Source organism: Diceros bicornis, chromosome 27 (genome assembly GCF_020826845.1).
Source record: "Diceros bicornis minor isolate mBicDic1 chromosome 27, mDicBic1.mat.cur, whole genome shotgun sequence".
NCBI lineage: Eukaryota > Metazoa > Chordata > Mammalia > Perissodactyla > Rhinocerotidae > Diceros > Diceros bicornis.
Genome location: NC_080766.1, coordinates 30,270,669 through 30,559,026, shown reverse-complemented (window position 1 = coordinate 30,559,026; position 288,358 = coordinate 30,270,669). Strand labels below are relative to the sequence as shown.

The window sequence follows — 288,358 nt, the reverse complement described above, 5'->3', positions numbered from 1 at the left end:
GACTCAAGTACATACAGAAATTTAGAAGGAAGAAAGGTGACATGTCAGAACAATGAGGAAAAAATGTACCTTTTTGTAAATAGTGTGGGGAAAACTTGATAGCTATCTGGAAAACTGTAAATTTAGATTCACTTCATACATAAAAATAAACTCCAATTGTGTTAGATATCTATATGCAAAAAATAAAGCCATACAAGTACTAAAAGAAAACACGAGTGAATTTATTTATAAATTAAGTGTAAAAAAATCCAGGTACAATTTCAAACACTGATAAATTTGCCTGTATCAAAAATTTTAAAACATCACATGACAAAAAGTGAAATTTTGTTTCAGTAATTCATCCACAAACCCACTTGTGTTCCATATGTTTATTGAACCAAGCAGTGGGGTTTATTATTCAGTGGAGAATAAATTTCCATGTGTTCAGGCAGAGCTAGGCTTTCTTCTCTGAGACTGTCATTAAACACGTGTTGGGACACTCACTGATATGTAACATTGTCCTGGTCTCAGGGAACGGATGTCGTCTTTGGAGAATCTGCTCACTGTATCTCCAATCCAAGTACTTAACATCCTTCTAAGTATGTCTGTCAGGTTCTCGCTCTTCCTCTCTCTTCATATTTAATTCTGTATTTAATGCATTTCTAAAGAAAAACATGGGACTCTGTACTAAAGATATTCAGTGTGAATTTGGAAGCATAAGATGGAAACCCCTTTTTTTTTTTTAAATTCCTTTTTAACAACAGAAATAAATTAAACTCAATCAAGTTTGCATGAATGATTCTATTTTCATTTAAGGGAATCTTGCATCCAAAGATTTTGAGAATTAGGTAAACTCCTTGTCAGAGTTTTCCTAACTCATTTATTTTTATTTGAGGGCATATTGTAAGATTCTTTCTTTGATAGAATACCATGAAATTAATTTTGACATATTGCTGTAAATGAGGCCATTGTACCACCTCCATGATTAAATATTCACAAACATCACCCAGAGCTTTCAAAAGGACTCTGTTTCCTTCCCACAGCAAAGGCCTGGAAAGTGATAACAGTCCATTTCCTGGTGATGGGCAAATGCAAGAAAATATATGAGGATCCAAGAATATGTCAAATGAAACAACAGTAATCAATTTTCCACCATTCTACCCGTGGAAACATGTAAAATCCCTAATGAGATTTTGCACTAAAAAAGTAACTGTTGGATAAGTTAAAATATGACAGTTTAATAAAATGGTCATGTTCCAACAGATCATTCAACCAGCAAGCTCTGAAAACTTCTGGTATAAAATTAACATATCAAAATGGCTTCTGTATCCTTCAAGAAATATTTGTCATTTAGGAAGACTGTAGCTTGTTTAAATTTGAATGACATTTTTGTTTATCCATATGACTTTAAAATGGTTCTAGAATTCCATGGATAGAAATAGAAAAGGCTTTTTTCCTTATAGTAATTTTTTGAAAATATATTTCGTGGGTGAAATCATACTTATCAGCAGTGGCATCCACGGTCTTCCAGTACTGGCCCCCATCATCACCCATTTTTACTCACAATCTGTACCGTTTTAAAATGTTACTTTGCATTCAACAAGAACAAAAAATGGATCAATACTCCAATAAAACATATATTAACCTGTCAAGCCCTGAGCATCGTAAAGAGAGCTGATCAACATAATAAAAATTTGGTCTCTAATTTCAAACCGTAGCCAGAAACAGCCATTTAATAACTTGGGGACCGTTTCCTAAATCATGAAAAGCAACTTTGGAAAAGGACAAGAAGTTTCTTAAGGACAAGAAAAGCAACAAAAAGAATAGTTTACAGGGACGTTGAATGTGCCCTGCAAGAGGGCCCTGCCAAAGTGGCAATGGGAGGGTCAGGACTAACCAGGGATCTGAGGATTGGAGAATACCAGGCCCTGATGGTGCAGAAAGGCTTTCCAAGGGAAACAAGACTAGTGACATTTTTAAGGAGTTGGTTTCTAGATCTTCAGTTTCCATAGCAATCTTTCCAAAACTGGTCTTACTGAGAATGTAGTACAGTCAAGGTGTCTCCTTCGTGAATTGACCTTTGCTGCCTTAACAAAAGAAAGGTCAACCTCTCTCACCCATCCACCGTCTCCTCTCTCTGCAGTGCTGTAAGGGTGTAATGATTCCCCAACACTGGTAACTATGGTCCTGAGACTGGGTAACAAATTCCTTCCCAGGTCAGGTGCTTTCAAACATTCTGCTACCAGAATATTAAAGGAGAACCTAATTGAATTAGCTAATAGAGAGCACCCTTTGATGATAGCTCACTATATGATTTGAGTGTGTAACTCTGAAGGCGTTCAAAGGATTGAATGATGTTGCTGTAACAAAAGTCTCTCTATTCCCACTACTTGTTTATCTGAACAAGATTTCTGAGCTACCTCATAGGGTGGTTGTGTAGATTAAATTAATTAAGGTAAAAGATGAAAAGCACCAGGAACAGTGAGTGGTACATAGTCAGTACTATATGAGGGATTGCTGCTATTATTACTGTTATATTAAGTAAATACATTAGTTATGTATAATTGTAAATAAATTGTAAATAAATATATAGATTATAAATAAACATATTAGTTATTATACTTAGTTTTAACTAAAATTAATACATTATAAATATTTGATATATGTGTACATGTGTGTTTGTTGCACAAAATATGAAAAGGCTATCCGAAAAACATTTCCAAATCATAAAAATATATTTTTTTAGAGCAAAATTCTGTGGAGGAAGTTGAAGGAGAAAAGATGCTAATGTAAAACTGTTAAAAGCAACTAATTATGATTTTACATGGATGATCGTGGGAATCAAATCACCTTGGTGTTTATATTCTATTGAATACTTTAAATAGAGTGAAATAATTATTTTTAAATCCCAATATTTTGAGTATGCTGGAAATTATACTTTTGCAAGTATTTAAAATACATATCATGAACATTTTAAAATATTTTTCAAAATTACTTTTTTTGGGGGAAGGGATGTTAGATTAGCTAAGGTTCTCCAGCAAAACAGAACCAATTGGCTACATATATATATATATATATATATGGAGAGATTTATTATAAGGAATTGGTTCACATAATTATGAAGATTGAGAAATCCAACCATCTATCATCTATAAGCTGGAGACCTCAGAATGCCTGTGGTGTAATTCAGTCAAAGTCTGATGGCCCGAGAACCACATGGGCCCATGGTGTGGGTTCCAGTTCAGGAGCATCGAGGGTAGGAGAAGGCCAATGTCTCAGCTTAAGCAATCAGGCAAGAAGAAAAAGGGATGAATTTCTCCATCCTCCCCTTTTTGTTCTATTCAGACCTTCAGTGGATTGGATGACGTCCACTCACGTTGGGGAGGGCAATCAACTTTACTGAATCCACTGATCCAAACGCTAATCTCATCTGGAAACACCCTCACAGACACATCCAGAAATGTTTAATCTGGGCACCCCATGGCCCAGGCAAGGTAACACACAAAATTAACCATCAAATATACTTGATCAACATATACAAACAAATATACTTGAAGACCTCTGATTTACACTATATAAAAGGAATGCATGATCTTCCTCCACGTTTCCTAATCTCCACACCACTAGCAGAGCATTGGTGAAAATACAGCTCCAGCTTCTTCTTATCTCTTTTTCAAACCACCTTAAGAAAAATTCAAATTCTTCAGCACAGTTTACAATCCCTTTAAATACTGCCCCCACATCCCTTTCATTTGCCTCCTCTTCTGCAATTTCTCCATGCTCTGACCACACAGAACCACTGACCATGGGAACTACCCTCAACATACCCTCTTCACTTACTATGGGATATCTTTGGCATTAGGATCCCTCTCCCTAGAATGCCTTCCTTCTTATTCTCATCCCATTCAAGTCCCTGTTTAAAAGTCACCTTGCCAAAGGGTCTTCCTGGACCATCCCATATAAAATTGTGCCCTTGTCTCTGTCACCCTTTATCTCTCGTCCTGCTTTATTTTTAATCACAGCACTTTACACTGCGTGTCGTTATATTAGTATCTTTTTTTAATGTCTTTGCCCTCCACTAGGCTATAATTTCCATGAAGGCAGCAACTTGGTATTACTTTTTCCTCTTGTTCATCCATTGCCTCAAAGTGGTCCTCGCACATTGCAGACACCCAATAAATGTTTCAAATGAATGCATACACGAATGAGAAAGTGTCATATTTGATTCTGCATCCCCAGCACAATTTAAACTTGCAATAAACATGTATTGACTTGAATATATTTCAAAAGGCTGTGTTACTGTTTACAAGAACAATATCTAGTCTCCTTATCTGAAGATATTTTAGCAATATCTAAATGGTTTTGTTTCTAAAAATCAAAGTTATAAGCAAGAACTTTATACATGACCAAATTCCCTTTAAATTCTTTAACTTCATGATAATTTAAGATAGACACATGCATTAAAAATAATCACCTTGTACAATCCACAATCTTATTCCCTCAAACATAGCTTCTCCACAGAACTTGGAGATGTCAAATCTAAAAGAAAAAGAAAAAGTCAAATTTTTTGACTTTTTTTTTTCAAATTTCTCATTAATTGTTTCAACACAGCTTATTTTTAGAAATCTCTTAGATGAAGTATCACTTTTTGTTTTTTGATGAAGGAGATTGGCCATGAGTTAACATCCGTTACCAATCTTCCTCTTTTTGCTGAGGAAGATTGGCCCTGAGCTAACATCTGTGCCCATCTTCCTCCGTTTTGTATATGGGGTACCACCACAGCATGGCCTGATGAGTGTAGGTCCGCGCCCGGGATCCAAACCTGCGAACCCTGGGCCAGCAGAAGTGGAGCACATGAACTTTACCACTTTGCCACCAGGCCGACCTCACGGAGCGTTGCTTTTTGCTTTTTACCAACTCCACTTTCATTTCTGTGGGTCATTTAACAATGCGAGAGACTTACAAAAGAAGTTAACTGTTTCCAGGTGGTTGTAGGAAGATCTGACTGCTGTCCTCTCAGGTATGATGGAGTTAACAGCTAGAAACATGTTTGTTTATTCTGAATGTAAATTTGGAATCTTCTCAAAGGTCAAAAAGTGGTGCATGTTATAATTAGTCAAGATGATTTTATAAACGAAATGCACACACACACACTCAGTGAGGGATTTGGAACACAAGTGAGACATTGTTGACAAAATTAGCAACGCAGGAACCTCACTGAAATCAGTTCATCCAGGTCTCCGTTTCTGCCCAGCACAACCAACTTCTGCTCAGTTCTTCCTGTTTTCTGATTTGTCCTTGTAGACTGGCTTCCTGGGCTGTCTCTAGGATTGCCCTCAGCCATTCCTAAATAAACCACTAAGGCAATTTGGGTGAGATTGGCTCCTCAGGATCAAATAAACTGAGTTTTTCAAGGAGCACAAGAGTTTACAATAAAATCAATTTAGTATAAATAAAGTTATCTATCTTAGGAGGAGATAAACAGATAGATGTGCTCACCCTCAGTCACGTTATGGGCCTTAAACTGCTTCTTAGGCCTGTGTTTCATACGATGATTGCTTCTGACAGAAATATCTGTTCAGAACACCTACCATGTTCATTACATGATTCCTCAAGTCATTTTATTTCCAGAGTTGGAGTAGAAAACTTTCCTGCAGCCTCCGTACTTGTCACCTGCCATTAAATGATAAACGCCAATTTGTATTAAAAGCTTGAATTGTCCAGAAGGGAGAGTAAAGTCTTCTTTAATGTAAGGGCATAGGATTTTTTTTTTATTGATGTTTTAATGGTTTTTAAAATTGTGAAATTTTGGGTTGTGCATTTTTGTTTGTCCATCACCATATATATGACTCCCTTCACCCCTTTTGCCCACCCCCCACCCCCACTGCCCCTGGTAACCACGGTACAGTTTTCTCTGTCCATGTGTTGGTTTATATTCCTCATATGAGTGAGATCATACAGTGTTTGTCTTTCTCTTTCTGGCTTATTTCACTTAACGTAATACACTCCAGGCCCATCCATGTTGTTGCAAATGGGACGATTTTGTCTTTTTTTATGGCTGAGTAGTATTCCATTGTGTATACATATATATATATATATATATATGTATACACACCACATTTTCTTAATCCAATCGTCAGATGAGGGACACTTAGGTTGCTTCCACTTCTTGGCTATGGTGAATAATGCTGCAATGAACATAGGGGTGCATAAGCCTCTTTGGATTGTTGATTTCAGGTGAGTTGGATAGATTCCCAGTAGTGGGATGGCTGGGTCATAGGGCATCTCTATTTTTAATTCTTTGAGGAATCTCCATACCGTTTTCCATAGAGGCTGCACCAGTTTGCATTCCCCCTAGCTGTGTACGAGGGTTCCTGTTTCTCCACATCCTCTCCAACACTTGTTGTTTTTTGTCTTGGTGATTATAGCCATTCTAACGGGCATGAGGTGGTATCTTAGTGTTGTTTTGATTTGCATTTCCCTGATGATTAGTGATGTTGAACATCTTTTCATGTGCCTATTGGCCATCTGTGTATCTTCCTTGGAGAAGTGTCTGTTCATTTCCTCTGCCCATTTTTTGATCGGGTTGTTTGTTTTTTTGTTGTTCAGTTGTGTGAGTTCTTTATATATTATGGAGATCAACCCCTTGTCAGATGTATGTTTTGCAAATATTCTCTCCCAGCTGGTTGGTTGTTTGTTCATCTTGATTCTGGTTTCATTTGTCTTATAAAAGCTCTTTAATCTGATAAAGTCCCACTTGTTTATTTTTTCTTTAGTTTCCCTAGTCCGGGTAGGCATGTCATCCGAAAAGATTCCTTTAAAACCAATGTCAAACAGTGTGTTGCCTATATTTTCTTCTATGAGTTTTACAGTTTCAGGTCTCACCTTCAGGTCTTTGATCCATTTTGAGTTAATTTTTGTGAATGGCGATAGCACATGGTCCACTTTCATTCTTTTGCATGTGGCTGTCCAGTTTTCCCAACACCATTTATTGAAGAGACTTTCCCTTCTCCATTGTATGTTCTTAGCACCTTTGTCGAAAATTAGCTGTCCGTATGTGTGTGGTTTTATTTCTGGGCTTTCAATTCTGTTTCATTGATCTGTGTATCTGTTTTTGTACCAGTACCATGCTGTTTTGATTACTATTGCTTTGTAGTATGTTTTGAAGTCAGGGATTGTGATGCTTCCTGCTTTGTTCTTTTTTCTTAGGATTTCTTTAGCTACTTGGAGTCTTTTGTTGCCCCATATAAATTTTAGTATTCTTTTTTCTATTTCTGTGAAGAATGTCATTGGGATTCTGATTGAGATTGCATTGACTCTGTAGATTGCTTTAGGTAATATAGGCATTTTAACTATGTTTATTCTTCCAATTCACGTGCATGGGATATCTTTCCATTTCTTTATGTCATCATGGATTTCTTTCAATAATGTCTTGTAGTTCTCATTGTATAGGTCCTTCACCTCCTTGGTAAGATTTATTCCTAGGTATTTTATTCTTTTTGATGCAATTGTAAATGGTATTATCTTTTTGAGCTCTCTTTCTGTTAGTTCATTATTAGCATACAGAAATGCAACTGATTTTTGTAGATTGATTTTGTACCCTGCAACTTTGCTGTAGTTGTTGATTGTTTCTAATAGTTTTCCAACAGATTCTTTAGGGTTTTCTATATATACAATCATGTCATCTGCAAATAGTGAGAGTTTCACTTCTTCGTTACCTATTTGGATTCCTTTTATTCCTTTTTCTTGCCTAATTGCTCTGGCCAAAACCTCCAGTACTATGTTGAACAGGAGTGGTGAGAGTGGGCAGCCCTGCCTCATTCCTGTTCTCAGAGGAATGGCTTTCAGTCTTTCCCCGTTGAGTATGATGTTGGCTGTGGGTTTGTCATAAATAGCCTTTATTATGTTGAGGTACTTTCCTTCTATTCCCATTTTGTTGAGAGTTTTTGTCATAAATGGATGTTGTAGGGCATAGGATTTTAAGTGAGTATATGAGAGGAAAAGCTAAAAACCGACTACAGAATTAGGTATTTCCAAGATTTTGATATGGCTCTAACTGATGTGCTAAAAACAGTTTTCTCTTTCACTTTTCCTTCTGGAATGTGCCCCTTTTATTTTGTCATTCTTGGCTCGGCTCCCCACTTCTAAAGTCTCTTCTGTCATTTCATTCTGCCTGAGTATTTCCTTTCCAATATTTTGGCTGAATGTTCAGCTTTGTTAGCAGAAATGCAAAGTGAGCACTTTGAAGCATTACCCAATAAAATCCAATTTTAAACAGTTAGAGCTACAACTTCCCCCATCCTTTGGGAAATGAGCGTTTAGTTTCTTTGTGCTGCAGGCAGAAATGTTGGAGCCAGAATCATCACCCAGGCCAGAGTTTTGCCAAGACTATCAGATAAGCCACCTGGGTGAGGTCCAGCAGGCCACATTTAAAAGGGGACTTCTTGGAGAGATGAACTGCCTTTTGAAATTGTTGAGCATTGGTGACTTCTATAGATTTTTGAAGAAATCGTAAACCGAGAGTACATCTGAAGGTCTGAACATGCATATTCTTTGAAAGAACTCCCATTTCCTTAAGTGGACAATAATAAATATTTTGTGTGCAATGCAAGCATCAGTCAAGTCTTAAGAAAACTCTCCCTTTCATAAAAATGCCCACTTAATAAATATTTAAACAAATTGTGAAACATATGCTTAAGTCTAACAATATCAGTTTTCACATATTATCTGATTTTTATAACTTTTTCTGAGGAGATAAATACTACTATGCCCACTTCACAAAGAAACTAACACCTTAAAGGAAATATCTACCATCAGTAATATAGAGTTTAAACTTTGAATAAAACTATCCCTTAACATTGTGACAGACTTGGTATTATATAAATGAATCAGTAGGGGCGTAGCTTTTTTATTACTCTCTTTTTTATACTTCTATTTGATTTCATGGCTATAAATAAAGTAAAGCCATGTTAAAAAAAATGAGATATGAACTGTAAATTTCTGAATAGGTTGTTTACAAACATTCTGTGAGTGCAATCATCACAATGAGTTCTAATTGCTTTCTAGGTGCTTAGACTTAATTTCTTTTCGGGCCATGGTAAGGAAAAAATGTGACGATTTCTGTTCATATTTAACTTAACCTTCTTGAAATATTGTAAACAATTATGACTGCTCTTTCTCTCCTTTCCCTCATCACCTTTTCTGTGGAACTGGCGATGTATCAACCTCTTCAAAGTTGTTTCCATTTTTAATTATCCATAGACCCACACTAAAAAACAATGTGATATTCTGGTTGCTTAGTCATATCCATGTATCTTCTTCTTTCCCAGAGAGGTGATAGCAAGTCTAAGTTGTCCTAAGTCTTTAGAACATTTTGGGTGCAATGAGGAAAGAAAACATTTTTGGTTAGGAAATAACTTTTTAAATGTATTGAAGACATAAAAGTACAATTTATCAATGGGATGAAATCAAGGCCACCACCAGCCAATAAGGCATCCCTGTGAGAATTAGAAACAGTCTCTTCTCTTCCACATAACTAGTGGAACTTGGTCCCTTCCTGACCCCTTGACCCACTGAATAACTTACCCTGGGAGAAATGGTAGTGACTTCACCCAAAATGAACTAATTTCAAACTAAACAACAATTAGGATTCATGTATGCTTCCAACAAATATTTGTCAGTGCTTATTATGTGACAGATAGTTTTCTAGGCTCTGGGCATGCAACAGTGAATAAAGCAAAGTTCCTTCTTTCAGGACATGCCTGTCTTGTTGGAGAGATGAAAAATAAGCCAATGAATATGTAATATGGTAGGTTCTGATCCATGTTATGAAGAACAATGAGATGAAGGGTAGGGGAAGAGAAACCAGTCTAGGGATTTGGGGCATGCTATTTATTATCAGATGGTCAGGCTAGAGACAAGGCAATTTAGAGAGTGCGCAGGTCAGGTTGTCTCTGCGTGCCAGCGCAAGGAAGCAAAGTGTAAGGGCACTCAGCTAGGAGTTCTGCATATGTGGGAAGAACAGCAAGGAGGCTGATGAGGCAGGAGCAAAATGACAGAGTTGGTAAGAAACAAGACAGAGAGGTCATTGGAGCTAAATCAAAGAGGTGGTGGCGGCTAGAACATTGGGTTAAACTCTGAGTGAGAGGGGAAGCCACTGGAGAACTTTACAGAGAGGAACTCTATGATCTAACATGGCCAATAAAAAGGATCACTCTGGCATTTAAATCTGGTTGCAATGTGGCAAATGGACTAACGGTGCATGAGGGCAGCAGGAAGGACAAAATGGAGACCATGCACTGATCCTGGGAGGAATGTCGGTAGCTTAGAGAGAGTGGCAGTGGTGGAGGTGCTTGGAAGTGGAGCACATTTTGTTCTCTTATCAATGAAGCCTCCTCAAATTAGGCCAATGATATGCTGGAGCTGGTTTGTATTGGCTCACAAGAGCCAACTGTTAAATTTTCAGGAATGTTACAGGCCTATTGTTAAACACAGCTGTTATGAAAAAAATTAAATTATATAAATTTATAATTTAATAGATTATATCACAAAAGGTAATAAATATTAAAATACATCACATCCTAATTATTTTACTGTATTTACCATTACCCATGTCTTTAGGTTTTTTACATCCATTGTATCCATAAGGTAAAAATACCATATAATGGTGTACTACTGCCATCCCTTCCGAGCTCTATGTTGACATCATGTCGGTAGATTAAAATTAGCCACGGTGATAAAGAAAATGTAGTATATACATATGATGGAATATTATCCAGTCTTGAAAAAGAATGAAGTCCCGCTATTTGCGACAACGTAGATGAACCTGGAGGACATTATGCTAAGAGAAAGAAGTCAGTCACAGACGGACAAATACTACATGATACCATTTAGATGAAGAATCTAAAATAGTCAAACTCATAGAAGCAGAGAGTAAAGTGGTGATTGCCAGGGGCTGGGGGGATGGAGAAACAGAGAGGTATTAGTCGAAGGGTACAAGTTATACAAGATAAATAAGTCCTGGAGAGCTACTTTACAGCATAGAACTGTAGTTGACAATGCTGTATTGTATACTTAAAAATTTGCTTAGAAAGTAGATCTTATGTGTTTTTATTACACAAAATAATAATAATAATAACAATAATAATAATAAAAATAAAGAGGATAGGAGAAAAATTTTGAAAGTGGTAGCTACATTTATGGTATAGATTGTTGTAATGATTTCATAGGTGTATACGTGTCTCCAAACTCATCAAGTAGTATATATTAAATATGTACAGCTATTTGTATGTCAATCCTACCTCAATAAAGTGCTTTACAAAATTGGTCATAATGGGAGCATTATGCCTGTAAATCTATATCTATAAACACTAAATATCAGAGGTTGATGTATTGTTTTGCTGGCTGTCCAGACTTAAGAAAGTGATGGAAAAATGTTAATAATGCAGACTTAACTAAAAATGTGCCATGTCAAATCCTAAAGTTGAAAGAAGTTTCAGTTTAATGAATGTAACTTGTGCAAGTGTGAAAAATAGTTTAACAGTAAATCACAAATTTAATCACAATATTTTGGAGGGAAAAGTTAGTGTATTTGGATGCAACTCTATTTGTAAAATCATGGTTGAATTTGCATTCTAGGTTGGCTACAAATGTAAGAGTTTAGCAAAAATATTCTATAGGAATCAATTGAATGGGCCAGCCCAGTGGCGTAGTGGTTAAGTTCACGTGCTCCACTCCGGCGGCCTGGGGTTCATGGATTCGGATCCTGGGCGCAGACCTACGCCACTGGTCAAGCCATGCTCTGGCAGCATCTCACATATGGCACAGATGGAAGGAAGATTGGCACAGATGTTAGCTCAAGGCCAATCTTCCTTACCAAAAAAAGAAAAAAAAGAAAAAGAATCAATTGGATATATGGAATTTACAATAAATAGTGTTAAATGTTTCATTACTATTTGTAAATTTTTGCTAAATTTTATGCGGTAAAGTTTATAATAAACTTGTTTATACATACACACCTTTTTTTGAGAGCTGGTTGTACCAACACACCTCTGGATAAAGCTCCTCTATATTGGCATTTAAATCTTGAAAATCAAACACACAAATTATACATGGTAAATCAAAATTCAGAAAAATCTCAAAATGTGGGGCAAATGTTCACTTAGTAGTAAGTAGCAAGCACCCAAGGAAGACATCCTCCCCAGCCAAATGTAACCTGCTGTAAAAGTGGAACATAAGCGTCACTCATCTCCTCCACACAGCAAATTCAATGCTTCTTAAATGGAAATACTTCTCAATCTAAACTATCGAACATACTCATATAGCACCATCACCCATGATAACTTTTTACACATGCCTTGTTCACCAAGAAAATCAGCCACAGATATAGCCTATTACATTGTTATCATTTTGAGCTTCTCTGACCTGCAGTCAGACAGAACTAGAACATGTCTAAAAGAATATATTAATCCCATGGTAAGTCAGACCACATTTTGTTTTGTTCTAATACTGAGTGAGGCAAACGTACTAGCTCACTTTTCCACTTGTCCTCTTCTCTACTAGCACGTCCACAAAGAATTTTCCAATGGATAGAGGCAATTCTCCCTCAATCCAATTCACCAAGAACATTTTCTTGTTTAAATATATTCTTGATGTTCATAGAATAAAGTCAATGGTATATACTTCTCATGAGCATAATTTAGATATTTGACATTTAACAAATTAAAGTTTCTGTATCTTGATACAAAACACAATACTTAACCCACTGGCAAAGTCAAAGGTGGATTATTAATACTCTTGATTGCAATCCACTTAAGTTGCCCGCTTAAGACACATGACTGGAAGAGAGGCAACAGTTAATAATCTGTTATTTGTGAACTGCAAATGATGATTGCCAACTTCAGTAGTTGGAGAAAAAATAGTGGCAGTAATAGAAGATGGACAATCTATGCTGTATCCCTTTGACACTGAAAACAGCGTTGCTTTCAGCACCTAATTTTGGGAGTGGTATATAGGTTTTGAGTCTTTTCTCCAACCTTCTCCATCTCCCACAAACTGGACTCTTCACATCTGGGAGAGGGACTTTCCTAGGATGCCAGACTTTCCATGTTAAAATTGGGACACTCCCTGGTAAACTGGTATGGTTAGTTAGCCTGCTCTAGGTAGAGATCCAAAATGAAGTTGAAGTATAGATCATATAGGAGAAAGGCATATAGGATACAGCAGCTGTAAAGTCATAACAGTAAATGAGATCACCCAAAATTTGTGAACAGGAAAGAGAGAATAAAGCATGCGCGCACACACACACACACACACACACACACACACACAAATGAAAACCAATATAATGGATCAGGCTGAGGAAGAGAAGCTAATAAAATAAACTAGTAGAAGTTAGACAGACAAAAAGAGAGCCAGGGAACAGATGTGCAAGATTTGAGCTAAATTCTCTGCTGCAAATGGCAAATCCAGGGTGTATCTGTGAGCAGATGAAATTCTTCTTTGGTTGGTGTAATCAGCTATTTGAAATCTTAGATGCAGTTGCTAAGAAATTTTTACTCTGAAAAGCTCATTTACACTGGAAAATATTCTTTAGTATATTGATACAAATACTTTTGTTTAAAAGAATTCATATATCATTCCTGAGATATTTTGGGGTGGTGTTGAGATTACGGTTTCTGCTTGCCCCATTCTACAAGTATATTTTAAAACAACTACCTCTCCAAAAGGAACTCCACATGATAAAGTTTCCTTCAGAGTGATGGTGGAAAAATACAATGATTATTTTAAGTGGCTCATTTGAGCTGTGGAAAGTAGAAAAATAAATTTAAACACAATTATGTACTTTGTAAAATTGAACAGCTCCTTCATACATAGACTGGCCAGCTAGGGATTTAGGCAGTGTTTACAAGTTACTGGGTGTACTACCATAACTCTTATAAATTCTGTTTTCCTGGAAAAGGTGACCATACTTAAAGTAATGTAATAAAGCCGTTGGAGAAATGTAGTGATTATCATACGTGCTTGGTATAATAACTTCAAACACATGCATCTTGGCATTCACCTTTTTCTCTCATTTCAGGGAGTGATTAAAGGCTGAAAATGGTTTATTAAAACATCTTAATTATTTTCATGGACATCCACAAGCATTTAAAAGCAGCCAACACTGCTCCCCAGAATTCTTATACATTAAAGTCATTTTTTAAGCCTATAATGAAAACTCAATCTAAAATATATAGAAACTAACCCTTATACATAGGTAATACTTCCAGAAACCTCATCTCCCCACTACAGTTATAAACATGAAAAATAACTCCAAGTGGTGAAAACTGAAGAACCCAGGTACTTCACTTCATAGATGAGATTCTCAGGCCTTCACCGTCTTACCTAGCCCACAGTTCTCCCAGAGCCTGCATCGCTTACGTATTTATTCTGTTGATTGTCTACTGCCATATTTACCCTACAAGAATGTAAGTCACATGGCAGGGATCTTGTGTGTTGTTCAGTGATTATCCCAAGAGGTGCCCATAGGTGTTCAATAATTATTGTTGCATAAATGATACTGGATGTAACAAATAAACAAACAGTTCAGTATGACTGGTGGTCTGGCTTGTGTCCCTCCTACCTGACTGTTCTGAGCAATTGGCTTTTAGGGTACTCAACAAGGGCAAGCATCCCACTTTCTGAACACCAGGCTTCCAAAGTTTGCTGCTGCTGCCTAGGTCTTCTCCAGTGTCCTCCTTGTGCCCAGAAGCTCTTTGCAAGGTGTCCTCAGGGAGTTGTTGTTGGAGCCTCTGAGCTTCTCTCTAGCCTTTATTCACACCCGCCCAGCAACTCAACCAGGGCTCCAGGTGCTGGAGTCACCTCCCATCTTCCCTCTTCTGATTTCTCTGCTTCCCCCGGATGTAATGTCATGAGAAATTCCCAGCCTCCGTCACTCACCAGACTTGCTTCTTGCCTCAGCACTCAAAAAATGTCCAGACTTGGGGGCCAGAGAATCTTGAAGGCACTTCAAGCTCAGGGTTATAAAGGGTGGTATTTCCAACATATTATGAGTCAAAGAAAGTGTTTCTGGGGGGAGTCAGGATTGCCTAGGTCCCCAATCACAATCAATCATCTCATTTCTTTGGAAAAAGGAACTCTGAGTTCCAACTAGTCAAAATACAGACAACAATTTGGAAAGCCACGTATTCAACGCATTTATAAGTTGGATTCCGCTTCCATGGCATTGTCTCTTCTTTCACATCATTCTAATCACATTTCCTATACTTCTTCCTTGTCCATGCTACTTAAAATTGCAAAGCACCTCTTACCTCAACTCTTACCTCAACTCCCTATCCTCCTTTCCTGCTTCCTTACCACCATCTGACATATTTTATGTCAGATGCATATTTTATGCATTTATTCTGTTTATTATTTATCTCTCCTGTTCCTCTAGAATATTAGTTCCATGAAGCCAAGGACTTCATTTGGTTTACCTCTGTATCCCCAGGATCTAGAATAGTATCCGACACATGGTGAATGTTCAGTAATTATTTGTCAACTGAAGGAGTGAAAAATCTAATTGACACATAGCATTCTCCGTTTGTGAGCTATTATGATATAACTCTTCATCCATACTGTGATGTAATGATTTACAGCATTGAAATATGTTTGGCAGCGCTAACTCTCACTTCCTCACTCTCACAGCACTGGCTCATGGATCTCGTCCAGCAGTCCACATTCCTTGGTCCTTCTCTCATCTCTTACTTTCCTCCTTGTTCAACCTAGACCTCACTTGTCTTCATGTCAAATTTTCAGTCCCCAGTTCACTAAACCCCACTAACCTTGACTTTCTATCACGTGTCCTGCAGTTTCTCAAACCTACATCCTTGAGTCTGTCCCATCTCCCTGAGTAGCCAATCACCATAGGAGGAGATATGATTGTGTGGATGCTATTACAGAGTGATGGCTTTGAACTTCAGTGGGACCTCCATGCTGCTTGGCAGGGTTTGTCATTGACATGTTCTCTGACCTGTGATCTACTCATCTACATGAACAATTACAAACGTTTACACTTCAAGCCTCCCACCTTTTCCTGACCTCCTTTACTTTTCCTTAAGGAAAGGCCTAATCTTATATTTCAACGAGGAAATGAAAACTATCAGGTGTGAATTCCCTTAACTTTCACCTACCCTCACTTGCAAACTTCTCTCTCCCCACACCCAAGCTCTTAGGCCTTCTTTGCGTTCCCACATTGGGTGGCCTGGCTCTCTCCTCACACACCGGCCAGATGACCCACATGAGGGGTTGCATCCCACAGGACAAGAGCAAAGACAGTAGTTTCTATTCCAGACAGCACAGAGTAGAGAGGATTCTAAAGTCAACGTCAACGTTAAGATACATTATATCATGTTTGATAATTAGAGAAAATTCTAATATTCTCTGTGTCTGAAACATCATCTTCAAAAAAACAATGTGATAAACAAAAATTTTCAAATCTGTCATATTAATTTAGCAAATTATATTAAGACCTAAAAATATGTTCTTATCCTTTGCTTAACTTCTAAAAATTGATCTCAAAATAGTAATTGGAGAAATAGATTCAAGTATTGTATACACATACATAAATAATATCAGAAAATTGTAAACCTAAATATCTGTCCATAAGAAGGATTAAATAAATTATAATAAATTTATATAATAAGGTTTTATGCAACTGTTCAAAGGTGTATTAGGGAGGCGGAGTCAAGATGGCGGCATAAGCAGACTCGGAACTCACCTCCTCCCGTGGACACAGCCAATTTACAACTACTCCTGGAAAAATTACCCCTGAGACAGAACTGAAAACTGGATGAGAGGAACTCCTGCAACAACAGACAATCCCAACTGAAGTGGAAGAGGCAGAAACTGCCTTCTGAAGAGAAAATGCCGCCTTCACAAGCCGCCAGCTTCACGGCCGCCGGGAGCAGCGCACAGATACGCCGCCTCCCTGGAGGCGCGGGGCCCTGAGCCGGGAGCGCCCCCGCTGTGGGCATTTTGTGGACCCAGCACAATCGAGACCAGCGGCGTAATATCTGACTGCCTGCTACTAAAACACTGGGGAGCACCCCCAGAAAACGCGGTTCACAAAGAAACTAAAACCGGCTCTTAAAGGGCCCATGCGCAAACTCACCGGTTTCAGAAAGCATCCTAAAATCACCAGAAAGAAAGGTGCACAGTGTTTTGGCGACAAGAGACTCACCTAATAGGCCCTGAGTGCATCTCGGTGAGAGGTGAGACCTCTCCAGGGACTGGGACATTGGCGGCGGCCATTGTTGTGGCCTGGTGTGGCCGTGCTGACACAGACGCCATTGGAGTTCTCTCTGAGGCCTGCTAGCCCAGGGTCTGCCCCACCCGCTAGAGCACCGATTTAATCCAGCTCAGCCAGGGCAGACAGCCCACCCTAGAGACTGGCCCCACCCAACAACAAGCCCTCAGGCAACTTGTGGGCCTGCATAGATTGCTGAATGGATTCTCTGCAGCCTGGCAACTGAGCTGACTTTAGCGGGGCAGGGTGCGCACAAGGAGCAAGTGGAGAGTGTGGGGCAGTGGCGGAGTGTGTGGGGCTCCCGCTGTGGAGAGACTAGGTCCGCTTCGGGAGGTCGGGGTGGAGTGACTGGGTCCGCTTTGGGAGGTCGGGGTGCTCACACGGAGCAGAACTGTGTTGACTGTGTGTGTGGACCTGTGGGTGGCAGGGCTTGTCAGCAGCAGAAGACTTGTGCTTCTCAAAGACACACATAGGAGGTTTGCCCCACCTTCCAAAGCCTGAAACAATTGAGTGCTCCTGTGCCTGAGGCCAGCCCCACCCAGCTGCAATCCTCAGAGAGCTGACAAGAGACCTAATAGGCTAGAGGCTTACAGCAATTGTAAGGCCCTGAGCCTAACAACCTGCCAAGCTGGGAGCCTACTCACTTAAAAGAAATACTGCAACACAAATGTGGTATTAGAACTTGCAGCCAACTGTGCTGGGGCTCCCCACACCTGATAAAGAGACTGAAGGGCCCACAACAACTACAAGCAGCTGAGCATTACAACAGCTGGCCAGGAGCATAACTCAGCCTCCCTGGGCGCCTACAGGGAGAGCAAACAGGCCACAACAGAAGGACACATGTAGCCCACATAGGGGTCACCCCTGGAACATTGAGAACTGAGGGAAGCACACTGGAAGCCTCCTAAGGCATCACTTATATAAGGTCACCTATCCAAGAGCAGGAGACATAGCTGACCTACCTAATATGTAGACACAAGCACAGGGAAAGAGGCAAAATGAGGAGACAAAAGAATACATTCCAAGTAAGGGAACAGGACAAAACCCCAGAAAAGAAACTAAGTGAAACAGAAATGAGCAACCTACCCGACAGAGAGTTCAAACTAAGAGTGTTAAGGATGCTCACTGATTTGGGGAGAAGAATAGATGAACTCAGTGAGAATGTCAACAAAGAAATGGAAGATATAAAAAAGAACCAATCAGAATGAAGAATACAATGCTGGAAATGAAAAATTCATTAGAGGGACTCAAAAGCAGAGTAGAGGATACAGAAGAACGGATCTGTGAGCTGGAGGAAAGACTAGAAGAAATTACCCAAGGTGAACAGGTAAAAGAGAAAAGAATTAAAAAGAGTGAGGACAGTCTAAGGGGCCTCTGGGACAACATCAAGCGCACTAACATCCGTGTTATAGGTGTCCCGGAAGGAGAAGAGCAAGACAAGGGGGCAGAGAATCTATTTCAAGAAATAATAGATGAAAACTTCCCTAACCTAAGGAAGGAAACAGACATCCAGGTACAGGAAGTACAGAGAGCCCCAAACAAGATAAACCCAAAGAGGCCCACACCAAGACACATCATAATCAAAATGTCCAGAATTAAAGATAAAGAGAGAATCCTAAAAGCCGCAAGAGAAAGTCAAGTTACATACAAAGGAAACCCCATAAGGCTATCAGCTGACTTCTCAGCAGAAACCTTACAGGCTAGAAGAGAATGGCACGATATATTTAAAGTGCTAAAAGGAAAAAACTTACAGCCAAGAATACTCTACCCAGCAAGGTTATCATTCAAAATGGAAGGAGAGATCAAAATTTTCCCAGACAAGCAAAAATTAAAGGAGTTTGTCACCAAGAAACCAGTGCTACAAGAAATGTTAAAGGGACTGATTTAAGGGGAAAAGAGAAGACCACAAATAGGAAAAATTATCTATTTCCATGATAAGAGGGTAATGGATACAAATGCACAAAAAAGAGGTTAGATATGATATCAAAAACATAAAAGGAGGGAGGAGGGGAGTTAAAGAGTAGAGCTTTCAGACAGAGGTGAAACTAAAGTGACCATCAATTCTGTATAGAAGAAGAAAGGAACAGAGAAGGACTACTAAACACTGAGAAAAAAAAAAAAAGTTAAAAAATGGCAGTAAGTACATACCTATCAATAGCTACTTTAAACGTCAATGGACTAAATGCTCCAACTAAAAGGCATAGGGTGGCTGACTGGATAAAAAAACAAGACCCATATATATGCTGCATACAAGAGACACACTTCAGACCTAAAGACACAAACTGAAAGTGAAGGGATGGAAAAAGATACTCCATGCAAATGGCAATGAAAAGAAAGCTGGGGTAGCAGTATTCATATCAGACAAAATAGACTTTAAAACAAAAACTGTAAAAAGAGACAAAGAAGGGCATTACATAATGATCAAGGGAACAATCCAACAAGAGGATATAACACTTGTAAATATCTACGCACCCAATGTAGGTGCACCTAAATATATAAAGCAATTATTAACAGACATAAAAACAGAAATAGACAGTAACACAATAATAGTAGGGGACTTGAACACTCCACTTACACCAACGGATAGATCATCCAAACATAAGATCAATAAGGAAACATTGGTCTTAAACGACACACTAGAACAGATGGACCTAGTAGATATACACAGAGCATTCCATCCAAAAACCGAAGAATACACGTTCTTTTCAAATGCATGTGGAACATTCTCCAGGATTGATCACATATTAGGCCACAAAACAAGTCTCCATAAATTTAAGAAGATTGAAATAATACCAAGCATCTTTTCTGACCACAACGGTATGAAACTAGAAATCAACTATAGGAAGAAAATCAGAAAAGCCACAAATACGTGGAGATTAAACAAAATGCTACTGAACAACGACTGGGTTAACGAAGAAATCAAAAAATACCTGGAGACAAATGAAAACGAAAATACAACATGCCGGAATTTATGGGATACAGCAAAAGCTGTTCTAAGAGGGAAGTTTATAGCGATACAGGCCTATCTCAACAAACAAGAAAAAGCTCAAATACACAATCTAACAATGCACCTAAAGGAACTGGAAAAAGAAGAACAAACAAAGCTCAAAATCAGTAGAAGAAGGGAAATAATAAAAATCACAGCAGAAATAAATGAAATAGAGACCAAAAAAACAATAGAAAAAATTAATAAAACCAAGAGCTGGTTCTTTGAAAAGATCAAAAAAATTGACAAACCTTTAGCTAGACTCACCAAGAAAAAAAGAGAGAAGGCACAAATAAGTACAATCAGAAATGAAAGAGGAGAGGTTACAACAGACACCTCAGAAATATAAAAGATTATAAGAGAATACTATGAAAAGCTATATGCCAACCAATTCGACAATCTGGAAGAAATGGATAAATTCTTAGAATCATACAACCTTCCAAAACTCGATCAAGAAGAAGTAGAGAATTTGAATAGACCAATCACCAGTAAGGAGATCAAAACAGTAATCACAAACCTCCCCAAAAATATAAGTCCAGGACCAGATGGCTTCCCTGGTGAATTCTACCAAACATTCAAAGAAGACTTAATACCTCTCCTTCTCAAACTCTTCCAAAAAATTGAGGAGGGGAGGAAGCTCCCTAACTCATTCTACGAAGCTGACATTACCCTGATACCAAAACCAGACAAGGACAACACAAAAAAGAAAATTACAGGCCAATATCACTGATGAACATCGATGCAAAAATCCTCAACAAAATACTAGCAAATCGCATACAACAATACATTAAAAAGATTATACACCATGATCAAGTGGGATTTATTCCAGGGATGCAGGGATGGTTTAACATTCGCAAATCAATCAACGTAATACACCACATTAATAAAATGAAGAATAAAAATCACATGATCATCTCAATAGATGCAGAGAAAGCATTTGACAAGATACAGCATCTATTTATGATAAAAACTCTGAATAAAATGGGTATAGAAGGAAAGTACCTCAACATAATAAAGACCATATATGAGAAACCCACAGCTAATATCATCCTCAATGGTGAAAAACTGAAAGCCATCCCTCTAAGAACAGGAATCAGACAAGGATGCCCACTGTCACCACTCCTATTTAACATAGTACTGGAAGTCCTAGCCAGAGCAATCAGGCAAGAGAAAGAAATAAAAGGGATCCAAATTGGAAAGGAAGAAGTGAAACCGTCACTATTTGCAGATGACATGATTTTATATATAGAAAACCCTAAAGAATCCACCAGAAAACTTTTAGAAGTAATAAACGAATCTGGTAAAGTTGCAGGATACAAAATCAACATACAAAAATCAGTTGCATTTCTGTACACTAACAACGAAGTAGCAGAAAGAGAAATTAAGAATACCATCCCATTTACAATTGCAACAAAAAGAATAAAATACCTAGGAATAAACTTAACCAAAGAGGTGAAAGATCTGTACACTGAAAACTATAAAACATTTCTGAAAGAAATTGAAGAAGACACAAAGAAATGGAAAGATATTATGTGCTCTTGGATTGGAAGACTTAACATAGTTAAGATGTCCATACTTCCTAAAGCCATCTATAGATTCAATGCAATCCCTATCAAAGTTCCAACAACATTTTTCGCAGAAATAGAACAAAGAATCCTAAAATTTATATGGAACAACAAAAGACCCCGAATAGCTAAAGGAATCCTGAGAAAAAAGAACAAAGCTGGAGGTATCACACTCCCTGATTTCAAAATATACTACAAAGCTATAGTAACCAAAACAGCATGGTACTGGCACAAAAACAGACACACAGATCAATGGAATAGAATCGAAAGCCCAGAAATAAACTCACACATCTATGGACAGCTAATCTTTGACAAAGGAGCCAAGAACATACAATGGGGAAAAGAAAGTCTCTTCAACAGATGGTGTTGGGAAAACTGGATAGCCATATGCAAAAAAATGAAAGTAGACCCTTACCTTACACTATACACAAAAATTAACTCCAAATGGATTAAAGACTTGAATGTAAGACCTGAAACTGTGAAAGTTCTAGAAGAAACCATAGGCAGTACGCTCTTCGACATCGGTCTCAGCAACATCTTTTCAAACACCACATCTGACCGGGCAAGAGAAACAATAGAAAAAATAAACAAATGGGACTACATCAAACTAAAAAACTTCTGCACAGCAAAGGAAACCATCAATAAAACGAAAAGACAACCTAACAATTGGGAGAAGATATTTGCAAACTATGCTTCTGATAAGGGCTTAATCTCCAAAATATATAAAGAACTCATGCATCTCAACAACAAAAAAACTACCAACCCAATTAAAAAATGGGCAAAAGACCTGAACAGACATTTCTCCAAAGAAGATATACAGATAGCCAACAGACACATGAAAAGATGTTCAAAATCACTAACTATCAGGGAAATGCAAATCAAAACTACAATGAGATAGCACCTCACGCCCGTCAGAATGGCTATAATTAACAAGACAGAAAACAACATGTGTTGGAGAGGATGTGGAGAGAAGGGAACTCTCATACACTGCTGGTGGGAGTGCAAACTGGTGCAGCCAATATGGAAAACAGTATGGAGATTCCTCAAAAAATCAAGGATAGAACTACCATATGATCCAGCTATTCCACTGTTGGGTATTTATCCAAAGAACTTGAAAACACCAATTTGTAAAGGTACATGCACCCCTGTGTTCATTGCTAGCCAAGACTTTGAAGCAACCTAAGTGCCCATCAAGGGACGAATGGATAAAGAAGCTGTGGTGTATATACACAATGGAATACTACTCAGCCATAAGAAACGATGAAATCCAGCCATTTGTGACAACATGGATGGACATTGAGGGTATAAAGCAAACTGAAATAAGTCAGAGGGAGAAGGTCACATACCGTATGATTTCCTTCATTAAGTAGTAGATAATAACAACAATAAACAAACACATAGGGACAGAGATTGGATTGGTGGTTACCAGAGCGGAAGGGGGGAGGGAGGAGGGTGAAAGGGATAATTCAGTACTTGTGTGTGGTGATGGGTTGTAATTAGTATTTTGGTGGTGAACATGATGTAATCTATGCAGAAATAGAAGTACAATGATGTACACCTGAAATTTTTACAATGTTATAAACCAATGTTACTGCAATAAACAAAAAATTTAAAAAAAAAAAAGGTGTATTGGAAGATTTTTAATGACATGGAAATGATCATAATGTAATGTGTTTTGAAAAATAAATTATATAAAACTATATATTGAATTTGCCAATGCTTTGAAAATACGTACCCAAAAGATATACTCCAAAATATTAACAAGGTTATCTCTTGGTGATGGGATTACAGAGAATTTTAATCCTGTTCTTTATGTACAAAATTATTTCAACAATAATAATAAGGAATGTTATATTTTAAAAGTACATTTTGAAGCATGCATATTTTGACTTTCCTTTTTCGAAGACGTATATATAAAACATATGTGTGTGTATATAATATATATAATTAGGTCTAAAGAGCACTTTGGCTTGTTAATGTCAGGTTAGTTGTATATCAGCTATGTGAGAAAAAAAAATCAGTGTGCTTTAAGAAAACCTAAAAATGGATCAAGAATGCTGACAAGGAGTTAAATATGCCGGCACCGAGCCTCTGCTTATTTTCATAAAATACGGTTCTTAAATGTTCACTTTCCTCTGTTCACATAAAGAGTGATAAATCTTATTCAGTCCTACATGCGTTGATTTGATGATCAAAACAGGCATTTCCTCTTCCTTGTGACAGGAGGGGGCTTTTTACGCAGACCAAGCACAAAAGCCTTTCTTCCTAATTTCCCCATTTTGACATGAATGAATAATAACCATCCTTCCACCCCAAACCAGATCTTATTCTAATGGGTATTAAAATCCTTTTTGGAAATGTATTAATGCTCCAGTTCTAAGATATTTTCGGGAAAGTGCTATAGTGTAAGGTCTGAAGAATCAGAAATCCACCCTTGTTTTGCATATGGGAGGCAGACGAGACAATCATTTATTGTGGAGAAAAAAGGTATGCTCTACTGGGCTGTTGCAAAAGCTGTAATTTTATTTTGAAGTTCTCAAGTTTTGTTCTCCTGGTTTATGGTTTTTGTGCTAAAATTATGGCTTTGTAATGGGTTGTGAGGCATACTTTATGCACTATCATAATTATAAGCTATTACAGTTCATTCTTTGTATCAGGATGGTTTTATGGACATTTAAATGAAGTTTCTGACAATGAAGCTACGGCTCTAATAGTACTACATTACGGCTACACCTGGTGGTGTGCAGTCTTTCCGTTTTTCTATTATAAACCATTGGGGGGAGGAGAGTGGGATTTAGAACCTCAGCGGCTTGCCTCACACTGTGCTCCTACACGACATGTAGATTTATCAATCCATTTGTATTTAAATAACTTATATGCTTTTTGGCTCACCGAGCCACAAAACCATCAAAGAGAAAAATCACCCTAGTGATTTCAGGTTCTTCTTGCCAAGGAAGACACCTGAAAGTTTGAAAACATAAAACACAGTGAGTTGTTCGTCCTTTTCCCTTGACGTGAAAAAGTGGCATTGACGTGTTGTTGCTTACTCTGCGATGTTTACATATTAGAAATGATCTGTTAGCACGTGCCAGAGCCATTTTTCACAGTATTTATGGTATTTTCTCTGCTTTTGGTTTCTTATTTCTTATTTAAAGGCTGTTGGAAATAGTCACCTTATTTGCAACATCTTGCAGTAGAGCATTCAATGAGAACACATTTTTCCAGCTAGACTGTTGGCTGAGTAGAGTCTTGGATAAGGTATAACTAACAGTTTTAAACATCCCATGTGGCAGTGGAGTTTTGTTATAGGTGACAAAGTGACCAAGGTTTCAGTAGTTTTGTAAAGGAATTCCATTGAAGTCAATGAAGGATCACGTAATAATATGAATATGGAAATAAGTACTGACTGCCAAATTTCCACTTTAAATGACCTTCAAGAAAAAACAAAGAAAATCCAACGGAGAAAAAAAAATGTGCTAAGAAGACATTATGTGCTCCCAGAAAGCAAGAATGTGAGAAGCATTTACTTAGGACTTCTGTAGCCCCTTAATTCAGGCCCTATTATGTGTAGGAATTAGAGCCCGTATGGTCTTCTATCAAATTGTTCCACACCACTGAGAAAGTATTTATTTCATCAATGTGAGCTAAGTATTTTTAAATCATTACTGAGAAAATGCAGCCTTTAAAAAAATATAATGTGTTCTTTAAAGAGAAGTCAATGATATCATAAAAACATCTCACCCATATTTGGTTGTAGAATGTGTTTGGCTTCCATCTAAAGGACTCTCAGTTCTTGCATATTTTAACACTTCCATAAAGCTGTAAATAGGGGGGTTGCAGCCTGTTTTCACTCAATGCTTCAGAATTCACTAATGAAGACGAGAGTGAGGAATTCCAAATATATAAACAACCCTCAGTGGATGAAGAAATGAATCCTGCCAGATTGATAATTGCCCAGCAAGACTCGAATCTCAGACACCTGACCTACTTCCTCCTATAACACAGAAGTGCCAGTGATGTAGGCTTTTTTCACAGGGAATTATTGCATGATAATTATCCACCTCATAAAAATGAATCAGTTGCAAAATTTTGGACATTAAAACAACCATTTTGACTGATTTTGTGCTAGAGGAATTATCTGGTTAATTGCTTGGCCATAAGCATTGATTTGGTGGTTGAAGTTATATTCCTATTAAAGCGTTCTTCTGCTGTATATACAGCCCAAGTGAATCTCAAGAAAATTACTTATGTACGTCTCTAAAAGAGGACACAGCACTTCAGACCAATTAGGCATAATATTTCCAGGCAGTCATTCTTGTGGATAATGTTGGTTTATGTGTGGAAAGTGAAGAATAAGACCTATGAATCAAACTGTGTTATTCTAACGTCTACTTGAATTTACACACCAGTGAAACTGCAAGGGTAATGCTAAGAAGGGCCGTTTCTTTGCTTAGAGTTGCTTGTGTTAGCTTTAGAAAATACAGAGTAAAAACAATATCATTACCTAGAAAAAAGGAAAACGGTAAAAATGTCAGGAGTACAATCATTCCACCATCCATCGCCAGAAATATTTATAAAGGCTGGTCCATTGTCCCATATGCATTAACTGTGAATATGCTTACAGAATTATCTAATGTAAGAAAACTTACACTCTAAAATAGTATTTCCAAACTTCTCTGATAAGAATCAACTGGAGAGCTTATTAAAAGAAACAAACAAAAAAAAGCAAATTTCTAGGAAGCTGGCTTGGAGATTCTGGGACTCTGTTTATCTGTTTTTGTGTTTTAACAAACTCTCCTTTCCCCATGCCCCATGATTTTTAACATCTGCAAAATTTGAGAAAAGTTGTTCTAAAATTACTGATAAGTAAAATGAAGGCCAATAGCATGCCAAATCTGTAAAACATAATGAAAAATTAAACGATAAAATTTTTCTTAAAAAATAGTTGTAATAAATTTAATGGTTATACTACACTAGACACTTTTATAATGAGGATGAAGTTCCATTAGCTAATATTTCAGCTTGTTTGGTGAAGAATACCTTAGCATTCTCAAATTTCAAAATTAGTTGAAAGAATGAATAACATTTGTTTTTTTATTTAAAGGAGAAAATATTCAAATTATGTATTTTAGCAAGTAAATATTTAAAAATATCTTATTACCAAGTAATTGATGTTACTTGAGGAAAGTTTAAAATTGATATGGATATAAAGAATAAATTAAAAATCATCTATAATCCAATTTCCTAAAGTTAACTGTTATTAACATTTCATTGAATATATTTCTAGACATTTTTTAATCATGGAATCTGGATAATAATTAGTTTCTCAACAAATCTCAATTCAACCTTTTTTTTTCTTCTCATGTGGTTGAAGGGTAGAAAAGGGCATGTTGGCAACTAGCAGAATAAGTTGGTCAGAAATAAAGAGGGAATTAATACTATTTTTATTATCTAGCTCTCCTTCAAATAATTTTCATACAATGTGTGTAAGAACATGTATTTTTCATTTTTTAAATCTTTGTTTCAACTACCAGGTAAGCTTAGTTTATCTTTACAATGGCTAAAAAGGAATGTAAAAGAATCAGTCCTGCTTTTCAAATTTATTTTACTAATAATACCCTCCAATCAGGCTATTACTTGGAATGAAGCAACCACGAAGTTACCACTGGTCATCTCTGCCTTGATCACTGTCTTACTTCTAATTAGAGCAATGAGGACCACAAGGAGAACAGCAAGCACTAGAACATGTCACTGTGTAAGGGCTAATCACACCCAAGCTCTTCTAGGGTCAGGGATTTATTTTAATAAAACCTAGTTATCAATAGGCCTTATGAGAAACCCAAATTACTTTAAAAATAAGCATTTTTGACCTTTTCTATGAGGAAAGATAACTATCTTTACTAATTTTATCATGGAAAGCCTCTTTTTTTTTAAACTTTATTGAGGAATAATTGACGACTATAGTTGTATATATCTAAAGTGTACAACGTGATGATTTGATATACATAAACATTGTGGAATGATTATCAAGATCAAATTAATTAACACATCCATCACTTCACATAGTTAACATAGGCAACGCTTTGTGTTTGTGTGTGTACCGTGAGAATTCTTAAGATCTACTCTCAGCAACTTTCAAGTATACAATACTGTCTTATTAACTAGAGTCACCATGCTGTATGTTGGATGTTCAGAGCTTATTCTTATCACTGAAAATTTGTGCCCTTTGAACTATATCACCCCATTTCCTCCTTCGCCCAGCCCCTGGCATCCACCATTCTGTTCTCTGGTTCTGTGAAATCAGTTTTTTTTTTTTTTTTTTTTTTTTTAGTTTCCACATATAAGTGATACTATGCGGTATTTATCTTTCTCTGTCTAGCTTATTTCATTGAACATAATGCCCTCCAGATTCATCCATGTTGTTGCAAATGGCAGAATTTCCTTCTTTTTTTATGCCTGAGTAATACTCCATTGCGTGAGAGAGAGAGAGAGATATAATCACAATTTCTTTATCCATTCATCTGCCAAAGGACACTTAGGTTGTTTCCATATCTTGGCTATTGTGAATAGTGCCTCAACGAACATGGGTGTGCAGATATCTCTTTGAGATCCTGATTTCAATTCCTTCAGATATATGCCCAAGAGTGGGATCAACTGGATCACATGGTAGCTTCTTCCGTGCCTCCCACTCGTGTCGTGCAGCCCTGAGTTGGTCTGCTGCATTCCTTGCAACAGAGCAGGAGTAGTCAGGCAGAACGTATGAGCGTTTGGAAGGACAATTTGAGGGTAAATGGAAGAGGCACCGAACAGTGACTTAAACACGTCACAATTTTGCTAGACCCGAATAAGTGGTGTTTCTTTCTTATTCCAGTCAGAAATTTTATGGGTTATTGAGCCTGGGACACCCTGCTTCTAAGGTAGTTTTTCATTTGCTTGCTTGGAAATCTGCATTCGGGGAACACAATATGTGACTCTTTTCTAGCTCTTCTTCTTCCTTCATTTTCTCACATGTATTTTCCTCCTACTCTCTCTGATTCTTTTTCTTTCATGAATGGATTTCTTTTTAGTCACTTGCATCTCTTGCCCATTGTCAACTCAGCCTTCTAACGCCCTTTTGGTGGAAGGAAGACATAGAGACCTCCCCTACAGCTTTGAACACTGTATGTGCAACCTGCTGTGAACATTTTAAGAGAAAATGGTAGGTCTCTGCAGCATTTCTCTACGCTTTTTGTCAACAATCTTCCCCAAAGCCTTGAATTCTATCAAATGTTCTATCTGGTAAATATCTATAAATTTACATAAACGTCTATAAAGTAAAAGTGTGCAACTTAATAAGAATGGTGCAATCCTTGTAATATACTTGGGATCTGAAATTATGACAATGGTTCCGGGAGGCTTGTGTTTAATTTAGGAAGCAGTAATCTTTTATGGAGATGCTCCTGAGCCAAATGAGAATGTTCCAACTTGGGGAGTAGATAGGGCAAATGTCTAGAGATCCATCTTGCAGTTGGGTACTAAATTCTCATTCTTCAGAGGTGTCCCTGAAGTTCCATGAGCCCACCAGCAGTTCCAGAAGCTGCTTGGGAGTTTTAGTCCATTCTAGTAGGATGAGCTCCATATACCATTACTCCCTACGTGTCCCCAGTTGCTTTGTCTTTCAACTTCAGATGAGCAAGTCAAATGCAATGCTTGATGGGAAGGAATTGTCCCCAAGAACACTAAACTAGTGCAGTCATAGGGATAGGAGCATTTTTCTAAATGCTTCTAAATCAGATAGGCTGATATGCCAAAACTGACGCTAGTTTGTAGATAAGAAAATATATCCACAGAATCCAAATGTCTCAAAGTAAAAGAAACTGTATTGTATTTATTTCCTTACACAGGAAATAAAACAATAAAGTAAAATAATTATCTGAGAAATATGTACAAAAAACTGTACAAAAAACTCAAGCAGTATTTGCATTTAATGACATAATTGTGCTTAATGTAGCTGGGGGATTGGGGAGCCATAATTAGAGCTCTATTTATTATCTGAATGAATAATTTTCTTTTCTACCTCTTTTAAAATGTAGAAACAGATCAGAAGAAATCTAATTAGAAATCAAAATGTCTAAATTTTAATGAAGTCCTGAGCAGCTCTGGTTTCTTTCCTACTTAAAAGTATTTTAAAAATGAAAGAGAAGAAAATTCAGAGATGACTTTCTGATATAATTAGCTTTTAACCTGTATTTCTAAAATCGGCTATGGTCTGTGTAATACATTATGAAAAGGAATCAAGATAAATAATCTTTTTTCTTTAAGAAAGAGGAGAGGGACAAATTGCTTAGAAGTCTTGAAATGTGAATTATGCCAATTGGTCCTTCGGGAAATATCTCTCAGTTCAAACTGATCCCCTTGGGAAACAGTGAATCTCATTGCTTAATAAGTATAATGGGATTTTTATATTGTACAGAACTGTTGTCAAAGGGGATATGGATACGCTGCAGAGCTTTTAAAGCTAATATTTCTGACAGAGAATGAAGACTATTCTGGCTGGAGAAAAACATCTCTGTGAACCAGGTTCTTATCTTTCTTCTTTGAGAGTTAGTTGAACATTTGAAACCCAGGTATTTTCAGTTCTTCTGAAAGACTATAGTCCTAATTTTACAAAAATTATTCTCTGACAAAGAATTGTAGAAACTGATGGAGAGGAAGCTATGAACTCTACTCTCTAAGGCTGAAATCAATGGCTTTATTGATAGAAAATCCCAGAAGTTTCAGTATCTTGTCTTGTCAATTGACTCTTAAAATAGACTCAGGGAATGATTCCTCAACTCTTGAGTGAATGAAACTGAGACTTTGTAAAATATACTATCATTAGAAAAGAAACATTCCATCTGGATAAAGTAAGAGTTTTATATACCTTTCTGCTATAAATACTGGCCCAAAGCCATGAATTTTGTACCCACTTCTATATTTCCAAAGTCAAATCTATTTTGACTTGAACAGAAGTTGGAGCAAAGTGCAAAGGCCATAGAAATATCACTGTGAGTTTTGTACATTATAACTTTTACAGAAACAGGCTTCACAACTTCTCTTTCCCAACTTCTCCCTGCAGAAATTTAAAGGGAGTCTTTGAGTGACAAGAGCCAAGACAAGGAGTGCTACAGACTCACTGCTCTAGAATGCCCAGTAATAGAGGCATTTCTGATCATGCACATGGACTATATTACTTATTCTCAAAACAGACTCTGACAACTCACCCACTTTCATTCTGTGTGGTTAGTAGTCAACACGTGATCATGCTTTGCCATTGTCAAGTGCTATTGACATCTGTCACTTTCAAAGCTCTGTCCTATGCATAATAAAAGTATCATTTAAGTAAATTTTTTTCAAGATGTAAGGTCCATGACATCCCTTTGAGTCACTGTTGTGTCAGAAACCTGGCGATGAGTCTCAGACTGAGTTATCCTGTGTCTCACCATCACTTTATTAACAATCCTGCCTCTTGCTGTCACTTTCTTTTTTTTTTTTTAAAGATTTATTTATTTATTTTCCCCCCAAAGCCCCAGTAGATAGTTGTATGTCATAGTTGCACAGCCTTCTAGTTGCCGTATGTGGGACGCGGCCTCAGCGTGGCCGGAGAAGCGGTGCGTCAGTGTGCGCCCGGGATCCGAACCTGGGCCGCCAGCATCAGAGAGCACGCACTTAACCGCTAAGCCACAGGGCCGGCCCGCTGTCACTTTCTTAACAATGACACTAACAGCAATTCTGCTTCTGGCCTTTCAACAAATTCTCAGACTACACTTCCCGGGGAATCATGTTTGTTTGTGTTTCTTTTCTTATTCAGGCATTCATGTTTTAGATACGTATGGGCACTTTCTTGTAGGCTTTTAGTTTCTTTACTTAATCCTGTGCTTTTTTTGGTCAATGGATGAGTAATAACGAAAGTCAGGGTTTTGTAACTATACTGGCCTAATTCTAATCCAAACTAACATTTATCGGGGGCGGCCCCGTGGCTTAGCGGTTAAGTGTGCGCGCTCTGCTGCCGGCGGCCCGGGTTCGGATCCCAGGCGTGCACTGACGCACCGCTTCTCCGGCCATGCTGAGGCTGCGTCCCACATACAGCAACTAGAAGGATGTGCAGCTATGACATACAACTATCTACTGGGGCTTTGGGGGAAAAAAAAGGAGGAGGATTGGCAATAGATGTTAGCTCAGGGCAAGTCTTCCTCAGCAAAAAAAAAAAAAAAAGAGGAGGATTGGCATGGATGTTAGCTCAGGGCTGATCTTCCTCACAAACAAACTAACATTTATCAAAATGCAACAGTGGGGAAGCTGCTTAACATCTCCAAGCCTCAGTTTGTTCTCCTAGAAAATAGGGATGATAGCATCTATCTCATAAGATAATTAATTGGAGGGATTATAGTAAGATAATAATATGTGTAAAGCACTTAGCATAGTGTTTGACACTTGGAGAATGCTCAATTTATGTAAAAAAAATCTATTTTTAGTACAAAAACTACTCTCCAGTAGAAAGGAGGTGCATTGGAAAGTGGTGTTAGCTTTTCTACTTCACTGCTGCAGTAGACACACTACCCTCCAGAGGGTTGAATCTACAACCATCACCAACACATTGATGAGGGGGCTACTCTTCATGTGACTGTGGCACACAACCTCTCAGTATATACCTGGGCAGGGTCAGGATTAAGAGGAGGAGCGTGAGCTGGGTAATGAAAGTGCAGCATTGCATCCAGACTTCATTCACAATTTAGATATTTTGTTCACTGTCAATTTTTTTTTTTTTTAATTTTAGGTTTTTAAATATTGAATTAAAATATGATTTATCTTGATTACTGGTTTATTGGTGACCTCTTAAATTGTATATTCTAGGCGAATGCCTCACTTGCCTCACCCTGGTCCCAATCCTGGCTCCTGAGTCAGGATCCCCTCTCTCCTCACCCTAGTACATTTAGAATGCTGTGAGCCCCTTTTCCCCTTGAGCTGGCTTCCATCAGTTGATTGATAGCCCCTAGGGTCATTGCTGATTGTCTGATCAGAAGACACTAGCGAATCCTCCTGTAATATGATATTGAGTTCAATTTTAGCTCAACTGATGGCACTCAGTACAAGCCAATGTCTACCCACACACACATTCCTGAACTCTATTGAGTTACGTGGTCTGAGAAGGGATCCTACCCAACTCTACAGGACATTTATGAGAGACAAGGCAGTCAGCAATCTTCAATTCCCCAGAACATTGAAAATTTCATCCAATAGAAAGTTACAATTCACTATCCCTTGTCCTATAAAGAGCGAGACTCAGAATTCTAATGAAATTAATAAAATAGCTAAATAAATTTCATCCTTGGAGAAGATTAAGCATTGGAAGAAAACTGGCACAATGTTTACAGAATGCTTTCATTCATTCAACATTATCATAACTCTAAGTCTCATCATTTCTCATGATCAGCTCCATTTGATAAGTTAAAAAATTGAGGAAGAGAGATTTATTTATAAAGAAATCCCAAAGGAAATTAGAATCAAAGCTCTAAAAACCATCTACAGCTAGAGGTAACTTTTACATCTGAGTTTTTTGAGTTCTTTTCCCAGGTCTTGCAATTATATTGCCTGAGGTGCTCTGCAATTTCCACCTTAGGAAGAATAAAAAGTATCACAATGCTTGCACGTGGCATGGGTTATGCTCCGCAGTCCTGCCCACAGATATCCGCCTACTCTCGGGAAAGCCAAAGATGTTCATATTGGTCAGGTTATAGTGCGACCTACTCTCCTGGTTTAGCACTGAAAGTCCTGTAACCCAGGCAGACAAGGATGTTTGGTCTCCCTAGACGCTGACCAGACATGTCCTCCATGTTTTAAATGTATGTTGAGTTTCTCTTATCTTGTTGTTACTGGTTAATTTACTTTTTTAGTGAGTCACACAGAATACATTTGTTTAATTTCAGCATTTTCTATTAAGATCCATCAATACTGTTAGCTAATACTTTGAACTTCCAATAGGAGATGGGCCTTTGAAACACCAAAGACAATCATGGAGAGAAGCATGAAAAGTGGAAAAGGTACCTTGCTTGTCTGAAAACAACCACATTGCACAAATAATAGAGCAAAAAGCTGAAAGTACTCTAAACATACATTATGGAATTATAACTATAAGCAACCTGCTTAAAACACAGGTTAAAAAATAACTAAATAAATACATAAAACACGTTAGACCACGTGAATATTCTAGGCAAATTTCTGGGATATCTCCTCATTGCCTCTCCTACCATTAAAGCCCACACTCATTTATTCAACCATTTTACAAGCGTTGGTTGACCAGCGCTTCTGTGCAATGCCTTATACAATTGTTGAGACTATAAAGACAAATAAGACAGTTGAGGCTTATAGCTCGGAAAGGGGAACTAATATAAATAAATTAGTGCAATATAGATTAAGAGGTGCCTTAGCTGAAGGCTGTAGAGCTAGAGAAAACAAAAAGGCAGGGGAAAAGTTTAACTTGTTTCCAGGAACAGGTGTTCCAAATTGGCCAATATTTTCCAAATTTCAGTCTTTTCTAATGCTCTGCCTAGAATATATTCCCTCCATTTCTGCACATTTCAAAATTCCACACATTCCTTCATAGCCAAACCAAAAACATTTAGGAAACACTTCCTAATCCCCAATTAAGATTTACTCTTCTTTTGTCTAAAATTCCACAACAATTAGAATTTATTTTAATATAGTATATTTATTAATGTATTTATGGTTGATTATATATTTCCAAGAAAAAATATGGTTACCTCACACTATACACAGAACAAATTCAAAATTTAGAGCGCTAAATATTTAAAAATCGACAGAAAAAAATACTAGGCAATATTTCCTTGATCACAGAATGGAGAGAATTTTCTAAGCATGACAGCAATGAAACAAACATTACAAAGAGAAAATATCATTTAGAATTCTGGTTACATTTAACAAAAACCTCATATGAAATTAGTTTAAGCAGAAAAGGGAAATTTATTATATGTATATTAAGACGCAAGGGAAAGGACATGGCTGGACTCCAGAAATAACTAGAAGTAGAGACCTGAACCCCATTAAGTTTTTTTTTTTTTTTTTTGTGAGGAAGATCATCCCTGAGCTAACATCCGTGCTAATCCTCCTTTTTTTGCTGAGGAAGACCAGCTCTGAGCTAACATCTATTGCCAATCCTCCTCCTTTTTTTTTTTCCCAAAGCCCCAGTAGATAGTTGTATGTCATGGTTGCACATCCTTCTAGTTGCTGTACGTGGGGCGGGGCCTCAGCATGGCCTGAGAGGTGGTGCGTCGGCGTGTGCCCGGATCCCAACCCCGGGCCGCCAGCAGCAGAGCGTGCGCACTTAACCGCTAAGCCACGGGGCTGGCCCCATTCAGGTTGTTCATATCTCTGCTCTTCTCTGTACATGTCCTTCAATCTCCTCACTGCACGTGGCTCCCTCCATTTCTCTAATCAATATTGTGAAAGGCAGCGAGCAGACAGCCGCTGAGTTCTCAATCTCACAGCTTGTGTACCTGAAGAGAGGTGGAGTCACTTTCTCTTGATCCTGGTACAAAAGTCCAGCAAGAGAGACATTAGCATTTGTTGAAACACTAAGCTGTCACCATAGCATAACACGGCCACTCCTGCCTCACCACAGAATGGTTCAGAAGTATGAGTGGGAAGCAGCTTCCAAAAAGAAGAAAAGGAGTAAATATCTTCACTGTAAAAAGATAGATTGAATTACATAAAAATATGAAACCTTCATAATCAGAAAAAAAAGTTAAATAAATTAAAAAGCATAGCAAACTAGAAAAAGTATCTGAAACCATTATGGGAAGATAATTTCTTTCCTCAATGCATAAACACATGAGATAAGTATGGATGCCCTACTCAAAATGGGCAAGGAGCAGGACTTAAGCATGGGCAAAAGAAAAAATACAATGAAATAAAATGGGACATTGTGGGACAATATTCAGCTTCATTAACAGTCAATGAAATGTGAATTTAAATAACCATCAATTGCAAAGTTTTAGCCTAGGGAATTGATTTCTCTTTATTTACAATGCCTAGAAATTCAGAGAAATGTGCACTTTCGTGTACTCATGGTAGGCACGTAAATTGATGCAATCTTTCTTGAGGACAATTAGGTAATATGCATCAAGATCTTTAAAAATGAACATATTATTAAACCCTGATGTTCATATAAAAGAATCAAGGAAATAGAGAGATGGGCAAATATTTTTTTCACATGGACATATTTATTGAACTATTATTTGTGATAGCAAACGATTGGAGATAAAGACATGTCTAAATAGAGTCATCTAAACAAATTTTGTTTTTTGAGATGGAATATTATACATCACTATTATTATATTTTAGTGAATAGTAAATAACACAGAAAAAGCCAGTAAGAGAAAAAGCACAAAAATACAAACTTTCATATGCAATATGATTCTAGCATAGATCTACATAAAGATTGGAAGAAAATGCTTCTAAATCTTGATATCGTTAACTGTCTCAGTATAGAATTTTAAATTATTATTTTTTCTCCTTTTTTCCATATTTTCCAAACTTTCAATAATGAACTTGTGGTGCTTTCTTTTAAATTAGGAAAAAGAAATATTTAAAGAAATTTCAAACTGAAATTTAAAAATAATGCTACTTTAGATTCAATGAGGAATCAATGTATGCATTTTTTAAATTTCTATAAAATAGCAAGAATTCAAAAACATATGTTAAAATGTATGAAATACAATGAAAGGTATGTGGAGAAGTAAGTAAGCAAACCTAAACACTTTAATAAATAAATTTTGTGTAGGTAAATTTATTAATTTTTTTTAAATAATTTTATTTATTTATTTTTCCCCCAAACCCCCAGTAGATAGTTGTATGTCATAGCTGCACATCCTTCTAGTTGCTGTATGTGGGAAGCAGCCTCAGCATGGCCGGAGACACGGCATGTCGGTGCACGCCCGGGATCCGAACCCCAGGCCGCCAGCAGCAGAGCGCGCGCACTTAATCGTTAAGCCACGGGGCCGGCCCTAAATTTATAAATTTTTAACAGCTAAAATGACAGAAAGTACAGTTTAGGTTTAAGGGAAACCCATAAAAGTCACACTGATGCTATTTTTTAATCTCTCAAAATGGCAAACAAACTGATTCCTTGGCATTTATCATGAGAGGAAGAGTTACTACTTCCTTACACTAGATATGTATCATGTTTTTGCCTGGCGAAATAATATAAAAATTAATATACTTGATTTTCAACCTCATGTTTTAAGAACTGGTGAGCTCAAAAGAATACTGAACTCAAAAGAACATAATTATATAATAACTTAAGCCTTTAATTCAGGTACAGCCAACGCAATGAGCAAAACAGAAACAATGGTTATTTGGAGATGATTACATTATGAGAAAATTCAACATAATAAATAGAAAATTAAAGTATTTAATAAAAGTGCAGGAAGGCAAGTAGATGTAGATACACACAAATAATAAAATCAATTACAAGTATATTTGTCAATTATTCCTCAATAAAGTTGGGGAATAAAATAAAATTAATTAAATTAATAATAACAAAAAAAGAAAATATTATAAAAGATCAAACTTAACTATCAAAAAACACCTAAAATATCTAGGAGAAAATATTACTGTGTGACTTGTTTTTGAAAACTATAAAATAAAACTAATAAATATAAATATCTTGATATAAGTGTCCATGTTCTTAAATAGAAAGATAGGATTTTTTTAATATTTCCAAAAAATAATTTATACATTTAACGATATTCTCAAAAGAATTCCAATGCATAAGTAGGCAAAAATTTTCAAGAAAATATTGTATAAGAAGAGTAATTTGGGAGGAAGCGTCAATTACTCAGCAAATGTTAAAATTAGTATTAACACAAGACGATGCTAGCATATACATAGGCAGAAAGATCAACAGAACAGAATAGTCTGGAATTTAAATTATGTGATAATTTAATACATGACGAAGGTGGTATAACACATCGGTAGGTAATTATATACATATATATAGCATATATAATTATATTAGCTTTTCTCCTAATACCATACACCAGAATAAATTTCAAGTGTATTAAATAACTAAAATATAAATAATAAAAATCTTTTAAAAATCCTAATAGTAATTATGCATGTGACTCTTTATCAATTTGGTGGATAGAAGAGAAATTTTTAATTGTAAATATTCCAACAGTCTCATAAAGCTAGATTCAGTTACTGTAACAAATGACTCCTCCCAACATAGAGGCTTTGAAAAACCAAAGATGTTTCCTTACTGAAACGGCTATAGTGAGTCTGTCACAGGCTCACTCCACATGTCTTCCGTCTTGATTCCAGGCTGACCATTACCTGTATGGTCCACTGGGACCCCCCACTGGGACAGAGGGAAACAAATGAGAGCTCTGGGTGTTCTGTCACTGGCAGTTAGCCGTCTGTCCAGGAAGTGACACCTATAACTTCTGCTCACAAGTCATTGGACAGAATTAGTCACTCTGCCCCATCCAACCCCATTCATACATTCAGAAGAGCAAGAACTAGAAATATTAATGACTACTACAAATGTTTCATGGGAAAAAAAAATCTACATATGTGGCATTATAAAAATGTAAACATTTTTCTGCCTAAAAATCTAATCAGCATTAAGAGCTGAATAATAAACTGAGAAATATTTGCAATAACAATGTCAAAGGTTTTAAATCTTATGATTAAGAAAGTAAGTGACATCAATAACAGAAACAATGATATCTCAAAATAGAAAAAGGCAAAAGATGGGAACAAGTAATTTAAAATTACAAACGTAAATAAGCAGTAAATAACTTAAAGTTAAATTCATCCATAGTCAAAGGGATGCATGCTTTCTGTCACAAAGTGACTTAAAAACCATACAGATTCTCAGTGAGGTTGCAATTAATTGGGCATTTCTACACAGTGGATGCAAGTACTATTGGGCCAGCTTTTGCTTCTGCATGACAATTTAGCATTATATAATAAAAACTAAACTGTTTATAACTTATGACCTAATAACTGCATTTCAAGGCATTTTTCTTTATCCTAGCAAAATCACAGAAAGCACCAAATGTCAATCATAATTGGATTTGTAACAGTTAAAAATTAACAACAACTCACCCAAAAAAGTGAGGTTAGGTAAACCATGATATATCCAAACAATGAAATATTAGACAACCATTAAAAATGAGGAGTATTTTGGGGAGGAGTTGCCTATGGTACAGTGTTATATGAAAATGGCTGGAGATAATAGGATAGTGTCATCTTAAATATTTCAAAAAAAATTCCAATATGTATAGGAATAAAATGAAAGGAAATTCACCAAAATGTTAATATAATTGTTTCACAGTGGTGTGATTGTATTTTGTTGTTTTTCCCTTTCTTTCAACTTTTTGTGCAATTTACGTGCGTTTGTGCTTTTAAAATGAAATTATTTAGAAAAAACTGTTTGCACATACACCAGGCCGTGGTGTCCACTGTGGGAGTTCATTGAGTGCAGCATATTTTAAAATATATGTAAGCGAACAGCAAAGAGAATGTCCAAATTTTAGTACTTTTAAAATAAGTAGTGCATGTTTCCAAAAGTTCCCATTAGCGGCATTCCAAACACAGATCCCTCTGTGATGTGACATTTAACTGTTCTTTATTTTTTATCAACTTGTAGCTTTCCTGGATATGCGTATTAGTCAAGTTTGTCTCTCTTCATCTGGGACCTAAATGTTTCACAAAGAGATTTAGTCTGAGAAATGGAGACTTCCAGAGAGTTTATTCATTATTCATATCAGTGCAAACTCTGTTCACTTTATAGTAGTGGATCATAGAATGTGACTGTGAGAAAATCTAGGCAAGTATACTCAGCTGAAATACCTTCTGGACTCTGGGATATTTGAACAATAACAATAACAAAGACAGAATTTCAATTTGAGATTTTTTAAAGGAAGGGTAAACACATGAGTGTTTAAATCTGAGATTCTGTACCTTTTTAGATGTTCTAAAATGCTATTGCTGCCTAGTATACCATTTTGCACAATTTTTAAATCGAATTAAAAATTTTATTAAAAGGATTTTTTAATTTTTCAAATAAATATGCAGAGATGTTAAAAAATCTAATGGAAAATTATAAGAAAAAAATAAGAAAATGTAGCAAACGGCTTTGTGTTTTTCAATATTTACATTAAATATCAAAGACTTGCATCCTGTCCACAACATCTCTGAGATGATTGATTAACAGATGTCTTTTTTTAATAGAAATCTATATTTTACAGACCATCTTTGTGCTTAGGTTATTTTTGTAAATGGAAAAAGAATATAAAAATTGATGGTATAAATATAGTGTTAATTTCTCAAAAAGCAGTGTCATAATTAGAGAGTTTATATTTCTGATCAAGAAGCTAATGTCTAATTTTTCATAAAAATGAGCACAGAAACAACATTTAAGACTGCAAATTATTTTAGTCCCAAGGAAAGCAGGTCACTGGATCAAATTTTTTTAAATGTGTTCCTCAGGATAGCAATTCCACTGCATGTCCCAGTTACAAGGAAAACTGTCCTATAATCAAATGAATTCGAGGAACACTGGGTTAGACAGAGTCAAATTGCTTTCTTTATGATAGGACTTCTGAGAGACTTGTATATGTTATTGTGCAGTGTGAATTTCCAGAAAGGGCTGATGCTCAGTGGTGTTTCCCAAGCATATTTGACCACTGAATTCCCTTTGTGTGTAGCTTCTCGCGGATGACTTCCGTGCACACGCGTTGGTAACTACTGCTCTGTGGGATCTATGAGCTTCCATTTCTTCTGGCTTCAGACATCAATTCTCATCTTTAACAGCAATATTTCCTTCTCAGCCAGAAGGAATTTCAGCTTGAGAAATAGCAAGAAATAGAAATCGGGGGAAGAAAACTAGAAAATTGTGATGAAATGTATAACACAGCTTCCCTGGAACTACAGGTTGTGAACTTGGCATATTCCATTCATTTAATTAATAAGTAGAGGAATGAAATTTGAGCCCTTTAGGATGAATATGTATCATTTAAATGAGATGTTAGAAGGGAAAAATGTAACTGCTCTCAAGAGACATTAAAGTGATCACAGACTTTCAGAAGAGTAAAAGTTTGGCATGAATACTTTGGCAATATTCCTGGTTCTCGCCTGAAATCTGCAATTGAATAGGAGATGAGCCTTTCCTCCATGATGTCAATGTGCTGGCAGCCTGATGAAAAGTGAGCTTTGAAAGTGCTTGGGGACAATGGGCCATAATGGTTGGGAGAGAGTGAGCAATCACACTGAAAAGACAGTAATGGGGAAAGTCAAGTCGAGCAGACTCTGTGACTCAACAACCACCTTCCTTTCTTCCTACCTCTCTCTTAAGCCTCTTGTCTTGGCGGAACATGCTACTTTATCAGGCAGAGTGTTAAGGCACAAAGAAGAGACTCAATTCAACTGAAGGGTCATTTCTTGGAGACAATGTACTATGTCCAAATCATTGCATTTAGTCCTGGTAGAGAGGGCAAGTATCAATAAACATTGTCCCCACCCTCAAGGAATAGTTAGACTTCCAGATTACAATTTTCACCAAAATGAATTCCCCAAATATGCACTAGATTATAGGTTATCAAAAGAGAGGGAAGAGTTCACCTCTTGTTGGAAGAATCAGGAAAGACTCCCCATTGGAAGGGACAAAGAGTGGGCTTCTTGTTTTGTTGATGGAATAGTTGACTGCTGTACATAGTTTCTTTTGCTGTAATCTACCACCAATAGTTCAACCTATCCCAATAGACTGGAAGCTCTGCTGAGGGCAAGAACCAAGTGCTTTTCATCTTTGTATCTCCCCTGCTGCCAGCATAGTTTTGATATTAGTAGATGGCCAATAAGGTTGATGAATTGAATTAAACTGAATATTGAAAATCACTGAACCAAAGTACCTTTGGCTTTATTTTTTATTTTTTTTGTGTGAGGAAGATCAGCCCTGAGCTAACATCCATGCTAATCCTCCACTTTTTGCTGAGGAAGACGGGCTCTGAGCTAACATCTATTGCCAATCCTCCTCCTTTTTTTCCCCAAAGCCCCAGTAGATAGTTGTATGTCATAGTTGCACATCCTTCTAGTTGCTGTATGTGGGCCGCAGCCTCGGCGTGGCAGGAGAAGCGGTGTGTCGGTGCGTGCCCGGGATCCGAACCCAGGCCGCCAGTAGCAGAGCGCGCGCACTTAACCACTAAGCCGTGGGGCCAGCCCACGTTTGGCTTTAGAAATACATTTTTCTTTTTTAATGTGGAACTCAAATTTATTAAGAAAAATTACCGACAGCATCTGCTAAACTGCCCATAACTCATAACCTTTCCCTTAACTGGCCTTTTCCTTAACCGGCTACGCTCTGAAACACATCAGGAATTCCTTACTCCATAGACATATTTTTCTTCCTCCTCAAGGGGCATTTCTATTGAATTCATGCAGCTCTCTTGGAGACATCAGGGAAAGAGCTTGGATGTGGTTATCATCTCAGTGGGGACATGAAACCCATTCTCCCTCTTCAAAGGATGCCAATATCTGAAGACACTTCTAGCAGGTTTGGGCAACAGCCAGATCCTTGAGGCTGTCCTTGTTCTTACCCACAGCTCTGTCCTTACCCAGGATTTCTTGTAAGGTAAAAATCCAGGTACCCCTTGTCGATTCGCTCTCCATTAGGTCAAGGAATGCCTGCTTCCCATCTAAATTCATTTAGCATGAAATCTTTACCAAGACCGTGTTGGTCTCCAAAAGTAAAACAAGAAAAGGTAAGCTGAGTGGAGAAGAGAGCATTTACCTAAGGGAATCTTAGAATTTAAATGTGTAGCCTTGAAACTAAAGGTGCAGTAAATATAGGCCTATAGTAAATTGCTCATGATGTAATAAACTAGAATTATGGATGTGGCAATAAAGAGAGGCAATATAATATTGTATATTTAAGGAGCAGCTATCAGCAAAGGAATAGATCAAATTGCCATCTTGTTTTCTGTTGATAGCTTCTGGAATGGTTATTATTCCACGGGAATGCAAAACAGGAGTCAACACTACTGAAGCTTTCCATTTTTTGATTGTCAGCTAATAGTTTCACCCTTCCTTCCTGGGTGACCTCGCAGTTTGTCACAACAGGCACACGGTGGCTACTTAAGGGAGTAAGCATGGTTTATTAGAATCTGTACAATAATATTTTGGCCCTGTCATATTCAGAATAAAGTAAGAAAATATAATAACCAAAGACATCCAATGTGTTGTGTGGTACAGCAACTTGCTTTATTTTCAAAATCAAATTAGAGAACTAGAGATCGTTATTTGAAGTACTGAATGAAGTAACACTCTACAAAGAGGAAAGAAATGCAGTAATTAAAAGCAGCTACTATTGAAACTGTCTTAAGACAAGCAAGACACTGTATTAGTTTTCTGTGGATGCTGTAACAACTTACCACAAACTGGGTATCTTAAAACAACAGAAATGTATTGTCTCATAGTTCTGAAATCAAGTGGTCAGCAGTGTCACATTTCCTCTGAAGGCTCTAGGAAAGATTCAATTCTTTGCCTCCTCCAGCTACTGCTGGAAGCAAGCATTCCTTGGCTTGTGACTGTTACCACTCTAACCTCTGCCTTTCTCTGTCTACACTTGCTCCTGTGTGGTATCAACCAGTCTTATGGCTTTAAATGCCACCGAAGCATCACCTTTGGTGATGACTCCCAAATTTCTATCATCAGGCCAGACCTCTCCCACAAAATCCAGATTAGTATATGTAACTTCCTAGTTGACATCCCACTTGGATTTGTAACAAGTATTATAAAATAATCTGCCCCAAATCAGGCATCTGTACTTTTCTTCATCTTGGTGATCGGCAATTTCAGGCCAAAAACCTGATGTCATTCTTATTTTCTCACTTATAGTTCATCAGCAAATCCTTCCACCTCTACTTGGGATTTTTATCTAAAATTCAACCACTTTTTATGACACTCCAACACCATTAATCTGTACCAAACCAACATCATCTCCACCTGGATTAGCACAGTAGCTTCTTATTATAATAGCCTATTATCTGCTTCAGTACCAGATCTCTCTGCTTCTGCTCTTTCCCCTCTCTTCCCTTCAGTCCATTCTTAATACAGAAACCATAGTGAGCTAGAAAAACCCAGTTCCCCTGTGTGTCTCCTTTACTCTCACACTGCTACCACACTTACAAAACTTCTGACGCTTCTGGCCACCAAATATGTGGGGTTTTCCCTAAACCAAGCAATTCTCTGTGATATGAGCTGGGTGTCCTACAATTTAATTCAATTCTGACACTATCTACCTGGACTCAGCATCAGATCCCACAGGTGAAGGGCTCAGTCCCACAAGATTGCCCTCAACTTCAGATACCAGTCACTGGTATAGGTCCCCAGGTCACCCACAGCTTCTATCTTACTTGGCAGCAAATCAGAGATTCCCCTGACCTGCTCCCCCTTGGATTGGATTATTTGCTAGACCAGCTCACAGAACTCAGGGAAACACTTGCTTATGTTTACTAGTTTATTAAAGGATATGATAAAGGATACAGATGAACAGCCAGACAAAGAAATACGTAGGGTGAGGTCTGGGAGGACCCCTAGCACAGGAGCTTCTGTTCCCATGGAGTTGGGGTGTACCACTTCCTGCTATGTGGATGTGGTCACCAACCTGGAAGTTCTCTGAACCCCATCCTTTTGGGTTTTTATAGAGGCTTCATTATGTAGGAATGATTGATGAACTCATTGACCATTAGAGGTTGATTCCATCTCCAGCCTCTCTCCTCTCCTTGGAGGTGAGGGGGTGGGACTGAAAGTTCCAACTCTCTAATCTCATGGTTGTTCCAAAAGTCACTTCATTAACATAACAAAAGACACCTTTATTGCTCTCATCACTTAGGAAATCCAAGAGTTTTAGGAGCTCTGTGCCAGGAAAGGAGATGAAGACCAAATATTTATTTCTTATTACAAATCACAATATCACATATGGTGACCCTCTTGAAATATGTTATATAATTTCACTACTCTGTCCCAAACCCTCCAGTGGCTTCTCATTGCACTGAGAATAAAACCCAGAGTCCTATTGTGGCCTAAAGGCCATCTCTGATTTGCTCCGATACATGCCCATCATCCACCTTCATCCTCAATGCTCCTCAAAATTAACACCAGGCAGCTCCCATCTTAGAACATTCTGTTCCCTCTGACTGGAATACTCTTCTCCTGATATCTTCAGTGAGTTTCCTCACTTTCTTCAGATTTTTACTCAGAGGTTGCCCTCTTAGTGAGATCTTTTCTGGACTCTCATCATGATACGCCAACGCCCTTCCTATTCATGATCAGTTCCCCTTCTAGACCGTAAGCTCCAAAAGTCAGATTGTTTTCTGTTTTGTTCACTGCTGTATCCCCAGTGCCTAGTAGAGTGTCTGCTCATAGTAGGCTAGGCATTTTATAAATAAATAAATAAATGAGTGAATGAATCATTGGATGAATGAAGGAGTTCTTCAATAAAGTCATAGACATGACACATGCAACCACCTGTCAAAGTGAAAAAAAACAAAACAAACAACTAAATATATGTGGGGGTGTGATTTTATTGCATTTCTGAAATGGTTATTATTGGAATGCATTCACCCTTACAAAGTAAGTCAAGTCAGGACAATATATTCTTTTTACAAGAACAAGATTGAATGTTATTTTCATGTATTTTTTCTCATTATTAAATGAGATAGATTTCCTGGCATAACAGAGCATTGTTTTTCTTAAATTCATTTTGGGAAGAAGGGGGTAAATTTCATACTTCCCACTCATCATCCAGCACGGGCTCCATCTAGAGGGAGCTGAGGTGGAGACAGTAGACAACAGGAGAACTGCTCCCCTTTAAGACACGTGCCTGTAACAAGGGCCTCAAATTCCCCCAGGTTGTACTTGCACTAACTATGAATAGGCTACCTCCCTGCTCCATGGGAAGCCAGGGACTGCCCAGTTCTCTTTTGTCAGGGCTAAACACAGTTTTCTTCAGGAAAAGCACACTTGTACTCCAGAGTAGTGCCTAATAGATGCTCGTTGAACTGAATTAAATTGTAAGCCATGAAGCTAGAGGAAAAGGTCTTTGGATAAAGACAGTGATTGGAAAAGGTTAGGAAGCAGATTATTAAATATCTCTGAAACCTAAAAAAAAAAAACAATCAATCAATTGAAACTAGAGCCAGCTGGGTCCTTTTCAAATACAGATTTCTGGACCTTGTCCCCCAACATTATGATTCTGTACATATGGGATGAGGTCTAGGAAAAGTTTAGAAACCATTGCTTTGGGCTTACCTTAGGTATCCTTGCAAACAGCACAGCATTCAGGCTCAGCCTTCTCTAAGTGCTGCCTTTTGCCTACAATGATCATGTTGCTGACCCAACAGTAGTAGAGTTTATGATTATGAACAATCCTCTTGGAAGTCTAGATGGAATATGTGATGCAAACCACAAGCCCTCACTTGACTCACCTGTTTCCACCACTATCCCCCATTGAAGGCAACCCGCTAACTATGCAGGATATAGCCAGCTATGGTTTCCATCTGTGTCCATGTGGTCATGAAACACTACTACCTACATCCTGGCTTGAACTTGTCCATGCAGGATTCTACTGAACAGAAACAGAAACATTCACATGGTAACGGAACTCTGCTGCCTAAATTTGTACTGAAATTTCAAGTGAGTTCCTCTCTGCTTACATCACTGAAACACAAATTCAGAATTCTGTTGAAAGAGAATGTTACATGCATAGACGTAATTTCCATTAAAATTATCCATTTTTTAATTTCAAAGCCCTTGGGGTAAAAAAAAAAAAAGGTGATGTATGTCTAAGCCAGCTTGGGCTGCTATAACACATACCGTAGACTGAATGGCTTAAACAACAAACATTTATTTCTCACAGCTCTAGAGGCTGGGATGTCCAAGTCAAGGCATTGGCAGATCTGGCATCTGGTGAGAACCTGCTTCCTGGCTTGTAGATGGCTGTCCTCTCTCCTCTTCTTACATGGTGGAGAGAGAGAGAGAGAGAGCTAGCTCTCTTCCTCTTCTTATAAGGACACTGATCCCATCATGAGGGCTCCACTCTCATGATCTAATTACTCCTTGAAGTCCCCACCTCCAAATATTATCACATTAGAGTTTCAATATATGAATTTGAGGGGGGGATATAAACATTTAGTCCATAGCATTCTGACCTGGGCCCCTCCAAAATTCACATCCTTCTCACCTGCAAAATACATTCATTTTATCCCAATAGCCCCCAAAGTCTTAACTTGCTCCAACATCAACTCTAAAGTCTAAAGCTAAAGTCTCATCTAAATTTAATCTAAATCAGATATGAGTGAGACTCAAGGTACAATTTAGCCTGAGGCAAAATTCTTCCCTAACTGTGAACTTGTGAAACCAAACAAGTTAAGAGGGAAATACAATGTTGGGACAGGCATAAGATAGACATTCCCATTTCAAAAGGGAGAAATTGGAAGAAAGAAAGGTGACGGATCCCAAGCAAGTCCAAAATCTAGCAAGACAAACTCCAAGAAATCTTAAGATTTGAGAGGAATCTTCTTTGGCTTGATGATCTGTCTCTTGGACCCACTGGGGTGGCAACATCACCTCCACAGCTTGGCGGGGCACTGCAGTGGCTCTTTGGGGTGATTGGGCTCTCATCATGGCTTTGCCCAAGGAAGTCACACCCCCAGGGCTTCCCTCGGCAGCCCTGCCCCCGCATCTCCAAGTGGCGCAATACAACAAAAAGGTGTTTTTGAGTTTTAAAGCTACTCCAGAATTTGGGCACACACCTTGTTGTTTCACACTCTTTGTTTAGTGACTATGTGTGGCACTTTTTCTCAGGTGAGGGATGCAGAGTGCAAGGGAGAGAGCCTTTCATATTAGCCTTATTTGTATCAACATCCATCCTTCCCAGCAGAGAACAATGGGAAAAACCAAGACAAGGACCCATAGCCCCTCGGAAACAAAGCCTAAGTATACACATTTATTAAGAAGAGAAAAAGTGTTCATTTTCCAGAACTCGTCTATTTTGTTGTTTATAAGATATTAGATTTTACCCTTATCATTTCAAATGGCACAAATATTTACATAGGAAGTCAGAGCCTGACTCAAAAACATCCAACCTCTTCCACTTTCTGACCTTGTTGTTTGGACATTGTGTCTAAGTCATCATTTGCCATGACATCAGTTTGCAAACAGTGGGTGAGATGGGGAAAGATTGGGGGAGTATATATTAATCATAACATTTGACCCTTGCTGAAGCTTCCTGTTGGTGATAAGACATAGCCTAGTCATCTAACTGTGTTAAGAGGGTTCTGATTTCAACTCCAACGTGCGCATGTGGGTGGGATTGGGATTTCCCCACAGCACCAAGCAATTCTCTGACACCAGCTGGTATCCCACAATTCAACTCAATTCTTCTACTATCTACCTGGAGAGAGCATCAGATTCCACAGGTTAAGGGCTCAGTCCTACAAGATTGCCCTCCACTTCAGATACCAATAGCAAAACCAGGTTGTCACTTGTGATTTCTGACTGACTGGCTATAGATTGGAGGTTCCAATGACCCCCTCCTTGGGTTTGATTAATTTGCTAGAGCGGCTCACAGAACTCAGAGAAACATTTTACTTATTAGATCACTGATTTATTATAAAAGGATATAACCCAGGAAAAGCCCAATGGAAGAGATGCATAGGGCAAAGTATGGAAAAAGGGCGAGGACCTTCCATGCCCTCTCCAAACACACCACTCTTCCTAAATCTCCACATGTTCGCCAACTGGAAGCTCTCCAAACCCCATCCTTTTGAATTTTTATGGAGGCTTCATTACATACACATGATTGAACTCAATCTCCAGCCCCTCCCCCCTCCCCAGAGATTGGTTCCAATCACATGATTCGTTCTAATCCTCTAATGACATGGTTGGTTCTCCTAGAAACCAGCCCCCATCCTTAGGAGTTTTCCAAAAGTCATCTCATTAACATAACAAAAGACACCTTTATTGTCCTCATCACTTAAGAAATTCCAAGAGTTTTAGGAGGTCAGTACCAGAAATGAGGGTCAAACACCAAATATAGATTTCTTCTTATAAATCATATCACACATATCCAGTCTATAAGGACTGGTGTGTGATCTGTACTCACTCAATCTGATTCACATAATAGAAAATAGAAAAAATAGTTTACATATTAAAAAATAAATAATACTTATTATACTTTCGACACTGTTGGGGCCCAGGGCAGACCACCCCAAAATATCCCACAATAGCATACTGATTATTTTGAATTAAAGTTACTTGAAAAGCAAAAAGGGCATTCTGACCCTCCTGTCTCTGCTCCCCTGAAAGCAGGAAATAAATAAATCTCCCACGTGAAATGTGCTCTCCCTGCATCCTTAGCACCAGGGCTGGGAATTCAGGGCTGAGAAGCCTGCATAAACAAACCTTGCTCATTTGCTATCTCAAGCCTAAACTCTGCTTAAATTGCTTACTAATTACATACCACCAATTGAAGTTTCTTTGTCCTGTCATTCCTCACAAATTTATGTTTCTTTGTGTAAAAGATACATATACTGCCTGCTCTGTTCACTCTCTGAGCATCATTTCTCTATGATCTCCAATATGTATGCATTAAACTGGATTTTTCTCCTGTTCATCTGGTGTTGTGTCAATCTTATTGTTAGTCCAGCCATAAGAACACAAGAAGGGTAGAAAGAGGAGTTCCCCACCCCAATGGTACGTATGAGGTGTGACGGTGAGTGATGAAAGTGAGCATGGAAAACACAGGCATGCGGATTTTGAGATTTCTCACCCTCCTGCACTCCGTCTGCCATGCTCTACTTCTCAAGAGTTACAGTAAAAGGAAAAAGCTGGTTCTTCATCTTCATTTAGTTCCTCACCTTCATTTGAGGAACTCTCAAATATCTACTTTCTTTCCTCACCTGCTGACTTGACATGGGCAATTTAGAAAAAATAAGGTGGTGGTTTAGGGGCTGTGAGAGAGGGGATGCCTTACCTCTGTCCCTTGAGCCTAAGCTAGTTTCTTAGTTTCATCTTTTGTAACCCTTCCATGGCCCATTGAGTTTTGAAGGGAAGTCGTGCTCAGCTCAGCTTAGATGAGAAAAAGAGAGAGAGAGAGAGAGGGGGAGGCATTTTTACATGGTGTCAAGTCAGCTCCTACTCCTGGCAACCCTATGAATGAGTGATGTCCACAATGTTCTGTCCTCAACAGCCCTACTCAGCTTCTGTAGACTCACGTCTGTGGTTTCTTCTATGCTAAGAGAAAAGGAACAGGGGGAGGGGCAAAGGAAGGAATAAGAACAGAGAAGGAAGAGGAACAGAGGAAGGAACAAGGTAGGGATTCCTGCTCTGGAAACCATGGGACCAGGGCATCCAAAAGACTGATGCCAAAAGTTCACTACGTGGAGAGCCCCAAAGATTTGAAATGTCTCATTGACAAGCCCACACCCACAAATCTCCAAAAAAAAAAGAAAAAATCACGCATGTGTCCCTAGTTTTGTGTCCCTCTACTTCTCCTATCAAACACTCTGCAACTCAGTGTTGTCAAATCAGAAGCTTTGAGGAGGAGGAGGAGAAAGGAAGTGGCTAATACTTAAAGACCTGCTCTCATGGGAGGTACTGGTCTGCCTCCTATTAATAACTTTCTTCTGTTTCTATCAGATTTCACTTTCTTGGTACTGCCCCAGCCCTCTCTATACCTCACTTCACTGTAGGTTTTTAGTTTTTACCAGCAGCCATCTCTAAGGAAAAGAGGAGAGTGTGGTAGGGTGTTGAGCTAATGACACCATTTATAATGCTTGTTTGGCAAAGGAATGAAAAAAAATTGCCCCCAAAATGACAAAACAGAGTTCACCTATGCACTACCTAAGCACATAAAAGAAACATTTATCATTCCCTTAAACCCAGGTATGTTCAGCTTTATGTAAAAGACAGCTATATACCAAAGAAATAGTTCTGAAGTGAGCAGGCAGTTATACAAGTGCCAGTTTCTCTTTTTATCCTCATTATCCCTGTGTAATAATACTAACTGATTTCTAGGGGATGACTGAGTGTTCAGGGCACTTGCACTGCATTATATCACTTCCATTACAGAGCAATCCTCCAAGGTAAGCAAGGCAGCATTATTAGCCCACATGTAGACATGAAGGACATCAGAAATAACTTGATGAAGTGAATCAAACACCTGAGTTTGTCACAGACAAGGCTTAGTGACTGAATAAGCTGGGCAAAATGTGAGATCTCTCTGTTCACCTTTTTCATTTGTAAAAGTAGGAATACTACCTCCTACCTGGAGTTTTATAAGGCTTAAATGAACTATTTATAGTGAAAGAGAGATTTCATAGTAACTTTTTTCCTGGTACTTAAAAATCCTTCTCAAAGAGGAAGTAGGTGGACCAAGGTCCAAAACTCGGAAGGTCTGATTCCAATTCAGATGTTTCTTCCCTCCTACCGGTCTTCCTTATACAAATTAATGGTGTTCACATCTGAGCCAATGGTTGACTTTTCCACTGAACAGTTGCAGGCTGAATTTCTTACAATACTTTGTTCTTCATAAGGATGGTGATTCTGAATAAGACAGTCCATCCTCATAAGGGTCCTCACCACGTGCTTGGGAAGATAGACAAGGAAACAAATACTTGCTAATAATTACTGTGGAAGCCCTAACACCAAACAGTTTCTGACCTTAAGTCAGGGCAATTCCAATTATGGGTCAGATTGATCGTGGCAATAAACCCACCTGAGGTCGATCTTCTTCTGATGACCAAGTGTCTATTATGGGAGCTTACCATCTCTCTGTTGAGCATCCACTAACAGTTCTGAGAGAGAAACTGAAAGTCCCCCCAAAGGACCTGCTTACCGCTGTCTGAAAGAAAAAAGACAAAGTCGGTGAAAAGCAAAATTTTTCCTAAAGTTGATTTCAGAATAAACGTCCAATGGTTGCACACCATGTCACAGAGTGTTCAACTCTTTTTTCTCAGAGAACGAGGAAATGATCTACACATGAGCATCTCATATCATCAGTCTATAAAAGAGCCAAAATGAGCCAAAATAGTCCAATACAAACCTTCTTAGCTTTTGTAAACTGACACTGTTGTTGATTATTTAATAAAGTCAGTTTTGCAAGAAATTGCCCTTCAAAAATAATTTTAAGTTAAAAATTATAGATGTGTATTTGTTTATTATTTTTTGAAATAGAATCAAACTGATTTCTTTGAATTAGAGTCTACCAATTAGAGTTCTTTTTCTAAGAAAGAATATACATAAATCATACCCATTCTGTGACGTTTGTGATTTCAGTTTCAGATTTTTCTTTTTATATCCTTTTTTTTTTAAGTGGAGAGAGAACTTAAAGCTTTTGCCAATCAATCTAGCATAGACAAGTTTGGAAAAAACCTACAAATGACCTTTGGTAAGGAATCACTTTAGTGAGAGTAGATAAATAGCAGTCTGCTAGTTACAAATACTCAGCATTCCATGGGCACCCACCAATTAATATGTTCTTTCAAAGGAAATGAGAAGTATTGGTCAATCAAGGAGTAAGTTAAGTGACGATCAGTTAAGAGAGCTTCCATTGTATGACCTGTGACTATTGATAATCCCAGGACCACTCTTAAAGAACATTAAGAATGTACAGTTAACAATACTTAAATTGCCTCTATTAATATCAATGTGTAAAGTCAGAGCTTAAGTCTCTCATGAGGTTTTAAGCTATGATATTTTGTACTGTTGCTTGTGATGAGATCCTCATGCTTAAGGTATCAGAGGCTTAGTGGATATGCTTGTTCAGAGGAGGAACAAATTTCTCCAGAGATACGATGCAGGTTTGCTTGTGGGCAGGACCAGTTTCTCAAAACAAAAGCAAAAGAAAGCAACTCTTTGAATCTGCCCATGCACTTTCGAAAGTACTAGAATATGACCTCAGAATTCTGACCCACAAAGAATAGAAGCGATGTTTTCATTCTGAAAAATCTAAGTATATGTATGTCTCATTTCAGCCCCACTCAACTCTCTGCATGATCATTCTAGAGTCTAGAATGTCTGCTTCTGAATCGAAGAATCTTCCATCTAAGGAAGGATGGTTCTATGAGGATACAGCTCAAATTACATTTAGGTCAACCACAGTGTGATTCATGTCTAAACTGTAGAAAACTGCTCTCCACCATATTATCAGTTATACTTTACATGGTACTAAATATTTGGAATATATTTGCCGTCTGAGAAGTATAGAGTCCAACATTGGATTTGAAATCTTGATCACACCTATGAAGTTAGACTCATTTCTCTGCATGTGACACGTGCCGATAAACCTAATTTTTAGCGCTCGGTTTGGGATCTGACCATTCCTACATTTATTCTTTTGGACCTTTTGTTTGTATCATTTATGTTCTTTTAGAAAAACACACATGTAACTAATGCTTCTCTTTTGCTTCTGCAGGAGGGATATTTGAAACTGTGGAAAACGAACCCGTTAATGTTGAAGAATTAGCGTTCAAGTTCGCGGTCACCAGCATTAACAGAAATCGAACCCTGATGCCTAACACCACATTAACCTATGACATCCAGAAAATTAACCTTTTCGACAGTTTTGAAGCCTCACGGAGAGGTAACTATTTTCACACTTTTAAAAGCTTCTTTGGGTGATATGTCTCTACAAGTCACTTTTTTTTGCTACCTGCCCTTTCTCAAAGTGAACATCTTTGTGCAAATGGGTTGCAGGAAATCTGGGTCCTCGATGTTGCTGTCCAGTGCAATCTGAACTGTCCTAATGGATGTTGCCCAGCTCTGGTTTCTGGGCCTTTCTGATTAGCTTACCCTTCAGTGCCCTCCACTCTATGATTAACTGGCTCAGCTGTGAATGGAAAATGTCAAGCTTGATCTGTTTTTCCTTCCTGAGGCTGAGATACCACCATGAAATTGTACAGTGCAGTCAAATAAAACTTTCTGGAAGGTCATATCCACTGAGCATGTGGAAATGCCCACGACACACATAACTCACACCTCGAATTTTAGCAGATTGTGAACTACTGGGTTTGCCTAGCATCTTCTCAACTTTTCTTTTTTAATTCCTTTCCACAAGGTCATAGAAATATGAAGATTAAACCTGTGAGAACAATCTTTGCATTTGATTCTCTTCTGCTTCTGAACAGAAGACAAATTCCTAAAGAATAATCTAGTTCATATGTAGGCTGCAAGTTTTCTTTCGTGGAGTCATTGGAATTGCAGGGCTTGTTTAGACATTTCCCAGATACTTCCAAGATGACTCTTAGAAGCACAGTCACATTCCATATACTTGAAGCTTGGCTTCTAATGAGGGAGCTGTTGAGACTCAATACATGTGTTTATGTGGAAACAAAGGCTGCTTATCACCCCAGAATAGGAGGGGCTCTTTCCCTCATAGAGAAATGTTTTGCCCATTAAGAATGCACAAATAAATGGAATACGATGCTGATTTCTAAGTAACTAAATACTGGTTGTTTCCACATAGAATTAATCTTTGTGGAATTATCTTCCACATAGAGTTAATCCACACAGGATCCTCGGGTGTGTTCATCTAATACACTGTTCCACAAGATTCTTTGTGTTTTTTACAAATAAAACGTAAAACTTGTTTTCCCGGGAGCACAGATGATAAGTGAATAGTATAATGATTTTTTTTTCTATCTACTATGATCTTAGTATAAGAACATTTTCTTTTTAAAGGTTGATGGAGTGGCAGATACTACAGAGGTCAGAGTTATCTATGAATAAATAATAAAACTTTATATTTATACAGTACTTTAAAATTTACAAGGCACCTTCACATAAATTATCCCTATGGGTTAGATCTCTCTGTCTCCCTCTCACACACACACACGCACACACAAACATCGTTGAACAAATATCTTAGAAAGCCAACCACATTTAACAATGATATTTCAACCCACACAAAAATTGAAAGCTTTTTTATGATCTAAAGTACTTGCCATACTTGTAAATTAAACACCCCCAAAGCTACTTAAAACTGGTAATTTGCTGGCAAACAGAATTCAAAAGGATTGATTTTCTGTCAAGTAATATTAGCATCCCAGAGCTAAATATTAGCAGGAATCTCAATCCATCATCTATGCTAGACAAAACAACAGTTTGTATACTCTAGTGCTCTCATTTTATCTTAACCAGTGAAAACACAAAAAATGAACTTTTGAGGACATTGGCAATTTATGCCTACAGCACTTAATGCAAAAAATTATGTCTTCATACCACATGAGGTAATTCAGTGCCAAAGAGCACAGTATCAGAAAGTTTTCCTTGTGAGTGACTGTCAATATTTGCTGTCCCATAGATATTTAGAATATGGCTCTCAAAATTTTATTTATTAATTTTTCTCTTTAAATCAAGTCAGATGCTTTTGGTAAAGCCGTATGGTTTTCCTACTTAATTTGTAGAATGACATTATAAAAATTAGCACAATTTTATTTATAAATTTCACTATTATTTAATTCGAATATTCAATTATTATCTCTCAGCAGTTCCAAATTCCTTTAAACTAGCATTAAAATATAAATTTGACGTGCTTCTAAACTTATATTTAAAGCCAGCATAAATTTATGCCAGAATAAAATGAGTAGGCATTATTTTGCATAGTTGTAGAAGATAATCTGCCCCAACTTTTTTGGAAGGGAATTTCGTTAATATATATCAAGTAACTGAAAAATATCAATGCCCTTTATTTATAGCTGGGAATCTACTCTAAGAAAGTAATGTAAAAGTCAGAGAAACATATAAGAACTAAGATAAGTACAATAACCAAAAATTAGGAGCAACTTCAGTGTTCAGCATCATAGGAATAGTTAAGTAAATGATGACATACTCATGGAATGCGATATCCTACAGACACTAAAAATATACTTTTGAAGATCATAATGACTTGGGGAAAAGGGCATGCTTTTAGTGTTAAATTTAGTGTTAAATGAAGATACCAGTGTATCAAACTTTATCTATATATTGATTCAATTTTTTTATAAACTGGAACACCAACTGTGAATAGATATTATCCCAAGATGATGGCATTACAGGGCCTTTTTTTCTTCCTTACATGTTTAAATATTCTAAATTGTCTTAATGAGAGTATATAATCTTATAATTAGAAAAATAAATAAATGTTATATGTCAATTTTTAAATACATATCCACTTGATTTGGTTAGGCTACATGTTGGGAGATTTTGAGGTAGAAAGAAGCTTGACCTTGAGCTGGGTCCTTGGGATCTGGTACAGTTCTGCCATTATCCAGTGGTCCTGACTCACTCCATTGTCTTTGATATTAGTGGGTTGGACAAAATGTCTTCTAAGATCCCTTTAAGCTATGCTATTCTATTATCCTGTAATTAATTAGGTATCAGTATCATTTAACATTCTCTAGCGGTTTTTCAATAGCCTGGAACTCCTTTCTGAGTTTCGGGAAGACAGGAGCTAAGGCACTTTGCAGTCATCCAGAGAGTCTTCTGAGTTCTATGACCTCATTAATATCTTCATTGCCACGCTGTCATATGACAGAACTTCATCCACATGACATTCACTTGGCAAATGGCTTATAGATTAGCTGAGTGCTCTTGAGTAACACCACACCAAGCGAGAGATTTAGACTCAATCTGATTAAAGGTAATGAAGTGAGACCAGTCACTCATTTTTACTTGCAGGAAGTTGGCCCTGTGATTTGTTGCTAATCAGGTCTACATTTACATCTCTCAGTGTTTTAGCATCTCAGGAATACTGGAAGTTGAATTAAGCATATTTCTTCAACATACAGACAGAGAGTAGAGGAAAGTTTTCAATTGTGAAAATAAAAAGAGGAATCATGAAAGGAAAGATTAAATTCACGAAACTTTGTCTTTCCCCTTCTCTGCCCTCCCTCTCCATCCCCCCCGCCCTTGTCTTTGGGCGTCAGCGTGTGACCAGCTGGCTCTCGGTGTGGCTGCTCTCTTTGGCCCTTCCCATAGTTCCTCTGTCAGTGCTGTGCAGTCTATTTGCAACGCTCTTGAAGTTCCACACATACAGACCCGCTGGAAACACCCCTCGGTGGACAACAAAGACTTGTTTTACATCAACCTCTACCCAGATTATGCAGCTATCAGCAGGGCAGTCCTGGATCTGGTCCTCTACTACAACTGGAAAACAGTGACCGTGGTGTATGAAGACAGCACAGGTATGGGACTCCCCCAAGATCTCACCTGGCTGTATCTGATCTGAACAAAGGGAATGTTCTATAGGTATTAAACTCATCAGGTGGAATGCATGAAAATACTCTTTTATGTGAAGATGCTGGAGTTTCTAATTTAGGAATGCCTTGTATAGCTAATTCCAATTCCTTTTGGTGAATTGATCCTTTCTGATGTTCCTTTCATCATCATATTTAGGGGAATTTTTTTCTTTAAGAAATATCACCTTATTGATATATGTTGTAATCCAGTGAGAATATTAAAGATGTAATTTCATTTATCCAACAATATTAAGACTGTGACCACAATTCCATTCCTTAAGTAATGCAGATAAAGCTTGAAAATGACCATAAAGTATGATTCCAACTTGATAAAAGTAGCTACGTAAATGTCTAGAAAAGTTTCTAAAGTAGGTTAACAAAGAGGAATCCAGTTAGAGGTTGTATCAATAAAGGGGACCATTTCATGGGAAAGGGGCTAAGAACCACCTGTGATGAGCCCTTAATAAATCTTGCATCGTTCCACCTACTCATTTTAGGGTGAAGGATAGAAATGTGGTTTATTCATTTTAAATTCTGCTGATGACTCTCCACGATCCACATAAGAAGATCAAATTCCTTCTAATTTCAACCTGTTCACCATCCAGCCCTGTTGATCTTCATTAACCAGGCACTACCTTCTCTACATTCCCTATACTTTCACATCAGCCGTGATGAAGAGTCCGTCATTCCTTAAATACCCCGACTTTCATCCTGACTCAGCTTTTCTGAGGCTGGCCCCTCACTTTGAATGATCCTCCGCATAGCCCCCAAGGTGATGAGCTCCCCCATTCTCCATGAGCACACTCAAATATCACTTCTTAAAGCTCTCTGAGACCACCATAGGCTTCAATACCACTTTGTAAATATAAGCATTATATCACATTTCAGTAATCTGTTTACATGTCTATGAGACTAGGAATTCCTAAAAATTGGAATTTTATCTTATTTATTTTTATAATCTGCTACCTAACACAGTCTCGGCATATAGGAAAGTGCTTAGTAATTACATGTGGAAGGAATAATACTATTTACTTTCTGAGTATTTTTCCTCCAAGAATTGAAATTAGCTCCTTTTCTTGATCTACACATTCGGTAACAAGACTAATAAAATTATCAGTGAAAATTAATAAAACAAAGCACTTTCAAACTTTTGAATAGTATTTCATTTTTCACTGTCCCATTCACCAAGCACCAACACTTACTACTCCCCTGAGGATGAATAGGGAGCCTCCTCTATTTGGCACTAAACTCTGCTCCCATTTTAAACTGTCAGATAACAGTGACTATTCTGGTTGGAAATATGCATTTCTGTGTGTTTTTATACTTCATCTCATTTTAGGAAGAAGTGAGCATAGGTGATTGGACATATAACTTATAAATATTATATTCAAAACAGTCCTACTGGGAAGGATAAGCCACAGGCAGTCATATTTTAGATCTTCACCTGCTTGCTGTGAAGGAAGAAAACATATTACCAAATGAACTCCACAAGCATATGTAAAGAGCCTTGAGACAGAATATTATATTGTAAATGTAAGTGTAGTCAGATCTTCCTTGTTGCCTACCTTTGTAAATAGAGAGTTTCAGGAGCTAATAAAATCATACTGTTTCTCATTACATAGTGAACTCTGTAGTATCATTTTCTGTCACTATTTCTACCATCTCCAGCAAAACAGGACCATCTAAAGAAAAACAAATCAATGAATGATATTGAAACTTCTGGATTTAATTTAAGAAAGAGTTCAACTAAAGGTTTGAGGATAACTGTTGTAGATTTCAAATCGTATTTAGACAAAATATAATTTGTAAAAGGATGACACAAAAGTCGATGTCCTAACCATCCTTCTGATTTCAAGTGAGCACCTATAAGTGATGGCCATTTTACACAAGAGAAAAATTAAACTATCATTTTTATTATCTTTTACAAGAAAGTGAAATCTCCTTTTCATCCCTGTTAAGGTCATCTGAACTCAGTTGCTCAGTAAATGCTTGCTGAAATTGAAAATCCGAAATGAGTTTGTATGTTGCCCATTAAGTTAGAGATGATTCATATTAAAATGATTTTGCCCACAAAGACATTAAAAATGTAAATGAATAATCAATTGAGCCGTTAAATTGGAACTCAGAGAGTCAACAGGTCAACTGAGATCAATAAAAACAGGCATCTCTTGACTTTGAGTGGATTTAATACTGCTTGACTCAGGGTTTTGGTTGCAGTAATTATCAAGCCATAAAAAGGAGAAAACTTACTAAACCTGAAGGGAAGAAAGGACTTAGGTGTGCTCAGCACCCGCCTTCACATCAGAATTAAGTACCCATTAAAGAGCACTTTATTGGGATTTGTTTAGGAGTTTGTTAAATAGCCTAAAGCCAGCACAGATGTCTGTGGGACCAAATGGCCCATGACTCCCATTGAAATCAAGAGGATCACTGTGTATGTCTCTAAGGACAAAATTCAGTTCACTGAGTACTAGCAAGCAGAATTCTGTCCTCTAAAAGTGAAAATGTAGAAAGACCCTAGAGAACTGTTGGGGGGAGAAAAGCTTTGTTTCGCTTCATCTCTCTCTTTCTCTGTTGCCTGGATGTTCTTTCCATCAGTCACCTACTTCTTTCTGATTCCCACATTCAGAGGTGACCCTAGGCAATGAGAATTGCTGCTCATTGGTCATCCCCTCTGCTTCATTAGACCCCTGGTGGAAGCCTGGCTTCTATCCCTTCACACACATCAAAAAGAGCTGAGAAGCTGAGAACCAAACGCAGTGTGGAGGATATTCAGCAGTTTCTGCTTTCTCAAGGCCAATCTTAGTGAAATGTAGCCACAGCCATTTCTGTAGAACAGGAGCCAGCAAACTTTTTCTCTAAAGGTCCAGATAGTATATAGCTTAAGTTTTGTGGGCCATAGGATCTCAGTCACAGCTATTCTACTCTGCAGCTGTAGGAAGAAAGCAGCCATAGACAATACATAAATGAACGAGTGTGGTGTGTTCCAATAAACCTTTATTTACAACAATCAAGGAGGGCAGCGTGGGTGGATCAGAGTGAGGGGGACGGGTGGTGAGAGAGTAGGTCAGAGAGGAGGGCCTTGTAGACCATGGAGGGTTTTATAGACCACGGAAGAACTTCCACTCCTCACGAAATGGGAAGCCCTTGGAGAGTTTTCCGCAGAGGAGTGCTGTGATCAGATTTACATCATAAAAAGATTACTCTGGCTGTTGTACTATAATACAATATAAAGAAGCAATAATAAAATATAGAGAAGCAAGGATAAAAAACAGGTGGATCCTAGAGAAATCAAGGCAAGGGATGAAGGTGATAGCAATAGAGGAGTAAGAAATAGTCAGATTCTGGAAATATTTTGAATTTGAGCTGGCATAATGCCCTGAGGGAGTGGAGGCTGAGTGAGAGAGAAATAGAGGAGTCAAAGACGACTCTAAGCTTTTTGGCCTGAGCCAAAGGATGGAGTTGCCATCACCTGAGATGGGGAAGCGTATAGGTGGAGCTAGTTTGGAGGAATAAGGATGATATCAGGAGTTCGGTCGTGAACATGGCTGGAGATACAAAATTGACAGTCCTTAGCATATAGATGAGACTAGATGAGGCCACCAAGGAAGTGAGTTCCAGCCAGATGACTCTAGCCCTGAGTTCATAGCACATAGCCCTTAAGAAGCTTTTTTTCATCTGTGGTTGCCTTAAGTCATGTATCTCAACACCTTAGGGCCATGAGATTTCTAAAATGCAGCCTACAATAAAGACCTATTAACTATCACTTGACACATAGTCTCAAAGCTTTACAATGAGTTAATTTGAAATGAGATTAACATACAGAAAAATGTCAGTGATGGAAAGAAACAATAAAGGAGAAAACACAAGAGAAATGACAACCATGAAACTCACAATAGTAACTCAGTTCTTGAGTGCTATGTGCCATGCACTGTTCTAAATACTTCATATAATTTAACTCATTTAATATGCTCAACCGCCCTATAAAGGAGTGAAATAGCTGCTCTTATGGCTGTATTTAAATAGTGACTTAGATCTGCTGTGTCTCTTGTATTTCTCTCCGTTTTCCCATAGAAAACAAAAAGAATATATTGTCCAGAACCAAGAATTTTGACAGAGGCCGAAAATTTGGACTGGAAGAAAATTAAACATTTTGGTCTAGGTGACCAAGCTAAAATAAAAGATATTCTGCATACAGTCAGTGCCGAATAAAAGAATAAGAAAACTGTTTCACCTTCAGCAATCACAACTCACCCCACTGTGTTGTTATGACCACTAGTGCTAGCCAAACACTTCTGTTACATGTCCTCCCACAATTCCACTTGAAATAGCTGTGGGATGCAAAGTTCCTTTTTTTCTCTGCCTCACTCTTTTCTACTCTTCTTACCCACCCACTCCAGTCCCCTGACCAGAACCCTATTCAAATTTTCAGAATTCTGCTCAGGAAACCCATCTTCAGATATCGCATGCCAAGTATATTAGTTTTAGCTACTAGTGATATTAGCCAGAATTCAGGACCAAAATATACCGGTGGAGCTAACTACAACAGACTTAATCTCTAATATTTTGACTGGATTCTTCTATGAGGTCATTTGCGATCAAGAGACAATTTTTCTTTTGGGAAGTGGCTAGGCTTTTTTTGATGCACTTTTGAAAAATCATATGTATGAAGATCTGCACTTAAAAGTGCTGTATTTCTCCAGATAATTCACTCACTCACGCATTTTCATTTCTCAGTTCTGATTTTTCCTCCACTCTGGAGGGAACATAGATCCCCTTAAGGATCCTGTTAGATTTGGGTATATTAATACACCAATAAGTTTGTGAAATGCCATTTTGCATGTCTCTAAGTTCAAATGAAGAAGAAATTAACATTTAAAATGTGCAATCTTATCTTTGGGCGCTAGCGGTTTATTACATTCATTTTTATGGCATCAAACCCACTGATGTGGTTTAATGAACAGGGAATTGGATTAAGACTCAAGAAAAACCGAGGTACTTTTCTTTTGAACTGATGCTCATTAAACATAACTAAAGCTGTCCAGAAATGGCTTGGGCTGCACCGTGAGGGAGAGAATTTCTCAAAAGGCGAGGTGTTCAGCAACAGCTGTGTAGAGAGGATTCAGGCATCCAGTAGGAGTTTGACCTTTAAGGTCCCTTCCAATTCCTGACATCTGTGACTCATTTTCAGGGCCGATCCAATTAACCTCACCATGCCTCACTTTCCTCACTGTAAAATAGAATGACACCAATCCACCTCAAAGGTATATTCTGAGGTTCACTGAGTTATTTATAAGGCATGTAGCCTACTTCATAAAAAGGGGCAATGTAAATAGCAAAGTTTATTATTACTTAAGGAGAAGGCATGGGAAATTTTAAACACTCACTGGAAATAGCAGGTTCTTTTTCTCTCCTCCATATGCTCCACCTGTTCCCAGAGTCACTCGATGAGCATGCAAATCAGCAATTTTCTGTGCCATATCTGGGTGCACAGAGTAGACGGGTGGCCGTAGCAAGTGTTTAGAATTGGCCATCTGGACATTTTTGAAAGTTATCTCCATATGCAGAGCCCAGCTCAAAAACAGGCTCCTTGCTCTAAAGCACTTGTCAAACCAAAGGTGCAGCTTCCAATTGCATTCCTGGGGGTGGGAGTGGAGGAAGGAGGCTCTTATGTGGTATTCATCTATATCTCCACGTTTAGTCTTTATTTAGAAAGACTTGAACTTAGAAAAAGTTGAAAGAAATGTACAATGAACTCCTGTACCCCCTTCATCTGGATTCAGCAATTGGTATTATTTGGCCACATTGGCTTTAATGCTCTATGATTCTCTCAATATAAAAACAACTACAACAACAACAATAATAGTAGTAAATAATCGTATTGTTGAACCATTTTAAAGTAAGTGGTAGACATCATAACCTTTTCACCCCCTAAATATGTTAGAGTGTGCTTCCTAAGAGCTAGGAACCTCCTTGTTATAACCACACTGAATTATCAAATACAGGAAACTTAACGCTAATACAACACTATTATCTTATATAAATATGATAATAGTAAAAAAAAAAAATGAAAGGTACTGCAGAGTTGACTGAGGCCAGGGGGAGTGGGTGCTTGCTAGCCAGAGGGCCTCAGTACAGGTTTTTCTTTTTTTGTTTTTAAAATCAGTTTTGTTTTTTGGGTTTTTGTTTTTTGTTTTTTGCAGGGGAAGCTTCGCCCTGAGCCAGCATGTCTTGCCAATCTTCCTCCCGTTTTCTTCCTTTTCTCCCCTCCAAAGTCTCAGTACATAGTTGTGTATAGTTGTAAGTTCTTCTGGTTCTTCTATGTGAGCTGCCACCGCAGCATGACTACTGACAGTGGTGTGGTTCTGCGCCTGGGAACGGAACCCGGGCCGCCAAAGTGGAGCACGCAGAACTTTAACTGCTAGGCCATCAGGGCTGGCTCAGCGCAGCTTGTTCTTAAACACCTGGGGACTTCTTAGTGACCAGAGGGCAGCATGGTTTCCCCTCCAGAATGTAGCTTTGCCCCAGGTACAGATAAAGCCAGCTTGGGGTGCTCTTGGTCAAGGGTGTTGTGGGCCCTCTGGCGTTTTTCACCTGGTTCGGAGGGACCCAGAGTCAACTCACCCCACTCCACCCTCATGCAGGGTCACTTGTGCCCGTGTTGCCCTCACACTCTCTCCTCCCAGGAAAGAGCTGACGGAGGCTGCTGGGTCGGCCTTGATCACACTCACAGACAGAGACTGTGCTGGAGCTGGCCCTGTCAAGAGGACTGCTGTCTGTTTCTCATCACTCCTTCCTGGTTCCGCTGTTAATGCTTCTAAAATAAACAGGACTTGAGCGTGCGCGTGCACACACACACACACGCTCTCTATCTCTCTCTCTCTATATATATATACACACACACCATATTTCAATTTTTATAACTGTCCCAATAATTGTCCTCACAACATTGTTTTGAATCCAGGATCACTTTTTGCATTTAGTTGTCATGTCCTTTCAGTCTCCTTTCATTTAAAACAGTTCAGCCTTCCTTGGTCTTTCGTGACATGGACATTTTTGAAGAGTGTGGGTCAGTTTTATTGCAGAATGTCCCTCAATTGAGTTTGTTTGGTTCTCTCCTTATCTGCATTTTATTTTTAAGGTTCCTCCACCGTGGTGGGCTAGAAAAACCACCGCTCATTGTTACCAGGTTTGCGTGCACCATTACCATTTTCTGCAACTGGACTCCAGTCCTGGAAGCACTTGGTCACTCTGTCAGGCTAGTATCCAAACCCAGGAGGACCATTAGCGAAGTTAAGAGGTGTGCCTAAATCAATGTCCTTTCCCTGAAGTACTGTAAATATTTGTTTTGCAAATAATTTTTAACTATTCTTTACAATGAAGTGTAAATGAGTGGATTGCTGCAAAATGCAAATAAGAGAAAGCTTTCTCTAAATTTTGTCTCCTGTGAACTAAAAAAGCCCTTTAAATTGTAAATTCTACAACATTTGCTAATGAAGGCAGAAAGGCTTTTTTTAAGCAAACAATTGCTTTGGGAAGAGAAATATGAACCTCAATTGCTCATTACTCTTCCCCCAGCTTGGGCCTGTAATCTCTAAATCTGCTGATCCTCTCCCTTCTGAAGCCAATTCACCTGTATGCAGACAAAATGAGAAAATTAAGGGCTTACTACTAAGTTTTTCTGAAAGATAAATTTATCCCAATTAGAAACTGGTCTGAGTTGTTCTCCTTTCTCCTCTATTGGCATTAAAATAGCTTTCTTTTATGAAACAATTGTGAAAGTGCATGGTCACTTTTTTTGAGGGGGAGGAAGTGTGTTTATTAATGGCTTCATTTGCCAAATAAAGGTTGAAAACTTTATGGTGATCCAAAGTCCTTTTTCTCTGTTTATTTATGCAGCTATTTATTTACACATGTAGTTAGTCAGTTAGTTAGTTAGTTAGCTAGTTAGTTATTCAGTCGGTTAGTGGATCTGAAATCTAAAAGGCAGGAGCGGCCATTGGTCTGCTGAAAAGACTCCTAGATTGTGAGTCAGAAGGTGGACCTGGCTTTAAGCCCTAGATCTGCCTCTTAATAGCCACATGCCCTTGAGCAAGCCACTCCAGCCTCCATCAACCTCAACCCATAATGTATAAAATTAAGTAGTAATTGATGCCCCATCCATGTCACGAGAGTTGATGAGATGAAATTCTCCCATGGGCTGTGAAGACCTTAAAGCAAGATGTGTTCATGTTGCACCCCCAGCACTTAGCATGGGGCTTGGCATATAATGAGCATCCAGAAAATGTTTTCCCGTAAAAATGAAGGAATGAAGTGAGAAAACATATTCAACTTTGAATGCCATACACATGTGTGTGAGTCATCATGATAGGAAGATGTACTTCAAGATCGACATTCCATCAGGCAAAGAACGGAAGAGCAGGTCATTGCTGCATATGAAATGCACTTTTAAAATGTTTTTCCCATTTTATTTAAAGGCCACATTGATCTCACTTGTGGTCATGCCAAAAAAAAAAAAAAAAAGAAATTATATGTGATTGCAAAGCAGGAGGGCGATAGGAAAAGACAGGCGAGAGAGGTGAGCAGCCTGGGGTAAAGAGGAAAGGCAAATGGGTCCCTGTTATTATTTTTTCCCCATCTCATCGAACAATCCTGAGCTGTACCTATTCCCTCAGCATCAACAACTTGCATTTGTAGGGCTGGGTGGTGAAGTGGAAAGATTGGGTATTGGACTCACACAGACAACAATTTGAATCCATGGCTCCCTAACCGTCTTTGTTACTCTGTATTACTTGATTGCTCTGAGCCTCGATTTCCTTATTTGGAATAAAGAAGATAATAACACTTGCTTCATAGGATTATTGTGAAGATAAACAAATATAACAAGTAATAAATACACAAGTCCATATGTTCAGTTTTCTTCCATTTTTAGTACTCATCAGTGGCTCAGGACAAGAGATTCCGGAAATAAGGACAAATGGATCATTATCAGTGCTTGAGAGCCTTCCACCACGTTGATCGATTTGAAAAGAAGCAAGGGTCCAGGAGGGTATCATTCTAACACTTTCAATTTTTATGTAAAAATTAAAAAAGGATAATGAGTGCTAAATCTTGATATGGTTCTACAACCCCTCCCCTCACTGCCTCATCCGTTTGACTCTGAAGAGCAGTTTAATTGCAAATTTGCTGTACATCAAAACCAAACCTATCCACTGCGTTGGAGGAAATTTGTAACATTTGAGTCACAAAAATAGGGCTTCTGAGGGGAGAAAAATAACTAAATAAAACAAGACAATGAAAGAAATGCATCAAGTCCAGAGGTAGCTGGCATCCATGCTGTATCTTGCACAGTGCCTACCACAATTTCCATCTGAATACTAAGGCTTAATATTTCCTATTGATTTCTTGGAGCTGACAAATCCTGAAGGCACGGAAGCGTGTAATAAAAAAAAAGTAAAAGTCAATTTTCCAATGTGATGGGAGTCCTTGAGTGAGAGCCAACGTCACAGCGTAGCAAGCATCAGTTAATGTTTGGGGAAATAAGACGCAGGCTTTGTATAGCTGTTTGTCTCGCCCTAGTAAAGCACTTCTGGTAAAATATGGTGGCAGCTGAGTAGATTCATATTCGTGACAAATCAAACATTCTCCAAGTTAGTTGGCCGTATATACTCTCCTACAATTACCCATGGTGGATTTTTAAAGCGTTTTGTTTCTGCTTTTATCATCATAATCTCTAAAAATCCTGTAGTCTTTTTTTTAATCAAGAAAAGATTTTCCAATTCAATGTGCAATTATATTAGAAAGGGAATATAATGAGACATTTATAAATAGTTTATATGGCAGAAATGGAAGATTATATACAGCAGCCCAACCAACTAGCTGGTAAACAGTATATTATATATAAATACTTGATGAAAGGCTTACAGAGGTTTACAGCCCCAAGAAACTCTGGTATTCTATGGTATTCTGTTTTTTTAAGTGAACAGGTGTTATCCATTTCATTGAGCACCTTTGGAAACTTCAAGCAATTTTTTGTTTACAAAAGTGTTACAGTTATAGGTTTGATTGGTTAAAGATACGAGGTGTTGGCTGAAAGCTGGAGAACAGTTGCATTCTAATTAACTTCAAAATGCTCTTGGGAAAATTGTGCTTCCAAGCCACACACACTCACACAAGGAAAATACAGTCTAATCCACCCCAGAAAGAGGAATGACAAATAAGAAGTCAATAGTGTAACCTTTAGGTAGGTGGCCTCTTGATACATTTTAGGAATGATCTGAATTTCACTGTAAACGGCAATGAACAAATAGTTTTTTGACAGAACAGTCTGTTGCATGATTGGATGTCATTTTCTAGGTCTAATTCGTCTGCAAGAGCTCATCAAAGCTCCCTCCAGATATAACATTAAAATCAAAATCCGCCAGCTGCCCTCTGGGAATAAAGATGCCAAGCCTTTACTCAAGGAGATGAAGAAGGGCAAGGAGTTCTATGTGATATTTGATTGTTCGCATGAAACAGCCGCTGAAATCCTTAAGCAGGTAAGAGAGGTAGGGAGGAGGTGGAAGTGTGGGGGAAATGTTCATTTCTCTTTCTTGAAAATGCCATCTGGTTTCACTTAGCGCAGCATGATAAAACTGTAGCAGTCCAGTTTATGCTGAAGATTGCAGTATTTCAGAATTTTTTTTTAAAGAGCCAAAGGGCTCAGGGAGTTCAGTGGCTTCGTTGAAGCCACCTGTCGATATGTAATTGTAGATGTGTGGTCCTATGTACATCCTGGGAGGTATGTAGATCCTGCCAGCAAAGGCTGAGAGAAGAGTATCCTTTGAAGGTGATTAAGCATCTTTTCTTTTATGTCTGAGCCAGATTTCATGTACGCAATGCCTGACTTGTCCTAAATACATCTTCCTGGGCTTGGCCCCGTGGCATAGCGGTTAAGTGCGCGCGCTCCACTGCTGGCGGCCTGGGTTCGGATCCCGGGTGCGCACCGTCGCATTGCTTGTCAGGCCATGCTGTGGCAGCGTCTCATATAAAGTGGAGGAAGATGGGCACGGATGTTAGCCCAGGGCCAGTCTTCCTCAGCAAAAAGAGGAGGATTGGCATGGATGTTAGCTTAAGGCTAATCTTCCCCCCCTCAAAAAAAAATACATCTTCCTCATGGCAAGAACTCTTTTATCAAACATGCAGGATTCCAAGCATATTGAAGAGGGGACACAGGGACAGTTACAGAAAAGATGCTTCTCTCTTCTAATTTGTTATAGACGAGCTGCCATGCATTAATCTCCACAGATGACATAGGTGGAAACACTTGATAAATTGTGAAATCTTATATAAATGAAAGCTGTTAGTGATGTTAAGAATAACAATAATGACAACAGAGTAATAATTTCTGAGAACTTCAAGATATAGCACTGGTCTTACGCCAAAGAAAGAAAATTCAGAATTAAAAAAAATAAAGCATAGACTAGTGGTTCTCAGCCCAGAGTGATTTTGTCCCCTCAGGCATTTTTGGCAATGTCTGGAGACATTGTTGGTTGTCATAATGGGGGTAGTGACACTCTACTGGCAACTAGTAATTAGACACCAGGGATGCTGCTGAACGTCCTATAATGCACAGGACGCCCCCACAACAAAGAACTGTGTAGCCTAAAATGCCAATAGCACTGAGGTTGAGAAACCCCGGCATAGACAAAGTCAATGCGAAAGGCTAGCCACATGTTTAAAATAGAAACATTAATAAAAGATCAGGGGATTGAATTTGAGGGAAGTAAGTAAAAATAGCCAGGTTATATTTATGTGGCCTAATGGGTGTCTCTTTGTATTTAAGTGGTTACTGTGACATAAGGGAATGTTCTTTGGTTACTGTGACATAAGGGAATGTTCTTATCTAAAAATGACACAAGTTGTTATTGCACTTCTTGGTTTAAAAGGTCTGGGGTGTGCTGTATGGTTGACTGGTAGTGGGAACTAATTTCATAAGTAGACTGACCTCTCCACACACAGAACTGCATGGATTTCTGCAGAACTATGGATTTCTGAACCTCTTGGGAGAGCTCTCTTAGAGCAGTCATCCAGCCTGACTCTCCAGTGCTGTATCCCACACTTGAGGGCATCTCTCTGAAGCCATTGACTTCAGAGTTAGGTTTTCAATTGCACTGAAAGAGGACAATCAGGCATGTAGACTAGATGTCTCTATGATCTCCTGGATGGTTATACTAAGAAATCTACTTAATAGCATCATAGAACATATTTAAAGTTGCAGCTGAAAACAACCACAGACATCATCAAGGCTAATCCTCTCACTTTATAGGAGGTAAAATGACTTTCCTGGAGTCACACAGCCAGGAACTGGCACTCAGCCTCCCTTATCCCATCCAGTGCTGTCTCCACTGTGCAATGTTGCTTCTCCAGTTAGGCAGAGAGTATCTGTTACTTCTAGACCACAGTAGCATTAACAAAGTTTTAGATGTTATAATTATCTCTCACTAAAGAAAGCAATCATGTTGCAGTGATGTCAGCAACCAAAGAACTTTACAGGTAAATAAACACAATCAGCAGCCCTCGATCTTAAGGCTTCATTTGAGAATTTTAATACAGTTCATTAAAGTGTATAATGGATTGTGGACCAGAACGGAGAAAAACACCCAGATTTTATGTGTAGCCCTCAAAATGCAAAGAAGCATCCCTTCCCAGGAGCCTGTTATACCAGAGGCTGGGGACTTCTGCTACATTTAAGAGCATCATTTGCTGATGAGGCTTCTCTTCGTTAGATACCCATTTGGCTCATGTAATTGGCTACATCTCTCCCAGAGGGTAGGCTTGGAATAGGCAGGAGAAATGCATGGTGGGCACAGGAAAGGTCTGCTAGATTTTCTCCTCCATTTTGATAAGTGTGGACTTAAAGTGGCTCTTTCCTGGTAGCATAGAGATTACATCATTCAAAGGACAATTTTTAAAAAAACTAACCAAAATACCCTCTCAAGAAATGTCTGATGGGCGCAGGGAGGAGTGGAAGTAGTTGAGCTTTGCACTAGCCATCCGCACGCTTTTTTCTCCATCCTCTGTCTTCTCATGTTTATCTTGTTTACTTTTCCTAAAGATGTGAGTGGTAAGATTGGCTGTGAAGCTTCGGGGAAGCGACTAAAGAGACTGTTCATCTGCTTTCTGCTCTAGACTAATAATCTTCAAATATCGGGCAGGGAGGAAAACCTTTTTAAAAGGTTCCAGTGTGAAAGCCCTACCTTACTGAGTGTGAAAGTACAATTGCTCTTTTTGCAATCACAGCAGAAGACCCAGCTTGGCTTAATGGATCTCCAAGAGGCTGTTTTGCTTTGAAAAGTGATACTGAAGACTTTAGGACTTTCTACTCTGCTCAAAAAGAGGGCAATACTCTGTGTGATCCAGTTTGACTTGTTGCGTTAGCCCTGGGCAACAAGCTGTAGAAACAAAAAGAGACCTTCCCTGAGCTGTCTGCCTCTCTAGGGAGCCTGAGGGTTCAGGAGTTCAGGGTCCTGATTCCAGTCATTACTCAACTAATCTCTTTCTACCTGAGGGAAAGAAAGAAAGGAAAGAGACTTATCTCTTTTACTGAGCTGCCATTCGCGGCATCTGGCATCCTATATATTGTCTCATGCCATCTCAAACAACCAACCCCTAAGGGTAAATTCAGTGTTCTCACTTCAGAGTTGAGAAAACTGAAGTCCAGTTGGGTTAAGTGCCCCTTTCAAGGTCACTCTCTGAATAGCCAGGCTGCCATATGGTCTCCAGATCTGCCTGATCTCAGAGTCTGTGTGCCTACTTTACTGTGAAGGGCCCCCACTCAGAACGGGTAACCATTCCATTCTGAAATAGGCTTCCAGAAATGTCTGGGAAAAACACAACCACTTGCTGCTGGTCTCCTCTAGATAAATTAGTATTAATAGCTTTTACTTCTTTGGTGACTAAAACCACTGCTGAGAAAACTTTCTCTGCCGGGTCAACTTGGCTTTCTTCTCATGCAGATTTCCCGTTATTTCCCTGTACGTCTCTACACCTTCATCATATTTTACCACTTTTTAGTGATTCTTAAGAAAAGAGAAATCAAATGCACTTTAAAGAAGATATTTGACATTTATCTAAAAGTAAAAATTGGGAAAAAGTCTATAGTTATTCTTGGGCATGCTAATCACTCCAGCAAAGTAATTATTTCTATTCATATTGAACAAGTACTATATGATGAGAATCTGAAAAGTTATTTCCCAAAAATTAGTTAGAAATTCAAATGTCAAGACTTGATTAGGCTACAGAGGAGCAAGGCTTTCATATGAACAAGCTATTTTCATGAGTTTTTGCAGTCAGAGAGCGGCCCCAACAATCAGTAGCACATGGGACCCATAAATGCGCATGGGACCCATCAGGTCACTTGGTGTCCTTTTCTCTCCTGTCCACCTACCACCTCCCAGCAGGCATCTTCTGCTTTGCGAGGATGCTGATCTCTCCTTAATCCGCCTTCAATGCAGAAACCCAAGGTCCCCAGCTCCTCCTCACTCCCCCATCCCTCAAGTCCCACTATCCTCCTATCTCTTCACTGCCCACCCCACTTGTACACTCATTCACTCCTACTGAGTGTGATTCGTCACACTCAGTGGCTGCTGGGAGATGAATTTAAAGAAAAGGCACAGGATAAGAAGACTGTATATATGCAACTCCTAACATCTGCCTGGCGCCATGCTGGATGATAAACAGCCATCTTCTTTAATCAACACAATAACCCTTGATATAATTGATACTCTCCCTCTTTTGCAACTGAAAATTGAAGCTTAGAGTTAGTAATAATTTCGTCTACCATATACTGAGCATGCTCTTAATGCAAAAATCTGTGGCCTGCATGACCTGAACTTGCCTCTCTCTCCAGCCTCCTTGCCAGCCTCTGGTCCTCGATACTCTATTTCAGAGGCACCCTACCTTGTCACATAACATGCCCTCCTTTTCCCACTTCACAGTCTTTGCACTTGAAGTTGCCAATGCCTGGAACCTTCCTTCACAAAGTTGGCCTCACCTAAGCCTTCACGGTTGTCTCTTGATAGATAAAGGAGCAGGAGCTCCTTTCTCATTCCCTATGACCTTGTACTCCACTTAGTTGCTCTGTAACACTAGTAAAAATCTATAATTAATTAAGGATGTTGACTCATTTGTTATCCATACCTCGTACTATACTGGCAGCTCCAAGAGGACAGAAGACTTCCTTGTCTTGTTCTACCAAATCCCCAGCACCTACTACGTTACTTGATACATAGTGAATGCTCAATAGAGCTCTGTTGAATGAGTAAAGGAAATGGGTGAATGAATGATCCAAGAACTGTGCTAGGAGCTCTTAATGGGTAATCTCCAAAATCGCCTTCCTTCCACCATGGTCAGTAGGCTGTGCTCAACTCTGCCAAGCACATTTGAGTAAGTTGCTCCTCTGTGCCTCAGTTTCCGCAAAAGGAAGATTTCATTCAACCGCTGAAATCCTATATTATTAAGCACTGTAATGCATTTCAGCTTGTGATTCTCCTTCCTGAAAATAAATTGGCCTCTTTGGAGAACGGCATAGTCGCTTTCAAATCCTGTAATAGGTTTGAGAAAGCAAGTCACTATTTCTAGCACAGTAGCTGGCATCCTAATGGTTCTCTGATGGGGAGGGAGGGGCACTGTGGCACTCCATCCAGCAGGGAAGCTGCCTCAGGGCTGGGCCGATTCCCTGAGCTGGAGAGCAGCCTGTGGGTGAGTGGGAACATACTGTTTCTGACACAGGGAACCCACTCCCTTGTTTACATGAACAACTGCATCAGAGGAGAGATTTTTGTTTCCTCTCACAACACTTGTGGCAATGAGTATTAAGCTATAATTCAGCCATTAGTCTCCACAAAACATTTTAGTACCAAAATATTTTGTCGAATTATATTGCATGTTCTCCTGTAAACGTGTGTGCACTCTTGCTTTTATTTTTTCCTTTTCTTTCAATTAACATAAAATCAAGGCCAGGGAGAAAATGTATTTTTTAACGCCTGGCTTCCCTCTGCTAGGGAGTGCAACAGCAATGCTGATTAATCAAATAATTTTCTGCATTGATTCTTTCCTCATATAAGTTGTGCCTAACGGCTGTGACTGGGGCAAGCAGAGGTGGTTAGATCAGTTTCATTTCATGTTTCCACAGGACAGAAGCACCATCAGTCTTCATCTGTCAGGACAGAAAACACCAAGTCAAGCAGTACAGCTACGATACGTGAAGAGGTTGCAAACCAGTGTTTGGAACCTGCATCCACTAAGTCAGATCCTCAAGTCCATCATTTCTAATGATAAACACATAGAATAGGCCAAAGACCTCAGGAGTTACCTTTTACTGAGCACTCACTGTGTGCCAGACATTGTGCTAGGCAGGTGAAATGCATCACTCTGTTAATTTTTATAAGAAAATTCTGTATCCAAGAAACTGACAGAACTCAGACAGATTTTGTAACTTGCCCAAGGCCACAGAGCCAGCAAGTGGCTAGGCTGGGATTTGAAACTTATCTCAGGATTTAAAAGGAAAAGAAACTTTCCTATTCCGCTACTGCTGTGTACCATAAGATGTCAGCTGATTCTCCTAGTAATGGAACCTGGAACACATTTTCGTTAAGCTTTATACTTCTTGAATGCAGTTGTTTCATTTTATTCCCAAACATCCAATCATTTCTAGTTTATATAAGACCTTAAGGAATGCTAATTGTATTGAAGCTGAGTAGAGAATGTGGTGGGGACACAGGAGAGAAATACAATCTTTCATTCCACACATATTTGTTGAGCACTGATTGGAGGTGATGAAGATACCACAGTGAAAACAACAAGAACAAAAACCCAAATCTCTGCCCCTTTAATGCAAAAAGAGACCTTGAAAATGACTGTCACAAGAGTACAGCTATACGATGCCTACAAACTCTTTGGAGACCATGAAGCTAATTTCTAAAGCAGTAAGGGACTGTGACTAGAGTCTTAGAATGAAAGTTGGAAGATCCAGTTGCAAATTCTGCTCCTACCCTAATAGAATAAAATAATTACCATTTATTGGGTACTCACTATGTGCAAAAATATGCTATGCATTGGACTGAAATGATATCTTTTTATCCCCTCAAATTATCCCATTTTGTAGATGAGAAAAATGAGGTTCCAGGTCATTCACTAAATGGCCAGGCTGGAATCTCAAACCAGGGTCTAAGATAGCTATGGCCTGTGTTTCTTAGACTCTCTAAATATGCTACTTTGAGCAAGTCTATTGATTCTTCATCAACCCAGTTACCTCATCTGTAAAGTAGGATTGTTGGATTCTAATCTTGCTAAGGTTCCCTTCAGCTCTGAGCTTCCATGTCCACAAGTGGTCAAGAATCTTCTTAACTAGAGTCTAGACATAAAGAACTTGCACACTTCCTTGTACTTAGTAGGCTCTCAAAGAAATAGGGAAATAATTAAGCAATTCATTCTCTTTTAGATTTCCTAGAGTCCTTTGGTAGTCTTAGAGACAGTCAATTAATGATAAGTTCATTACTTAGGATAAATGCTCACAATGTAATAATGATAAATCTCAATTTATACTAACTGAAAGATAATTTGTAGTACATTATGTAATTATTTTGGCAGCACATTCTCATCCTAATTACATTTCTCTCAGGCTAATATTAAAATCTATTTACATTTCCTCACCACATAGTTAGTTTTGGTTGTAAGATGTTGTTAAATACATACAAGAATTAATTGACCTTTAGGGATAACCAACAATTTACCAAATGGGTTTGCAATTTGTCCATATTTTTAGTGTATAGGATGCCCATTTGAAGATTCTTAAAAATCTTCAAAGAGTAGATTTGGAAAAAGACTTAGATTTGTTTCAATCTGAATTGGGAGGTAATAAAAATCACATATATGCCTCAGAAATGCTCTAATGCTTAATTCTGGCTACATCAACATTTGGCTGTAATAGGCAATAAGAGAAATTATCCTTGCAATAGAAGTGGAGGTAGTTAGAAGAAACCATGTAAAGATTTTGAAGATATGTGTAGCAAAACGTATATTAAGCCTATAGTAGGATCAGTGAACCTCAGCTTTATTCAAAATTTTGGGGATATTTGTGACCCTCAATATGCCTTTTTCAGGGGAAAGGGTCTATGGCTTCTACTAGATTCTCTAAAGAAGTCTGAAGACTGAAGTAGGTTAAAAATCACTTCACCATGTTTACAACATCTGCTTCTTCAACCCTTCGTAAATGCAAGATTTTACCAGAAGGATCCCTCCATCCTACTTTCCACACGTCTGTTGGCCAAATCATTTCTGTTATAAGGGTGATCCTGTACAACGTAAATTTCATCACTTATTCAGTTAACATGTATTGGATGTTTTCTATGTGCTAAAGACTGTGCCAGAGTAAAGGGGAAATAAAATATCATGAAGAACTCCAATGTATTGGATGAGGTGGCATAGTAGAGGACCCAGTGATTTGTTATTTGTTATATCTATAAAACGGAAATGTCACAGTTCATACCTCACTTTGTTTTGAGAAAAGTTAAATGTGACAATGCCTATAAGTCATTAAGCCTACCACTGATGCATGAAATATTCAACATGCTAGAGATCATCATCGTCAATATTATTAGTGGTAGTGTGTCTAGGCAAAACTACAAGAGTGATACAATGCTTCCCAATTCTAACTCTATCACTGCATCACCTACACTACGTCACAACAATGGTTCCCAAATCTCTTCTCAGCCTGACTTACGAAGTCTCCCTATCTTATGAAGATCTCACCCAATGTCATTAAATCTCCATGCCAAACTTAACATGTTGCATCTTCTTCCTTATCCTTCCTCCAACCAACCAATTTCTCCTCCTGTCCCTGTCTTGGTGACTAGAAATACCATCCAATCACTCAAGGCAGAAACCTAGGAATGCACTTGACTCTCTCTCAACTTTCTGATGTATTAATTACCAAATGTAGATTCTGCCTTCTGGATATGTTTCAGATTCAACCTCCCTTTCTCCATCTCTCTCATCATCTTCCTTCTATGTTAGAACAATTGATCTCTCTGTCACAAGTCCGCTACCCCTCCGTTTCCCCATCCAGCCTCCATGTACCCTCAAAAACTGTTAACTCTAAATAAAATATCTGACCTTTTCCCTTTCATGTTTGAAATTCCTGAGTGTCCTCCCCCTACCCTTTGATTGCCTTCAGTATAAGGGACACATTGTTTAGCATGCCATGCAAAGCCCTCCCCACCTTGTGCCCAGTGCCATTATAACATCTAGTACACAAAAATATCTATTGTTATATCTATTACACAATTTTAACAACAACAAAATACCTCTTACAATTTTTTTTACCAACTATCCTTTCTTGAGGAAAGGTGACTCCGTTAAGGAGATTAATGTTCTTTGCAAACGTCACCAAAGAGATTTAAAATCAGGATCTAATTAATTCTCATATCTAAAGAGATGTCACAGTAGAAGAGCAGTGTAGGTCTGAATTCCTGGCAGAAGAAGACACAGGACCTGCAGCATCATCCAAGGCACAACATTTTACAGCTGGGTCCGGCTCTCCGGACAGGAGTCTCCCTCAAAAATACATGGGCAACTTCTCAAACTTTCTCAGCTTGATGGATTCATTCCTAAGATAAAGCTCCAACTCCTATGGTTCTAACTTTGCTCTCACCAAAGAGCCATTTGCTTTCATTTGGGTTCTCACAGTCCAGACGTACTTTGTGCAAATTATTGACTTTCCTGCCACATATACCTCCTATTATCAATTAATAAGTTAATATAGCACAAAGAACCCAGGATTGAAATCAAACCTGGGTTCAAATACTATAAGTATGCTCTATCTTCCAAATCTATACGTTCAAGATAACGCTTCCTCCCTAATAATATGTAAAGAACTTATTACAGCAATAGACATGTTGTAGCACTCAGCAAATAGTAGCTATGATCATTATTGCTATGGCTTAAAAATATGAATTCGATTAACATAAATCAGTGGTTCTCAGCTCTGGCTGCATGTAAGTATCACCTGGAGAGCTTTTAACAGATACCAATGCCTAGAACATACCCCAGAAGAAATAAATCAGAATATTTAGAAATGGGGTACAGGCATCGGTATTTTTAAAAAGTTCTCTGAAGATTCTAATGCACTGAGAAACACTGATATACATATATAATTATTTCCTAAGCCTGATAGTTATCAGATAAATTTACAAAATGAAGTTATCCAAAAAGCTAAAAGAGCTGAGGAACAGGACCCAGATTCATGATGACTTTACTAGGCTATAGATATGCCATGACACCAGCAAGACTGCCCTTTAATGGCTACATGCCTCTCTCTCCTTCAAAAGTTTACCTTCAGGCAAATTTGAGGTATAGTTTTTATTGCTACCATTATGAAAGAAGCTTATTGCAAAAAAGATGACAATGTGTTCAATGTATTCTCTCTTAACTTTCCAACTTCTAGACTTGTTCAGTACTTGGCTATTAAAAACTATTCCTCCACTGTATTTTTTCTTACACATCATCTTTGTACCAATTTTCCCTAGATGTTGCAGAGTTTATTCTTTAGGTTCATGTAATCCGCCTAAAACTCCACTCCTTCCTATTTTCCAGGTGGCCTATTTCATTTTGCAGGGGAAGTCTTTTTCTCCTGCTCTATTGTCTGAAGTCTGTATTCCTTAAAGAGCATAATCTCTTCTGTTGCACACCTGGGTGATGCAATCTGGCTCTTCTCGTAGGATTATCTTCTGAAGCTAAACTAAACCCCACTGGTTTCCACTCCATTTATTAATATCTATTAGCATAGGCTTCCCTTCTCCTTCAGACCATACCTCTGGAGAGAGAAGCTTACAAAGGAATTAAGACCGAAAGATATTCCCAAACAAGACAGCTATTCTGTTCACCAACACCGTGGAATATCCTTTGCTTTTCTTTGATTTCACTTGGAGGCAGGAGGAAAGTGGCCTGAATTTGTAAATGGTATAGCACCACAGTCCAATGGAAGGAAAAATCTCTGGACTCTCTTTGTGGGTAACTTGTATCTGTGTACATGCATGTGGTTAGCATGTGTGTGTGAATGGACAGGCATAGAGAAATTTATAAAGATTTCTACTTCAAACAAGTCATTTTTCCTCTTGATACATGCACTTGATGTTAATATCAAACTTGTGCAGTCTCATGCACCATAATCATGGAAAGATGAGCAAATGAGGTGTGTTGGGTTCCTACTGCTGCTGTAACAAATGATCACAAATGTAGTGGTTTAAAACAACACCAATTTATTCTCTTATAGTTCTGAAGGTCAGAAGTCTAAAATCAAGGTGTTAACAGGGCTGCATTCCTTCTGAAGGCTTCAGGGGAGAATCCAGTTCCTTGCCTTTTACAGCTTCTAGAGGCTGTCCTCATTCGTTGGTGTGTGGCCCCACATCACATGGCCTTTTCTTCCCCTCTGTTTCCATTTTCATCTCATCTTCTCTGCCTTTTGACTCTTCTACTTCCATCTTATAAGGACCCTTGTGATCACATTGGGCCCACCTGGATAATCCAGAGTAATCCTCCCAGAGTAACCTCCCATAAGTTAAGATCCTTAACTTAATCACATCTGCAAAGTTCCTTTTTCTATGTAAAGTAACATATTAATAGATTCTGGAAATTAGGATATGGACATTTTTAGGGGGCCATTATTCAGCCTACTCCATAAGGAGTTGGGTTTCTATATGTCAGGATTTTCTGGGATCCAATGCTATTTTCTACATTCCACTGTTACCTTTGTAGATATAAGTTGTAATCATTCAATGTGGCATGAGTGATTTTTTTCTTTTACAACAATAAAGACTGATCTAAAAGCCTACTTATACCTAGCTTGTTCTACTTATGACCAAGATTAAAAATTGTGTTACCAACAGTGCATTCTTCTCAGAGGATAGTGTAGATGCACAGTTGGCAGGTGAAAGAGAGCTACAACCTAGAGCTTGAAACTTCTTCTTAAAATTGCTGCTCCGAGACTTGATATCACTCAACTGGTTTCCTGAAGATTATTCCTATGCTGAAATAGCTTATTTCTTTCTTGAGGTAAAGCTATTATTTTAGCCACATTGCATGTCACACATTTGGATGTTGTTCACTTGAAGTTATTGAGTGGAAATCATATCTGATGGTTTAGAGTTTATCCTGATACTGAGAAGGTTATAAAAGGAACGATACACTACAGGTTAGCCAATATAAACTCCCAAGACATCTATTTTTCAATGGAAAGAAGCGGTAATAAAAACCCTTATAAATATTACAAGAATACCTCAAAATTGCCTAAGAGTACTCCAAATTCCATTTTAAGTTTTTGCTACTGTGATAGCAGCATTATGCCAATTATTTGTGACATATGGATTTCCCTTAGCAATGGATGCTGAGAATTTGTGGAGAATTTTTTGTTGCTGTCTCTGTAGCACTGCATTACCTTCTGGAAAATAATCCGGTTGAAATACGGGGCAGGCTTCTTAAGATACCAGGACATGTTATTGGAAGACTTTTACCCAGAGACTTTCCAAGCATCTTATAAGCCAACTCTGTCACCTAGGAATTAGACCCTATAAACTATCTTACTCATCTTCATCTAGACTTGAATGGGGGCTCTCAAGACAAACTAAAGTATGGTCTTTGTGCTGCTCAGGCTGCCTGTGATATGTGATAGCTTCATCCACCTAAATCCAAGAGATGATCTTTGCCAAGAACAGCAAGGCTAGACTGAGGAGAGCCAATGCGACTGTGAACAAGGCCATGAGAGTTCTGCTGCAAAAACTCCAGAAAGAGCTGAGCCAAGCTGGGGCCACCATTGTAAATGAATGATAACTGTGTCCCAGAGTATTTTGATAACAGTGGGACCATTGGAATTGTCTTTTCAAGAGTCAATGCCAATGAGTTTTATTCTGCCTTCTGATGATTCATTTTAACTACAAAAGAAAGAAAACAGTAATTATTTTCTAGCCACTGAAACAACAGAATGGTCATGTGGCATTTCCATAATAGCATAATACAGAGAAAGCCTTCAAATAGGTATCAGCCACCCTTCTCCTAGCTGGTTTAAGGATTATGTTATCTAGAGAGAATGGAATGTCATAAGTATGCAGGGACTTTAGTCTTTTGATATTGTTCTCTGTGTTAGTCAGGGTTCTTCAGAGAAACAGAACCAATAGGATATATGTATAGGAAGAGATTTATTGTGAGGAATTGGTTCATGTGACTGTGGAGGCTGAGAAGTCCCACCATCTGCCATCTCCAAGCTGGAGTCCCAGGAAAGCTGGTGGTGTAGTTCCAGTCCTAGCCTGACGGCCTGAGAACTAGGGGAATCAATGGTGAAAATCTCAGTCCAAGGGCAGGAGAAGACTGATGTCCAGCTCAGCCAGTCGGGCAGGAAGCAAAAGGGGTGAATTCCTCCTTCCTCTGCCATTTTGTTCTATTCAGGCCCTCAGTGGATTGGATAATGCCTTCCACATTGAGGAGGGCCATCTGCTTTACTGAGTTCACTGATTCAAATGCTAATTTGATCCGGAAACACCCTTACAGACACACTCAGAAATAATATCTAACCGGAGCACCCTTTGGCCCAGTCAAGTTGATACATAAAATTTACCATCACAGTCTCTTTTTAGTTCTTATAGTTGATTCTGCAGGGACATAGAGTATGATTAACTATGGATGGTGTTTTGTTGGAGGCCTTTTTTATTACTCTAACCCAACTCAACTACATCAGATCTGAATAGTTCACTTCTCTTTACGAGAAAATATTATTCAGCTTCCCCCTACCATAAGTATTTATTTATTTGTTATATCTTTATTCTACAAAGAATTGAAGTAGCCTAGAAAAATACATTTGAAACAATGTGATAAGTCTTTTTTAAAAGGGGAAAGGAGTTGGTACAAAGGGGAAAATTAGGTTAAAAAAGAAAAACAAAGCTGGATGAGACTAACATGAGTAGAATATGTATCTTACATATTGACTTGTATCTTGACTAATTGCTAAGGTAGGACCCACAGTTTTGACCCTAAACTCCCTAGCAATCAAAAGAAAGTTATAAATAAGAGCACTTACATAACTTGAAGTATTAATGAAACAAAAAGTTATATTTATTCAAAAGGAAAATGCTTCTTTTGGCACTGATAACCATGCTAGTCACCTGTCAGGGGCAGTGAGATCTCTGGAGGGTGACAAATGTCAGCATCTTTCCCACCTCCTCAGCCAAAACCAGCCCATGGCCTGACCCAAGCACGAGGAGCCAAGAAATGCAATCCTATCGTGTGCCCTTCAAACTGGGAAATTGCCAATGTCATTAATGACATCTACACTATGGGTCCTCCAAAATCAAGAAGAGTAGTAGATACTCATTCAATATCATCATATTATAGATACATAATGCTATTGAAAGGACTGGATTTTTTAGTATCAGTCTAAGTCAATATGATGTCAAGAGTTATTTAATAAGAATAATTCTGTTAGGAAACAACCATTATTATAAGAACATATTAGTAGACGCAAGTAAGGGGGCTATGCCATCAATACAAATAGTACTGACAACCACATTTATTACATATTAGTGTTTGTCATGTGATGGTCTTCTGCAATTAAAAATAATTTAAATAGAGTCAGAACTAGTTCCTAGCAACACTTGCTAGTTCCTAGAACTAGTTCCTAGCCTTGGTAAAGTGGGCACATTGCCTAGGTCAGCACCATCTGGTCAGTGCAGCAAACAAGTACAGTATCAAAATTCAAAGGTAGTGTTTCTCAGGAAAAAGTCAGTTTTGCAAACAACTATTAGAAAGCGCTCCATATCATGATTATACTTTTTATTTGAAAAACTGACATTTATCTTGATGTGACATTTTCTTAATCCCTTAATGACTTTTACTTGAAATACCAACATGCAGAGAGAAACTCATCGTGTAAAGGCAATACTTTCATTTATAAAGTATACTACCATTAGATGACAGGGCTGCCAGTCACAACCAGTCTACAGACCATTATAAGGACAATTATTTAAAAAGCACCACCTTTGATGCTATTGCTTTTATTCTTACCTAGAAGTTTCTTATTCACCTGGGCCCTAGAGAGTCCACAACGTTGACAGGTCAATGATCCATGACTATACTTGTTTCTTAATTTCCATTTCTGGCAAATTCAAGGGAAGAATCAAGAGGCACTGATCCAGGCACTAGATATGAAAGTCAAGAATGGGGATGTTTTTAACATGCCAATTAAGTGTACTTGGAGGACCCACAGGTTCTTTCTACAATAAAAGCAGATCTGTTAGCTGTTTATTCATTGCATCTTCATAACTCTTTTCTAACATTAAATAAGAGGCATGCCAAATGAATATTTGCCTCAAGGAGTTATAACAAATTAATAATAAAAATAATTAGTTGAGGGCCGGCCCAGTGGCTTAGTGGTTAGGTGCGCACGATCCGCTACTGGCGGCCCAGGTTCGGATCCCGGGCCCACAGCGATGCACTGCTTCTCCAGCCATGCTGAGGCCCCGTCCCACATACAGTAACTGGAGGGATGTGCAACTGTGGCATGCAACTGTCTACTGGGGCTTTGGGGAAAAATAAGGGGGGGGGGGAGGATTGGCGGTGGATGTTATCTCAGAGCCGGTCTTCCTCAGCAAAAAGTGGAGGATTAGCATGGATGTTAGCTCAGGGCTGATTTTCCTCAAAAAAAAAAAAAAAAAAATTAGTTGAATGTTTGCTAAAAAAAAAAAAAAGAAGAAGGAACCTATGCCCTCAGTTGTTGATCAAACACCTCCATAATGAAGTTTAAAAAGAAAAGTCAGCCCAGGTTAAAACCTGAAAACCCAGCCTTTGTGTTTCTTTTTCAGTTCCAGAAACAATATTTCAAACCTCAGTGTCCAGGTCCATATCTTGATATAAAACTTGCCCAGTTCCCTTTCAAGAGGTAGTCTTGACTGCAATTACACTATCTAATGACTAAAGTGAAGAATTAGATTCTTGACTGACCCGTGCAGGTTGGCTGTTTGTGCTCCAATGATAGAAGAGACCAGCTAACAAGACCTCATGATGCATAACTTTAAATGTTATTGATGGCCCTATAACAACTCTACCCTTTATAGGATCCTTTTGTGTGCCTGGTCTTGTTATCACCATAGGAGTGACTTACATGCTGTCGGCTCATGATTCATAGAGAGGGTTTCCTTTCATTTGTCTTACCTCCAGGACATTACAATTTCACTAAATATTCCTCTGGTTTCCATGGTAGCAGAAAGGGCATAAGAAGTGTCAAATTGGTGTTCATGTATGTTATGTGCTGTCACCGCATACCCTCTTCATTCTTTATCCCCTTTTGTGTAAAATCATTCTGGCTTACACATCTGAGGCACTTTCCAGGACCTCTGATTCCTCCTGTTGCCTTTCCTGAAACTTTTCAATCCATCTTCTCAGCTGAAGTTATGAAAGTCTTTTCCTTTAATGCAAATGGACATGTTTTCCATACAGCAGTGATTCTCAACCATTGCTGTGAAATACAGAAACCCAGCTCTGCTCTCAGAAATTCTAATTCAGAATGTCTAAGAATATCTGATTTTAAAACTTCCAGAGGGGATTCTCATTTGCATCCAGAGTTTATCAGAATTGTGGAGAAAACAGCCTTGGAAATTTGATTTCTGAGTCTTCTCCATTCATGTCTGTACAAAGACCAAAAATCAGCACCCAAATAGTCCTTTTGTTGACCTATCCCAAGGAAAGCGATACCCTTGATTTGGAAGATTTGGAAACAATAGCCTATCTCCAAACCATTTGCAACTTTTTCTTCTCAGTGGACACCATTTCCAGGAATCCAAAAGTAAGATCACAGTTTAATAAAATATCTCTCTTATCCTTTCTATTCACTTCCTTTTTCTCCCCTTCCCCACCAAACAAAAACAATACACACTAAATGTCTGGAACTATCAAGATCCCAAGATGGTAACTGAGAATCAGAATTAAGAGGCAGTGTAAAATTTGTCTAAGAACAGTCCCAATCCTTCCATCTATAAGCAAATCCTCTTTTCCCCTCCTCATTCTGTGAAATATGATGGGAAAAGGGTAGAGAGAAAGGTTTCAGAGATATACTCATTATAAATCCTCATTTAAATATATCTACATACCAGCATTGCCAATTCAACATTTAATGTGTTCTACTCTGAGGCATTATGGTAAGTTCTAAAGCTAAGGAGATCAATGGAATATATATATATATATCTCCAAGCATGGGATTACTCAAAAAACCAGGCAGTGGAGGAGGCAAAACCCTGTGCCACTATGGACAACTCCAAATATAAAATTTTTTGAGTATAAACCATTTTCAAATTCGATCATCCAACTGATTACTTCGATGTAAGTCAAACAAAGTATAATGAAAGAGCACTGGATGGAGGTCGGTGGCCTGGGTCCTGGCCATGCATCAGTCACTCATGCATCTCAGGTTTCTGATCTGCTGTCTGTGGATTTCAAAAGCCTCTTCCTGTTCTATTTTCCCTAATTACGGCAGTCACCCTACTAACTATCTATTTCTTATTATAATTCTCTCTCTGATTCCTTCTCCTTATTTCTCTTTTGCAGATTCTGTTCATGGGCATGATGACCGAGTACTACCACTACTTTTTCACGACCCTGGTAAGCACATCCAGTAGAAATGTATTCCACACCAAAAGAAACAACTCCAGTTATTTTAAAGTCATCCCCACCAGTGTCAAAGGCAGGATATTGTCATGGAGATTTGCCTTACTTTCCTAAGAATCCTCTAAATCCAGAAATGCTGAACAGCAGGTTTCTTTCTTTCTTTCCTTTTTTAACTAGCATCAATGCATGTGCATCCGGAATGGGATTAAAATGAAACTTCCATTAAATAGAAGTCGTCAAAGTGCAAACTATTAGTAAAGAAGCATCCTCTACATTTTCTCTATACATTAGAAGGCACACCGAAGTGTATCATGGCATTCTTTGATCTGATGTGGTTTACCTGCCTGTGTCCAGTAGATAGCTGGGTTAGGCAGGGGTCACCTGTCAGGTGTTTTGAAGACTGCCAAGAAGAGGAATTTGGAAGATGCTTTGCACATTGAACATTTTGCACCATAAGAAAAATAATGGCTCTAACCCTGAGAAATGCAAAAGAAACTATATTGCCTTAAATTTTGAGGGATTATCAGATCAAGGGAGAATGATTTAGGGTATTTAACACATCAAAATGATGTGATAGTTCTCATTCAATCAATTTCAAAAATCAATCACACACACACACAATACCCCCCCACACACACACACACAGACTCCACTTTCTTACATAAGAAGAAAACACAAAACCAACCTCTTTTTCTAATCTGTAAAGGTGTGTCGACTAAAATCTACCCAGATTTTGGAAGCCTCAGTAAGAATATCATTTTGCCAAATAAAACTGGCAAGGTAGGCTGGTGTAAGGGAAATCAAAGAATTTGGAACAAGGCCCAGGCAGCTGTTATATACATGCTACTGACAGAAGCAGCAAATTCCATTCCTGACTGAAATGTCTCTGAGAGCATGCAGTGGTACAGAAGACATCATGACATGAACGCTTTGGGGCAGTTGTCAAAATTATTACTACTACTGAGCTTGGTGTGAGGGAGTGGGGAAGAGGGCAGAAGTTTCCCTCCCTTGTTGACATCTTGATTGGGTCAGAACAGTCGAGGGAAACCTTGAGAACTGGAACATGTCTTACTCTCCTCACAAATACTGCACTTCCCCCATCACCATGAGCACTCGTGTATTCTCAAGGTGCCATCTGTCTCAGAACATCCCACCATTCCCAGCTGTACACACTCTTAAGAGCTGGTTTTGGAGAAATTTGAGAGATAATACGAACAATCAAACCTAAGAAGGCTGGTCTTCAATGGAGACCCTTGAGGGATAGACATGTTGCCCTCATATCTTTGCTTTCCTCATCCTTCACTCACAAGGGGATTTTGAAAATCGGACCTTGAACTATCCACATTCTCTATTGTATAGAAAACTCACATTAAAGGCTAACCTAATTTTGCACACGTTTGATGTATTCATTTTAGCACATTGTATTTACATACTGGTTGAATCCATGAGCGATTCAATATGCATTCTGGAATGTGTGACCTTCTGTAGCTTGATTAACTTTCCTTTTATTCATCGAGTGTGCTAAAGGAATCATTCTTTCTTCTGTCTTATTCTTTAAATTTGCTTCTTTAAGCATTTTCCTTTGGTTTTATCTGCAGTCTGCCCTGCTTTGCTTTTATATCCTTACCATTCTTGCCCATGAGTATTAACAAAACTTAAAGAAAAAAGAAAATTAGTTACCTAGTTCAAGGGAAAAAATATACAACACTTTAAAAGGCAGTATACTTTTTCTGATACTGAGCTAGGAGCACAGAGCTGTGTTTTTATAATACTACAGTCTAATCAAAGTTATCTTGGGAGAGGGTAGCAATGAGGAGAAGAGTTATTCAAAAGAATGAATTTGTATGCATCTTCTGCAAATACAAATCATGGAGTGTTTCTGCAGCTATGTATGCATCTTCTGCAAATACAAATCATGGAGTGTTTCTGCAGCTACTTCTCTTTCATAACCACTATCATTACTGATAAGGTACTATCTTATATTGCACTTTCATAACGTAATTCCATTGTTAGGAAATTTTTATGGAAGTTTTTTTTTCTTGTTCAATGTTATTTTGAAAGTTTGTTGTATTCTTAAATGTGTTATATATTTTTAATCATATATTTTACGGTCTAACCTTTTTATTTAGGAAAAAAGTTGAAATGATCACATAAGTCTGTTTTAAATGTGAATCCACATAAACTTCCAGTTAACACTCAGTCTATTCTGTAATGGAAAACACTGGGGTGGGTTAAATATTTTTTCCTGAAACATTGTCTGAAAGAGAACTAGTTCTATTATTAAGATTCTCACGTCCACGCGCGACCATATGCTCCAGATTATTCTCTGAAGAGAACACTTTGGTTCTTATTCTGAGCTCGTGTCCAGTAAGCATTCTTCATGCCCTCTTTATAGGGGCTATGGGTTATTTTCAGTGAGCCAAGGAATAGTATTTTTTCCTGCTGGGAGTGATCTTCCTGTCAATACATACGCAATTTCCAGATTTCACCTCTTTGGCAAGACCTGGGGCAGCCTGAGACAGCAAGATGTGATGGAGAAGGGTGTTACTCTTGGGCCCATCACATCACCACTCAGAACCTCAGTTTCCTCATCTATAAAATAAAAGCATTTAACTAAATCAACACAAAGATCCCTTCCAACTCTCCAAACACTATATCTTAGGAACAGAATTCTCTAGCTTCTCATAATGTCATATTCTGTGCTCAAGAGCATACTAATTATTGGCAGCCAAATTCCTCTCCTGGTTTATCCAAACTCTAACAGTATTGCAAAAAATGGATGAAAATGAGAACTTCTTACTGCCTTAGAGTTTCTCAGGCAGCATGCAAATGAAAAACAATAGGAAATATTCTTTTATAAAAACAATGTGATAATGGCTGCCATTTTTGTTTAATGTATTTGTTGCTTCTGCAATCATTAATTCTCTTTTGCATAAAAAGCACTGAAAATGTTAACTTGTTTCTACTTTTATCATTTTTAATACTGCACAGGACTTATTTGCTTTAGATCTGGAACTCTATAGGTACAGTGGAGTAAATATGACTGGGTTTCGGCTACTTAACATTGACAACCCTCACGTATCATCCATCATTGAAAAGTGGTCCATGGAGAGACTGCAGGCCCCACCCAGGCCCGAGACTGGCCTCTTGGATGGCATGATGACAGTAAGTAGTTTTAAAATAGTTATTTAAAGTAACGTTTGAATTCCTTAGGGGTTACGTTCAAAGTCTCATATGCCTTCTATAGTGTGAGAAAAAGTGTTATAACCTGTGCCTTGACTTCTATAAGAGAAGGAGTAAGCTTTTCAGGTATTTTGAAAGCCTGTGCAAGACTACTATCAAAAACTGCTATTTTCAGCTTCCTGACTGTACCTGCTCAGATAAAAATGTTAACAAGAGTAGCGACCACTGTCAGCCAAATGGAGACAAAGCAGAAACCAAAACAAAGGCAAGTGGAGGGGGTTTGACCCCCAGGGATGTGGCCTTGAGAAGGAGGGAGGGAAGGAGGAGGAGCAAGCCGCCTGTAAAAGTTGTGCAAAACCAGTTTGCCTTCCTCGCTTCTGCCGTATCTCAGCAAGCAGGAGCACAGGTGGAAAAACGCCAGATTTACATACGGTTGGTGCATTCACATTCTTCCTGTCCTGGATTCATACAGGCACACCTTTGTAGACATTGACAGTGCTTCACTCTCGAAGCAGATGCCAAAGCACCTCTGACAAGGGAGCGGGACTCTGTTGAACAGATAAACTGCAAACTGTCTCATCAGAGAGCTCCTCGCTAACATCATTTGTCTTTTGTTGTCAAATGCACCTACTCTCGCTTCATTTCTCTAATGAAGCTCCCTGTGTGATGAAGAAAATAGCAAGAAATAAAAAAAAAAAAAGCTTTCTATGTCGGAACAGTGTCATCTAAGGGGAAAGAGCTGGGAAAGTGCGCAGGTAATAGCATTTTAAATTGGCGTAGTATTTCATTCTCTGTTCCCATCATGGGGAGAAGCACTCTTGCTTTTAAGATGCAATTTACCGATACCTGAAAGGTATTATCTTGCAGAGAAATGAACTTGGGATTTCTTTTCTTTTTCTACCTTTATTTTTTGGGGGGGAACAAATGAAAAGAAGAAATAAATGAGTGAATTAAGTGGTTCTGGATGATTCCATGTTCAAGATCCCTGACTGTTTTTTAAACCTGAAATAACTCTTAAGATATACAAAGTGATCTGAGAGATAATGATGGAAAGCATTTTGGCCCAAATGAGCCTTGGGGTGATTTGAAACATTACTTTGAATAAGAACAAGTAGAGAATATCCAGGGAAACACTAGACTTTGAAAGGGAGGGGAGAAAGCCAAAAAGAGAGAGAGATGCTAATATATTGGGTTTTCTTTTGTTTTTCTCAGATTTGTAATTCTATTGAGTTCAAATATGGTTCAAAATCCTCTGCCCACTGCCACTCCCCACCCCTGCCACCTCCCAACAACATTTCTCTCACAGGATAGGATCTCAAATAATTTTTACCTGTGCTTGGTGTGGACCAGTAAAAGAGTTACGGCTTGGAGCAATGTTAACACAGATTGCGGATTCACACCAAATATTAAATATTCATCACATGTATGGCTTAATTTACCACAAAAAGTATTTGTTGTGTTAAGTTATACTGAGCTGACAGAACAGTTTGTACATAGTGACTGAGAAGAGGCAACCATTGAACAAGGGAGATAGAGCCATGCAGTTCACACCACATCAGGCTGGGCATGAGGTGTGCTGCTCTCCCAGGACTGCTGCCTAGGCAGGGAGCATGACAGAACCACGTCCCAAAGGATAGAAGAGGTCCCGCTCAGCCTAGGGTTTATTACTGTCATCTCGCCTAAGAGAGAGATTTCTAGGCTTTGTTATTGTTGTTATTATTACTATTGTTATAAACTATAAAAAGCAAAATGGAGATTTATCAGAACAGAAGAGGGTGGCTCACTAGTGTGCTGGAAGTAGGGAGAGTACCTATGTCAGGTCATGTCAATACTCGTCAAAAAAAGTGGTGGAACGCAGCTCCCACTAGAAGTTGGATCCCATAGTCACGCAGATTTAACTTTGAAACTGATTTTGTGAAGCATACTACTAACCTTTATTTACCCAAAGAGTCCACTTTGCAGTTCACTGTTTCCTTCCTGCTTCTAGTAGAGTGGCTAATTTGGAGATGGAGAATCTTAAAGGTCAACTAGAAGGGCATCCAATGGCCTAATCGCTGAGTCAAGAGAGCACACCCAAGTCCCCAAGCTGGGGCCTAGTGCTACCAAAGCTTTGTTTTCAAGTTGCCTCTGTTCTCAAACTCTTTCTTTTCTACCTTAAAGATAAAGAGCCCTGTGGTTTGAATTCTACGGTGTCTGTGTATCTCAGGTCCTGCATTGCATTCATTCTTAGATTCTTGCATCTCTAGCATTTGTTGCTGCCAATGCCTAGATCCTTCCCCTCTTCAGGTTTGCTCAAATGCCACTTCACCAGAGAGGTCTTCTATGAACCTGCTGCCTAACATGGTGTCCCTCTCCCTGTCATTTTCTCTCTAACCTGCTTGCTTTTCATCGTAGCCCTTAGGACTCAATATATCATATTTTAATTTGTCTGTCCAGTGCCTTCCCTTACAAGAATATAAACTCCATGAGGACAGAAACTTTGTCTATTTGTGCTCTGCTCTATCCTCAGCACTAGAAAAGGCCTGGAACAAAGTAGGCCTTCAATAAATATATATTTAATAAAGGAATTAATGTACTAAATAAATATGAATTGAGCTTCTACTAAGACTCAAGATATTAAATGAAAAATATACATATAGTCCTGAAATAGTTCCGTAAAAATCCAAAGACAGCTTCTATAAAGAAGAAATAGGCATGATTAGTGAAGATAGAGATTATTCTAAAGGAGTAATATTATTTCAAAAATTAGCCATAGAATAACTACTATTAATGTTTAAGTAATGCCATTACTATAATAGAATTGCTTTCCCTGAAATCATATGCATTATCCTACTATTCGCCAAGGTGAATTTCTCTGTAGCCATTAATAGTTGTATTTTTGTGTGTGCCACACACATATACAGATACCTGTATGAATATATAATATAGGAATTCTTTTTAAAACTCATGTACTTTACTTCCCATCTACTTCTATTTTCCTCTTTAATATTTTTAACTATTAAGAATTTCTTAGAACTTCGTACACTAAAAATATCTTCAAATAACATTATTATATATGTCAAAACATATCCAAATCCGAAAGTAAGAAGTAAGTTATGTCCAAGTCAAAAAACTTTGACTCTATACTTAAGAGCCATAGATTTAATTAAAGGAAAAAAAACATTGACTTTAAAAATAGGGTTAAAATTGACTTAATTAAGAGAACTGTTACTGAGTCAATAGAGCTCACAAATAGTGAAACTTGTTATTTAGAAACATCTTGAGATTAAAAAAAGAAAAAGGTTTATCAACCAACGTGTTAATTAACTCAACTGAAGTTTGGAGTGATTTTATAAAATTTACTTCATTTCTTTTCACTATGTTTAAATATCTCTCAGCATTTGGGCTGAGTCAATCTATTGGCTTTTGGATAGAGGGATAATGGGGTGGATGGATTCTTCTCTGTGAACCAAAATTGTGTATGATTCAATACCTGCAAAGGAGTCACAGCAACAACACAACACTGATCTGTCATCTGCTTTCTCAGTTCTTCAAATGCACTCACAATATGAAGTTATGTCAGTAGCTTTGTCTTACGTGTGAGCATTTCCTATAATCATGATCCACAGGGAAGATCTTTGAGTGTCCACCTTGCGTGTCTGTTGCTATTCCAGTGATGAAAGAGAATAGGAAGCAGGATTCAGTGAATAAAACAAGATCTTTCCAGATGAAGAAAGCCTAGATTTAAGTCCTTGCTGTCTCCTGAATAACTAAATGACCTGAGTAAATTATTTAGCCTCTCTGAGCCTGCTTGCTCATCTGTAAATCTGTATAATAATACTTCACAGTGTTACTCTACAGATTAAATTAGATAACATATACAAAGCCTCTAGGACATAGAATTGAATTTACTTGATGGTACCTGCTGTTTTGCCAATTTGTAGTCAATAAAAAAAAAAAAAAAGACACTCTGAAATACCAAGGCAGAATCCATATTCTTTGGCTTGCACACGGAGCCCAAGATGGTCCCTTATTAGGGACCTATGTGACCTTGTGTGACCAGTGGTATCACCCAGGTGTGTTTTCCAGCTCCACATATAGTCCTCTTTTCCCAATTCCTCACTGTCTCTCAAAAGCTGGCAAACGTTCCTTGAGATTCACAATATGCCAACCTCTGTGCCAGGTCTCATGGGACCTGCTGGAGTTGCTGTCCTAATCACTGAATTTCTAGATTATGAGTACGTGGTGGCAGCTTTGCCACCTTCCCCAGCCTGTGTCCAAACCCCACTTCGCTTGTGGGTTGTTCTTTTCAGCATTGTGGATGCTTAGGATGCTCACCGCCTCTTCCACTTTGGCTCCCTCAGCAGCATCCACTCCCCGCAGGGGAAACTAGCTAATTCATACTAAGAGGCAAATTTCTGTTAGCTCTATGCTGTGGGTGAGATATGTGGATTTTAATAGACAAACCTGTTTATACCAAGTGAGAGAGGAAGTTCAGAATATGAGGGGGAGCGAGTGTTATTCGGGAGTACTTCTCTCTTACAAAACTGCCTTGTCCATCCATAACAGGTTAGTGAATGTTTCTAAATTTGCAGAGAAGATGGGAAAGCTATACTTTTTGCCCATTTGCTCCCCAAAGATTAGGTCTCCCTTCAGCACCCCAATCTTGTCTAGCTTTTTTCAACAACAGTTATATACCAGGCAGACAGCAGATTGTGGGGACTCTATCGGCCATCCGGTGTTGTTAGTCCTCATCCTACGGTGAGGCAGCATCTCATTGGGTTGTGTCGGGGTCCCCAAGACCACATTCAGGTTTCATTATTTGGAAGAAAGACTCACAGAAATCAGAAGACCCGTTACACTCACAGTTACAGTTTATTACGGCAAAGCAATACAGATTACAATCAACAAAGGAAAAGGTTGTAAAGGGCAAAGTCTGGAGGAAACCAGGCATGAGCTTCCAGTGGTTCTCTCCCAGAAGAGCTGTACTCATAGTACTTTATTCTTGCAGCAAAGACGTATGAAAACATTTATGAAGCGTTGCCAACCAGCAAAGCTCACTCAAGCCTTGGTGTCTAGGGTTTTTATTGGGAGTCAGTCACGTGCATAGAGCACCCACATAGCTGACTTTAGTTACTCAGTCTCCAGACATTCCAGAGGTCAAATTGATACAGCGTGACCCAGGGCCCCAGATGAACAAAAATAGGCACTCACCACAAATCCTAGCACTGCCCAAGACCTCAGGGGTCTAAAAATACTCTGATCAGGCCGGATATTCCAAGGATTCAGAGGTTATTTCCCAGGAGCCAGTCAAAGGCCAGTCCTTCCTTTGGAATGCACAGAGTTCCAGTACCCCGAGCCTGCTGAATTAACCCTTTACTGCACATCGTTGTAATAACCAAAACATCGTGTATTGGAGAGAAGCCTGCTTTCCATATGCTTGTTTCATGATCCATGTTGTAGTAAAGTGATTGTCTTAGGGGCATTGAGCAATGTGGTTTTATCCAAGCTTTAGATATGAATAAAATGTGAACATAAACACATCTGGAAGAATAAAATTTGAAACACAGGCCAATTTCTTTCACATTTACCTAAAATGACTTGAGAGTTGCTGTTCAGCAAGCAGGCCTCCAGCACAAAACTGAGAAGGGGAGGAAATTCAGTGGTAGTTTATTAGTGCTATAAAATAGAGTAAATGTCTTCTCCATCTAAGAAAACATTGTATGTCAAGGGAAGCATAGTTTTAGAATAAATGGTTTTCTTCTTTGAATTTGAAAATCACTGATCAGGCCTATGGTTCTGAACCATGTTTTACCCAGATCAGTGTAGAGGCAGCCTTGACAAAGAAAGTCAAAATCCTTTCTAAGCTAAGTTTATGGAAAAATTAGATATTAGAATTCCACTCCTCACACTTCTCTATCAAATCAATCAGTCAATTAGTGACTACACATACAAATTTGTAAAAAAGTATATCTCGCTGCTAAAATGGTCCAGGTCCCCATAGCATAGTAGCTAAGGGGGTGAGCTCTGAATTCTAAGTTTATATCCTGAGTAGGAGTCCTCATTTCTTGTCTCACCAGCTATATAACTTTAGGCAAGTTATTTCCTAAAGTTATTTCTCCAAGCCTCAGTTCCCTTGTCTGTAAAGTGGGGACAATATCTATTTTGAAGGTTTAATTTCAATAATTAAAGGAGACAACATGCGTAAAACGCTTAGAGTGCCTGGCATGTAGTAAATTGTCAATGACTACTAACCATTATTGAGCTATTATTGTAATTATTAGGTCATCAGACTAATACTTGCTTTAGAGGCAGCTCTGCTTCATGATGAGAGCATAAACTCTAGCACCAACTTCCCGGGGTTTGAATCTTGGCTTTCCCACTATGAGTTTGGGGATGCCATTTAACCCTGTCATTCCTTTATCTATAAAAGAATAAAGGTTATGGTGAAGAATGACTGTTTACAAAGTATTTAGAACATCACCTGACATATAATAAGAGCCTGATAAAAGTCAGTTATTATTATTGATTGCATTTCAAAAAGTCTCATTCTGCTGGTAGATTACTCTCCTTCAATTACACCAAGAGTGGTGAAGAACATGGGTGTTAGAATCAGACAGTCATGGGTTCAAACCCTGGCCATGCAGCTCATTAGCAGAGTGGCCTTGGACTAGTCACTTAATTTCCCTGAGCCTCAGTTTTCTCATCTATAAAATGGATTATATCAGTTTTGAATTGAAATAAAACATTTTTAAGTTTTAACAATCACAACCACTAGCACTACCAATCTAACTTCTATATGTCAATCATATAAATATGAGTGAAACGATTTATCTTGGAAATACATCTTAAAACCTTGAGATTATACAGTTCTCACAAAAACGTATTTTATCTTAAGGCATGAAATAATGTTAATTCCTTCAGCAAATATTTATTAAACAACTTTTATTTGCCATTAACTGTGCTAGCCACTAAAGAATGAAGTCAAGCAGTTTCTGCCTTCAAGAAACCCACATTCTTATTGAGAAACAGATGTGACTATAAATATACATGGAAAATGCAATGATAAAGAGGAACAAGATAATAAGGATTCAAGTAGAGATATTCTCTGGTCTCAAAGATGGATAGAATGAAAAATGTAGTAACCCTTATCCTCTCTTTCCACCTCCATCAAGACATGCTTAATAAATGCATAGCAAATATTGAGTAAATCAACTGATTTCAGAAAACCACGTGATAGTCTTCATTCTATGACCCAGATTCTAGATTTAACTCTTCCAATTATCAGATATATGTATGACCCTATACAAATCAATATCCTGTCTGGAGGTCAGTTTTCCTACATAATAAATAGTTTTATCTATCCGTTCTGCTTATTTGGGGAGGTTATTGAGAATTTCATATGAGCTAATATAGTTGAAGTTGCAATGAAAACCCTCAAGTAAAATGTGAAGGTATTATAAAGCTTTATCCTTAAAGAAAACCACAGGGCAGTATATTTTATAAAATGCTGGAAGTTTTATGTGAAATTTTGAAAATAAGAGAAATTTCATGAGGAAGGGAAGAAGGGGATGCCCAGCCCCAAAAGGAACGATGACTTAAAATCTCTATCAGGAAAGCAAATACTGAGAAAACAGGCATATTTTGAGCAAGTTACACAAGTCTGTTCTTCAGAGGGTCACCCTCAACCTGCTGTTTAATTTGGTTCCATGTCTACAACCTTCTTGACTCTGGTAAATGGAAATGACCAACACAAGTATCCCTATCTAGAAATTACCTGTTAGTTTTACTCGCAGCAGTTTCTTTCTACCAAATAGAAACAAATAAATAGATATATAAACAGATATAAATACTGAGAAACAACATCTGATATTGAAATATTGAGCTTTAGTAGCTTCTAACTCAATGTAGATAATCTTAATACCATGCTTAACATAGAAGACACTCCAAAAATATTTGTTCCCTGAATCAAGTCTTTTGTGGCTGATCTGAGTTGCTTTTTTTTAAGAACTCAAAACAAAGCAGAGCTATGACTCCAATTTACTCAGGAGTAGGAGGTATTATTTCAGAGAAAAATAGCTATTGGAGAGTGAAAACTGTTCAGCTAGAGAATAAATGGCTGTTGAGATCAGACAAATAGGAGAGAAGGAAGCAGACAGAATGATTATGCAGGTAGAGGAAGGTAAGCAAAGGTGGAATTGAAGATGTGGTGTGTGTTTTCCTCCACAGACAGAAGCGGCTCTGATGTACGATGCTGTGTACATGGTGGCCATTGCCTCCCACCGGGCTGCCCAGCTGACCGTCAGCTCCCTACAGTGCCATCGACACAAGCCATGGCGCCTTGGACCCAGATTTATGAACCTGATCAAAGAGGCAAGTGCTGCTCCCTCACAGCTCAGTTCTTCCTTTGGCTTAGCTGTTTGACTTGCTCATTTAGTGTGGTCTTCCCACATAGCTCTATTGGCATGATATCTATAAAGGAAGAGAAGCCAAATTCAACCAGTCTGCTGGGATTTCACTGGTAAAACTTTGTCTAGAAGAACTACCAGGAATTTTCCAGTGTGTTGTTGAGAAGTTCAAAGAAGTTATCAGATCATAATACTCACCTTCCTTCATTTCAGTGATGGCCTCAACTGCTGCTGGCCCCCCACACATGTTCATAAGATCCCAGAGGTGCTTATTCCATGGCCATTGTGTCAAGGAGTGGGTTGGTCCATCACTGAAGGGTGCCAGAGATAGTTCCTACATCATCAGCCCACAATCCCAGTGGTTTCCTAATTCTCAGGTTGTGCAGGACTAAATGGAAGGATCTCTTTGTCCTTTGGCATACTGGTTATTTTGCCATTTGTCAGCAAACTGGAAAAGTCCAGTCCCATTCAAAACCTACTCAGTGTGCCAAAGGATTTTCAAGGGCACAGTGTTTTTGAGGGAGAAGAGTTCTTCATTATTGCCCTGGGATCCTGGACTATCCCCCACCCTTTTCTTTTCTCTAAGGTAATTTGACTTCTCTTCAGCAGACCTTGTTTTAAGATCCTGAGACTCCTTATAGATATGTATCCTTGGATTATCTTTGATCTCAACATTCACTTCAGAGTGTATCTGGACTTGACAAGATGAAATAAGGCACTTGGGAGCAGCCAGGCCTGACTGAATATACATCCTGTCGTATACTCTGTGATGCTGCTCAAATGTGTTCTCTGTGGGATGTGGAAATTCACCTCTCAAGTGGAGAGTATCTTTATTCCTCTCTGCACTGTAGAAGGTTGGGGTGAGACAAAGCCATAAAAGAGAAGAATGGCTGGGAACATAGTACAAGAGAAGAATGCCAGCCAAGAGCAAGGGAGACATACTAGAGAAAGATACTTACTTTGGGCTCTGTCTCTGCTGGTCTCTTCAGCACCTACAGACCTTTTCTTTGGCCATTCAATCTACTTCCTCATTGAAGGCTGACCCTGATCCCTAAGGGGGAGGACCAGAAAGGCAGAATGGATGAGGGTTAACACTACCCATTCTCCAAAGCAAGGCTATTTGCAAGGCTGAGACTAGCATATGGCAAGCAGCAAAGAAATGCCCCGGGGCACACGACTTAAGGAGGTACTCACTCTCAGGTGTGAACCCTGCACTTACGGGAGACTGAGAGGGGGTGCTTCCTTAAATTTGTTGCTTGAGTTGAGTGAGGATAAAGAGTAAGGTTAATATTTGTGAGGAATAGTACAGAAACATAGTAAGAATCTGAAATATTAGTTATTCTCTTACCATTGGAATAGATCACTAATAACAGCCTCACTCACTTTACTGAGGATGATGCCAGGAATTTAAAACTGACAACAACAACAAAGAAGTCACAAATAGGCATGAAATGAAATACTCTTTCTGACAGCTACATAAATCTGACAACTGTGCCTAATAGAAAAACATCATATAGCCTCCGCTCTCCGGGCAGCGATCATGGTTATGTCCTGAATCTCCATCCTGATCACCTTGATCTTCAACAAGAAAACAGCTGGTTTCCTTTATCTCATACTAATGCAAGAAGAGACAAGAGGCCACATGAAAGCTTTAGATCAAACATTCAGAGCACCTCAAGCACCTTTTTGCTTGTGCTTAAGTTGCATAAGAATGTGAAGTTATCAAGCCACATTTAGACATGTTTAAAGAAATAATGAGCCCCAAGATGAGGGACCACATTGAAAGCAAAAAAGCATTTTGCATTCATTTTCTCCAAAAAGCAAATTTCCCATTCTCAGGCTCCACAGTTGGGGGTGGAAGGAAGAGGACAGAGGCATTAGAAACCTTTACACCATTGTGCTCATCCCTCTTTTGTGTGCTTAGCTATGATGCCATATACTGCCTTCAGTAGGGTGTAGGTACCTGCAGAGAAGATGGGGTTGGGGGTTACCAGAAGCAATGCCCCAGCCTATTGAAGGACTGGCAATGAGGGAATTTCGAGACAAACTAAAGCATACAAAAGTGAGAAAATGCAGATGTTTCTTTCAATGAGTACAAAATTCCAAAATACTTCGTAGGCATCAAGGTTTACTAGGAAACATGAAATAAGGCACTCGGTCCTAAAACTTCCCAGGTTCTTTCTTTTAATAACTCTCACTCTCTAAGATTTCCAAAACTATAATCAGAAATAACATAAAGGAGCAAGTCAGCAGATTGAATTTATGGGGTGAAGATCAAATTCGTCACAGGAGGTAAACTTCCCGAGCAGAGAAGTAGTTGTGTGTGCACTAATCCCTGATTGCTCCACACATCATTTAGAACCAGTAAACCTTTAAGAAGGGTCTCTCCAGCTAACTACCTTTCAGTGTTTGGGGATGACTAGAAAGAGGGGAAGAATTAAAGAATATTTTAAACATGAGAGACTGTGCTATAGTGTCATCTCTCTGGGCATTTGCTGAGCAAACGCTTATAAGATTATAAAAATTCCCATTCAACAAGCATTACTGGGACACCATTATATAAGTAACATGAACTTAGCACCATAGAGAAATATCTCCCCCAAAATTAGAATATGTGGTCTCTACTATCCACTAATAAGAATTCTACATAGCAGAGGAATGACAGGCTTCATTTGAAGCCTTCTTATGTCATAGGATAAAGCCTACACTTTTCAGCAGGATATGCAGGCTTTCTAGTGATCTCATTCCTGATACCCTCTGCCATCTCTCTCATCTCTTGCCCCATCCCTAGCATTTGCTGGATGTATTGTGGCTTGCTGAACTTGCCATATGCTCCTATCAAATTCCCTTGCCTCTGATTGGAATGCCTCCTCTGAGTCATCCTTTATGTCTCAACTCAAGCACTAATTCCTATCTGCTGGCCCTGACTTATAAGTGTAGGCTCATTACCTCCATTGCAGCTGTTATTAGACCATCATCTTTGTCTATATGTCTATCTCCAAGCTGTGTTTTCCCAGTCTCAATTCCCTAGTTCTTGTACAGCGCTGGGCATAGAATGAGCGCCCAATAAATAGTTGACAAACAAGTGAATGAAGGAATTAATAAATAAGCAAAGGAACTACAGAACACACAGAACCTATAAGCAAGTACTGTAGGATATACTCAGAACATGAATATCATATCCAGAGACAATTCAATAAGGCAGAGCCTGGACCTGGACTAGACTTGTCTACAGCATCCTCGTTCTGGTGGGAGAGTGAGGCAGGTGTCTCAGGAATAGGCCAGGCACAGGGAGCAGACCCTGAGACTTAACCACAGATTCCTATCTGTGTGAACTTCGTCATTTAGCCTCTTTGTGTCTCAGTTCCCTCTTCTATAAAATGGGGATAAAAATACTCACTCCAGGTGCCAGCCCTGTGGCGCAGTGGTTAACTGTGCGTGCTACGCTTCGGTGGCCCGGGATTCGCAGGTTCGGATCCCGGGCGCGCACCAATGCACCGCTTGTCAACCCATGCTGTGGCGGCATCCCATATAAAGGAGAGGAGGATGGGCACAGATGTTAGCCCAGGGCCAGTCTTCCTTGGCAAAAAAAGAGGAGGATCGGCATTGGATGTTAGCTCAGGGCTGATCTTCCTCACACACACACACACAAAATACTCACTCCATGTGTTTGTGGGAGTTACATATGTTATATGTATAGCCTAGCAAATGTCTGGCATGTAGTGATTTCTCAATAAAAGGTAACTACCATTAAATGGAAGATTCTGTTAAAAATGTACATCATACAAGGTGACTGTCAGGAAGAAATGAGGCCGTGCATATAGAACGTTAAGTACATTGTCTAGCATATGTGCACCGCACACTTGCTGTTGTTATTATTGGCATTACTTTTATTGTTACTGGACCCCAAGATGAAGTAGCAGTGTTTGCAAGAAGGAGGATAGGACCTAGCAGTGGAAAATCAAGAGTTCCATGGAGACAGGCACGCAGCATACGAGAGGCCAACCGCAATGATGCCGGGGAAGGAGAGAACTCACCGTTATTGAGCACACACATGATTATTCAAATGGGGCCCAAAGATATTAGTAGTAATCAGCCAGGCTGAGCTGTAAAAAAAACCTTGGCAAACCACATCTCAGGTCAGTCTGGGAAATGATAGCTGAATGTGGGGGCTGAGTAAGCTGAAGTACTTCCTACCTGCAGTCAGAGTTACTCCGGGTCCAGAGTAAGTTCCAGCGGGCCATGGGGAAATCAGTGGGAGCAGCTGTAGAAGGAGCAAGGCTGCTGGGAAGCAGTTCTATAATCACAGGTGCTGGGAAGAGCAGTGAGCTGTGAGCACAGCAAAGTAATCACAAATTTTAAGTTAAGGCAGTGGTTCTTAACCACTCTGTCTTACAGACCTTATATTAAAGCTGATTTAAATCATGGATCCATTGTTCCCATAAAAAGCATACAAATTTGTCTGCAATCTCTGGGGACTTACAGACACACTAGGTTCTCTGAAACTCATACTAAGTGTGTCTAGACTGGGTACTGAAAGTAGAATTTGATTGAAAGGGCCTTCCAGTACAGTGAACAGCAAAAGCATAAATGAAATATACGGAATCCTGTTGGGCTTAGATGGAGTGGTCCCATATGGAAGTAGTAGGAAATAAGTTTAAGTAAATATGGAGAGACAATTGGTGGAAATTGCCTGCTGAGCTGAGAAATTCAAATTTGATTGATAATTGATAGGAAGTCACTGTTTTTGGGAGACAGAGACATAATATTTCAGATAGTTTACGTTGGTAGGTATGTATAGGTTTGATTGAAACAGAAAAACTCACAAGCATTATTGAGGAATTGTAGGCATCTTGGTTTGGAAACAATCATCACTTATAAAGAGCTGGAAGAGAAAAGAATTTGTATAAGAGAAATATACAAGTGTTTCTTGAGTACAACCCTAAGTTCTCTTTTAGGACTAAACTCATCCGGTTACTTCCCTATTGGAAAAGTCCACTTGGATGTCCTGGTGCCACCCACATATCAGCAAACTCCCAGGTAGAGTCCATCATTTTATCTATTAAATCTATCATTGCTATAATAGGCCAAGTGTCAATTAAAGACAATGTAACTGGTTTGTCCAACAAACACAACTAGTGGGACAGCAATTTATTTTTGCTCCTACTGCCCATTTAAAATTATTAAGTGAAAATCTGGGCAGAGACCATGACTTTTTTGTTTACTTAAGGTAATGGCAGTCCCGGCGTCCCTTTGAGTGGAACCTCAACTTTATAATTAGAATATCCTAAGATATTAATCAGAAGACCACTTTGATTGAACATCAAATTTCTCTTCTCCCTACATTCAAGTCTGCTGGAAGACTCTAGGGAAATGGAGGAACATGGTTGGCTTCTCCTTTTTCTCCTTTCCTTACTTCTTCACCACACTCTTAGCTGTTGTACTTCCTATGAGGCTCAAAACGAGTTAGGACAATTCTTACTTGGTGGGGCTGCTCTGTGCTCTATGGGCTTAAAAGATAGTTTGAGCTGGCATCCCCAGAGGACGTGGGAGATTTTTAAAGCTAACTCTTTCTCTTGAAGCACTTTCTTTGACTCTTTATGAGTTCCTGTTGGGCAGTCTCTCCTGATGTTTCTTTGACACAGACCAATGGATACCTGTTTCAGATGGAAGAGTATCATGCTTCCTCAACCCCTCAACATCCAGTAGTACAGCTCTTGCTCTTTCTGCTGAAGTCTCCTCATCCCTCTAGACAGTCCTCTTGACTATAATTCAGGACAATCCCACCAAGTACTGAGGATCCAAATATGGTCCATAGGAAATGCCCACTCATCTCTTCCCTGGAAATTTTGGGAGTGCCTCTAATTGAGATGCAGCAGGCTTCTCTTGGTTGACCGACCATCTCAATTAGCCAACTCTTGTGTAGGCTTCTTTTGTCACTTGGGAGTCACACCCCAGTCCCTAGTCAACCTTAACTCATGTTTGAGTCAGCGACTGGTCTTCTGCATCACCAACTGCAGCCAACCTATTTCAAATTTCCCTGAATGGCCCCCTGGAACCTCCACTCACCAGAAATGAGATTAGAAAATGGCATCCCAAAGGTAGAAGAGTGTGAACTCACAGAAAGGCAACAGCTCTCTCCAAAGAAATCTCTTCTGCAATCACCTCTACCACATATGTGACATCTTTTATAAATCCTTGATCTGGAACAATCTCTGGGGGGCACTTCCTCTGTACATATGCATAGAGAACTTCGGAGTGTCTAACTACCTATTCTAGTGTTCTGATAGCTATCATATTAGTACCTGAGTTGAAACATTACAATATGATAGAACACATCACTGAAACCAGACCTCTACAGGTTGTCTAAACTTCTCCATCCACCTCCGCATACGCATCTAATTAATTAAGTACTGTCAACTTGCTATCCTAAATATTCTTCAGCAGCCTTCCTTGCCGATGGCCCTCATCATTTCTCACCTGGACTATTAAAACAGCCTCTGATTATGCCCCATATCTAGACTCTCAGCACCTTTACAACTGTTGTCTATATATAAGCAAAGTGATGTACATAAATGCATATTAGGTATTCTAACCTCTAGAAACACAAACTTGCTTGTGTCTGCCATGTTGTTGTCATACAGTGGAGACAGATGGGTTTCTCTTTTCCTGACTAAAACCTACCTTGTAACACCCCTTTTGTTGTACTCCTTTCACTCTGGAAAGCACTGCCTCACATTTTTCCCTTGGGCTAACTCTTAGACTTCATTTTCTCTAGCGAGCCTCACCTGAATGTCTATTTGGGGATGAGTCTTCCACTGGACTCCATGGCTCTTGTACATCTCTATGTTGGCACTTAACATGCTTCAGTTAGACACTGTAAGATTGTTCCCTTGGACAAGGACAGAGTCAATTTATCTTTGTGTCCTCAGAGCACTGTCCCTGTATATGGCAGACATTTAAAAGAGGCTTGTTGAATTGAACACAGGAAGTTAAAATCTAGCAAACTCTTAATAAATTTTGCTGAACCAATACTTAATTTTAAACTATGTAAATAGTTCCTAATTGCTCTGGTCCAAAATAAATTTACTACATAGGAGTTAAAAATTATTTCCAAATGCCAATGTATATGAGATATCACTGAGGGCTATATAACATATGAGCACCTTTCTGCCTCTGTTTTGCTATGAAAATATAATTTATTGATTCTATTTTGATGGAATGAAGATTAGATATTTGAATATATAAGTGAGATATTTAAATTCAACCTTTTAAACATCAAAGAGTAAAAGATAAAATTCTCCACTGAGGCAACTGTATTTGCCTTGATATTTATTTGGACTTTTATTTAGTAGGTCAGTCTTGAGTGTTGTTTTTTTTTTTTTTAGGGGTTCCAGGTGAAAAATTACAGAGTTGAAAAAAATTAAGGTCCCTGGAGAAACATAAGCTCTGACATGTTTTTATTATACTGTGTCTCCACTGAGTAACACTTCTCATTATTGCATGCCATTTGATTTTTAATGCCAGGACAAGCTGTCCCTTGGATTAATTAGATGACATTGGATCTGGCAGCAAACTCAGTCAAATTTCTACTCTGGAAAAACTTCCATTTATATTTCTCATTCTGCACCTAGTGAAAAGTATCTGCATTCGACTCCTCATTCTTCAGCATCACCGCCTAGTTTGCACTGTGTACATGAAAACTATTCATCCCAGCACTTTCTCACATTTAGGACATTTAGACCTAAAGGAAGAGTGAATTTTTCAGGTCCTTCCCTCAATTCCCTGTACAGCTCTGGACAGAGAAATGAGATCAGTCGTTAAGCGTTCATAATTTACAGTTTTTACCAACTATATGCATTGCCTTATATATAATTAAGGTGCTAAGATACCTGTCCCTGAAATATTCCTTCAGTGACTAGGTGTAGAATCACCTGTCAGAAATGTTGAAACGGGGTGTTGGCATAGGATGGGAGGTTCTGCTAAACTCTCCTTTGTTTATACGATTCTAAATAACATTTGTACTTATAAGATAGCATTCAGAGACTTCTGTCAATTGGCTTCCTCCCATTCCGCTACTAATGTCCTGGTTCTGCCTACATTGATTGAAGAATTGGCTTTCTATGCCATAGTCTGTTATGTATGTGTGTATGTGTGCGCCTGTTTAATTTACTTAAATAAATGTCATTTTATAGATACATATGCACATATATGTATATGTATGTGTGTGTATATATATATATGGGGATGTGTGTATGTGTTTGTGTGGGTATATATGTATGTATACATATTTGTGTGTCTATATATATTAGTCTGTCTATATATTTTATTCAGCAATTTGTTTTTCCAGTCAATCTTACTTAAGTTTTGAAATATATCGAAGTCAATGTATATTTATTATTAATCAGTTCATTCATTTTCATTGAAATCTAGTATTCCATCATTCATTCCACAAATATCTACTGAATACCTAGTATGTGGCAGACACTATTCTAAACACCAAGAATGCAATCGTGAGCAAAACAAAGTCCTCGCTCTCATGGAACTGATACTCTAGTGGGGGAATCAGACATATGTAAAAGGAAATACAGTACTTCAGATGATGACGAGGATTATCAGAAAAGCAAAGTATAGAAGAGGGTGGGGTTTGCCAGGGTCCTGGAAGAGAGAAATGAGCATTGCTGTGTTATATAGGGGAGTTAGAAAACATCTCACAGGTAAGGTGAAACTTAAGTAAAGCCCTGAAAGAAAAGGGGGAGCAGGACATGCAAATATTAAGAGAGTAAAGGATCCAAGTAGAGGAAAAACTTGTGCATTGAATATGCTTCAGTGTACCTCTCCAGTCCCCCATGAATGAATATATTGGCTGCCTCCTTTTTTTTTTTTGCACATCCAAACAGTGCTGCAGTGAACATCTGAGTAATAGTTTCTTCTGCACAAATGCAAGATTTGCTCTAGAGCAGCACCATCCAGTAGAAATATTATGTGAGTCATATAGATATTAGATTTTCTAGTAGCCACATTAAAAACAAACAGGTGGAATTAATTTTAATAATATATTTTATTTAACCCAACATATCCAAAATGTTATCACTTCAACATGTAATTAATATAAAAATTATTTTACTTTTTTTCATAATAAGTCTTTTAAACCCAGTTTATATTTTAAACTTTCAGCACTTAATTTGGACTAGCCACATTTCAAGTGCTTGATAAATCTTGGGGACTAAAGAAATGATTTCTTAACACAATATCCAACGCAACCAGGCCAACTAGGGAAAGATGAATTCAACCCATGTGGGATCCATATTTTTATCTTCATAGAAAAAGAACATATTGTTTAGCCATAATAAGTATCTACCCAGCAAAGACAATAATCTGATTAATATAACCAAAGTAATTTGAGTAATTCAAGACTGAATGATTTGATTTCCAGATTTTATTGATCACATTATCTAGATAATTAGATAAGTGCCCTATTCTCACCCACTGCACATCCACTGGGTCTCAGATTTGTGTTTGTGCCCATTTAGTTGATTTGCAAGTATAGAAGCCAATTTACTCCACTTTGGAAAACAGGCCATCACAGGAACCATCACCAGAAGAAACTAGTTTATGAAAAAAGAAAAACCAGGTGTACATTCTAAGATAAATCCTTAGGAAATAAAAACCAGTTTACCCAGAATGCATGGCATAGATACAGTTAAAGTCAGCAGATTTAGTGTTGGAAATCAAATATTGGCAAGAAAAGCCGTTATATTTTTAAATTACTCAGTGATCCATGCAAGCTGTTATTGCGAGATAGTGCGTTATAAACAAAACACATAATAGTTAAAATAATTATATATTGAACAGATGAGAATATGATAAATGCATCATTTCAGTTCCTGAAATAGCTGACATCCAAGGAAGTTATGTGGTCTAAAGGTTGTGTTTATCATTTCTTCTTTGGCTTAATGTGTATTTTCATCACCATTGTTATGTATACTTCAGATTTGTTTTTAAAGAGCTTTTCTGAGAACTGGCTTAAAGCTGTGGGTGATGGGACAGAGATCACATTGCTTAGATGGAGGGTGAATTTCAGATATTTATCATTGTGTCACACTCCGGGGACCTGAATAAGACAGTAATTGTACAGTTAGTCCATCAGGGCTGTGTTTATATAATAGATACAGAGTGAGCCTCTGTTAATTAAAAGCAAATGAAATAACACCATGATGAACTATGCTTGTTAACTCTTCTATTCAAGAGACAGAGCCAAGTGTAGGCAAATTTCGGAAATCCATAACATTCTTTCTCTGTTCTCTTTTCTCTGCACCATTTCCCCCAACATACCTTCATCTCCTAATCTTACTCTTAGTAATTCTATGATAAAGTGTTAGCAAAATGAAAGTTTGTTGAATGAATGAATATGTTAATTAAAGAGTCAATAAATGCTTAAAGGTGTCATTCCTTTCATGTACATTTACAGGCCAATAGGGAATTTCTAAACTTGGAAAGACTTCAAAATTCAAAGAAAAATCTCCTTAGAGTTGAGTTGAGGTGTAAGAGTTGATTTGGGGGTACAAGTGAACTAAGTCTGACTACCCCTCCAATCCCAGCACCATAGGCTCCACGGCCTTGGAGAGGTCACATGATTTCACTTCTTTGAACTGCATGTTGTACATTATGCTTGTCCAGATCTTCAAAGGAGGAGAAGGATGGGGACAGGAGAATGGAATGAGGCATAGATATTTGTTTCTCCTCATGGTAATCCTGTGGCCTTTCCTAAGTATCATGGCCAGTAGGAAGAAGATCCTAATTCCTAGGTCTTACTATCTTCTTCTGCCTTTCTCCCACTACTTAAAAGTGTGTAACTTTTGAAAGTGCTACTTTATTCAATCCTATGTTCTACAAATATTTTGTATATCTATCAAATGCAGATGGTAGAATTCAAAGAAAAGTTAAACATTTCCAGGCATCAAGGAATTAACAATCAATTGGAGAAGAGATAGCTAACACAAATAGTTAACATAATACACAATTATTATATATAAATACATAATAAATACATAGTTGACATAATACAAATAGTTAAGATAATAGTTAACACAGTTAACATAATACAAGACCTAATGAAGTATGCCACAGAGTTAACAAGTAGCCCTCGCCAGGAACACAGAGAGTTTATTTAGACAATATGTTCCCCTCTTAAATTATTTGCGTCCCGGGGCCGGCTCGGTGGCGCAAGCGATTAAGTGCACGCGCTCCACTGCGGCGGCCCAGGGTTCACCAGTTCGGATCCCGGGCACACACCGACGCACTGTTTGGCAAGCCATGCTGTGATGGCATTCCATGTAAAGTGGAGGAAGATGGGCATGGATGTTAGCCCAGGGCCAGTCTTCCTCAGCAAAAAGAGGAGGATTGGCAGATGTTAGCTCAGGGCCGATCTTCCTCACACACACACACACACACACACACACACACAAATTATTTGCATCTCATGGTAGGCCCAGTGATGTAGTGGTTAAGTTCATGCACTCCACTTCGGTGGCCAGGGTTCACAGGTTCGCATCCCAGGTGCAGACCTAGGTACTGCTCATCAAGCCATGCTGTGGCGGCGTCCCACATATAAAGTAGAGGAAGATGGGCATGGATGTTAGCACAGGGCCAATCTTCCTCAACAAAAAGAGGAGGATTGGCAGCGGATGTTAGCTCAGGGCTAATCTTCCTTACCAAAGAAAAAAAATATATATATATATTTGCATCCCATAACTCCAATGTTTCCTCTTTCAATTTGAGTGGCAAGTTTTGGAATAATCCCTCTTATGGCTGCAAAATTTCTTAAATGTGACTCGATAGCCATTTCAATATACAGCATTTGTTTTCAAATATTGCATTGCTAATGGAACCCATTCTTCAGCCACTTGGGGCAAAAGGGAGACTCCCTGCCCAAGGTTCATATTGAAAATGTGCTGGGTGATTCCTTTAGTGTAATTGATTTTTCTTCAGAATTCCAAGACTAGAAATAGTGCACTCATCAATAAAAAAATTGATGGTGCTAAACATTAATATCAATCAATAAAATTATAACCAGAGTGCATGAATCAATTAACAAAAACTAGAGAGAGAATTGTCAAACACTGCCCTACCAATAAAAATCCTATTTGAAATGCAAATAAAAGGAGAGCTGACACTTTCCAGTTGTGTTCAGACCTGCCGAGTATTGACACCTACAACACAGCAATCAGTCTAAAGCAGCCATACTTTAAAGCTAGAAGGTTCTGACAATAAAATTTAAATTCAGATGTTTTTGAACACTGATAATCAGATGTCAGGAGCGCTATTTTCCTTTGTTAGATTTGTGTTTGGCTTAGCAAGTCAATTGCTTTCCATGACTTGGGGGCAGACCAATCCATTTAAAGAAAAAAAGCTTAATAGTGTGTATTAGTATACATGTGCAACAACTTTCCATTAACTATTTCTCATAATGTGTAACAACTTTCCATTAACTATTTCTCATAATGTGTTAAGGTGCTGTGCCTCTATTCTATGTATGTGCACACACAGACATTCACATACACTTGAGTCTTGGATTTCAAGATAAATTCCATTCTCGCTTTGGTCCTATCAGTTATGAGCTAAATGACTTTGGGCAAGTCACATCAACTCCTTGTCTCAGTGACCTCAAAATTCAATGAGGCTGTGTCCTTGTAGTAAATGTTCTAAACGGTAGAAGGGAGGCTGACCAACTACTTTTCCACCCTAATAATCTCACCAACTCCCAGGGTGCCTTCCTCTGTTCCCCATGTCAGACAACCCAGGAACATCGTATAGAGAGATAAGCTCACACCCTGTAGGAAGCCCACTGAAATAAAGTCTATATAAGCTGGGTGGTTAGATTAACCCAGTGTTATTTACCCACGCCATTGCAAGAATTGTCCTATTTGCTCAGCTCACAGTTTGAAGTACTAGAATCTAAAGTTTCTCTTCTCTATTGACTGAGTGATTTCATGTGCTTGTCTTATGGGGGATGCAAAGATTACTGTGGTTTCTGCCAGTGTGGTATATATAGCTAGGAGGACCACCTTGAATGTTTCACGAGGACCTAGAACAGAGGTGAGGCAAGGACATCTTTGAGGATAGAAAGTCAATCACACTAGGAACACCTTGTTCACCAAAACTGTGTTAAATTGAAGTTATCAGGACAAATTTTTTAAAAAATCATAGAAATGCAATTGGAAGGAAATATGAAGAAGGAAGAAATGGTCTTGCATGGGTGGTGACTGGTGGATGGATCCTGAATTGAGCCAGGGGTCTTTTTAGTGCCCACTGGTGGAGCATCCTCCTGACTTAACTGTACACTTAAAGGGCAAGTGGGATGTAGGGTTAGTCCCTCCAGGTGCCAAAGGCTGCCTTTTCTAGGAGAGCTCTTGCATTGATCAGAAAAAGGAAACTAATGCCAAAGCTTACAGCTAGGTTAAATTACACACCTTTTTCAGTTACTCTGAAGATCAGTTGTTAGAGAGTGTTCAGAGGCTTAACAGGGAAATAATGATTATTGGACAAGAATAATTAAGAATATACAATGTTTGAAATGCTTTATATTTATTTGCTCATTTGGTTCTCACAACAGCCTGATGATTCTTCTCTCCATTTTACACGAGGAAACAGAGGCTTAGCAAGGTTGGATAATTGGCCCAAGGTTACAAGGTAGAACATGGTTCAGCTGCAACTCTTACTCTGCAAAGCCAATGGTCTCAATCTCTCTACTCCACTGCCTCTGTAATCTAAGATTCCATAATTTTAAGTTGGCAAAACAGATCTTTAATCTCTTCCCAGTGGTATGCAACTAGCATGCCCCAAAACACTTGACTATACTTATTTATGTATGTGCTTTTATTTATTTAAAAAATATTTCTAGGGGCTGGCCCGGTGGCATAGTCGTTAAGTTCACGCACTCCGCTTCGGTGGCCCAGGGTCCTCTGGTTCAGATCCCGGGCGTGGACCTACACATCACTCATCAAGCCATGCTGTGGTGGCTTCCCATTTACAAAAATAGAAGAAATTTGGCACAGATATTAGCTTGGGGCCAATCTTCCTCACCAAAAAAAATATATATATGTATTTCTAATAACCTTGTGGAATTCAAAACATTCAGCAAAGTTCCTCAGAGTTCTCTGTGGCACAGCTATGCTTCCTACTCCATGAGAAGCTGAAAAGTCACAGGTATCAATTATCCAGAGTTTTGCCCTGCCCTGAAGAACAAAGATCAGTGATTTACTGCATCTGGCTCTCTTTTGCCGCTGAGTATTCAGACTTCTTTGACGAAAAACATGACTGTGTCCATTAGGCTTCCTATTACTCTCATTTGCTCTTACAGAATACTAAAAGAATTGAAAAGCTTTAGGCTGAGAACATAGGAACCCATAACTTCTCTGAAATTCAATTATTCTTGCAGAATTATGTTTTACTCCCTAAACAGCATCGTAGAATGGTAGGATGTTAAAGTTTAATGGGAATAAGGCCAATTCCTCAATTCTTTCACGTTACAGTTGGGGAAACTGAGATTGAGGAGTAGGAGTAGTCTCTCAGCATCAAAAACAGATCAGAGAGAACCTTTTGGGTGCTCATTCACTGGGTATGTGCTCTTCTTTGGATATTATTCTAATATACTTGGGCATCTTCTCAGCCGAGTGTTGGTTTTGGAGTCAGAAAATATGGGTCTGAATCCATGCTTTGTTCCTTATTAGCTCTGTGTATCTCACACCCTCATCACGTAAGACAAGGCTTATCATTTCTACCGCACACAGTTGTGAGAATGAAAGGAAATAGCATTTGTGAAAATGTCCAGCATATATGACATGGGATTGAGAGAGTGTTTTCCAAAGATGAGATCTTTTGTAGCACAGTCTCTATGCTGATTGGAACAATCCATTCAGAGAAAGACAAGCTGATAATGAGAGAGAGAAGCTGCTGGAGCAATGGCCATTGTGTGGGTGAGAGAGGAGGGAGTCTGGTGCACACGTGGATATGAGCATGGACAGTTCATTTGTAGTAATAGGAGGGAAACTAGAGAATACAGCATAGATGCTGGTAATTAGGTCAGTGGACATGGTGGTGGAAAGTTGTTGCTTCTCATTTCTCAGTAAGATAGAAAGCAAGGTCATCAGCTGAGAGTCAGGATGAACACTCTGGATCCCTAATAGCAATGGAAAAAGTGGATGTCAGCCACATCATCTATATTTGAAAATTCTTCCAGAGTAGAACAATTTAATGGAGGAATAAATATTCATCCATACCATTTACGAAGATTACTCTGAAACATTTATTCTACAATCAGTATTGAGCAAGATGTACTATGTGCAGGGAATTGTAACAAGAACTGTACCTATAAGACAGGTGACACATGGTCCTGACTTCAAGGAAAGCAGATTCCAATATGAAGATAGACCTGAAAGCAAATATATGCTTTCCACTAGACTGAGCTGTAGGCTAGAAGTATCTTTAAAGTACAGAGGGGGTCACACAGGCAATAGTGTTCTTCCATCTGAGTTGCTTTAAAAGCCTTCTCAGAGGAAATGAGGGTTGGTCTCAGCTATGGAGAATGAGTTGGAATGTGGTAGGCAACATGGCGGGGAAGGGTGTTCCATACTTGGAGACTGGTTGGTGGCTTAGAATGAATTACAGTAGGATATAAAATAGTAGATAATGAGCAGAGGCTGGTTCATGAAGGAACTTCTATGCCATGCTAATGATTCAGAGCAATTCTGTAGGCCAGAGATTCTCAAAATGTAGTGTGCACCAAAATCACCTGAAGAAATTGCTAAAATACGATTACTTCCCACAGTCAACCAACCTCCAACTTAGATAATTCTTATGCCAGTTTCAGAAAGTTTACATTTTAGGTATCAAGATGCCCATCATCTATCCCTTGTGTATTGTATAATTCATCACTAACCAATCTTGTGAGGTGTATTCTTGCTTTATATTGTACCATTATTCATAAGTAAATGTTCATCAGTGTTCCAAACGTGGAAGACACTAAAAGAGACATTGATAAATCTCAACCCAAATAAGCATGGCCTCTTGCCCTCCAGATGTCAGATCTAAGTTAAGATCTAGCAGAGAAACACAGAGCAGTGATGAGTTCATGCTGAGGAACAGGAGGTAGTAGGAAGGGAAGAAGAAAGGCATGGATCAACCCTTTCTTTTCCCATAATTTTCAGAACAGCAGGAGAGTTGGGGATATGAGGAAAGGAGGAGACATTGCAGAGGAGAAGGTCAAGCCTCTTCATCATCCTTCTACCTTTCCTTCTTGGTCCTACATGGGCCAAACAGCAAGTTCAGCCCATGGCCAGGGCTTTAGTTGTCTACATAATTGAAATTAGAAACCAGTAATTTCAGCATCAAGCTAATTATCACCTGAAAATAATCTTTGAACACTGACTCCCTTTGTGTGCAGCCTGTGAAGGAACACTCAGAGAAAAGGATGAAAACATTCATTGCTGGCTTTTATGTAAATCGATGATCCTAAGGTTTGCCTTGGAAAGTCAGGTTTTGACACTAATAACTTGAGCTGACCTTTTGGGTATAAATGTTAGAGATTTTTTACTCATTCCTTCCTTTCATTTATCCCATGGTAAATATAGCTTTAAAGTTTATGTGGCATGATAAATAAGAGTAAAGGCAGTATCTTTTAAGGGAGCCTCTTTTCCCCCTCTTCTAAATATCCTACACCCTTTTAAAATAAATATTCTGAACCAATGGCAAACAGGCTGGTAACAACGTTATCTTATTATCCAAATAATCTAGACTTACTCAAATAATCTAGCCACGATTTATGACCAAAAAAAACTATCTAATCAGGCAGTGACATTTGTGATTAAAATTCTTCTGAGCAGGGAATTGAAAAATAAACATCTTTCTGAATCAATATAGGTGATAAGTGTGGTCACTGTCAGGTGTTTTAAAAGACAATTCCAACAATTGCAAAGGATTTAGCTTTAAAGTAATAATGAAGATTTGTAAATGTGACAAATTGTTGACCTAATTTTGAAACTCAACTAAGTTTGCTCCTTTCACTGAGTTACACATGTTCTTTTCATCTTGCTATTATTAGAAATGGAAACAGAGCATCTTTATACAATGCAACACATCTAGCCAAGAATTGCAATTACCCTCACAGCCCTCACATTTTATCAAGATTTGCCAACAAAACATTTTGAAAATAAAGACAATAAATGAAATGCTCTCTGTGAAAGGTTATCCGAGCATTAGACAATTATTCTGCATATGTTTAGCTTGATAGAATTCATATTTCAGACTTTAATGCAAAATATGTTGACAATTACATAGAGTCAAACTTACCATTATACAAATGCTGTTATCAGCTATATAAGAATATTTATTCTATTTTCATTATTTCAGACATGAACTTTTAAAATTAATTATAGCTTATGAAAAACTCAAGTCCAATAATTTTCACTTCAACTCTTGATGAGATTATTGGTTAGCAAGAAGTTTCCTTATACCTATGAATTAAGACGTTAGTGTATTTGGCTCTTTGGGATTATACAGATGTATAATTTGCCCCTTCCATGTTTTTAATTGAGAATGAAACAAACAGTAATAGATTTTAGACCCTCTTCACTGTCCCCCCATCCAATGCCTAATCCTTGAAAAGTAAATGATTTTTATGAAATTCCTAATTACATGACATGATTTCTGATTGTTCTTAGAGAGAAACTGAAGAAACTGAAATTTCTTACCATTTTCGATGTCATCCCTGGTTTCTCTCAGCAGATATCTGAGCAAAGCTTTATTGTGATTCAGAAGTGATTTTTTATTTATTCCTGTTCCTTTCTGTTTCTGGCCATTGAGAAACTAGAATTGTGTCCTCTCTCAGTTTGAAAGCTGGTTGTCTACTGTTCATAACTTAGGAAAGCACCTTCTTGGCCAAATCAACGTACAATTGGATTAGTCAGTACCCAAAACTTGTAGTCCTGTGGAGCCATAAGCAATCACTTAGGGTTTTAAATGATTTCCTAACTCTCATACCATTTAAGTAATTTATGCTTAGACGAAAGAGGGAAGTAAACACATCCTGGTTTTATGTCAACTGACTTCAGTGTCTTTCCTCAGAACGTTGCCAATTTCTGGCCCCAGCCTAGGGACTGGATCATGCTGGGAGGTTACTGTTTCACAGCTTTCTCCAATCCAAGGCAAACTGCTGGCTACCCTCTGTCCTAAGAGTAAAGCATAAGTGAGATTTAAGTTCAGAAAAGGGCAGACTATCCCAAAGAGAATGAAATAGGTGATGATTTCTCTGAGCAAGTCTGACAAGGTGCTTGCCCTCGAAGGCTAGAGCACGTCCTCTATTTCAAAGGACTTTAAAGAAGGGCCACGGTGGAAGCAAGCCATGTCTCTCAACAAATTGCTTGATTGGGTTCCAATTCCAATTTTATTCTAGACTTGTAACAGTTTCACATGTGATATGCCCTTATCCCATTAAAACTGCTGTAAACCTTGCATGAGATCACCTAGTGATTTGCTGCAGGAAAAAGCCCACTCAGAACAGAAATACCTGCCACGTCTCAGTTAATATCTAATGCTTGAAAACTACAGAGCTGATGCTTGCTTTTACCTGCTGGCCTACTCAGTATTGTTGGGGTCCCTATGCACATCTAAGCCAGCAAGTTTGCGGGTAGATGCATCCTAAATTAATTGGCAAATAACTTCTTCTCAACACCTTAATATGCTTTACACATGCTTCATACACACATGTCTTTAGAAGGAGAGTTACTTTTCAGACATCTCTAAGGACAGAGATGCAATTCAATCCCTGCACGTAATGGAAATCTCTGAGGAGTAAAGAGAACCATGACCATCTCTGGTCATTCTTTGATCTTAGATATGAAGAATATTTTAGCGATCATCCTCTTAACATTCCTGAAAGGTAGATTTTTGTATTCCCATTTGACAAATGAGGAAAATGGAACTCAATTGGTTTGATCAACTTGTCCCATTGGTAAAATCCAGAGAGAATTTGACTCTGGGATGCTGTGATGCCAAAATCCATGCTGCTTCTGTTATACTAAAACTGCCTCCGTTAAGGAAATTTCTGTTCAGTATGTTTAACTGAAAGACTCACAAGTGGCACAGTAAGAACATTTAATACAAGTTTTATGAAGCACTAATACCCTGCCTTCAATGAACTGATAGGTAGAGGAGAGGCAGAAAAGTATGCCATCAGTGCAATACAGAGTAATGCATACTTTAATAGAGAAAATTACAGAACACTATGAGAGACTTAAGAGGAATACCCAGCCTGGTTTTTGAGATTTGGGGCTTCTTGGAGGAGGGAACATCAAAGATGAAATCTGAAGTGCATTTAGAGATTATAAAAATGACACCGGAAAACTAGATTACCCAGTCTTCTAGAGAGGGTAAATGGGATAAACTGGAACTGAGAGGTTAATGAATACATGTGGAATTAAGCCAAATGCCGCAGCACAATGAAAAGGAAATGCAAATGCAAATGAGCATGAAGCAATAAAGAAGAAACAGATTTTGAATAAACATATTCTAAAACAAATAAACTGCTGCAAATTCTCAAACACCAGGCTATGCAACACCAGCCCTGAAGGCTCCTCTAAAGGCTCTTTGGCCTGAAGCACCTTAAGGAGACAGGAGGAGACCGTGAGTCTGATGCCACGCTCTAAGCCTTTGCCAATCTGTAATTTATTTTAATACTAAGCAAATTATTGATGGCAGATGTAAGATGATCTTTTATTCCCTATGTTCAGTGAATTTACATTAAATGGAAATAAGCAGCCTGTCTTAGTAATTGGAGTGTGACCTCTTTACAAGCAGCTTCTGGCAACATGTCTGTCCAGGAGTGCATCTAAGGCCATTGCCCCAGGGTAACTGTGCCAGGGGTGGCGGTTGGGTGGAAGCCGTAGAGAGCTGAGAGCATCAGTACTTCACGCACGTGTTTTAAGAGCATCTTTTTATTAACTATTTGATTGTGTAGATCCTTTCACACCTCTTCCAAAATCAGTCGGATTCAGTATTGGTTGCTCAAACTTGCCTAGGAGTACAACCTGGCAAGAACCTACAGGGCACTGATTTCGATGTCACAAATGTCGGACAAGATAAAGAAACTGAATTTTGGCAACTCTACCATTGAAGGATGAGCCTTCACACTGTAAAAGGACCAGGTTCACTTGTTGCATTCTCAATGCTAAGCAACAGCGACACTTCTGTGGCTTCTATGTTGCTGTGTCCCCCTTCTCGGAAAGGTGTTTTATGTATTTTTAACGCAGCAATAATAACACGATTAAAAATTAAACTGAAGGTGTATTTTCATTAATACACTTTCAAAGTAGTTTGCTAATTAGATATCTGGAAAGCCCATCTTTTGTAATTGTTTTTTCTTATTTTAAAAGGTTTTATTCAGTCGTGGCTGATAGTAAATTTTGCTCCACACCAAGAGAGAGAATGAAATTAAGCTGATCTAAATGAGAATAAGCCCAACCTCTTTTAATTAACATGATTCAGTTGAACTGTAATGATATCAAAACAATTGACTTTTACCATTCCAACTTAATTATTCTACAATAGGCAGAGTAATGTATGTTGCTTCCTGCTTAAAGCAATTTTGAAAGCGACATCTTTGAAGTATGGCACCAAGTGTTTTTTTTTCTCACCCACAATTTGTGAATATTGTTTTAAAACATCATTAAGTCAAATAACCATAGTCTAATTAAGTCTTTTGTAGCTTTGAGGCGGTTTCATGATATGCCACAGGATTTATTTGACTCTTTTCTTCACTTGACTGAAAGTTCTTGAAAGGCTGAGTGACTCTAAACCCCAGAATCCTCATCCTGAGGAAATAAATGCTGCAAAGTATTTGGGTTGAAATAGTATTGCTTAATGTGATGTTAGAAAAACAAAACTGAAGGGCTTACACAGCAGTTCTGCCAAAATACCATGTTATTGCTTTAGGCAAGTCCCATACACTTCTTTGTGTTCTGATGGGCAGAGCTGCAAAAGGGTTAGTTAAGAAGTTGTAGGTAGATGAGCACTTGGGATTTATAGCATAAAAACCTGTCAAAGAATATTAAAAGACTCCTAGAGCTAAAATAAAAAACAGTTTTTTTAAAAGATAAGTTTATTTGCTTGATGGACAAGAGAGCGGTATGTCTCTTAAGAAATGACTTCAGCATACTTGCTAGAAAGCTGAAAGCAGTCGAGTGAGTGGAGAAGCAAAAGAGAGGACTTTATTCCATGCTAGGATTTCTAAGCGTTGCATTCTGATTGATTCTTAGAGAAGTGGACATTCCTCCTTAGACCGGCCATTTATCTGGTTTAACTTTCCAAAGCACAGCGTTAGTTTTCAAAGAGGTTCAGGATGGGTTCCTAAGACTGTTGGGCAACAGACGCTTGTGTAAGCACATGCTGAGAATCTGGGCAAATTTCTAACCCAGACAGAAGAACAAAGAGATGGGTGGCCTCTCAGAGATTGTTCCATTCAGCATCTTCATGTACAGAAGAAGACAGGAAAGTGCTGTGAGGTGAAGTGATTTTCCTAGAACCGCAGAAGTCTTGCTGCTGTCAGGAAATCCAAAGTTACAGGAGGCCGAGGTTGGGCAAAATGGGGCCGTCATGTTGCAGTCCAGGGAGAACCACAAAAGTCTGCCACTGGAAGGTGTAACGGAGAAGAGCTCATGCTATTTCAAAATAATTTCTGATGAAAGTGTGTCCTTTTTGCATCTTCTAAAATTGTAGTATTAAATATAGTTTTTATGGAAGATTTTACCCAGAAATTAAATTTAATTGGCATGTGCTAAGTATATTCTATGCATATAAAATTATTAGTGCAAGAGGAGTGGTGAGCAATGAAAGTAAATGATGAATACAACACTGCCCCTGACTTTAGAGAAACCATAATCAGGAGGGAAATATACACACCTAACTGCTATGATGTGGGCTATAATAGGATCTACATATAATACTATTAAATCCCAGAGGAAAAGCTATACACTCTGCCTGAAGGGAATTGGGAATGGCTTTAGAGAGGAGGGGACATTGGGACTGACCTGATAGGTTCTTTGGCTCATTCAACAAGTATTTAGTGAGCACTTAGTAAGTGTCAGGCACTATCCTTGGTGATTGGGATACATCATTGAACAAACAGATACCCATCCCATCCCTTGGGGGACTTACAGGCCATCATTGAACAGTATGTCTAAGAACATGACAGGGGAGATAATTCCAGGTAAAGGGAGTAGCAGGAACAAATTCATGAATTATGAACATGCAGAGTCTGGGGAGGCATCCACATGCTTGGAACACAAAGTGTGTAGCCATTAGTATAGAACATGGCAATAGATGGGAGTGGAAAGCACAGTAGGGAACAGCCTTAGATAGTATGTTAGAGAGGTGAGGTTTTATTCTCTAGACGATTGAAAATATTGTTTCAAGGAAGTGCTCTAATGAGGAATCTGAAACACCAGGGTACATGATATTGTAACTGCTATGATTGTTGCCTTGCAGTAGTGCTGGAAAATGCCTGGAGATTAGTGTAAATGCTTCCAGGACCAGTGGCATCCAGGGGTTCCTGGACCATGGGCATAGTGCTGAAACTTCTGGGTCTCATTCAGATCCACATTCATGTATGAGCTTCGGACTGCTATGGCCATGCCATGGAATCTAGTCTATCACCTGGATAGTGGTCCATTGAGGGAACACTAGCAAAAAAAAAAAAATTGGTTTGGGGCCATGCTAGGAATTAATGCCTAGATCCCCAAAGAGGACCTATGAGGTCAATGTGACTCCAAGAATAATTATAGTAAGAAGGATCTTTGGGAGCAAATCTATTTTCTCGGGGCAACCACAGACTTTCAAAAGACCCTCTGGATCTCCTTTGGCTACAATACACCAAAAAGCATTTTCTCAGACGGATCTGTATCATTTCTAAAAATTTCTTGGATTGTAGGAGTAGGGGATCGAATCAGTTCTTGCCTAACCACATGGTGAGTGTTTCACTGAATCAATACTATACTGAGAGACTTAAGTTTTTCATATCTTGCTTACCTTCAATAACTAAATCAATCTCCCTCTTCTCCTAAAAACTGCACTGACCATGCCAGCCATGGCTCACTTTTCCCAATTCTGTAAAACTTTTATCAGTGCCACTCATTTACTTGTTAATTATATACTCCCTGTACGTTGTTAGATAGATAGATAGGTAGGTAGATAGATAGATAGATAGATAGATAGATAGATAGATAGATAGATAGATAGACAGACAGATAGACACCTTAATCATCCGAATGTGGACTCTTTCAGAACTGGAATCAGAGCCTATGCTTGATAACTGACTGATAATTGCTTGGTAGAATTATTCAGCATACAGAGGTAATGTAGGGTCTATGGAGTTGACAAGCTTTGAGTCCTATCTCAGAGTATGGTGTGAGGACCTTCTTCATCAAAATCGAGTGGAGTACTTGTAAAAAAATTGCAGATCCCTGGCTTCCACCTCAAACAAGTATCCCAATGATCTTGCGCTCATTAAAATTTGAGAGCCACTGCATTAATGTAATTGATGATATAGGAAGGCAGTTGGTTTTTCACTGGCAAGCAGCATAAAGGAAGGCTCTGACACAGAGGAAGGTTCATTGCAAAATGTTCTATGAGTAATCATGTATCTGCGAGGAGAGTTAAGGAATTCTTCACTAGGTCAAGATAATAAAGGACCTGGATTTTTATTGAGCTTCCATCTGACTGTACTCTGCTGGATGCTTTGATGAATTATCTCTTTTAATCTTTACAACAACTAGAAAAAGTATTAATGTTTGCAAACAGGTCTCGAAGAAGTTAAGTAACTTACGAAGAGTCACCCAACTAATCAAAGATAGAGGCAAAATTCAAACCCACATCATTTGATTCCAAAGTCAAGCTCTTCCTAATACATCATGCTCAGATATTAAAACTTGCTAACAATTAAAATTAACTATCATTATTTGAAAGGTATCTTATTTACAATGCCAGATTTACAACTAAAATTTGTTTGTGGACAATATGTGAAAGCCAATGAAATGCCTATTAGCAATAATTTTTTTTATTTTTAAATGCAATATATAATATTTTTTTGATTAGGCCAGTAAAAGCACATTAACTTATAGTTTTATTAAATCATCCTATTTACTTGAAAACTGCATTTTTGCATAATGCTTTCTGAACCACAAATTGGCTGTCACATGTTGCCGCGTGATGTGCCTTATAAAAATTAAGGCATCATTGATATCTCAGAATAACAGAAAAGGAGATATTTTTAGCTTGATGAAAAATGAGGAAAAAAATGGACTGAAGAGAAGGAAATATGAGAGATATCCAGGAAGAAGGTTCGAAGGGAAGAGACCCTTGTAACTGGAGATAAAGGACTTTAAAACATGCTCCACAGTCTTCCAGTTAAATTTTCTGTTAGCAAGAGTCACCAACATTTATGGTAAAAAGCCAATAACAGCCACACAAAAGGAAATCCAAAATGGAAATCCTAGAAAGTAGGACCATCCTGGGACCCATTTAATCCACTGAGTGGCAGGTAGAATGGGATTCTGAAGGGCTGTAAAGGGCAGTGATAGTGGGAAAATTGGAGGCATTTCAACCAAAACTAGCATCATGCTAAGAGTTCAGATACTTTCTAGACATTGTCCTTGCTCTGAACCCTGATGGCCATTGGAATACTATGTGTAAATGTCAGTTGCCCTAGATCCCTAACGGAGGGAACTGCACAAAAAAGTCTGATGGCTTCTTATGTTTTTACTGCTGTTGACAGCACTTTCCAGCCGTGTGATAGTGACTTTGAGAAGAGGCTGCTTTGTGCCAGATGTAGCGGAGAAACCGAGAAGTAGGATACTGGCAGCCAGAGCAGAGGCTTTCGTATTTCTAATTGAACCCAGCAGATCCAAGTTGAGTCAATTTGGACAACTCAGACTACAAACACGCCAATGAGTTAGTGGGAAGTCAAGATTTTAGTGCTGATTTTAAAATTTTCATTTATCTTTCCTTTTTTATTTTTTATTTTCTTTGCTTGAAAACATCCTCTCCTTGTGACCCATGCAAAGTCCAGTGTGAGGATTTAAAATGGGAGAAATGAGCCCACACCTCTTCATGTTTTTTCTCATGACCTTATCCATGGGAATGAAGCATAGTGAAGGAGAAAGAAAATGAGGCAGACCTGGTTCTGAATCCCTCCAGTGCATCTTACTAACTGTAGGATCTCTTTCCTCTTCATTAAGATGGAGACAATCCTTCTTTCCTTATCTGGCTGCTGTAAGGATCAAATGAGATAATACGTGTATACAACTTAGCATTTGTCAATATACAACTTTATAAGTTACCAACATGGCTCTCATGCAAATATAAAGTAAGCATGTGCCAAAAACACATTTAACTCAATGACGCAAACAGCAGGATAGTAAAGCTGGATCAAAGAAGAATTAGAGGAACAGTGATTATATAGTCCACCATGAGAGGCTCACTGAAATAGGTCTGCTAAATTAGAGACAAAACTGATGATTGTCCTACAAATAACCTTTGAGGTTATCTTTTGTACCAGACATGAGTTATTTGCTTCTCTACTGGACAAAAATCTATAAGTTAACATATAATTTCATAGTCTTGACCCTAAACAATAGAAAATAGTAAAACAAACAAAAGTACAATCCCTAGAGAATTAAATCATCCTTGGGTGGGCCTGTTCAACAATGATCCCATATGACCTCACAAGGACTGGCAGTCATCCTTCTGTTTTATTTCCAAGTTTTAGATAATTTGCTCAACAGTCCTCTTGTATCATAAATAATATCTGATGATTGTTCATGCTACAGAATGTCTGGTGTCATTATGTTTGGACCTGATTCATTTACAAGGGTACGGTAAGAGATATCAATTAACCACATAAGCCTCTTTGGAGTATGGCCAGCAAATTCAGAGCTACTGTTTTAAGCAGCTACTAATGCCAGAAAATTAACTTCCATATGGAAATTTCAAAAAGAATCTCTGATTGCATTTTCAAAAGCTTCTTTTGTCCCAGAAATGTTTTTGTGGCTCTTATTGGCTCTTTTATTCCAAGGTGTATCAGTTTTCTATTGTTGCTTAAATAAATCACCACAAATGGTGGTTTAAAACAATGCAAATTTATTCTCTTATAATTCTGAGGTCAGAAGTCTGACACGGGCATCAGTGGGCTAAAGTCAAAGTGTTGGCAAGGCTGGTTCCTTCTGGAGGCTCTAGAGGAAGATCAGCCCCCTTGCCTATTCCAGTTTCTAGAGGCCTCCTGTAATCCCTGGCTCGTGGACCCTCCCTTCTGTCTTCAAAGCCAGCAATGTAGCATCCTTCAATCTCTTTCTCTCTGTCCCTCTGCTTCTGTCTGTCTGACTCCTCTTGGATCCCCCTTATAAAGACCCTCGTGATTATTTTGGGCCCATCCAGATAATTATGTATAATCTCCCCATTTTAAGATCCTTAACTTGATCACATCTGCGAAGTCCCTTTTGCCACATTGTAGGTTCTGGGGATTAGGACATGGGCCCTTGGGGAGGGGGGTACATTATTCACCCTACCACACAAAAGTAAGAAATTAAATCCAAGAAACTCATCTGCATTGTATTCCTGTAGTACCTCTATGTTTTGGTGAATTTCTCTCTCTTTGAGGTGCCCAACATCTGGTAGATTTCCTGATCTGCCAGGAAATGACCTTCCTTATAGCCTATAGGTCTGAGATTCTGTAAATCACAGAACAAATAACAGATCAGTTTCTTGAGAGAGTTTTCTGGACTTTCCTTCTATATATGAGGGACAACACTTGTTCTTTAATGGTGGGTTTGCTATATCTGATTAAATATTTGTTCTCAGATATGACAATTCTGGTATGACTTATTTATGAAACCAATTTGTCCAACTCTATCCTGGTAGAAACAGAAGACATATTTTTGTCGATCTTGTGCAAACAATCACATTGCCATAAAAACTAGTGAGTTGTTACTGAATTCTAAGGGGTCAGGGAGAATAACGTGCTCTATAAAGAATGTGTCATTTATAGGCTACTACATTGAGGATTAAAGATAAAGAAAGGATGTCTTCACTCCCTTAATAGAACATTTAGAACTAGATCAGCAATACTCAAAACCAGATAACCACAATTAGATTTCCCTCCACTGTTCATCTAATCCTACGCAAGTCTTGTACATCTGGATGTCGGTTCAGCATTCTGCTGTCAAAAGGTCTTGTGCTCTGGACCTACTAAAAAGAGTCCTGGAAATCCTGATTCAGTGGTCTGGTACAGTCACAGTTGTCTAAATAATGTCACTTTAAGCTCCCAAGTCTGTACCAGTGACTCTATTTCTTAAAGTACAAATAAGTCAAAGTATCTGGCACCACTTTTCCATGAGGCTCTGAGACTGCCATTCTTTGACAAAGCCCCAGTTTCCAGCCTATAGCTTATAGCAAAGCCTTCAGACACACATGAGGATAAAGTAGAAAGTACTTGGTGATAGAAACGAAAGGCTATCTGAGCAGATTACGTAGAAGGTAAACTCTAAACTTGTATGTCTTCTTGTTAAAAGCAGACTAAATACTCCAGGACCAATTGTCATTTTAGAAGAGAGAAAACAAAACTCTAGTTTAGCATTTATATAGCATTTGGCATAAAAGGATTCACAAACTTAATATATATATCATATTAATAAACACACCCAAACTGAGCAAACTTTGCCAAAATTTTAACACACTTCTTTGCTTTTATTCAGACTTATCATGTGCAGATATTATACTCCAAGGCAAACAAAATTTAGTTCCCTCAAACCTTCTATACTATAAACACATGCTTTTCTTTTCACTATACTTTGGCATAATTTGGTACGTATGTTCTCTTCACTTTGTAAACAAAAATATAGCCCATTACCTTAAAAATGACATACATAATACAACGCCCTAGAGCCACATGCATCCTTGGAATACCTTTTTTCAAAGTAGCAAAAATAAACATGTTCATTAGCATGACCCAAAGTTACAGGTTTTCTAAGACATAGAAAAATAATAAGACATATAGAGAGAGAAATACTTACATATATAAGGTGACCAATGTGTCTGTATTATCTCTTATTGAGAAACTACCCAGATATCCAAAGATTATCCATCAATTAACTTGATTTAAGGTTAGCTTAAGGTCTTAAACCTAATAATGAACTTGGAAATTATGTTTAAACTGATATATCACAAAGCATAATTCCTGTTGATATAAAAATTTTGTCAGAATCCTAATTCAATATAATTACATACATAATTTTACATCTTCATTTTAAACATTATGTAGCAATGTTAACTTACCTAATCAGTCAACAAGTATAAGAAGTTTAGGAAGTTCAGATTAACTATTAGACTCTTTGTCAGGAACCAAAAAACAAATCTGTAAAAAAAAAGTGTGCTTAAACAATAATTCACACTGATAAAATTAGAGGAAAAATATGCAATGGTTTTTTAGCCATTCTCTTAATTCAATTTTTTTAAATCAACTAAATGGGATCAAAGATGCACTTTGGTTATAGGAACTTGGGTTTTTACATAAAAATGCTTCTGAGTTAGCAATTTCTGTGATTTCTTTTAAGGGTAGCACGTAAAATTTATATAAAGACTTGAGTTTCTCTATATTATGGGAATCTTGGGAATGTTAATATAAGCAATCAAATATGTAAACCAACAAAAAAGATCCTTTAATTTGTAAGTTTTTATAATACAATTTATTAATTTTTTCTGGAGGTAGGAATAAACTTCACACTTACACAATGAGGTGAAGAAATTTTTCTCATTTCCAGACATAAGACGCAGTCACTGGGGTAATAGCTTCAGTTCTACAACCTTAGCCATGAGTTGAAAGTAAACATGGAACATAAAAACTCATAGGGACAGAATTCAAAGGGTGGTTCTCCTTTCCAGTGAACCTGAGACAATCTTGCTCAGATAAAAGAAAAAGACTAAACAACCAGACTTTTAGTCATCTCTCACCCTACAGACAGAGATTTAGATTACCTTCCTCTACCTGACAGGTCACCACATAATGAGAACAAAATGCCAGAGTCCCAAACATTGTTGCCTCCAATGGAGGATAACTTAGTTGCCACATTCAAATCAGATTCACATATATATAGGATGCTTTCCTGACTATGTTCTTGAGACTACACTAGCACACAAATACTCATTAGTCCCTAGACCTGGTCATGGCCCAAACCAGGAGCTTTTGAGACATGAAGTGCTCTCTTGACTATGCAGTGGAGATGGAGCAGTAGAGATGGCCCAGGGGTCTGAGACCAGACATGGATCTACTGGTCCCAGCAGCCAGTTATGGAAGAAAAATGGCTCCATCTATGAGTTAACCAAGATGTTTTCAAAATGACAGACTTGGGCAAAAATCAGAATCAGAACATAGAATCACAAGAAAAGAAATGGAAAGAAAAAAATCACAGAAACAAAGAGTCATCAAAGGTAAATTCTATTACTGCTTGGGATTTCCTCCAGGACTAGGGGGAAAAAAAGACATTTCTGAGCTTAAATGACCTATAAAGTTGGCTCTGGCAGGTGAGTCTATTTGGGAATCTTGGTAGGACCATCTCCAGAACAGTCAAACTACAATTTTAAAACAGTTGTTAATGTGACTTTAATAAGAATTCAAAATGAGCATGAAAGATGTATTTAACTTTGAGGGAATTGGCAAGATGGTAAAACATTCCAAGGAGATCTAGACGAACAGTAGTTTAGAGGCCACCAGGGAAGTCAAAACTGGTTAAGGTACTACAGGGCAATAAAATTATAATTTGAGGTTATCTTTTTATTAGACAGAAATCATTTACATCTTACAGATTTACATTTTACAGAGTCTGGGCCCTAAACAATAGTAAATTGAAAAATTAAGATACATCTCCCTAGAGGATCAAACCATCCTTGGTGAGCCTGCTAGAAAATGGCCACTATGACAAAGAAAGGCCGTGCAGTCTTTTTAATTTTTTCCTTTATTTTCAAGTTCTGATAAGTTTCAATAACACATAGAACAGTCATTTAAAAATGTTTTCCTTCCCTCACGTTGATCCAATCCCAAAAGAAGCTAACCTTGGGTTTGCCATGAACCTTCTATTTACAATATTTCTACAAGAAAGCATAGTTTCTAACACATAAATGAAGAAATGCTAGACACTATTGTTCTTAAAAGATCATATCTACTAGAAAAGTATATTCTCTCCTACTCTCAAAAAGGAAGTCTCTGTCTTTCAATAAGAAACAATTGTTTCCCTATGGCAAACAAGAATGGCTGTGTGAGGGAAAATTCTATAAAAGGGGGGCTTTATGTTCTTTTACATATTTAAGTCCCCTTTAGGGAAAAAAAATGAGTAAAACAATCATTTTAACTAAATGAAGGTAAAAGTTGACTATTATAAGAGTCTAGACTTAAGTGCTAGCCATTTACGTACTCAATGCTAAAATATACATACTGTATTTGGACAATAAATATCTTCTTGAGAAAGAGCATACAAATAAGAGATTAATGAAAACTTTTGTTTTTCTTCTTTTATCTCTTGATTTCTGTCTCTTGGTCGTCAGATAATGTGTCTGATAAGAGAAAAGAAAAAAAGCCACAGTCTTTGATTCACTTGCTATTAAGCAGTTGTTGTCAAGAGGTCTAAGGCAGGGTAGAAATTAAAGCTATTTCCTAAAATAAGGACAATAGTTTAAGTATTGTTTTCAATTCTGTATACTATAATTGTCCCCTGTGCAAATGCTTCTCCATAAGGAAAACAAATTGTAATTATGACTAATATAATTATATATCATTATCTAAATTGTCCTTCAGCCCTGTCCCAGGAAATGGATTCCTTATGAATCTTATTCATCATATCCAGGAATTAGTCATTATCTATTCAGCCTAATCAATAATGCATTGGTGATTGATAAATGCTTTTCAACAATTAGTTTGCAAAAAAAACCAACAAAGAACATATATAGAAATATTCATCTAGGGATAGGAAGCAGAAAGACACAGGTAATTGTGACAATAAGGGAAACTTGACTTTGAAGGTCAAAAGATGTTTCAATTCAGTAAAGAACCAGGCAGAGAGTCTTTGTAGATATTTGAGACAGGGAAGCAAGCATTGTTAGAGCCAAAAAAGGGAACTTTTTTGCCACTTGGGTGAGCAGCGAGGAAAAGCGAGAAGTGGGAATTACTCTGCACCAGTGATTGGAACACTAAATTCAAGAATAAAACCAAGACAACAGAATCCAAACAAAGGGACACAATAGTCACACTTAGAGGAAATGAAATTGGATTTCTGAACTGGGTTTTAAGACCCTGCTATGAGCTATATGCTAGATCAAGTGATAAATCCTACCAATTCTATACATTTTCAGAGAGCTCCATAAACTCTGGACAATGTATCAAATTGGCTCACAGCATGACCCCCCATGAAGGCAAAGTTGTCTTTAGGAAAAAGCTTTCTGAAAAATCCTACAAACTTAATGAAGATAACTACCTCCTTCCAAACAGATCAGGAGGAGGGTTAGAACTGCACATTTTTAGAAGCATGAAGAAGGGAACTGAAAACTGACTAGTCCAAACCCCTAACATAGTAGAGATTTCCACTGAACCAAAGTCTTAGACAAATTGGTCTCTGCTGTGAGGCAGATGCTACAGTCCTAATGCAGTAGCTTATTTAACAACTCTCATTTAACCCATCAATTTACCCCATCAATCCATGAAGCCAGCCTTTGACTTGCAAAAAGGAGATTGTAATGCCAAGAGGTGAACGGAAATATACACAAGAGGATGCTCCCTACTTGCGTTCCATATCAACATTTTTGTCCCAGCACAGAAACGTGATTACTTGTATCTCAGTAAGTATAACCACAGGGGCTACTATTGACCATAAAAAATACGCAATCTTTTTTAAAGCTGGTGCTAGCGTTTGGCATTATGAGCTCCCTTGGCAATAAACTCTGGAGACGAAGTCCTAGGATCTGAAGAAGCCTTTCTTTTTATGGGTTACGGCACTTGAGCAACCCACATTTAGTGTGACCATATTGATGGCTTAGATGAGAGTTGTAGGCCTTTCCTATCCACATATTGTTTCCTGACATTAGCTTGTTTTAACTTCCAGCATCATCAAGTGATAAAATGTACTTCGGTTGTGATATCAACTCCATTTGAATGGTAGCCAGAAAATAAGTTTTGGCTAATTGTGTTGGTTCCTGACAATTAAGTTGATATCATAGCGTGCTCTTTATGTAAGAACTTTAATGGCAATGCTTTTTTCAAGAACCTCCATCCACCCTGCTGTGGAACTGTTCCATCAATATTTCTTGGTGTACAAGTTGTTAGAACAGGGAGATGGAGGAATTATGCTGTCCCTATGTTCTTATGTGGGCATGTGAGTATGTTTCCATAAGTTTTGTTCTATGAGAACTACCTGCTAACCAATCCTTTGCTTACAATTTTGACCTTCTCTGAGTCATCCTCCCCAATTCTGCTAAAATGATCTGCCTATAAATGCACATCTCCCCATGACACTTCCAGGCTTAAAACACTCCAATGATTCCCAAATGCCTACAGAGCAAAGTTCAAGCAAACTAGCATGATTCACAACACCTTTATGAACAGGTGTCTACTTGCCTTCCCAGGCTCATTTCTCTTCATTCTTTACCTTGCATTATGGATCCATGGCAAACATCATTTATTCTGTATTTCATGCTTATACTCAGTCTGTGAATCTTTTCTTGGCCAACTGCTTATCCTGTGAGAACTCAGGCATTCTTTCCTCCAGGAATCTTTTGCTGACTCTTTCCTGCCCGGTAGCTGGAATAAGCACTTCTTCTTCATACCTCTTTCTTCAATTACTGTGTGCAAATCTTTATCCTCACACTCACGGAGCTTCATTGAAATATATTCACGTGCTTGTTCCCACTAAACTGTAAACTGCTAGGTGCTGTATTCCCAGACAGTTTCTGGCACAGAGAAGATGAGAACTGGGAGGGTCAATGGTGTAAGTCCCTGTCCAAGGGCAGGAGAAGACCCATGTCTCAGCTCGGTTAGTCGGGCAGAGAGAGCGAATTTTCTCTTCCTTTGCATCTTTAGTCTATTCAGGCCCTCAGTGGATTGGATAATGCCCACTCATATTGGGGAGGGCAATTTGCTTTATTCAGTCTACTGATTCAAATGGAAACACCCTCACAGGCACACCCAGAGATAATATTTAACCACATATCTGAGCATTCCATGGCCCAGTCAAATTGACACATAAAATTAATGATCACAACGTCAAATGTAAAGTCAAGGTTTAGACTAATCTGTAGATGGCACAAATTCGTTATGTACTTTATGTGCTGGGGGAAATTGCATGAATATGAGAATTGTATTTTGGGACGATGAATTTGATGTTGATTTATAAAATAAAATACAGAAAAAACTACACGTGTGGGTCCTGACATATGAGGTAACAAAAGCCAAACTCTAGAGTTATGAATGTGGGGAAGAAAAATAAGAGGTAGTAGGAAAAATAATCATTGTTAAAATTTTAAATGCTTTCGATGTGTTAAGAATTGTGCTAAGTGCCACTTAAATTTTACAAAATCCCTGCGTGGATCGAACACGGAAATCTGAGATAACTCATGTTCAGGTTAAGTAATTTGCCTGAAGTCATAGTTCAGAGATTCAAACCCAACTCTGTGATAAACTCACACTCCGTGCACTGCCTTGTCCCACCTCTTGGCCAAATGGGTAAATACATTCAACATATGTGCATGGTGTGCACACTGCAGACACAGTATAACTCGCAGGATCTTCCTCATATCTTACAAATGTCCAATGAATTTGGTAAAGTCAAGAGAGAGAAAACAGCTAAGTGTACAGAAAAGACTGAGTTCTCCTTCATCCTCATTTGTAAGTCAACTCAAATTAGACAAGGTTGCCAAAAATCACCAAAAGATTGAAGCTCAAGAGCCTGTGGGGCCACTATTTTTTATTTAATGAAACCACCAAAGATGTCCAGTGTGAGTTCGGTGAAGGGGAGACTACTGCAATTTTTAGTTCCTAAAATGATATTGATACATGTGCTAGGCTGAATAGTGGCTCCCCCAAAAGATACTCACACCCTAATCCCTGGAACCTGCAAATGTTACCTTATATGGCAAAAAAAAAAAGACTTTGCATATATGATTAAATGAAGGATTTTTGAGATGGGGAGATTATCCCGGATTATCTGTGTGGGCCCTAAGTGCAATCACAAATGTCCTATAAGAGAAAAGTAGAGGATTACACAGAAGAAGAGGAGAAGTCAATACGACCACAGAGGCAGAGACTAGGGTGAGGCAGCCACAAGCCAAGGATTGCTGGCAGCCACCAGAAGCAGGAAGAGGCAGAGAATGGAGTCTCCCTTGAGCCTCCAGAGGGAGCATGGCCCTACGGACAATTTGATTTTGCCCAGTGATACTGATTTTGGACTTCTGCTTCTGGCCTCCAGGACTGTGAGAGAATAAATTTCTCTTGGCCACCAAGTTTGTGATAATTTGCTACAGCAGCTGCAGAATACTAATATAATGCCCAAATGATATTGGAAGCTCTGACTTACAAACATCCTAAAAATTCTATCATACATCAATGGAGTATATCCTTTTCTCAGAGAAAAAATGATGGCGGCAGGGGGTACTTCCCCCGGGCAGTACCTTGAAAGGGATTTGGATTGACCTTGGGAAGCAGAATGTTGTGACTTCCCAGACTTTGTTTACTCCATGTGCAGACTACTTCACAGTCATTCTTTCCATACTGCCCATTTAGATCGCCACTATTACAGATTTGACTGATGTTAAGATGTTAGAACTGACAAAATAAATGAGTGCTAGTAAAACAGTTTAGTATTCTGCTATTGAGTTACTGAACCAATGCAGTGGTTTATAACACAGTGATGAAACCGAATAATTGGATCCTGTGATGAATTTGAGGTATTAGAATTTTGACGATGTTACGATTACGATGTGTTAAACAGTAATGCTACATTCCTTTTGCCCATAGGCTCGGTGGGATGGCTTGACTGGGCGTATCATCTTCAATAAAACCGATGGCTTGAGGAAGGATTTTGATCTGGACATAATTAGTCTCAAAGAGGAAGGAACTGAAAAGGTAACCTCCTTGATAATAAATTATAAAATAAAAATAAAATAAAGAGCACTGCTCAAGCATTTTAATTGTACATACAAGTAAGAGAATAGTAAAATGATTCTCTCAATATGTTCATTTATGTCGTTTTCTAGATCTGTCCTCCTGATCTGCAGATAGATGTTGATGTGCTACATTCTTAAATCACAAGAATGTGAACGAAAATGAAAATAAATGAACGTGTATAATGCTTGGTTTATATAGCAAGAATGATTATATTATTACACATATATAACCCTATATATGGGTGGGTGTCATTAGCCAAATTTCTCAAAGGTTTTGAGGAATTGAGTTTAGCCTTGGACAATCAAAAGCTGCCAATGATTTATTTGTGGAATGCCATCCAAGGGTCACTTAAAAATGAGCTTTAATTGTACTCCATTTTGAGATTGGTGACAGAGGGACAGAATAAAATAGGATAGAAAAGGCTTACTGGAGCAAACTAACTTTTCAGCCTTAATTTTAGGAGAAGATATGCCCAAAAATGTATTTTAATGTTGGGTTCTGAGTTTAGAATTATTTTAGTTGTAATTCTCAGTCTCTCAAAATTTAAGGGTCCATTTTAGTTACTATGGATACCAATACAAAGGTAAACTATTTAGTTAAATAATAATAATAAATGAATTTGTCTCCTCAGTGTATTTTATTATACCAATTTTAGTATTCACAACTATACGTTGGAATTAATTCACACTTACAGTGCGAAGATTTTGCCCTTTAGAACCTTAAAGAAAAAAATTTTGAAACCCCCAAACAATCACCTGAACATCAGAATTCTATTCCTAGTTTTTTTCACTGTAGTGGACGAGAAGGTATGCTTAATGTAAAAGAGTGGCTTTGGGAACAATCAGTTACCTACTTAATTGAAATATTGGGGCTGATTTTTAAAATGAGATAAGGTTTCCATTTCTGTTTTGTTGCTTTTGTTAACTGAGATACATTTTTTTTTTTTTAGGTCCTAACTGTGTTCCTCCCCCAAATAGCTTAATCAAAACAAACAGAGATTAATTAGGCTGAATGTAATACAAGGTGACCACTGGTGTGGAAATGTTTGAGGAGAATAATTAGTTTGCAGCTTTGAGAGTACACATTATACATGCAGATTTCCCATTTCAAAAGTGCCCTCCATTTTCCCTTCCTCTCTTCCTTTCTCTCTCTCTGTCTCTCTCTCTGAGGCTTCTTCACTCTGATTTGCTTGTCTGTTAGTTGATCATGCTCTGATAGAGTGCAAGGCATCCACCTAGTCTCCATAACGGGATGTGGGATTTGGGCTGGAGGGAACAAAAGAAAAGAAAATTATACTTGTTATGGACTAAAAGCCTATAATGTTTTTTTCTTTTTAAAGAAAACGTCTGCTTCTCTATGCATGCCTCTCTCTCTCTCTCCACTCCTTTCCGTGTACAGAACTGAAGGAGGGAGAAAAGCTGTTAAGAAAACATCTTTTTGGCTCAGATGGGTGATGAAATAGATGAAGCTATTGTTACGCTTTCACAGCTATTTATACACTGCAATATTATGCACACTCTATTGGTGTTTTTCCATCAAAGTCAAAATAGAATTAGATGAAAATGCTTTCTCAATTTGTTTCTTATCTCTTCATTGTTTGCAATAACTTTTCTTTCTTCAGGTGATTGGGGCTCAATTCCTGAGAAGGCTGGTTGGGCCTTAAGGCAATGGGGGAAGCCAACCCATCTCTCTCAGGAGCCAAGGGAGGAAATGCCCAATCTTTTCATGTCAGCCTCTGCTGGGGTCCACAGGGAAAATTGTTAGAAAAAGCCCATTTTCTCAATTTCACTCAAGCCCATAATCAAAGAAAAAGTCAAGTATGCTTTCTTCTCACTTAGGAATAGTGTGTGTATGTGTGTGTGTATGTGTGTGTATGTTGTGTATGCATGTGTGTATTGATTGATTGATTGATTTTGGTTGTGAATGCCTTGAACAGGTCTTCGTAAGGAATGATAAAGACTCTTTATCTGCAGCATAGCTATGCATATTCAAAAGAACTTTAAGTCAAGTCATACCAACAAGTTGAAGTAACTTCTGTGGCACCCAAATACTTGGCTCATCTCTTTACTGTACCTATTCTCAGCCTTTATGTTGAATTAAGATGCAAGATGCCAAACAATGGGTGGGGAATGTAACACTCTGAGCATTCACACACCATGATACCTTTTGGGTTCCATACTCCATTTTAATTAAGTGCTGTTTTTATTTTTCCCTCTGAAAACCAAGGCTGCTGGAGAGGTGTCTAAACACTTACACAAAGTGTGGAAGAAGGTTTGTACACAGACAAAAACTGCAGGAAATCTGGGGGCGGGGTGGGCAATGTCAAAGGAAAACCCTGCATCCTTCCAGTTTTGCAAGAGCGGTAGATCTCCAATTGCAGTTTAGAGGCGATATTCCATGTAAAGGGATAACGGGGGTTATTGAATACATTGTTTCTTAACATTACTCATGAATTGAAAACAGGCTTAAAATGGATTAAATAATGATGGATTAAATATTTCTCTCCAGATTATTTTTGTTTCTCCCGGGCAGAATTAGTCCCTGTTAGATCTGAAAGCAGTTAACTGCAACAGAAACAGACACTGGTCCATTTATATTCTTTCTCAAATCACTAAGTATTTTTGGCTAAGGGGCATGAAAACAACAATAGATTTGATCCATCAGTCTAATCAGATAGGCTAAGGCTCAGAGGCCTAGGACGTCTCCTTCAGTGTCACCACTACAAAATATGAGCCATTTTCCGAAATTCCCTTTTCGTATGAGCTATCTTTGTTTTGCCTTGTATCTTTGTCAGTGCACATCGTCTTGCAGTTTGTTTTAGAACCACAGTCTCCAAAGGACAAAGACATTAGAGACTTTGGAAGGGAAATGAGATTATCTTGTAAATTATAACACCCACTATTTCATAGTTTATTGTACAGTATCATGTTGTCAATGAATGTGCACAGATTTATTATATAAGCAAATGTTAGACATGAAAAACATTTGGATCAGGGAAATATGTTCCAGTGATATGCAAACATTATCAGTCATTCTTTCTCTCTCTAAGACTACTTGCTAAAATATCTATTGATTGACGATTGGACCTTGACTTACTTCAGATTGTTCAGCTTGAACAGATTTGTCAGGTTCACTTTCATCTTTTGAATTATCAGTTAAGTCACAGAAAGTGTAAACAGTTTCTCAAAAGCTTGTCTCCTCTCTTGGTAGTTCTCAGTAGATGAACTCAAAAATGTCCTCCTTTTAAGTTAAAAAAAATGCAGGTTTAATAACCTTCCTTTAATTTTCAGTGATTCAGGTTATCAAAGGCACATAGAAGGCAATCCCCTTTCCTCACTGCTAATAAATAGATGAACCTAACTGTTATCCAGAAAGAAGTTTATTATACTAATCCAGCTTGAGACTCCAGGCACTTTATGCAATGTTGAATTAATTCAAACCAAATATCCTAGGGAATGGAATCCAAGCTCTGAAATCATACACAAGGGAGGGGAATGTCCTTTGTCACTAAACTGCAATAATCACTCCTACTTCCAAAGGATGCACTTCTTGGCTTTCCTCCTTCCTCCATGCCTTTGTGCCTCTTCCCTCCTGCTGACCCACCATTGCCCACGCTGTCAGTCGTATATACCGTGGTGTGCTGTTTTGTGTTCTGACTGCTCATCAACAATTTACAGTAACCTGAGTGCTAGCCCATGAGACATATTCAGACCCAACAAACACATTGTCTTTTCCCAACAAGACTCCATCTTAAAAGAGAAGGATTCACTCTCATTGCATTCAAATTCCAAAAGCTCTCCTCTCTCTGACCTTTTTTACTGTAGAACAATGCACCTGAAATTCTTTCCAAGAGAAGGATATAGCAATCTTTACAAAGCCCATCACTAAAATCCGGGTTCATAAGGTTTATAAACAAGAAACAGTTACGCCTTTTATTCTATTTCCTAAATAGTTCATATTTCACTCAGCAATTTTGGATTTTGTCTTACGAGAATTACTCTCTAGATTTAGAAGATAGATACTAGTCATTCTCTGAACTCTCTTTCGTTGCATCACTTTTTTTAAAAAGTTCACTTAACGTCTTTTGGCCACTCATTTTCAAATGCTTCCCTCAGTTGTCCTAGATAATAAATGGCTGCTCCCACATGCTCGTTTACGAAGTGAAAGAAGGCAGGACCAGACAATTCAGCTTTTGAGTGTTCCTCCCCACAAATACTTGATCCACCGTCCGCTATTTCTCACTGGTAAATTACTGCTGTCTGCTTTTGCTATACAGTTTGAAAATTGAGATTCTGCTTCCTGGAGGTACTCCTGCAAGGTCAGAGAACAGGACTGAAATGCTAAATATCTAGGCATCTGGTTAACTATATCCCTCTCTCCGACACACATGACTCATGAGATCTTGCTTCTTCAGAAAGAGACATGCATTTGCTGATGTGTTCATTTACTTCAATGAACAGGTAAAGCCAGTTGACTAGTTAGGTCTAAAACATGCACACACACACACACACACACATTCTTCTGTTTTGCTTATAAAAAGATTTGAAAATGGGCTGGCCAGCTGGCATAGTTCTTAAATTCGCGGGTTCCCATCCCGGGTGCGGACCGACACACCGCTTATCAAGCCATGCTGTGGTGGTGTCCCATATAAAGTAGAGGAAGATGGGCATGGATGTTAGCCCAGGGCCAATCTTCCTCAGCAAAAAGAGGAGGATTGGCAACAGATGTTAGCTCAGGGCTGATCTTCCTCATAAAAAAGAAAAGATGTGAAAACAGAAAGCTGAGGTCATTCAAACTGCCTACTTTCCAGGAATAGCCTGACCTGGACTCTTTTCATACACTTTTAGCCTAGATTTGAAGAAATTTCTGTTATACAGATAGTAGGAAAAAAATATCTCCCTGTTCTCATTCTATGGAGGAAAGTTTGCACCGAATGGGACTCTGGGACTCAGTTGATTAGAAATGGAGCAGCAATGATATCTGACCTTCTGCACTTTTAGTGGGGCCAGGAAAAGAAATAAAAAGCCAGACATTAAGCTATGGGACGTATTTGTCTAAAATTTCAAGTTTGTTTTTTAAAAGAGAATGATATTGTGTGGCCATTCAAGGCTGCCATTTTCAAATATTAGTATAGTTCCTTTAAACATACACTTGACATTAATAGAAATAAGAGTTAAAGAGGACACATTTCATTACTTAACAAATTGGCTACAAACACAGTTATTTTCTCCATCTTTCAATACTTAATTAAAAATTAGGTTCCATTGTCCCCAGTGCCTAAGTCAAGGTTTAATTAGAAGTACAGCAAGGGACCAATTTATACACGGTCTTCATCAAGTTAGAAGTCAATTATTACCAACCTAAAACATAGCTTTGAACGAAAACCAATAGATTTCAGGTGTGTTTAGCCTGAATTATGTTTCCTAGAAGCAGGAGTCTCTGCCTCAAAAAAGTGGATGAAAGGGGCCGGCCTGTGGCTTAGCAGTTAAGTGCACGCACTCGGCTGCTGGCGGCCCAGGTTCAGGTCCGGGCGCGCACCGACGCACTGCTTCTCCGGCCATGCTGAGGCCGCGTCCCACATACAGCAACTAGAAGGATGTGCAGCTATGACATACAACTATCTACTGGGGCTTTGGGGGAAAAAATAAATAAATAAAATTATTAAAAAAAAGGGGGATGAAGGGATGGAGGTTGAGAAGAGAGAAAAGAAAAAGCTGTCCCCCTTTTCTGGGTTTAAAGCCAGCCAAAGAAAACGGAAGATTCTTAACTATCAGACACTGTGTGCACTCTGTGTGATAGGCATCACTTTTGATCCTGAAAAGACTGAATGGTTATTACAGGTGCTCTCCTACATCATAATCCTACTTCTGGTAACCTCTTTACAGACATGATCAAAATACTTTCAAATGCAAAAACTACCCCCAAACCCCCATTTACCTAGATCTGTCTCCTTATTTTGCCAATCAACTAACCCTAATTAAGTATAGAAAGAAAACAGTGAAATTGAAACAGTCCACATTGATGTGTAAATGTGTGATAGTCCTTGAAACTTCAAAGAATTTACGTTTCTAAAAAGGATATTTGCAAAGCTAAATGAATTTTCAGCTGCAGTATTTAGAGGTAAATCAAAGTAAAGAATTAGAAAAGGAAAGAAGAGGCCTGACATTCCCACAGGTAATATTTTATTTAATCATCAGAAAAGCCCTGTTATCTCCCCTTTGCTAGTGAGGAAATTGAGGCACAGCAGGGTTAATTAACTTGCCCAAGCTCACACTCCTGGTAAATTGCAAAGCTGGGATCTGGACAAAAGTCTTGTCTGTAAAGCTCATACTCTGTCCAGCTAGTCAAATGTCCTTCCACTGGGGGAATGTATTTAGGGATCAAGCATAGGTCCACGCTGTCCTTCTAAAGTCTGTCCAAGTGTTAGTGTTCCTAAACTGCCCCTGTTTTTCATAGCTCTTTTACTTTATCTGCTTCTAAATCAAAAAAAAAATTTTCACTAATGATTCCAAGTTCTTTCACAACAGTGCAAGCTTGAAGACACTACTGGGGCAGTCATTTGGATGTCCTTTATTATTGACATTTGTGTAGCTCTTAATATATACCAACACTTTCACATGCATCTTCTCATTTGATCTTCTCAACATCCCTTCAGATAAATAGCTAAATTCCGTGAGGCTGTTCTCCTGGGTTCCTCTAGAGACTAAACAAATCAATATACTTCTATAGGACCTAATAACCAGAAGTGACTTGGCCACTGGAGAAGATTGTGGGTCATAATTTTTTAGAAGAGCAATGGGTTTCACTGACTGCCAATCACCATAGGTGTTCTGTGATATAAAGATCAATAAGCAATAAAAGTGAATACCCTCACTCACGGAAGGAGTTCACAGTCAAGTGGACAGACAAGACAGATAAACAGATGAATAACAGAAGAGAAGACCAGAATAGAGGTATAAACAGATTCCAACCAGAATTCACAAGAGGCATCCCCATCCAGCATTGGATCCTCAATGAAGACAGGCTCAGAACTTATCTACTGCTCATCCACACCTTTTCATCAGTTTACCTTTTTTCTTTTACATGCCCAGTCTCTCTATCATCCACCCTGCTCCTTTTATCCCTTTCCTTATAAATTTAAAGGCACTGATGGTACCTCTTTGGCAACATAAAGTTTGTATCAATAGAATGCAGGCTCAACAAGAGCAGAAATTTTTGTCTGTTTGTTCGTTGTTATGTCCTCCAGTGCCTAGAACAGAGCCTGACATGTAAGTAGATGCTCAACAAATACATATTGAAAGAAAAATCATAAAGAAAAAGATCTCCCCCCACGCCACCCCAAATAGCACAAGTTTTCCCTGTTCCATTTACACACTCATTCGTGCATTGTTTCATTTTCCCACAGTTAGTAGCTTCTACTGTGATGTCCTGGTGTCCTCTTCCCAGACGATGAGCTTTTGTGTCCATTCCTGGTGCAAAAGGGGCCTCTCTGTAGTGTAAATGCCGAAAATGACAGCCAGCAGCCTCTGATGTACTGTGTTCTATGTAGATTGGGATTTGGAACTCCAATAGTGGACTTAACATGACGGATGGCAACAAAGACAGGTCCAACAACATCACCGATTCACTGGCCAACCGAACGCTCATCGTCACCACCATTCTGGTAAGTTGATTGTGTGGAATTCAGAGTGTCTTGTCCAGACTCTACACTAGACCTTGAAGGATTCCTCATCTAGTTTTAATTGGGACACTGAAAGCATATATTTGTATATACCTGTCATTGGATTGAATTATAAGCTTCCAACATTGTTCTGAAGATCTCCTACCACCAATCCCTTCTCAGTTCTCTCCTCCTTGCTCTCCAGCCTCACCCAGTTGATCTCTCTTGCTCTCTGGCTGCTGGTTGGTTTCAACGAAGGGGAGACTCTGGCAAGATAACAGGGAAGTGGGGGAAGAGAAGTGAGAAAATTTTTTCCTCTGCCTCCGTGGTTTTGTCAGAACTTTCATCCTTCACAACCACAGCTCCTATCCTGTCAATGACCCTGCTTCAGGACTCCAGGTGCACTAGATTCCGAAAGCACTCTCTCCTCCCTCCCTGCCTCAGCCCTGGTGGTACCACCTTCCTGATTATGTTGGTCCCTGGGTGTCTACATGCCTCTCCCACTCTCACCTTCATCCGTGTTGACTCCCTTTGGCCTGCTCATTCCTCTGTATAAGTAGCCTCTTTATTAACTGGTTTTCAAAAACCCAGGTAAGGGAACCTCCTACTTCCTGTGGAAACCTGATCATACACCCATCCAGACACTGTACACCCACAGGTTGTTCATTCTCCCTTTCCCCACCTTGACCCAAGGGATAAAGGGCAAGAGTGGCCACCTCTAGCATCTTCACTTCCAGACATTCATTCTTTCTTTATTTCGTTCATTCCATAATGTCAGACCAATTTATTTCTGCAACTATTAACTTCTGAGAATTGTTCATCCAAAATAAAAACTGTTTTGTGTTTCTGGTGACTACTTTCTCTGCAACTATCTCATGGAGATATAGAGTTTTCTATTTCTATCAGTTTGAGGATAAGCCTAAACAAAAAAGACATCAGTAATATAGTAACTGCTATAATTTTATAAAATAAATTTTTATTTAGTCAAATGAGAATTAATAGCATTATAGATACATGGTAGTAGGGAAATTATTCATAGGATAGGGGACTTATCATGTAAGCATATAAGCAAAGAATTACCAGATGTGAGATTTGAGTTGCAGTCAAACAAGAAAATGGAATTTATGATAAAGAAGACATAGAAATGGTCTTTGAATAAGATACCCTAAAGGAAACCTACCAAAATAGGTAGATAATAAGTGAAGAGTGAAATTGAGGTGGCATTTAGCTGAGAGATGAGGAAATGAGAATACTCAGTAGCTAGGAAGTTTGAAGAATAAGAGAATATATTTGCTGACTTAGATTTCCGATTTGTGAGTAGATGAGGTTCTTAGAAAAAAGCCAGAGGGGAGGACGGGTCGTGCAAAGGAAGGTTGGGTATAGGCACAGCCGGAGACCGGGCATCCAGACATCTGGTCCCCCATTGCCTTTTCTGCCAGACTTAAAGTTTAAACATGACTGTGTCTCTATCACACCATTCATTCCCAGCCCTGCCTCAGCAGTGGAGGAAAAAACTCTCATTCAAAGTGAGAAGAGGGACAGAAAGTAATACATGAAGTACTCTGTATTTGCAGAGGGCATAGAGAGGATGAGTTTAGCAAAGGCAGGAGGGTGAGTGACTGACTTTGGTACACTCAAATCTTAAAAATCATTTTCAAATATTTTATATCTTTGGCTGTTGATGGAGCTTGTGTAAGTAGATTCTGCCTTCCATTATAACAGGGTTTTCATATTTGGTTTGTTTCATATAGGAGGAACCCTATGTGATGTACAGGAAATCTGATAAGCCCCTCTACGGAAATGACAGATTTGAAGGATATTGCCTGGATCTGTTGAAGGAATTGTCAAATATCCTGGGTTTCATTTATGATGTTAAACTTGTCCCCGATGGCAAATATGGAGCCCAGAATGACAAAGGAGAGTGGAATGGAATGGTCAAAGAACTTATAGATCATGTAAGCAAAAATACATCTAAATATGGGTCTTAAATGTCTGAAAAAATGCATAATAAGAAGAAGTAAAAGAGGAAAGAATAGTTGAGTCAGAGTCAGAAGAAATGTTTCACTCTTTGAATCACGAAAATTGTTTAAAAAGTAGGCGAAAACAACCTAGAAATGGAGTTTGCTTACTTGGAAGGGCAAGTAAGGATAAAAATTGAGGATAAAAATTTATAGGTCGATTCTTCATACTGAAGAATAGACCTGAGTGATTCTTAAATTAGATAAAGAATTCTCAAGTTCACAGCTCAGAGGAAAATTTCATCTTGTCAACTAATTTTATGATCAAGTTGCTCATTCCTTGCTTTTCTCATATGCTCTTTTAAAAGACATCCTTCTTCAGTTTTTTTCTCCATTTAGTTCCAGAATGTATATGTCTGTTTGTCTGTGCGTATTTCATACTTTCTGGTTTCTCTTTGTTAATAAATACTATTTTATAAACATAACTGTGTAAAGCAACTGTTTTTATATTAGAGCCAATCATCACAGAAGCTTCTTGGGTGAGAAACATTTGGAGTTGAGAATAAGGATCAGGAGTACCCAGGAAAAGTCCAGACATTTGCCAAGGAGCTAGACAAATAAGACAAAGATTTCAAACTTGCTTTTGCAGAGGGCTGACCTGGCAGTGGCTCCTCTTACCATCACCTACGTGCGAGAGAAAGTCATCGACTTCTCCAAGCCCTTCATGACCCTGGGGATCAGCATTCTTTACCGGAAGCCCAATGGTACCAATCCGGGAGTCTTCTCCTTCCTCAACCCCCTGTCTCCCGACATTTGGATGTATGTGCTCTTAGCCTGCTTGGGAGTCAGTTGTGTACTCTTTGTGATTGCAAGGTAAGTTCAAGAACTATTGACCTTACAACAGCAGCTCTAGGTCAGTCTCAGGTTGACCTGTGTGCTCTAGAGGTAGACACAGATTAAGTACTTTAAAGTGTTTTTTTACTTTTGCCTGCTGTTCTGTCCGTCAATTTCTCCCTCATAGAAGCCACTCTGTAAAAGAATATCTTCTAATTACTTATAAAGGTATTTTTAAAAGACAATAGGAAGATAATTTTTATGCTAATTTAATTTTATCAGTATTTCAAGCAGCATAAAATGGTTATTTACCCATTTTCCTTGAATTATATTACAGCAAAAACAATGGCTCAGCTAATAAATCTAAAACGGTTCAACAGGAAGAGTATGTGGTGTCCAGATGTTTGACCCCCGGAATATTTGGTTAAGCCAAACAGAAGTAAGTTAGCTAGCAATTATTGTAGCAGATAAGAAACACTGGAATAAAACAACATTGTGAAATCCTCAGAAATAAAGAAAATTTTACAAAAGTTATTTTTAAAAACACTAGACAGTTAAGAGAATTCTAGAAATAACTATGAAAGGAAAGATTACTTACATATAGAGTCCGAAGGCATGAAATCTTGGTGCTGTCACTGATGATTCAGTCTAGGTTTTATTTTCTGAGATAACTCTATATTTAACCATTCTGCTCTACACAATTCTTGAAAGGATTTTTATTCCTTTCAGTAGATCATATTTTCTAAATACCTTTGATGCTGAATTTGAAACACAGCTATTTTATCTTTCTGTTGGCTTAAACGTTTGATATCCCTAGATAAACGATGTAACAAAATAATTGCTTTTGTATGTCCCCTACTCATTTTCAGTCTTTTTCACTTTCCAACAAAACTTAGTGAACTTTTTCCCTAATCAACTTTTGTTTTCCCTCCAGGAATTTCTAAGAGAAATATTTCTTCATGCTAGCTCTTTGTCGTTGTCCACTGTCTGGTTTTGATTAATGCCAGGTAACTCTTTCCCTGGCATAATTATAAAGAAAGTTGGGGAAAATTACCCAGGCTGGAAAAGTCTTAAAGATCCACAGGGCAGACTGAATAATCCACAGTCAGGATGAATAAATGCGTGCTTTCACACATGGGTCTTTATACATTCAATATGAAATGAATGTTTTCAAGTTTTCTATACCTTACAAAGTGTACCGTTACTTAAATCCCAGACTGTTTTCCAAATTTTGACCAGCTGTTAAACTACTTGTATATGATGACCAAAGCTCTCTCTCCATTTGTCTTACCTCAGAAAATAATACATTGACAGTATGTACAGTGATATTATCCTTTGATACTTTAATACTCTAAATCAGTGGTTCTCAACTAGGAGAGATTTTGTCCCCCAGGGAACATTTGGCGTTGTTCTGGAAACATTTTTTGGTCATCACAACTGAGGGTGGACAATGCTACCGATATCTAGTGGGTAGAGTCTAGGGATGCCACTAAAAGCATCCTCCAGTGTGTAGGACAGCCCCCCACAACAAAGAGTGACTCCAAAATGTTGATAGTGCCAAGGCTGAGAAATCATGCTCTAAATAATTAAAGAAGATACTGCTTTGGATATCAAATTTTAAAAGATAAGTCTCTTACTTTTGGAGGTACCTTTCTCATTACTGGCTCCACAGTGAAATTAATACTGCTTTAGAGTGGCCATTTAATAAATGACTACCCTAAGGTGATGTGCGCTATAACCATGAATAAGAAATTTTGTGTTGGCTCACTGTTCCATTCCTCTGCTCTGGGCCCCACACCTGTGGGGTGATTAAGGGCCAGTGGAGCAATCCAAGCAGCAGAGGGCAACAGAGAAGTGAGTTTCCATATCCCCCAGTCCCCTGCTCTGTCTAGGCAGTGATGCTAATGAGTAGAATAGGCAAAACAACATTGATGAGCAAGTACATTATTTATCACAATGACTTAACCAAAACCAATGGGAGAAAAAACATGTCAGAAGCATCCAGATGTTCTCACAGGCACACATGTTAAAAGTACCCTTTTACACTTGACCCGACTGTGCCTTTAAATCACCTTACTTTCGTCATCAAACTATGTCGGAATAGTGTAACATTTCATAGTTTTCCCCTCCTTAGTTTGTCTGTTCCTATAGAAATTCTTGCTGACCCAGAACCCTGCACTTTCTGACTTTATTCTGTTTCTATTAAGAAAGCAGCCTCTTCCACCCAATCAATGTTATCCACTCAATATTCCTACTCATCTGCAGCACCATTTATAAACCAGCTCTTCTTTATTTAGCTTATTCTCCATGTTGTCCCCTTCTCATTGTCTTTCCTCTTGCTCTGGATCTTGGGGAAGCAGAGGTGTTGTGCATCAAATGCAAGTTTACAACCAGCGTGGTGGTGAAACAGAAGATAACTCCCTGCCGTGCACAGGTGCCTCGTCATGGAGATCATACTCTCAACTACATTCATCTAATCTACACCTTTGAATCCATTCCTGCTTCTACTTTATAAAGCCACTAAATATGTTTTGGAGGTGATTCCCAAAGACAAAATCCTGGCTGAATAGGTGTGCCAGTCCACTTTTATTTCCCATAGCTTGAGGCCATGAACTTGGTCACTGCACCAATAAGCTAAGATGTAAAATGGCTTTCTGCTACCACTCAGTGGTTTGCGTTCAAAGTTGGTGAAGTAGAAATGAAAAACAGTTAACCTCATAATCATCTTTCACTCTAGAGAGGCTTTTGAATTTGTGTTTTGAAGTATATCCTTTTATGTTTTTTTGAAAAAGAAAAATAAAGCCCATCACTGCATTTAGGCGAATGCACTCACTATATAGATGCTTAAAAATCATTGGCTAAACTGAATTGAATTTGTAAAGTTAAATATCAATGGGACAAACTAAGGAAAACTATATGAACATTTCAATTACTATGACTCGTTATAAATGTGCATGTCAGTGTTTTTGTTTTGTAGTCGACATTTTTTGAATTATTTTTTGAAAAATATTTAACCCCAAGGAATTATGTCCATCATGAACACACAATTTAAATAGACCAAATATCCAGATATAATATCTGCTTACATTTTATGATTTATGTTTATCTTCTTAAAAATGAATCTTTTTTAAGTTGGCATTTGGCAAAAAAAATAAAAATCAAGAAAATATTTGACTGTAACTTAAAGGTTACAATAAAAAACCAACAGTTACATTACGAGTTCAAATAGAGCTTTCTCGTTGGAAAGATGAACGGATCTCCCTCTCCTCGATGCAGCCCAATATCCATTCTCAGCCATGAAGAGTCCCTTAGAGATCTTTAGTATGAGGACCATTTTCTGTCTTCCATTCAAGTAAAAGCCTAGTATATATAAATATAAGCCTCAAATGAACCTTTGTATTTCAACATAGTGCTACTCTTTCATACGCAAGTTTTGATACCAATTCTAAGCACATTTTTCCCTTTTTCTGTCATTTTACTAAGATCAGTATCAACTGGGGATAGCCACTTCAGAATAGCATTGGTACAGGTCGTATATTAATCTTTCCTCCAGACTTCCTGATGCTGACTCTATCACACTGGCTGTCTTTAAGCAGGCGTTAGGAATTTCAAGCTGAAATATCTACATTCAGGCAACAGGTAGGTCTACTGCATTATGAAAAGCCAGTGTCTTACCACACAGCATCCTATCACCATTCAATATTCCTCTGTTCACATGCTCCCCAAGTCACTCAGAATCCTGGAAAGAAAGAGCCTAGACTACCTCTGCAGAGCAGGCAGAATCACATTGCTGTTTAGTCAGTTTTTCTTTTTGCTATAGAAAATTAGATTAATTGTTCACTTAAAACTGCAAAGTATGAAATACTAAAACAAGACCGAGTTAAAAACATCATTCCAACAAACAGCATTCAGTGATGAACTCATTGATCAGAGTGTATATGGGGGAGAATTGCCAGAATATCAGGAGGCTAGTGATTGCCAGGTTTTATGATCTGTTTAGAAAAACTCACTCTTTTGGATGCATAAGCCTCCTACTTTATTGCAATTAATATTTTTAAATTATTGTACAAGTGGCAATGATATTGTTTAAGTAATGGCATCTTTATTCTGCATACTGCTTCAATTACTAGGTTCATTAATATTGGTAATCATTTCTTCAGCTCAGCAAACTACTATGGTTATAAGAGTGTATAAATTCAAAACTTAATTACATTGTTGAAACAGTAATTAAAATGTATTGGCATGGCATTGTCAATGAAAGCTTTATTCATAAGCTTTACAGGAACCTGTGCTGTGTGCCCTGCAGCTGTGGAGAAGGTGCAGTAATGAGTCAGGTACCATTATTGTGGGATAAACTACAAGGCTGTTATCCCAATCCCCCTAAGACTTGATGAGGAGACACTGTACCCTACTAGAATGTGTCCAGGGGTTTAGAGAATGGTTTTTCATTAAGAGGAACTGTCTGCCCATTTCCTTGTGCATGATTCACAGTGTGCCCTGCTTTTGCTATAGATAATGTATTCACCTTAATCCCAGTTCTCCCCAATGTGTCAGCAAGCTGCTATTGTTTACTGCTGCAACCTTATGGCTGGAGAACCTTCCATATGTTCTCATTGGCTTTCTGGTGTTTTAACATTACTCTAACACTACTACTTGCATTAAAAGGACCTAATGGCAAATGGCAAAGCTTCCAGTGCTAAGAACTACTGCATTTTAAATCATTTCTGGAACACTTTGAAGAGCATCTGCTAATGTCTCTTTGGAAAAATAGGTGCCCCCTGGCAGGATAGCCCAAAAAATAACCACAGAGCAGGGACCTCCTTGGGCTATAGAAGTCAGACATATGTTTAGAAAATAAAGAGCCAAAAATCTATTCATTTCCCAGATTTTTATTCTAACACATCCCAGAGATATCTGGATTCCCTCTTCTTTACAAATAAGAAAACTTACGCCAGGTAGGTTGAGTGACTCATTCAAGGTCGACTTCCTAACTAACTAAGATTGGCGATCAAGTGACTACAGTCTATCATTCTGGGAAGAATCAAATTAAAAACAATGAAGAGGGAATTATGAACCTAAATCTCTCCGGTGAGACATGCAATGGAGTTACCACTAATGGACCCCTATGCCTGGGCCAGGATACTTCTAAGTTTAAACTTTGTCTCTTCATATAAGAATTGTGATTTTTTTGTTTCCATATACTATCCTAAAAAAAATTGAATATATCCCAAATCCAGACTTTCTTTAGGTTCACTAATTTTTTCAGCCTTGGAGCTCCTTTGATGCATTATGAAATCGCTAAACCACATACTTTTTTTAATTGTCTATCCATAGATGCCCCTTGAAGGCAAGTCACCCCTCTTTGTTTCTCCCACAGCATCTAGCAACACAGTATCTTGACACTGTAGTTGTTATATAGCAAGCTTGTGTAGCAGTCATGGCTAGTTTGTGGGGTAAATACTTGGGACGAGCGAGTGAACCTTTCTTTACAGTCCATCTAGTTGTTCAGTAAAATGGAAATAGATGAAAACTCAGAAGAATTCAGTAGACATAGATGGGAGGAGTACAATTCCAGCCCCAACCAATGCACTTTGTCTAGAAATAAGAAGTCTGGTAAAAGTAATATCTCAACGCTCCTTTGCACTTTGCCAACCAAAGCTCTCAGTTTATGAACGTGGCCTCTGCTGTTTGGGTTTGATGCTTTCACCATTAATTGTTGGGTTGTCTGCATTATTCAGCAGGTTTTGCTGGTGCCATGTGTATTTATCTGATGTTTACAAACTGTTTCTGTTAACTACCACAGGTTTACACCCTACGAGTGGTATAACCCCCACCCATGCAACCCTGACTCAGACGTGGTGGAAAACAATTTTACTTTACTAAATAGTTTCTGGTTTGGAGTTGGAGCTCTCATGCAGCAAGGTACCTCGGTTGCCCATCTTTGTCGCACGCATCCCACAGTCTGCTGACAGCCTTTCATGCTGGTAAACTCCACCGTGAAACTAGAGGGTAGCCTGAAAAACCATCTTAGGGATTAAAAAAACCTGACTTCCTAGACAGTTCTAAAAATAACAAAGATAAAAATATGGTCTAAATGGAACTCTTTTGTTAAGTATCTAAAATAAGACTTCTATCAAGCAATGAATACAAATTTTCCTAGAGGGAAGTAAAGGATAAAGTACCTTAGAAATTGTTTACAAATTTGCATAGATGGCGGTATCAATCTTTTCCTTTTCAGCCCTAACTCAGCAAGTCAGAGGTGTGAAAGGAGGGCAATTTGAATCCTTGCAAAATTAAGTTGACTTACATTCTTTCAATAGCTGACAGTGTCTAAAACTGTCAGGTGATTACCACTCTGACAAGCCCTACTGGGATTCATCTTAGCTTCCCAGTAACTTTTTACAATCACCCTCAATTGATAACCATAGCAACAGTAAACTGTAGAGGTTGGGGAAATAAAATTCAAACCATAGAAATGTAGTGTATTTTATACAATGTCTATGATTTGGGGGATTTTGATTTTGTTGTGGAGGCAGAAGTGAGTTGTTTTAACCTTTGGAAGAAATCCAGGTCTTTTGTGGATTTTCCTCAGCTTTGACCTCAGGGGTATGGTCTATAAAATACTTCTCAAGATTAAATGCATTAATTTAAGGAAATCATAAGTCACAGATGTTGTTGTGTTTGGAATATCTGCTCATTTCACAATAAGCTGCAAAATAAATTGGCAAAGGAAAATCTAACTGGGATATATGTTAAATGTATTTATTACTTGGGAGTGAACCCTAAGACTTCTCACGAGGGAGTTGTTATCATACTACTTGAAATGTTTATAGTCTGAGTCTACAAATTAAAGGGAGAGAGAGCAAAGGTCTCTAGTGTGGAAATACCAAATAATTGAGGGAAGTAGGTAAATCCTTTCATCATGCAATTAAGCATAGTTTATGCGGGCCCTGCTAAATAGGTGTAGACCCAGCACCTGATTTGCTAGAAATCACATGCATGAGTTTAGAGCACAGCATAGAACTATAAACCCTGCAGGAAAATCCATTAGAAGCCATATACATTTTTACCAGTGCGTTTCATTTTTAGGGCATTTATCTTATAAGCAATTACTTTCAAAGAGCAAAGGAGACCCTTACTCCTTCCCTATAGCTTGCCTTCCCTTACCATTAGAATAGAAAAATATAGACTTGTGTCTCACAGAGCATGCAGCAGGTCTGTGCAGGTACCTAGGGCCTTGACTGCCTTCTGCCATATGAATGCACTCACCCCCAAAACTTCTCTTTCATATTCTACCTGTTTGGAGTTTACCATCATGCACAGCAAACCGTGGGATGCAGTGTCTGCTAGTTACCACTACCTTGGGTACATGACAGTCAGCCCCAACCAGACTCTGCTGGTTTTTCAAGAAGTTTAAATATATTTGTCAGCTGAAACAAATATTGCCATTACAAATTTGTGATACTGGTGACCATTAGTGCATCTGTCCTCAGCATGTGGCATTGGACCAGGTAGCTAACCCTCTGTATCGACTGTTGCGCTCTCTCTTGTTAGCAGAAACTTATCACTGTACTCAATTGGAAACCATTTTGTTTAATTTCTTTTTTAATGTGATGATCAGACTTTCTCTTTTCTACAGAGCGTGAGCAAAGTCTGGATCAGGATTGGCTGTCATGTCTGCCATAAAAGGCACTAAAGAGACTTCAGCAAGTATTGTCTCTCATCCCCAATATATTTTAACGATGTTTTACTCTACTTTTATTGCTTTCATAACTTCATCCTCTAGAGTTCTGAACTTAGACAAATCATCTCTACTTGAAGGAAGCCTTTTCTAAGTATATCAATTAACATTGAGAGTCATGAAGGTCCCAAAATTGTGTGAAAATAAAAGCATGATGAAATGTTGAGAAATCTAATTCGTACCATCTATCAAGGGTTTAAAATGTAATCTGAGTAGGTTTATACTATTTTTTGTTTAATTTCCAAGACAATCTCATCCAAAAGTATAAATATGTATTTTAAAGTGCGACAGACATGAATTTATATTCTTTCTTATTACATATCAACAGTTGGTTATTCATCTGTCCAGTTTTACTGCGTATGATACATAATTATACAAATAATAAATTAAAACCTTATCTTTTCATAATGCAACCAAATAACATAAAGTTAAATTTACAACCAAAAATCTATACTTATAAGCTAAGAAAAACTGTATTACTTATTTCCCATGGCCATTTTATGAAATAAATGGTATTTTAATGATAACCAACTGAAGATCTAAAATAATATCACACTGCCACAAGGCTGCTAGATCAATTAAGTACAAAGATATGAAACAACCTTGGGCATTAAACACACACACACACACACAAACATATAAATCCTATTAAACCACAAGATTAAAACAACAGCAACAAACTGTTCCACTAAATCCTTGGAGGCAATTTAATGGAAACTATTATAAATCTGTGTAATATTACACACCCAAATTCAAACAAACAAAAGAAGGAAATTCAAATCACAGTGAAACCATTTACCTCATTAAAAGGGAATAAAGCACAAAGATGCTTAACAGCATTAGGAGGATAGATCTGTTAATTCAAAGCACAGAAACTGCCAACCTTGATCTGCTTATCACAAGCCTTGAGCTGGCTTTGATTCATGAGCAATATATGTGTCTGTTTATAGATTAAATTTGAGCATAAACTCATTTATTTGTAGATTGGTAAATTCCAATTTCCCTTTCCATTTTAAGCCGTTAATTTCAAAACACCCTGCAGAATACTGAAAGGATCTTTTAAACCAGGTATTTCACCTACTGTACTTCACCCTTTGAATTTTTAAATGTAGACTGTCTTTTTTCCACTTTTTAACTGGTCACATAAACTGTGTCATGCGTCCAAGTTCATGGAGGAAAAGCTAAGTCGAGAACCAATGGTGAATTTCAGGCAAGCATATTAACCAAAATCCTTCCATGAATCAGTACAGTTGGAGTGAGCTCTGCATATATCCTCTGGCCTTTTTTAATTCTATGGCTGGTTTTCTAGACTTCCATAGCTCAATTTGACCAAAAGTTTTGAGCTAGACAGTTTTCCTAGATGTTTGCCTTTCGTGTTAGTAAATTTAGCTGATATACCTTTTCTTGTAGAGAGAAAAGTTTTCTTGGTAAACACATTAAGTGCCTCAATGTCATCTTCTACAAATAATCATGAATCATCTGACAACATCTAGAATGTGTGTTTTTACCAGGAAAGATCACTTTTAACCTGAGAAACAGCCAGTCTTTGAATTATAATTAAGAAATAATACTTTAAGGACAAAACTATGCTCTTCAAGTGCATATATTCTTTTTAGTTAAATAAGAATCTAAATTAGAAAAAAATAATATTGACTTTAAAAGTAACACAAGATAATAAAAAATGGTTCATCTATTGCTGTCAAGTAGGGCTGCATCCCATTTTATTTGATTTGTAAAATCCCAATGTTTTATTAAAGTACATGTGATAAATGGCATGATATGTTAATCTTCTGCAAGTTTCTCACATTCTTTAACCTTAAATAAAAGCAAGTTAGCATTTCAAAGCTTTCCATATTTGTAAAAAGACATAGAACATTTTATTTCACAAGTAAGATGCATATTAGCTAGTAATAAAAGACCAGAAGTCTTAGGATTGACTTTTCAACAAAAACAAGGAAACTAACTCAAATCTAAGCAACTAAACTAACTCTATAAATTTTAGACATAGAATATTTCAGGGTTAAAATCATTTAATACCATCAAATGTCGAGAAATTACATTTTAAGCAATAGCAGTAATTAATGATAAAAGATCTTTAAGGGCCTAGGCTGGTGGTGTAGCGGTTAAGTTCACGTGCTCCACTTCAGCGGCCCCAGGTTCGTAGGCTTGGATTCCGGGTGCAGACCTACACACTGCTCATCAAGCCATGCTGTGGCAGTGTCCCACGTGCAAAACAGAGGAAGATTGGCATAGATGTTAGCTCAGTGACAATCTTCCTCAAGTAAAAAGAGGAAGACTGGCAACAGATGTTAGCTCAGGGATAATCTTCCTCACCAAAAAAAAAAAAAAAAGATCATTTAGATTTTGCTCCATTTTCTAAAAAATACATCCATTCCACCAACACCCAAGAGAGTAAGTTCTTGATAGATTTACAGTTTTTATGTCACAAAAATGCATTATCTCCCTAGACTAGTGTCAAATCAATCATAAGTCTTCCCTCTTCTCCTAACTCTGTTTAACACTCTTACTCTGATGATACTGTCACAGGATCAGAGCTGATGCCCAAAGCTCTATCGACCAGAATAGTTGGAGGGATATGGTGGTTTTTCACCCTAATCATCATTTCATCCTACACTGCCAATCTGGCTGCCTTCTTGACAGTAGAGAGAATGGAATCCCCCATAGATTCTGCAGATGATCTGGCAAAGCAAACCAAGATAGAATATGGGGCAGTCAGAGATGGATCAACAATGACCTTCTTCAAGGTAAGGAACTGACAATGTATTCTCAATGGTTAGCTCATGCTGAGAAGAGGGGAATGTGGAATCATTCCCTCTGTCCTCAATTTAGTATACTTAGATCCACAGATCAGTCTCTTCAATATCCTCCCTTGCCCTGGTACCAGAAAAAAAGGTGCTGTTTTCTGAATACAGTCTAACCACTCATTAATTAATCACTCATGTATGGAACCAACAAAAAAGTTCCTTAATCTGAAATTCTGACAATCAGAATACTTGAATATCGTTGTTCTGTTCTTTCTGTTCTGTACTTGATGAGATAGAAGCAGGTGACAAGCAAATGTGTTGATATTGGAATTTATTTGAAGGATTAAAACCAAAAATTCCCTGGTCTAATATTGCATCTGCACCAAGGACAATGTTCCCAGCATAGCCTGAAACTTTACAATAGCCTGGAGTGCCGTCTGAGGCACAAAGAGAGAATTCATTAGAATCAATATAGTTTTAGCATCAAGTGAGTTTCATTGTTCATCCTTTTAATTACTTACCCAGAGTAATGAAACTAATTTCTGCCTTGCTTATGGAATAAGCCTTAGTACTTTTATTATCAAATCTCGGATACTGTATCTCCCATAGGAAAAAAAAAAAGAAGGATTTTGGTAGATCCAGGGAGGTTTAGAGATGGCATAAATACCTTAGAGATATAAAGTTCACTTTACTTATGAAGAACACAAAACCTTCAGAAGCTAAATTATCTGCTCAAAGTCACGTACTTAGTCTGTGATAGAGATGGGCTAGAACCTTCTTTTAAGAGGTAATTGTGCATGTGAAAAAAAGGAAAACAGCAGTTGTAACCAAAATATACTTTAAAAACACCTTTGTCAAGGTTTCACACTGAGATTACAAAAAATGAAGTTGTCGCCCCAGGATTGAGTGGACTATTTTGACTTATGAAGAACGTTAATTTAGAAACAAAAAGTAAACACTTCTTTGTATAACAGTATTGGTTCACCAAAATTGATATTACCTATGCAGTAAATTTGGTTTAACCATTAACAATAATAATAATAATTAAAAATTTACTTTATTTTAAGAATAAACTATATCCAGAGGTTTATCAAAAAGCAGAGTGATATAAAAAGTTAGGATTTGCTTTTCCTCTATGTTAGAAAAGATAATTTTAAATATTCTATTTATTTCAAGAAATACGTCATTGGTTTAATGAATGTATAAAGTGTGGTGATTGTTTCTTCCCTGGCCAAGTGTTGTTTGAAGGACAAATGACATTAAATAGATGGCTTTCCAAGCTTCTGAAAGCTTGGATTTTCCTAAAATCGATAGTGTGAAGAGACACAAGTGACCCCAAGCTAGCGATTCATCACAATACTTGTCAGAAACCAGAAAAGTCACCTGCAAGGTGTATAGGACAGAGGGACACTGCCAAAGTAGATCTGGGTCTCTCTGAAAAACTATCTGAAATGACTGACCTCTTTCACCAATATCAAAAAGTTTTAAAGTATCAGGAAGTGGGCGAGTAGAGGCAGAGAAGATTTTACTACCTTCTAGAAGCACATTGCAAATACAGAAGAGGGAGAGGCTGCCCTTTGCAGAAGCAATGGACCTGACTGTGCCACTGTGCAAATGCTCCATGTATTCACAGATTATTCCTTACCCTCATTTTGACTTGTTTCTCTTCACACACCTCTTTGAATATAAAAGGTGCTGGTTCCCATTTTTCCTGGCGGGACCCTGGGGTGACCACATGGAGGTGCGCTCTGCATGGAGGTGCAACGACCATGTGAAACTCTCACAATGGCTGCTCCTGGGCATTTTCAGAGAGGGCTCCTGCCTACTCCCTGGTCCTGAAAATGAGGCACAAGTGAAAGTGTCTCTTAGGTCACTAGGCAAACGATGAGGCAATAAGCATCTCAGGAGAAAGAACGTGGTGGTAGTACCAACAACAACCGTGAGAATAGCAGCCTGTGCTGCACACTGACTCCTAGCCACACACTCTGTCTCTAAACGCTTTCCGTACATTATCTCGTTTTACCCTTATAAAAGCCAACTGAGAGAAGGACTAATATTGTCCCTGTTGTGTGATGGGGAAAATGAGGCACAGCTTGGGTAAAAAACTTGCCCCAAATTTACAAAGCTGGTGATGGAAGAGCCAGGATTCAGTCAGACTTCAGAGAGTTCTAAACCTAGAGTTCTAGGTTCCTGAGGGTGGAGAATGACCATTTTGTCTGCCATTATGTTCCCAGAACCTCAAACAGCACCTGGCACACAGTAGGTGCTCAGAAATATGTTTTCAATAAATGAAAAAATGCACTAATGAATCCTAGTAAAGATGGAATTTTATCAGAGGGAGGGAGGGAAGGAAGGAGCTGAGGAAGTGTCTGTGTTCAGGCTGCTTTAACAAAATAACCACAAACTGGGTGGCTTACAAACAACAGAAATTTATTTCTCACAGTCTGGAAGCTGGAAGTCCGAGATCAGGGCGCCAGCACAGTTGAGTGACAGCCCTCTTCCAGGTGACGGACTTCTTGTGTCCTCACATGGTAGAAGGGGCAAGAAATCTCTCTGGACCCTCTGTTGTAAGACACTAATACCGTTTATAAGGGCTCCACTCTGGTGACTTCTGCATCTCCCAAAGGCCCCGTCTCCTAATACCATCCTCTTTGAGGGTTAAGATTTCAACACATGAATTTTGGGGGGACACATTCAGACCACAGCGGGAGGGATACATTGAGATCCACACACGAAGAGACATTGTTGCCAAGTTCTTTGATTGACAAGTTAGCTTGCCAGCAACACTATTTATCAAGAAGGAATTTATTTGCAAAAAGAGAACAAGGACTAAATCCTTTTTGGTTTTCCCCTTGAGGGAGGCAAGCTGTCAGAAAGCTTGAGAGGGATACACACTCAAGGTTCTTAAGATGGATTATTCCACGAGAGAAAGAAACAGTCCAGCCTTTTAGCTCTCAGTGTAGTTCCACCTTAAGTCACTGAGTGACAGCAGTTATGGTCACAAGGACTCAGTCCTGATCTGCTTCTACATTAATGTGTCACCTCTGCTGTGCCAGTGGGGCCTCCCTCCCTCCCTTTCTCTCTTAATCAAAGACAATATCCTTTCTTAGGTTGTCAAATGAAATAAGGAAAGCTGTATTTGCCTAGTCTAACCTAGCAAAGGTTAGGTCTGATCTGTTGTTGGGTCATAAGCCATTTGCTCAGATGGGTCCCATTGCCACTCAATCACAAAGAAACTTCTAATAAGAAGCATTTTCTCATTATGCACTGTGTAACTTAAAATGCTTTGTTCCCAGAAAAAAAAAAAATATCCCTTTGGCAGCACCCAACTGGTAGAAACTTGTTTTATTCCTTTCAAGTTGATTCTAAACTGTTTTACAGCTAAAGAATAGGCCGTTGCAAGGAGGAAAGGACTATAGAAATTACCAAAATCCATGAACAGACAAAATATACTAATCCCTCACATTTGGTCCCTGGATCACAAGCAAGGGATGTTTTTAGTGAAGTTTCTCCTTGAAAAATGTGGCCGGAAGTTGCTCGCTAAAATTCAATCCAAGTCCATTGGTTTTTTTTCCCCTAGACTTTGTATTCTTGCAGACAGCATGACTTTAGATTTCAGATTTGGGATATTTGATTTTCAAAATGGAAAAAAATAAAATTTATTTTTCTTTTAGTAGCTCAGGTAAGGTTCCACTCTCCACCATCTGAATTCACGTAAGGGTGAGGGAATAAACGGATTTTCATTAGGCAAGTGCTAGGTCAAGTTAAGACCTGTCTGAGACAAGGGAGGCTGAAACAGTTTTCCTTTATGGAGTCATTTGTATGTGGAACAACCACACTGATCGTCAGAGACTGTATTTGCATGAGAGAACTAGGACTAAATCGTAAATTGAATCCCACATACGTTCACAAAGCTTTAGGTGGACACCCCGAGATTCTAGCTGATGTTGTCTGTAAAGAAAAGAATAACTCTAAGGTTTGTGGCCAAGATCACTCAGCTCCTGATGCTTACTAAACGTCACATTTCTCAAGGTCTTCAGCACTCTGAGTCTTAAAGTCTTAAGCACTGTGGATAATGTAATAGCTATTTGACCAAAGGGAGTAGTCACCACTAGGCCAATTAGCAGGACAGATTAAAGAGAAGTAGGCTATTTCATCAACTGTTCAGGGACAGTTGAAGATGTTTTAGGAAATTCTCCCAATATCAGGGGACCATTTCTTTCTCCTTACCAAGCTGTCAATTAACTAATGGACTCTTTATAAGTCATTGTGTTAATAATTCAGAATTTATTTTAAGAGCATTTTTCAATAGACTCCCTGTTATTTTCTACTTGAGATAGTACTAATTAATAATAGGATATTGACTATATTGCTTTCTCAGCTCTCTGCTGGTGAATCAGTCGGTATTTTCAATTGTTTCAAAAGCCTGAACAGTCAAGGTTTTTCCTGCCCTCTCAACTCCCTGAGACCACAACCAGCATCTTAGGAGGTAACAGAGCGCTCAGTTTATAGCCAAGCTCTGTGGACACAACTTGAGTACAGCTTCCCTAAGGCCTATGTGACCCATTTCCCTCTTCTGTATCCAAGAAAATTGACAGCAATGGCCTCCAACTGCTTTTCCTTTCATAATGGAGCGCTAAGATACTGATTTTCTCCATCTCTCAGAAAGTAGGGAACATGCAAAAATTCTATTCTTTCTCCATGTTGTAATTCTATTAATTACCTTTCCAGATAAATGGAATAGTCCAAACTTTGGTCTCTCAGTGACGGTTTAGTGAGTCACATTTTTTTCCCCAGATGAAGAAAGCATTGTCATGAAAAAATCTAATAGCCATTTGAAGCCTAAAAAAAAAGATTTCTCAATGTCCCTTGCAAACCATTATACAAGCAGAATAATGGTTTTAGTCCATTGTTCAGAGACTGGGGATACCAGCCAGTCTTCTCAGGAGACATGACTAACATCAGGTGCTGGGATATAAACTAAAACTTACAGTGAAGTGCTTCAGATCGCGGGTTCTGGAACCTGACGACCTGGGTTCTGATTCTGACTTTACTGCTTATTAACCAAGTAGACCTTGGCAGGTTATTCAAGCTCTCAGTGCCTCAATTTCCCCATCTGTAAGAATACCTAACTCATAAGATTATTGTAAGAATTAAATGACTTAAGAGAGGTGATGTGCTTACAATATTACTTGGCAAATTGTAAACAATAAAAAAGTGAGGTATTATTATCGCCAACAACATCATCACCATTAGCATTCGACACTTACCCCCAGCTATTAGTCTGACTTTTTGAATATCTCTGGATTTAAAAAACTCTAGTTTGCTCATTGATCAGCTTCCTTACCATCAATGACCTCTGGAAGGTATGCCTTCTGCTAATGGACATTAAAATCCAAAGGGAGTGCCGGTGCCCAAGATCTCAGAGACCTTCAGAGGCCAGGATAGACAGGCAGCCCTTGGAAGCCCTTCCTAAGCACATACATTGCATTTGCAGAAGAACCGCTTCCAGATGGTAGGTAGGCAACAGATGGTGAAGCTGCCCTTAGAATTCAGCTCAGAAGCAGAGGGAGGCAGTTCAACTTACTTCAATCCAATTTATATTTTTTCCAAGATCTCCAATATGACTAGCACTTGAGCTTGGCACTGTTAAGAAATAAGAGAGGGAAAAAGGTATACAATTTTGTGCACCGCTTGAAGACCTGAGTATCAATAGAAAAACAAGATGCACACAGACCCATTAATGACAATGCAACATGTGATTAAGAAGCGTGCTTTGTGCAGACAGGAAGTGGTGTGTACATCAGAAGAAGTCCTTGTGAGTCAGACTGGCTAGGAAATATTCATGTGAGAAATGCCGCTCAGTAGAAGCTTGCCTGGTAACAAATCACTATCCTCTCAGACCCAAGCCAGAGGATTACACAGATTAGATCATGATTCAGTTGAAAATTACTTGGATAAAATAAGTTTAAAAAAATCATAACAGGCTTGTCATTTCTGGCTTTCATGGTCTAGGGACTTTGGACTAGCTGTGGGAATAAGGGACTCTCTAACCTTTATAATCTCCTTCCAGGGAGTGGTTAGGTGCTGTCATCAACCCAAAAGACATTTCAAGAAAGTTACTGAGTACCGCACCAGTGGAATTGAAGCAAGGAGCCATTATGGGGAGATAGGTTTCAGACAGAAATAGTCATATAAGGAAGCAGAAGATGAAAGACATTTCTCAAACTTCTCTGAATAGAAAGGCATTCTTTGTGTAATAGCTGTTAGCTTATGTTTGAAAGATCCAGCTAATTTTATCGTCAGTGTCCAAAATGTTAAGTCCCTGTGGACTAAAAGTGTATTTGTCTGGGAAGAAATCCATGAGGTCAGTTAAAGTTAACCTTTTTCAAAGCCAGGTATATTGCCTATAATGGACCAATCTTTAACTCTAGACAAGAGAAAAACATGAAAAATATTTTGGCAAAGGTGTTTAAATCCCACTGAGGGAATATTTTACAGGGAACACACGAATTTTTAAAACCTTAGATATTCTGCAAATGGCATAACTTTCTATCAATTCAAGGTAGGAACATAATCAACTACAATAATCATATTATATACATTTGAAGGACAGATGATCCTCACTACACTATAAATACATTTTTCTGATAGTCTTCCTTCATAGTGATTTTTGTAAATTAAATCATAGGTTTAAAACACCATAAGAATTTATTATTTAATGAAATAATGTATTTAATCATGTGTTAGACAAAATAGTTGTTTTTAAGGCAACTGATGTATCTGTTCCACAAGTTTGGATTTCGACATAGCTGATTTTCATGTTTGTGATTGATTTTTTTTAAGGTTTTTCTTAAATCAGGGTTTACCTAAAGTAAAAGTAAATTGGAGATTTTAAAATGTATTTGTTTTGGGTACAGTATTTCATTTGTTCAATATGCACGTATTTATCACATTTATAAGATCACTTTTGATAACAAAGAACAAATATCAATAATTTACCCCCAGCGTGTATATATATGTGCGTGGGGTTATAGATATTGGAAAAATAAATATATATATATGGATCTATATATAGAATCTGCAGACATATTTGTCTGAAGTAGAATTGCACAGTGATCCATTCTATTGAATAATAGGATTATACATCTTTGCTGTAGAAACCCTATAACCTGGTTGAAGAGATAATGTGATAAATAACACTTCTCTCAGTAAAAATGAAATATTAGAGGTATATGTCTATAAAATGGAGGTTCTTTCAGTCTTAAGACCATATTACACTCCAGAATTTACATACTGTACACGTTATAGCAGAAACCCTGGAACTGAAACCAGTGAAATTGTATGGAATACAAAATGCTGTTAAAGGAAAAAAGATAAACAGTATCCATGTTTTCTTTTAGGTTGCATTTCCTGAAACATTGTCTAATATTTTTGTCTAAACAAATGTAAGCTGCCTAATTTCTGTAACTAGTTCCCATACATTTTGTGATGACTACAAGAGTTACAACAGCTCTGGTTACAATAGAAAGACACCACAGATAGTTACTGGGATTCTTTCTTTAGAAAATTTGTTGATGCTGTTGAAACATTAGCCAAGTCATGAGTTTGATATTCTGTGTATTAAAACAGAGTCAATTCTCTATTGATTAAGAACACAGACCCTGGAGTCAGAATTCTAGGATCAAATCCTGTCTTAATCATTCCTTCATGTGGTGTTCTGTGTACTCATCTGTAAAAGAGAAATAATAATGGTATCTTTCTCATATGATCACTGTGAAGATTAAATAAATTGATATAGGCAAAGTGCTTAGAACAGCGCTTCGCACACAGTAAACACTGCGTGTGCTGGTTATTATTACTATTTTCAATAAGTAGTTTTTAACTGCACACAGACACATTGTAAATCATTTCCCAGTGAGTGTTTAACTTGCCTGCATTATAGCAGAAAAAAGAGAAATAAATGATGGTCATAAAACAGTGATGCAGTAACACTCCGTTATAACAGATTTTAGATGGAAAAAGGCTTCTTTGCTAACAATGTTTCATCAGCATCAGAATAGCCACTTAATCAGGTTTAAACAGACAAAATGAATTTATCTAAACCTGATGCCCTTCCAGGATTAAAAAAAAAAAAAAACCTTGATGATTTCAGGTTTAATAAAGGAGGCCTTTTCAGCTTTAACGACTTTTGCTAAGAAGCTCAGAGTCCTTTACAAATATTCTAATTAACCTTTGACATATTTGGTAAAATAAGAGGTAATCACCATTTCTATTTTTCAAATATATATTATTTAGAGCAATTTAGCAGGTTGAGACTATAGAAGATTTAGAAATGTAAAAACATCCAGACTGTCATTCAAACAGTTTGTTTGGTCTTTTAATATTTATGATAATTTTCCATGAAGTATACTCCTATTTTTAAGAATTATTAAGATTTGTGTCTTAAAAATGGAAAATCTATTAAAAAGGAATAAATCTAATTTAACTACTCCCAAAATAGTACTTTTTGGTCTAACAAAAAATAAACATTACAGAACAGGGCATGACAGAGGACAGAACTCAGGAGGAAGGAGGAAAGAGACCCTAATTCTGTACTGGCTCTTTCACTAACCAGATGTGACCTTCTGGGTGTCATTTAACTGTCTCTGAAGTCAGGACCTGCATAAGTAATATGAAGGGGTTAGTCTAGAGAGTAGAATCTGGGGGTTGAAGGATCCTTAAGTGAAACTCTTCCAACCATGAAGTTCTCCTTGTAGGTTTCCAGTGGTGGAAAACTGACTATGTCCTAAGGTGCTTGAGCTATCTACAGGTATTTCTAACTGTTAAATAATTATTCCTTAGCCACATTTGGAGTCTTCCTGTGAACTCTAAGCTCCCCAGCTTCTCAAGTGGCCCATAATTCCAAATGTGGAATACAAAGGAGCCCCACAACAGCAAACCTTCTAAATGAAGAAAGAGAACGTTAAATGAAAGCAGAAGAGTGCTGTTCTCTGTCCCACTATGGTTGCCATTATTAGGCTGGAGTGAGACTAGCAGGATGGACTCAAAGGAATTTAGAATGTTTCCTATACCTTCAACTTGACCAAGTCCTCCACCAAGCGATAGTTTTCTTACTGAGAAAAGGTTCTGTCCTCGATGCTTCAAAGGAGTCTGTGCCAGCTAGATTTCTCCTCCAGCATCTCACGGAATTCAGGCCAAGAACAACCTTCTACTCCAAGAAGGGAGGAGTAAATGTGGTTGAATTAAATCCATGACCTCCGGCTCCGTAGAGCAGTGTTTCTCAAAGTGTGGTGTGAAGAACGTGCTGACTCAGGGGACATTGTGTTACCAGACTGTGATGAGATAAGGCAAGAGATTGAGAGTAAGAGTTTAGAAGTTTTGTAGCTCTTGGATATTGTGGTGGCACCAAGTGCATGGTTAGTGGATATTTCTCCTTGAGTCTATTTGGGAGGCTGTTGAGTGTTACATGGTGAGTCACATACGGTATGAGCTGCATACTGGTCACATGTAGTAAGACCACAGATGGGCCTGCCGCGGATTGAAAAAAATAGTCCTTCGCTGCAGATAATTTGACAACCACACCTGATAGGGCTCAGTCACAGGTGTGTAGGTTTTGAGTTGAATCTTTTCATCTCCTCCCGTGTGCTTCAATTCCTGGATGCCTAAAAGGACTCCTCACACTTCTTCTGCTTACCATGAATGAACTGATCATTTACTTGTTTTGTCCTCAACTTCCGTAGACCAAAAATTCAGTTTTCTAAATATTTACAGCGTTCATTTGCAATAAAATTTAAATACAGCGGAAAAACATAGATGTTGCAAGGAATCTTCTTATGGAGACTGACTCCTGGTTTTTATTAATGTGATACCAAGTAGGAAATTGTCTCAGGGAATAATATCAGCCCATAAATATAAGCTATATTGTCCCAGGTAGATGAAATAAGATTAGAATTATTCTCGGAAGAATTTTGGCAACATGGACATCCACTTACCCCAAATCAGCATGATACAGTGACAAGAGCATTGAATTAGAAGTCAAGAGTCCTGGGGTCCAGTATTAGCTCTGATATTAACTAGTTTTGTGACTTGCATGAAGCCTCCAAACCTTCTGTACCGAAATTTCCTCCTCTGTGAAAACAGCAGTTTGAATGAGTCTATTTCTAAAGTTTCTGACAACGTTAAAATTTCATACTTCAAAGAAAATTATTTTCCCTTAAGGTATTTTCCTGATGGAGGAATAATTTTCCCAGCTGTGCATTTACTGCCAAAAGACAGACTGACCTCCCTGTACTTGTACAAGTAGGTTTTTATTATAAATTTAGCATTATCTGACTCTTAGAGGCTAAAATCACACAACAAATGAGGCTTTGACCCAGACCCCAAAACATGCCTTTGTCGTGGAGACATGAGCTCCAATTTATAGATCTCTTTGGGGTTGAGGAGTAATTCACAGGGGCCTAATCATGACAGAATGGCTTCCATAAAATACCAGTATCTATAAGATACTAATTATTGAATTGTTGTTTGTCTCACAAGACCTTTCTCCAGGGGCTCTTCAACTGCCTAACAATCCAAAATAAAGCCATCTGTCCCCCTCATCTCATAAAGCCTACAGCATTAACCCAGGTCTTAAATAGAGTTAGAAATTGAGTGAGCCCCCAGGAACACTTGAGCATGAATAAGCACGGTAGAGGTGATTCCACAGGTATTCCATTTATTGCTTATGACCCCAAATCATGTTTTAGGCTTCTCTGCACTCCTGAGATGATACACCCTCTGTCCACCAAGAAAGCTCTCTAGTGTGTGTGGGCACCTTATATATACGTGAGAACTAGAGTTGGCTCAGAATTATCAGCAATTCCCATAATGTCTTTTGTGTTCGAAATAAATGGAGGGGAGTGTTGATGCAAATAAAGACAAATTCAGAAAAAAAATGGAACAATATAGAAATTACAGAGTAAAATGTAAATTATCTATTCATAGATCACTATTCAAAAGAATAGAAAATTTGTATCTAAGCAATATGAAAACCTAAGCAGTATATTTTAACAAAGAAAGTAAGATAATGAGATAGTGGAATGTCGAGATGCATACGTAATACATATCATATGTCTGGTTTATTACTGAATCTGTCAAAAAGCTGAAGAATAAGGGAAAAGACAAAATCATAGAACACTTTGAAATGAAATATTCAGTCCTCATATCTAAAATATAATAGCAATTAAAAATTGAATATATATATAAAAAGGCATATAAACACAGTGCAAAGAGTTTTCTGATCTGAATTTTAATTTGAGCATTTGTATTCTAAGTTTTCTAGAAAAGATAAGAATGAATAGCAGTTCTTTCTTAAATAAAGCAGAGAAAACCTTTGATTCACCCGAGGTCTGTCCTCAGCAAAGAAATACTGGATCAGGTGTTGAAAGGTATATACTAAAAAACAGTAAAACAGTGCCTGCTGAAGTTGAATGGTTGAAGGGAAATGGAGTAAAAGTGCAGAGTCCCGGAGTGAGCTAGTAACTCCTTGGCCCACTGGGCCGTGGCGACTTGTTCTTAAGTGGCCACTGTTCATTAGTCAAATGCTATCATTGATACCAATGTTCTTTCTTCCCTAACTGAAATCAGCAAAAGGACTTTGAGCCAATGTCTTACATCAATTGGGCGAGATCCCCTTTTCTCAATAGCTGCCTCACTGCTTCCAAGTATTTTCCTGTAGTGAATTGTGCTTTTCTCAACTACCAAACTGAAGTCCCAGGATCATCTACCTTGGTTTCCTACCCGCAGAGAAAGAATCTTCCCTACACTATGTGAACCAGTGGGATTTTGAATAGCTTTAGGACATATTTTCTCAGCACTCTTCTGCTGGTGGGTGTGCTTTCTTTCCCTGCAGAAATCAAAGATATCCACCTATGAGAAGATGTGGGCTTTCATGAGCAGCAGGCAGCAGACTGCCCTGGTGAAACACAGTGATGAGGGAATCCACCGAGTGCTCACCACTGACTACGCCCTGCTGATGGAGTCCACCAGCATTGAGTATGTGACACAGAGAAACTGCAACCTCACTCAGATTGGGGGCCTCATTGACTCCAAAGGTTATGGAGTGGGAACACCTATAGGTAAGAGAGGCAAGGCATTAGCCGAGACTGAGATGGGCAATGTCAATTACAAAGTATAAAAGGGATTGGACTCAGAGATATCTAGTCCACATTCTGAGTAGGTCTACAATGCCTTTAGCAGGCTAATAAATAATAGAAATGCCCATATATATCAGAGGCATGTTCTGAATGGAAGATTCCCAGATATTTAACCTAATAAACCTTCAACTCACTATTTCTTTCAAGTTCCACTACTATATATCCGAGCATATAGATTTTATTATTTTACCCCAAACAAATATCTTTAAAAGAATATCTTCCTAGTTAATCCTCTTCACATTATTTTCTTCAGTACCTATACACGCCTATATAGTTTTCCTACCTTAAATTATATTAGAATATAACAAAATGAATTATTCATATAGACGACAAAAGTTAAAGGTCTAGTGTTCCATGTAAATGGAGAAGCAAAGCTATACCTGTCAAAAGAAAAAAGGTAAAGATTAAATTATAATTTGCTCAGGCAATATGCTAGATTCAATCATTGATAACTATCTAAAACCTCCAAATATTCCTAATCCTTGATTTTGTACCACTGCTCTCCCTAGGGATATTATCACCTTGGAGGCATACAGACCCACACAGTGACGTCTTCTTGCATGTCTAGGACATGGAACTATATTCTGTATTCAAAGACGATTAGTGATTCCCTCTCTATAGAAAACTTCCTCTCTATTTCCCTTTCTATAGAAAACTGTATTGTGTAAGGTTCTGATATGATGGCAATCTGCTCTTCTCAAGTGAGTCATTGGTAATTTTCTGATAAGCATTCCAAAAGGGAGGAATCAGAGGCCATCTTAGACCACTGGGGTAGTCTAGTAAGCAGAAATCTTAGTTACAGTCAAGTCAGATAATTAAGGACCCAAGGTAGATTATTATTTTTGTTGTTTGAAAGGGATTAACCAGTTCAACCCTCAACATTAAACAGGGATCACAAACTCAAATGCTTACAGGAGCCAAGCCAGTATAATTCAATAAAGGTTGTTTGTTTCAAGAGGCAACATGGAATGGTAGTGACTATGGAGAATTAGAGACCACACGGCTTTTCTAAAGGGGGCAGTTGTCTTTCAGGTCAGTCAATCATAGACAGGTGGGAATTGGAGCATAACTTTGTTAGATATTCCCTTTTTTATGAAAAAAATTTCAGATTTTAGGTGAACTGTCCTGATGTTTTAATTTGGCAATACATTCATTTAAAAAAAAAGACTATGTAGCTCATATTCAACTTTTGACCAATACTAATTTGATTAATGAAATAAAAGTCAACTTTCTCCACTTTTTACCAGGAATACACAAACAACTGACTCTGTGCTATCTATATGGCCTTAGAAATATATGTTATGAAGAAATTAACTTTATTATTATTGTTATGTATGTCTTCTAAATAAATCTGCCTAAAATTGGGCTACCTTCTTGCCCCTTTATTTCCAATAACTTTTCCTGCTGAAAACACCAATATTGCTAGTGAAGTGTATATTTTTTTCCCAAGTGCTAAGCTCTCCTATAGTTAAGTAAATATGTTCTGCAGGGGGCTCAGTGGGATTGTTAGACACCAATCGAAAGGAGAGTATGCTTCTTTTTGATTTGAAACACAGTGTCCTATCTCCCTAACCAAGATTTGTCACCTCATTTTAGATAATAGGGGTGGGGGAAGCTAGACAGATGATATTTTTCATATCCCATCATTGCTAATTTTAGTCAAATGGGCTGTAAGTCAGACAAGAACACCTTGTGCCTTTGCCTGAATTTTTCAAAATCAAGACCTTAGGATTGATTATAATATATTCTGCATCTTCTTAGAAGGGCGACTGTAGTTTCTTAATAAAAGCATCTTTAGACTAAATTATAAAGTTGAAAACTACACTTTTATCATTCCATCCTTCACCCCATAACCTCACCTCCATCACCTTTTAACATCCCTCTTGCCCACCACATTTCTTGTCTGGTAATGATAGAAAATAGCAATGTGTATCACTCCTTCAGAGAGTATTTGCACTTTAATATGAGACTTTTAATGGGCATTTCTTATACGGAATGGAATATAACTCTAAAGCTAAAATTTTGTGGGGGAATGGGGAAGAAGCAAGGGGCTCCTTTCTGCAACATTCCTGAATTAATGCAGCATATTGAAAACTACTCTGCCTTCATGTGAATGAGGATGACCCTCTGATGAGTATCACTATACTTTATAAAATATGATATAGAGAGATTTGAATGTTCCAGTTCAGTCTACTTTTTGCCAACCTCATCCATACTCTGACATACAAGTTCCAAAGTTGAAGAGTCTTTCCCCCTTCCTAGATGAAAAGAAATATACTCCAGGAATTTTTCATAGTGGTTATAAACCTGTCATGCTTTTAAACCAAAAACAATGAAGGAATAATTGGAACAGATGGCAGACCTCAGAGAGAATACATCCATTGGGAGTACAGCTGTTGGATAAATTTGTGAGATGTTTCTTCTATGATGAATTGACTCTTTAAGAAAGATCAGTCGCTATTCAGGAAGATCTGTGTGTATCCATATATATTTTTTCAAGTGACTCGTAATAAATCACTTCCAATGCCATTTGGTCCATTTAAGCAACAGCAATAACAACAAAGATTAAAGCTAAAATATGTTCAGATATAAAAATTCTCCACACACTTCGGGTCTTGCTCTGACCGACTCCCTTAAGGCTCCAAATTCTTTCCCATAGTCAAAGACTGGCAAAGTCAGTTCAGTCATGACACAAAATTGAAGATTTTGCTCCTTAGAGAGTCTCAGGACAGAAGTTCTGGAAATGTGCCTCCTGAGGAATTTAAATTAAAACTTTAAGAGAAAGAGTGGTAAGGCTTAAACAGGTTACCAGGAGGCTAAAAATTACCTTCCTTAGGGACCAACTTTAAACAGAGATCCGATCTGCATCTGTCTGAAATGTTTTAGGTATTGCCCAGCCTGAAGGCAGAAGGAGAGCATTAGTCAGCATTTACTGAGTGCCCACTGTGTATACTGCTATGATTACGGCTGTAACCGTGACTGTACAAATCATTCTTACGCTCTTCAAAGCACTTTCATATACTAAAGCAAAGCTCTCCTGGTTCCCTTAATTGCTCACACGCTATGGGTATTTTAATGGTGCTAATTTTAACACTAGCCATTATTCTAGGGGTGTTTAAGCAGGCAGCCAGTATCTTTTAACTTGGCTTTCAAGAGTCATTTTCTCACCAAAAATCCGTACTCTTAATTGACAAGCCACAATCTAACTCCAAAACATTTTGCTCTTCCTTTAAACTTGATTTTGAGTACTGACAATGACTTTAGGAAATATTGAGAGGAAATTTTTAAAAAAATGACAAACGCCACGATGTTAACCCTCTGCTTTTCTATCTTAAACCATGCCATAGAACATAGGTAAATGTGGAGGTTGAGGGGGAGGGGGGTGCAGGGAGTGGAAGGAGAAGCTTTCATGGAGATAACCTAAGAGAAAAGCAAGGAGAATTGAGTTAATTCTTGGCTCTGCCAGTAACTATTACTTTCACTCATACTTTCACATCCTAAATTTCTTCAATTCTAAAATAAATGGACTGGACTGTAGGATTCCTCAGATCTCTTCTGGTTCTAAGATGCCATATCTTTCTATTTGCTATTTTTTGGGATTTTTCTATTTCCACCAAGAAGAACTTTAAAGTTTGCAAAAGGAAAGAGCCAAGGTGGACTACTTTCCGACCGAGGAAAAGAAATGCTAACAAAAATTCTTAGCATCCAAGGAGAAGTTGAATAAAAGAATCTTACCATCTTTTTATCTCTTCCTTTGCATTGATTAACATAGGAATCCAGTAGTGGGCAAGCTATGGCTACAAGCAGATGTCAGCGTAATTAAAAGTTCAATGCAATTACTAGAAGATAGAGTATAAATAACATCAAAAAAGTCCTTGCAAATTCTCCAAACCTAACTGAATTTTGTAAGACCTTCGAATTATTCAAAACTTACCTTAATATTATCTTAATAGGTGTATTAGCCAGTATGGACTAATTACTGTAAACAACATCTGCAAATTTTCAGTGACTTATACAGTAGATGTTTATTTCTTGACCTTGTTATGGTCCAATGTAGTTTGAAATAGAGATTCTGTTTCATGCAGTCATCCTGGGACCCAAGGTCTTTCTAATTGTTTTTTCTACTATTCCTAGTGACTTGAAATCCTTTCCTTCCTGCTGCATATTTGGGGAAAGGGAGAGAGAGAATAGAGGATCATGTTGGGAGGATTTAGGAGACAGGACTGGAAATGGTCTTATATCGCTTTAGCTCCAATGGCTAGAAATCAGTCACACCAACATTCTGAATTGTGAAGGAGACTGGGAAATGTCTAGCTACACCCCTTGGAAGAAGAGGAAATGGCACTGGTGATCATCTAGCCAGGCTCTCAATACTAGACAACCAAAAGCCTAGAAAAAGTAGAATCTAAACAATGAAATTCCCTAACTTGGGAAAAGACTCATGAAAATCTTACCAGAAGCAGAAGTATGTCACAGAATTCCCAGCTCAGCTTTTCCTTATTTTAGAAAGAACAGATAGTCTAGGCAAGAGTTAATGTCAACGTGTCAGTTCTCCTCTTTCCAATTATTTAGAGTCTTCAAAATAGAGAATTCAACTTTCATGCTCTTTGCCAGTCAATTTGTGCATGAGGGTTTCCCAACAGCCATAAAGTAGTTACCTCTAAGACAATAATCCTTCTTGACATCTTCTTCAACCCTTTAGTGACCAACATCCAAATGACCTTACTTACAGGTTCTCCGTACCGGGATAAAATCACTATTGCTATTCTTCAATTACAAGAAGAGGGGAAACTACATATGATGAAAGAGAAGTGGTGGCGGGGAAATGGCTGCCCTGAGGAAGACAGCAAAGAGGCCAGTGCTCTGGGAGTAGAAAATATTGGGGGCATCTTCATTGTTCTGGCTGCTGGACTGGTGCTTTCAGTATTTGTAGCCATTGGAGAATTTGTATACAAATCACGGAAGAACAATGATATTGAACAGGTGAGTCATCTCTTTCTAGGACTGGGTAGTTTTTGGTTTGTATTATCTGTCCTAAGTTTGGGGGTTTTAAGGATGCTTGCCTTTCTTTTTATAACAGTCTATTGAATTAGATGCCCAGAAGAGCCATTTTTGAGTTAGAGCAAAGAGCTATTGAATCCCTGCCAGGTGCTGCTGGCACTGCAGCCCATCATTTATTAATGAGAAGAAGGGAGCGCCTTATACACTAAATCCAATTAGCACTATTTGGCATGATGGTGCAGAAATTCCAAACTCAGTTAATTTCTTGAACAGTTATTTGCACTTAAAATAGAACTTCGATAGAGCAAGGAAGAAATAAAACCAAAATTGGAAAAGATGTAAAAAGATCTTTGAGAGAAATGTTACCATCCCTTAAGTGCTGAGCACAGTACTAATGCAAAACAATTTATATAAAGATGTAAATGTAGTATTTTGAAATTGGGCATTTATCTCGATCGAAGTATGATTTGTAAAAGAATAATTCACCAATTCTTTTTTGCCAGGAATATGATAAACAATACGAAACAACAAAAAAATATATATTAAAGACTTTATTTTTCCAAATCGTGTTTAGGATTATAGGATGATTTCCACAGGCAATCATTTTTGCCTGTTACTTTTATTTTTGAAGGAAATCACAGCAGGGACTTACACTCTACTAAATAAGATGATTGGGACTTAAAATAATTTCTTCATAAACATACTAGAATAAACAACACAAAACTCATGATCATTGTAGTGCACGAGGCTAGCCATTCAATTTAAAAATATTGTTAGAATTTCAAGACTATGAAATATTAATAACAGGGCTATTTTAATGCTCAGTTGTCACTGTCTTGAAATTCTTAATAAATTTTGATCAAAGAGTCCCACATTTTTATTTTCCACTGGGCCCCACAAACTATGTAGCCCGTTCTGATTAATAATCTCATTCTAGTCCCACTTCTTTTAAGCAGAAACCATCCTTAAGTTCCCAAAGCTGGGGATGATTATTACAACCTGGTTTCATCATGAAAATTTTCCCAAAAATACAAGATAGTTGTGAGAAAATTAAGCACCCCTTTCCTCGACCTTGTTAGAGAAAACCGTCTTTAACTAAAAGGGAGAATGGACTTATCTTCTTTGTTTTAACTTTCAATTTGCTCTTGAGGTGTCTTGTTTTATGCAACTAATTTGACAAATAAAAGCTTGTATTTGTTATGCTTTAATGTGCTTCTCATAATTACCAGCTTCGTTTGATTTAAATTTTCATTTAAACCCTCATTTTTCACTTCTGATTTATTCATTTTTCTATATTTTTTTTCTTATTTCTTTTGCATGCAAGGCTTTTTGTTTCTTTTATGGACTGCAGTGTAAGCAAACCCATCCAACCAACTCCACTTCAGGAACCACTTTATCTACGGATTTAGAATGTGGCAAATTAATTCGAGAGGACAGAGGGATTCGGACACAGTCCTCAGTTCATACTGTGTAATCAGTTAAAAAAAAAAAAGAAAAAGGTGTGCCCAGTAGAAATTGTTTCTGCTAATTGGTGTTGTCGATGATATGTATTTATTAAGCACAAATACCCGTAATTCCCTATCCCTTTAAGATAGGAAAACTCATGTACATTGAATTCAATGCACTGGAAACAGATGTGCATTGTGTGTTGAAACAGGGGCATATCAGGGGTATATAGACTCCAAGAAATGTGTCTTTACAGGAATCTGCTATATCATCAAGAGAATGGTTATCTTAGTTCTACCTTCATGCATTAAAAATAAGTGACTGTTTCCTCATGAAAAAGTAGATTCATACTTTCAACAGTGCAAAGCATGAAAACAAAATGCTACTTTTGTGGAATTCTTTCAGTCTTTGTGAACTTTTTTCGTCCTCTTTCCTTCTTCTTGTCCCATACTTTCTGTAGATCCACACACTTTCAAACTACCCAAAGCCCTATCTTTTTATTATAACTCCGTAACAATGTCAATTTTTATTTCAAATTGACTCCATTATTTAAAATGTATTATTCACACAAAGACTCAAGGACATCTTAGATTTTAAAGATTCAAAAACATGATCCAGAAAATGAAAATTAAACTTGAAACCTCTGATGTCAGAAATGAGCATGAGCCAAGCTGAACATCAGTCAGGAAGACACAACACAGCCAAGAATGATCCTTGGGTAGAAATTCATTAACATCAAGCTCTCAAGTAACATTTACTTGTAGAGCTTAACAATCTTCTGTAGGTTCAGATGGGTAGTATGCTCAGAGTCTCTAAGGAACTGTGATTTTTTTTCAAGCTATAGATTATTACTTGCAAGCTCCAAGCAAAATCCTAAGCTAAGAACCAATGCATAGCATCTTCCATTTTCCACTCGCTCGCCCTCACTCTTTGCATTGATGAACATCTTTTCACGAGATGTTATTTCATTCCCTTCCCACTCACCCAGGATAGAGTGCTTGTTCCTGTAGCAATCTTTTCTGAGCATTGCCACTTTCCCACACATTTCTCTGGATCCTTTGCCATTATCAATTCATTCGAAGTGTGTTGGGGAGAAGGGCAAGAAGGAGAAAATAAATAGAGGAAAGAATTTCCATACACATTAGTTACAGATCTCTGTAGATTTATTTTGCACCTGCATTCAAAGTGCTGTAAATAATTCCCACTCTAACTCAGCTTGGTGACATGGAAAGCCAACTGCATACTTAATTGGTTGTGACAAAGGATGTCGGCTTTCCGCTGGGTTTGTTTCCTCTTCACAGCGAGTAGGGGAATTGAAGATGCCTTTAATCTTCCCCCGATATGGGATCAGTTGGTCTTTGTTCTCCTTAATGAGATTACCTTTTGACATATGAAATGATCCCCCAAAACATATTTCTCAGAAGTAGAGATGTGCCATCTGTGCAATCATGTAGCATTTTGCCTTCTCTTTGCTCAGCTTTAAATGGATTCCAATTTTTGAATCACAAGTCTTTCCAATCAACTCTACATTTCTCCAGTAAAGTATATTCAGGAAAGTTGACTCTTGCCCTGATTGTTTCTCAATCTTGCTTTCTTCTTTAAATAAATGTACTTTTAAGAAAATATCTATAAATTACACTAATATTTATTTACTGTTATTGAAGTGAAACCAGCGTACAGTTTGCCCTAGGTCAGAGTTCACGTTTTCATAATCAATAGAATCAGATGTTGGAATAAATATTATATTGTTCTTAGTTTTATATTTTACTGATTCTGTATAAGTTTATATTTCAAAGGACTATTTGATAAACCAAAATTCTACCAAAAAAGTTTAAAGGTAATTGATGAAGTATAGACAATCAGGGTTACAGTAACAAAACTTGCCTTTCTATAGAGACTATCCTTTAAAAGTGTAATTCAGAGCTTTGGATAAAGAAATGATCCTTTCCAAAAATTAATAATTTGTATACTACTTTAAACTGTATACTGCCCAATTCTGATATATATATATATATACTATTTTATGGTTTTCAAAGTGTTTTCACATACAGCATTACATTTGATCCTTTCAGCAATTTTATTTCAGTTTTACTAACAAGGAAATAGATATCAGAGTCAGTAACCTGGAGTCGTAGACTTTACAATCAGAAGAGAATTTTATAAATCAGCCCCACTTAGGTTCAAGTTCTAGTATGGTCACATGCTGAATGACTGTAGACAAGTGACTGAATGTCTAAGAGCTTTGGTTTCTTAATATGTAATACTGGGATATAATTTCTAGGTCATAAGGTTGTATCAAAAGACTATTTTTCAAAATAGGTTCCATTGGCAAGTGTTACTCAAATAAGATCTTCATAATCAAGCAACCCATGGAGCACTATGCTAAGTGTTCCTTTACTGAATGACATCTCAGTGTGTTTAATATGTTATGATGCATTGAGAATTTTCAACAACATGGAAAAGTATCCAGCATGTCCCAAAATTATTAGATCGCAGAATCGTTTCTCTCCAAAACATCTTAACAGATCAGTGTTCCACAGATCATATTCCAGAGATCGCTGGTGTGATAATGTGTTTCATCCAGTGATAATGTACAAAACATCTTATACCATGCCTGACACATAGTTGCCATTCAATAAGCAATGGTATTTATTATTTAGGGTAATTTTTTAACTTCTCTGAGCCTCAATTTCCTCATTTGTAAAATTAAAATAATATATTGATTTTATGTATCTGCTATGAGAACTAAATGAAATAATATAATGGCATAGAAAGTGAAATCATACATAAATGTCCTGTTAATAAATATTGGTTAACAGATGTTAGTTCCTTATAGAGATATTAAACATTGCTCTCTGGTCACATGGGCAGTAAGTAAAATTTATCAAACATCTTAAAACAGAGTCTAGTTTGGAAAACAGTTTTTCCAACTTAGAAGCTCAAACTATATAAGACCACTTTTCCTCACACAAGCATCAAAAATCAATGTCAAGGTCATTGCATCCAAGAGAAGGACCCAAATTGGCAATACTTGAGGATCTGTAGGGGAAGTGAGAGTTCATCTCTAGAAATTCTAATTTAATTAGTCTGAAATGGGGGCAGGACAGTAGCAGCTTTTTAGGGCACCCAGTTGATTCTAGTGAGTAGTAGTGATCTAAAGCAAAATCTTATGTGCATAAGTGGCACTCAATAAATCGTTGTTGTTTATGGATTGTTGTAGAAAGGTAGGACCACTCATTCCAAGCAACATATACAGCACGTATTTAGCATCCAGTATTCAATAGACCCTTTCTAGGGAAAATTCAAGAAGAAACTGTGCACATCTTAGAGACAGAAATTTCATTACATTCAACTGATAATCTTCGTGTTTCATTGTAAAACGGTGCTAGGCCAGCTCAAAATGGTCACGTAGATAGTTTACATCTCTCTGTGCCCTTTTTCCCCCTTGAGGAACCTCCATCCATTTCAGACACTCAGGTTCGTTATACTCTCCCCTTTCTCCTTTTATACACACTCTCAGACAACCAATTCTTGCCATCAAGGAAATGACCACTAAGACCCTAGTGACCCCACCAGGGACCATTGAATTTTAAGTGAAATTTAGGAAAAAAGGCTTGAACATGAGAGAAAAATTTTCTAACTCTCTTTTTTTACCTCATTAGTTCTCAGACTTCAGTGTACCCGGAATCACCTGGGGAAATCATTTAAAATGCAGATTACAGGCTCTACCTCCAGATCCTTCTGCAGTGAGCATAGTCCAAGAATTGGTATTTTTAACAAAACCTGAAAGTGAATGCTTAAAACTAGTTGTACACATTAGTTTTCATAAAAGTTAAACTATAGCAGCTGACTCCCAAATTAGGTCATGTACATAAGTTTTCATTAAAACTATCTTCAATAAAAGAGTTAGTTTTTGTTAAAAAACAACCTTTCTTACATGAGTTTTTTTCCCCAACCATTCTAAATATGGTTGTTTTACTTAAAAGTAGTTGGCGAGCGTGAATTTTCTTTAAAACTAGATTGAAGAGGGCCCCGTGGCTTAGCGGTTAAGTGCGCGCGCTCCGCTGCTGGCGGCCCGGGTTCGGATCCCGGGTGCGCACCGACGCACTGCTTCTCTGGCCATGCTGAGGTCTCATCCCACATACAGCAACTAGAAGGACGCGCAGCTATGACATACAACTATCTACTGGGGCTTTGGGGGAAAAAGTAAATAAAAATTATTAAAAAAAAAAAAACAAAAACCTAGATTGAAGACAGCCGCTTTACTTCAAATTAGGTGGTGTGAGTTTTTAACACTAGCAGGTTATCTGTGATTATACTTTAAGAAATATTGTTTAAAGTTAGGAAGAGAGCAGGGAGGTTTGCAAAGATTGAACAAGTACATCAGCAACTATGTATCACGTGATGTCTAGTTTGTTTCCTAACAAGCGTGTATAATCTAATGCAGTAAGGGAAGAAATAAAGCTTATTTTGTTTTAGACTAAAATTATAAATTGAATTATTTTAGAGTTTTTCCAGCAAAATTGGAACTACCTAAGGAATACGTGATGGGTAGAGATCATGCCCTTGGGAAAATCAGGGGATTCTATGATTATAAACCTATCCAAGGAAAATTATTTCCAAATACCTCACTGCATTTGACTTGCATTATATTATGTTCTATATGAGCCATCTGTGGCAAAGTAGCAAAACAATAAATCCCAATTAGTTTCCAAATCCATGACCCTCATGCTATAAGGTCTCTTTCTCAGTTAGCAATTTAAAAGTCGCCTGAACAGCCTGGAAAATCAAAAGGAAAGCAAAGCATTCTTTCTTCTTGTACTATTTTCTGCACATCTAACTGTACCAAATGGCATTATTAATTAACTCTTAGAGATAATGAAAAATTTCTTCTCGATGCTACAGTTTTAACTTGCCTTTAGGAACCATCTCATTATGCTTCTCACAGTTATGGCATTTTATGTCCAGATGCACAAGCATACTAAAATCATTTTTGCTTGCAAAATCCTCTCCACAGAGACTGATATCATGGAAAATGGGATTCTCCTTTAAATTTTCAAAGAAATTCTATTTGCAAAGATAAGGGCATTCTTGTGTTAGAAAACCAACATTACAAATGTGTTGTGTGCTTTACATCCCACAGAATCTGAGCTTTGTAGTTGTCAGCCCAAATACAGTCAATTGCCAAACTGCACAACAGTGTGTTTCCATGTCACAATCCAGATACACACAAAAATAATGAGTAAGACCTGAGTGATGTAATGAAGTTACTGTAGTTCCCCCTATCAATTAAAAAAATTTAATTTAGCTTGACTGTAATTTTCTTTCTGCCCAATTATTCAACTGGATTGTTCAGAAGTAAAATATTCAAATATTCAGATTTTTCAACTTCAAAAAGGGAATGTTGCCCTGATCACTTAGTCTTTACCAACCATAAGAACTAAGAAACTACCGTCCATAGATAACCTACCCTGAAGTGGTATTTATCTTTCCTCAGTGTCCCTTAGCACATTATCAGATACTTCCAAGTGGCCTCAGCTTTATTTCTTCTGTAGTCTGATCAACTAATTTAGCAAGTTATTTGGAGAAATGTCTTTAATCAAATTGTTTCTATAATTGTGCAAAGAGGCTTTCTTTCACCTGGAAACCCAAACATTTACTAATTAACAGAGAGGCCAGAAGGCAATTAATATCCATTTAGAAACAACTTTTCCAATGTACAAGTTGGTACTGTCTTATAAACCAAATGGACTCTGAAAGATGTTTGTGGCCCAACGGAAAGGTGACTTGGGAATCACAAGCCAAGAATTCAGGTCCCTGTGCTGCTGCTGAATGGCTATGTGACTTTGGGTAAGTCATTGCACTTCCCTCGTCTTCAGTTTCCTCATCTGTGGAATGAGGGGGGTGCATTTAATATTCTCTTCCAACTACAGTATTTTTTAAGTCTAGTAGAAAGTGGGAAGGAAATAAAAATATAGAAGCAGTGGGGAAAAAAAGCTTGGAGATTTTATATATATGTATAAAATATATATATATAAAATATTTAAAATATATATGTTTAATAAGATTGTGTGGTTATCTTGAACACATTAAATTCTTATAGCAATCAACAGAATTACCTTGCCCTGCCAGTACTTCTGGATGGAATGGCCTACTCTGGATATAGAGAAAACCAGCCATCATGGCGTCAAAGAATGAGAGGGTTCCCATTCAGTCAATCATAAACAAATCATCACAAACACAGGGAAGGTTACAGAAGTAAAATCATTCTTGACTTTGATTAGCCTACAGACTTGGTTAAAAAAAAAACACACAAGGCGTGTACCTAGGATGCTATTCAAAGCTATGGAACTGATTACATACTCAATCACAATTTCAGAAAGGGGGAGATCAGTGAGGCTGGAGTGCACAGGAAAGACTCTATTCTGTAGGTGGAACTTAAGTATTTCTGCTAAAGACAGACATAGGGAAACAAAGGAAAAGGATGATATGCTTTTATTTTCCATTGCTTTTACCCCGACCCTTCCTCCACCATCAAGCATCAAGGTTTTTATATGCACTGCTTCCAAGCTAGAGATGAGTCAAACTCTTAGCTTTTGAGTTTTAAGTAGACTTTACCAATGTGTAGCAGAGACAAAAATCTTGAAAACCATGGCTTTCAATCTCAAGATCCAGGTGTTTTGTTGAATGTTAGTTGTTCTAATTCAAAAAGTTTACCTGTAATTAGCAAGAGCCAAAACCCAGAAGATCAAGGTTGGGGAAATGCACACGATGATGTTTTTTTACCTCATTTTTCTACCCCCGACCAGTTTTTGGCCACTAGGAAAGAAACAATTGGAGGAAAGTTATTAAAGCTTAGATGCTACCCAAATCCTTGACCTCATGACCCTCCTTGAGCCAAGTCCTAACTTGAAGGGACAGGGAAATAGAAACCTCAGAAAAGTTCAGGGGAATCCTGAACAGAAAATGCTATTGTTGGGTTCACAAGATGTAGTCCAGGAGATGGCAAGACTTATAGAGAAATCTTACAACTAACTGTGTCCTGAACCTTAGAATAACAATGTCTAGGCAGTGAGCCTATGACCAGCTGCATAGAGTCTTGCTCAACAGCAGAGCATTCCAGGGAAAGCATCGAAAAACCCAGTCCAGGGCCCTTCCCAACCAAGAGCCTGGTGGAAAGGCTGGGAGAACCAGTGGACTGGAAGACTTGAAGTTGGAGTGAGAAAGACTCAATGTGTGGACCTGACATGGAGACCTTGGTGGGACCACAGGCATCTCAGAGGACACAGCAGAGACAGAGAGCAGCGTCCATGGCCTGGTAGGATGTCACACCCCAGTGGAAGCCAAAAGGACAGAGGGTGGCCATGGGCCAGCTGCTCCCACTATCACCAATGCCCAGGCCCTCTATAAACCTCTTCCAAGCCAGATGCCCCTGGGAAAGAAGAGAAGGAGAAGGGAGGTGGGGAGGCGTGCATTAACTGAGCCATTACCCAAAATAACTTAGTTTTAAACCAAAAGTGAGTTACCTTGAATTGATCCTCTAAGCTGAGTTCTGTTATTTTTTTTTTAATGGCATCACATAGATTTTTTTGCATACTCGAGTTTAAAGCTTAAGAAAAGTGTGTACCCACTACATGTGAGTGCAAGCTGGTACCGCAAGGACTCTACATATAGTGCACACATGTACTGTGGATAGCTAAACCCCTACATCACAGGATCAGTTTACCTCGAGGCCAGGGCCATTCTCTGTATGAGCAGGACCATGCAAAGAATTTCTTGGAAGTTTGATTTTGTGCCACTAATTCAGCCTCTGAGTTGCTAAAAGGACCAGGTCTTCTTCTCCATGTGGTGAGGGAATGCCAATCCCCATAGTATCATCTCAGGCCTTCTGCGCAGAAGCCTGGTCATGTACGTGTGAGACCAATATTCAGAGGAAGTATATAGACTCTGAGTTTGCAAGAGGGCCTGAGGCAGGATCAGGAGATGTAGGGAAGTAAGAGAGAAGCTGGAGGGCCAGAGAAGAAAGTCATACTGGCTTCTTACAGCAACTCCAGAGAGCAGAAAGGCACTGTGGGTACTTTTGATTGGCCTAAAAACCCACATTTCTCCCACTTTTAAGCAAGAAGAGCTCCTCACCTCTGGATTTGTGAAGCCCACCTAAAGCTTATCCTCACGGCAGAAACCACTCTCTGCTCTCTGGTCATAAGTTTTGGGTGGGTCAATTTGTAGCGTCCTCTCCATACCCATCAGCCACTTTTGTGCCCTTTCTGGGGTAGCTGCTCTTGAGTACCCTTTGGAAGCCAAGGGAGACTCAGAGGACAGTACCCAGCTGGCTTGATGATAGGCTGCTCTGATGATATTTCCGCTTTAGTGGCCGCTTCCTCTGAGAGTCTAGGACAGAGAGTGGGCACAATTTCCCTGTGTTCTTTGGTCCCACACTTATCAGGCTGTACCTACATTCATTTGCCTTATCCCGCCCCGCAGGAGTTTAATCCCAGAAGTGGCAAATGAGGGGCCTCTTCGCAGGTATTCCTCAGCACCCGGGCTCTCTCATCACCCAGTTGGATGTTTCTCTTTGAAAGCAGATACAGAACAGTCCTGTCTCCACAATCCATCCTCAATTCTATACGTTGGGTCCTGAAGGCTCTAAGGCAAAGTTCTACAATTCAAAGTGCCTTCTTTTTTCTTCTTTCAAATACCTGGCTGTTGTAATTAATAGCTTCAAAGATGGCAATGGCTCCCATAGATCCACAAAAGTCTATTTAAGGACTCAAAGCTGCAAATTTGACTTTTTTTCTTTCATGTCATCCCTACCCTGAGGGCAACGTGTATAAAAGCTCCTGCTATAATTTTCAAAGTGGGAAAAAAAGTTGGGATTCAGAAGAATTGGAAAAAGCACATGGATTAATATCAAAATGTTACATTGCCTCAGTGTTAACCTCACTTTTCAAAGTTTTCCATGAAATTATCCCTACTGTTAGAGGAGAATGAACTTACACATCCCTGAACCCCAAGAGTTTGGGGGTATAGCCCTGGGCACCCACTCCAGGTGAAAATTTCTTTAAGAATTGGGGTGGGCGAAAAGGATGAAGGGGATCAATTGTATGGTGATGAATAGACTAGACTATTGGTGGTAATCACTGTGCAGTATATACAGATGTTGAGTTATAATGTTGTACACCTGAAACTTATGTAATGTTATATTCCAATTTTACCTCAATTAAAAAAAATTTTATTAAAAAAATAAAAAAGAATTCTTAAAAATACATAAATAAATTATATATATGTGGGCATATATGTATCTCTATGTATAGAGATACACATATATCATGCCATTCCACAATATACTTAAATTTATTTTAATGGAAGAAAACGTTTTCTAAATAAAATCTTCAAATAAAGATGAACCCAAGAGAGATGATCCTTGTGTATCCAGTGTCATCGAGTAACTCTGTGTCCCCCATAGGTATATTTTTATGGTTTGAAGGAGCTCAGATAGGAAAACAGGGAGTTCTAGGGTATGCATTCATGCAAAGAATTAGAAGCTTAAATCTATAATCTGAGAGGGAAAAGATGTTGGCACCAGGCCCCAGGTGTGTGAGCAAAGATGAAATGGAGGAGAAAAGAGATAAAAGGACATAGAGACGGTGAAGACATGACATTAAAAGGAGCTGGGAAAAAAGAGTAAGTGTAGTCTCTGTGCTGTAGCCAAAGGGAAGACAGGGCTGTAGGGAGTGATCACCTACAGAGAGCCAGTTTAAAGAATCTAGCATAGAAGATGCAGGGCAATGGGCTGGGCGAGGAGTGGCTTCTGGGTCAGAGGCTAGGATAAGAGTGAGTGACCACACTTTGAAGTTTTAGTTCAGTATCTAGCTCTCCTCCATCCTGAGATTTTTGGCATAGACTCAGGAGATGAGAATCGGCTTCCTCATTAGCTCTTAGGCACAATTCATCATAACTGCTACTCTGGAAGCTAATATGGTGGCTGACTCTCAGCCTCTTGGATCCATTTTTCAAAAATTCCAAGGATGGTTACATGAAAGATGGCCCAGAGATTCTGAATGAACCCCGAATACTGATAAATCCAGAGTAAATTATACCCAAATCCTGAGTTCTGGAACGCAAGAACTTCACACAAAGATGGCTTACACATAGCTACTCCAAGTCTCCCTCCCGCTTCCTTCATGTAATTAGTCAGAGGAGTCATTGAAACCTGATCTCTGGTCTTAGATCATCAATTATCCCATGAAAACGTAAAACACTTGTGCAAATAGCTGACCAGACTTTCCCAAGTCATAAGGTAGCAAATGAATGAATAGGATTCTTCTGTACTTATTCCTTAAAAAGTTTCCTGACTATAGGCCCAAAACATTTTGAACATTCTAGTTTTGCTCTTACATCAGACCTCAGAGTTTAAAAATGTTAAGGATGTGCATGCTTAGACCTTCTTTTTAAAAAAAATTTTTTTCGTTGAGACACTGCCTCCACAGAACTATGGTAGTAATTTAACCAAACCAAGAAAATAATAATAGTAATAATAATCCCATTATTTCTCAGTAACTTATTCCTTGATATTCTATATTTTACTGAAAATGGCCTTTACAAAAAGACTTCAAATCATAATCTATACATAAAATGAAAAATTTTTACATCTATAAATTGAAAATCGTATTATCTATATCCTTCTTCCACACGTAATGTGAAAATTTGCTAGACAATGCCACAGAATACTTCAAGTGTCTTTAAATAAGGAGCTAAAAAAGTAAAGAGAGAAAACTATATAAATGTAAGATTTATATTATAATCTTGGCTAGGCTAGAGCTTCTAAAAAGTAATTTGTCAGAAAAACTCTTCAAAGTATGCATCCAGAATGGTTCCCCTAAATGTATAATAAATCAAAGCACTGAATGTGTAGATGTTAAATATACAATGAGAAATCAATCTGATATTCATCAATCTGATGCCGTTTGCAACCAGTATGAAAGCCAAACCCCGATAGCCTAACCTGGGTTCTTTCAACATTGCAAACTCAAATCAAATTCAGGCATAGAGCTTTTCCTACAACTTAAAAAAAATCATTCTCCACCTGTAGACTATTTTTTTCTGATGCAGTTTATTTTAGGTACAAAACAAGAAGGACTTGATTATTCCACCCACCCCTTCCAGGGCAATATTTGCAATATAAGGATGAAGGCGTCAGGAGAGAGGAATCATTCATGTTCAGGTTCACTCTAGTACCAATAAATCAAATATTGGGGGTTAATCCAAAGGAGGTGCCATGCAGCCAGCAATTATAAAGAGAAACAAGCTGAAGAGGAAGACGGAGGAAGGCAGGGAGGAAGGGGGACTCGAGCGAGACACATCACAGGCACTGAAGAAGTGGAGAAGAGGAACGACTTTCTGCCGAATAAACAAGCAAATCCTTCTCCTTTTAAGTCCAGGAGAGCTACGGTTCTAGTTGAAGTTTCAGCTGTAGTTTCTAATGGACTAACTTCTGTCTCTTAGTTCCCTTTTTTCTATAAGAGAAACACACACACACACACACACACACACACACACTCACACACATACACACACCACTTTATCTTTGGTAGTATCAGGAATAGCATAAATGGCACTAACATACTTTATTACTACAAATCCATATGTAAGTGAATTTTCCTATCAAACTTATCATCACAAGGATTCATTGTAAATGGGTTCATAAGCATGAAGATGATGATTTTATTTAAAGGCAAGAAACTGCAGTTAGTTCTCATTTTCTTCTTATGTTTGAGCACCTATCCTTCATGGTCAAGACACAAGCTGTCATAAAGTTTATTACTACATAAACACTAAAAGGTGTTATGGGCTGGGTAAAACAAATAATAACAGGCATTGAAAATTCTATGCTTTAAACATGCATAGAATATCCTTTAACTAAAATATTGATATAAGCAATTCAAAGGAATTGGCGAATAGAAGGGCATATGACGGATAAATTAAAGAAGCATCAACTTTTTCAAAGTTCCTCCCTTCCATCAAAAAGGAAAAATGTGTATATCAGAGAGTGCCAGACACTTAAATATTTTCAGTGATGCATAAAATTTTATTTTAAAGAAATAGAGGACTTACCATGTGCCAGGCATTGTGCTAAGTGTTTTACATACATCAGCTCAATGATTCTTATAATGGCTCTATGAAAAGGATTCTGCTATTGTTTCCATTTTACAGATAAGGAAACAAGTCAAAGAGAAAATAAACACCTTGCCCAGTGTAACCAAGCAACTAAGCAGCATAGCTGAAATTTAAACTCCAGCATTCTGACGGTAGGGGCCAACTCACAACTGTCATTCATGGTCATATATGTAGACCCATTAAAAGAGTACTCCACCCACCAGAGAAAAATGAGAGGACCTAGAATCCAAGTTACCAGGGGAATTTCCAGTCTGCAAAGCACTGGAGGATACTGCTGGGATATCCTACCCCTAATTTCCCTGCCTCTAGAGCAAGGCAGCTAGGTGGACATCAATATGTCTGATAATTCCTGATGAAATTAGAGTTTAGGAATTTAAACCTTCATGCTTAAGTATAATTTTTCTATGGCTCTATGAACATGAAGGAGTTTGTGGAAACCAAGTTCAGAAATAGAAGCTTTGGAAAGCTACTATAATTTTGATCCTAATTCGGAAGCTCAATCTTTATATGTTATATGTATCTTTAATTCTGAGATTATAAAAGGCAAATTGATTAATGAATATGAGCCCCTCCTATGCCACTCTGTGCTGAGAAATGACCTTCAGTTTCATTTCTTGTGGATACGTGAACTTGAGCTCCTGGCTGGTAGGGGCGTTAAAGGTCATCTAGCCTTGCGACGACAGCAAAAACTTGGATGCAGAAAGGTCAGCCTCAATATTTTGCCATTTTCTTTTTGGCAGTTGGAGACAAAGTGAGAATCAAAAAGAAATCATAATTTGTGACCAAAACAGAGAAACAAGACCACTGATAAAACTATATTTATATTCACCCTCACACTGGCAGCAAGAAATAAATATTTGGGGTTAATCGAAAGAATAAAGATGTTTGTTGTATTCTAAGGCAATATAAAATTTGGAGGAAGATTTTGTTTCTAAAGAAAAGCTGAATTGAAACATATTGTCAAGATAAGATCTATAACGGGGCCGGCCCGGTGGCCTACCGGTTAAGTGCGCACGCTCCGCTATTGGCGGCCTTGGTTCGGATCCCAGGCGCGCACCGTCACACTGCTTGTCCGGCCATGCTGAGGCCACGTTCCCACATACAGCAACTAGAAGGATGTGCAACTATGACACACAACTATCTACTGGGGCTTTGGGGAGAAAAAGGAAGAGGATTGGCAATAGATGTTAGCTCAGGGCCGGTCTTCCTCAGCAAAAAGAGGAGACTGACATGGATGTTAGCTCAGTGCTGATCTTCCTCACAAAAAAAAAAAAAAATTAAAAAACAAAAGATAAGATCTATGACTGCCCCTCTCCCCAAAGTAGGAAAGGGGGGATTTCATCAAGACCCTTCCTGGTTGGCTCTCCTATGTGAACCACACTTGGAGACTCACTTTGGGTGTTTTAGTGCAAAATAAAGTGATATGTCTAAAATCAAATGTTTGAGAGCTCAAATGAAACAGAAAGATTGGGGGGGCTGGCCCAGTGGCATAGTGGTTAAGTCCCTGTGCTCCTCTTCGGTGGCCTGGGGCTCACCAGTTCGGATCCTGGGCACAGACCTACGCACCGCTCATCAACCCACATAGAGCAACTAGAAGGATGTACAACTACCTACTGGGGCTTTAGGGAGAAAAAAGGAAAAAAAGAAGATTGGTGACAGATATTAGCTCAGGGCCAATCTTCCTCAAAAACAAAAAAAGAGAAAGATTGGAATATTTTGTGGGAAAAGAATCCACACAAAGCTCTTAATAATGATTTAATAAAAAAAAGAACTAATCAATGTGTAGGAGGTATCAAGTGAAAGGAATTGAGTTTGGGGAGTCAGATGGACTGAGTTCAAAAGAAAGATTTTCCTCTTATGAACCATATTTCTTGGGCAAATTGCTTAATAGCTCCAATAGTGAATTTGCCCATCTACATAATGGGCATAATAACTCCTTCCTTATAAGGTTGTTGTGAGGTTGATGTGTAATAGCATATGTAAAATGCGTGGCACTCCTTCCTTCTCTCTCTCCTTTCCTTCCATTTTATTGATTTTCCTAAACCCAGAAATGTCCTGTGCAAAAAAACTTTCTTCCATTGAAATAAATTTCTGCACATAGGTTGCAAAACCCCAATACAACACTATCTACTTCAATGATACTATAGAATAGTCACTTCATCTTAGTAGCAACACATAAACTTCACATCACATAATGTTACAAAAATCATTATATTTCATTTGTGACATGCTGGCTGTAACATTTTTGGAAATATAATTCATAAAAATATTTCTGAATTTTTTCTTTGTGTGGCATGACACCACTCTCAATTCACTGAAGCCACAACTTACCATTTGAAAGAAAATTAACACACATGACCTGAATTTTCATTCTTTAGTACCATAGAAAAATGAAAATGAAATTCAAATCCTATGAACACTTCCGCATAAAAGAGACAAGAAGTCGTATACAAACAACTAGTTTTTTAGAGATATATGTCTGCTAGGCCAATGATTTACATCTGGGATCTAAATTTATATGTCTCGTTTTCAAATCAAGTAGAAAATTTAAAAATACTGCTTATTTAAGCTACATCAAATTTTTTATGAAATAAAATGGAGTGTAAAGTTTTAAAAATACCTGTTGCACATTGATATGCAAGGACCACACAAGATATTTCATACTTTGTACACGTAGTACATCAATTTCTTCCTATCAGGCACTCACAACCTACAGAAATCATCTGGTAGCGTGTTGTCACTTGACTTTCAACCATATCCATTTTGTGAGTTAATGGTAAAGGGGTAATGCTTGCACTCCCATACACTTCACAAAAGACTTTGGGTTTTTAGAGAATGTTTTACAAGTAATCTCATCAAAAACAATACTAATTTATAGAAATCCCTATAAGCAGGAATTTATCATTTAAAGAACTTATCTTGGCTGGAAGAAATGACAGCAAATTATGTTTTATTATGCCATTTATATACTGTGCATGTGAATAGATACCGTGTAATTGTAATAGATATATATATACATATATATGCCATCTGCATATGCATAACATTTTATAATCATAATTCCATTTTCTTTTTGCATTATGCCATCATCTTTGCTGTGCAGTTCAGTACCATGTTATTTTCATTTCAACCACAGCTGCATCATTGCTGCTGCCAGATCTCTGTTTTTTGGAGAAAATATACAATTTAAAATTGTTTTTTTTCTTTTTTTTTATCAGAAAGGAAAGTCATCAAGAATTAGATTTTATTTTAGGAACAAAGTAAGGTTTCATGGGAGAAAAAAACAAAGCCTTGGTGTAGAGAAGGTTTGTTCATTTTCTATAGCATTACTGAAGTGTCCGTATGCCTTGATAAACCTATCAATGTTTGGATCATCTCAATGGGGGAATGGCTTAACTTAACTCTATTTTGGTGTCTCAGCAAAGGTAAGTTGTCTCTTTTGAGAGCCTAATTGGGAAGTTTTATACTACTGCATTTGTGAATAAAACCCCAAACTTTGCCCAGCTAACTTGCTGCCTCAGTTTCCCCAAGCAGGAAAGGTGGGAGGCCAGTGGGTGGAGGAGGAGATGTGGGAACCAGCCCAGAATTTACTTTGTGGCAGAGCTGTCTTAGACCAATATCCTTTATTCATAAAACCTAGGCAAGAGACAGATCAACGGAGGATGGAGATGGTTTGGTTAAACTGATGCTCTATTATTTCATGTTCTCTAGTGTCTCTCTTTCAATGCCATCATGGAAGAACTGGGAATCTCACTCAAAAATCAGAAAAAGTTAAAGAAAAAGTCAAGAACTAAGGGGAAATCTTCTTTCACAAGTATCCTTACTTGTCATCAGAGACAAGCTCAGAGAAAAGAGACTGTGGCTTGATCCAGGAAAACAGCTGTAGGAAGCTTTGAGCAGAAAAAAGAAGATGCTCACTACAGGTTTTTGGAGAAAGAATTTTTGACACGTGTGGGATGTGTTTCCATATATCTATATACATAACTCTGATTATGTATATAGATATAAGAAATACAAAAGTTAAGAAAGCTCACATAGACAGATATTAGTTGGGACGTGGCACCAGTTCATTTGAAATGAATTTCTATGCTCACTTATTTTGTCTTTTCTCTTTCATCTCAATAAATTGCTGTGTGTGCTTTCTAAATAATAATAAAACAACAGGGTTTTTTTTTTTTCCAGAACAAGTTTGAGTGTTGGTTTCTTCCCCATTTCTTGTTCCCATTCACAATGTTATATTGACAAGTATCATTAGCTGTCGAGTTTGCCATTTTGGTGAATCCTCTTACCTGACAGACAGACAGCACAGACAGAGTCATTTCTGTATCAGTTAAAAAAATTACTTTTAGTTTATACCAAATGCCTAGTTATTATAGTAAAATGAAACCACTCATCTTTGTATTTTAAAATCTAATTTTATAAATAGTTTAAATGATACCTGGAACATCAGTGAGTATAAGATAAAAGGATACTAAAAAGGGAAAACTCAATCAAAAAATAAAAAAGTGTCCGCCACATTCTGGGCACCATTCTAAGATCTAGGGTTACCATGGTGAGGAAGACAGATATGGTCCCTGTCCTCACATAGTTTATAGTAAAATGAAAAAGGAAAACATTCTACTACTCTAAGCAGAATTAGCACTTCCTCAATGGAAGTCAGAGCTGAAGGAATATGCAGGAGAAGTATTTAACCTGGGACTGAGGAAAGTATTTAAGCTGGAACCTGGAGGAAAGTACAGCTAAGTTAAGATGTGAAGATGATGGGTTACTCAGGTACAGGGAGGGACATAAGATGGAGAAGACAAGTATTCCAGGCTGAGGAAGCGGTGTATTTGAAGGCACTGAAGTCAGAGAGAGTGGGGCCAGAATGACAGAAATAAAAAGAGTGTGGTGTGGCTAACATGCAAGGGATGCGTGGGCCTGACATGTAACAATCACTCTGGCTGAGAGTAGAGAAAGAATTGAAAGAAAGAAGATTGACAGGAGGAAGAGACAGAGGTTACCTAGAAGATTCTGTCAGTACTCAGAGGAAGGATAGTGTAGCCTGGGCCAGAGAGTGGCAGAGAAACCACTGGATGACAGAGATAACGTGGAGGCACAATTCAAATAGCCAGAGATTCAGAAAGTGGTCATAAGGGAAGAGCAGGGTCAAGGAAAATTCTAGGATTCAGGAAGGGGGTGGGGGTGGGGAAAGGAGGCTTAACTGGGGAGTTGAGGTATCATTCATTATAGTGAGAAACAATGGGAAAGGAGCAGGCATTGGATCAGTATTTCATATAATTAAATCCCATTGGTTTCTGTAGGATTACTCTATAACTAAAAGAAACTTTTAGTCTGGTCCCTTTAGAGTTTAAGTATGAAAATATTTCCATACCTGAAAAGAAAAAAAAATCACCTTTAAAATAGTAATAACAGATATTGGACAGATATTTTTCTGTGATTGTAATTAACACTTAGATTTGGGATCAATCAGAATTTTATTAACAATAAATAAAAGACAATGTAGTTCATAAAAAACGCATTATGATGCTTACATTAAAAATTTACAAATAGAAATATATTGAATCCAACTAGCTGAAGATAGACTAGAATGATAATATATTAAAGGGGAAATATGCAGCTTTTTCAGCTCACTAAAAATTATACCAAAAATGTAAAAAATTCTATTTTACATTTTATAAAATGTAACAGTGTGACATTTTTCCTCTCATTTTAGAAAATATTACTGTATCTTTTCACACACAGTTATAATAATTTGTGGGAAAAGAAGTATGTTAACTTCTATTATCAAAAATATATTGTGTGAATCTGATTTATAGATATTTTAAGGCCTGCTAACCACTTCCCTCTTTACTTATCAATGACTGAATTTTCATTCAAAGTATATAATGCTTGCTACGAGTAACTTTGTTAAATATATGGAGGGGCCGGCCCGGTGGCTTAGTGGTTAAGTGCGTGTGCTCTGCTACTGGTGGCCCGGGTTCGGATCCTCGGCACGCACCGATGCACCACTTGTCAGGCCATGCTGAGGCAGCGTCCCACATACAGCAACTAGAAGGATGTGCAACTATGACATACAACTATCTACTGGGGCTTTGGGGGAAAAAAAAAAGGAGGAGGATTGGCAATAGATGTTAGCTCAGGGCCGGTCTTCCTCAGCAAAAAGAGGAGGATTGGCATGGATGTTAGCTCAGGGCTGATCTTCCTCCCCCCCCCAAAAAAATATATATATATGGAACTAGGAAAAATTGCAAAACAGGACTTTTTTACATCAACTACTAAATGTAGTACATAATCACCTTCTTTCCTCCCAATAGTTTCATTCTGAAAGCACATTTGCTGGTTACGCATGTATATATGTGTCTGTGTGTGTTAGGGTGAAAAACAGAGTAAGCTAATAAGTTCAGAAGAGAGAAAAAGAAGAAATTGCAGAATACCTGGAACTTGGTCCAGAAAAATCCCTGAGAACAACCATTAATCTTTGAGATTTTCATCCCTTTCACGAAAGAACAGTGACTCGTACCCAGTTATGTAGAAATCAATGGCAAAGTTAATTAAAAACCAGATCTAACATTTCTTCCTTCAGCAATTTCTTGACGCTAATAGAAAAAGAGTGCTCAGGTGGAATATTCAGGAAGAGTGGGCGGTCAATGTTGATTGAAAAACAGTGTTCACAGTTAAGATTTATTTTCCTTTCAAGTTTCAAATCTGGGCTTTTCTTGCCTTTGGTGTAGAGAAATGGGAAGAAATACAATTCACTACTTGCGTTGACCCCATGGGGTTGCTGAGACGTCTAGGGGCTCAAAGTTTTCAGTTCTTAGCCTAGAAGAAGCTGGAGAGAGACAGAAATAAGAAGTGGGTTAAAGAAAACTGGATGAAGGTAAAATATATTTGACCAGCATTTTTTTTTTTTTTTTTTTTTTGGCTATCTCAGCAGTTACTGCTGTAATTTAACTCTGTGCTTGACCTGAAAGGACTAACTGGGTTCTTAATCAAGAAGCTCCTGTAATTATCATTTCAAAGGAGAAATAATGTAAGAGTGTCTATTCTGGGAAAGGTGTTTCCAGGAGCTACCTATGCAGTGTGATTTTAGGGAAACAAAGTCTACCAGTCCCAAAATATATGGCCCACCAGATTCTCTCCAACATCAGGGGTCAATGCGTTAGGTAACAAACTGGAGCGTTGTCTAAAAGATGCCCAAGTTATAATCCACTTGTTCAAGTCATTTATTAGTTGACTTCTCCAGCTTAATGAGAGGAGGACAGGCACTAACTGGTCAAGGATGTCCACAGCAGTGTTGCAAGTGTACAGGGCTAGGGCAAGCAAGCATTCCACCTGAGGTAATGGAGTGCTTGGAGAAGGAGCCTATTGGGGTGGGGAAGAAGTAATAAGAGGCAAAGCTGGGACTTCAAAGGCACACTCAGTTCTCAGTTTTGTTCGGGTCTAGTCCTGCATCTGAAGGGCAACTTTTTTCAGGTACATTTCTTAAAAAATGACCATGTGGAGGAAACAAGTAGGACAAAATAGGAACATATATCCACCAGAGTGGAGACATATATACCATATTTACAAGTAGTATCTCAAAGTCTCAGAAGTCTTGGGAGTGAAATGACCAACATTAAACCATCCTCACATGGTGATGCTTAGATATCCAGAAACATGATGTAGGCTAGCTTTACAGATGAGTGTCCTCATAGCATGTCATGGGTGCACCAGAGAGACTTGCTTTTAAGCTTTGTCCATAAAATACTCAAGTAGAGAAGTTACTTTGTTTTTACACAGCCTAGACAGTTAACTGAGACTCCAAAACGGATTTGTGGGCAGGTATTGTCTGGTTTGTTTGTTTATTTAATTCATGTCCTTCTTTCTTCCTTTTCCTCCTCATTTCCCATCCCTTTTTCTTCATTGGTAGAGTACCCAGACATCCTAGTTTGCCCTGAACTGTTCTGCATTAAGTCTGAAATTGTGAAGTCCTATGGGTTGAGCACCCCCTGCCCCTCACAAGAACGTCCCAATTTAGACAATGAGTCTTAGGATATTTTACTCATTGGTCCTCAAGCTTCCTCTTCCTGGCAGCCACATAGTTCTACTAAGAAAGTTGAAACCTCTACTGATGATAAAAGAGGAGCCTCATCCAAAGGAGCCAACAGAAGGCAAGGGACCCCTACCCCCCATCAAAGTAATCCAGGACGTCCTGGAAGGAGTAGGTTTACTTTGACATTTTACTTGAACATTACGAGAAAGATTATACATATATGCATATAGATATAGAGATAGGAAGATAGATGGTAGATGATAGATAGATAGATACATAGATAGATAGATAGATAGATAGGCAGATAGATCCCATTGTCTCAGTCTGACCTGGGCTCTGCTCTCAGTAAATAGCAAGGTCATGTCATCAGATGTCAGTAATTGTAATAAGGAGCTATCATTTAACAAGGATGTGCTAAATCCAGGTGCATTGTATGTACTTCATATTTGCTCATATAACAGTCATAGCAACTCTAAAGTAAATATTATTTTTTACAGGGATAAAAACTGAGATTCAGAGAGGTGAGATAGCTTGCCCAAGGTCACTTAACTATAAAGTGGCAAATAGTCACCGCAACCCCTCCCACATCATCACAACCACATCCCGCTCCCTCCTAATCCTTGGATACTAAGTACTATTGGCCAAACTCAGGCTTCGCCCCAAGCACACGTGATCTCATAGCATCCTCTCAGTAGCCTTATGAAGCTGGCACTCTGTATTATCGTTTCCATTACAGAAAAGGAAACTGCAAAAAAAGAAAAGTTAAGGAGCTCCCCAATGTCAGACTGTCTGTTAAAAGAACAAAGATTCTAACCTCAATCTATCAAAGTCCAGAGGCTCTTAACCATGGGACTATACAATCTTATCTTTTTGTTTTAATGTATATCTTGACTCAATTTTTAAAGAAATATCTGTAGGGTAATTAGTCATCTCCCATCATCATTTAATAGAATAGAGAGAGAGACAGCTATCAATATTTCCTACAGGCAATATTTCAGCATACCAACGCCTTGCCAAGGCACTTAAATAGTAAAATGTCCTTTCTAACCTTTAATATTTAATAAAACAAACTCTCTACCAAATCTGCAAACTAGTTGTATTATTGATTTGAAACTACCCTTTGAACACTTCTCATTCTTAATGCAAGTCATTCAGGTCATAATTAAAACATATGAATGGCATGATGTGATAGTTCCTTTGAGGTCTCAAGCGTCATCATGTGTCCAGACATCTCAATGAAGACCATTAGATTGTAAACTCCCAGCTGATTATAAACTTCTAGAAGGGTAAATCAGAATATTTCTTTTAAATATCAATATCATTCTATAGAGGTTTTTTAGCCTCTTGCATATAGTGGGTAATAAACAAAAACTTCCTCAATAATGAATGACAACCTTTTGAGCATATACCATGTAGACACCTGCCACAAATTTTGAAGAAGATATAGTCCTTGCCTTTGAAAATATTAGAATTGAATAGGTCAAATTTCAAAGACATTGTCCTTGTCTTTGAGAATATTGGCATTGAATAGGTCAAATTTCAAAGGTGAAATTTCATTGGGACACTTGATTTTTAGAGATTATTATTGTGAATGTCATTGAGTTTTCTAGGATTTGCATTCCCATCTACCCGCAAGAAACATATGTAGGAAAATTCTTCAGTATGAGACCAAGAAATATAACAATTTCAGGAAACACACCCAAAATAAAGATTTTCAAGTAACCAACATCAGAGAGAATTTTAAATGTGTTGATAATGTCTTCAGTAGTAGTAGATCTGTCATTAAGCTACTCCCAAAATATCTCTGAAGAGGCAGGCTGCTTTTCCTTGTCTTCATGACGAATTCTGTACCTACAGCAGCAAATTAAAATGAGACCATTTTTAATAAAACCATGGCAAGATTTAAAAGTAATTTGGTGGCATTAAGCCTAATAAACCAAATTAGAGTGATGAAAGAAACATTTTCATTAAAGCTTTAAAAAATGACACTCAAAACACCAATGTAGAGATGGAATTGAGTCTACCTTGTCTCAAAGGAACCAAGATAACAAATGACAGCTAGAATTTTAAGCTCATCATAACAAATATATAATTAGTTCTGACCTTTTCACAACATCCCAACAAATATAATGGTTCATAAGCATGCATGTTGCAAATGAAATTAATTGCAAGGGTATCTTTCACTGAAATGTTTAATGATCTCATCATAGATTTCCTGGATGATTTCCTTCTGACTTCCTCCAGAAAATAATGCTATTAGAAGCCACACACCAGGCTAATTTCATCGAATCAACCAACATCTACAACTTGTGCCTGGCTCGTGTTTTCCCATTTATGTGGAACATTTTTTTCCTCCTCTCTCTCCCCACTTCCATCTCTCTGTATCTGAACTTGACTTAAAGACTCAGGTTAAATGTCACTGATTACATGAAACTTTCCCTGATTTCTTCCCATCTCTCTCCAGTGACCTTCATCTGCACTTAAGCAGTTTGACCTTAAGGTTATTTGGTCCATGTTGATAACTTGTGTAACATTTTGTTTCATACATAAATCACCCTCTCCACCACCACTCCCAGGGAATGGCTCACACAATGCAGGATGTTACATCTATTAAATGTACAAAAGAATCCAACCAAGGCCATTAAAATAGCCCTCAAAATATAAAACTTGATTGATCTCCTCCATTCTTAAACTCTCCTGGAAAGAACTTGAATTCGTATTTTCCCTCCTTATGTTTTCCAGATATTATTTTTCTCCCCAAATACATAACAAAACATTCCAAGTTCCCAGAAATTCACAAAACACATCAGATCTTTCAAGCAAGAGTCCATGTTGAGGAGATTCTTCCTCAGAAGAATTGGAGTTAGTAGACCTGGTGTGAGTCTCTGCTTGGCCACTGACTATGTCCATGAACTTGAGTAAGTCACTTCACTTCTCTCTGGACCTCAGTTTCCTCATATCAACAATGAGACTATTAACAGTACATCATACATCCTGCCTGACACAAAGTATTATTATTACATTATTAATATTAAAGTCTGAAGTTAAGATGGAGAGAAAGGTACACTACTAGGGAATCTCTATCTGGTTTCAAAACAAAATGCTGATTCCTGGGTGAAATATTCGCATCTGCCTTGGCAATCTCGGAAGTCATTTGTGAAATAAAAGACACAAGTATAACCTAGACCCTAAAATTATGTAACATGTTAGCAAAGGTGACTATACACCCACAAAATGCATTTGCTCAAAAAATTTAAGACTAACAGACAAAAAGGAAGGGAGGGCGGGAAGAAGAGAGGGAGGGAGGAAGGGAGGGAGGGAGGGAAGGAAAAAGGGTTCCTAGGTTCAGTTAAAGAGCAAATACCTTCACATTTATACGTGATAGATGGGGATATGGAGACAGGTGGTTCTATTCCTCCACTGAAAAGGAAGAGAGAAGGGCTTACACCGTAACCTAAAGGAAGTAGGCTGTAACTGAGTGGGACACTCCTGATAGTAGTGATGAAATGCTAGCATCAATTATCAAAGGATATAAAAGCTGGCTCTTTGAAAGGATTACAGGGGTTCTAATTTGTCTGAGATGGTTTAGATATTGTGCTTCTTTAAAGTAGAAAGATGGCTATAAGATCCACCAAACACCCAGCCAGTTCTATTGCTCTATATGGCATTATAAGCCATTTAAAATTATCAAATGTGATTATTCCTTTTACCCTGGAATTAGCAACTAGGGCTGAAAACTGAGAACAAAGAAGCAGCAAGTGGTTCACTTTCTGACCAATGCCACAAAACCTGCAGTCAGGTACACGTTTCAGGTGTTATTAGCTATCACCCCAATTATGTTCTCACTGCTCCCTCCTACTCCCCAACCTAGGGAAGCAGAGGTCTACAAAGGACAAAATGTGACAGACTTTTCAGATTATCCACCTTGGTAAGTGGTACCTTCTCTCTATGAGGGAGAGATGTGCTCCCCACTGCCATCACCAATCACAGGAAGGGGGCTCCAGGCAAACCCATCTGAGAGGATGGGAGGCTTTTAAGCAGGAAAGACAGGCATTTCACTCCACCACCAGAAACTTCGGCAGGTGACTAGCTGAGGTGATCCCACACCCGTCTGAGCAGATGAAATAGAAGATTACAGAGGGGAGGCCCTTTGAATCTGCCAGTCTTTAGCACTGGGACACACCAGAGCAGTTTTGCAATATGCACAGGATGAACAGTTTAATTGGAGAAAGAGCTGGAGCTCATCATGAGTATGTTTTTTCAAACTATCATTTTTCTGACAACATTATTCTTCCCTTCAGATCTTTCAAAGGACACTTTATTACCTTTAATCACAGCAGCAATAGAATGCACAGTGGCATCTTCTACCTCGCATTTGTTTCAGGGCCTAGAGTGTGGCCCTAAGGTAATGGGTTTGCCGCTCTTGAGCCATCCCCTAAAATTTTCTTTCCAAATCACATTGCTTTTGTAGTTAAAAATTATTTATGTAGCTATGAATCACGAAAATGTGGTAATTTTATTAAGTCAAAGATAAATAGATCCTTTCTTTTACTGACAGTATAATTAGGATATTGAAGAACTTTAGTGAGGACAGGGGAAAGGAGGAATTAATTCACGATCAAAATATTATTAAAACTCTGTTTTCTGACAGATAAGATTTGGTGTCGACTTTATAGGTGACTATCTAAAAGAGATCCAAGATCATCAGCTCAGGTCACCTTGGTGGTTCTCTGAGCACTGTTAGAGGAACTGGATAGGAGATGCTTCAGAAGCTGGTTGGGGCACCACCAAAGGGCTGGGGGTCCTCAGGTGGTATTTTTCCTTTATTCCTCCCAATAGATTTCTTTCTTCAAGTTTCACTAGATCCCCCCCGTTTTCTTTCAAGGGCCCAAGATGATTCTTGAATCTGGGTTTTATTCTTTCATTTACTCATTGTTTAGCTTTGGGTAAATCAAAATTTTCTTACTTGAGGGTAATGGCAGGAATCCCCTGGCACAGTCCACTGGGGCAGTGAAGGCAGTTTCATGAGGGCCTATCTCCTGAGTAGTGGGCAGAGCTAAGGGTAGCAACAATGGGGAGCTGTTAACACCTCCAAGTCTGAAGGAGCAAGGGGAAGGGGCAATTACCAGAATGTGCAAACTCCCTTCAAAGAGGGCCATCCAATACGAGCTGTGGCCTTCAGGGGAGAAATGCATTCATTGCAAACCTGAGGTCCACATGGGATGGAGCCAGTGGGACCACAAATTTCACTCTTTTTTAATACTCTGATCTCTGGTCATGCCTCATATTGGCTCAACCCAGCCAGAACCCATATTTGACCCATTGGTCAAGAGAGTTCGGTGTTTCAGACTCCTCAGTTCACTCTCCTAAACTAGAGAACAAATTGGAAAATGGATGTGGAGGTGCAAACAGAGACTACTCAGCACAATATTTTTCTTCCATATTAGGATTTATGTGGATCAATAAATAATAAGTACTATTCAAAGCTAGAAGATTATCATTAGGCATTTCAAAGTAAAATCCAATATGTCCTGAAATCTACTTTAACTCATGTGGAGACCTGATGTTATAAGTTGCTTCTGTGAGGGTAAAAAGAGTGGACTAAAATCAATATAAGGATTTCTAGAAGTGAAAGGAGACAATCATGTTCAAGGCTCAGGAACTGGAGTCAGTAGACCCGGGGTGAGTTTCTGCGTGGTGGCTGACTATGTGTATGAACTTGACTAAGTTACTTCACTTCTATCTGGATCTCAGTTTCCTCATGTCAACAATGAGATTATTAACTGTACATCATACATCCTGCCTGACATAGAGTATTATTATTACATTATTATTATTAAAGTTTGAAGTTAAGATGGAGAGAAAGGTATGCTACTAAGGAGTCTCTATCTGGTTTCAAAACAAAATCATAGGGAAACACAATAGGCAATCATCAGGTTCCGTGTGCAGTTCAGTTAAACTGCGGTATTCAGCACCAAAGGACCTGCCGCCTCCAGAATCATTAAGCGGTGCTTCTGCAAGCTCACTTAGGGACTCCTCATGTTCTTTGTCATCTTTAAATTGCAACATTCATTTCCGGGGCACATGAAAGCCAAATAAGCTGTAACCCGGCTTCCAAGAACAGGAAGGTTTTGTCCTGAGCATATAATATCCTCAAAACCCAAAAGATACCAGTCTGTGGGACACAGCTGGGCCTTTCAACAAGTGTCTCAGTCAGAGTCTGAGCATGAAATAGATGACACACTCAAGGAATTGATAAAAGAGGTTTTACGGAAGGGACTGTTAACAGAGGTAAGGGTAAGAATGAAGGAAACCAAAAAGATTGGCATTATCATCTTCAAGCCAGACGGGGCAGCAGGAATGAATGATGTTACCAGAACACAATGATGGCTTTAGCCTTAAGAGAGAAAGCATCCAAAAGGAGCTGCAGCTTAAGGTAAAAGACACAGCCTCTGTTGACACCATAGGCCACTGCGAGTGGGGCAGCGAGGGAGGGTTATTATGGAATATTATGGAATATATATGGCACATATGGAATATTATGGAATAATATGGCAACAGGGCCTCCCATTGGACAAACCCAACTGGAAGCCACATGGCCAGGAAGCCAGAGTGAGTGGTACAGTCTGAGAGGCCAGCCTCCTTCCAGCACACGGAGCAGGGCAGAGAAGTGTAGAGAACAGATCTGCAAGGAGAATGGTGAATAACCAGCACAGTCTGTGAAATCAAATTAAAATTAAGACCAGATGCAAAATTATCTGTAAGAAAAAGACGGAGGCCATGGTCAGACCCAGAGAATTACTGCCCGTTCTTGAGAGAACACCAAGAAATGAATGATACCCAACATCTTTTAATAGAGCTGGTTGAAGCACATGGCCAAATAAGAGAAAGGACTTCGTGATATTCTGCCTCTTTAGCAGATGTTTCAAAATATTCTTGGCCTAGCTTTAACGCCCATCCAAAGCCCCAGCTCATTCCAGGCCTCATCAGCTGGTCCATGTCCTTTTATTTCCTATTAAAGTGTGTGAGAGATATATGACTTGAAGTTGAGCCCAAACCATCTCTAGCCACTTGGCACCACGACAAGAAGGACTGCTCACTGATTACATCATGCAATAGACACAAAAGTCACACCCATAGCTTCTTCAGGATTTCAGTGAACAGCCTGTTCCCTGCAGTGCCCATTGGTGCAGTGAGTATTGGGGTCTGGCTATTTTTCCATATTCAGTAGACCTGCTGTCTGAATATAGTTCTTCCAGAAAAGCTTCTCATTGCTATAGCTCCCAGAGTTCAAATGTTAGGAGAGATTACCTCTGGACGACAGTGGATTAAGTGATTGTTTCTCTTCCTTCTTCTCTATATTTTCCAAAATTTCCAATATGAAAAAGTAAGTGTTTTTTTAACTGAATCCTAGTGTTTTTAAAGTTTCTAAATGGGAAAAGCTATTTATATAAGTGCCTAGAAAGAAAAACATAACTTTGTATGGCTAGAGAAAGAGAGAGGATAAAACAAAAGATTGAGCTTAACTAAAGGCTTCTTCCCGTAGACCTGATTTTCAGTAAATAGTCCCGCATCCAGCAGTAATAACACTTGTTTTATCTTTGAAGTTCATAACATATCATGAACAAGCTGAGTTTATCTCAAGAATGCAAATGCTTTCTAATATAAAATAAATCAATACAACTTACCACTTTAGTAGAGTAGAGAAAAAAAGATACCAGCTCAAGAAATGCAAAATAAAAGCATTGAATAAGATTCTACTTCTATTATGTTTTTTTTTTTTTTTTTTGCTAAGGAAGATTCACCCTGAGCTAATATCCATGCCAATCTTCCTCTATTTTGCATGTGGGTCACCGCCACAGCGTGGTTGCTGATGAGTGGTGTAAGTCCGCACCTAGGAACCAAACCTGGGCTGCTAAAGCAGAGTGTGCTGAACATAACCACTAGGCCACTGGCTGGCCCCCTCTATTATGATATTTTTAAAAGACTATTAAATGAGAGAAATAGAAGGAAATTCTATGCTTAATAAAGATTAAATATCAAACCTAGAGACATCTAACATTATGCTTAATGAGAAAGTTTAGGTATTTCTTGTAAGAATGAGAACGAAATAAGGATATTCACTAACAGAGCTATTATTTAATTTAATTAAGCTATTATTATTATTTAATCTAGCACTAGAGAGCAGAAATTATTAGCAAAAGAGAGAGAGAGCATGTGCATAAGTATTATGGCAAGAGATAAAATGCTATTTATAAATGTTGTAATCATCTACCCAGAAAAATCAACAATCTCAACAAACTATTAAAAGTAATTAGAGTTCATCATGGCTGCCAGATATGTGGACAAACTAGAAAAGTCAATAGTGTTATTCTATACCAGCAATAACTAATTAGAACATGTAATACAAATGAGATCTTATTCATACTAACAACAACTACAAAGTATCTTGAAATTAAGTTAACCAAAAATTTTCAAGAACACAATAGATAAAATTTTTAAATGCTAATAAAGGGCAAAGAAGGTGAGTTGAAAAGATGGAGAAACACTCCAGGATCCTGAGTGGAAAAAGAATATTATAAGATGTTAATGGTCCTCAAATTAATCTACAGATGTAACAGCACCCTAGTTAAAATTAGTTAGATTTCTTTGAAGAATTGAATAAACATACACCAATATTCATATAGAAGAATAAAAGCTGGGGGCCGGCCTGGTGGTACAGGTGGTTAAGTGCACGCGCTCCGCTGCGGCGGCCCGGGGGTTCACCGGTTCGGATGCTGAGCGCGCACCGACGCACTGCTTGGCAAGCCATGCTGCGGCGGCGTCCCATACAAAGTGGAGGAAGATGGACATGGATGTTAGCCCAGGGCCAGTCTTCCTCAGCAAAAAAAAAAAAAAAAGGAGGAGGATTGGCAGATGTTAGCACAGGGCTGATCTCCTCACACACACACAAAAAGAATAAAAGCCTATATATAGCTAAGTAAACCTTTAAAAAGAAGAGGAAAGAGGAAACTTAATGCACCTGATATTCGCATACCTCAGAGTTACAGTAAGAAAAACCAGAATGGTATTGGCTCAAAAGCAGACAAATGACCAGTAGAGCTCAGAGACGGATGCACGTACACAGGGAAGTTAACATATGTTAAGGCTGGAACCATAAAGTAATGAGTAAAGATTAAGGATAGCTTGTTCAGTAGATGATGTAGTCAAAAATGATCATTATATGGAGAAAATAAAAGTGAATCCCTGCCCAACAACACTTTAAGGGCAGACTCTAGATGTGGAAGATGTGACTGGGGGGCAGGAAAGACTCCTTAATAAGCATTAAAAAAAAGAATAGGGGCTGACTCGGTGGCATAGAGGTTAAGTTCTCACGCTCCACCTCAGCGGCTCAGGGGTCACAGGTTCGGATTCCGGGCGCGCACCAATGCACCACTTCTCAAGCCATGCTGTGGTGGCATCCCATATAAAGTAGAGCAAGATGGGCACAGATGTTAGCCCAGGGCCAATCTTCCTCAGCAAAAAAAGGAGGAGGATTGGCGTTCGATGTCAGCTCACTGATGTTCCTCACAAAAACGAAAAAAAATAAATAAATAGATAAATTCAATTTCAAAAATATTCTTCGAATCAAGAATAGGACAATAAACACAGAGAAATGAACAAAGAATACAGCTAGGCGATGTACAGAGGTAGAAACCCCAAGGATTAACGAGAATAGGAAGAGATGTCTGAAATCATTAGCCATTGGAAAAATGAAAATTAAAACTACAGTGATACATTTCTGTATACATTATTAGTCTACCAAAAGGGAAAGCTTAAGTAAGAAGTGTAGCTGGAGATGTGGGGATAGAGGCATCCTTACACACTGCTAGTGAGAGCAGACTGGTGTTGCCAGTCCAGAGTGCAAACTGATCCTGCTTGGTCAAAATGAGCATGTGCACGTCTTACAACCAAGAAATTCCATAGCTGCCTTCATGAACTAAAGACAATTTCACATAGGTCCACAGTGTGTAAGAAAAGGGATGTAAACTGCAGTATTATAGTAGGGAACTAGAGGCAATCCGGCTGTCAATCCCTGAGAAAGGTATACATGTACAGGAAACTACTGGCTTATCACCAAGCCTTTTTCTTCTTCTTCAAGGAGGAAAGAAGCACATTTCTTAGCATCCTCTTCAGATTAGGCATAAACTCATGTCTGAATTCCAGAAAGAGTATTTGGCTGGAATTCAGTAGACCACTTGCAGACCCAGCCATAAAAATCTCCCCAGTGCAAATCTCCCTGCTCCTTCCTCCTGCCACCTCCCTTGAATGGAGATAATCCCTAGAGCAGGATGGGATCCATGTGATGAAGATTGTGGAGCCACAAGATGGAAGGAGCCTGGGTCTCTGAATCACCCCTTGGAGGAAAACCACCTAACTAAGAGCACCCATTTCAGACTGTTAATTTAGTTTCAACTTAATTAACTAACCTGATGTTTGGTTAAGCCTCTGAAATTTGAAGAGCTTACTAGTTACACATGTAGTGTTACTTTAATATAATAGATAAAATGAAGTAAATACACACCATGGAGTATGCAATAGACTGAATTTGTGTGTCTCCCCCAAAATTCCTATGTTGAAATCTAATCCCTATTGTGATGGTATTTGGAGGTGGGGCTTTGGGGAAGTGATTAGCTCATGAGGGCAGACACTTCATGAATGGGATTAGTGCTCTTATAAAAGAGGTCCCAGACAGCTCTCTCTCCACTTCAGCCATATGAGGATACAGCAAGAAGATGGCCGTCTATGAACTAAGAACCTTACACATTAAACATGTTATAATGTTGGCCTATAGAGGCAGAAAGATCAGAAAAATCAGAGTGTGTAGGGGATAAAAAGGAATAAATAACTGTGTGACTAAGTAGATGAATGAATTCAGAAAGTTTCATGCATAGACCAATAGTGATAGTGTAACACGAAGTGAGTACTATGATCAATGCTCAGTTTCTAAAAGGATAAAAAGGACTAAAGCATTATTCACAATAGCCAAGAGTTGGAAGCAACCTAAGTGCCCATCAAGGGACAAATAGATAAAGAAGATGTGGTATATACACAATGGAATACTACTCAGCCATAAGAAACAATGAAATCCAGCTGTTTGTGACAACATAGATGGAACCTGAGGGTATTATGCTAAGTGAAATAAGTCAGAGAGAGAAAGTCAAATACTATACGATCTCACTCATGAGTAGAAGATAAAAACAACAACAAACAATCACACAGAGACAGAGATTGGATTGGTGGTTACCAGAGGGGAAGGGGGGAGAGGGAGGAGGGTGAAAGGGGTGATTAGGCATATGTGTGTGGTGATGGAATGTAATTAGTCTTTGGGTGCTGAACATGATGTAATCTATGCAGAAACAGAAGTATAATAATGTATGCCTGAAATTTATATAATGTTACAGACCAATGTTACTGCAATAAAATAAATAAATAAATAAATTTTTTTAACTAAAAGGACTAAAGAAAAGTCTGATCAGTGTTGGTAACAACAACCATCCCCAGTTTCTTCACTCTTATTTTCCATTTCTTATTCAGATACATGTCTCAAAAAAAAGAATTTGATGCATTTGCCATGGCTCTGTGTATTAGTCAGCTCAGGCTGCCATAACAAAATACTATAGACTGGATGGCTTAAACAACACAGAAATTTATTTCTCACAGCACTGGAGGCTGAAGTTGAGATCAGGGGGCCAGCATGGTTGGATTCTAGTGAGAACTCACTTCCTAGTTTGTGGATAGCTGTTTTCTCACTGTGTCCTCTCATGGCAGGGAAAGAGAGAGAGACAGAACAAAATTTCTGGTGTCTCTTTTTTTTTCCTCCAGCTTTAGTGAGATATAATTGACATATAATATTGTGTAAGTTTAAGGTGTACAACGTGTTGATTTGACACACTTATATATTGCAAAATATATCACCACAGTGGCATTACCTAACCCCTCCATCACATCACATAATTAGTATGTTTTATTTTGTGGTGAAAACATTTAAGATCTACTCTCTTAGCAACTTTCAAATACATAATACAATATTGTTAACTATAATAACCTTACTGTACATTATATGTCCAAAACATATGTCTTATAACTGAAAGTTTGTACCCTTTGACCAACATCTTCCCATGCCCACTCCCAAGCCCTGATAACCAATAGTCTATTCTCTGTTTCTATGAGTTTGGCCTTTTTAGGTTTCACTTTGAAGTGATATCATGCAATATTTGTCTTTCTCTGTCTGACTTATTCCACTTAGCATAATACCTGAAGGTCCATACATGCTGTCACAAATGGGAGATTTTCCTTCTATTTTGTGGCTGAATAATATTCCAGTGTTTATATATACCAATGTTCTTTATCCATTCATTTGTAGACAGGTTTCCATATCTTGGATATTGGGAATAATGCTGTGATGAACATGGGCGTGCAGATATCTCTTCAAGATCCTGATTTCATTTCCTTTGGATATATATACCCAAAAGTGGGATTGCTGAATCATATGGTAGTTCTATTTTTAATTTTTTAGGAACCTCCATACTGTTTTCCATAGTGGCTGCATCAATTTACATTCCTACCCACAGTTTCTCCACATCCTTACCAACACTTAGCTCTTGCCTTTTTGATAATAACCATTCTAACAGGTATGAGGTGACATCTCATTGTGGTTTTGATTTGAATTTCCCTGATGGTTAGTAATATTGAGCACCTTTTCATGTACCTGTTGGCCATTTGTATGTCTTCTTTGGAAAAATGTCTATTCAGTTCCTCTGGCCATTTTTTTAATCAAATTATTTGTGGGTTTGTTTTGTTTTGTTTTACTATTGAGTTGTATGAAGTCTTTATATATTTTGGATATTAACCTTTTATCAGATATACTATTTGCAGATATTTTCTTCCATTTCCTAGGTTGCCTTTTCATTTTGTTGATTGTTCCTTTTGCTGTGCAGAAGCTTTTTAATTTGATGTAGTCCCACTTATTAACTTTCACTTTTGCTTTTCATGTCATATCCAAAAAATCATTACCAAAACCAATGTCAAGGAGATTTTCCTCTGTTTTCTTTTAAGAGTTTTATGATTTCAGGTCTTATGTTTAAATTTTTAATTCATTTTGAGTTAATTTTTGTGGGTGGTATAAAATAGGCGTCCAATTTCATTCTTCTGCATGTGGTTATCCAGTTTCTCAACACCGTTTATCGAAGAGACCATCCTTTCCCCATTAAGTATTTTTGGGTCCCATGTCAAAGATTTTTTGGCTGTATGTGCAAAGGTTTCTTTCTGGGCTCTAGATTCTGTTCCACTAGTCTGTGTGTCTATTTTTACACCAGCACTATGGTGTTTTGATTAATATAGCTTTATAGTACAGTCTGAAATCAGGAAATGTGATGGCTCCGGCTTTGTTCTTCTTTCTCAGGATAGTGTTGGCTGTCGGGGACTTGTGCTGTTCCATACAAATTTTAGGACTGTTTTCCTATTTTTGTGAAAAATGCCATTGGAATTTTGATAGGGATCAAATTGAATCTATATACGGCTTTGAGTAGTATGGATTTTAACAATATTAATTCTTAATTCAAATTTTAACAATATTAATTCTTCTGATCCATGAACATGGGATTTATTTATTTGTGTCTTCTTCAATTTCTTTCATCAGAGTCTTATAGTTTTCAGTGTGCAGATCTTTCACCTCCTTGGTTAAATTATTCCTAAGTATTTATTGCTTTTGATGCTATTGTAAACGGGACTGTTTTCTTTATTTCTTTTTCAGGTATTTGGTGGTTAGTGTATAGAAATACAACTGATTTCTGTATGTTGATTTTGTATCTTGCAACTTGATTGAATTTGTTGATTAGTTTTAACAGTTTTTTTCTGGAGTCTTTAGGATTTTCTATATATATAAGATCATATCACTTGCAAACAAAGACAGTTTTACTTCTTACTTTCTGATTTGGATGTCTTTTATTTCTTTTTCTTGCATGATTGTTCTGGCTAGGACTTCTAGTACTGTGTTGAATAGGATTGATGTGAGCAATACCCTTGTGTTGTTCCTGATCTTAGAGGAAAAGCTTTGAATCTTTTGCTATTGAGTATGATGTTAGCTGTGAGCTTTTCATATATGGTCTTTATTATACTGAGGTTTGTTTCTTCTATACCCAATTTCTTGCGAGTTTTCATCATGAAAGGATGTTATATTTTGTCAAATTCTTTTTCTGCATCAATTGAGATGACCGTATGATTTTATCTCTCGTTCTATTAACGTAGTGTATCATATTTATTGATTTGCATATGTTGAACCGTCTTTCCATACCAGGGATAAATCCCACTTGATCATGTGTATAATTCCTTTAATGCACTATTGAATTTTGTTTACAAGTATTTTGTTGAAAAACTTTCCATCTATATTCATCAGGGATATTGACGTGCTCCAACATTGGGTATATATATATTTATGATTGGTATATCTTCTTGATGAATTGACTCCTTTATCATTACATAATGACCTTCTTTGTCTTTTGTTACCGTTTTGGTCTTAAAGTCTATTTGTCTGATATAAGTATAGCTACTCCTGCTCTCTTTTGGTTTCCACCTGCAAAGAATATCTTTTTCAATCCCTTCATTTTGAGTCTATATATATATCCTTAAAGCTGAAATGAGTTTCTTTAGGCAGCATATAGTTGGGTCTTGTTTTTTTATTCATTTGCCACTCTATACCTTTTGATTGGAGAATTTAATCCTTTTACCTTTAGAGTAACTATTGACAGGTAAGGACTTACTAATGCCATCTATTGTTTTCTGGTTGCTTTGTATTCCTTTGTTCCTTTCTTCCTCTCTTACACCTTCCTTTGTGAACTGATGATTTTCCATAGTGGCATGCTTTGATTCTCTTTTCTTTATCTTTTGTGAATCTACTGTATGTTTTTGCTTTGTGGTTAGCATGAGGCTTACATAAAACATCTTATAGACATAGTGTATTTAATGCTGATAACTTAACTTTGATCACATAAAGAAACTGTACCCTTTCACTCCTCCGCTTTTAAGTTTTTGAAGTCACAATTTACCTCTTTTTATATTGTGTATTCATTAACACATTATTGTAGCTATAATTACTTTTAATACTCTTGTTGTTTAACCTTTATACTAGACTTAAGTGGTTAACACATCACTATATTACAGTATTAGAATATTCTGAATTTGACTATATTCTTACCTTTACCAGTGTGTTGTCTATTTTCATATGTTTTCATCTTACTAAATAGCTACCTTTTATTTAAGCCTGAAGAACTCCTTTTAGCATTTCTTGTAAGGCAGAACTAATGGTGATGAATTCCCTCAGCTTTTGTTTTTCTGGGAAAGTCAAGCTCTCCTTCACTTCTGAAGGATAGATTTACTGGGTAGAGTATTCTTGGTTGGCCATTTTTTTTCTTTCAGCACTTTGAATATATCATCTCACTCTTTTTTGGCCGGTAAGATTTCTGCTGATAAATCCACTGATAGCCTTATAGGGGTTCTCTTGTAAGTTAAAAGCTTCTTTTCTCTTGCTGTTAAGATTCTCTCTTTGTCTTTTATTTTTGATAGTTTTATTATAATGTGTTTTGTAGAGACTGTCTTTAAGTTGATTTTGTTTGGTGACCTATGACCTTCGTGAACTGATGTATCCAAATCTCTCTCCAGATTTCTGAAGTTCTCAGCTATTATTTCTTTAAATAAGTTTTCTGCCCCCTTATCTCTCTGCAAATTGGTTCTCTGTATGGTATCCCATAGATCATATAGGCTTTCCTCACTCTTTTTTAGTCTTTTTTTTCTCTTCTGACTGGATAATTTCAAAGGTCCTACCATCTAATTCATGGATTCTTTCTTCTGCTTGGTCCATTCTGCTGTAGATGCTCTCCATTGCATTTTTCATTTCATTCATTGTATTCCTCAGCTCCAGAATTTCTGTTTGGTTCTTTTTTATGATTTCTATCTCTTTTTTAAATTTCTCATTTTGTTCATGTGTTGGTTTCCTGATTTTGCTGATTGTCTTTCTGTGTGCTCTTGTACTTCACTGAGTTTCCTTAAAACAACTATTTTGAATTCATTATCAGGTAAACCAAAGATTTCCATGTCTCTGGGGTTGACTACTGGAAGATTATTGTGATCCTTTGGTATTGGCATGTACTCTTGATTTTTCATGTTCTTTGAAGTTTTGCATAACTGTCTTTACATTTGAAGTAGCAGTCACCTCCTCCAATCTTTATAACTACCCTCTCCAAGCTCAGTTTTTTTTTTCTCCAACAGTGTGCTGGAACTTCTCGCCTAGTAACCTGGACTTCCACAAAGGCTCTCTTGTCAGTAGGTGACTGTCTAAAACAATGTTTTCCAGGGGCTTCTGGACTGCAGCCAGGGGAGACTGGAGCCAGTTCATCAGCCACTGCAGGGTCCTCAGCCAAAACCAAGGTCTATTATTAGACACATGGGTGGATAAGGCTCCTCCCAGGTCCCTTGGCATATGGTTCTGGATAGCACAGCTCCCACAAGGGAATTTTTGTCTGTGGATGGATGCTGAATTATCACTGTTGGGGGGGAGACAAAAATGAGTGATGATGCTGATGTCACTCTTGGTATCTCTTCTTATAAAGGGCACTACTCTTGTCATGAGGGCTTCACCCTCATGACCTTATCTAACATAATAAGCTCCTAAAGGACCCATTTCCAAATACTATCACATTGAGGGTTAGGTCTTCACTATAGGAATTTCAGGGGGACACAAATCAGTCCACAGCACCCTGCAATTGATTATTCTCAAATGTTGCTCAATCCCACAGAAGTTAGGTCGACCTACGGGATTTTGTATAAAGTCAAAGCAGGAAGGCCACTCAAGAGCCAAGGAGGAACAAGAATCAAAGACCGGAAATGAAATCTCTTCTGCTGCCTGAGCAAACTCCCCTGAAACCCCTTACAAATGAAATGCTAACTAGCCTGCAGTGGCACCCTGAAATGGGCTGTAATACTAGTTCCAAGTTGCCAAAAAAGAGCATGTTAGTTCTTGCCCAAGGAGTCTAATCTCCTTTATCTCGTGAATAGGGATGAGTAGCTGGGGCAGCACTGAACTGATGTATGCTGCTGTCTGAAACAATCTGCATACTTTACCATAGGAAAGAACAAACCAAATCAGAGAGGCCACAAGCACAAACACACTCACACACACCTAGTTTCAAGCAACACTAAATTACCTGAAAGTGTCTCAATTAAGGAGAATTACTACCCCCTTCAAGCTGCAATCATAGCCATTATGTATCATCGGGCTTAAATCAGTTCCCTGGGAGATGTCCTGATTAAGCGGATTTCCCAATTAAGCCCGTCCCAGTTGAGTGGAGCATTCCATTCTGATTAGATTCCTAATTTATATGGGAGGCTTGATACTTTATAGAAAGGGAGAAAGGGAGTTTTGGAAAATTGTCAGCCTCTGAAATTTCTCCCTGTGCATTTATCCCTCCAACAGCAAACCTTTCCCCTTCTCTGACGAATGGAGGCACTTACTAGCTAAAGTAGTTCTAAACCTCTTAAATAAAATATGAATTATTCCTTGTGGAGCCACAACTGACCTTCAGGAATTGTCTGAAACATCACAGTCATCCTCTTGTAGGGCAGACCCTTTGATGGGTCAGCAGCAGAGAGAGGAACATAGAGTGGCTGCAGTGTCCAGAATAGGATGCACATCGTCTTTTGTACTTTTAAAAAAATCTTTTGTAGTGCACTTTGTCATAAATGCCAGGAGATAAAGAAATGCATGAATGAATGAATGGCATGCCTGACCATCAAGGCAAGATGAAAAGTTAATCACTATTGCACTTGCTGACATCACAAAGCCACAAAATAAGGGGAAATGTTGTCCTCAAAGGTACACTGAAAATCTGAAAACAAATTTGGCTTCATTATTATCCAGATCACTTGAACACTGTCAAATGAAATGACAAACCCATGAACGTACCATTGGAATAGTGTTGAACAGAACTTTCTGGAGAGGTTCAAATACAGTCCTATGAGGAACCAATGACTAACAGAAGTTTTAAAGTATCACCTAATCTCTTCAAGTCTCTGTTTCCTCATCTACAAAATGTATTACTGGACATAAATCAGTTCCCTGGGAGAGATTTGAACCAAATAATTTCAGAGGTCATGACCAAACTTCACATCCTGTAGTATTCAAGGACCCACTAGAAGGACTCACAGAACTAAGCAAAGTTGTTATACCCACGATTATGGTATATCATAGCAAAAGGATACAGGTTAAAATCAGCAATGGGAAGAAGTGTATTTGAAAGAATCCAAGAGGCACTAAGCAGAAACTTCCAGTTGTCCTCTCCTTGTGGAGGCACATGGACAGCACTTAATTACGGAAATGATGTGCGGCAATACACATAAAGTATTGCCAACCAGGAAAGCTCACCTAAGCCTTTGTGTCCAGTGTTTTTATTGAGGGTCAGTCATGTAGGTATGGCTGACCACCCACATGGCTGATCTTAGCTCTCCATAGTTCAGTTAATACTACAGCCCAAGGCCTCCCACCATAAATCACGTTTTGGCATTAATTATCTGGAATGGCCCAAGTCCTAAGTAAACAAAAGGACTCTTAACAGGTAGCATATTCCAAGGGCTTAGAAGTTACTTCCCAGAAGCGAAGCAAAGGCCAAACCTTTCTTTCAAATGTGCAGAGTTTGGACAATCTAGACCTTCTGAGTTAATCCTTTGCTGCACAATGTCTCTCTACATTGTCTCAGAGAAGCAGACTTCAGATATGGTGGCTGAAGACTCCCAGAGCAACCATCCCAAAGAGAAACCACAGAAGCCGTGTGGCATTATCTAACCCAGGCTTGGAAGTCACATAGCATAACTCTGTTCCATTCCATTCACCAAGTCAATCAAGAAGGTTTGCCCATGTTCAAGCGGTTGGGACACAGACTCCACCTCATGAGGGGAGGAATATAAAAGCATTTATAGATAGATTTTAAAACCACTCAGCCACGAAGTCACAGGGAAATCTTTTCCTGTCTCTCCTCCCTGCCAATAAGAATTTTTTCTTTTAGCTTCAGACTAAAGAGAAAGCACTTTCAAGTCAAAAGAAATAAACATAAAGAATTTTCCTTTCAAGACAAAAACGCAAAGTATAGGCTGAAACAGAAAATTCTCTTGGCCTGAGTGACTTAGCACTGCTGCCTGATGAGGGTGAGGCACCCACGATACCACAGTGCTCCCCACAAGGGCCTGAAGCTACCCTGGTCCCTTTCTTCAGATTTGCCTGAAGGAACTACATCTGTTCATAAAACCTCCTGACTAGACTTCCTTTTTTCCTTTTCCTTGTTTTTTTTTCCTCCTACTTGAATCCTTGTGTGTAGAATTTTGCATGAATATCTTTCTTTAATGCCATCAGTCTTCCTAAAGAAACAATACGTATATAACAAACATAATAAATGTCTTTGCACAAAATGACTTGTTTTTATATGGATTGTAGGGGAAGAGAGACTTGAGACATTTACTTCATAGGCCATGACATTTATGACCTGGTTATTTCCCCCCATGAAAAACTGATATTTAACTTATTCCTTTCAGTATTTTACATTTAACTCACTACCTTAATTTCAGACTCTTGGAAACTGAATTTTCCTTTTGGGAATGATCCCAAACCTTTCAGAAGACAGAAGGATTCTTGGTCTCAGAGAGAAGCATGGAATTACCAATCCAGTGAGCCTCTTGCCTGGTTCTGGAGTGGGTCCCAACCTCCCTCCATGAAGGGACATTTCTGCAGGTGGTCTCTGACTCAAAGAATAAAAGCTGAACTGTTCAGAGAAACAACCTGCCAATTCACATCCATCTCCTGACTGGAGATCAGCAACACAACTGTGCCAAGGGAAAAACAGTCTACAGAAATGCTTATCCAATACATAAAGCCAGAAAACAGTGAAGAGGATTCCTAATGATTCCCTTGCAGATGTTCGTTTTGTAAAGCAATTCTCAATGCAGCCGCTTATCGAGGGGAAGGCACAGCAATCTTGGCCTGAAATCCTACTGCAAACTAGATCTCATTTTGGAGAAGGCCATCAGCAATGGTCATCATGGCTTAGAAACTCTTCCTAGATAATTACGTTGCATTCCTTTGGACCTTGGCCAAACTTTTGTTTCAAAGTCAACATGTGCAGAGCATATAAAGGGAGAAGGTACCAGGGGAGTTTTTTGTATTGGATTATTTTTCTAGGCTTCCAAAGAAAGTAGACTTATTTGTAGTGCTGAGAACATCGTCGATGGTTAAAACACAAAATGATTTTGAAGTTTAATTTAAATTTCACCCTCCTGGCTATTTGTGTTTGTATTTCACTTCACTTGAACAATAAAGTAGCTTGGATGGTTTTTGGCATGTGGTTAAGCCTTTTAATTTCCTGGCCCTCACGCACTACTGCTCACACGGCAGGGTGACTGCCCTTAGCACAGCAGCTGAATTTTTAAATTGTTCATTGATATCTTTGGCCTAACATCGACACAATATTTTGTGTATATGTCCTATTGCTACATCCATCCAAACGAAATTTTATTACATCTGGGTCCCTCAATACTGTAGCAACTGCTCTTACATTGTTAACCACCTCCCGACAACCTATAGACAACAATTCTTCAAAGACATGGCCCACATCTTAAATAGAATGAAAGGAGCACTGGAGAAATTCTAAATCCTTTTACACTTCTGAATAAATTCTTTCTTTGCTGATGCTGGGACTTGGCATCGCAGGGAAATATTTTCCAAACAATAAGGAAGTCATTTTAAGTATTCAGAGGCTTCTTTTTCTTTTCACTGGGCTGGGATCTTTTAGCATCCAGCAGTTTCTTTGGAAGTAGATCTTTATAATCAGAATGCACTGGCACCATTAATTTACCAAAGTATGAATCAGCCTGCATGTGGTTCATCTTTTCTTTACCATCTGATTGTGTGTTCTTTCATACTCTGGTTTGTCTCCAGACTGGCTGTTTTGTTTGTTTTATTTTCAGATTAGCAGAGTGTAGAGCCAGCATGATGGATGACTCAGGGCTGAGAGAAGGAAGACTCATTTCACAAAAGTAGTATCTTCAAATACAGACATTCCCACTGTTGCCTTTTATCATTAATTGGGTCCAAAGCATATGACCTATGAAAATACAACAGAGGACATACTACCTGTATTTTTTTTCAGTGGCTATCAACTTCAACATGGCATTTTGGAGAAGAATTTATATGTAAGGAACATTTATGGATCTCCAACTATCACTGTGATAAGTGCACTCAAGAGGCAAAGATTAAGTCATCCTTGCTCTCACCTTTCAAGGAGCTTCCATTCTAGCAGGGAAGATGGAAGAGGCAGAAATGTGCACAAATTATTAATAGAGGTCTATAAAGATAAGGGGAGAAGAAAGAACAAGGAGCCTGCGAGCAGGGTGGATGTCAGAGTTGAACCAAGACCTGGAGGCAGAGGGATAAAGTACAGTCATGGGCTACATAATGACATTTCAGTCAATGACAGACTGCACATACAACAGTGGTCCCATAAGATTAGTACCATCTAGCCTAGGTGTGTGGTAGGTTATACCATCTAGGTTTGTGTAAGTACACTCTGATGTTCGCACAATGACCAAGTCACTTAACGATGCATTCCTCAGAACGTATCTCTGTTGTTAAGTGACACACAACTGTAGACAGAAGAAGGGCTGTTTTAAAATTTCATCTCAGCAGGGGCCGGCCCGGTGGCGCAAGCGGTTAAGTGCGCGCGCTCCGCTGCGGCGGCCCGGGGTTCGCTGGTCCCGGGCGCCCACCGACGCACTGCTTGGCAAGCCATGCTGTGGCGGCGTCCCATATAAAGTGGAGGAAGATGGGCACAGATGTTAGCCCAGGGCCGTCTTCCTCAGCAAAAAAAGAGGAGGATTGGCGGATGTTAGCACAGGGCTGATCTCCTCACAAAAAAAAAAAAAAAAAAAAATTTCATCTCAGCAGATGTGTCTAGGCCAGGACCCATTTCATCTTATGTTAGAGTCATTGGTAGATTTTAAGATAGGAGATTAGACAAGGTCAAGTGTGAGACAGTATACACAGCCGGCCCTCCAAGTAGGATAATGTCATGCCATCTTACTTCACTTTATCATCAAGATATCATCCAGGAATAAGCCACAAAATTTGAAGATTGTGTGGTCCGGGATAAGCAAACTCCAGCTCACCACCTGTTTTTGTATGACCCAGGTGCTAAGAATTATTTATAAGTGAAGGAAAATATCAAAAGAATATTTCATGACACATAAAAACTATAGGAAATTCAAAGTTCGGTGGTGGTGGTGTCCATAAATAAAGTTTTATTGGAACACAGTCACACAGATTTCATTATATGTTGTTTATAGCTGCTTATGTGATACAACAGCAGAGCTGAGTAACTGTGACAGAGACTGTACAGCCTGCAAAGTCTAAAATATTTACCACCTCACTCTTTACAAAAGAATTTTGCCCAACCCTGCCCTACTCTAAGTGGTAGAGTCCTCGGAGGTCCATGCATAACTTACAAAGAGTTGCTGGTAGAAATTAAAGATAATCCTCACTATGTATGTTGACATCCAAAAGCAAATAAATTACAGTGTGTTTCTCACACATCCACAACTTTTTATTTAAGTACAATAAGACAAACTTGGTTAAATTTCCCTAGTCATTGAAATCATAAACGCTATCGGGTAGCAGAAGGTGACTCTTTGTCATCTTTCCAAGAAAAGAACCAAAGAAAATAGGACTTAAATCAGTAAGGATTTAGGATACATCAAAAGAAGAATTTCCTAAGAGATAGGAAGAAAGTTAAACATGGAGATGAATGAAGGTTGGGCATCCATTTTCTCTTGGTTACTAAAACTTCCTGCCTCTCCTGCTCAGGGCGTAAATGAGGTCTCGTCACCTGGAAGAGTCAAATAAATAAGGCTCCAAGCACTGTCTCTGTCTTCCAAGTGGGATTTTGTATGTAGGACAAGGATGAAGAGGACTCCCACTGTCTTGCCCTTGATGCTGACTACAGTACAGTGTAGAGAGATTGAAAGAGATTCAATCTCTCTCAGTCTTAAAGAGATTGAAATTGATGCTCATTTGTGCAGCCTCCTCCTTGCCAACCACCCAGCCTAAGGACACATCAGCTGCCTCCAGCAAAAGGATGCAGAAGCCAGTTTGCCTCAGTCTGACCTGCACATTGTCACTTACCGTCCAGTTGATTACTGGCCCTCAAAGAGGTCCACGTCATAATCATCAGAACCTGTGAATGTCACATTATATGGCAAAAGGGACTTTGCAGATATGATTAAGGGGACAGACCTTGAGATGGTGGAGATTGTCCTGGATTATCTGGGTGGGTCCTAAATGTAATCACAAGTGTCCTCATAAGAAGGAGGCAGAGGGAGATCCGACTACAACAGAAGAAGAAGGCCAGGGTCTACTGGGGCAAGATGCTACACCATTGGCTTTGATGCTAAAAGAAGGGGCACTGAGCCAAGGAATGCAAAGAATGCAGCTCTAGAAGCTGGAAAAGCAAGAAAAAGTCTTCTCCCTTCAAGGCTCCAAGGCAATACAGCCCTGCCAGCACCTTGATTTCAGCCCAGTGAAACTGATGTTGGACTTCTGACCTCCAGAACTGTGAGAGAATGAATGTGGGTTGTTGTTATTTTTTTTTAATTGCCGTAACATTGGTTTATAGCATTGTATAAATTTCAGTGTACATCATTATACTTCTATTCTGCATAGATTACGTCATGTTCAACACCCAAATAGTAATTACAATCCGTCAACACACATGTGCCTAATCATCCCTTTTGCCCAGTTGTTTTAAGTCAGCAAGTTTGTGGTAATTTGTTAGAGCAGCCATAGGAAACTAATACATACCCTCCCTATGCTTCAGTTGTTTTCACATGTGAAGATGTGGATAATGATAGGACCTGCCACAGTGGGTTTGGGAGGGGTTAAATAAATTCTTAAATTCTCACACACAGAAGCAGCAGAAGAGGGGAAGGAAGGTGAGGCACTCACCTTGGGCACAATATTTAACTGAGTGCCAAAACTCAGTAATCGAGATAAATAACATTTGAATGCAGTGTATTTTAAAAAATCACAATTAACGTAAAAAATCCTTAGTGAATGAAATAAAATTTTAAATAAAGATAGGATCAGCATCACTGAGTTTTTCTTTTGCCTCAGGCTCCAACATGGCTCAGCACGGCACTTTCAGTGATCCTGTCAGTACTTAAAATTTCGGTATTTTGTTCATCATGGACTTTTTGTGTTAATGTTAGTGTTAATTCACCCTAGCCCACACTAGAACAGTGCCTGGCACCTACCAAATACTTCAACAAATTTGAGATATTGTTACTACCTACTTCTTCCAAGACATCCACTAGGATGTTCAAGAAATCTAGTTTACAATCACCTAACAGAGATAAGAACAGGCTTCGCTAACCGAATGAGCCCACCTCAGTGTAATAACGGGGAGTTTAATTGTCTATCTAGCACCACGGAGCACCAAATCCCTTTATCCTCCTTCTCCACACTGTGACATCAATCTTAGGGGCTAGATCCTTAACTAGTTAGAACTTTTTCAACTGAGGCAATAGGGAGAGAGGAAAGATGACTTGAATCCCCACCTCCTTCACTATTTTCTGATACTATTCAGTGTGTCAGGTAATAATGACGAGAGGTAACATTTATCGAGTGATTAGTGCAATGTTAAATGCTGTACATGAATCCAAAACTCTGAGAGGTTGGTACTGTTATTATCTCCGTTATACAGATAGTGAAAGTGAGACCTAAAGAAATTAAATACTTCACATGAGAATGAAACACTAATGCTGATTTTTCTCAGTGTCTACATCCTCTTCCCATGTGCTTGTTTTTCTCACAGCTATAAAAATGCTTATTTTGGTCTTTTTTCCACTCATCCTCATTGCCCAGGGGTCTGGCTCTTCCATTGCTTCCTGAAGGACCCTGTTAAGGCATTCAATTCTTCACCAAGCTCTTCATTTTTACTAAACCCCGAAGACCTTGCTTTTAACTCAGTAACTCCTTCTCGTTAATTCAAGCCACCACCTCCCTTTATCAGACTCAATAACTGGAAGAAGCTAGAAAACTTGGGCTCCATAAGAAGCACTTCTCTTAGCATGTCTCCACCTTTCACCTCTTGTAGGAGATCTGATCAATGTTTCTTTGATCTACTGCTCCATTTTCTCCCCTTCAACAGCAGTGCCTCTAGTCTCAACACACAAACACTTTGGCTCCCAGTCAATGAAAAACAGCAAGAAATTCTCGACATTTCCAGTGCTAGTTCCACATTCTGTAAATCCTTGGTCTCTGGGTCAGAAGCATAGTTCACCTTGAAAGTACAAATCACTTCCAACATGGTCCCTCTGAGACCCTTCATCGCAACCTTCTCCACTTGCATTTGGTACTCGCCATTCCCGCCCTATCATGACAGTTGTCCTTAGCCATGGTTCAAAGATCTCTTTCCAAAATTAGAATAACACTTTTTAGAACTTCAACTGTATACAACTTTAGCGTTGTATACAGTATTAGTCAGCGTTCTCCAGAGAAACAGAACCAATAGGATATATATAGATATATAAGAGGAGATTTATTATGGGAATTTGTTCATGTGATTATAGAGGCTGAAATATGCCACTATATGCCATCTGCAAGCCAGAGAACCAGAAAGTCAGTGGTATAATTCAGTTGAGTCCAAGAGCATGAGAACCAGGGGGGCCTGCTTGTATAAATGCTGGTGTCTGAAGGTCTAAGAACCAGGAGCTCTGACATCCAAGGGCAGAAGAAAATGGACGTTCCAGCTCAAGAGGAGAGAGTCTGTTCTTCCTCCACCTTTGTGTCCTATTTGGGCCCCCAACAGATTGAATATGCCCACCCGCATTGGTGACAGTGGATCTTCTTTACTCAGTCTATCAATTCAAATGCTAATCTTTTCCAGAAACATCCTCAGAGACACACCCAGAAATAATGTTTTACCAGCTATCTGGGCATCCCTTAGCCCAGTCAAGTCACATAAAATTAACCTTCACGAATACTTCATTATTTGTACTGTAAGATGAACAGCCTTCTACACGGCTGGCCACCATATATTAATCTATGGAAGAATAATCAAACTTGGGTCGACGAAGCTTTTCTTATGGCCAAGGAACCGAGTCACATCAGAATGTCCACTTCTACTGCTCCAGAGCCCCTGATGAGGCGCTTCCCACTATTGGCCTTTCCCAATATCTTAATGGGAATAAGAAAATCATTAAAAACTCCTAGGAATTTGCATATGCATTCTCTTCTCTTCTGTATAGGAAATGAGCTGAATCTCAGCCTCTAAATTCAACCATTGAAAAAAATATGTACTTTTAAAATTTTTTTCTATACTTCACCTTAATTTTTTTGAGCTCCTATTTTGTTGGGAATGGCAGAAATGTAATCTCAGGATGTGTCTTCTCTCTTACTTGTTGACGTTTATGTTGAGGGGGATGGCTTACTTAGTGCTCAAGTGTTGAGGTGGACAAGAGGAGAGAGGAGGTCTCTCTGTCTCTCTGTAGGGGGTCTATCCAGGAGCTTCCAAGATGGCTTCCTTTCCAATCCACACGGCCTCAGTCGGGGTCAGTAACTCAGTGCTGGTTCCCCGCCACAACTACAGGCACAGAACTCACTCCATTGCTTCAAGTGGCTGGCTGGGAACTAGGAATCTCTATAGGTATCTATGGCCCATCCCCCTAGCTTCACATTTCAGTCAACCCCTCTCTAGGGACTTCTCCTTTCCCAGGTCACCCTTCCTTCTCTGGTCCCACAAACTCATTTGGGGTTTTGCATATTTCTTAGGACTCTGCCCCAAAAGCATTGTTCCAAGAACTACCATCGTTACTTACCCTCTGGCTCCTTACCGTTCCCAGAATGGGAAAAGTAAGACCAGTACTCTGTTGTGTGAGCAGCTGCAGTGAATGGTGAGATCCTGCTCTTGATTTCAGTGTTCTCCAGTACACGATCATACATGTGGCAAATTGCAAAGATGCCTTCAATTCTGCTCGCCTCTCTGCAGGTAGCCCCTTTGCAATGTGTCTTCATGGCTCCTCCCATCGAGAGTGGAGGCTCCTTTTTTACTCCTTAAATCTGGGATGCTCTTGTGACTTGCTTTGACCGATAGAATGTGGCAGAAGTGACATTGTACCCGTTCTGACGCAGGCCTAAGGAGGCATTGCAGGCATCTTCCCTCCCTCTTGGTACTCTACTGCCACCATTGAGAAAGCCAGGGCTATCCACTGGATGATGGGAGGCAAAGAGCCAAGTTCATGCATCCCCCCAGCCAACCACAGCCATCCACTGCCAGTTGACCACAAATCCGTCAGTGAGCCCACTCAATCAGCCAAGCCTGGCTCAGATCAGCAGAACTAGGGCAATGATAAATGGCTTTTGTGTTAGTCACTAAATTTGGGAGCAGTTTGTCATACAGCAAAGTCTAACTGACAGTGTTTTTCACAGCATTTTGTTTCAAATCCTCTGAATTTCCCTAAGGTATTAGACTTTTGAAACATGTACCTTTCCTTCTCTCCCCTCAGGCAATAAACCCAGAGTCAATGATCTGATTGGATCACAGGGAGTAGAAGGTAAAAGATGAAATACCTAGAGAAAAAAACAGCAAACAAAGAAAACTTGTTATCACACTCCAAATATTTTGCCAAGTACATGCTACCTGCCAGGGATTTAGGGCCACAAATTTTGAGAGCCTGTCAATCTCAATCTCATCAAAGTTTACTTCTATAGCCAAAAACAGCTATGATTTTTAAAATTCCTACTCTTGCACATGCATAGTCACGTAATGTGGTTACAGTCACAGCCCGAGACATCAGCGAGTTTTGATCCTGAGTCACCATTTAGTGAATTTGGGGAAGTTGCTCCTTCCCAGGTATTTCCAAGGAGCACTCATATTTATGTCATAGTGGGCATCCCACTATGGCATTTACTTTTTCTTACCCTTTAAATGTAAGATGCAGTTGTCTCTGTCTGGGATGGTTGAAGGGTTATTCTGCCTTTGAGCTGTATATTAATTATATTATTCTCTGGTCCCATAATTCTGGCCACATGTAGAATAGTGTCAGCATGGATTTTCCACCAAAGAGGACAGGGAGTACAACTCCACCAATTAAAGAGAAAAGTAGTTCTCAGTCTCCTCACTTCTCAATTTCTTCATTGAGGAGCAGAAAGTCAGAAGTGATTGCTGAAAAGCACCATAGAACTGATGTGGAACATACCCAGGCCTCGAAAGTAATGCCATTGTGGTCCTTCATCCACTAAACAAAATTGCCTTCTTCCTTTGAAAATGAGAGAAAGAAAGAACATGGCAAATCTTCAGGAAGGTTTACCATCTTCCCATCCCTTAAGAAAATAACACCCCACACTTTTCCCTACTCCTGATCCTCCATAAGTGATGGTGAACTTTTGTCTCTGCTATGAAAAATTACTACTTGAAAAAAGTTATTTTCAAATTTAGACAGTTTCTACAAAGAAAGAGGGCACATTTCCATGCTAGATGCCTCATCTCTCAGAACATTATGCCCATTGAGTAGAAAAGAAACCCAGTTGGTGTTCTGAAGAACAGAATCTTTGGTGGTTCCAGTTGCTGAATTACAAGCAAGAAAAAATAAAAGATCTATATAAATGGACATTATAAATGACTAATGAAGAAAGCCTAAGGGCAAGATATGTCAACAGCTTGGCAAATGCCCAAGTCTCTCGTTTTCAGCATTGTTGGAAGACTATTAAGAATGTTATATCTGAAAAAAAAAAAAAAAAAAGAGGGCCGGCCCCCTGGCTTAGCGGTTAAGTGCGTGCGCTCCGATGCTGGCAGCCCGGGTTCGGATCCCGGGCTCGCACCGACGCACCGCTTCTCCGGCCATGCTGAGGCCGCGTCCCACATACAGCAACTAGAGGGATGTGCAACTATGACATACAACTATCTACTGGGGATTTGGGGGAAAAATAAAAATTAAAAAAAAAAAAAAAAGAATGTTATATCTAATTTTGCTTTCACCATTTGCTTAATAAAAATGGCTACATTGTATAACACACCCATTATTTTTCTACTTTGAGTACGTTAAGTCAAGAGCATCTCTAGTTTCACCATCACCTAAAGAGTTGTCTGTGATTTTTGAATATGGTAGTATATGTTTTTATCTACTATAGCATCATTCCTACAAAATGCATCTAAAAATATAACTCTAGGTTAAATAAATAATAATAGTGATCAGAGAAAAATAAACTGGTGTTAGGCAAGAACGGAAAAAATCTCAAGCTGAGTTCTCAAAAGAAATACGGAGTTAATGAGGCAGATATGTGCAGGAGGATGATGGCAAATGACAAGTGTGACAGAGAATAGTTCTGTGCCAACAGATTTTCTCAGGGAAAGAAAATTACAGGAAAATAAGAAAAGTTTAAAACCGTGTTCCTGCTTTCCACAATCAATGAAGAGCCAAAGAATTTATTTTCATAGGAGAAATATTGATGGTTTAATGAATATTAAAAATGGGTAGTGTGGAAAAGACAGGATGCCAAGTCAATGTTGTCCTGGACACTCTGAGTATTTCAAGTAACCTGTTCCCATTCTCTCCCACATACACAGTGTTTGCCCTGCATAGGGTAGCACAGAGAGACAACCCAGTGGAAACCTCGTGGTTGCTGGAAGGAATATGAATTGTACCGTGAGGTGCAGTTGACAGCTTCTGATTGTTCATCCCCAAACAAGTCTTCATTATATCCATTTTAAGCTTTCTTTGCAAAAGAATACTTTGCCTTGTTTGCCAGAGATAGCTCTTTATATGTGAAAATCTGTAATCCCATTCACTGTGACAGCATCTCCCACTCCTCTTCACAGGGAAAAATGGGATGAGTGGCTTTGCAGATGACCATTTATGACATAGATATATCAGGTGCCTCCTATTTTAAATGGGCAGAATTTGACCAATTATCACCAACACCATAGGAACATAGGATAGCAAAGTTGTGAGTTGTTATATCTTCTCTCCATTTACCACACTGAAGCCTTCCCTCCTCAATGGTAGATCAGAATATAATGCCATGGCCCAGTTGCCTTGTTGTGAAAAGGCATTGAAATGCTCAGGTCTAACTCACTCCTTTCTTAGGATATCGAGGGTTGGTCATTTTTATTCCTTCTTTCCAACTTGACTATGATGTACCATGGATATCTGAAAGAATTCTGACCATAAATGATGAAGAAATACGATGGAACCTAAAACAGCTTACCAATTCATCCATCCCTTTTCTCATTCCACAAATATTTGTTGAGCATTTGTCATGTGCCTAGAATTGTGTTTGGGGCTGCAGACGTAAAGATGAGGAATAAGGCCCCGCCCTTGAGCAGCTCAAGGGCAGATGGAGGAGATATCCTGTATATAAATTGTTGTGATAGTGTGTTGGGTGCTTTTGGATATGAGGACATCTCAGAACCTCCAGAAGGCAGCAGAGGCAGCTACAAAGACAGAGGGACTACAGGTTCTCTGTCTATCCAACCTTTGCTGCTCTGCTCTACATTGTCCTCCTTGGGGGCTGTCCAGGCTCCCTTCATCTGGATGCAGAAATGCGGGATGCAATGGTCCAGAGCCGCCTAGGCAGCTCTGCCTTACGCCTGCTCTCTGCTGCCCCCTGCAGGGCCTGCGGTGAATGGTCTTCTTTATTCCCAGGGGCATTGTCTTGGAAATAATAGAGCCCCATCCTCCATCATTTAAAAGGCAATTCCTGAACACAACCAACTGCCACAGGAAGGAAGCAGAGCCCGTAACCCTAAGTCAGGATCTGAAGGGGCCCCAAGTGGCTCACTGAACCAGCTGAGGTGCGTACTGACCTCTTTTTCTACCGTATGAGCAGAGGGTGGTTGATGAGCTGCCAAGTCGATTTCACTCGTCCCCACAAGAAAACTTTTTCTGAACCCCAGTAGGAACTATAGACCTTTTGTTGATCTCTTCTGAAAAGTGACAGCAGGGATTTTAAGAAAACAAACCAGAAGGCCGTGCTGGTGTTTCCTATTTTTTCTACTGAACAAAGCCAATTACTTCTTCATCTCTTTCCTGCTTGAAAGAATAAAGCATACAGTCAGGGGTGCCGACACTGGGGAGCTGGAGGAGGGCAGTGTTCAGGGAGGGAATGAGGCCCTGATGGGGGCATTAGTCCCCAGTTCAGGAAGGTTTTCCCTCAGTCGTCATCCCTTCCTCACAGTCTTGAGAAGAGCCACTCACAAAGCCACACTTGCTGGTCAGCCGTGGACCTTGCTCCTTCTCCTTCTCCTGGCCAACATCCAGCCCAAGGAACACAGACCTCTCAGTGTTTCCTGCCGATGTGCTCCACACTCGCTGTCAATTCGTTAGCGTGCTCATTTACAGGAATGTGTGCTCCTTTTAGATCACGTAATATTACTATTTCTAAAATCATCTTCTACTTTCCCTTTTTTTTTGCTACTTTTTTTTCCTCTTCCCCCAATCAATCCCTCAAATTCTCCCACCATCCAAATTGTCCCAGGGCTCCTGACAGCTCTGCTTGGACCAGCTCTCATCCCAGGCTTCAGAGGCTGTTTCCTCCTGATTTTCCAAAGGAGGCAAAATGAAGCTTCAAGCTCACAACCAGTGGCAACCCAACGCATGCTTCTCCACACAGTCAGCACACGTACTTTTAATTTCTCTTGTACCTTTATAAGCTGACCCTCCCAGGCTTCTGCAGCATGGGAGAACAAATGTGGCTTTATTAAAATTAATAGCTAAACCACAAGAGCTCTTAGCTCTCATCTGTTTAATGGCCAGACCAAAGGGAACCTGTCAAAGCATTGTAAGTTATTTCAGGGATTCCTCCACAAATCTGCTTGTGGACTTCTATTTTAGGCACACTTGCCATCCATTGCCTGTGCTGAAAGATGTGTCTTGAGGAGGCATCACTCCATGGCTTACAGACTCTCTGAGAGAACAGGGGCTGAGGATATTCCCACTGCAACTCTGGGTACCACATTGCTCACCTAGTGGCCATCCTAATGTCCCAGTCTGCCTAGGATTCTACAGTAATGATCTCAGTCACCTTTTTGGTTTTATTTTTGGTGAGGAAGATTTGCCCTGAGCTAACATCTGTTGCCAGTCTTCCTCTATTTTGTACGTGGGACGCCACCACAGCATGGCTGACAAGTGGTGTAGGTCCGCACCTCGGATCCGAACCCATGAACCCAGGCCGCCGAAGTGGAGCCTGCTGAACTCAACCACTATGCCACGGGGTTGGCCCTCAGTCACCTTTTCTACTTGAGCCCCAAAGTTCTCTTCTCATGCTCAGATTCACAAAAAGTCCTTAAGCTTCTGGCTTAAACTCTGGTAAAGGGGTGGGGATACGCCCCCCCCCATACTCCTATTTTCTTCCTTCTCTCCTCTCCAAAGGTCTTTGCCCATAATGGGATGAATGGCATCCCCTAAAAAGATATGTCCGAGTTGTAACCTCCTGGACCCGTGAATATGGCCTTTTTGAACATAGATCTTTTATAGGTCTTTGCAGACGCAGGAGAGAAAAAGTCCGTGTGAAGACAAAGGCGGAGATGGGAGTGATGCTGCCACAGCAGGGTCCACCGGAAGCTGGAAGAGGTGAGGAAGGCTCCTCCCCTAGAGCTTTTGAAGGGAGTGTGACCCTGAAGACACCTTGAGTTGGGACTTCTGGCCTCCAGAACTGTTAGAGAATAAATTTCTGTTAAGTCACCAATTTTTTGGTATTTGTGGCAGCCCTAGAAAACTAATACAACCCCATCCCACTCCTGAATCCTCAACCTGTTCTTCCACTTACTTCAGCCAAAATATAAAATAAAATAAAAGCTCAGGCAAATAGAAACTGGGGGGAAAAAGTATCACGTTCAGCCACAAACATCTGAGTGCTATCCGAGCACAATCCCAGGACTCAGCTGGTCTCTCTTGCACCACCATTTTGTTTACATGCCTCAAAGTTAAAGGCTGTATTTCTTAGGATGCTGCTTGCTAATATTAAAGACACCAGTTAGACAACTATGGTTATACTCAAAGCTAATAGATTTTTACTCCACCACTCATTTTACAACTCAATTCCCTCTACCTTGACTACCAACACACAAAACAAACCATTTGTAAGTTGAGAAGAGTTGAGCCATTGTTCTAGTTTATGTCTGAATTCTCAAAGCAAGGATTTTGTCTTTCTAGAGTCCTAGAACTCCTAACTCACTCAGCATTCTAACTAACACCAAGCCTCTATTTTCTGGTTCTTGTCTGGAGCAAAAACATATTTGAATTCCTTCCAACCTAAAAAACAAACAACAATAAGCGCGTTTCCCTCCACCATGTTCCCCCTTGGTTATCACTCTCTCCCAACCATTCTTAAGAGACAATCTTCTTAAAACAAAAATAATCTTCTGGAGCTGTGGTTAAAAGCATAGATTTTGGCTTTAGACAGACCTGAGTAAAATCCCAGCTCTGTAACTTAACATGCTATTCTCTCTGGGTCTTGCTTCTTCTTTAACTGTAAGATGAGAGTCACAGAGTTACAGCACAAGAATGCAATGAGACAAGACAGGTTGGGGACTGAGTGGGCAAAGGCCTTTAGGCGACAAATGGGGACTAGCAATGAGACTCTATGAAGCCCAGGAAAAGGGAAAGGAGAAAAGGATTTCGAGTCCAAGGAAGCACCTGAAGGACTCCTGGCCCTCTAGCGGGGCCAGCAAGTGATTGTGGCTGGGGCATCAGGAGTTGACAAAAGTTGTCTGAGCACCACTGCTACTAGCCCTACGTGTAGCTTTCATGGCTCTCACAGATCACAGCAGAAGCACCTGGAACCCTGGTTGGCAATATTGGAGACACAGCAGGTCCTCAGAGACAGTTTTCTTCCTGCATCCAAGAAGCAGAGCACACAGTGTCCGAGGGCAAGAGAGATAAATTTATGAATAGACGTCAAAGTATATTTGGGAATGAACCCAAGGTAGCACATGCAGGGTACTCAACAATAACATGAAGACTGCTCCATAAAGCAGCCCACATCCTGAGGTTTCCTGGATGGGAATGAGTGGGTTTGCAAACAAAGATTCCCCAGGAATTCTCAATGGCTACCTACAGTCCACAGATATTATATTTGTGTCATTGCACTCCCTATATGAGATTACTCTTCTAGTTTAGCAAAAGCAGTTTCAACGTCTCTTTATGTGGACTGGGACAGAAGGTCACCTTGGGCCAGATCTCAAGAGGGCCTTTTGAGTTTCATAGATGAATGTCAGGCACCACTGGAGCATATAATTTGCCCCGAGACTGGCAAGAAAGACCCCTAATTGTACTTGATGCATGTAACATGCATTCTTTTATATTAATTAAACTTGCAAATATAACACAGTGTTATTAAAAGATGTGTGTTTTTATATATATTCTTGGTATTTCTAGGTAGGCATAGGAAAGAAGAGATGGCCCTGGCAATATGTTACAAAATGAATCACCTGGGAGAAATTTTGAATGATAGCATGGATTATGGTTCTACCTGAGGACAGTTATTCTTGCTTACTTGCTTCATGGGAGTGTTATGAGGATTAAAATCAAAAGGAGATCAGAAAAAGGAAAACACAATCAAGATCTCACAAATTGAAGGTAACTCTATCGTTATAACTTTTAATTCAAAGTCATTTATATGGGAACTACATACTTGGGCTGCAAATTCTATGACCTGGCCCTCAGGTACACAGAAAATTTCTGATTAAAATTTTAATCACCAGCTTGTTACTTGTAGGAGGTTTCTCAACAGCAAAATAACAAATTGCGATGGCAGTTGGATTTGGCTGGTTCCCAGACTTTGCCATTCCAGTTCCTCTCCTGTAAAACATTTTCAACACACACACACACACACACACACACACACTTAACAAGTGTCCTGGGTATTCATCTGTTTTACTAGAGCAGCCCTAAACAGAATACCTTGGTAAGTCTTAGTATCTTTAAAACAAGAAAAGAGAAGACTTTTTGGCCTCTTCTTATAATCCCTTTGAAACAGATTTTTGCAAGTATTCTTTTATCTGTTTCTCAAGCCAGTACAAATCCTATTTTATCTTTTCTTTCAATATGTTTTCAAAAACTCAAAGCAAAAAAAAAAATCATGATTGGTGAGGAAAGACACCATGATGCGGCTGTTGCACATTGACCAGCCTATCAGAAATGACCACAGTGCTCCTGAAAGTAAGATTACAAAATCACAACCAGAAAATGACTTTTATAATCAGTCTCTAAAACTAACACCCAACATCAGGCACCTTTTGCTAAAGCTCCTGGGAATCTTCCTACATGCCGTAAATCTGCAGTTGCAGACCCTCCACCAGGAGCTAGATTTGTGTTCTGTTAGTGTTTTTGTTAGAGTGATAAAGAGCTAAGCAGGCAGTTTTAAATATTGTGTGGATGTCTAATGAAATCTGGTGAAAACAAGGGCAGCAGCAGGGAGGAGAATGGACAAGAGGATTTTACAGATTCTCCATCTACTGAAAGGTCTCTCTCTCCCAGGCTTCTTCCTCCAAATTTTTGCACACTTACTCTGAGCTCAATATTTGCCAGATACTGGGGGGCATATGGAAATGGAATAAGCCAGATTTCTGCACTTCAGGGAACTTACAATCTATTTGAAGGAGTAAGACTAGCACAGGAACAATTAGTTCACAAAACATGCCAGCATGCATAGTTAAGTGCTAAATTTGGTGAATTTTAAGTGCCTTAAAATATCATCAAAAGGAAGTTCAATGAGAACTTCTGGAGTGATCTGGAAAAGCTTCAAGATGAAGTGAGTGACTTAGGATGAGTCTTGAAAGATGTGAAGCCTATAGATATTTAGAAGACAAACGTAGGTATTCCCAGCTAAGGGAAACAGCGTGAAGGAAGCAAACAGTGATTCTCAAATTTTAGTGTACCCTAGTATTACTTTGGCAGTTTTTATGGAGATGATATATTAGACGGATAGATAGATAGATAATAGATGGATGGTTGGATGGATGGATGGATGGATGGATGGATGGATGGATGGATGGATGGATAGGTAGATTTCCCTGGAATCCATTACTAGAGATTTTAATTCAGAAAATCTTCAGGGGAGTTGTAGAAATCTGAATTTCCAACAAGTTGTCTCCCACATATCCAAAGGAAGAGGTGGTCCATAAGACACACTTTAAAAAACACTAGCCTAAAAGCAAGACTGACAGCTCCCATTTTCCTTTACAACAAGAAATGCAAAGAGACATTGTGACTGGTGATAGGCTTGCCCCAAGATAATTTTATTAATATGCTGCCTTTACATTTTTTAAATATTGTCATAATTATAATTTTATTTCAGATAGTAAGGTGGTAACTATTTTATTTCCATTTCAAATTTAGGATACCAAGGTGCAAAAATGTTCTGTGATTTAACCAAGATTACTGCTAATTAGTGGCAATTTAATCCAGGTCTCCTGACAACTAGACAAACACTCATTCCACTAGACATGACTGACTTGCAATAATTTCCTTGCCCTAAAATGGAAATTGTTATTTTGGCATCCATTAAACCAAAGAAATATATAGACATACAGATGACCTTATGTTTAAGCACAGAATGCTCACTTGCCTTTCCCAAAACTCATCCCATATATCTTCTTTCTGTTATATATTCATTTATTCCTTCATTCATTTCACAAAGTTACAGAGCTACTGCTGTGTGCCTGACCTGATTCTAAGTTCTGGAGATAGAAATGGTCTCTCCCCTCATGGAGACTTCAGCAAACAGATAATTACAGTTCTGGTTACAATTCCACCAAGTGGGGAAATACAGGGTGTGACAGGGAGTAAACAAAAGCAGTTCAGAAAAGTCCTACCAGGCAAGTCACCTTTAGTTAAGTTAAGATGTGAAAGGTGACCAGTAGTTAGGTGAACAATGGGAACATCTATGTTCAAGCAAAACAACATATCATCTTCAGGAAAATGAACAAAGACTCGATGACTACAGCAGGTGAACAAAGGAGAGAAGACCATTTGATGAAGGTGGACAATTGGCGGAAGCAGGACTACTGGGCATCCCACATACCAAGTATCGTAGAGGGTATCCATTCGAGGCTCCATGGGAAGTGGGTCTAGGTAGGTAGAGGGTTCTCATAAGTTATGGCAAGGACTTGTTCTTTTTCATAAGAGTAATGAGAAGCTACTGAAGGTCTTGAGTCAAGAAATGACGTGAACAGAGCTAGGTTTTGAAAAAAAATCATTCTACTTCAGCATGGTCTCCTTTACAGAAGAGGGAGGTGAAAACGTTTACCAGGAGTCCAAATATGAGGCCATTGCAGTAATCTAGGAGAGAATCAATGGTAGCATGGAATAGGATTGTGTCAGTGGAGAGAAAGACAAGTAGATGGACAACAGAGACATCTAGAAGGCAGAGCCAACAACCCAGTGGTGTTTGGATGTGGGATGAAGAAGAGGAAATGATCAAGGGTGACACTCAATTGTCTGACAAATGGAAGGATGTAATTCCCATTCCCTGAGACAGGAATAACTAGAACAAGAGTAGTTTTTGAAGGAGAAGAAGAGGAGGGAAGATAATCAATCAAGTTTGGACTGGGTTAAATTTCGGTTGCCTGGAAACATTCTAAATGGAGTTGTTAAGCAGAAAATTGGATATGGTAGTTGGGACTCCAGAAAGAGGTCTGGACTAGAGATGAAGTTTCAGGAGCCATAAGCGTGAGAGTGAATAAGACTCTGGAGGAAAGCATACGGAGTGAGAGGAGAAGAGAGCTTAGGCAACCCAATAGCTCAAGGTTATGCAGAGATGAGTGGCAGCCAAAGACGAAGGGAAACCATGAGACAGGAGGAGAAAATCAAGGTCAATGTGGTGTCATGGAAGATGACAACAACACGGTCACATTAATGACAGTCTTTTTAAATCATCATTAAAACATCTAAAATTTCTGTACTTTTGGTAAAACAGAACCTGATATGGCAGGACAGAAAGAATACCCACTCACTAGTGGGATTTCTTTTTGCAGTCTAACCATGACATTCTGATCTCCTTATTTTTTAACTACGGGCAAAATGTACAAGGTTAATTGCAAGACACTGAAAGCAAACATAACTCCCTATCTAAAAAATTAGAGGATTGCAAATAACCCTTCCTTACTCCAAAGCTGACTATTGAGTTTGATCATCATTGACGTCCTTTGTTTTTCCACTTGCTAACTTTCGGTAATTTCGTTCAAGAAAGTAAATTGCACCACTATATGATTCCAATGTGATTATTTTCCTCCTTGGAACTAGTTCTGGCTAAAATTTCAGTGAAAGGGAAAAGTGAAACTGCTTGAATTAAATTTTTTTTAAATTATCTCTCGTTTTTGTTTTTTCATATGAATTCCAGGGTGGAGATTTGTCTCCTTGTCAAGGTGATGCCCTGCTATTGGATGTGAGGACAATTTGGCTGTGATGTTCCTCACTCTGTTTGCCACCAGGGTGATTTTCATGATCTATATGACTGATCCTTTTTTCCTCTCCATGTGTATTTTAACAGAAATAGTGGGATTAAATGGACAACATTTCCAGAAAGAGGACAGATCTTCTAAGAAGCGTAAATGAGGAACTAAACCTCCAGACAGCTCCTACATTTTGCACCTGTTGACAGAGGAGCCTCTGCCCAAAGATGAGGTATAGTGGAATAGTCTCCTCCTTCTGTTCAGTCGCAGTCATAGGTTTGAATTCAAAATCTCAAAATGCTAGGATTTCTGCATAGTGTTTTCCTAGTGTACTCAAGCGCTCTACTCCATATTGCCATAGAACTTTGTTAGGCAACACTGTGTTCTTAGCATCTTGTTTCAAATGTTCTCTCACTCACTCTTAGTCACGTCAATACAGCAAGCACTTAATGAGCATCCTCTGGGTACAAAGCACAGGGTAGAGTGTTGTGGATGATACAAAGATATAGAAGGATGGAAGGGCAGGGCGAGGCCCCCAGGAAGATGTGTAAACACTCTGAGCTTTAGAATCAAACCGTTAATGTCTTTTGACCTTCCAAAACTCCAGAAAAATGGTAAGAACCATTGCTAGCGTATAGAAAACCCTGGCCATGATCCCAAATCCACATAAGGCTGAAAATTACTCCAAAATGAGCGCAATGGGAGTAGAGTGGAGAGGAGACACTGATGCTTAAAATACACCAAGGCATAAGCTAAAAATAAAATAGCTCACATTTATTGAATGTTCATTATGTACTAGCAACTATGCTAAGTGCTTTATATGAATAATCTCATTTTAATCCTCACAAGCAATCCTATGAGTATGTATTATTATTTTTACCCCATTTTATAAATGAGGAAGCCAAAGTTCAAGGAGATTAAATAAATTATGCAAAGTCACTAAGTTGGTAAATGGCAGAGCCTGGAATTAAACTCAGAGCCTGGGTTCTGAGCCACTACACGTAAGAACTGTCTTCCTGGTCTACCTCTCTCTCCAGCAACCTCACTCTCAGCCCCATCCTAGTCCCCAGGGCCCACTTATCCATCAGGTATGGCAGACATAGTGCCTGGGGCCCACAAAACTTTTAGGGGCTTACAAAAATTTTTTAATTTTATTTTTGTAAACCAAAAGAAAAATATGAATATAATAATAAATATATAATAATGAATCCAGCCTGGATTGTATTCCTTTTTATACCAACACAATCATTATATACATATATATATATTTTTTTTTTTTATTTTTATTTTTAATAGAGGAAGGGGCCTTCCAAGGCAAAAATGTCACAGGCCCAGGAAAGTCAAAATGCAGTGGACACCATCTGCTTGACAGTAGGAACTGCATGGTCTCCCTTTCTATGCCCTTCCAGGCTGCAAATTACACTTGGGTTAATTTTTCCCCTTCAATGTAATAAAATAATAATAAGCAACATTTACATAGTTTCTACCATGTGCAAGACATGGTTTTAAGAGCTTTATATACATTCGTCACAAAACCTGGTGAAGGAGATGCTATTATTAGCTCCACTTAGGACAGAACATTTGATGTTCCTTTGAATCACATCTCACCCACATAAAAATACCAACGCTTCCTTTGAGATGTGTCCCCAACCCTAGAATCCTCCCAAATTATGCATTCATGCAATCATTCATGTGTTCCTTTAGCATGCCTATTTTAAGAAAGATCCTCTACTAGACTCTGGAAATATAATGAGAAGGGGAAAAAAGTGTCTCTATGTACAAGTTGCTAACAATCTGCTGCTAAACTCAGGAAGAGTATTTAAAACACACCTCCTGTCAATTCAGCTACTTGGATCCTTAAAAAAAAAACTATGTTATCTGTGAGATATTTGGGACTTAGTTTTAGTTTTCTGGCCTTTGTTTGGTGGTCTTTAAATGTTTGTGTGTTTATTTGTTTGAGAAGGTGTGAGGGATTGGGCAGGAATTTATTTCACTTTTGCCAGTGCATAAATAGAGCATAAATAGCTCTCTTCCAGAAGTTTCTACACTGTTGTTAAAAAACAAAATTCAACCAAGTAAATTTGAAGATGTAATTGGCTGTATTAAGTGATTCATAAATAGGGCAGCATCCCATCTAGCAGATAGAAGCGCTCTCTGTACAAAATGGAAGATTTTTATAGGGAGAAGAGTGGAGCAAAGAAGCTGTTAGCAAAAGAAAAGAAAGGATTATATTTAGGTCAGGTCTTCTCCTCTTGGGGGAAGGAAGAGGCAGGAGTCTTTATCACACAATTTGCCTCTTCTTCTGGGGGATAGAGAGGGCCCAAGTGACAGATTACCTTACTAGTGCTTGACTAGAAAAGGCTAGAAAATTCCAGACTGATTGATTATGATGACATTTCTGGGAGAAGTTGAAACTGCAATTAGATCAGGTTTTGGTATCACGGGCTTTAGCATAGTGACGCCATTTTGGCCCTGTGGTTTTGTTTTTACCTCTGTTTAATAGACAGTTAATAAGAACTCTAGAGGATTAACTTAAATACAATTCTCTGTTAAACTTTTTAGATGGAACTCATAAATGTGATAATACAAACATAGCATTATTTGAACCTTTTGAAAGATGTAAAAACCACCCAGATTTCTGTCATGAAGGTGGTCCCTCTGTCACTGTTGGCATTCAGGATTAAATCAGTTTGAATGTTCCACTGTTTTTACTTTTCAAGCATGGAACAACGGCACACTCTGCCTGATATCATTGAGATAACTAGAGGATGACTAGCCATATGTTGACAAAGGGAGAGATTCATTATTGTGATTAAATAAAGCAACCACGCTGATTTTTAAATTCCAACCACTTCTCTCCCACCTCACGGTTCACTGCTATTAGAACTTTCTTTCACAGATATGAATACACGGCCATAAATCTAATTTCTTTCTGAAACTCTTTTTACTTTGCTGTTGAAACCTCGAAGCTCATCTTTGGGTAAATCAAGAAGCTCAATAAGTGGATTCTTCATTATTATTATTAATATCAAGAATTCCGACCTGATTTCCATTTGCACCAGCTTTTACAATCATTTTCATTTTGTCTCTAGTTAAAGACTACTTGACTAAATGAGAGTGGACTCTTTTTCCATAACAATACTTATTTAAAATGTTTCAATATTGTTTGCAGGAAAATTTTACCTTCCCAACTGACTAATTATCATATTTAACAAAGCCTTTCTTTTGAGGAGAGTGAAAGAGCAAAGCAATTGCCCTCATTTGCATGCATACTTCAACTAGCACAGGGAATGTGACCTTCATGTAGGCACTGAATAATGTTCTAAGCTTCATCCATCCTGCCTGCTAATCACCCCAGCAACAACACGGTTCTGTGTTGGGCAACTGAATTGTTTTTGTAAACAAAAAGTAAATTGTCTATTAACTTGTCTATGTAGTTTCTTGTAACAGAGGACAGCATAAGGAAAGGTCATTGAATGACACAGACCGGGTTCCAGCTAAGTGTTATTGGTGGAGAGGGGATAGATTCTACTGACAAGAAAAACTACTAAAGCTTTCTTTCTTTCTTTGTGCTTTATTTGGAAAATAAGGGCCTATAATGACACAGTTAAAACTCTCTACCAAAAGGAAAGGAAGAGCCTGCTAGATACATTTTTATTAAATTAAAAGGAAAAGTAGATCTACACTGCTGGCACTACCATCAAAAAAATTGAAAAGACATCCAGATTATAATGCACAAATTTATACCTATTATCACTAGTCCAGATGGCGTATGTTAAACTTTCTAAGGAGCCCCTAAAAGAAACAGAAAAGAGATTTGAAATTTCTTATAATTGAAAGAAACCCTTTTGCATGCTTCTAAGGCAGAGGGTAAGCTACTCTCAAGAAATGAACCTTGATGGGGAGGGGGTAGTAAGGGTGAGGAGATTCTTGTCCCTTGAACTCGGAAGGCATGTGTCTTGCAGCAGCTGCTGTGAAATAAATATTCTGGATCTATAACAGTTCTATCCCTGGTGACCATTTGCGTGGTAAACTTATGAAAGCACAGTTTTAGAATCTCTTATTGACGTGGATTAGAAGGAAAATGATAATTCGCGGTTCTTGCCTGCCCAGAGGTTTACATTCTCTACTCCAGAAGGGACAATTTTATATCATCAGCAAATATAGAATGAGGAGCCACTTAAAATTCGGGTTTCATTAATCGCCATAGGCATTTACTTTTCTATTCCAGTTCTTTGCAAACTCCAGTGTATGCACACACATTAAAAACATATATCTCTATACCCATATATTCATGTAGATATTGATATAGGATATACATATACATTTTTATCCTGTGGATGACGGACTGAACTAATTGGAGCCCTGTTCTAATGAACCCGAAGTCAGAACTTCGGCTCTGCTCCATGTGATTTATAATAAGTATTTGGTCTTTGTCCCCATTTCTGACACAGAGCTCCTAAAATCCTTGGAATTTCCTAAATGATGAAAGAGATAAATATGTCTTTTTCGTGTTAACGAGGTGACTTTTGGAATGTCCCTAGACACCCAAAGGATGGGGCTGGTTGCCAGGGGAGCCAACCACGTGATTAGAGGATTAGAACTTTTATCTTCACTCCTCTGACTTCCTGAGCAGGGAGATGTGCTGGAGGTTGAATCAAGAGCCAATGGCCAAAGATTTAATCAATCATGTCTATGTAATGAAGGCTCTATAAGGACAGGGTTTGGAGAGCTTCCAAGTTAGTGAACATGTGGAGATTCGGGGAGAGTGGCGTGCCTGGAGAGAACATGGAAGCCACAAGCCCCTTCCCACATACTTTGCATCTCTTCCATCTGAATGTTCCTGAGTTATATCCTTTTACAACAAACCGGTAATCTAGTAAGTAAAATGTTTCTCCGAGTTCCGTGAGCCACTCTAGAAAATTAATTGAACCCAAGGAGGGGGTTGTGGGAACCTCCAATCTATAGCCAGTTTGTCACAAGCACAGGTGACAACCTGGACTTGTGACTGGTGTCTGAAGTCGGGGAGGGGGCAGTCTTGTAGGACTGAGCCCTTAACCTGTGGGAACTGACTCTATCTCTAGGTAGATAGTATCAGAGTTGAGCTGAATTGTAGGACACCCAGCTGGTGTCTGAGAATTGCTTCTTCTTGGTGTGGAGAGACTGCCACACAGACACACACACACACAGAGACACACACACACAGACACACACACACACACACACACTGGAATTGGTCTCAGAACACCTTTTTACACCTTCATCTCTTGTTAGCCAAGTACTAAAGGCAGACAGTAAGTCCCAAGATGAAGCAGGCAAGAATCTACCAGTAAAATGGTACAAATTGTCCATATGACTGATAGAAAAAGATCCTATCACAAAACCTGCTAAAGATGAGTTAAAAGGTCTGTTTGAACAGATAACATTTTCATTTGCAAGCATGTCTACCCAGGGCATACAGTGTGACTTAGATAACTAACCTGCAGTTTTGCTAACTAAAGAACAACCAGAAGAAAATGTGCTGGGTGTGGGTCTTAAAGAAGGATAAAAAGCATTCTTGCAGTCTTTCTTGTGTCATCTCCCTCTGGGGTTAAATTTTTAGATTAGAAAGTCCTCAGCTCAGGAGGGTCAAAGAGGCCAAACCGGAAAAGAGGACAGACCAGGCTGGACCCTCTCTGGGCTTTAAGGGATGAGGTCCCTTAAGAGGACGGTTTGTGCCTGTGCATGATATGATCACATTTCCTAAGGAGGAGAGCGAGAGGAATCTGGGGGAAGAAATCTTAGGGACAAAGAGTGTCCTTTAGATCAAATTTCTCTAGAACCCTAGAATACTACAGGATTAGGTGAGTGTCCAGCAGAGGAAGCAAGGGAAAGCCAGCTATGTCTGGGATGGTACCACTAACAACATCTTAGTGAACAAGTAGATAGATATGAGCCTCACCCTGGAAGTCTCTGGACATCACAGGGGATTGCATTACCTTCACTGAGGTCTTCAGAGATGAAGAGCTATGAAAATTTGAGAGCTGAACACTGCAGGCCAAAGTAGGTAAGCAAGAGAAGTTCTTACAGAAGGCCCACCAGATCAAGAAGAGCTTCCAGGATAGCAGGGACCTGATGCCAAGGAGCAGCAGTCTGTATTCAAAGACCCAGTTGTGGTAAAGAAGGCATCACTCTTCCTGGCAACACTCTATACAACAGTCTGTTAATAAAACCAGCCCTCCAGTGTTTACAGAGCCCATAGTAATTTATAGGAACTCAAAAAATCTAGTAAGGATCTTAATAGCTACAGAGAAAGCAGAATATTATTTAGGAACTTGCTGCGTCCAGAATGACCTCAAATAGTTGAACTTCTGAGAGGCAGATATTTTAACCTCCCTGTCGTCCTGAACAAGGAACTAATAACATCAATTACAAAGGCTCTTGCCCAGTCTGAGCCAACACATCAAAGCTGAGAGATTTGCCTTCGCATTCGTTCTGCTTGGGTCTACAAATTAAGAAGGTCATTAGCAGATTGTTACCATCCACTGAGGAGTTCTTCACCACCTGTCACATGAGCACCTTCATCCACAAGCTGTATTGAGTCAATGCCAGGGCAACAGGTTAGATAAAACTGGCTGAGGTGATAATGACCAGAGCAAATCCATGAACGCACCAGCATGTTGTCCCACCAACCTCAACAGTGAGCCGATTGTGGCCTGTGAAGAAAGGAAGCAAAGAGGAGTGAGTGGTGGATGAGATTCTAACATTACAAAACAAAACAGCAGGAGCAGCCGCCTTGGAAATCGAACTCCAGTTCTGACGTTAGAAGACCTAGCCATAAAATTTGGGGAGTTGTCCTTCCATCATGAAAGAGAAATCCAAATAATTGAATAAGGCAACTGAAGAAAGCAATTAAATGTGATGCTCCGGGATAGACATCAAGGCCGTTAATAGCAATTAATGCCTTTTGTTCGTGGTGTTACGTACGGGGTATTGTAATTTCTATATAGTAAAATGATCTATTTTTCACTTCATTAATCAGAAAACACGATCATTGTGATCAAAAAAAGTGGCCTCATTTTACTTTCCAACCAAGATTTAACTGCATGTGCTTACAATGAGGTCTCATTTTCTGAAGACTTTATCGCAGTTAAAAGACACACCACAGCCCATTAGTCTGTAGACTGTACATTATTATAATAAATACTTAAAACCACTTATCAAAATAAAGACCCAAAACACACTCTGCCATGCAGTGGGCCTGATTGTTTAATCAGAGTCTCTCACTTGCTAATTGGAAGTATTCAGGACTCCAAATGATTCGTCTTATCGTTGGTGGGAATTAAAAAGGTTTTACACTGGAGATGCTTTAGCTCTTCTCTCAACTAGGTCACCCTCATTATACTAGCTTTGAAGCTTCTGTTACATTTTCCTTCTTATTTGTCAGTGTGAGAAAGGGTTTTCAGAGACAATGACACTGGCCCTTGCAGCCAATGACCTACCAAGTGGCGACTCCATATGAAGGCCACTGTAGACGTAGCCACTTGCCGAGGGGAAAGAAAATCAATTTATTCCAGAAGATTATTAAAGCCATTTGATTGTTTTTATTTTACAACCTACCAAATTCATGCCTGAAAAGCAGGCTGGCTTATTTTATCTGCTTACACACTTATTTATAAGGATGTATTAAAGAAATATCAGACACATTAGAAGAACTGTCTGCAGATGTGTTTGCTTTTTCAAAAAAAAAAGTTTTGCTGAAATGGTAATGAGGTTGGAGAAATATCATTACACCCAGAGTACCAGACCTTGCTTTCTGCACAGGATCTTTCTCTGAGTCTCACAAAGCAACAGCAGCAAACAATGAATAGATCAAGGGCTGACGGAGAGAGGAGGAAATGGACAGGGAGACCTGGGAGGGGACAGCAGCACAAAGGAGGCCAGTGAGCAGCAGTCCACTTGAGGAAAATATTCATTTCTTCTGAGGGCAAAGGGGTGGCACTGTGAACATCAGCAGCATCAAATGGCCCAGTGAGTTTCTATAAACCAGGTGATAGAAGAGTGTACCTACCCCTCATGTACCTACAGCTCCTTCTCCTGCCTTGGGCTGCCACTTCTCTGAATGACCCATGAAGACCACTGGTTGATAAATGCAGGGATGAATGTTTTAAAGCTAACCCTTTACTTTCAATAAACATTCTGTTTGAAACTCCAAAGAAAATCAGCTTCAAACCTCCCAGAACCCACCATCTGCCCAGTCCTGTGCATGAGGGCAAAGGTAGCCCACTCTGTGGGCTGAGATAATTACTTCTTAATGCTCAGCTAATTAGAACAATTGTCTCATTATCAATTGAGCTTCTTTCATGTAGCCCAAATGAACTGACTCTGAAGATTCATCTCAGAAACCAGGCCAAGCCAGGAAAACCCACAAATCACTCATCAACACTCCCATTTTTAGAAATGTTGATGAATGAAAGACAAAGTCCTGAATTTTACTATAGACACAGCATAAACTCATAAAGCCAAAGGAACGTAGTAAATAAAGAAAAACTCAACGGAAAAAAAAGCTAGACTTTGGCAGCATCTCTGTTCTCGTATGTCAGCATGAGATATATGTATATATTCCTTCTTGCTGACTGATGTGAGGCTGCTCCATTCCTAGCCACCTCCCCTGCAATTGCCTATTGATGGACACCTCCTGCTCATACATCCACATTGAGCACTGTGGTTACAAAAGGGGCAGCAGCTGTCACTGCAGAGTCAAAATGGAGTTAGAGCTTGCCAAGAGACCACTGCCTATGGTCATGAGAAATGCATAGCCTTCTATCCTTTTGTCTCTATCCCCTGACTACTCTGTCTGTAGTTCTGCCTTGGTCTTATGTGTTAGGTTTGACTACAGGGTTGTTGTCATGATGCCACATCTGTTGTGTCTAAAGAGACCCAGGAGAGAGAGGACATTCCTGCATCGAACACCGATCCAATGGAATTAGGACTTTCTCTCAGCCCCTCTCTTCCTTTCCCCTCAAAATTGTCCTGCCCTTCATTCTTCTCAGCCAGAGACTGATTCCTCTATTTTTATTGCTTATAATTTGTTTGCCCCCCAAATCCGCCTATATGTCCTCAGATAGGTGGTACACACTCCCCACACCATGGTTGACTCACCTTTTCGTACTAACCAGACTTCACTAGGTGTGAATTCTCTCTGTTGCCACAACATGTTTATACAGCTCTGTAAAAAAATCTCTATCAGTGTACTTGAGAAGTCTTTTTCCTATATTCCTCCTCTGTGAAGCTGCACGCATCTTGAAGACAGAGGTTCTGGAATGATAACATAGTACAGTGCCTGGATCACTGCAGGTGCATAATTGCTTCTATTGAAGGAATAAATAAATTTCAAAATATGAAATGTGGGAATCTGATTGTTCTGTCTTCCCTCATTTAGATGTCTTTCCTGCTCCTAGTGACCAGCCACCAGGCAGTGATCTGAGAGCACGACTATGTTGATCGCCTCCATCATTCTCAACTTCTTTCAATTCATCCGTTTTTTCATTCATAGAACTATGGAAACTCGGCTTTAGGCATGTCCATAAAGATCGTTTCAACCAACGAGTACCTTCCATGGTTAAACTCTCCTCTTTCAAAGTAAAGAAAAGAAAGACTACATGATTGCTTTCTTCTTCAAGAAAGTGCAAAAATTTGGGCATTTGGGAAAATTTTAGGAGTGGAGGTGAAACTGGAGAGATGGAGGTTGCTCATATAGGTCTGGCTCTGAAGCCAGAATGTTTGCATTCAAACCCAGCTTCAGCACTAATGATCGGCGTAACCTTGGGTAAGCTATGCAATTTCAGTTTTCTCATTGCTAAGATGAGACGAGAATAGACTGGACCTGACGGGGGTCTTATGGAGTCCAGTGAGACAAAGTGTGTAAAGGACTGGCAAGTGCCTAGCTCCCACTTTGTAAGAGCTATGCAAGCACTCAACACCGGTTCTTATTACTGTTGTTATTAAGCTGAATCAACATTCCTCACGTCACTAAGAGAAGGCCATCCAAAGAGACACAAAGGGGTAGAAACGCAAGTTTATTCTTCCATCTTGCCATACAAGCATGCACACCCATTCTCTACTCCACTCTCTACAGAAAAACTTCCAAACTTCCTTTGTATGATGTGAATGCATCATAAACTGCAAGAGACACTGGTGTTACCTCACCTCAAGCATAGGTTTAACCTCTGTTGTTTAAGTTCTAGCTGTATCTCTGGGTCTCACAGTCCATTATTCTTCCCCATCCCCTAATAATAGCTAATAATAATAGCTAACATTTATTGCATGCTTATAATGCACTTTACAAGCTTTTAACTTATTTAATCCTCAAAAAAACTCATTAGAAAGGCACAATTATTGTATTATCAGATTATTAACCTATTTTTCAAATTAAACAAAGGGAGGTTAAGTAACTTGCCCAAAATCACACTATAAATTATTTATAGTTAAAAGATGCAGCAAAATACAAAAACACAGGGTGAAAGATGCATTAAAATAAAACTATTTTTAAACTGTGGCAAACTGCCAGCTGCCCCAGGTAGCTTGTCTTTCAGAAAAATTACTGAATTATACTGAAATATGGAGAAAGCCTTACCAAAACTTCTAGAAAAGATCATAGAGATTCCTAAGGTAGAAAAATTTGAGACTTTCTGCAATTAAACTTGAGCAAGTTTGGATAAAATTCTGCAAAGGACGGAAAGAAGCGAAAAAAAAGAAAGAAGGAAGGAAGGGGTGAGACAGAGGAGAGAATGCAGGTGGGGAAGAGAAATCACCTTTATTAAACTCCTCACTGTGTACAGGCATTGTCTCAGGGACATGTTGTTTGTGTGATTTACTGGTACCTAAACTCCTTCGCCATTCTCTCTCCTTCCAGCGCACCCATCTGGACAGATCCCAATCCCTCTATTCCTGGGTTATAGCATCTGGGTCATGTTTACCCTCCAATCCATCCTCAGCCTCTGCTCTCTCCCTCAGTGAAGAGACTACCACACAATCAGTTACTCAAGTCAGAACAACCCGTGACTTCCTCTTCCTTAATATCCCCTCCCCATTCAACTCACCTCAACGCTCAGCCCTGTTTAGATCCTGTCTCCTGAGTCCAGTCTCTTGCCTCCTGGCCTCTCTCCTCTGGTCCACACTCCCTCTCTTGGGCCAGCGTTAGCACTGCTGCATTGTCACTCTTGTGAGTCCTGGCCCCCTTCACTTCCATATTCCATTGCTGCAGCCAGAGGGCTATTTTCATGTCTACCCACATCACGGCCACCGCTGCCACTCACAGCTCCCCACCCCCACGCCCCCCACCCCCCCCCCCGCCGTGCGCCTCAGAGTCAGCCGGTACTTTCCTCTCCTGCCTCATTTCACAACTCTTTCCCTCGCACTCTGGGCTCCAACCTCCAGAACCTTCCTTCACTCCTCAGACACACCATGTTCATTCCCACCTCTGGCTTCTGCATGTGCTCATTCTTTTTCACCCACTCATTCATTCCCTCTCTCCACCTCACTGCCCTTTCCTGGGTCAACATCAACTATCACTCAGATTTCACTTAAGTTTAACTATTTAAGGAGGCTTTGCCTGATCTGCCAGCCTGGATCAGATTCTACTTTTAGTTGTTGGTTGCATTTCTACAACACACTAGTTTCCTTCTGAGCACTAACCTCAGTCTGTGATTATAAATACAGTTTTTTGGGTCTTTCTTCTGAAGTCACACTAGTTCTGTCAACTAACAGTGTGCACTGTGAGCTCAGGGACCATGTGTGGTTGTGTTCATTGTGACACTCAGCTCACAGAGCCCAGTAGCTGGCACTCAAGCAGCGTTCGCTGCCTAAATGAACGAGTCCATCTAAAACTCACAGCAAACCTAACTGTTGGTGTGCCTGAGGACATACAGCAAGTGTAGCCACAAACATTGGGTCCAGCTTTACAAACCAGCTTGCTCAAACCCTAACTGACATGGTTTCCTAAATCTCCACACCACCACCTCCATCCAGACAGTAACTGACTTTCATTTCTAAAGAAACATAGAAAGATCATTGGTTTGCAAAATCAAAATTTTTTCTGGCTAGCTAATGACTCACGTGGTGACTGGGTCCTCATAAATGAAGTAATGAAATTTTGTTATCAAAGAAATGAATCAATTAGAAACGATTAATTTTTGGTAGATTTTAATGAAAGAAATTTCTACGCTCCTTCAAAAAAAAAAAAATCACACCATCTGGTACAAATCTAGAGAAATCTCACCCTGCTAATGATATGTGTGAACATGAATAATGAAGACTCGGGGGTAACCGAAAAATAGTCTTCTTTCTCTGATGCGTGTAAGGATTTTTAGGAAGTCTGCATTATTTGAGAAAACTTTTCCAGGGAAAAGTAAGAGCAGCTTTTCATTCTCAATGTGTCAGTCAGTGTTTGAATTAAAAGAGAGGACAAAAGGAAACGTCCACAGAGACTGCAAACTGCTAAATTTCCTCCAAGCTGTGTTAACATAGACAGAACCAGAATATATGATATTCAGAAACCATCACAGAAGTTGGCTTCACGGAGCCAACGAGGGCCCAACCAGAAAACAAGCATTATCAGGGAAAACAGAGCTTCCACCAAAAGCAGGACTAAGCACTGCTCTAGTGGGGCTGAGACAAAAAAAAAATGCTTGCTAATCACACAGAAACAGGGTTTCCAGAGGCGGCAAGCAAGACACAGCTTCCATGAACGGCTGCCACCAAGCGGCCACTGTGGGTATTACAGCTACTTAGAAAGTTTTAATTCCAAATATTCCCCCAGTGAATTCCCCCTGTGAAAATTCTCAAATCTAGACATCATGCCCTTGGATTTTTCATTACTCTAGCTATCAAACCATCATGCTGACAAACTCTATTTTTTCCCCTGAAAAATGGATTGGGAGGCAAAATTAGAGCTAATAAAGTTGAACATACATGCCTCATAAAATGTAGCTATTTTTGTCCCCCTATTGCCCCTTAAAATTTATTCAGTGAGGCTGGTTCTTTCCCTCCCTCAGGATGAAAATTCAGGCTGACCAAGGCTTTTCTGGTTACATGAAATACTGTTGCAATTTCATAATTGAAATAGTTGGCCCCATGTACTGCTCGGAACTTCAATCTAGGATTAAAGGTGAGTGAACCCCAGCTTTGGCCAGAATCTAGCAGAAAGCTGCCTATAGGGGAAGGACAGGATGTGTCCTGTCTTTCCTAGCTTGGTGTTTCTAGTTCTTTTCCAGTTCTGCTAGCTTTAGTTTCCATCCGCTCTGAGGCTGAAGCCCCAAGAGGGAGGAGATGGCAAAAAAGTTCTTACTCGGTGGGTAACCGCTCTCCTGGGTGTTTTTGTGGATTCTTGAGAGACTCTGCCACCAGGGAGCTCTCACCTGTGTTTTCTCAGACTGAGTGCTTTGGGCTGAATTGTGTCCCCTCAAAACTCATATGTTGAAATCCTAACCCCTGATATGATGGTATTTGGAGATGGGGCCTTGGAGAGGCAATTAAGGTTAGATGAGGTCATGAGGGTGAGGTCCTTGTGATGGGATTATAAGAAGAGACACCAGAGAGCTTGCTCACTTTATCTTTCCATGAGCAGGCACCGAGGAAAGGGCACATGAGCACACAGCGAGAAGGCAGTCATCTGCAAACTGGGAAGAGGGCCCTCACCAGAACTTGACATGCTGGTGCGCTGATCTGAGACTTACAGCCTCCAGAGTGTGAGAAAACAGATTGCTGCTGTTTGAGCCACCCAGTCCTTGGCACTTTGTTATGACGGCCCGAGCTGACCAAGACACTGGATGAGCGTGTCTTTATTCCAGCTGGTCTCATACTCCCTCCGCAGCCCCAGGGATGCAGCAATGCCCACAGCTCCTCTCTGCTGAGATATTTTGCCTCTCCAGGTGGCCTTCTCAGACAAGACCTTAAAAAACCTCATGCCAGCCTTTGCTGACATGGCCCACAGTAGATCCATGAGAAACTCTCCTGCGTTCTTTGTCTTAAGACCAAGGAGTAGAGATCAACTCTAAGGCAACTGCAATTTCTTCTTACTTGTGCCCTAAGAGTGGGTAGCCAGCCTGTTCAATTTACCATGTGAGAATCAGACACTCCACTGTGTTCTTATCAAAATTCAGAGGTCACCTGGTAAGCCTTCCCTATAGCCTCCTTAAAGGCCTTCTGTGATGGTTCACAGAAGATGGTTCACAGCTGCCAACTCAGCTGGGCCACAGTACCAAGCTAAGTAGTCAAATGTTAGTCTAGCAGTTGCTGTGAAGGTATTTTTTTAGATGAGATTAACATTTACATCTAGAATATTACCCTTCATAAGGTGAGTGGGCCTCATCTAATCAGTTGAAGGCCTTAAGAAAAAGATTGACCTCCTCCCAAAGAAGAGGGAAGTCTGCCTCCAGATGGCCTTCAGATTCGAGCTGCAACATCAACACTTCCCTGGGTCTCCAGTCTGCTGGTCTGCCCTGCAGATTTTGGACTTGCCAGCCTCCATAACAGAGTAATCCAATTATTTAAAATGAATCAATTTCTCTCTGTCTCTTTTTGTCTCTTTCTCTCTCCATATATATCTCCTATTGGTTCTACATCCCTGGAAAATCTTGACTAATACACTGTCTCTAGTGACTTGAAATAAGGAAGAAAGCAACTTCCATGCTGACCCCAGTGGCATCAGGACCTGAGATGAGAGGCACAGTATGTGCAGAAGATGCTGAAGAATTGTAACTTGGACAATCCAGTAGGATGGGCACAGCCACCGTGGCAAGCCCCTGGCATGTAGCAGCTGTGGCAGTAGCACAAGGGACCTGGTTCACACCTGCAAGAACAGTGCAAGCTGTTTTGACCAAAGCACAGCAGATGTGCACCTCTGTAACGATGGACACATGGAGTCCAGTGCAATTGGTTAGGCCGGCCATGGCTGTCTCGTTTCCTTTGTTTCTATACTCTTTTTCCAGCATCTCTCGCAGTTTTCAGGAAGGAGTGGCCATGTCACACTGTTGTAGCCATTGAGATGAAAAGGGAAGTCTTTTTGGAGAGATGTTTCTTCCCTGATGAAAGAAGAGAGAACCACATGAGGATGTCTGTCCTCCGCCCTCTTATCCTCGGGTACCATCTTGATGCCTAGAACACCGCAGCAGGACAGCAGGCATCTTGCAACCAACAAGCACGAGGTCTAAAAGCCTGCAGGTGAGGATGGAGAACTTGAAGGATAGCAACGGTCTCTGATCTTACTGACATCCCTGAGATGCTGCCCCACACCTGCAGGCACCTATGTTTAGATTAGTTGTTGTGGGAGATGACTACATATCCTTATTAATCAGATTTTCACTTGCTTACAGAGGAATGCATTCTCCTACACATTGGAAAGGGCTAGTGATGACGTGTATGCAACAAAAATACGCCACTGGGTACCTCCCAGCTCCATCTTGCGTGAAGCTAAAGAAAGAGACACATGCCTGCGCCATCATTTGGTGGTAAATCCCACCAGTCTTCTTGGCATCCTCCATCCTATCTCGACGCCAGGTGGAGAGACACAGTAGACTCCTTAGTAGATACTTCAGCTTCAGATAACCTTTAATGTAGATGTTTCTGCCTGATAGGAAAGAGGTGCTAAGTTATCGTTTGCACCCCGTAACATACCCACTGGCATTTCAATATTGGAAAGATTGGGCAAGTGTAGCAAAATAACAAATAATAACACTAATCATAATAATGAGGAAAATACTACGAGCTCATGAGTTGAAAAGATCCCAAAGGACAGCAGGTACTTAGGAGCTTGTTTTTATCATCACACGGGATCACGGGGAATCTGGTTTTGCTGGGGTTGAGGATTCATTCATAGATCGGCAGCTCCTGACTCTTATGCACTGGGCTTCCCCTTAACTGTCCCTTTCATGCACTGTATATTGATCCCACTAAATCAGCTTGTATATGACAAATACAGACTTTCCCACTTCTACTGATCAGTGAGAACACGGCTTGTGCCTGCGCACCAACAGGTCACTTCTAGCAATAGCACCATCTTGATCAAAAATACAGAGTTTGTCAAAGTAAAGATACTTTTGTAAAATTCTATTGCATTGCATTTTTTACGTTATGAATTGAAGAGAAAACATAAAAAATAAAATTTACAACACTCAAAACAAGAAGCACAGGCGTTCTCAATGCAAAGTACAAGGAAACAGAGATGAGACTTACTTAATGTAGAGAAAGTAGCACATATTTCATCTCAATCCACCCCATATTGGATGCAAACCAATTACCAGCATCTTTAATTTTTCATAAAAAGAAAACAATTAAATAACACGTACCAGATACTAGAAATACATTGTGAAATATTGAAGGTAAAAGGCTAGGAAAAAATCATGATTTTATAATATCTCTTAATATGCTGGCAAATAAACCACACCACCCACCCACTCATGATATATAAATCTAGTGTTCTGTGTCTATACATAGAGCCTCATATGCAGTTTTGTAAATACATTATATACTTAAGTAGGAGACTGCTTGTATTATGCATTTTGCTCATCAAAACCTTTGATAAAAAAATAATATACTATTTCATTAGCTTCTTCCAAATATTTGCAGTTAAACTAAGTTCCGCTCAGATATTTGCTGTCTTTTGGAAACCAGACCACAAAGGAAGGACAAGGGGTGTCTCAGTCACTTCTCCCTGCTTCCCTAATGAACAGAACTTCTACACGTACAGAAATAGAATATCTGTCCCCAGTAAGTAACTAATGGGCCCCCCATGAGTCAGTGTCTGGCTCTGGCAGTGTTTTCCTCCTAACAATCCCCCAGGAGAATTACACACAGAGGCCAACCTCTGATTGATTATAGACCAGTGATTGGGACATGACCATACTCTCCCTGTTATTTACTAATAAATGCCCTCAACCTTGCACACCACCATAAATTCAGCTCATTATAGAGGTTCTTGAGAGCGCCCGATTGAGCCCACCTCCCCCTTCCTGACTCCAAGAGATGGGTTGTTTACTTGTGGGCTGCCTGCAGTTTTGCTTTCTGCATCCACACACTTCTCTTTTCTCACAAGGGTCAAAACAGCCTTCATTTTGCCCAAAGTCCACTTCCTATATACTTCCCCTTCGAATGAATGACGATCATCTTAAAATACATTTGATTGCCCCTTCAGTCCAGTTACCTCTTATCTCTTCCCTGGGCCCATGACTCATTCCCCTCCCTCTTTTAATAGCAGCCATTAATTTGTTGGTGGTGGTGCCCTGGAGCTGATTCAGACTCCTAGCAACCCTGTGGACAGCAGAGTGGAACCCTGCCCACTCTTTTTGCGCCCTCCTCTCACCTTCCTGCGCTGTATCAGACAATGCTCCACTGCTATTCATAAGGCTTTCGTGGCCAGTTTTTTTCAGAAGTGGGTGGCCAGGTCCTTCTTCCTAGTCTGTCTTAGTCTGGAAGCTCCACTGAAACCTGTCCACCATGGGTGACCCTGCTGATATTTGAAATCCTGGTGGCATAGCTTTCAGCATCACAGCAACACTCAGCCGCCACAGTGTGACAACGGCAGACAGGTGGTGTGGTTCCCTGACAGGGAAAGGAACCCATGCCTGGGCAATGAGAGCACCCAATCTTAACCACTAGACCACCAGCCATTAATAGTCACAATTAATAGTCTCTTTGATCCACCTAGTCCCACAGAAATTCTCTTCAAGAAGACTGTTTTAAAAGTGTCTTCTATCAAAAGTCTTCATTAATCCCTTTGGACAGCATCTGTCCTAAATATTTTATAAATATTTCTAATATGAATATTTATAAATATGGCCCTGACTGTAAAACTTGAAGTGATAAAGGATCATTTTAAAGACACTGATAAAAAATGGACAAAAGGCACACAGTTTGATGAGTTTAATAAAAGACTCATGATTTTAAACTCATGATTTTACTACAAACTCATAACTTTATAAAGAATTATAACCAATTGTTTACCTTTTTCCTTAAGGTTTGAAAAAGGGAAAAATGACAAAAGGCATTTCGGTTCCATTGTTTCTGAGAAAAAAAATCCTGACAGAAAGCATTGTTAGATATTAAAACTAGTCACCAAAGGAGATTGTGAAGTCTCTAGCCTTGAGTGTAGGCAATTTCAAAATGAATTCTCGTTTGCCTGGGAGGAAGCAGGAGATGATTCTAACGACCTCTGTAAGGCTCATTCTATCCAATATTATTATGCCCAAGTTGTATACAAGTTTTATTTTTTTTTTAAGGAATCAAAAATGTGCAGCAGAAAGCACGGAAGAAATTGAATGCAAATGTGAACTGTCTTCAGGCAAATATACCTCTTGATAAAATGCTGAAGAAACTCACGTAATCCTCTTTGCATGTCACTAAAGATTTCTCTTCGAGATTAATTCTGATGATACATCCATTAAGAATGGTACAGTTTATTTAGGGAAGTGATGAAAAATTAACAACAAATTCTCCTTTCATTAGAGGAAAGGAATCAGTTACACATTTTGATGTACATGATGGCAAAGAACTAGAAGCAAATTAATGAAATATTCCCTTGTCGTTCATTCAGTAGTATATTCCACCTTGTTGGAGATATATTTATTTCACTTAATGAAATAGCCAGTGAAGATTCAGAACTGCTTATAATCAAAAAGCAGCAATTTGGGATTAAGGGAGAATCCTGTGTTAATCTGCAGAAAGAGTAGGAAAAAAACACAGAATAATTTATAGGTGAAAACTTAAGAATGAAGAGAAATGGAAGGAATCAGAACTTGCTGCATTGCAGGTAATCTCTCTCTTAACCATTGACTTTGGTCCAAAGGTTCATTTTGAAATTACTTGTTTAGCATTTACAGCACATATTCCCACACAATCATAGAATCTACGGGTTGGAAAGAGCCTCAAAGATCATTTAGGTCAAGGGCTGCTCTGAGATTTAAACACCTCTTACATCATCCCTGCCAAGCAAATAATGTTATAAATGGTAATTAAGTCTCCAGATGACATTACAAAATTGTGTTTACATCATAAAATACCCTAGCATATGCAATAAACACATAGTAGAACAGCATCTTTCCAATCTGTATTGTAATGTTTCTATGAAAAAAATGGGATCAACTATGATTATGGGATAATCATAGTTCCAATTTGGGGTGCCAGCTACACAGACACATCTCCTTCAGTCCCAAGCCCCAGGCAGGAACATTCCTTGTCTCCACTCCATGAGCAGGCACCAGAGAGTTGAGGATAAGAAGCTAGAGCAGGGCTGTGAGGAGTAGGATGAGGATTTGAGTTGTGGGGTAGAAGAAAGGGCTAAGGGCAGAGGAGAGGTGAGAAAGAGACGGGAGATAACGCAGAGTGATGAGATATGCCACTTCTGCATCTTCCTTTGCCTTTCCTTGCTAGTCTTCCAACTCACTACTTCCTGAGAAGGCAGCCTCATCTCTCATGGATCCTCTTCTCCACTCGAGGTGGAAGCCCTGAGTCTCCTATTCAGTCAAGCATTAAATCGTTCATATTTGTTCACTTGGTTTTTAAAATTTTATTTCCACTTTGCACTCTATCTCTCTATCACTTTACCAGCAAGCCAAGAATCCCGGGAGCACAGATGCCAAATATTGTGCATTTCTGGATACCCAGCACCAATTCATGACTGGCTCACAAATTGTGCTGAAATGTGTCTATAGCGTAAGTGTTTATTAAATAAAGGGAAAATAAAGGGATTAGGAGGAGGAGAAATAACAGAGGTCCCTTAGAGGCAGCAGAATGGGATTCTCTCTCTTCTCTTTTAGTCTCCTTCCCACTCGTAACCATCAGCCAGAGTTGGGCTGTGAAGAATGGAGATGGGAACCAGCAGTAGAGAAATGAGAAATGACAGTTGAAGAGATGTCCCTTCCCATTTCTCTCCCCTTCCTAGTTTTCTGCCTCTTCATTCACCCTCTTAGACACCTCCTCTAGCCAGGACTGAATGCTTGAAGAGGGTCAATCTGGAATCATGAGGATATGACTTCATGGAATGAGAGGTCCAAAGGGATAAGAAGATAGGAAGAGAGAAATTCCCAGTAGAAACAGAAGAAAACACTTATTCCTTATGTGGCACATATGGTCAGTGCTCAATAAATATCCATGTGCTTCTCCAGGTTTCCCAACCCCATACATCAGAGTAGTGTCATGTGACTACTTCTTATCAATGGGACATGAGCAGGAACAATATGCCCATTCTCATCTGAGAAAGGTAAGAGTGGGTGTTCCTTTTCTGAGATTGCTCTCTTCCCCTGCCACATTGACCTTGGAGGCTATTTGCTCCAGGTGGCTTTACTACAAGAGGGAAGAGCGGTCAGACACAAACTGAACCTTATATAAGGGTGAAATAAGCATTTTCTGTGTGAAGCCACTGTGGTTCAGGGACTTACTTGTTACTGCGGTATTGTATAGCATAACCTAACTGATATCTTGTATTTCACTCATCTGGTACGGCCATTAATAGGAAAAGGAAGGTTGCTAGTCATGCTTACAAGTCAAGAGCTGCCAGAAACATTAGCATCACACTCACAGTTTCTGATTCAAAGTTTGAAACCATCTTAAAGTCAACACTTCCTATTTCTACCTATCTTAATTAGGAGACGTAACATTTTTAGAGGATTGCTTGCATGATATTCAAATAATGTATTTATCTAGATACTCCTAAATCCACCCCTGAATGAGGCTACAACAGCAGAGCTGTTTATTGCATCAGCCATTTTATAGACTCCTTCTGAGCTCAGCATGAGGTCATTAGATCAAGGAATGCCACAAAAGACAGATGTGGAACTCACTGAGTATCTACTGTACAGATATTGTGGTGAATATTTTTAATTATATTGCACAGTATCATCTTATAAGAATCCTCTCACTAATTTCCTTTCTTGTCTTAGCATCAGTAATAGTGGTTCTTCTCCTGTAAAATAGAATAGTATTAGTACCTATCTCGTCAGATACTTGCTGCAAAGATTAAATTAAGTAGTGCATTTTAAAAAGCTTAAAATGATGCCTGGGGCAGAGTAAGCACGAAATATATTTTTGCTATTATTGGGAATTTTAAAACATCTTAATTGAACTGTAAATTGCGTTACTGTTCAATATGTTTTCTAACAGATAAGACCCGAAACAGGAGCCTACTGACAGCAAGCCTATCATATGTCTCCAACTTTGCTTTTTATCCCATTTCTTTCTCATTATTTTCCAAGGTATGTAACATTGCAGTGTTTTATATATTCCTTTAGGCTGGTCTAAATTCCTTCCAGAGCTACAGAGACTATAAATAAATAAAAAATTAACAGACTAAACCCTAGATTCTTTACTTACCTTCTATTAACATTTGGAGAGGGAAAAATGGAAGAACAATGAAAAGCCTAGACATATAAATAGAATTTTCTCCATTAGAGCATTCTCTTTCTTTCCTACTGGTATAAAAAATGTAAACCTTAACACCTATAATTGGAAGAACACACAAGCTCCAATTAGGCTCAGTAAACTAGTTTAACTTTGACACCTCAATCAAAACTTTACAAAGGGTGTATTCCTTTCAGATAATTTATCTTCAAAATTCTCATGCTGAGGACTGACAGTCCACTCTGCTCACAGACCTGAGACATGTAAGGACTCTTTGGATAAAAGCTATAACTGTGGTGGCCAATTACCAACAAACCCTTATGACCCATGGTATGATAATATATTTATAGAAGCAGACTATTTAAAATATAAAGTTGTTTGAAAAATCTATGCTATATAGTCATCATACTAATGGACTTGAAACATTATTGCCCCTAAGTTCAAAACGAATGAGTTCTGTTCAATTCAACAAATATTTACTACTTTTGGTTGTACAGAAGCCCCTTACATGTTAGGCACTCAATAAATATTTTCTAAATAGCAGTAAAGTCATATGTAAAATTAATAGAAATCAACAGCTTTCCTGTATACAAATAACAATGCTTAGAAGAGGTAATGGAAAAGATCCATTTCTAATGGCAGCAACAATTCTGAAAAGGATAAAATATCTAGGAATAATTCTAACAAGCAATGTGAAAAAACAATATGAGAAGAAATTGGATAGATTCCTGAAAGACAAGGAAGAAGAATTAAATAAGTAGAAAGACATACCAAGTTTGTAGATAAAAAGACTTACTATCATAAAAATGCCAATTCTGGAGAGAGAAGTCAAGATGGCAGTGTAGGCAGACTCTAAACCCACCTCCTCCCATGGACACAGTCAATTTGCAACTACTCGTGGAAAAATTACCCCTGAGAGAGAACTGAAAACTTGATAAGAGGAACTCCTGCAAAAAATGACTATCCTAATTGAGACGGAAGACACAGAAATTCCCTTCTGGAGAGAAAAAACGCCACCTTCACAAGCCGCCAGCTTCACGGCCGCCCAGGAGCAGCCCAAAAGTTACCGTATATGGACCCCATGGTAATCACAAACCAGAAACCTATAATAAATATAGAAAAACCTAGGAGAAAGGAACCCAAACATAATACTAAAGAAAGCCATCAAACCACAAGGGAAGAGAGCAAGAGAAGAAGAAAGGAAGCGAAAAGGACTACTAAAACACCTAGAGAAAAAAGTTAAAAAATGACAGTAAGTACATACTTATCAATAGCTACTTTAAATGTCAATGGACTAAATGCTCCAATTAAAAGGCATAGGGTGGCTGATTGGATAAAAAACAAGACCCACGTATATGCTGCATACAAGAGACACACTTCAGACATAAAGATATTCACAAACTGCAAGTGAAGGGATGGAAAAAGATACTCCATGCAAATAGCAATGAAAAGAAAGCTGGTGTAGCAGTACTCATATCAGAAAAAATAGACTTTAAAATAAAAACTGTAAAAAGAGACAAAGAAGGGCATTACATAATGATCAAGGGAACAATCCAACAAGAGGATATAACACGTGTAAATATCTATGCACCCAACATAGGAGCACCTAAATATATAAAGCAATTATTAACAGACATAAAAAGAGAAATAGACAGTAACACAATAATAGTAGGGGACTTTAACACTCCACTTACATCAACGGATAGATCATCCAAACAGAAGATCAATAAGGAAACATTGGCCTTAAATGACACACTAGAACAGATGGACCTAGTAGATATATATAGAACATTCCATCCAAAAACCAAAGAATACAAGTTCTTTCCAAATGCACCTGGAACATTCTCCAGGATTGATCACATGTTAGGCCACAAAACAAGTCTCCATAAATTTAAGAAGATTGAAATAATACCAAGCATCTTTTCTGACCACAACGGTATGAAACTAGAAATCAACTATAGGAAGAAAATCAGAAAAGCCACAAATATGTGGAGATTTAACAAAATGCTACTGAACAACGATTGGTCAATGAAGAAATCAAAGGAGAAATCAAAAAATACCTGGAGACAAATGAAAATGAAAATACAAGATGCCAGAATTTATGAGATACAGCAAAAGCAGTTCTAAGAGGGAAGTTTATAGCAATACAGGCCTATCTCAACAAACAAGAAAAATCTCAAATAAACAATGAACAATGCACCTAAAGGAACTGGAAAAAGAAGAATAAACAAAGCCCAAAATCAGGGGAAGAAGGGAAATAATAAAAATCAGAGCAGAAATAAATGAAATAGAGACTAAAACAACAATAGAAAAAATTAATAAAACCAAGAGCTGGTTCTTTGAAAAGATAAACAAAGTTGACAAACCTTTAGCTAGACTCACCAAGAAAAAAAGAGAGAAGGCTCAAATAAATAAAATCAGAAATGAAAGAGGAGAAATTACGACAGACACCTCAGAAATACAAAAGATTATAAGAGAATACTACGAAAAGCTACATGCCAACAAATTGGACAATCTGGAAGAAATGGATGAATTCCTAGTATCATACAACCTTCCAAAACTGGATCAAGAAGAAATAGAGAATTTGAATAGACCAATCACCAGTAAGGAGATTGAAACAGTAATCAAAAACCTTCCCAAAAATAAAAGTCTGGGACCAGACGGCTTCCCTGGTGAATTCTACCAAACATTCAAAGAAGACTTAATACCTATCCTTCTCAAACTCTTCCAAAAAATTGAGGAGGGGGGAAGCTCCCTAACTCATTCTACAAAGCTGACATTACCCTGATACCAAAGCCAGACAAGGACAAGACAAACAAAGAAAAATACAGGCCAATATCACTGATGAACATCAATGCAAAAATCCTCAACAAAATACTAGCAAATCGCATACAACAATACATTAAAAAGATTATACACCATGATCAGGTGGGATTTATTCCAGGGATGCAGGGATGGTTCAACATCCACAAATCAATCAACGTGATACATCACATTAATAAAGTGAAGAATAAAAATCACATGATCATCTCAATAGATGCAGAGAAAGCATTTGACAAGATACAGCATCCATTTATGATAAAAACTCTGAATAAAATGGGTATAGAAGGAAAGTACCTCAACATAATAAAGGCCATATATGACAAACCCATAGCTAATATCATCCTCAATGGTGAAAAACTGAAAGCTATCCCTCTAAGAACAGGAACCAGACAAGGATGCCCACTCTCACCACTCCTATTTAACATAGTATTGGAAGTCCTAGCCAGAGCAGTCAGGCAAGAAAAAGAAATAAAAGGGATCCAAATTGGAAAAGAAGAAGTGAAACTGTCACTATTTGCAGATGACATGATTTTATATATAGAAAACCCTAAAGAATCTACCAAAAAACTTTTAGAAGTAATAAATGAGTACGGTAAAGTTGCAGGATACAAAATCAACATACAAAAATCAGTTGCATTTCTATACACTAACAACAAAGTAGCAGAAAGAGAAATCAAGACTACAACCCCATTTACAATTGCAACAAAAAGAATAAAATACCTAGGAAAAAACTTAACGAAAGAGGTGAAATTTCTGTACACTGAAAACTATAAAACATTGCGGAAAGAAATTGAAGAAGACACAAAGAAATGGAAAGATATTCCATGCTCTTGGATTGGAAGAATTTACATAGTTAAAATGTCCATACTTCATAAAGCAATCTATAGATTCAATGCAATCCCTATCAAAATTCCAACAACATTTTTCATAGAAATAGAACAAAGAATCCTAAAATTTATACAGAACAACAAAGACCCCGAATAGCTAAAGGAATCCTGAGAAAAAAGAACAAAGCTGGAGGTATCACACTCCCTGATTTCAAAATATACTACAAAGCTATAGTAACCAAAATAGCATGGTACTGGCACAAAAACAGACACACAGATCAATGGAATAGAATTGAAAGCCCAGAAATAAACCCTCACATCTATGGACAGCTAATCTTCGACACAGGAGCCAAGAGCATACAATGAAGAAAGGAAAATCTCTTCAACAAATGGTGTTGGGAAAACTGGACAGCCACACGCAAAATAATGAAAGTAGACCCTTACCTTACACCATACACAAAAATTAACTCCAAATGGATTAAAGACTTGAATGTAAGACCTGAAACTATGAAACTTCTAGAAGAAAACATAGGCAGTATGCTCTTCGACATCGGTCTTAGCAACATATTTTCAAGCACCATGTCTGACCGGGCAAGAGGAATAATAGAAAAAATAAACAAATGAGACTACATCAAACTAAAAAGCTTCTGCACAGCAAAGGAAACCATCAACAAAATGAAAAGACAACCTAACAATTGGGAGAAGATACTTGCAAACCATACATCTGCTAAGGGGTTAATCTCCAAAATAAATAAAGAACTCATGCATCTCAACAACAAAAAAACTAACAATCCAATTAAAAAATGGGCAAAAGACCTGAACAGACATTTCTCCAAAGAAGATATACAGATGCCAACGAACACATGAAAAGATGTTCAACATCATTAACCATCAGGGAAATGCAAATCAAAACTACAATGAGATATCACCTCACGCCCCTCAGAATGGCTATAATTAACAAGACAGGAAACAACAACTGTTGGAGAGGATGTGGAGAGAAGGGAACTCTCATACACTGCTGGTGGGAGTGCAAACTGGTGCAGCCACTAGGGAAAACAGTATGGAGATTCCTCAAAAACTTAAGGATAGAACTACCACACGATCCACTATTCCACTTCTGGGTATTTATCCAAAGAACTTGAAAACACCAATGCGTAAAGATACATGCACCCCTGTGTTGATTGCAGCATTATTCACAATAGCCAAGACTTGGAAACAACCTAAGTGCCCATCAAGGGACGAATGGACGAAGAAGATGTGGTGTATATACATAATGGAATACTACTCAGCCATAAGAAACGATGAAATCCAGCCATTTGTGACAACATGGATGGACATTGAGGGTATTATGCAAAGTGAAATAAGTCAGAGGGAGAAGGTCAAATACCGTATGCTCTCACTCATTAAGTAGTAGACAATAACAACAAGCAAACACATAGAGATAGAGATTGGATTGGTGGTTACCAGAGGGGAAGGGGGGAGGGAGCAGGGCGAAAGGGATAATTAGGCACATGTGTGTGGTGATGGATTATAATTAGTATTTGGGTGTTGAACATGAGAACATGATGTAATCCATGCAGAAATAGAAGTATAATGATGTACACCTGAAATTTATACAATGTTATAAACCAGTGTTACCACTATAAACAAAAAATTTTAAAAAAATGCCAATTCTGCCTAACTTAATTCAAAAACTTAACGATCCCAATAAAAATATTGAAAAGAAATTTTGTTCTGGAACTAGATAAGCTAATTGCAAAGTTCATATGGGAAAAATAAACTAGTAATAATATCCAGGAAATCTCTGAAATAGAAAAGCCTTATAAGCCAATAAATGCATTATAAACCTTCAATAATTAAAACAGTGTGGTTGAGATATTTAAAATAGATAGAAATAGATTTCAATTTATACGACAATTTAGTATATGATAGAGGTGGCGCTGAAATCTGTGGTGGTAAATGTGAACTTTAATACACAGTGTTGGGGACAACCAAATAGCTATCCGGAAAATGATACTGTTGGATTCGTAAATCGCACCATATTCAAAGAAAAATTCCAAGTGGATTTAGGATTTAAATATATAAAATAAAATCATAACATGGTTGAATTCCTTTAAAGCCTCAAATGGAAACAGCATTTATAGTCATGACTCAGAATTCAAAAGAAAAGATCGATAAGTTCAACTACACAAAATTCATAAAGTTTTCATTCAAAACCAGCATAAGAACAAGCTGGAGGAAAATATTCACAATTCATATCACTGTCAAAGGACTACACTTACTAATATATAAAGAGCTCCTAGAAATTCAGAAGGAAAATAACAAAACCTTAGAGGAAATATAGACAAAGAAGATGAATGGACAGTTCATCAAGAAAAAAAATACAAATGGCCATTAAACACATAAATATACTTATAATAAAAGGAATGCAAATTAAAACTACATTTCCCACTGTGACGGGCAGAATTTTATGAAGGCCTCATGATCTGCATTCCTTTGTGTCAGGCCCTACGTAATCCCCTTCCCTTGAGTGTGGCTGGGACCTATGACTTGCTTATAGCCAACAGAATATGGTAACATTGCTGGGATGTCACTCTCTTGACTAGGTTATATTGTGTGGCAAATGGGATGGGATGACATTCCATGATTATGTTACATAACATAAGACTCCATTTTAACAGACTATAGCAAGAGACTTTCCTGCTGGTCATGAGGAAGCAAACTGATGTGACATGAACTGCCTGCAGAGAGGGTCACATGGCTGGGAACGGTAGGCAGCATCTAGATGCCGAGAGCCTCGGTTCTACAAGCGTAAGGAACTGACTTCTTCCAACAATCACATGAATTTGGAAGAAGACTTTGAGCCTCAGATGAGACCACAGTCCCAGCTGACACTTTGATTGCAGACTGTGAGACCCTGGGCAGAAGACCCAGGTAAAACATGCTTGGGCTGCTGATCCACAGAAACTGTGAAGTAATAAATGTGTGTTGTGTTAGACCACTAAGTTTGCAGTCATTTGTTATGCAGCAATAGGAAACTATTATATTCACCAATCACGTTGGCAAAAATACAAAAGCATGCAACACTCTGTGTTGCTAAGTTTTGCCCGCAAGTGGACTTATACATTGCTGGTGGGATACAAAATGGTTCAATGCCTGTGGGGGAATATCTGGCAATGCCTAGCACAATTACATTTATACTTACCATTTGTCCCAGCAATCTCATTTCTGGAAATCTATCCTACACTTGCATACATATGAAATGACATATGTACAAAAGTTTTCATTAAAGCGCTGTTTATAATAACAAATAATGGAAACAAACCAAGGGTTCAACAGTTGAGGATTGGTTAAATTATCTAGGGTCATCTACTTAGTGGAATATTATGTATCTATAAAAAGAGAAGAATGAAGAAGATCGCTATATAATGATATGAAAAAAATCTCTAGGATATATTACTAAGTGGAAAAAAGTAAGGTTCAGAACAATATAAATAGTGTGCTGTCTTTGTATAAGGAAAATTTATGTATTTGCATAAAGAAACAAATTATTTTAAAATGGTTGCCTATAGAGAAGGGGGAGAAACAAGATAAATGGGGATAAGAATGGAAACAAGTCTTTTCCATGAATACTTTTTCATAATCATTTTTATTTTTCAAACATATAAATGTATTATCTCTTAAAATTAATTTTTTAAAAAATTGTTGAATGGATGGATGTAAAAAAAGCACGGGGGCATAAGGGATGTATGTTCATGATACACAGGTGATGATGGGGAAGGAGGAAGTGACAGAGTAACACCAGCTGACATGTCTTCGCAGGGACAGCGACACACAGTAGGATTTTGAAAGATGATCAAGAGTTATAAAAGATGAAGAAGCCTCAGAAGGACATTATAGATAGTGAGAACTGTGTTCAAAGACACAGTAAGATGAAACTGGCAGTACATCTAGAGAACAAAGAAAATATGACCTTATTAAATGGAACAGGGTACCGAGAGCTATGTAGTGAGAAAGGCAGGCAGAGGCCAGATCAAGGAGTCCTTAGAAGCTCTTCTAGGGAACGTGGACTTTACACTTTGCATAAGGTTTATATCTTAAATTGATCATTCTAAAGTGGTTTGGAGGATATATTGAAGGGAATCTGTAATCATTTCCTGTGGCTGCCATAACAAATTGTCACAAACTTGGTGGATTAAAACAAAAGAAATTCATTTTCTCACAGTTCTGGAAGCCAGAAATATGAGCCAGAAGTCTGGTATCAAGGTGTTGGCAGGGCCACACTCCCTCTGGAGACTCTGGGGGGAATCCACTCTTTGCCTCTTCCAGCTTCTGGTGGTTGCCAGCATCCTTGACTGTGGCTGCATCACTCCAGTCTCTGCCTCCATCTTCACATGGCCTCCTCTCCTGTGTGTCTGTGTCTTCTCTACTTCTGTCTCTTATAAAGACATTTGTCATTGAATTTAGGGCCCATCCAGGCAATTCAAGATAATCTCATCTCAAAATCTTAATTACATCTACAAAGACCCTTTTTCCAAATAAAGTCACATTCACAGGTCCCAGGAATTAGGATGTGGACATATCTTTTTGGGGACCACCATGATCAGTGCTAAAAACAGGAGACTATTTACAAGGTGATTGCAATCTATCAGGCAAGAGATGTTCAACAAGTAGTCAACTTTTCTGATTAAAAACTTCCCAGGGCAAAGATTCTACAAGCCACTTAAGTTTTCCAGAAATCTACTCCACATCTTCCTTTCTAAACCCACTCTCTTGCCTTGACTTTTATTCAAGCAATTGAATGTATATTTGCAGCAGCCCCCTCATCTCTTCTAAGTCTTTTCTAGTATTCATATCATAACCACTGTGTGGCATGTTTCACTGTAGGGACTATTCCGGGCTTCCTAATCTGGAGTAGCAGAAGTCCTCAGGAAGATTCTCTCCTTGAAAAAGACAGCTAGAGGCAGACACAAAGTTCTACAAAGGACACATTCAGGCAAGAAAGCCTGAGGTACATAGCATTAAAGTTCCTGGTAAGGTCTGTGTAGCAGCACACCAACCAATCGTAAAACCTAGATGTAAGAATTTCTAGAATAAGTAGTAGCATATTAAAATACAATGCCGAAGACCAAGGGAAGAGGCAAATCTTTAAACTTCACATCAGAGACAAGAGGAGATTGCAAATGAAGTAGAAGACAAGTAAATCAAAGCTCTCATCCCCTTCTCCTCCAAAAAGGTCACTTTCTGCCAGGCTTGGGGCAACAATTAAGCAGGAAAGAGCCATCCTCCAGCACATGTTCTGGTCACTCTTCTTGCACTCCTAGCCAAATTTTAGTTATTGACATTTGGTCTAATTAACCGATGCCCCAGGTGATCCCTTACTTTCTAATCAGTTTGAGATTGCTCACTTTCCAGCAGTTCAAGCTCTGACTCTAAACCACTCCTATCCAAGAGAACTTTCTACATCAATAGAATGTTCCATAGCCACACTGTACAACATGTGTCCACCAGCCACATGTGGCTATTGATCACTTGAACTGTGGCTGGTATGAGGGAGGAGCTAATTTTTCAAATATTTTTAATTTTAATTAATTTAAATTGAAATATCTAAATGTGTCTAGTGGCCAGAATATTGGACAGCACAACTCTAAACACTGTTGGACACAGGACCCAGCCCATCTTCTTGTTTGGACATAGTCAAGCTCCATCTCGGTATGAATCTTAATCTTGGCCTGTTGTTATACTTACTCTGTGTTTCCAGGAAAGCACCTAGCAAGCCTATTGGGGCTCATGGCCATCAATTATATTTCAAAGGCATAAGTTAGAAAGTTTTTTTCTCTCTAATATTGGTTCAAGATTACAAGGAAAGACCTATAGATGCTGACTAGATATTTTCAAAGAAATGGTTATAACTGTGGGACTCCCTAACAGCCACAGCCTCACCTTGTAGTTTTTTTTGATAAGCTCACTCTTCATGTCTGGCCTTTCTTTCTAGACAAACTAACAAAGATGTCTTTCACTCCTGGATTTAATTTCTATTATGTGATCAAAACGTGTACATTTACATATACTATCATTGTAACTATGATATTGCAGAAGTTTTTTACGTTGTGTTCATGTTCCTAACTACAACCTTCTGGATGGAGTTAAATTGGAAATTCATTGAAAGGGTGTATATAAGGCATTTAGGTCCAGGCTCACTATCTTTCAAGGAATTCCTACAGTTGCCTCCAAGAACACTAACAGGAAATCATTGTGGAGGATTTTACCACATCTATATCCTAAGCATTAAAAGAAAAGTTGAAGCTTTCAGTAAGTAAACCAGGCTGTCACTAAGACCTTCACTGTATGAACATAGACTATCCATTTTTGAAGAAGGGAGAACATTTCAACAGCTCACCTGCCCTTTATTCACAGTGTGAAAGGGAACTTCCAACTCTGAGATGCTGAAGAAACAGAGATGGTTGGGACACTGAGACTACTGGTAGGGAGAGCTCAGATACAGCTCATTACCAGATTGCATGATGGTAAGCCTACAGTAGAGATAATAAAAGAAAGAATGAGATCAAATCTATACACCACTTAGGTCTTCTCAGAGAAAACAGTTCCAAAACTACATGATGTTATTACATATCATTAGGGTTTTAATGGAGTTGGTTGCCATGCCATTATTTTTGTTGTTGTTTTCTCTGTCTTCTTAAATAAAAGTTATTTTTGTGACACCAACAGCCATTAGAGGAAAAATGATTTGACAGAATTTTCAGTGGTGGTTAGCAACAGGCTATAATTACTCATTTCTATTAGGAACCATCACTTAAATATTAGAATTTTGAGAGCAACTTGAGCAGATTGATTCCTGGGTTTACATTTAAGATAAATAGATAGATAGATTAGATAGATAGATAGATAGATAGATAGATAGATAGATAGATAGATAGATGATAGATGATAGATTAGACAGATGATAGACAGATTAGATAGATAGATAGATAGATAGATAGATGATAGATAAGATAGACAGATAGATAGGCAGATAGACAGATATAGATAGATGAATGATAGATGATAGAGAGAGAGAGAGAAGATAGATAGATGATAGATACAGAGATATGTATTTTTGAAACATAAACTATTAATTTATGGTTGCGGTTACTAAATGGCCTTCAAATCCATTGGAATACATTATTTCACCTATTTCTTCACATATGCAAGCCTTCTTTAAAATAGAATCCTAGACTTTAAGGGGACTTGAGCCACTTTGAGAGCAAGAGCCCTGGGGCCAGACTGCGTGGTTCTAAACTTGTCTTTGCTGTGTGATGTTAAGAAATATATTCAACCTTTTTATGTCTCAGTTTCCTCATCTGTAAAATAAGGAAACAGTACCTACTTAATTACGATACTGTGAAGACTAAATGAGTTCCTTGCTGTCAAGCATGTAGAACATTAGCTCATCTGCACTAAGTGCTGCATAAGTGCTAGTTTCCGTCATCACCATTGTTGTCATCATTATCATCATCATCATCATTTTACAGATGAAGACAGCAATGTCCAGGCAGCAACATGATTTGTCCAGCTCATGCAACCAACATTAAGCACACAGAAGAACCTGACTTTCTTGGCAACGAGCCCTGTGTCTTTTCCATCGTGCCAAGCTGCCTGCTCTGCTCTGTGCTATAATTTCTTCTGCATAAAGTCCTTATCAGGCATTCCTTCCTTAAGAAGGAAAGAATCCAGAGGCCTAGAGATGACATTTCTAGAGGTCTCAAGGCAAGGCTATAGAGGCCAAAGCAGCTTCTGAAACTAGTCACTTTAGTGTCATTACTAAATGTCCCTCCATCCAATGTATCTCCCCATCTGCCGCTATCCCTAAAATTCCATTTTATGAGAAACAACTTTTCATTGTATTGTCTTAATTATAAAAACTACACACTGGTTTATATTTAGATACTCATATCAATATGTTACTTTCAATAAATGAGAACACAAGATAAAAATATACTAACATATAATAATAGTATTAGCAAAATAAGAACAGAAGAGCACTAACCATGGAGCAGGGGTTATCGAGGTATGGAAGGAAATGGAACACATCGGATGATTTGGGTATCAAAATCAAACTTCACTTTCCTCACAATTTGCCAATAGCCAACAGAAACCCTTTGTGGGATGATGCAGCGAGGAGTGGAGTAGAGCTCCACCATGAGCCATTTCATGAGCAACGAGCAAGGCACATGAAAGACGAGAACTACTTTGCTCCTTCCACAAAACACCATTGCCGCTCCAGATCCAAGCCAAACTTGATCTACAGCCATGAGGAAAATGATTGTCATGGAGACCTTGCAGGAGAGCCAGCAAAACATTTTGATGTCACATCTCCTGATCCCTGTGGGCACTCAGCAAAAAAAAACAGCTCCTGTACAGATATGTTTTATAATCCAAATTTTTACATAGCATGAAAAAGAAGGAAAAATAAGCCATCTACAACTTTTCCATCTATTCCTGTATTCCACAGGAGCAATACTTTGCTTCTAGCTGAAGTACCTTAAACGTAATTCCTCTTTATATTAGAAGTCTAAAGTATAAAGGCTACCTTCACCATAAAAGCTTCATGAAAATCCATACATTTACGTTCAGAATGGCTTTTCTTTCATTCTCATGTAGTGTTTGCAAACTATGCTGATGCATTTTATCAGGAATCACACTGGCTCAAAGTAGAGCAAAAAAAACCAATTTGAATATCAAGTCTCATTTTTTAAGTTCTTAGCTTTAAATATGCGTCAACAGAATGGGAGCTGTTCTTTTCTCTACATCGGCCTTACATTCTGTGCAAAGCATTGGAAGAGCACTATTCCTGAAAAGCGGACTTGGCCATTGTCATACTGTCTCTGTCACAGCAAAGCTTTCTCTCTTCTGCAAGAACCAATGTTATCTGCCTAGGACGTTTTCCCTCAGCCGCTATGCGGAACACTCTGAAGCACTGATCAATTAGGGCAAGTGTTTTAATGAAAAAGATTGATTCTTGTCATGTTTGCAATATCTTCTCTTTTCTTTACCTTGTTTCCCCCGAGAATCAGGATGCTGAGTTGTTATTCAAAGTCTCTATAGCTGGCTTGAACTCCCCTGGGAACGTCGGCCAACCAAATTGCCTCATGGGAAATTATTGCTTTCTTCTTCACTTCAGATATATAAACACATAAAGGGGTGTCTTAATCTGTTTAGGTCGCTATAACAGAATACCTTATAAACAACAGAAATTTCTTTCTCACAGTTCTGGAGGCTGAAAGCCCAAAATGAGGATGCCAGCATGGTTGGATGAAGGCTCTTTTCCAGGCTGCAGACTTTTCATTGTATCCTCACACGGCAGCGGGAGGGAGGGATCTCTCTGGATCCCCTTTTATAGGGCACTAATCCTATTCATGAGGGCTCCATCCTCATGACTTAAGCACATTCCAAAGGCCCCACCTACCAATACCATCACCTGTGGGAGTTAGGATTTCGACATGAATTTGGGGGACACAAACATTCAGACCACAGCAGGGGGGAATGTATATATACATATATGGGATGGCAATTTGCTCTACTCTAAATTTCTCTCTTCCTTCTTGCCTTCCTCACGTGCCATCAAAGCACCCATGCTATGCTCTTTTCTAGCTGGCCGGAAAAACCCCACTGACTAACTAGGCACTATCTCATTTGCCCCACTGATCACAGAGTAGTCAATTAATATCTGAGAAATAGCAGCTAGGTTAAAGAAACATGGCACATAGATAAAGACCATGGAGTAGACCAAGTAAATTGTCAACTCAAGAGGATAGCATAGAAATAGGCACATAGTAGATGTTCAATAAATGGTTACTGATCAGCTAATTGGTATTGTTGTTTATTCAAGAGTAATTTTTATTTTCTAAGAGAATACTTTTGATAAATTCCTACTGGTAGAACTTAAAGTATTATGGAGACAATAAGATGTATTTTGTTTTGGTTTTTGTCTTGTACCCATTAAATTGCACCATATAGTTGATCACTTAACTTTGTCTAAATTCAGGTTTGACTTTATCTATATATAACTGAAAAAAATATTGGGGTTAAAGGAGGTGGATTCTCAGATTGTGGTCCCTGACTAAGTATGAGTCTGGTAATGCTGGAATAAAGCATTATTGGATGGATGTGGAGAGAAAAGTCTTTAACTTTTCTCATTTTTCCATTGAACCTTAATATGGATGAAGACAGAAAGCAAAGCCCACATTGCAATTAATCACAAGCTCCTCAGGAAGACTAACCCAACTAGTTTGTTAAAAGCAAATAGATTTCTTCATAAATCTTAGTTTTCCTTACAATTATCAACCAAGGGAAGAATAAATGAGATTAAAAATGTAAAGAATAAAAAAAGAACTGATGAACAAGCAAGCCAAAAAATAATAAGATCTTTGGAGAAAAATAGTTTTTAACAAAGATGTTTGGAAAGAGTATAATACAAATATCTGAGTTTAGAAATACACACACACACACTGAGATTAAACATTCAATAAACATCAAGATTTATTATGCCTTTAGAAACTATTGACTAGGGTGAAAGTCAATACATCTTGATGTTCACCACAACAAAGTCCATAATTGCTTAATAATTTACCAAGACTCGTGGGATTTAATGTATCTGATGGCTGTAAAGTAAAACCATTACACTTTCTTCTGGGAATACTTGATAAAGGATACAATACCAGCAGACATTTCAAACCAAAACTTGTGCCCCCTCCTTTACTGAATGAAGGCAAGTGAAATATTACCTTTCTCAGAATTGCAGATGACGACTCTGAAACTTGAGCAAAGAGAAAAGAGTAACATGAAGGAACCTCAGGGGAGACAACACTCGTTAGAAAATTGATTCAGTCTTACAGACAAATGTGGGCATCTGTGCCTGTGAATTAAATAGCAGCCCCTTCCTGATAAATATAACTTCATCTACTTTGTTAAGCCCCAAACTTGCCTTATATTGATTGCATGTGCATTCGTCCTTTCCTAGTTTCCCACTTATATTCAGAGATTAATAAATGCAGTTTATAATAAATGCAGTTTCAAATGCATTGACAATCTAAACCCCAAGCCAAAAGGGCCCGAGGGACAGACCTCAGAAACAAAGGGCTGGCACATTCCTAACCTTCTTTAGGATCACCTTAATATTGTTTCCAAGTAACGAAGGCAGAAATAAAAAGATGGCCAACCCTCTGCAGTACAGATATAATGATTCATTTATAATCAGAAGCTAGGCCAATATGGCAAGTTATTAAAATTATTCAGGTTAAGTTCAAAAGACAGGAGCTCTATTCACTGAATTGTGGGGATGTGTAATATGAATTGTCTGATAAATATGCAGAATGGATGTTTCCCAGTGCTTCCAAATGGTACTGATGAGTTGAGCTCTGGAAATAAAAATGGAGGCCAATGCAAGCAGCAGAGTAAACAAAAAATGGGCTTCCTCCAGAATAAATTCCTAATGATGAATTTCTTGAGAAAACTGCCAAACTACCTTTAACTGAAATCACAGAAAAGAGATCTGGCTCCCATTTTTTTTTTTTAATTGATGTTTTAATGGTTTCTAACATTGTGAAATTTTGGGTTGTACATTTTTGTTTGTCCATCACCACATATATGACTCCCTTCACCCCTTGTGCCCACCCCCCACCCCCACTGCTCTGGTAACTACAGTCCAGTTTTCTCTGTCCATGTGTTGGTTTATATTCCACATATGAGTGAGATCATACAGTGTTTGTCTTTCTCTTTCTGGCTAATTTCACTTAACATAATACGCTCCAGGCCCATCCATGTTGTTGCAAATGGGACGATTTTGTCTTTTTTTATGGCTGAGTAGTATTCCATTGTATATATATACCACATTTTCTTAATCCAATCGTCAGTCGAGGGACACTTAGGTTGCTTCCACTTCTTGGCTATGGTGAATAATGCTGCAATGAACATAGGGGTGCATGAGCCTCTTTGGATTGTTGATTTCAGGTGCGTTGGATAGATTCCCAGTAGTGGGATGGCTGGATCATAGGGCATCTCTATTTTTAATTCTTTGAGGAATCTCCATACCGTTTTCCACAGAGGCTGCACCAATTTGCATTCCCACCAGCTGTGTATGAGGGTTCCTGTTTCTCCACATCCTCTCCAACATTTGTTGTTTTTTGTCTTGGTGATTACAGCCATTCTAACGAGCGTGAGGTGGTATCTTAGTGTTGTTTTGATTTGCATTTCCCTGATGATTAGTGATGTTGAGCATCTTTTCATGTGTCTATTGGCCATCTGTATATCTTCCTTGGAGAAGTGTCTGTTCATTTCCTCTGCCCATTTTTTGATCGGGTTGTTTGTTTTTTTGTTGTTCAATTGTGTGAGTTCTTTATATATTATGGAGATCAACCCCTTGTCAGATGTATGTTTTGCAAATATTCTCTCCCAGCTGGTTGGTTGTCTGTTCATCTTGATTCTGGTTTCATTTGCCTTATAAAAGCTCTTTAGTCTGATAAAGTCCCACTTGTTTATTTTTTCTTTAGTTTCCCTAGTCTGGGTAGGCATGTCATCCGAAAAGATTCCTTTAAAACCAATGTCAAATAGTGTGTTGCCTATATTTTCTTCTATGAGTTTTATAGTTTCAGGTCTCACCTTCAGGTCTTTGATCCATTTTGAGTTAATTTTTGTGCATGGCGATAGCACATGGTCCACTTTCATTCTTTTGCATGTGGCTGTCCAGTTTTCCCAACACCATTTATTGAAGAGACTTTCCTTTCTCCATTGCATGTTCTTAGCACCTTTGTCGAAAATTAGCTGTCCGTATATGTGTGGTTTTATTTCTGGGCTTTCAATTCTGTTCCATTGATCTGTGTATCTGTTTTTGTACCAGTACCATGCTGTTTTGATTACTATTGCTTTGTAGTATGTTTTGAAGTCAGGAATTGTGATGCCTCCTGCTTTGTTCTTTTTCTTTAGGATTTCTTTAGCTATTCGGGGTCTTTTGTTGCCCCATATAAATTTTAGTATTCTTTTTTCTATTTCTGTGAAGAATGTCATTGGGATTCTGATTGGGATTGCATTGAATCTGTAGATTGCTTTAGGTAATATAGACATTTTAACTATGTTTATTCTTCCAATCCACGTGCATGGGATATCTTTCCATTTCTTTATGTCATCGTGGATTTCCCTCAATAATGTCTTGTAGTTCTCATTGTATAGGTCCTTCACCTCCTTGGTAAGATTTATTCCTAGGTATTTTATTCTTTTTGATGCAATTGTAAATGGTATTATCTTTTTGAGCTCTCTTTCTGTTAGTTCATTATTAGCATATAGAAATGCAACTGATTTCTGTAGATTGATTTTGTACCCTGCAACTTTGCTGTAGTTGTTGATTGTTTCTAACAGTTTTCCAACAGATTCTTTAGGGTTTTCTATATATACAATCATGTCATCTGCAAATAGTGAGAGTTTCACTTCTTCGTTACCTATTTGGATTCCTTTTATTCCTTTTTCTTGCCTAATTGCTCTGGCCAAAACCTCCAGTACTATGTTGAACAGGAGTGGTGAGAGTGGGCAGCCCTGCCTTGTTCCTGTTCTCAGAGGAATGGCTTTCAGTCTTTCCCCGTTGAGTATGATGTTAGCTGTGGGTTTGTCATATATGGCCTTTATTATGTTGAGGTACTTTCCTTCTATTCCCATTTTATTGAGAGTTTTTATCATAAATGGATGTTGTATCTTGTCAAATGCCTTCTCTGCGTCTATTGAGATGATCACGTGGTTTTTATTCTTTGTTTTGTTGATGTGATGTATCACGTTGATTGATTTACGGATGTTGAACCATCCCTGCGTCTCTGGTATAAATCCCACTTGATCATGGTGTATGATCTTTTTAATATATTGTTGTATTCGGTTTGCCAATATTTTGTTGAGGATTTTTGCATCAATGTTCATCAGCGATATTGGCCTGTAATTTTCTTTCTTTGTATTGTCTTTGTCTGGTTTTGGTATCAGGGTGATGTTGGCCTCATAGAATGATTCAGGAAGTGTTCCATCTTCCTCTATTTTTTGGAATAGTTTGAGGAGGATGGGTATTAAATCTTCTTTGAATGTTTGGTAAAATTCACTGGAGAAGCCATCTGGTCCTGGACTTTTATTTTTTGGGAGGTTTTTGATTACTATTTCAATCTCTTTACTTGTGATTGGTCTATTCAGATTCTCCATTTCTTCTTGGTTCAATTTTGGGAGGTTGCATAAGTCTAAGAATTTATCCATTTCTTCTAGATTGTCCAATTTGTTGGCATATAATTTCTCATAGTATTCTCTTATAATCCTCTGTATTTCCATGGTATCCGTTGTAATTTCTCCTCTTTCATTTCTAATTTTATTTACTTGAGCCTTTTCTCTTTTTTTCTTAGTAAGCCTGGCTAAGGGTTTGTCTATTTTGTTTATCTTCTCGAAGAACCAACTCTTTGTTTCATTAATCCTTTCTACTGTTTTTTTGGTCTCAATATCATTTATTTCTGCTCTGATTTTTATTATTTCTCTCCTTCTGCTGGCTTTGGGCTTTGTTTGTTCTTCTTTTTCTAGTTCTGTTAGGTGTAATTTAAGGTTGCCTATTAGGGCTTTTTCTTGTTTGTTAAGGTGGGCTTGTATCGCTATGAGTTTCCCTCTCAGGACCGCTTTTGCTGCATCCCATATGGTTTGATATGGCATGTTATCATTTTCGTTTGTTTCCAGATAGTTTTTGATTTCTCCTTCAATTTCATCAATGATCCATTGGTTGTTCAGTAGCATGTTGTTTAATCTCCACATTTTTGTCACTTTCCCAGTTTTTTTTTCCTGGTTCATTTCTAGTTTCATAGCCTTATGGTCTGAAAAGATGCTTGTTATGATTTCAATCTTCTTAAATTTATTGAGGCTTGCTTTGTTTCCCAACATATGGTCTATCCTAGAGAATGTTCCATGCGCGCTTGAGAAGAATGTGTAGTCAGCTGTTTTTGGGTGGAGTGCTCTGTATATGTCTACTAGGTCCATCTCGTCCAGTTTTTCATTTAAGTCTACTATTTCTTTATTAACTTTTTGTCTGGATGATCTATCCATTGCTGTAAGTGGGGTGTTAAGATCCCCTACTATTATTGTGTTGTTGTTGATTTCTCCTTTTAGGTTTGTTAATAGTTGTTTTATGTACATTGGTGCTCCTATGTTGGGTGCATATATATTTATAAGTGATATGTCTTCTTGATGGAGTGTCCCTTTTATCATTATATATTTCCCTTCTTTGTCTTTCTTAACCTGTTTTATCTTGAAGTCTACTTTGTCTGATATGAGTATGGCAACACCTGCTTTCTTTTGTTTGCCATTAGCTTGGAGTATTGTCTTCCATCCTTTCACTCTGAGCCTGTGCTTGTCTTTAGTGCTAAGATGTGTTTCCTGAAGGCAGCATATTGTTGGGTCTTGCTTTTTAATCCATCCTGCCACTCTGTATCTTTTGATTGGAGAGTTCAATCCATTTACATTTAGGGTAATTATTGAAATATGAGGGCTGAATGTTGCTGTTTTGTCACTTATTTTCTGGTTCTTTTGCATTTCCTTTGTTTCTTGTCCCATTTGTTTTGGACTGCCAATTCAGTTTGGTTGTTCTGTCTTATGATTCTTCTAGTTTTCTCTTTGTTTATCATATGTGGTTTTGCTTTGATTATTTGTTTAGTGGTTACCTTGAGGTTTGGGCAAAAAATCTTCTGTATGAGATAGTCCATTATCTGATAGCCTCCTATTTCCTTATACTAAGTCAATTCAGTCACTTTCCTCTTCCCCTTCTAAGTTGCTCTTGTTATACCTTATTCTATCTTGTGTTGTGGCTGTGTGTTTACAGTGATGAGGTTAAATTTATTTTTGCTGAATTTCTTCCTTTGATCTTTGAGTTTAGTATTTAAGTGGTTGCTAACCTATTCCGGTAAAGATCTACTATTTCTCTGATTTTGTCTACCTACTTTTCTCCTTCCTCCAAGCTTTGTGGTCCCTTTCTCTTCTTTTTTTCAGGCCTGAGGGCCTTCTTGAGTATTTCTTGTAGTGGGGGTCTCGTGGCCATGAACTCCCTTAGCTTTTGTTTATCTGGGAGAGTTACTATTTCTCCATCATATTTGAAGGATATTTTTGCTGGATAGAGTATTCTTGGCTGAAAGTTTTTGTCTTTTAGTATTTTGAATATATCATTCCAGTCTCTTCTAGCCTGAAAAGTTTCTGTTGAGAAATCCGCTGAGAGCCTGATGGGAGTTCCTTTGTACGTTATTTTTTGTTTTTGTCTAGCTGCCCTTAATATTGTTTCTTTGTCGTTGACCCTGGCTAGCCTTACCACTAGGTGTCGTGGTGAAGGCCTTTGTCTGTTAATATATATAGGTGTCCTGTTGGCTTCGCTTACTGGTATTTCCTGCTCCTTCCCCAGATTTGGGAAATTCTCAGCTATTATTTCCTTGAATAGGCTCTCTGTTCCTCTTTCCCTCTCCTCTCCCTCAGGAATACCTATAATTCTTATGTTACATTTTCTAATAGAGTCAGATATTTCTCGGAGTCTTTCTTCATTTCTTTTTAGTCTTAGTTCTCTCTCTTCTTCCATCTGGAGTATATCTGTATTCCTATCCTCTAAAGTACTAATTCTTTCCTCCATATTGTCAGCTCTGTTCTTTAAAGATTCCAGATTCTCCTTTATCTCCTCCATTGTGTTCTTCATCTCCATCAGCACTGATAGGTTTTTCTTTATGATTTCAATCTCTTTTGTGAAGAAACTCCTAATCTCATTTAATTGTTTGTCTGTGTTGTCTCGTATTTCGTTGAGTGTTTTTATGATAGCTATTTTGAAATCTCTGTCATTTAGTTTATGGATTTCTGTGTCTTCGGGGTTGATTTCTGGGTGCTTGTCATTTTGTTTCTGGTCTGGTGATTTCATATATTTTTGCATTGTGGTTCCTGTGTTGGTTTTGATTTTCCTCATCCTGGAAGTCTCTGGTTGCAATTTCCACCTGCCGCCACTGTCTGGTGGTAAAGGGCTGTGTAGTCTAAGCCCCCTGCGCTCTGCCCCAGTTTTTCTGCTGCGATCCGCAGTTTTTTGTTTTTTTTTTTTCCCCGCTGCGATCCACGGGTCCAGTCCAGTTTGTTCAGGTCTGCCTCGGATCGCTAGGTCTGGTCGAGCTGCAGACTCCGGGTTGCGGGGAGGGGGGAGCTCTCTCTTTTGCCCTCTGGGTCCCTGACGTGGGAGGCTTCTCGTTTGCCCCTCTTTATCCGCTCTCTGGGGTGCTCAGATGTTGATGGTAGCCCTGTGGCTCCTCTGAGTCCTCTGTGTGGGAGTTTCCCACTGGCTGAGAGAGCCCGAAGAGCTACAGTTTTCCTGTCGAGGGCCGCTCCTCCCCCCTCTCTGGGTGGCTCCCATTTTTTAAGGTCCACACAGGGAAATAATAAATAAACAATGTGGGCTCCAGAGAATAATGGTTGATAATACTCCCCTAAAGAGAACAGACACATCAACTGTTCTTTGCAGCCATTGCCAACAGATCAGGCAGGGCATGGAAGAGAAGGGGTAAAAAACCAGATGCAGGTACCAGATTAAAGATTGCAGGTAAAATCGCCACAAATAACCCCAATTTACCAATCACTGAAATGGTTCTAAGAGCAAGAGTGTCACACATCTCCTGCATTCATGGCAGGGAGCATCAGTGATGGTTAAACTCTTCCAATGGATCGCACTTTATGTTTTTCAGAGAGCTTGCCCATGAATTACCATGAATTATCATAATTGAGCCTCACGAAAATCTTTTAAACGGTCTGGAAAGACGTTGTTATCTCCTCTTAACAGACAAGGAAACCTACAACTAGAAACATGTTACTAGTCCAAGATGGCACAATTGTTAAGGGGCAGAGCTGGCTTTGGATCCATGTCTTCTAATTCCAAACCCAAGGCACTTCTTTGGATGTCAAGAAGCTTTTATAGCACAACAACAAAAAACACTCATTTTAGTCAGTGTTCTCCAGAGAAACAGAAGCAATAGAGGATATATATAGGGAGAGAGAGAGATTTTAAGAAATTGGCTCACACCATTGTGGGGACCGACAAGTCTAAAATTTGTAGGGTAGGTTGGCAGGTTGGAAACTCAGGCAGAATTTCTATGTTGCAGCCTTAAAGCAGAATTTCTTCTTCTTCAGGAAACCTCAGTCTTTGCTCTTAAGGCCTTCAATTGATTGGAGAAGCCCCACCCACATTATGGAGCCTAATCTGCTTTACTTCAAGTCAATTAATTGTAAATGTTAATCACATTTAAAAAATACCTTCACAGCAACATGAAAACTAGTGTTTGACCAAACAGCTGGGCACCATAGCCTAGCCAAGTGTGACACATAAAAGTGACCATCACACTGTATTTCCAGGAGAAAAAAAAAATGAAAACTGTTCTTTTCAATCAGAAGGATCATAAGATTCTAATATCTGCATTTGCACATTTTCTAGAATAAGCTAGCAAAATCAGAACTAACTAGATAAATCATTCATTCAAATGTCTATTTCTAACATTACTATCTTAAATTCCAGACTCTCCTTTTACATAACTTAGGGCACCATTTTATATCAGTTGTTCTATCCATTAAGGCTATCGTGAAACATGAAGAATGGTTAATTCTCTGATAACCAGACTGGGGATATGCTCCCTGGTTGACCAAATTACAACTATTAAGTGATCTAAAGTGGTGTTTCTAAAAATGTGGGCAATGAACTACTTTCTTTAGAATCATCTGGGGACCTTGTTAAAAGGTAGGTTCCTAAGTCCTACCCCAGTGCACTTAAATCAGAATTTCTAATGGTGGGTCCACACTATATTTTAACAAGCATCCTAGGCAATATTTATGTGCCATATAGTATAAGAACCACTGAACCAGAAGATTAAAGCAGTGAGTGTACAAATAAGACCCGGGCATTAACATAGAATCCTCTACACATTACACTCAGGGACAGCTGAGTAAAGATCAAGAGAAGAAACAAAAACAAAACTTTCTAGCTTTGGCAAAAATAAAGACATTGGCTCCTGTCATATTCTCACAGACAAATGCCCCAGTGCCCAGTAAAAGTGGGAAACAAACACATAAATGCCTGTAGAAAATGTGTTTGGGAAAGTAGGACTAGATCCATAATGCAGAATGATCGCCGTGGGCTGTGAACAGTGAAAGAGAATTGCACCACGTGTAGTATTGCACCGCATGAAGCAGAAGTACTCTATTGACACAAGGCACAATTTCAGCTGGTCAAGTGCCCTGAACTGGGAAGATCGCTTTCCTTTGTGGAGCTTTTGAACTAGAATCCATATGAGGTAAGTGAATAAATATGGAAAAAAAGTAGTGCTGCTCTGAGAGGTGAAAATCTAAAATCTTGAGAAATCTGCTTTCTAAAGGAATTGTAGACCTAGAACAGATCAGAATTATTGTGTCATTAAGTCCATTTCCCTGGTCTTCAGCTTCCCATTACAGCAAGATGAAATTTCATCCTGGTTTAAATCCTTACAAGGGAGGTTCTGCAAAGCTTCTTAATAACTTCTGATATGAGCGTGCTTCATTCTAAAAACAATAAAAAAATGCATATTTTAAAAATCAAATTATTAAAAATTTCTTTAATTTATGGTATATCTTATACAGGGTTATTTTAAATGGTGAACACATGGTGAGGGTGTGGAGAAAAGGGAACACTAGTGCACTGTTGGTGGGAACGTAAATCAGTACAGCCATCAAGGAAAACAGTATGAAGCTTCCTCAAAAATTTAAAAATAGAACTACCATATGATCCAGCAATACCACTTCTGGGTATAAATCCAAAGGAATTGAAATCAGGGTCTCACAGAGATATCTGCACTCCCGTGTTCACTGTAGCATTACTCTCAATAGCTAAGATACGGAAACACCTAAGTATCTGTCAACAGATGAATGGATAAAGAAGATATGGTGTATACATATACAATGGAATATTATTCAGTCATGAGAAAGAAGGAAATCCTACCATTTGTGACAACTTGGATGAACCTTGAGGGCATTAGGCTAAGTAAAATAAGTTAGACAGAGAAAGACAAATACTGTACGATCTCACTTATACGTGGAATCTAAAAAAGTCAAACTCAGAGACACAGAATAGAGTGGTAGTTACCAAGGGTTGGGGGTGGGGGAAATGGGGAGATATTGGTCAAAGGGTACAAACTTCCAGTTATAAGATCAAGTTCCAGGAATCTAATGTACAGCATTATGATTATAGCTAATAATACTATAACATGTATTTGAATGTTGCTAAGAGAGTAGATCCTAAGTGTTCTCATCACACGTAAAAAAATGGTAACTACGTGATGTGATGGAGGTGTTAGCTAATGCTATGGTAGAAATCATTTTGCAATATATAAATGTATCAAATCAACAAATTGTACACCTTAAATTTACAAAACATCATGTGTCAATTATATTTCAGTAAAGCTGGGGGGGAAATAAGTAAATAAATAAATAGTGAACACAAGTGTGCATTTTAAATATACCATCTAGAAAAGGTCATTTTACAGACAGCTGTTTGGGAATGTGCCCATTGAACAAATAGAAATAAGCTTATAGTTTTTTCCAAAGGACGCTTCACCTCGTAATTTTCAAAACATGTCAAGCACAGTAAAACAATATGTAAATATACGTATATATATATTTGTTTAATTAATGAATGAATTAACCTAGTGTTTAGGGGACTCTAGTGTTACAGCAATAATCTGGAGTGGAAAGAAGTGGGTTTGATTTATGGTCCTTCCACTTATTAATTTGTATGTTCATAAGCATATTACTTAACCACTCTGGGCCTTGTTTGCCTCTCTGCAGGCTGGGTATGTAAATACCCCCTTCATGGCATCATTATTAGATGTTTAGCAGGATTTCTGGGTCAACACAACAAATTTAGGCTGCAACACAGAACTTCCCTGCACTGATATCTAAGCAAGTGAGCAGAAAAGAGCTACAGTAACCAATATAAGGAAAAAGAATGAAACTAGGGATGTGCACTTGTAAAAGTAAAGTTAAGTTACAGGGGACTCTGGAGTGGAGGGAGGGGCACAGCACAGCTTCTTCCTAGCCACATCCCTCCTACCAATCCGAAGCCTATCCCAGAAGGAGGGTCAGTGAATTTACAAAGTCCTGAAATTTTGCCTTAATATCCCCAAACCAGAACAGAAGCAGACTAAAGCATGTATCCTTATCTTTTGCCTCTTTTAACAGAGGAGTAATGGAATGCTTCCTGGGGGGAAGCAGGTAAAATGAAGAAAGCAGTCAACATGGGTGACTGTCTCTGATGAAAAGGTTCCAGAGCTACACTCTGAATTGAAGAACAAGCTGAAGTTCAAGGACCCTCCCCGCATGGAAATGTGATGTGGCTCCTAGCTAAGTGGATTGAACAGCTACACTTAATAAAATCTTGAAAGCAGAGCAGATCATAAGTATCCTAAAAGAGAGATCCTCGGCTGACCTCTCCTCTTCTTTATTTTCTCCTTAGGCTACTTAAAAATGGGTAGAAGACAAAAAGAAACTTGGCTTTCAAACTGTAGCTTGGAGAGAAAAACAAACTCTTCTCATATATGACAGGAAGAGGGTTAAGAAGTTACCAGCTCTAAACCAGATCAAATAGAACATCAGCACACAAGTGCCAAAGCAGAAGCAAGATGAAAAGAAACAGCGTAGCAACTCTGCAGACATGTGACAGCTAAAAAGGTGTGGGTAGTATAGGAGCAGACTATCAAAAGACAAAGAACCCAACCTAGAAAGAAAAAGCACTCAATGAACAGAGGGAAATTCCTCTACAAATTGTGTTAAACTATAAAACAACTTAATTATTTAATGGATACAGTAAGATGATAAAAGGATAGAATGAGATGAAAAAGGAGATTTCATAGCTAAGGCAATAAATTGATGTTCAAATCAACATCATCTCTGAACTAAAAAATATATTAGAACTAGCAAGGAACTGAATAGATGTTGCTAGAGAGCAAATTACTAGCATGTGGAGAGTTGAAAGTAAAGGCAACGAATGCAGATTAAAAAAAAGATAAAGACATTCAAACAATTAGAGAGGAACTAAATTTTATGGAGGACAAAGATGATCCATTCTAAGAAGAATTGGTGCCCTTGAGGTAGAGAATCCAACTGAAAAATACGTTGTAAGTTATAGTGCAAGAAAAAATAAACATGAAATTCCAAGAAAAATGGATGTGTTTGAGTGAAAGAGCATATCACACATGATAGAGGAACCTCAACACTGAGACCCATCTACTAGACTATCAAACATCAAGAGTAAAGAATGGCACAGGCGTCCAGACAAATAACTCAGATCACCCACAAGAAGCAAAAATCAGGCTTCCTTAGATTTATCCACAATACCAATGAATGCCAGGTGATGATGGAATCATGTCCATTATGTTCTGAGTAAAAGAAAATGTTTCCCCAAGAGTATTAACTCCAGCCTAGAAATTGTTCACTTTTAAAAGCATCAGGCAGACATTCTTGAACATAAAAGAAATGAGAGAATAAAAACATCCATGAATTCCTTCTTTTGTTGTTAGTGCCATCAAGTGGATTCTGACTTGTGTACAGTGGAGTGGAACCCTGCCCAGGCTTTTTGCACCATCTTCTCACCTTCTGGTGAGACAATGCTCTGCTGCTATTTGTAGGGTTTTCATGGCCAATTTTTTCAGAAGTGGGGGCCAAGCTCTTTCTGGGGGGAAGATTAGCCCTGAGCTAACATCTGTTGTCAATCCTCCTCTTTTTGCTGAGGAAGATTGGCCCTGGGATAACATCCATGCCCATCCTCCTCTACGTTATATGGGATGCCGCCACAGCATGGCTTGATAAGCAGTGAGTGGGTCTGGGCCCAGGATCTGAACTTGCAAACCCCAGGCCGCCAAAGCAAAGCTCGTTAACTTAATCACTACGCCACTAGGCCAGCCCCAAAATTCCTTCTGAATGACAGCAAAATATGGCCAATTAATAATTGAATTCAAATTTAAAACTTGAGAATGAAGAAGCCCTGGTAAAAGAAGTGGTGTTTAGCATTAAAGCCATCGTCTATTTTTTTTAACTCCCTATGTGTTAGAAAATGTTCATATTAAAAATTTGGAGGAGAAAAGACTAAATGAGATAACACGTGATCTTGTTTATTTGAAGTACCACGTTTTTCAGAGATGGTTGAGCTGAGCCACTGTGTCACTGAGAAGGTGTTCAATTCCACTCCCTTAGCAGTAATACTGAGCATCAGAGTGAGGACAGTAGCACTCAGCAGCTCCTCCTCCCCATGGTGCAAGCAGATATTTATCTGAAATATATTTCTGAATCATAAAAAAGCAAGTGTCAATAAGAGGCAAAGTTGAGAATCTGTGACAGAATCAGGGCCTTGGCCTGGGATGGGTCCATCAAAGGGAGCATTATACTACTCAGTAATACTAAAAAAAATTATTAAATACATCTTAATAAATTTTTGATGCTTTTCTAGGAAAAATAATAAAGACATGGTGTCTGTCCTTTGAGATATTGTGTACTTTCACATTGGGTGGTGTGAGGAAAAGATCACTTAACAAAATGCTGGGAAAACTGACCTTATAGTTCAATATATTTGATTATCTACAGATATAATAGACAACCTGCAGATTAAATAAGAAAAAATGCATGTGTGTCAAGAGCTTAGCTAAGCTACCCCATGGTATTGCTGCCTTGGCTCCATTTTGTTTGGCCAAGTGGCCTGCAGGACATTAAACTAACACTAACCCCCTCATACAAGCTCATGCCCTAGAGAGCAGCGCAATGAGTCACGAGCAAATGTAAGTTCCTGATACAACTTTCCCAACAGCCCTTGTGATCAACAGCCTCCCAGGGCCTTCCTCTTGTGTGCCCTAGATAAGACTTCCATGGAGCTTACCAAACCCATGCTCTTTCGGTTTGAATTGACCAAGCCAGCCTTAGCCCAGGAACCTCAAAGCACTTCACCCACTGGCCCTAATAAAGGCATGAGCCCCAGCTCCTATCGCTCTGTCTGCACCCTGCCTTGACCTCCCCATGTGGCCTCATAAGGCATGCCATGTACTTCCTTCAGAACCTGTGAGTAATAAACTTCTCTGTTTCAATGTGTCTTGTCGTCTGTTATTGAATCGACTTACCATTCAGCACCCCGTGTTCCATTTAACAAATGTTAATTTAACAAAGTCACAACCATGTGATAATTTCAACAGATGCCCCACACATGTCTAATAAAACTCAACAGCATATAAAAATATTTTTAAAGTAACAGAAGGATTACACCTTACTATAATTGTTTTTGTTAAATCAAAAGTTGAAACATACGTGGCATTCATTTTAAATACGGGAAAATAGTAACGATAGGTGTTATCAATATTGTCTAGGTCAGAGAATTTTTGGTTGTGAGAAACAGTAGCCCACTAGAGATGGACCACGAAAAGGAGGATTTATTATGGTAGAATCTAAAATCTAAAGGAAAACTGCGCCCCGCAACAAGTTGAAAGATATTAAGTAGCTTCTGTTTCTCTCTGTCTCTCTTTCTGAGGATGGATGTTCTCATGGATTGGTTTTTGTGGTGGTGGGGGGCCGTGTTTGTGTGTGTGTGTGAACTGCCCTGGACCTGACTCTACAGGGCTGCCAGTTCCTGTTCCTGGGGTTGACAGGAGGTTTGGGGTCGCCACGGTGTCAACTACTTCCCCAGTAGTACATACTTCATAACTCCCGTCCCACACCATCTGACTTCCAGTCTTTGCTGATTACCAGCTGGCCAATGAACTGGTTTTCCCTGAGTTATGTGGCCATTTTTATCCAATCAACCATGACTGGGCAGGCTCATGTAGTGCTTAGCTAGCAAGCAGAACTTCTAGATCTGCAAGCAGAACAGTTAAGGAGATTGAACAGAACAGGAAAATTAATCGCTGTCTCTTCTACAATTGTTTTTCTAACATAATTATAATAACAAATATTATTAAGATTTGAATAAGAAATGAAAATAATATTGGGAACTGAAAAATTATTATGTGCAATTAGAATAATTGCGTAAAAGATCCAAAGGAATTTGCTATTAGAGATAAATTACCAATTAGAAATAATAAAATAATTTACTGAAATGGAAAGGTAGAACATCTAAAGAGTTCATAGAAGTCTTGTGTTCTGTAAAAGGTAGCTAAAACATAATAATAAAAGAGATCTATTATCAATGACAAAATTATAAATATTAATGAAAAAGTTTAATGAAAGCTACACAGAACTTTTACAACAAAAAAATGTTAAGCAGGAAACATAAAGAAAAACTTTAGTAAACAAAGAGTTATAATTCAGACCTTGGTAATGAGATTAATATCTTCTTAAAGTTAATTTATATAGGTATCATATCCCATTCAAATTCCCAATAGGGAGTGGTGGGAAGATAACAAAATGCTTCTAAAATTGATTCTGGAAAAACATTTAGAGTCATTGGAATATTAAAGAAATATTGAAAAAAGGAATTATCACAGGTTTTTCAAATATGGGAAAAGCAAACTGTTATTTTAGAAGAATTAAGTTTTATCAGATATTAAAACATTATAAAACAATATTTATAAAAGTTTAGTTCTGTTGTAAAAACACAAGAAAGATGAATAGAACAGAATAGATAAATCAGAAATTGCAGAGGAAGAAAAACTTTCTCAAGTTAAAAGCACCAAATAAATCACAAAAGAAAGATTAACAAATTTATAGATGTAAAATTTTAAGTTTTATTAAAAAAAGCTTTCACCCAAAAGAAACCCTCAATTGAAAAGGAAACTGATAGACTAGGAACAATATTTGATATCAAGTATACCAAATATTTCTTTCCATAGCATATATTCTCTCATTAAAATTTATAAAAATGGCAACAATATCCTAGCATAAAATTGAAAATAAGTGACAATTTGTACAGAAAAAAACATATACACATTTAAACAAACAGATGGAAATATGTTCGATCTCACTAAATACACACATGGAAGCAAACTTTGAAAGCATGAATTCAATCATTGAAGCATGAATGCTATCATGCACAAAGAATCTAGAACACATTTTTGGTAGCAGTGCACAAATTTAATGAAGATATTATCACACCAGAACTTTTCTGCACAATCTGTAACATTGTAAACTGGTACATCTGATTCAGATGGCAATGTTATAAAATGAACACCAAGGGACATAAAACATTTTTTTTTTTCCATTTTTACTGGTTCCAAGAGATAATGGAATAAGCATAAGCTTTGAGTTCAAATAGACATGGCTCCATTCCTGATATCACATCTTGGCCTCGCTTTCTTCGTTGATTAAAAGGTGATAATGGTACCTACCACTAAGGCTTCTGTGAAGATTAAATACGAGAATGCTGCCTATAAATGCCTAGCACTTTGTAGACATGAAATAGATTCTATTACCTATGTATTCTCTCCCCTTCTTGCCTGTCTCCACAAAACACACACAAAAACATGAACACACATGCACATATACAAATACGCACATATCCATGAAAATTTAGTTCAAGGAAATCATTTAGTCAAACGAAGCCTAGTGCCATTGAGAACTGAGGAGAAATGGCAGGTCATTCCAGTAACACGACCTAAGCCACTAATTGGAAGTTCTCCAGCCACAAACTTGCCAGTAGTTTGCAGAGGAAGAAGAGTTTGTAGAGGAAGTAGAGGCAGACGGGGTCCAAAGAGACCCAAAGAAGACAGCATCCAAAACAGAACCAAGGACCAGCCCACACTAGCCCTCATCTATTGCCACAACAACAGCTTCTCTCCATACACCTGGACTCCATCTTACGGAGAGAAGCTTCTCATAAAACCCTGAAAACCATTATACAACACACTGGGTGTTGCTTAGAAGGACAATTGAATCCATCAGATTGGCCTAAGCTTTAAACTGGCTTGCACATTTAGGTAATTTTTTCCCCTCTAACTAGAAAATGAATTCTCAAGAAGAACATATCAGTGGTAGAAAAAATAACTATTTTCCTCTGCACATCAAAGTTGCAGAGTGAGTTACAATTTGTTAGATGTTGCATGTGAAAACTTTTTAAAAACTAAAAGACAAGCTAATTTCAGATCTTCTTCTTAGACCTACTTTGCTCTCTTGTCTGTGTTTTTAGGTTGACTCCTTAAAAATACTACTTCTTTTCTGGGATTAATGTCTTAATGTGCATTCAGGACCAGTTGTGAAAACCATATTTACAGGATGAATTATTAGAATTTGATAATTGTAAGGTTATTAATTCTTACTGCTAATAGCTATTCATGTTATTATTCTTGAATGGTGGCAAAAGATTTTTTATTTCTAAAGGTTCTAACTTGCAATATTTTTTTACAGTACTTGAAACCAGATGTCTGAAAATCACATGGGTACGTACATTAGGGAGGGTCTCTCTTCTCCCTACTTATACAGACCTTTAGAGAATATTTACAGATTCAAGTTTTGAATCCACTGCTGATGTTTCTCCAGCCTCTATTGTTGCCTTTCAGTTTGTTCTTCCATTTCCTAATTGCTCGCTTGTCTCTTTATCCTATTTATAGCTCTATTTTTTCCCACACTGTTGGAATGATTTCCAGCTGCAACATTCACTCTTTCAAATATTTTTGGGGGAAAATATCTCATCTTCTACAGAAATAGCCAACCTCCAAGCGATCCATTTTATTGTCCAGGCCTTTTTACAATTAAAAGACTTTTCATATTATTGATGAGTCTAAACTGATTCATCCATAGAATTTAGATTTTAAGCTTTTAGGTTAAGGACTACAGTTTCCCAATGACATTCTCAGTGCTAGGTAGAAAGTCTACACTGAAATTGATGTTCTTTCTTAAAAAAGAAATGTTAGCACTTACCCCACCTTTTAACTTAGGCTGCAGAACTAAAGAAATAGTTTTATATTCTCTAAGGTGGGAAAGATTCTTAATAACTGCCTGAAGTGACAAACCGTAATAGAAAGTGAATTTTGGTGCTAATGGATTTCTGCTTAATAAAATCACACATTTATGTAAATCAGTACAGGGAAACCATTATGTGTGGGTGTATCACTTTTTAAAACTTTCTTGTTTTGTCCATTCTAAAAGTAATGTATGCTCATTATGAAAAATAATAAGGAAAAAAGGGAGGAAAATATCAACCATATTCCCACTATACAAAACAATATTAATGTTAACATTTGGTGACTTTATTTGCTTTTTTTTGTTTATCTAAACAGAAATTGGAGGGGTTTTTTTCTCCTTTTTTACTTTTTGATTTTACATAATTGTGGTTATTCTGAATATAGAACTTGATAAATATATATAAATATGTACATATATGTATGTGTATATAAATACGCTTTCTTTACTAGGGCATGAACATTTCTCCCATTACAAATTTTTACAAAAGCATCTTAAAACTACATAATATCCCATTGAGTAGTAATACCTGACTTATTTAACTATTTTACTATGTGGCATGTTAAAAGGGTTTCCAATGCTTTAACTACTACATAAAGCATGAAAAGAACATCTCTAAGCAGAAAACTTTTTCATTATTTGGGTTTAGTTCCTTAGGACTGGTTCTTAGAAATGTAATTAATAGTTAAAAGGGAAGAAATACTTGAAGGTATATGTTACCAAATTTTTTTCAAAAAGAGTTGCAACAATTTGCACTCCCTCCTACATTGTATGGACATACCCATTGCATTGTACCCTTACCTTACTAGCAGTAAGTATTCTCATTAAAAACAAATTATGTTTGTTAACTTCCTGGGAAGAAATGACATTTTATTGTCATCTTAATTTGCCAGTCTTTGATTACTATAGTCTTGAAAATATTTCCATATGCTGATTTATTAGTTGGTATCATCTTTTATGATTTTCTGATGATAATTTTTACACATTTACCTATTGTGGTTTTAAGGTTTATATTATTGATTTTTGTGGAGTTTTTTTATAATAAAGAAAATGAACCTGATTCATAATTGATTCAAAAAAATCCCCAAAGTATTCGCCTCTTAATTCTGATTTTTTTATAGGTATAAGTTTTTATTTTTGTAGTATAAAATCTCTTTGCCCTTATGGGTTTTTTCCATTATTTTCAAGTTTAGTAAGTCTTCCCTTGTCTAGAGATTTGATAGTTTTCTTCTAAATTTTTTAAATTATGTGACTGTTATATTAATCTCTTTTATCTTTGTAGAATTTATTTTGGGTGTGTAGTATGAGATAAAAATGCAAAGACATATTTTTTTGTAAACAGATAACCAATTGTCCCAATACCGCTTATTAAATACTATTTCTTTTACCCGTTTGTTTGAGGTGCCTCCTTTATCACTGAAACTTAGGTATTGGAGAATTCATCTGAGCTATCTGTTTCTAGTCATCGGCCTATATCAGGCCTAGACTACTTAAAGTATTCTAGCTTCATAATACTTCTTAATATATACAGAGTTCCTCACCATTTATTAATATTATTTTTTAAAAAAAGGATTTTTTATCCTTTGTAAAAGTTTTATTACTTTTGCAAAGTTCCTCCCAAAAGAATCCCATAAGGACTTTGAATAATTATATTAAAATGACAAATTAATTTGAAACAAGTCAATAATTTTATAATATTTAAGCCTACCAGTCAATAAAATAGTCTTTCATTTGTTAAATTTTATTTTAGGTCATTTGGTAATCTTTCAGGTTTTTTTATGTGAGTCTTGCTCATTTATTATTCAGATTATTTCTAATAATTTTAGATATGTGTTGTTTCATGTTCATGGATTCTCTATTTCATTATACTGTGTAATCTAAGTTGTTATAGAGTTACTAAGAAAAGCTAATGAAACACTTTTATTTTTACCTTATATTCCAACTCATTATTTATTCTTTTACAAAATTTAATAGTTTTTCATTTGAGGTTATTTAGGTTTTCTAATAATCTGTATATTATTATAAATAAATATATCATCTAATTACATTAATATAATATAATCTCAATATATTTAAAGTTTCTAATACTATCACTTGCTTCCTCTCTTCATCTGTTTATAACCCTTTATATATGTTTAGTATTTCACTGTATTAACCAAATATTCCAGATTGCTAGATATATGGTCCTGAGGTTACAAGTTAATTTAAAAGGAACTGAATTTTTTAATGAGCTCAAAAAGCAAGTTATTTCAAATAAAGTCAATGATAAGTCTCCATTAAGATATGAAGTATCCTGGTGTAAAGCAAAAGATTCTTTTGTAATTCATAAGTCCCGCATATAAAGAATGCTTAAAATGAACCCTACTTGTGATACTACATGTAAAAAGCCACTTATTGGAACCATAAATGAATTCTTAAAATCAAAAGTACAGTTTCAAAGACTTTCTTGAGCACTTCAATTGATTCTAACTGGTTGGCATCCTTACGATGTGTTAGATTATGAAAATTTGCAGTGAGTGGGAGTTTGTGAAAAACACTCCTGCTTTAATTTATTATGAATTGTAACACATGTAAAACGTACAGCATAATAACATATTATGCCAAAACCTTCTTGATATCAGATCTAATTTCTAAGAAGAAGAAAATATTCCAGCAACCCCAAGCTATGGGCCAAAAATAAAATAAATGTTTTTAAAGGGGCACATTTTTAGATAGACTAGAAAACAGGGATAACTTGGTAAATGTCTGAAGTGCTGCAAAGGCTGTCACTAGAAAATAATTGTGAAGACACAAAAAGTCATGGAAGGGAATTAGCCTAGCCAGATAGAATTTGGGGAGTACAGACTTAATAAGAAGGTCTTTGGTAGGATCTGGAAAGGCTATGTAGCAAGATATTAAAATGCAACCCTTCCTGTCTTACATTTTCACCTGAGACCCCAAATGGAGACTATTCCTTGCCAAGTATTCCCTAATTTTAAAGTGAAATCTATGTAAGATTTGCAAAGGAGTGGCTAAAACCAGTTCTAACAGATTTTAGCAGTCACCCTCTGCTAGAGTATATAAAAGAAAGCAAAAAGCAGATAAAAAGAACATCTTTGAGCAGAAAGCTTTTTCATTATTTGAGCTTAGTTCTTTAGGACTGATTCCCAGGAACAGAATTATGAGTTCCAAAGGAAGAACTATAGGAAAGATGAATCTCAGGAGGAGATGGAAGAGATTGGAGACAGAGGAATGCTCCACACGTTCCGTGCTGTGGCACTTACCCATAGATGAGTGAGGAGTACAAGTGGAGAGAAGGTGGCTTAAGAGAACCACTCAGAGGACATGTGTCCTTTCAACTCACAGAAAGACTAAAGGTGAGAGACTTGTGCAGCGCCTGCCAGGAGGCAGAAGTAGAAGGCAGGATCTTATTGGCAAGAGCCTGCATGTCTAGTGTTGAATAGGACAAAAGTGAATAAAAAAGCAGCAAGAATCTAGGATCTGAGGGAGAATAGGAAACAGCCAGCCGGAAGAGGTATCTCTTTGCCAGAAAACTGGAATTGGAGGTCGTCGGGGGGAAGTTCCAAGGAAGCCATAAAAGTGTACCACAAGAGAAAGAGTCAGCCGTCCCTATCCTCATCAACAGTTCCGGTGAAATAAGACCTGCTGTCCCACTTACCAACACCCTCCGCCACTGCAGTCTTGAACCCTGGAGAACCCAGAAGCAGCATGGTGAGAGCACTGGGGGAGGAAAAGAGCAGGTAAGGAAACGATGATGAAACTGACCATGATGCTCTTCTCTACAGCACAGTTACAGACTGGAGCAAGTCCAAACTGGAAAGGGAGGAAGTTTTAACTTGACTGAGCAATCATATTAGACTTGAGTGGATATATATATTACAGATTACTGTAGTTTATTATATCTCAAAAGCTGGAACAGATATTTTCATCTACCATCATTTTTGGATAGTGATAATAATAATAGCTAAGACATATATAGTACCTACCATTTGTCATCACTGTTGCAAATCCTTTATACACAATAATGCTTTAATCTTCAAAACAATGCTATGAAATAAGTATACTATTAATTTCCCCTTTTTACAGATGAGAAAGCAGAGGCATGGAAAGGTCAAGTAACACGCTCAAAGTCACACTGCTAGTAAGTGGCAAAGCCAAGATTCAAAATTAGGAAATCTGGTTCCCGAGGCCATAAGCTCTTTGTTAGGTCAGACTAAAGAGAACCATAAAAAAGTCAAATTCTCAAGGCTGAATAAGTTCAGGGAGTCAATAGTTATTTATCAACAGCCATTACAACCCGATCAGATTGTGGACTACTGGCCCACATCAATAAAGCCAACTCACAATGGATTCTGAACAGATATTTCTGATTTTACTAACATGTTAGCTCTAAAAGGACCACATAAGGTCACCTAGACCTGGGGTAGAAAATGGGCAGCAGGGACCTGGGCACCAGGCCAATCAGCAGCTTCTTTTATGTGAACAGTATGTTGAATGGATATTTTAATACTAAAAAGTCACCAGAGAAGCTATGGGGTCTGCCTGGGATTTCTTCCAAGGATGAGGGGGAAAAACATGACAAAAGTTTTGTTAAAGAAGCAGTGGCGAGTATGAATAAAGTTGCTTTCTCCATGCAGCATGCCGACCACTGTATTCAATAAATTAGTTAGAAAACCAGTTAGTCTAGTGCTGAAGCCAGCTAGTGAGAGCCAGTTATGTGCATCTCTTCCCCACTCTGAGTGCAGTGTGATCATGTTGGTAGTTTGAAATCAGCCATAGTGGGAATATTTACACTATGGAAATTGGCAAATGCTACAAGTCAGGTTTTTCTTCTGCTTCTAAGAGCTGTTGTTAAATATTTACCAGCACACCACGGGAAAGAACCTCTCATTTGGAGTTCAGATGGGCTATAGAGAAGTTTTCACCTGAACCAAGGAGTGGAACTAGAGACTAGCAAGAAAGAACTTGGCATCCCCAAGAACCAAAGCTAAGAGAGGAAATAATAACCTAAAAAGGGGCCGGCCCCGTGGCTTAGCGGTTGGGTGCACACGCTCCGCTGCTGGCAGCCCGGGTTCCGATCCCGGGTACGCACCGAGGCACCGCTTCTCCGGCCATGCTGAGGCTGCATCCCACGTACAGCAACGAGAAGGGTGTGCAACTACAACATACAACTATCTACTGGGGCTTTGGGGGGGAGGGAAGAGGAGGATTGGCCATAGATGTTAGCTCAGAGCCGGTCTTCCTCAGCAAAAGGAGGAGGATGACCATGGATGTTAGCTCAGGGCTGATCTTCCTCACACACAAAAAAATAACCTAAAAATAAATCCAAGCACGACAATGTTGTAAAGACCACCTCGCCTTTGGATACACCATTTGGACTAAAGCTCAGTAAAACATACGTATATATAACCT

The 288,358-nt window shown here is 38.5% G+C and overlaps 1 protein-coding gene and 1 long non-coding RNA gene across 3 annotated transcripts; one reads left to right on the top strand and one right to left on the bottom strand.

The window, feature by feature from the left end:
• Positions 1 to 53,341: 53,341 nt before the first annotated feature.
• On the top strand, positions 53,342 to 187,341 carry GRIK1 (glutamate ionotropic receptor kainate type subunit 1). Of its 2 annotated transcripts, XM_058522990.1 has the most exons (16): positions 53,342 to 53,501; positions 56,824 to 57,081; positions 67,492 to 67,673; positions 84,760 to 84,813; positions 87,811 to 87,984; positions 96,211 to 96,354; positions 131,485 to 131,592; positions 133,861 to 133,905; positions 139,184 to 139,297; positions 141,046 to 141,249; positions 141,902 to 142,125; positions 147,890 to 148,008; positions 152,375 to 152,592; positions 164,486 to 164,711; positions 169,522 to 169,772; positions 171,115 to 171,326. In XM_058522990.1, exons 1-16 carry the CDS (start codon positions 53,429 to 53,431, stop codon positions 171,262 to 171,264), a joined length of 2,544 nt encoding a protein of 847 aa, XP_058378973.1. In that variant the 5' UTR covers positions 53,342 to 53,428; the 3' UTR covers positions 171,265 to 171,326. The 2 variants fall into 2 exon arrangements, with proteins under 2 accessions (XP_058378973.1, XP_058378972.1); XM_058522989.1 differs by lacking the exons at positions 133,861 to 133,905; positions 171,115 to 171,326 and adding an exon at positions 187,125 to 187,341.
• Positions 187,342 to 189,880: 2,539 nt separating this feature from the next.
• LOC131392811 (uncharacterized) lies at positions 189,881 to 239,259 on the bottom strand. The gene is made up of 3 exons (XR_009215788.1): positions 239,109 to 239,259; positions 236,486 to 236,662; positions 189,881 to 190,245 (listed from the first exon to the last, which is right to left on the bottom strand). It is a non-coding gene; the product is annotated as an uncharacterized LOC131392811 (long non-coding RNA).
• Between the last annotated feature and the right edge of the window lie 49,099 nt (positions 239,260 to 288,358).

Bases quoted from the DNA above. Each gene is read 5' to 3' on its own strand.
- GRIK1 (XM_058522990.1), top strand. From the start codon at position 53,429: ATGCCTAACACCACATTAACCTATGACATCCAGAAAATTAACCTTTTC. The intron at 131,593-133,860 runs GTAACCTCCTTG...CTGAAAACCAAG, and splicing joins AAGAGGAAGGAACTGAAAAG to GCTGCTGGAGAGGTGTCTAA. The intron at 139,298-141,045 runs GTAAGTTGATTG...TGTTTCATATAG, and splicing joins TCATCGTCACCACCATTCTG to GAGGAACCCTATGTGATGTA.